This window comes from Salvia hispanica, chromosome 2 (assembly GCF_029641045.1).
Source record: "Salvia hispanica isolate PSC_SH4W2 chromosome 2, Shi_PSC_v1, whole genome shotgun sequence".
NCBI classification, from domain to species: domain Eukaryota; kingdom Viridiplantae; phylum Streptophyta; class Magnoliopsida; order Lamiales; family Lamiaceae; genus Salvia; species Salvia hispanica.
This window is the reverse complement of record NC_142693.1, coordinates 8,706,160-8,975,561: the sequence shown is the minus strand read 5'-3', so window position 1 is coordinate 8,975,561 and position 269,402 is coordinate 8,706,160. Positions and strand designations below refer to the sequence as shown.

General features: G+C 34.8%; 28 protein-coding genes, 2 long non-coding RNA genes, 1 other non-coding gene and 4 pseudogenes across 44 annotated transcripts; 16 read left to right on the top strand and 19 right to left on the bottom strand.

The window, feature by feature from the left end:
* Window positions 1-1,983: 1,983 nt before the first annotated feature.
* LOC148931528 (uncharacterized) lies at window positions 1,984-3,880 on the top strand. The gene is made up of 2 exons (XM_089065327.1): window positions 1,984-2,689; window positions 3,410-3,880. Exons 1-2 carry the CDS (start codon window positions 2,478-2,480, stop codon window positions 3,465-3,467), a joined length of 270 nt encoding a protein of 89 aa, XP_088921453.1. The 5' UTR covers window positions 1,984-2,477; the 3' UTR covers window positions 3,468-3,880.
* Window positions 3,881-3,984: 104 nt separating this feature from the next.
* LOC125202323 (uncharacterized) lies at window positions 3,985-11,062 on the bottom strand. Its single transcript, XM_048100702.2, has 24 exons — window positions 10,763-11,062; window positions 8,431-8,645; window positions 8,260-8,365; window positions 8,069-8,170; window positions 7,933-7,992; window positions 7,743-7,821; window positions 7,506-7,653; window positions 7,294-7,417; window positions 7,031-7,211; window positions 6,916-6,944; window positions 6,572-6,720; window positions 6,345-6,447; window positions 6,148-6,243; window positions 6,010-6,065; window positions 5,799-5,922; window positions 5,635-5,697; window positions 5,499-5,558; window positions 5,265-5,426; window positions 5,105-5,178; window positions 4,932-5,025; window positions 4,699-4,835; window positions 4,529-4,609; window positions 4,341-4,446; window positions 3,985-4,242 (listed from the first exon to the last, which is right to left on the bottom strand). Exons 1-24 carry the CDS (start codon window positions 10,934-10,936, stop codon window positions 4,171-4,173), a joined length of 2,595 nt encoding a protein of 864 aa, XP_047956659.1. The 5' UTR covers window positions 10,937-11,062; the 3' UTR covers window positions 3,985-4,170.
* A 30,937-nt stretch (window positions 11,063-41,999) lies between these two features.
* Window positions 42,000-45,911, top strand: LOC125186319 (protein unc-13 homolog). The gene is made up of 5 exons (XM_048082673.2): window positions 42,000-42,611; window positions 42,803-43,675; window positions 43,812-44,270; window positions 44,592-44,778; window positions 44,846-45,911. The coding sequence occupies exons 1-5, from the start codon at window positions 42,030-42,032 to the stop codon at window positions 45,796-45,798; spliced, it is 3,054 nt and encodes a 1,017-aa protein (XP_047938630.1). The 5' UTR covers window positions 42,000-42,029; the 3' UTR covers window positions 45,799-45,911.
* A 3,263-nt stretch (window positions 45,912-49,174) lies between these two features.
* Window positions 49,175-52,607, top strand: LOC125212132 (kinesin-like protein KIN-10A). 2 transcript variants are annotated; one of them, XM_089063550.1, is made up of 6 exons: window positions 49,175-49,938; window positions 50,085-50,243; window positions 50,313-50,420; window positions 50,500-50,610; window positions 50,690-52,099; window positions 52,172-52,607. In XM_089063550.1, exons 1-6 carry the CDS (start codon window positions 49,339-49,341, stop codon window positions 52,448-52,450), a joined length of 2,667 nt encoding a protein of 888 aa, XP_088919676.1. In that variant the 5' UTR covers window positions 49,175-49,338; the 3' UTR covers window positions 52,451-52,607. The 2 variants fall into 2 exon arrangements, with proteins under 2 accessions (XP_088919676.1, XP_047968169.1); XM_048112212.2 differs by having other exon boundaries at window positions 49,176-49,938; window positions 50,088-50,243.
* Window positions 52,608-57,866: 5,259 nt separating this feature from the next.
* On the bottom strand, window positions 57,867-66,133 carry LOC125201929 (uncharacterized). 3 transcript variants are annotated; one of them, XR_007173000.2, is made up of 4 exons: window positions 65,782-66,133; window positions 64,555-64,653; window positions 59,073-59,119; window positions 57,867-58,412 (listed from the first exon to the last, which is right to left on the bottom strand). It is a non-coding gene; the product is annotated as an uncharacterized LOC125201929 (long non-coding RNA). The 3 variants fall into 3 exon arrangements; XR_007173001.2 differs by having other exon boundaries at window positions 59,093-59,119; window positions 65,782-66,129; XR_016135899.1 differs by having other exon boundaries at window positions 57,867-59,119; window positions 65,782-66,113.
* Window positions 66,134-69,412: 3,279 nt separating this feature from the next.
* On the bottom strand, window positions 69,413-74,647 carry LOC125200652 (casein kinase 1-like protein 10). Its single transcript, XM_048098352.2, has 14 exons — window positions 73,860-74,647; window positions 73,745-73,785; window positions 73,435-73,504; window positions 73,198-73,346; window positions 73,016-73,111; window positions 72,430-72,500; window positions 71,542-71,603; window positions 71,341-71,404; window positions 71,171-71,255; window positions 70,895-71,021; window positions 70,718-70,791; window positions 70,546-70,609; window positions 70,147-70,277; window positions 69,413-70,056 (listed from the first exon to the last, which is right to left on the bottom strand). The coding sequence occupies exons 1-14, from the start codon at window positions 73,933-73,935 to the stop codon at window positions 69,781-69,783; spliced, it is 1,386 nt and encodes a 461-aa protein (XP_047954309.1). The 5' UTR covers window positions 73,936-74,647; the 3' UTR covers window positions 69,413-69,780.
* A 4,232-nt stretch (window positions 74,648-78,879) lies between these two features.
* On the bottom strand, window positions 78,880-81,407 carry LOC125202775 (uncharacterized protein At4g14342). Its single transcript, XM_048101240.2, has 4 exons — window positions 81,326-81,407; window positions 81,108-81,193; window positions 80,889-81,012; window positions 78,880-79,179 (listed from the first exon to the last, which is right to left on the bottom strand). Exons 1-4 carry the CDS (start codon window positions 81,329-81,331, stop codon window positions 79,132-79,134), a joined length of 264 nt encoding a protein of 87 aa, XP_047957197.1. The 5' UTR covers window positions 81,332-81,407; the 3' UTR covers window positions 78,880-79,131.
* Window positions 81,408-83,476: 2,069 nt separating this feature from the next.
* On the bottom strand, window positions 83,477-87,622 carry LOC125201666 (putative methyltransferase PMT3). 2 transcript variants are annotated; one of them, XM_048099874.2, is made up of 8 exons: window positions 87,440-87,622; window positions 86,049-86,518; window positions 85,772-85,936; window positions 85,478-85,660; window positions 84,762-85,356; window positions 84,507-84,619; window positions 84,177-84,397; window positions 83,477-84,057 (listed from the first exon to the last, which is right to left on the bottom strand). In XM_048099874.2, exons 2-8 carry the CDS (start codon window positions 86,313-86,315, stop codon window positions 83,745-83,747), a joined length of 1,857 nt encoding a protein of 618 aa, XP_047955831.1. In that variant the 5' UTR covers window positions 86,316-86,518; window positions 87,440-87,622; the 3' UTR covers window positions 83,477-83,744. The 2 variants fall into 2 exon arrangements, with proteins under 2 accessions (XP_047955831.1, XP_047955830.1); XM_048099873.2 differs by having other exon boundaries at window positions 87,444-87,622.
* Window positions 87,623-90,308: 2,686 nt separating this feature from the next.
* On the bottom strand, window positions 90,309-93,057 carry LOC125186589 (low affinity inorganic phosphate transporter 1-like). Its single transcript, XM_048083016.1, has 2 exons — window positions 92,926-93,057; window positions 90,309-92,150 (listed from the first exon to the last, which is right to left on the bottom strand). Exon 2 carries the CDS (start codon window positions 92,141-92,143, stop codon window positions 90,545-90,547), a length of 1,599 nt encoding a protein of 532 aa, XP_047938973.1. The 5' UTR covers window positions 92,144-92,150; window positions 92,926-93,057; the 3' UTR covers window positions 90,309-90,544.
* Window positions 93,058-108,331: 15,274 nt separating this feature from the next.
* On the bottom strand, window positions 108,332-113,087 carry LOC148931527 (uncharacterized; annotated as a pseudogene).
* A 4,053-nt stretch (window positions 113,088-117,140) lies between these two features.
* LOC125186308 (glycerol-3-phosphate acyltransferase RAM2-like) lies at window positions 117,141-119,354 on the bottom strand. The gene is made up of 2 exons (XM_048082662.2): window positions 118,702-119,354; window positions 117,141-118,128 (listed from the first exon to the last, which is right to left on the bottom strand). Exons 1-2 carry the CDS (start codon window positions 119,350-119,352, stop codon window positions 117,262-117,264), a joined length of 1,518 nt encoding a protein of 505 aa, XP_047938619.2. The 5' UTR covers window positions 119,353-119,354; the 3' UTR covers window positions 117,141-117,261.
* A 7,353-nt stretch (window positions 119,355-126,707) lies between these two features.
* On the bottom strand, window positions 126,708-127,845 carry LOC125201819 (ethylene-response factor C3 pseudogene; annotated as a pseudogene).
* Window positions 127,846-143,432: 15,587 nt separating this feature from the next.
* On the bottom strand, window positions 143,433-144,024 carry LOC125205104 (ethylene-responsive transcription factor 14 pseudogene; annotated as a pseudogene).
* A 4,465-nt stretch (window positions 144,025-148,489) lies between these two features.
* LOC125202631 (deacetoxyvindoline 4-hydroxylase-like) lies at window positions 148,490-149,803 on the top strand. Its single transcript, XM_048101075.2, has 3 exons — window positions 148,490-149,027; window positions 149,087-149,408; window positions 149,494-149,803. Exons 1-3 carry the CDS (start codon window positions 148,543-148,545, stop codon window positions 149,767-149,769), a joined length of 1,083 nt encoding a protein of 360 aa, XP_047957032.1. The 5' UTR covers window positions 148,490-148,542; the 3' UTR covers window positions 149,770-149,803.
* A 138-nt stretch (window positions 149,804-149,941) lies between these two features.
* On the bottom strand, window positions 149,942-152,427 carry LOC125186297 (transcription factor bHLH104-like). Its single transcript, XM_048082652.2, has 5 exons — window positions 152,200-152,427; window positions 151,096-151,182; window positions 150,780-150,857; window positions 150,504-150,666; window positions 149,942-150,394 (listed from the first exon to the last, which is right to left on the bottom strand). The coding sequence occupies exons 1-5, from the start codon at window positions 152,334-152,336 to the stop codon at window positions 150,146-150,148; spliced, it is 714 nt and encodes a 237-aa protein (XP_047938609.2). The 5' UTR covers window positions 152,337-152,427; the 3' UTR covers window positions 149,942-150,145.
* Window positions 152,428-153,541: 1,114 nt separating this feature from the next.
* LOC125201659 (electron transfer flavoprotein subunit beta, mitochondrial-like) lies at window positions 153,542-155,507 on the bottom strand. The gene is made up of 5 exons (XM_048099864.2): window positions 155,355-155,507; window positions 155,002-155,286; window positions 154,218-154,298; window positions 153,919-154,013; window positions 153,542-153,843 (listed from the first exon to the last, which is right to left on the bottom strand). The coding sequence occupies exons 1-5, from the start codon at window positions 155,421-155,423 to the stop codon at window positions 153,618-153,620; spliced, it is 756 nt and encodes a 251-aa protein (XP_047955821.1). The 5' UTR covers window positions 155,424-155,507; the 3' UTR covers window positions 153,542-153,617.
* Window positions 155,508-155,822: 315 nt separating this feature from the next.
* Window positions 155,823-158,830, top strand: LOC125202788 (uncharacterized). Of its 4 annotated transcripts, none has more exons than XM_048101253.2 (5): window positions 155,823-156,109; window positions 156,758-157,153; window positions 157,350-157,897; window positions 158,014-158,077; window positions 158,159-158,830. In XM_048101253.2, the coding sequence occupies exons 2-5, from the start codon at window positions 156,766-156,768 to the stop codon at window positions 158,215-158,217; spliced, it is 1,059 nt and encodes a 352-aa protein (XP_047957210.1). In that variant the 5' UTR covers window positions 155,823-156,109; window positions 156,758-156,765; the 3' UTR covers window positions 158,218-158,830. The 4 variants fall into 4 exon arrangements, with proteins under 4 accessions (XP_047957210.1, XP_047957206.1, XP_047957207.1 ...); XM_048101249.2 differs by having other exon boundaries at window positions 155,824-156,101; XM_048101250.2 differs by lacking the exon at window positions 155,823-156,109 and adding an exon at window positions 156,117-156,216.
* A 272-nt stretch (window positions 158,831-159,102) lies between these two features.
* LOC125213308 (uncharacterized) lies at window positions 159,103-162,536 on the bottom strand. The gene is made up of 7 exons (XM_048113782.1): window positions 162,418-162,536; window positions 162,015-162,120; window positions 161,658-161,702; window positions 160,496-160,604; window positions 160,045-160,270; window positions 159,755-159,963; window positions 159,103-159,487 (listed from the first exon to the last, which is right to left on the bottom strand). Exons 1-6 carry the CDS (start codon window positions 162,460-162,462, stop codon window positions 159,781-159,783), a joined length of 714 nt encoding a protein of 237 aa, XP_047969739.1. The 5' UTR covers window positions 162,463-162,536; the 3' UTR covers window positions 159,103-159,487; window positions 159,755-159,780.
* A 4,840-nt stretch (window positions 162,537-167,376) lies between these two features.
* LOC125216336 (folate-biopterin transporter 1, chloroplastic-like) lies at window positions 167,377-170,614 on the bottom strand. Its single transcript, XM_089063845.1, has 9 exons — window positions 170,368-170,614; window positions 169,572-169,807; window positions 169,421-169,485; window positions 169,163-169,325; window positions 168,719-168,867; window positions 168,393-168,647; window positions 168,130-168,298; window positions 167,958-168,050; window positions 167,377-167,871 (listed from the first exon to the last, which is right to left on the bottom strand). The coding sequence occupies exons 1-9, from the start codon at window positions 170,558-170,560 to the stop codon at window positions 167,572-167,574; spliced, it is 1,623 nt and encodes a 540-aa protein (XP_088919971.1). The 5' UTR covers window positions 170,561-170,614; the 3' UTR covers window positions 167,377-167,571.
* Window positions 170,615-171,818: 1,204 nt separating this feature from the next.
* On the top strand, window positions 171,819-173,211 carry LOC125196830 (non-specific lipid transfer protein GPI-anchored 21-like). Its single transcript, XM_048095827.2, has 4 exons — window positions 171,819-172,234; window positions 172,398-172,424; window positions 172,527-172,589; window positions 172,914-173,211. The coding sequence occupies exons 1-4, from the start codon at window positions 171,901-171,903 to the stop codon at window positions 173,105-173,107; spliced, it is 618 nt and encodes a 205-aa protein (XP_047951784.1). The 5' UTR covers window positions 171,819-171,900; the 3' UTR covers window positions 173,108-173,211.
* A 77-nt stretch (window positions 173,212-173,288) lies between these two features.
* Window positions 173,289-173,370, top strand: TRNAS-AGA (transfer RNA serine (anticodon AGA)). The gene has a single exon. It is a non-coding gene; the product is annotated as a tRNA-Ser (tRNA).
* Window positions 173,371-174,094: 724 nt separating this feature from the next.
* LOC125186287 (type IV inositol polyphosphate 5-phosphatase 6-like) lies at window positions 174,095-177,685 on the bottom strand. Its single transcript, XM_089066060.1, has 11 exons — window positions 177,269-177,685; window positions 177,072-177,162; window positions 176,836-176,904; window positions 176,639-176,741; window positions 176,452-176,556; window positions 175,634-176,363; window positions 175,352-175,545; window positions 175,178-175,286; window positions 174,942-175,090; window positions 174,424-174,862; window positions 174,095-174,352 (listed from the first exon to the last, which is right to left on the bottom strand). Exons 1-10 carry the CDS (start codon window positions 177,296-177,298, stop codon window positions 174,640-174,642), a joined length of 1,803 nt encoding a protein of 600 aa, XP_088922186.1. The 5' UTR covers window positions 177,299-177,685; the 3' UTR covers window positions 174,095-174,352; window positions 174,424-174,639.
* A 3,545-nt stretch (window positions 177,686-181,230) lies between these two features.
* Window positions 181,231-183,458, bottom strand: LOC148931526 (uncharacterized). 2 transcript variants are annotated; one of them, XM_089064138.1, is made up of 2 exons: window positions 183,252-183,458; window positions 181,231-183,091 (listed from the first exon to the last, which is right to left on the bottom strand). In XM_089064138.1, the coding sequence occupies exon 2, from the start codon at window positions 183,060-183,062 to the stop codon at window positions 181,359-181,361; it is 1,704 nt and encodes a 567-aa protein (XP_088920264.1). In that variant the 5' UTR covers window positions 183,063-183,091; window positions 183,252-183,458; the 3' UTR covers window positions 181,231-181,358. The 2 variants fall into 2 exon arrangements, with proteins under 2 accessions (XP_088920264.1, XP_088920263.1); XM_089064137.1 differs by having other exon boundaries at window positions 181,231-183,063.
* Window positions 183,293-185,226, top strand: LOC148931525 (uncharacterized). The gene is made up of 2 exons (XM_089064816.1): window positions 183,293-183,381; window positions 184,734-185,226. The coding sequence occupies exons 1-2, from the start codon at window positions 183,293-183,295 to the stop codon at window positions 185,224-185,226; spliced, it is 582 nt and encodes a 193-aa protein (XP_088920942.1).
* Window positions 185,227-186,512: 1,286 nt separating this feature from the next.
* On the bottom strand, window positions 186,513-188,692 carry LOC148931524 (serine/threonine-protein kinase 52-like). Its single transcript, XM_089065899.1, has 7 exons — window positions 188,620-188,692; window positions 188,034-188,295; window positions 187,823-187,941; window positions 187,542-187,747; window positions 187,286-187,460; window positions 186,974-187,108; window positions 186,513-186,878 (listed from the first exon to the last, which is right to left on the bottom strand). The coding sequence occupies exons 2-7, from the start codon at window positions 188,278-188,280 to the stop codon at window positions 186,672-186,674; spliced, it is 1,089 nt and encodes a 362-aa protein (XP_088922025.1). The 5' UTR covers window positions 188,281-188,295; window positions 188,620-188,692; the 3' UTR covers window positions 186,513-186,671.
* Window positions 188,693-197,019: 8,327 nt separating this feature from the next.
* LOC148931523 (CRC domain-containing protein TSO1-like) lies at window positions 197,020-200,285 on the top strand. Its single transcript, XM_089065898.1, has 10 exons — window positions 197,020-197,390; window positions 197,611-197,771; window positions 197,844-198,342; window positions 198,420-198,871; window positions 198,954-199,028; window positions 199,097-199,280; window positions 199,354-199,449; window positions 199,517-199,583; window positions 199,660-199,753; window positions 199,836-200,285. Exons 1-10 carry the CDS (start codon window positions 197,289-197,291, stop codon window positions 200,113-200,115), a joined length of 2,010 nt encoding a protein of 669 aa, XP_088922024.1. The 5' UTR covers window positions 197,020-197,288; the 3' UTR covers window positions 200,116-200,285.
* A 5,286-nt stretch (window positions 200,286-205,571) lies between these two features.
* Window positions 205,572-212,299, top strand: LOC125202228 (protein NETWORKED 1A-like). Of its 2 annotated transcripts, none has more exons than XM_089065639.1 (4): window positions 205,572-205,828; window positions 206,573-206,782; window positions 206,897-210,969; window positions 211,060-212,299. In XM_089065639.1, the coding sequence occupies exons 2-4, from the start codon at window positions 206,680-206,682 to the stop codon at window positions 212,140-212,142; spliced, it is 5,259 nt and encodes a 1,752-aa protein (XP_088921765.1). In that variant the 5' UTR covers window positions 205,572-205,828; window positions 206,573-206,679; the 3' UTR covers window positions 212,143-212,299. The 2 variants fall into 2 exon arrangements, with proteins under 2 accessions (XP_088921765.1, XP_088921764.1); XM_089065638.1 differs by having other exon boundaries at window positions 211,057-212,299.
* A 2,481-nt stretch (window positions 212,300-214,780) lies between these two features.
* LOC125202808 (uncharacterized) lies at window positions 214,781-216,968 on the top strand. Its single transcript, XM_048101279.2, has 5 exons — window positions 214,781-215,123; window positions 215,196-215,285; window positions 215,381-215,506; window positions 216,301-216,384; window positions 216,663-216,968. Exons 1-5 carry the CDS (start codon window positions 214,868-214,870, stop codon window positions 216,740-216,742), a joined length of 636 nt encoding a protein of 211 aa, XP_047957236.1. The 5' UTR covers window positions 214,781-214,867; the 3' UTR covers window positions 216,743-216,968.
* Window positions 216,969-218,137: 1,169 nt separating this feature from the next.
* Window positions 218,138-222,411, top strand: UBP2 (ubiquitin-specific protease 2). Its single transcript, XM_048098692.2, has 3 exons — window positions 218,138-218,372; window positions 218,765-221,661; window positions 221,951-222,411. The coding sequence occupies exons 2-3, from the start codon at window positions 218,771-218,773 to the stop codon at window positions 222,168-222,170; spliced, it is 3,111 nt and encodes a 1,036-aa protein (XP_047954649.1). The 5' UTR covers window positions 218,138-218,372; window positions 218,765-218,770; the 3' UTR covers window positions 222,171-222,411.
* A 4,989-nt stretch (window positions 222,412-227,400) lies between these two features.
* On the top strand, window positions 227,401-230,743 carry LOC125202522 (VAN3-binding protein-like). Of its 2 annotated transcripts, none has more exons than XM_048100927.2 (7): window positions 227,401-227,845; window positions 228,046-228,165; window positions 228,713-229,130; window positions 229,213-229,437; window positions 229,597-229,646; window positions 229,847-229,904; window positions 230,068-230,743. In XM_048100927.2, exons 1-7 carry the CDS (start codon window positions 227,510-227,512, stop codon window positions 230,268-230,270), a joined length of 1,410 nt encoding a protein of 469 aa, XP_047956884.1. In that variant the 5' UTR covers window positions 227,401-227,509; the 3' UTR covers window positions 230,271-230,743. The 2 variants fall into 2 exon arrangements, with proteins under 2 accessions (XP_047956884.1, XP_047956885.1); XM_048100928.2 differs by having other exon boundaries at window positions 227,403-227,845; window positions 228,049-228,165.
* A 3,315-nt stretch (window positions 230,744-234,058) lies between these two features.
* LOC125212163 (uncharacterized) lies at window positions 234,059-234,749 on the bottom strand. The gene is made up of 2 exons (XR_016134849.1): window positions 234,550-234,749; window positions 234,059-234,444 (listed from the first exon to the last, which is right to left on the bottom strand). It is a non-coding gene; the product is annotated as an uncharacterized LOC125212163 (long non-coding RNA).
* Window positions 234,750-244,493: 9,744 nt separating this feature from the next.
* LOC125201856 (stem-specific protein TSJT1-like) lies at window positions 244,494-246,348 on the top strand. Its single transcript, XM_048100131.2, has 4 exons — window positions 244,494-244,762; window positions 245,214-245,454; window positions 245,537-245,657; window positions 246,000-246,348. Exons 1-4 carry the CDS (start codon window positions 244,560-244,562, stop codon window positions 246,188-246,190), a joined length of 756 nt encoding a protein of 251 aa, XP_047956088.1. The 5' UTR covers window positions 244,494-244,559; the 3' UTR covers window positions 246,191-246,348.
* Window positions 246,349-254,853: 8,505 nt separating this feature from the next.
* On the top strand, window positions 254,854-255,922 carry LOC125214801 (guanine nucleotide-binding protein subunit gamma 2-like). Of its 3 annotated transcripts, XM_048115999.2 has the most exons (5): window positions 254,864-255,055; window positions 255,165-255,301; window positions 255,463-255,515; window positions 255,589-255,633; window positions 255,715-255,922. In XM_048115999.2, the coding sequence occupies exons 2-5, from the start codon at window positions 255,185-255,187 to the stop codon at window positions 255,797-255,799; spliced, it is 300 nt and encodes a 99-aa protein (XP_047971956.1). In that variant the 5' UTR covers window positions 254,864-255,055; window positions 255,165-255,184; the 3' UTR covers window positions 255,800-255,922. The 3 variants fall into 3 exon arrangements, with proteins under 3 accessions (XP_047972122.1, XP_047971956.1, XP_047972041.1); XM_048116165.2 differs by lacking the exon at window positions 255,589-255,633 and having other exon boundaries at window positions 254,854-255,055; XM_048116084.1 differs by lacking the exon at window positions 254,864-255,055 and having other exon boundaries at window positions 255,062-255,301.
* On the bottom strand, window positions 255,884-257,743 carry LOC125214659 (uncharacterized). Of its 2 annotated transcripts, XM_048115883.2 has the most exons (3): window positions 257,663-257,743; window positions 257,329-257,527; window positions 255,884-256,391 (listed from the first exon to the last, which is right to left on the bottom strand). In XM_048115883.2, the coding sequence occupies exons 2-3, from the start codon at window positions 257,518-257,520 to the stop codon at window positions 256,032-256,034; spliced, it is 552 nt and encodes a 183-aa protein (XP_047971840.1). In that variant the 5' UTR covers window positions 257,521-257,527; window positions 257,663-257,743; the 3' UTR covers window positions 255,884-256,031. The 2 variants fall into 2 exon arrangements, with proteins under 2 accessions (XP_047971840.1, XP_047971766.1); XM_048115809.2 differs by lacking the exon at window positions 257,663-257,743 and having other exon boundaries at window positions 257,329-257,656.
* Window positions 257,744-268,054: 10,311 nt separating this feature from the next.
* Window positions 268,055-269,350, top strand: LOC125186278 (uncharacterized; annotated as a pseudogene).
* Window positions 269,351-269,402: the final 52 nt, after the last annotated feature.

Sequence of the window (269,402 nt, the reverse complement as noted above, 5' to 3'; positions counted from 1 at the left end):
GCAAGATTCGATCTTTCCATAGAATTGTAAAAGTCATGCTAATTTTTCTGTTTTTTGAGTAAAAATTTCCCTTCTGCTGAAAGCTAACTAGTACTCCCAATATTTTTTATTAATAGAGACACTTCTTTACCACATGGAGATTAAAAATAGTAGTAAATAAAGTAACAAAGAATAAAGTAAGAAAGTGAATTACTTTTTATCAAAAATAAAAATAACTCAATTATCTTGAAACTTTCCAAAATAGAAAAAAAAAACTCAATTAACATGGAATGAGGGTAGTACTACTCTAGATAAGGCTATGTCTAATGAGATTGTCTAACAATTGAAATAAAAATAGGTGATAGAATAAAGTAAGAGTGATTAAATATTTTTTTTTCAAAAAAGGAAATGCATCAACTTAGTTATGACATTTCAAAAGGAAATACAACTCAACTTAGTTGGGATTGAGGGAGTATAATATAATTATTCAATATCGGTGTACAAAGAAAACTAAAATCACTATATAAATCTTATGGGCTCCTCCTATCACCAATTGATTTTAGGATAAAATCCATAGATTTCTATTATGTATCAGTGCGGGTCTTTGACTATTGCTTAAATTTAATTGATCCAACAGTATTATTTGGGCTGTAACCAAAAATATCATTGATCCAATAGTATATCTGGACTTAAAAATTTGGACTAGTAGTCTAACCACTCAGTAAAAAAAGTCTAACCCCTCCAAGCTTCACCTTAAAGAATTTGAGGGAGGGTGTTGGCAATTGAAACTAAGAGATACAATTATCCCACATTGGTATATAAAAATTACTGAAATCACTATATAAGTCTCATGCATCCCTCCTTTTATCATCAATTGATTTTAGGATGGAATCCATGAATTTTTATTGCTATTTTTCAGGAATAGAGATATAGAGATGGAGAGAAGTGTGAGGTGGAAGAAAATAGGTGAGGTGCCAATGGCACGTCAATTTTTATTTGAAAATTTAAAATTCATAAAAACATCATATCAATAGCCGGAAACTGACATAAATTCTAAGTTCATGATATGCACATTTAAATTTCTAGTAGATAACACCAAATTACGATGATTTTAGCATCTATCATCTGTTTTTATTTATTATTATGAAATATTGGCGCGTTGAATAATGAAATTGGAAATGTATGAAAACAAAAAGTGGAAAACAGATGAGTGAGATCTATGTGATGATTTTAGTATCTATGATATCTATAATGTTATTTCCAATATTTTAGAGTGTCCACAATGATGGACACTCTTTCTCCCACCGCCGGTGGCAAAAAAAGAGTTTTTGGGGGTGTCGTGCAATAGCCAGCCCCGACAGCGCCCCCACCCCCACCCCCAGCCGCGTCAATACTCCCCCGCGCCGTGGCCCTCCGTTTGCAGCTCTCTACTGTGGATATTCTTGATATCTATGATATTTATAATGTTATTTTCATTTTAGAAAACGTTTCATTTTTAATAAGATAATTTAAAAGGAAAAATATTTTATTTTTAGTGGGATATATATATGATTGATAAAATAGACAGAAGTGAGGTGGAAGAGAATGGGCGAGAGGTGGCATGTTATTATTTTAATTTAAAATTCATAACAACATCATTTCAATAACTAGAAAATTAGCAAAAAAATCCTAAATTCATGATATTTAGGATCACATTTAAATTTCTAGAAAATACCATATTTTGATAATAGTTTATGATATTAACAACTGGAGTATTATCTCTTTCTATTACTATGAAATATTCGCACGTTGAAGAATGAAATTGGAAATGTATTGAAAACAAAAGGCAGAATTAATATAGTAGTAGTACAACATTAAATTAGAAAGCTCTTGATTAATGATAACGAAATTACCTAACAAGAAACCCCCAGTGGCCGTCAAATCTGAGCCGTTGGATCTATCAGCCAAATCTAGCAATTTAACGACCTTTCAGCAGCCAATTAAGAACCAGGCGTGAATATGGAAATAATCAGTGTTTTGATGATTTAATTATCATCAAATATCACTCACATAAAGCCTTCACCGCTGCCAACAAACTACATCAACACCTCTCTCTCTCTCTCACACACTTCAAATCTTTCAATTTCAATTCAACTGGTTTTCATCAAATCGTAGCAGTCTGTGCTAACTAACTTATCAGAGTATTGTGTATCGATGTTGAAATTCTGATTCGTCGAAGAAGCAGTTTGTTTTCTGCTATTGATAGTTTGCCCCAAATCAGGGGCTCTACTCTTCTTCTCAGGATCTCTTCAATGCACTTCCCCCCTTAGGTTTTCTGATTGTGTGATTTGATTGCTATTTTGGTCAATCTCTGCGTTGACTTTTTCTGAAGTAGTCGGTTGAGTTTCCTGAGATTAGCTCTAGAGACTGGGGTTTGATTTGATTTGATTTGGTTGAGGGGAATGAATGTTAGTATCGATGTCTGTCAATTGAGATTTTGGTGAGGTTTAGATTTGTTGATGGATATGAGTAATAATGGTGTGAAGATAGAGGTGAACAGTAGCTTGGAGTCTCCAAAGGTAGTTATGATTGAGGAGAGTGATGAGTCTAAAGCACTGTTGCCTTCGAGCAACGGTGGATTGGCGAACAAGTCGGATAAACCTAAGAGGAAAGTTCATTGGATGGATAACAATGGAGATAAGCTTGCAGAAATCTTGGAATTTCAACCTAGGTAACTAGGATCTTTTTTTGATGTTTTATGTTGTTGATGCTGCTGTATTTGATTCTTGTGTTCTTGAGTTTTTCAATATATGCTGATCAATTTATGACTAAGGAATTGCATTAAGTTACTATCACTTAGAATCAGAAAAGCAATGTTGTTTTAGTATGTATAGACTATAGAGATGATGGATGATTTGATGATTTTGTTGGTGGAAATGCCTGATTTTGTGCTCTTTTTTTGTTTCCAATCATATCATTATGCTACAGCACGACACGTTTCAACAGATCATTGGTGAGTATCTGCACCTATGGTGCTCAACATTTTAATCACTGATGGTTTGGCTAAATGTACACGACCTGACGTCCCTGTTATAATAGGCTTCAGCACCATTACTGCATGGTTGCGTTATTTCTTTCACTCGACACTTGTTGCTAGGAAGAATATATACAACACATTTTTGGTGGCGCTTAGTTTGTTTTACAGAGAATTTCAGTAGCTCTTCGGTTTATGATCAACGGTGCTCATCATAATATGCCATTGGTTGTACTGAATAGTTTCACACATTAGTCAAAATATATCTCTCGAGCCTCAAGTGTATGGAAGCCGATGTATTTAAAGTGAAACAGATTTTCTTTACATTAGCAGCAGGTTCTTTATTGATGCTACAAATGGAAACCAGTAGCTCTTCATACTCCTCATTAATGAATGTTCCGTTCTTTTGCCTTGCAGTGACGTGAGCGACTCAGAAGAGGACGAATCAGATTCTTGCATCTGTAGGATAATGTAGACCGGATTGATTAGATCGTCTGCCAGTAACTTTCTGGTGGTGTTGTGAGACATCAGTTTTTTTTCCAGTGGAGAACTGATCTTCCCCTGGATCGCAGACATACAACTAAAACGGAATCTTGCCTTATTCTGTCACAATTTTCTTGAAGTATATGAGTAAACCAAAGGAAGACACCGGGTTCATGGTTTCAGGAATCTCATGAGTATTGGTATATTATCTCAGTTTCCTCATCTGGAAAGCATATTAATATTAGCGTAGTGTGTGCATTGTATTATAAAAACATATGATTGCTTGTCATTATATAGTGAAGTTATAGGATCTTCCATTTGCTTCCTGGTTCCCACCTCTGTACAAATTGACAGTTTTGTGTATCTATCTGATTTCTTGAGCAATATATATTTGGATTTTCGTCATGATCAAGACGGATATTTTCTTCATAGTTCGCTTCCTTTTCATATTAAATTTGATTTTACTGAACAAAGTCTAAATCTTGAGACTGATAAAGAATCAGTTCATATAAACCAACAAATCATTCAACCATTTCTTTTACTGTCACTTTTACACGAATGAAACAGTGCATACCAATTTGAGTTCCTTTAAAAATGGAGTAACGTAAAAAATAGTAACAATGATAATAATTTGACAATGTCAAACTACTATTGAACCTCTCTGCAAATAGTGGCAGACGAGAAAAAATTTCCGGTCAATAAGCAGAAGGAACACCCTTGTAAGGATCACCAAATGCTGCGACATTTCCAGGTCGACTGAACACAATCTGGAAAGAAAAGAACACCAGGTCGTAAAAAGTTTCAATATTCATTGCTAAAATTCTACAAAGATTCAGGAAACAGCAGCAGCTATAAGTTTGTAAACCTGATAGTTTCCTAGTGTACAAGTTTTGAATCCTGCAGCACAATAGTCGAAGTAATACTCCCACGTTCGGATGAACTTGTCGTTGAATCCCAGATCCTTTATTTGACTGCAAACCACAGAATTATCGAAAAAGTCTAGGATTAGGATGGCTTTCTCACTTGAAGCTGATTTTTTTTCTTGATTCTTACCTTTCATTTTTGAGGAAGTTTTCGCGCCAGCATCTGAGTGTCTGGTAGTAATGGACTCCAAAGTCTTCAAGGTGCTCCACACTGCATAAACGTGGCGTGTTAACTTCTTCTCTCGTTAAATTTGGCCTTGTGCATAATGAGGTATAACCGTAGACTGTAGTTTTGATTACCAGAATCTCGAGGCAGCAGCCATGGCTGATGTTACTCGGCTTAGTGAAGGCAGGCAACCTCCTGGGAATATATACTCTTTGATGAAGTCTGAACTATGCCTATATTCATCGTACCTCTCATCTGGTATAGATATGAACTGACAAACACAGCATTGCACATACTTCAACAAATAGAATCATAGCACTAGTAGTGATGTAAGCGCGTGGTTTCTCCCAGATAGCACCGGACTGACCTGAAGAACGAGAAGGCCATCTATTGCTAACACGGATTCACAGCACCTGAAAAACTCTTCCATGAACTCATGACCTACAGCTTCTAACATCTCACTGCACTTACCAAAATTCTGACATAAATATCAGTGTTATAAATACTCCCATTTGAAAAAAATGAAGAAAAGAAATTTACCATGATATTATCCTGTCATATTTCACATTGTTTGGCAACTGTCTGTAGTCACATAGAAGGAATTTTATGCGATCCTGATGCAATGTTTAACACAATGTATTGTAATGAAATTTCATATAACTTGAATAATTAAACTGTTTTCAGATAGAGTTATTAAAACCTGCAGGCCGGCTTCCTTTACTTTGAGTTCAGCATATTGCAGCTGCTGTTCGGATAAGGTGATACCGGTGTATTTGCAGCCGGTTCTTTTAACAACTTCAATTGCTAAAGTTCCCCAACCACACCCGATCTCCAAAATGTGATCATCCTTGCTGATCTTTGCCTATAAATATGATCAATTAACATCACCTTTTAAATTTCCATTTTTCTAGATTGAAGCAATTAAAAAAATCACCTTTTCAATTAGAAGAGAAATTTTCCTGAGCTGAGCAATCTTCAGGTCTTCACCTTCAGACTATCAATATAATTAGAAGGGATCAGCAACATTAGGTGTATATTTTCTAAAAAAAAATATAAGAAGAGCTCTTCACCTTGAATATTGCACAGGAATATGTCATTGTTTCGTCCAGAAAGAGCGAGAAGAGTTCGTTGCTCTGGCAAACAACACAGACAAATTTAGGATCCGCGTTAAGTAGACTGTACGAGTACACACAGTTAACTTGAAAGAGAGAAATGGAAATAGTAGGGAACTTACTAAGTCATAATGTCTTGAGATATTACGCCGTGCCTGAGTTACTGTGTTCTGCCTTGACACATGCTGGAAAAAATATTTTGCAGAAGCCACTGCTGATGTGAAAAGCATCGGTGTCCACCATCCTCTACAAGCGTACAAGGTCAAATTCACCGTACAGTTATTGTAAATAATCGCATCATATGAACACAGAAAATCTGTTTCAAGTTATTACCTTCTGTTATTCGGCTGTGCAGTTGAATTATTCAAATCTCTATTCGCGATAAACAACTGCAAAATGGAATTCGGGTTAGCCACTGTTACCAGGAACAGAAGTTCAACATTGAAGATAAATTTGGATTCATTCCCTCACCATGAAAAGGTTGAGCAAACCTTCATTCTTATCAACAAAAGAAAAGTCACCATTAATGTATGCATCAGCTAGGCCTAAATCTGCTTCTTTTGCAACCTAAACAAGGCAACCATAAAAACGATTCATCACTGGACAATTATACTCGGATTTCCGATGTACAAATTGTATTCCAAGACACAAATAAAATATATCACTACCTTCCAATAAAACTGTGGAGTATGCACTCTCAAAGTCACTTTCAAGAAGCTACCTTTCCTGCTGCCTTCGAAGGTGTACATAGTACCTCCGATCTCCAATAATCTGTCGCAGCACGTGTTATAATGTTACACACGAGGGCTGCGGGCACTAAATCTCAAAATTTTCCATTTTCTAAAATATACTAATGGAAAAGACAAGAAGAAAGAGTATTGCATCTGCAACTTACGTTAGGCTGCCTGTAGCTATAAGACGTTCAAGAAACCTAGTAACAAGAAAACGCGCCCCCGTTTCAAGCCAAGTAGGTACCATGTATTTGGGGTTGCTCTTTAGCATACAGTTTTTTCTAAGTAAGCCATTGGCAGCATTTATTCCTGCCTGTTGTAAGACTTAAAATGTTAAGCTTACAATCCATGATCAACTCTTCTAATGAATTCAATTGAAAATGTTGTATTAATACATGAAAAGGATTCTAAATATTGATTGGCCACTTAAAATGTGTTATCTTAGGAAAAATCTGTCACTTTTTCTTAAATCTATGAACATAACTGTGTGCTTTAGTCGTGCACGTACCTTTAGTCCATCCTCGTGAAAGCCATAGCCTGAGAGAACAATACAAAGAAACAACATAAGTATGTAGTGGGAGTAGATGGCGTTGTGCATAAGTGAAAATGGCTTTTCCATGCACCTTGATATGCTCCACAGAACCATATCCTTCTCTTCCCTTGTATGAGATCTAGCTGAGATGAAGCTTTAGACGCAGCAACTGAGGGAATGGGGTGGCCAGTCGACCACTTCAGCAGCGTGTGTTGAGGTGTGGAAGGAGGGTTGAGCGTCACCAGATAAGGTAGCCCCTTCTCCTCAATGTTCTACACAAAATGGAAAAATGCAACTTTTTTAACATCAGCACCGGCAGAAGGGACAACGGAAAACTTCCATGGCAAAGGTTACCTGTAGAATGTTGAGCCAATATGTGACACAAACTTTGTCATTGATGGATCCAAGAAAGTTCCAAGCGCTCCATGCTGCCGGGTTTTTGGGCATTAGACTTATGTCGCGGTGAAGGTAAATGTCACTGCTCATCAAGGTCAGAGAATGAATTTTTGCGGTTTCGAATAACAAGCATGAGAAACAGACGGTGAGGGATAGGTTCGATGGAACACCTATAGGCATACTGAAAAGCACTAAGTATTCTTAGTTCATCGTACGTCGCCTGTTCTCCTAACATCTTCAGAGCATCCGGAGCATGAGCACCAATTATGCACCCATCGTACGCTTCTTCTGAGCCGTCCTCGGTCCTTACAACGCAGCCTGAAACTCTTAATCACATCAACATTGCAGTTCATATAGTAGCATGAAACATGAAGAAAAAATATAATCGAAAGCTACCTAGTACGCACCTTCATCGTTTCCTGAAATCGAACATACTTCAGCATTCGTTCTTAACTCACACCCTCTACTTTCCAGCACTTTCTTCATCTGTTGCAACAAATTCATCTCAGAATCTCAACATAAGATAAACATATTCCATGATAAATGCTTAACTATAATTTTAAAACGAAGAAAAAGAGAGAGATGTCGAAGTACTACCTTATTGACATAAGTTCGTGAACGACACTTCACAGTAAGCCATTGAGGGCGGCCAAAGAGCTGCGCAACACATCATTAGCTCAACGAGTATCGGCTCAAATTGGAAGAAAACACGAATGGTCTAACAAGAAAATACCTGCAGAAGATGGTGGTTACGACAAAATGAAAGTATCGAATATGCAGAGAAGCTCATCACTCCTTCGGAAGAGCATGACCAGATCGAGCCACAGATTGGAATCTAATCAAACATATGAAAACACACATAACCAAACTGCTTCCATCAAATTCATACACAATAATAACATAAATATATTAAAAATCTCTCACAAGATAGGCCTTTTGAAAGAGCTCAGAGTAACCACGTGATTGCACGAAGCTCCCAAGTGTCTGATTCCTATCGACATCTGGATTGTTTTCAAGATCTTCGAGGTAACTGCAATAACGAAGATCAGCAAAAGAATACCAGCAAAGGTGTGAGGTGTGAAGCTTAGTAATTACTCGAGCACATCATTCTTGAACTTGATGATTTCTCTGATCATATTCCAAAAGTAGGGATTCAACACATTCTTCTTCTGTGCAAATAATCCAGACAGAGCACGACTGCCCCATTCGCAGCCTCGGCCATTGTCTAAGCTCACTGAGAAGGACATGTCCGAGAGCTCCATCTCAACTCCAAGATTCTCAAAGAATTCCATCATGTTTGGATAAGTCACCTGACAAATATCTCACCTTGATAAACTGTTGTTGATTTCACTCGTTTCATGAAAATGTTGATCAACTAGAATTCATGGACAATGTGAAATCATAACTCATTATGTTTTAGGCATCAAAGATTTACTACAAAAGCAGTTAGCTTCCACATCGTACACATTTTAAAATTCAAGAACTATAAGAGAGCAATTGAAAACTCTTATTTTTTTTAACAAAAGAGGTTACATATAACATTTATCGAATTCAACTTCAAAATCGTGATGAGATTGCATAATTCAACTTAATTTGGTTGTCATGTTGTCACATAATAACATGGAAATAATACATGTACAAAATTATTCTTGATGAAGTTATTTAAATATAGTTAAAACTAAAAAGTTTCTTGATTCGCATGTTTAAAAGTAAAATTCGTAAAATCGTTTAAGAGTGTTATTTACACTGTTACATACTAATGTCGTAAAATCGCGTAACTTTTTGCTGCACAATTTAACAATTAAATTGAGTGCACAATTTTTACAAGGTTAAATCGTACAGTGTGCATATGCTTAAAGGGTAAATTTCTCATGGATAATTTTTACCCTTTAGGTTTGGCTAGAATAAGGTGTTTGCACTATTTATTATTTCAATAATCAACACCAATATAAATTATTAAATTAAATAATTATAAACCAAATTATTATCCCTTTCGTCTTTGAAAAGTATAAACTATATCCTTATTAGTCGTCCTTCATTGAAAAATATGAACTTTCTATTTTGGAATAGTTAAACAACACATTACCCTTACACATAATTTTATTTACAACTTATACCATTACATTACAATACTAATGATGTGAAGTCCACTCTCAACTTTATAAATTATATATTGAAACTCGTGTCGAACTAAATGTTCATACTTTTCGGAGACTGAAAGGAATACAAATACTCTTATGTCATGCTTAAATCCAATGGTCGAATTTAATAAAAATATCTGTTAAAAACTGTATGGACCACATGAAAATGATAATTTTGAAAAAGAAAAAAAGCCTAAAAGCCCAAAGATTATGGGCCCTATGTAACAGTAAAGTACAAAGCTACAGCCACGCAAACGATAACGACTGCAGTCCATAGTCTACCCCATTGCTTAGCTGGCATTTCCCCCTTATAATTCATGCGATTTTCTTTTTCTTTTGAGAGTCAATTTATTAAATGCAAAGTACTGTTTTTATTAATATTTCAAAAATATAATATCGGCCTTAAATAAAACCATAAACCCATGTACGGAGTATTCAAAAAATAAAAAATAAAACAGTTTGATTAAAACTATTAAAACCATAAAGTCCATATGGACTTTTATACCACATAAATGTGATAGCTACTTTCAGCATAAAAAATTAAAAAAACTAAGGTAGAAGAAGTCACATCATTGTCTCCAATTGTAAATAAACTTTTTCCTAACTTAAGTAAACCAAGGATTATAAGAGTCCTCAATCACTCAACAAATGTAATAGTAGTACTAACTAATCATGCCAACATGATTAAGTTTGTTCTCACTAGTCACTATTATCCAATATCCGATATTGTTTCCTAGGACATTTCCATTATATGTTGCTAGAATAATCACTAACTAAAATACTTCAATAGAAATGATAATTAGTCTATGTATCAATTTACGGATAAAAATTACATAGAAAAAATTGTGAACTTATTTAATCCGGCGTTCTAGTTGGCTTTCGTCCGACACTTTATTACTCAAATACTCCCTCATCCCCCTTTTTATTTTAACAATTCTTATCAAATGTCTCATTTTATTTTTTACATTTTTTATAAATAGATCTAAATTATTTAATACTATAATACAATCAAATTTTAATTATATATATTAAAACTCGTGTCAATAAAGTAATGTCATGTAATAAGAAGATAGATTTTTCGACACAAAATCAAATATTAGTGATATTTTCGCTTTTAAGTAACTTACAAAAGCTTGTCCGAAATGATGGTAAATCCAGAACTACATTTGTTATTTTTTGGAGCAAAAATGCCAAAATCTTATGTTAACATAATTTATTCCAAAACCTTATGTTAACGTAATTTTATAACAAAAAAAAAAAGAATTATCGAGTAGAAAATGACTTACTCGATTGAAAACCATAAATCCGAGGTCAAGAGAAGTTGCATCAACATCAAAGGTCTTGGCATGGCCGCCTAAGTAATCCTCCTTCTCATAGAGCACCACCTCCACGCCGCCCTCCGCCGCCACATACGCCGCAACCAGCCCACTCACTCCGCCTCCTACCACCGCCACTCTCATCTTCAAATCTCAATTTAACTGCATTACACTTCCTCTTTAGAGAGAGAAAGAGACAGAGAGTAGAAGAAGAAGAAGAAGGTAGAAAGAAATAGTTGGAGGGAATTTCGTTATCACAATACCAATTTTTAGATAAGGGAATGCAAAGTGCCCACAATTTTCTGTCTTATTTGTAAATTGCTATTGGCCTATTAAATTTATGCAAATTTTAAATTATCTCGATTAAAAAAATGCGCTTAGCATGTGTATTTTTGTGCATTTCTGCATATACTGCTATATTTACTTACAATGAGTACTCAATATTGGAGTATTTATTGCGATCATGTGGACTTTAGGTACTACATATTAATATGGGCATGTCAGAATGTTCATGTATATATAAAATTGTTGTCACTACGATAAAATGTTCCGGTTGAGACATAGTTTTTGAAGAGTTATGACACTTCAAATGTAAAAAAAAAATTTGTGATATTTAAGGGTCTAAGCTGATTTTGGAGACATATATAAGTGTAGTTATGGAGTAGTATTATATTTTTCATGACATGTAAAAATGTAACTGTCTTTCTATAATCATTTATTGAAAAAAAAATAGTTTCATCAATAATAAAATATAGTAATACAATTTTGTATCTGAGAAAAAGAGAGACATTGTGACACAAATGTGTCAAACAATAATTTGTGATAGCCAAAGATGTAGCGAAATTTAGTTACATGATTAATAGATATCATAAAATTGGTTTCCAATTCTAAAAATAACAACCTTTATTTACTTACTCCTATATTTTTGTGTCACAAAAAAGTATAAATGCATGTGTGATTGTAGCAAAATTTTGTTAAACAATGTCGCAACACGTCTCTCAACTCTGACTGCATAGTGTTACTACTAGATATTTTTATTGCAATAAGCAATCCACGTAAATGAAAAATCAAACATATGATAGACTTTGACTCTAAAGACGATAGTGAAATTTGAACTTTATTGAGTTATTTCCTCTACCACTAACCTATTATCCCTAAAAAAATTAGTCTTAAACAATATTATTGACTGCATACTTACATGTTCTTGCTTGCGCTTGTTGCTAGCTAGTAATAAAATAAATTAGATTAAATTACTAATTGAATTACTAGAAGAAGACATATAATATTTCAATTACAATATAATCAAAAGGAATGGCAACAAAAGAGGCCACGACTTGTTTTCTGGCAGTACCACGAAAACTCTAGATTAAGTTGATTAATTATACGAAATGGGTCTATTAATTGACATATTTGTCGTAATCATATTAACAAAGTTTGAGCATAAATACTTTCGGAATCATGTTATGTAACAAAATACTTTTCTTAATTTTCCTCTAGTAGCTAATTTGTCAACATAAGATTCTTGTTCAAACTTTCGGAATTTTATTTTTTGCGATTTTTGTATTCTTGTGGAGGAGACGTGGAACTATATATCATTCACATTTCACCACAAAAAGTAAAGGTAAGGTAGCTGAGTACAATATAATAAGAAACTAAATCTAAATTATGTACTACTTGGTTTATGTCACAAATTAATTAATGGTATATAAATAATGGAGTAGTCTGCTAATATATTGGGAGTACAATTAGAATAGATTTTATCTGTAACTTCATAAATTTGTATCGCAACAAAAATTAATACGCATCTTAATAATATACTTAATTCAATGTATAAATGTGTTTGAAGCGAATAATAAGTTATAATTATTTAGATGCGTTAATGCGATCATAAAAATAAATCTCTTATTATTTGTATAATAATTTATAAAAGATGTATAAAACCAAATATCGAATGAAATTCAGTAATTCCAAAAATATTTATTAATTGTACTAATAATAGGTATGATAGGCACAACTCTTCCCACATCCGCCTATGTTATATTATTGGCCAATAATTTAGTATTCAGTCAATTTTATACATTTGGATATTTTGTTTGCGGTTGGCTCATTAAAAACGTGGTAGCTTTGCATCCAAGGAGATCTATAACCACTGTGAATTTCTGATTCAATACATTAATTTGAGACAGACCTAAAGCCAAAGTAATTTGGGTATTTTTTAATGTTGGCGTCGCAGCAATATGAGTGTTAAGGGTTTGCGACTACTCATTATGACATTGGGTGCACATCTTAAATAAATGAGTCAAATATTTTTAAGAGCAAATTAAGATCTTAGTTTTTAAATTAAATTTATTTCTATCATAAAATATATTTATATTTTTTAATATTTTAAAGTCCACAAATACTATTCGAATTATTTTATAATATATTATATATTACACTATAAGTCAAGATATAAATATTCTATTTCACGGTGGATTAGAATTTTAAATCGTTCTTAGGAAAATTTACTTAATCCGAGGTTTCTAATTAAAGGACCACTAAATTTCGGAGTTACTAATTTCATAATCCATTAATTCATTACTCGAATATAGAAACTTTTTAAGTGTTTATTCTCTCTATTTTTTAACTTATCATCTATAAATATTTCTTAAAGGACCATTAAATTTAGCAGTTACATTGATCAATATAAATCGAAAAGTCAAAAAAATATAATATCTATTATTTATTGGAATAATTTATAGGGTAGTATTTAGAATCATAATATCTTTATACCATAATGCCCCCGTATCACTTTGTCATATACTTAATTTATACAAAGAAGCACTTTAAAAATAAGGCAAAACATATTCTTAGGTCCTTATACTTTATTCAAAATGTTCATTAGGTCCTCGTACAATTTTTTCGTTTTAATAGGTCCTTATAACTTTCTCATAAATTTCATCACATTCTCGTACAATTTTTTCGTTTTAATAGGTGCTTATACTTTGATTATAAATTTTATTAGGTCCTTATACAATTTTTTATTTTAAGATATTTTTTTACTTTTATATTAGATAATAGTTTATATTTAATTAATTAATTTTAATGAACCTTTTATATTTAACTTATCTTATGATTATAAATATTCAGGAAAACGTATCTTTCAATATAAATATAAATAATCAATTGAAAATTCGGATAGTTATTCAATAAATAAAAACTTCGGTTTTAATCTTCAATCATCACGATTAATCTTTTTATTATTCTCTACAACTTACTGAGATTATTGGATAACAAGATGATATTATCTTCGTAGACTATGCTAAGTTAAATAATGGAATATTAAAAAGTTCATTAAGTTTAATTAAATTTAGATTATTATCCAAGATAAATGAAAAAAAGTCCCTAAAATAAAATATTGTATAAGGACTTAATGAAAGTTATGATAAAAGTATAAGGACCTACTAAAACGAAAAATCGTACGAGGACCTGATAAAAATATTGTGAAAAGTATAAAGACTTATTAAAACGAAAAAATTGTACAAAAACCTAATTAACATTTTGACTTAAGTATAAGGACCTAAGAATGTGTTTTGCCTAAAAATAACTCATTTTGAGCTATCAACATCCTACAAATATCATCCATTAGATTAACACAACGGACAATCCGGAAACATCCACATGAGATTTAGTTATTGTGCTGAACATATACTTATTATTACATTAAAGAGTAGAAAGGAAAACACAAAGACCCGTCTTGCAATTTTGACCCTATATGTACACCAATCAATTCAATCAGTTATATTCGCTCCCATGTATTCTTGATGCATTAACTATTTTATATATGGGAAGTCGTTATCTCTTTCTTTTAAGGTTATACAATTTCTTCAGCACATAAAATCTCTCAATTAAAAATCCAAATTAATTATAATTATCATAAATAAATACATTTAAGACTAACTCCAAGACCTCAAACTCTACAATGTCAAATTCCATAATTTCATTGACAAGCATGCTATGAACAGTGGCGGATCCAGAACTTTTGATTTGGGGGTACGATAAATTTTTACATGAAGTGATACCGTGACATACTTGGATTTTACATGGTTTTAGAGGGTGGTTATGTATGAATTTGATCATATTTTGTCTATTATTGGACGTGTTTATATCTACTTCTCTATTATGTTGGTATGTTGACCATTTTGTTAAGAATGTGTAGAAAAAGGTACAAAATATGTGGATGTGCAGCAGCCTTGGTTTGAGACAATATTTACTGGATATTTTGAAGTCCAATCAGCCCCTAATGCATATCAATCTCTTCGTCTTTCGAAAGAGCTTCGCGTGGGTATCTCGCACGCCTCAATCGGAGTTCGGTAGAAAAAGTTATGGCCGTTATACGAACACTGCGCTGTCCAGAAAATCTCACCCGGCCGGGTGAATTATTACCCTATAATTCCACCCGGCCGGGTGGCGTAATTATGCCTGCGAGATTCCAGAGAGTACCAAAGAAGTCCCACCCGGCCGGGTGAATTTCCAGTGGATTAATTCCACCCGGCCGGGTCCGTCAATCTGACGTTTTTCAAAGCAGAAACGCTATTTTTGAAGAGGGGAATAAGAAGGAAGAATGAGGTCAATTCTAGGCATTCTCCACAAGCGACAAAACACGCTCTCTCTTTGTGAAGAACTCTTGGAAGAAGATTGAAGATTCAAGCTTCAATTCCTCTGCCAATTGCGATTCACATCATGATTTCCACCGTTTTTTCCTTGTTTCTATTTGTTTTCTACCATGAACATGAGTAGTTAAACATCTTTTATGTAGAATTCTTGGTGAAGATGCATTGATTTATAGTTTTAATCCAATTGACTTCGTTTTTATCTTGCTCTTGCAATTGTTTGAATTATTCTTGTGCTTTTTCCTAACAATTGCTTGATCACCAATTGGGAGTGTAGGGTTTCTTAGAATAATCGGGAGATAAAATATTTAACCTTGAAAGAAGAATAATTCACACCTTAATTCAATAAAACTCGGGAGAGTTGAGGTTTTGAGTGGGATCTTTAATCTAATCGAACTATTAGGAGTTAGGTCTTAGAATTAGAAGGGGACTTCAATTATTACACCTAATCTACGAATTTCTCACCTCGGGAGGGGGTTTAATCTATATTTGTGATTGATTCAACAATTCTGGAGACTTTAAATGGTAAATCGGTTTCAATTGGGTTAGGCTATGGGTTGTGCATCGGATCCTTGAATTCTGCATATTTCTCTATCATTTTCTACAACTTGCTTAATTGTTTTCTTGTTTAAGTGTTTATTTTAATCTTTGTTTCTATATGCTTTTAGTAGTTGTTAGTTTAAAACCAAAATTCTCGATCGTCTGGATAGTAGTTGAAATTTGTTCGTGGTACTTAGGTTTACACTAAATTGTCTCTGTGGGATACGATATACTCTTGCTTGCTGTTTGCTACGATAACCCCGTACACTTGCGGGTATTATTTGGGTAAAATAAAGTTGAGTCAAGTTTTTGGCGCCGTTGCCGGGGACAATTTTGTGTCAATATAGCTTAATATCGTGATAATAATAGAGATTACTAATCTAGATTTTATTTGCTTTATTTTTATTTTTAATTTTGAGTTCTCTAATTTTTGTGTTTCCTTGGGCAAGTTGTATGCACACGCGTTCTAAAGGTCCACCTTTAGAGCCAATCGATCTTGAGATCGAAGCATCTAACAGGAAGAGGAACGCACAGAGGAGGTTGAAACAAAGGATTCGGGTATCTTCACCCGGTCATAGGCGTCTACCTTCTCCTGTCCAGAGAACTCCGTCACCTAGTCCATCTCCACGCCCATCTTCAATCCTAATGGCGGACGCGGAGAACAACAACAATGAGGATCCTGTTATTCGTCAACTTTGTGATCAGATGGCCAACATGCAAAGGAAGTTGGATGAGCAGAATGCAAGACCACCAATTCAGCCTGTGCAGAATCTGTATGCATATAGATGGGTTAACAATCCACCAATCAATAATGCTGGGATTGCGGCCAACAGCTTTGAGTTAAAGTCGGGATTGATAAACAGGGCAGAGGCACACGCATTTGGTGGAACAGGCTCAGAAGATGCCAACAAGCACTTGACCAAATTCATACAAATCAGCAACACGGTGAAGGCTAATGGGGTATCCGATGATCAGATTCGCCTCAGATTGTTCCCTTTTTCTTTGAAAGATGACGCTAGGGATTGGTATGATAGCATGGATCCCAACTCGGTCGAGACTTGGGACGCAATGGTTGAGCTCTTCTTGGATAAGTACTACCCACCGAGTGAGGCACTAAAGCGTCAAGCTGAAGTCATCTCTTATGCAATGCTTCCTCAAGAGAATATTAACGAAGCATGGAAGAGATTCAAACACCTGATGAAGAGATGCCCCAATCACGGGTTAAGCCCGGGGCAACAGATCGTAACCTTCCATAGAGGAGCCACTCCGGAGGCAATACGCGAATTGAATATGAGCGTAGGGGGGGTCACTCCTTAGGTTGGGATAAAACGAGGCATTAGAGGTGATTGAGAGGGTGGCCTCCAACGATGATGGGTGGAAAAATGAGAGAAGCAAAACCTACAGGGTGGCGTCCGCATCGGATGTTGACAAGATGGACATGATGGCCAAGCAGCTGGATTTCTTGACTAGTAAGTTCAGCAGTATGGAAACAGAGCCAACCAGGCTCGAAAGTGAAGAGGTGAATTACGTGCACCAAGGCGGCAACAATCGGAATTTCAACAACAACTACCGCCACCATCAAGGCGGTGGTAACTTCAATAGCTTTGGGAATAAGGCACATCCTAATTTGTCTTATGGGAATCCTCACAACGCCTTGCAGCCACCTCCAGGGTTTCAAGTGTCGAACGGACAAATCATTGAGCCGAAGAAGAATGAGCTTGGAGATGTCCTGATGACGTTTATGAAGCAGACAGGGGAAATAATGGCTAATTCTGACAAGAGACTGAAGCAAGTAGAGACAGATGTGCAGAGCCTAGGCATTCACATGAAGAGCATCGATACTCAGATGAGCCAGATTTCACAGGCTGTGGGTATTCAACATCAACCGGACCAGTTTCCCTCACACACCATTGTCAATCCCAAGGACTGCAAAACTATACATCTGAGAGTGGAACAAACTACGAGGGACCTTCAATGCCATCCGAGAATGAGGGTAGAGTAGCAGAAAAGAGAGCTGAAGAGGAAGAATTGGTCGAAGAAGATGAGACAGTGCAAATTTCTACTCCACCTAAGGAGAACATGACTATACCTTCACTCACACCACATACAGCTCATACTCCAGCTGAAGTGAGGATCCCTTATCCTCAACGTGTTCAGAAGAAGAAGACAGATGCTCAGTTCTCGAGGTTCTTAGACATCTTCAGGAAGGTGAACTTAAATATCCCATTGGTGGAGGCACTTCAAGAAATGCCTACATATGCAAAGTTCCTAAAAGATGTGCTCTCCAAGAAGAAGAAGTGGACTGACTATGAGACGGTGAACATATCTGAAAACTGTAGTGCCATAATTCAGAAAAAGCTACCGGCCAAGCTTAAAGATCCTGGGAGTTTCAACATCTCATGCGTCATTGGAAATGACAAACAGACAAGGGCACTTTGTGATCTGGGAGCGAGCATAAATTTGATGCCATTATCGTTTTTCAGAAAGATGAAGATCGACACTCTCAAGCCGACTACAATCACACTGCAGATGGCAGATAGAACCGTCACCTATCCTAAAGGAATTGTTGAGGACGTTCTTGTGAAAGTACACGACTTCATATTTCCTGCCGATTTTGTAGTATTGGATATGGAAGAAGACGTGAATGTACCGCTTATCCTCGGGCGTCCATTCCTTGCAACGGGAAAAACATTGATAGATACAGCGAGGGGAGAGCTCACTCTTCATATGGGCAACAAACGCCACATCTTATCTATCTATAATGCTATGAAGAGTCGTGAGGAAGAGGAAAAGGAGTGCAAAGTTGTGCATGTTGTAGAAGTCCAAAAGGCACAAGAAATTGAGTCCACATTTGGGGATTTTTCTTTGCCGCAATGGATGTTTGGTTCATGTGGTGGATCAATTTCTAAAGAAGAGACTGCATCAAATGCCAAAGTGAAGGAGAAGAAAACAAAAGCTGAAAATTCACCCAAAGTGGAAACCAAAATTTCTGATGGAGCTCTGAAGAATACTTGGTGGAAGAAGAGATTGGCAAGATCATATGCTTCCAAGATTGGCAGAAAATCCAACACCACCATTTATGGCGTGACATGATGCAACTCATGGAGGACGTCGAGCCAATGACGATAACCAAAGGCACTGTAGGGGAGGTAACCCGTAGTAGGTAACATTTAATTTTATCGTTTTAGTTTGTTTTTGGTGTGTTTTGTGTTGCTTGCATACCATGTAAGTCTCCCTTCTCCACCAACTTTTTAAACTTATTCTTTGCATAGCTTTGAATAAGTTTGGGGGGATGATATGGTGGATAGGGATACTAACGAGGTACTTATCTTATTGATTTAGATTGATTAGTTGTCTTTTGTTGCTTTTTATTTTGTTTTAGGATAGAATTGTTTTGTTCGGTTGTGATTGATTGAAAATTTTGAGGCTTGAATTGAAATTTTTTTTGGTTTCTCTGGGTAAAGACTAGTTGTTAATGATAAAAACATCATCCATCTTTTAAGCTATCATGGTCTTTGACTTAAGAGTTTGAGTAATAGGTGCATAAGTAACGAATTGCTTGTTTGCCTTGATTCATGCTATTACCCGAGTGAGATTTGAGCCAAAACTTCTTTTTTTGTGTGATTTTTTTTTATCATATGCTTGTTGTTGTTTCTAGAACTTGCTCCTAGTCATATTAAATCTACATAGTGAATGTGAATTTAGGAGATGACGTTAGGCATTCTTTGTTCTCAGCTTCCCAAGTGTATATACTTTTGTCTTAGTCCCTAGTTAGCGCTCCTAGCCTAAGAAGTGTCACAATGTCAAATATTTGTTAAGTCACCGTCAAGAGTGATAAGCCTACAAACTTGGAAGCACATATGGGGCGTTGTAAAAAAAAAAAAAAAAAAATTATAATGGAGGTATAAGCTAGACGAAGTCTAGAGGAACAAGAAAAAAAAACAATAAATTTGTGGAGGTATAAGCTAGACGAAGTCTAGAAGAGTTATTAGTTGAGTTTCTAAATAAGTGGGGACCGGATGGGAGGAAGAAGTTCGACAAAGTCTTACTTATCTGAGATTTGTTATGGGAAATGGTCTTTTGTTGGGATTTGTAATATGCGAGTATTTGTGCTTCTTACTTTTCAGCCACTTATGCCTAAATTTTCCCTACCGTCCAAAGAGCCACGTTACAACCTTAATAAGTCCTTTCTAATTTTAGATTCACATTCACATTCTAGTAGATGAGATGTTTGATTTGGAACAAGCCTATGGTAAACACTACTTGTATTTTGATTTGAGAGTATTATTTTTATACATACACTTTTGAGAGTGAGATACACATACATATATCTTGAGAGAAGCATGAATCCAAGGTGATATACGAGTTAGTAGTAAAAGTGCACTCGACGGCTTGACTTAATAGAATTTGTATTTTGATATGCTCTTGTATTCCATACTCTTTGAAACAATGATGATGTCTAAACCCCTTTAAATCCAAGTCTTCTTTTAGTTCTTTTTCTTCATTGCTCGAGGACTAGCAATTAATTAAGTTTGGGGGAGTTGACATACTTGGATTTTACATAGTTTTAGAGGGTGGTTATGTATGAATTTGATCATATTTTGTCTATTATTGGACGTGTTTATATCTACTTCTCTATTATGTTGGTATGTTGACCATTTTGTTAAGAATGTGTAGAAAAAGGTACAAAATATGTGGATGTGCAGCAGCCTTGGTTTGAGACAATATTTACTGGATATTTTGAAGTCCAATCAGCCCCTAATGCATATCAATCTCTTCGTCTTCGAAATAACTTCGCGTGGGTATCTCGCACGCCTCAATCGGAGTTCGGTAGAAGAAATTATGGCCGTTATACGAACACTGCGCTGTCCAGAAAATCTCACCCGGCCGGGTGAATTATTACCCTATAATTCCACCCGGCCGGGTGGCGTAATTATGCCTGCGAGATTCCAGAGAGTACCAAAGAAGTCCCACCCGGCCGGGTGAATTTCCAGTGGATTAATTCCACCCGGCCGGGTCCGTCAATCTGACGTTTTTCAAAGCAGAAACGCTATTTTTGAAGAGGGGAATAAGAAGGAAGAATTAGGTCAATTCTAGGCATTCTCCACAAGCGACAAAACACGCTCTCTCTTTGTGAAGAACTCTTGGAAGAAGATTGAAGATTCAAGCTTCAATTCCTCTGCCAATTGCGATTCACATCATGATTTCCACCGTTTTTCCTTGTTTCTATTTGTTTTCTACCATGAACATGAGTAGCTAAACATCTTTTATGTAGAATTCTTGGTGAAGATGCATTGATTTATAGTTTTAATCCAATTGACTTCGTTTTTATCTTGCTCTTGCAATTGTTTGAATTATTCTTGTGCTTTTTCCTAACAATTGCTTGATCACCAATTGGGAGTGTAGGGTTTCTTAGGATAATCGGGAGACGAAATATTTAACCTTGAAAGAAGAATAATTCACACCTTAATTCAATAAAACTCGGGAGAGTTGAGGTTTTGAGTGGGATCTTTAATCTAATCGAACTATTAGGAGTTAGGTCTTAGAATTAGAAGGGGACTTCAATTATTACACCTAATCTACGAATTTCTCACCTCGGGAGGGAGTTTAATCTATATTTGTGATTGATTCAACAATTCTGGCGACTTTAAATGGTAAATCCGTTTCAATTGGGTTAGGCTATGGGTTGTGCATCGGATCCTTGAATTCTGCATATTTCTCTATCATTTTCTACAACTTGCTTAATTGTTTTCTTGTTTAAGTGCTTATTTTAATCTTTGTTTTTATATGCTTTTAGTAGTTGTTAGTTTAAAACCAAAATTCTCGATCGTCTGGATAGTAGTTGAAATTTGTTCGTGGTACTTAGATTTACACTAAATTGTCTCTGTGGGATACGGTATACTCTTGCTTGCTGTTTGCTACGATAACCCCGTACACTTGCGGGTATTATTTGGGTAAAATAAAGTTGAGTCATACCGTTACTCAGAAATCATCTTTTACATTATTTTGGGAAAGTTTCGGAGAAAACGTAAATAGTACTTATTCGTCATCATTTAGATTACCTAACATTCTATTTTATTTTTCTAAACCTTACTAATATTTAATAAAAAATTTCATTTTCTTTTTATAATTATTAAATATAATTAAAAAAAATAACAATTGTTACAGTAGAAGTATATAATATTGAAAATATTTCCAATGGTTACAATTCTAGACACCAATTTGTTTTAACAAAATAAGACAATTAAATTATGTCCAAAAGGAATAGAACACCTAACCTAAGCAATGAGAAAGGAGTGCAATACCACTGAACCATTGTGACAACTGTGATATTTAGTACTCTCAAATAGTAGTAATAATTACAAAATTTTGGGGTAACCACCGTACCCCGTCCTTAATTGGCTACGCCAGTGTTCATGAATATCAATAATTCATTAGAATGTAATGTTTCAGTCTAATTAAAAATGTACTTCATCCCCAAATTTAAGTTTTCATTAAAAGTTTCATTTCTGGTAATGCAATGTATAAGGTTTGTATTTGAGTTTTATATTTTACCAAGTACATCGTATGCATTAAAAAATAAATAATTGCATTTGAATGCACAAACGGTTACATTTAATACATGAGAAATTGCTTGCATTTTATAAATATATGGTTGCTTACAACACACAAATCATTGCACTGCAATAATCATGTCATCACATTTCACTAATCAAATTATATGTTGCACTGGAAAAAATACGGTGCGCATTTAATACCAATAAAATTGCATCAGTAAACATATTAGATATAATACTCGTCCGAAATAGATGAGCACACACGTTTGCACAACATGTCAAGAAATGCATCAATGTTAAAAGACATTCTACCAGTCCAAAATAATGGATCAATAGATCACAATTCCACATTTCCACTACAAAATTACAATTATACTCGGCGACATTAGACACCTATTCTACAAAATTCAGAATCTTTGGTTTGAGCTAGAGGTGGCCAAACCCAACCGTACCGGCGGTTAACCGCCAGTTCCCAACCGGTGGGTCGGAACCGGAATCGGAATCGGACGACGGTTCCAGTTCGAAATCCGGTTTAGGGTTTATAACGGGCCGGTTATGGTTCAAAAAATATGAAACCGGAACCGGTGGTTAACCAGGAAAATTTAGTCGTCGCTGGTAGGTTCCTAGGGTTGCAGGCGTAGGGCTGAAAAAGGTCGGAAAACCGCCGGTTTGTGTAGGAAAATCGCCAGTTTCTAACACAAAACCGCTGGTTCCCGACGGTTCATGGCTAGGGTTGCAGGCATAGGCGTAGGGTCTGAAAAGGTGTCGAAACCGCCGGTTTTCTGACACAAACCGGCGGTCCGGTCAGAAAACCGGCGGTTTTTGACCGTTTTCAAAGTCTCTTTGGATTTTACTATAGAATTTAAAAGTTATAACTATAAGATTTAAATAAATAAATAAATAAGAACCGGAACCGAACCGGAACCGGATAACCGGTATCCGGGCCGGTTACGGTTCATGCATTCCCCGAGTGTTTCAATCAGAGCATATTCCACTAAAATTAGGAAACATCTTTCCAAATTGTTGCAATCAGACTCGCTAAATTTTTCAGAGAATTCTTGAAATATAGTCATTTTAGTCTTTGGTGCACATTCATTATACTGATTGTTTCATCTCTTTTGGCGCTTGTTACCTAGTTAAATAAAATCACTTGAGTCAGGCAAGTGCAATCATGATGCAGTTCGTAAACGAAGTAAATATTTATTGCATTTTCTATGATTTAAAAATGCAGCAATTTATGACATAAAAAAACCCAAAAAGTATGATGCTACTAACACAGTAACACTATTCAACCAATAGTGTGTATTTGCCTTCAATCAATGCTAAGGCTAAATATGCAATTTTCGGAAGACTAAATAAACAAATTGTCGTACAAATTAAGCACATTCTCAAACAAATGAAGCAAAGTTCAGCACAGAGTAAACAATCTTTCAAACAAAACAAGCAAACTATTAATGCATATTTATAAACAGATTAAGCTTTTGGAACGTTATATTTTTATTTTATTCACGGGTTGGGGGTCTTCCTTAACCCCCCGCCCACTATGGGTGCTTTTGATTAAAAAAAATTACAAACAAATTAAGCAAATTCTTGCCCAAAATAAGCAATATTTCGAATAAATTGAAACCTCCCTACTCTCAAATTAAGCAATCTTTCAAACTGAAGGGGTTGGCAGCGAAAGCGCATTCATAAATCAATTACATAATAATCAGATCTATTTAGCGGATTATTTAGACAAATTCTATTCGCGTAATTATCTCACGTATCATGCTGATAACTCAAATAATAACATGCTTTAAATTAATATAAACCTAAAACATGTTGTTCTAAGGTTTAGCCATTATACCTTGATGATTCTCCAAAGAATCGAAGATAGCTAGCGCTTTCTCCTCGTGAAGATCTTCAGTACAAAACCACGGATCTTCTGACTGGTTCCCGGACTGTGAACTGATATCAGGGTGGACTGATCTCACCAGCGCACTAGGACTTAAATAGAGAAGACAGAAATCCTTTCCCTCGGAGGAGAGAAAATTTCGACTACTACTAGGAGTAGGGGCCGAAATTTTTTAGAAAATAATTAGTATATTTTCTGTCTCCTTTATTCTCCTATTTATAATAAGTCACATATTGGGCCCAGATAGGGATCTATGAAAGGCTTTGGATATGGGCTCCTCCAATTAGCTTTTTACTTATTAAATTAAACCCAATTTAATATAAGCTTAAAATTGGAATATTACGAGCAGCCACTACAGAAGTAATACTGCACTCCCCATCCAAATCCAAAATTACAAGTACTTCGGGTTTCCAATAAATTATATTTATTTCCCGCGCTTAAGATAAAAACATCCATTAATTAATTATTGTCTGCTATGGACTTAATTAATTAATATCTTATTTATTCCAAGAGATGACTCAGCAAGAAAATCTTATTTATTATTCATAGAGTAGTTAAACTCCAACTAGCTAGGTTCCGAATAATAAAACCTTATTTCAAGCTTCTCTTGAGGATGTTATCAAACGAGACTCACCTCGCGCACGATTCAACATAATAGCAATCCTAGCACCGCTAGATATTAATCACCACTACCCAATATACCAGGCTTATTGGGTTGCGAAAAACCCGCACCATTTGATAAGTCAAAGTAGTGCATAATCAATACTGTATGCTCAATGCTAACGTACATTGATTGAGAAATAATTTATGAGACCTCGTCTTTCAGTAGATAGCATAAAGACTGTCTCGCTGTTAGATCCATTCAGTGCTATACCACACCTAGGGGTGGGTCGATACGATATATCGTATTGAAAACGTTGTATCGTGTTTCGTATCGAAAATATCGATATGAAAGAATTTCATATCGTTATAGTATCGAAAGTTTCGATATATCGAACTTTCGATATGGATAATATCAATATCGTTATCATATCGATATTTTGATATATCGTAAGATCGATACGATATATCGAAATATCGTTATCGTATTGAATACCTATATATCGAAAAATATAATTTCAAAACTGAAAAATAACACAAAAATTAATAAAACTTCAACACAATAAAATAAATAGTTTTCTTATTAGGGTTCATATATATATTTTCAAAATATATGAATGAATTAAATGGATTTATATATATTTATAATTTTAAACTTCAATATGTATTGAATTTCAATATGTTTCGATGTATTCGATATAAAACGATATATCGCGATATAAGGAAATTCATATCGTTATCGTATCGAAAACTTACGATACGATACCGTATCGTATCGAAAATTACGATATATCAAAATTTCGATAATTTTTTGATATTTTTCAATACGATACGAGCGATATATCATTTTTTCGGTATTTTTCCCCAGCCCTAACCACACCAACGTCATCTTATTTCAGTAAGGCTTAGAAATAATCGGATTGACATTGCAACCTTTCACGATAGGTAGTCTAAGCCTATCTAGGTTGTGAAATTATTCTTTTTCTTTGTTTAGAACTGACCGTGTTACCTTAAAGTGGACGACGCCCACAACCGGTCTACTAAAACAAAGACTTAGACTTTGTTAAATTACTTATACATTTAAATATGCAATTAACATCCATTAAATGTAAAATATAACAACATTATGACAAAAATAATCTGTTTATTCATTTGGAAAATAACATGAGAGTTTTAATAGTATTCAATCACTCGAAAGGTGATTTCTAGTATACAAACTCTAACAATCTCCCACTTATACTCAAAACAACTTTCGAGTATAAAAAAAAATGTGCACTACGTCTAATTCTCCCACTTATACTGAAAGCGAGTTGAGGTCTCGAGCGAGTCGAACTCTCATTCCTTCTACATGGCGCTCGAACAGTTTGACCGCCAATGCCTTAGTAAAAGGATCTACCAGGTTGTTCTCTGACGCAATCTTGACCACTTCTATGTCTCCTCTCTGCACTATATCTCTGATGATATGATACTTCCTCTCAATGTGTTTGCTCGCTTTGTGAGCTCTTGGTTCCTTCGAATTAGCCACAGCACCAGAATTGTCACAATAAATGGTGATGCTCTTGGGCAGATTCGTAACCATACCTAAGTCCATAAGAAAGTTCTTGAGCCATACAGCCTCCTTTGCAGCCTCCGAAGCGGCCACATATTCGGCTTCCATGGTAGAGTCTGCAATGCATTTATGCTTTACACTCTTCCAAATTACGGCTCCACCTCCTAAGGTAAACACATAGCCAGAAGTAGATTTCCTCAAGTCCTGATCAGCTTGAAAGTCTGAATCAGTATATCCCAAAGGGCATAGCTCGCCTGCTTTGTAAACTAGAACATAGTCCTTAGTCCGTTTAAGGTACTTGAGTATGTTCTTTACTGCAGTCCAATGTCCTTGGCCAGGATTTGATTGATATCTTGCTACCATGCCAACAGCAAAGCAAATATCAGGTCTTGTACAAAGCATAGCATACATGAGACTACCAACTGCCGAAGCGTATGGTATCCTTCTCATCTCTGCTATCTCAGATGCTTTCTTGGGACACATCTCTTGAGATAGATGGATGCCATGTCTAAAAGGTAAGAAACCTTTCTTGGCATCTTGCATGCTAAAACGACTAAGTACAGTGTCGATGTAGGGTTCTTGGGATAAGCACAACATCCTTTTCTCACGATCCCTAAGGACCTTGATGCCTAGAATGTGTCCCGCGTCTCCCATATCCTTCATCTCGAACTGGTTTGACAACCAGGTTCGTACTGATGACAACATCTTTTTATTGTTTCCAATTAGAAGAATGTCATCTACATATAAAACTAAGAACACCACATTCCCTTTTTCTACCTTCTTATACACGCAGCTCTCGTTAGGGCATTTTTCGAATCCAAACTTATTAACAGTTTGATCGAAGCACTGATTCCATGATCTAGATGCTTGCTTGAGGCCATAAATGGCCTTCTTAAGCTTCCAAACCATGTGCTCTTTGCCATTGACGGCATAACCCTCGGGTTGTTCCATGTAGATGGTCTCCTCAAGACTACCGTTCAAGAATGCAGTCTTAACGTCCATCTGCCACACATCCCAATCCATGTAGGCTGCAATAGACAACAGTATCTGGATCGATTTGAGCATGGCCACCGGGGAGAAGGTCTCGTCGTAATCGACACCTTCCTTTTGGGTATACCCCTTAGCCACTAGTCTTGCCTTAAAGACTTTAACTCGTCCATCGGGTCCACGTTTACGTTTGTATATCCACTTGCTCCCAATGGCAGTACAGCCTTTGGGTAGGACGGACAAATCATAGACGTCTTTGTCTATCATAGATTGTAGTTCTGAATCCATTGCTTTCACCCATTCGCAATGATCGATATCCGCCTGCGCTTCTGCAAAATTCCAGGGATCTGGTACACTACTGTCCGAGGAGTGGTCCATAGATTCTCCCAAACCAATGTACCTTTCAGGCTCATGAGAGACCCTCCCACTGCGGCGCGGCACTACAATGTTAGGTGTAGAAGTTGAAGGTTCGGGAATTGGTTGTACTATAGGTACTTGTTCTTGGTTAATGGAACTTGTGACTGAAGTAAGCTCTTCAAGAGCTACCTCACTGCTGGGTTTATGATTCATAACAAAGTCTTCCTCTAAGAATGTCGCGTGAGTACTCACAATGACTTTCTTGTCTCGGAGACTATAGAATTCATAAGCTTTCGAACCTTTGGGGTACCCTATAAACAAACATACCTCTGTCCTTGAGCCCAGCTTAGTTGGATCCTTTTCCAAAACATGAGTTGGACACCCCCATATCTTGAGATGTTCTAGATTGGGCTTACGCCCAGTCCACAACTCATATGGAGTAGCAGGAACAGATTTTGACGGTAAATTGTCTAAGATATGACTTGCGGAAAGCAAGGCATGTCCCCAAAACGAAATGGGCAGTCGTGCATAACTCATCATCGATCGGACCATGTTTAACAAGGTCCTATTCCTTCTTTCAGCTACGCCATTCTGCTGAGGTGTGCCCGGCGCAGTCGTTTGGGATTCAATTCCTTCTACTGATAAGTAGTCCAAAAACTCGGCACTGAGGTACTCGCCTCCGCTATCAGATCGCAGGCTCTTGATACGTTTTCCATGATGCGTCTCAGCATAAGCCTTAAACTCCTTGAACTTGTCAAAAGCTTCAGACTTAAAGCGCATCAAATAAACATATCCAACTTTCGAGTAATCATCAATAAAAGTGATGAAATAGCGAAAGCCGCCTCTTGCCTCGGTTGACATTGGTCCACACACATCAGTATGAACGAGTTCTAGTGCTTCCTTGGCCCTATTACCTTTCACTCTAAAAGGTCTCTTGGTCATCTTGCCTTCCAAACAGGATTCGCACGTGGAAAATGATTCAGTATCTAGCCCTTTAAGAAGGTCTTGATCCACGAGTGTTTGAATCCTCTTTTGGTTGGCATGACCAAGTCTAAGGTGCCATAAGTACGTTTCGTTCATTGAACTTGAAGGTTCTTTTCTTTTCTTTGAAATTTTCGATGCATTATTGAGTTCTAATTTGCGATCATTATATTGTGTAGGTACGATTGTGTACAGATTGTTTTCCATGATACCACGACAGATATAAGAACCATCTTTCTTAATAACACAACTGTCATTAAAAGAAATCGAATATCCATCAAAAACCAATTTAGAAACTAAAATTAAATTTCTTCTAAAAGAAGGTATCAACAAAACATTCTTCATAATCAAAAATCTATCACTACTAAGGACTTGTCTGGTACGCTTGAAACACCCCGAAACACCCTTCTCCTCACTTTGTTTCCGGCGTTTGGTAGCAACTCCACTTTCCGAGCGACCCGGTATACTCTAAGCGGGTTTCCCTCCTACATCTACAACTATCAGCATTTGTGTGTCAACTCCACCAGGGTGTGGAGGTGGTATAAGTGCCGGCCTTTTCCGGATTTGGCTGTAAACGTAGCACTTGTTCGAAATTGCCCTCCCTGATCTTCAAAATCTTACCGTTGGAGGTTCAATTTTTCGTCGATCGGCTGACCAAATTCCGGGTAAACTCCGCTTCAATTCTCTATTTTTTTTTAATTGTCAATTTCAGAGGGGTTTATGGATCGATTTTCAGCATTTTATGGGTTGCTGTTCGATTCTTGTTTCGTATTGTGGTTAACAAACTCCGATTTCGTCGTCTCGTGCTGTGATTGAGTTGGGCGACTTGGTGGAAATAATTTTGTGAAAATTTTGCTTTGTTTGAGATGGTTGTCCTGCTAACTTGAGTCGTGATTTTTGTGCAAATTTGAAATTGGTGGTAATCTGGTGAAGATGCTGAATTATTTGTGGGACAATTTCTACCCGGTAGGGGCATCTGATTAAATATGAGTTTCGATTCGATTCGATTCTGAACTCTGTTTCTATGAACATTGATGTTTGTGGTTTTTGATTTTCATTTGTGAATAGAGTAATGCTTCCATACTGTTCAGTTCACATTATGTACACACACTACCTTCCCAATTATGCATCAAGAAACTACCATCTTGCTTCAGCTCTTATTTTGTTGTTGTAGTTGGAATGTAGCTTACTTTGCAGCTTGATGCTAGCTGTTGTCTTCTATCTAATAATGCTTCCCGTTCGATGTTTCCATTTTTTACAGAATGACCGACGCCAGGCAAAAAAAGCGTAACGAGAGAGGCGATGATGGGAGTGGATCCGGTTGAAGCTGAGCTAGACGAGAGAGGCGATGATGGCGCTGCTGAAGCCACATACATGGAGGTAGAACCAACTGCAGAAGTCCAATTCGTGGACACAATCGAAGCTTCACCCGGTTGGAATCAGAAGCGTGTAGATTTGGCGAACTACATGTGGGAGAACCAATAGTGATTATTTCCCGAAGCTGCTGTTTGGCGGGACGCCGTTTAGGATCCGTTGGAAGCTATGTTCTTTGTGATCTAACCCCCCTGTTTGTACTGTCGTTTTGTCATATGTTGTGGCTGTTTTTGATGTGTAAGGAATGACGATGTTCAGCGTGACTAATTTTGATTTGCTGCTACTTGGAGTGTGTTGTGTTTGAGTTTCATATTTTAATGATTGAGCACGAGTCATTCGGATTTGTCAATACTATATGAAGACCAACTCCTATTTTATTGTTTTTTGCATGTACAATTGAAAGATAATTTAATGATATAGCTTATAACATGGATAAGAACCATGTTGTAAAACATGAGATACTCGACGGGATCAAATACTATGTGATAAATTAACATTTTAGGTATTTTACATTTTCAATAAATTGATGATGATTAATTGGAGGGGGGAGGGGATATCTTAATTTGAAAATAACGAGGGTATTTTAGTCATGGGCTTTTGCGTTTCAGGCCTACACCATTTAAACCAAACAATGGAAATGGAGTTAACACTTTGCATGGGTTGAACCAAACAGCCCAAGTTTATACCCATGAAGTCATGAAAGCCCACTAACCATAAATCCTTGTTAATTATATACAACCCTACCAGACGAGCCCTAAAACGCAAATAAACGTCTCCCACTGCAACGGCCGCCACTTTAGTAGCGTCGCCCAGCTGGACTTCGATCTCTCCATCATATAGCCGTCTTGTCACCTGCATTAAGTCAGGATCAAAACAAATATGATCAGTAGCTCCAGTGTCAATAACCCAAGTATGAGAAGAAGTCGAAGCTAAACATGACTCAACAACTAGAGCTTGGTGCATACCTGTAGCCTTGCTCCTTTTAGGGCAATCTGGCTTCCAATGCCCTCCACACTTGAAACACTTTCCGGTTTGCTTCTTTCCCGACCTCCTCTTTTTCTTTCCCTTAGCATCTTTAGGTGCGACCTGGTTTGTCACTTTCTTCTTTCCTGCGCCAGGCCTAGGGCCAGAGGAACGATGTGACGAACTAACCATCGCAGCCTTAGCTTGGTTCATGAGATCTTCCGCCAACTGAAGTTCAGTCAACAACTCAGCCAAGGTGTAATTCCTTTTGTTCATCTCAAAGTTGAGCTTGAACTGCTGGAAGCTAGGGGGCAGACTCTGAAGGATAATAGTAACTTGGGACTCGGCATCAATGACGCCTCCCAAAACCTCAATTTGATTGAGATGGCTTATCATCTCGAGGACATGATCCCTCACAGACGAGCCTTCCTTCATAGTCTTGCACATGATACTCCAAAAGGCTTGAGACTTAGCCGTTCGATTCTGAGTACCAAAGAGATTCGTGAGATTTTCCATAATCTTGGTGGCAGTTGCCATGGCGGCATGCTGATGTCTAAGCACTGTTGACATGGAGGCCAACATATAACACTTAGCCATCTCATTCGCCTTGTGCCACCGTCTATGGGCATCTCGCGCTGCCTGCACGGCGTTAGCCGCCGGCACTGGGGGCCGAGGAGTAGTGAGCACAAACTTGTACTCATCAGCAGTGAGAACGATGTCCAAATTTTGTTTCCATTCTATGTAATTTTGTCCCTCGAGTTTGTTTTCTTTAAGGATTGCAGAAAGAGGATTAAGAGACATGTTGACGATTTAGGTTGCACTGCAAAACAGAATATTTACTATTTTTCATAAACTTATGTGAAGATATTGAGTAGATTAAACCATAAAACTTTTCAAATTCTCACAACTGTAAAATTAAAATTTTGTACCCTCAAGCAGAGGTCAATACGCATTAAAATTTTAACAATTTTACTGGTCACAACACCGACGAATAGTCCAGAGACCGCAGCACGGCATGGCCGCCAAATGTTGCCTAAGCACGACCATCAGATTTAGTATTACAGAATCTCGTTTCTACAACACACTCCCATAACAATGCTCATGTGTTGATAACAAGACCAAGCTATCTCGTAAATTCTATTTGAACTTCTGAAACTTGTAATTTCTTAGGATTATTGTCCCCACAGCATGGGTGGCGATAATATTGGAAACTACTTTCTAGTCCATACTATTTACAAACGAGAAGTCCACCTATATGAACTCGCTATTTCTTAGGATTATTGTCCCCACAGCATGGGTGGCGATAATATTAGAAATCAGCTTCATAAGTTGTGGACCAATCGTTGGAGACCATATACAAACTCGTAATTATCGCTTAGATATTTAGGTTATGGTTTTTCATTAATTATCCTTAGCCTTAGTGCAGATTAAAGGCTTAATTAAATTCTGTTGGTATTTAATTGACTGGATAATTAAATCTTTTATAATCTTTTAAACATCTTATTAAAGGATAATATATTAAATGCTAAAGTTTAATCCATATTCATGTCTTCTATAAGATTTATTTAAAATAATTAATTATTTATATCTTTTACGGACATGAATAAATAAACTTAAATTAATTCCTTATTAAGATTGGGAAGAGAATATGTTTTATTATTTAATGAAATCCTACATATCTATCCTTATTAGGATTCTAGATATATAATATAATTTAGGAAACTATTTAATTATTCTCATCTATATCATCAAGGATATAAAATATTCATAGATATAGAAAATAATCAAAATATTCCTAAAATCTAGGGAAATCTTCCCAAAATATTTTATTTCAATTAAATAATAATATTTTAATGATTTCTATTAATTTAGGAATTAAATAATCAATAAAATAATATTTCGTCGTTATCTCATCGAACGAGGTTCGCACGTACGATGAACGACAAAATCACACCGGGGTTGATCCGCCGGGACGGCGATTTCGCCGCCCAGCCACCGCCGGCAGCCCGCGCTAGGCGCGGCTGCTCCCGCTTCTCCCACTGCGGCGCGAACGCGCCGCTACTCCCTCCGTTGTCGTCGCGCAGCGCGCGGCTGACGCCGCGCAGCACCGGCGAATTCCCTCCAGCGCCGTTCGCCCTCACCCCAGCCATCAACGCCGGAAGTGGCGTCGCAGCTCTTGGAATTGGCGACGATCAGCCGTGAGTCGACTAGGGTTATGGTTAAAGCTAGGGTTAGGGTTCCGGGTCGGAAGAACCGCCGTTGCTCTCGGACGAGCAGTGGCTTCCGGCCGCCTCCCTTCGTCGATCGCCGTTCAGTTAAGGGCGAGGGCCGCCGCGGTCTACCCGGCGGCGTGGACGAGCCCACGCTCTTTTTTCACGTCGCCGAGAGATCGCACGCCTACTCCCACTCGATCGGGGCGTTCTCTCGGGATCACCGGCACCGGCGGTCACACCGGCGGCGTGCACGAGTCCACCCTCGTCTACGCGTCGCCGGTCGATCGCCATCCGAACTCCCTTCGCTCGACAACCCTAATTGGATCGCGTGTCGCGCGATTCGTCTCGGCACAACCGCCGACGAATCGCACGTCTCTAGCGTTCCAAAATTTGAGTTCTTTGTTTCGATAGTTCTTGAGTTCATCATGCATATAAAAGAATAACAACTAAAAACAAGAACATGCTTCGAAAACAAAAACGCATGCATACATGAATTTCACGAAATTTACATCCAAATAATCAGAGCCAAAGACTGGCTCTGATACCAATTGAAGGGGTTGGCTGCGGAAGCGCATTCATAAATCAATTACATAATAATCAGATCTATTTAGCGGATTATTTAGACAAATTCTATTCGCGTAATTATCTCACGTATCATGCTGATAACTCAAATAATAACATGCTTTAAATTAATATAAACCTAAAACATGTTGTTCTAAGGTTTAGCCATTATACCTTGATGATTCTCCAAAGAATCAAAGATAGCTAGCGCCTTCTCCTCGTGAAGATCTTCAGTACAAAACCACGGATCTTCTGACTGGTTCCCGGACTGTGAACTGATATCAGGGTGGGCTGATCTCACCAGCGCACTAGGACTTAAATAGAGAAGACAGAAATCCTTTCCCTCGGAGGAGAGAAAATTTCGACTACTACTAGGAGTAGGGGCCGAAAATTTTTAGAAAATAATTAGTGTATTTTCTGTCTCCTTTATTCTCCTATTTATAATAAGTCACATATTGGGCCCAGACAGGGATCTATGGAAGGCTTTGGATATGAGCTCCTCCAATTAGCTTTTTACTTATTAAATTAAACCCAATTTAATATAAGCTTAAAATTGGAATATTACGAGCAGCCACTACAGAAGTAATACTGCACTCCCCATCCAAATCCGAAATTACAAGTACTTCGGGTTTCCAATAAATTATATTTATTTCCCGCGCTTAAGATAAAAACATCCATTAATTAATTATTGTCTGCTATGGACTTAATTAATTAATATCTTATTTATTCCAAGAGAGGACTCAGCAAGAAAATCTTATTTATTATTCATAGAGTAGTTAAACTCCAACTAGCTAGGTTCCGAATAATAAAACCTTATTTCAAGCTTCTCTTGAGGATGTTATCAAACGAGACTCACCTCGCGCACGATTCAACATAATAGCAATCCTAGCACCGCTAGATATTAATCACCACTACCCAATATACCAGGCTTATTGGGTTGCGAAAAACCCGCACCATTTGGTAAGTCAAAGTAGTGCATAATCAATACCGTATGCTCAATGCTAACGTACATTGATTGAGAAATAATTTACGAGACCTCGTCTTTCAGTAGATAGCATAAAGACTGTCTCGCTGTTAGATCCATTCAGTGTTATACCACACCAACGTCATCTTATTTCAGTAAGGCTTAGAAATAATCGGACTGACATTGCAACCTTTCACGGTAGGTAGTCTAAGCCTATTTAAGTTGTGAAATTATTCTTTTTCTTTGTTTAGAACTGACCGTGTTACCTTAAAGTGGACGATGCCTACAACCGGTCTACTAAAACAAAGACTTAGACTTTGTTAAATTACTTATACATTTAAATATGCAATTAACATCCATTAAATGTAAAATATAACAACATTATGACAAAAATAATCTGTTTATTCATTTGGAAAATAACATGAGAGTTTTAACAGTATTCAATCACTCGCAAGGTGATTTCTAGTATACAAACTCTAACACAAACAACTTAAGCAAATTCTCGCCCAAAATAAGCAATCATTCGAATAAATTGAAACATCTCTACTCTCAAATTAAGCAACCTTTCCAACAAGAAAACAATAGTACTTATATCATGCCAACCTATCTAACATTTGATCAATAAAAGGAAGTGGGAGTGATCTTTCCTAGTGGCTGCATTCAAAGCACGATAATCAATGCAAACTCTCCATCAAGAACACAACTTTAGTGGCTATCAACTCATCATTGTTACCTTGCACAACAATCAAATCTCTTAAATTGGTCTATGTTAGAGTTCGGCAGCGCTCACCCGAACTCACATTTACATTATATAGTCCGCCTTAGGCAAAGCCTTCACGAGTTTGCTCTTGGGACGCTCTCCGAAAGGCCTCATACTAATGAAGTTGGGGTAACTCATATATATGCTTGCAACTCATATTCGTTCACCGATGTGGGTTATAGTTCGTACCTCATTAGTCTATGTATGTAACAATTTTAAAAATTTTAATAACATCGCGACACACACAATGAGAGATAAGTTCCTACGAAATCTTGAGTTCATATGAATAGATCTCTTAAATGAATAAATTATCTAAATGAGAAGCAATTTCTAGTCATATCTTAATTCATGCATTTGGAAGAATAGTTGGAGAGATTTTAATTATTGTGTTGATTGAATGGGCAATCGATCAATAAAAATTATGATTTTTGTTAGAGAGGGATTGAAGATTTTGAATACGATTTACATAACATAAAATGAGCACGAAAATGAATGGACGATCAAATTTGAAATTGGCGAGACTGGCATTGCTAGAAAAAAATTTTGTATCATCTATTTTATGATCCAATGTTCCACATTAATTAGTGTTTATGTTAAGGGCTGGTATTAGGGGATCTAGTCACTACCCTAGTCGACTTCCTAAACTCATCTAAGACTCTCGCTCTGTAACTTTGAGGTTTCCAAAAATGTATCTTCTTGACATTCAAGTTAAGCTCATTAAGAAATTCAGCAACGAGCTTTGTCATCATTGCAGTGGTGCAGAAATCAAGGACCTGTTACAAAAAAAAAGGTCGGATCACATATAAATAAATATTTTCCACGAATTTCGTAAGGAATTACATAAATGTGTTATTAGGATTCAAAATGTAACGAATAATCTTACTCCAGCTTGAATAGGGCAAACGGTGGAATTTGCTATTACGCAAACTCGCCGTAGCTACAAAAGGGGACGGTGGAAAGCCTTGGCTGCATCCTCAAACTCCTGAAATAATAAACATACATATTGTTAGAACAAACAAAATAAAAAAAAAGGCTAGTCTGACATATTACCCCCAATCGGCGAAACGCAGTTCCCTCACAAAAGCAAGTCACTGCCAAATTCGGCTTAAGCCTCTTACTTTCTTGTGCGTCTAACAAAGCATCACCAGGATTTTCAAGATAAAGTAAACACAAACTTCTATTTGCATATAAACTTGGAGAAATTTGGTCATAGTCAATTGCCTTGTGAAAAATAAAAGTCAATCAACACAAAAAAAAAATGAAACACAATCTTAGAAAGAAAATGAAAACCTCTGTGAAAGCCTGGTGTGCTATCGAAAAATCATTTTCTTCAAAAGCATGTTTTGCCCTTGTGAAAGCTTCAATAGCTTTATCCTTATTTCCAGTTTCTCTCTCTTCTTCTTTGCAACTTCATTCTGTACAAAGTGATAAATCTTAGCAACCGGCATATATATTTTATCTTAATGATATCAACAACTATACATCCGAAGTTTTATCCCTCTTCTTTCCATCTTCCGTCTTCTCTTTAGTTTTATCTTCATCTCTCCACTCTTCATCTCTCACTTCCATCTCCATCTTTTTCAACAAAAGTGTAAGTGCAAATTGAACTACTCTTTGGCTCATCTTAACTGTTTTCAGAATTGAGTGCAAATTCACCGAATTCTTATCCACGTAAATCTCCAAAGTGGAACTATTAAAGCGAATATGAGTGGGCTTATATTCTTGAAGAATTGTGCAAACACGTCAGGTGGTAGCAATATTTCATTGTAAATGGAGTAATTACAGCCCCAATTAATTACATGACATGGTACACCCTGAACGAGAGGAATCCTTTACGAAAGCAGCCTATGTCGCACAACAGATTCATCAAATTTAAATTCTCTGTCCACATTGATCTATTTTCTTCTTCAACCCATCACCCTGGAGAGTGCCTTCGTTGGAGCATACATCTTTCACGATAGATATAACGTGACAGATAGTACGACTATACAACACTAAGCATTGAGGCGGAATGGGATCGTAATCCCTAGTGAGATATTTGGCAAAAACACCGAAAATAACTTTGGAAAAAACACCGGTAATATATATGTTAAGTGCGCTTGTGGTCCGAGCCAGCCCTAGTGAGATATAGGCCCATCCTAGTACATGTCTAGAGCGATTCGGGTCGAGCCTAGGTTTAAATGTATATATCTATGCCAGCTAAAACCCACATAGTATGTCGGTCGGAGGCTGGGTTAGATTTAATTTTTTTTATAGTTTATATATCTAACGCGATGCTAAAATATTATATGTACAAAAAATTAAAAAATAATACATTTATGTGTGATTTGAAATCTAAAAGTTACAAATTCATAAAAGTTGGCTAATCCGGATAACTTTTCTAATTATAGATAAAATTGGGATCTTGGAGGTTGAATAGTGACAATCCATAATCGGAAAATAAAATATATCTATATCTAGCTCTTGATATTCTTGTGCATTAAAATTTTATATTTGGTTCGTCATCTTCATCTCAATTATCATTTCCGTTGTTTTATTATCTTTCTAATTGGTGGTTTTCCACTTAACAAATTATGGACTACTAGATCTTAAAAGGGTGACAACTCTCTTTCCCGCTCTGGCTGGGGTCGACGGTGACTTCACAGGGCGGAGCTAATGGAGTTCTGTGAGCTGACGGTGGGGTCGGTCAACCCCGCCCGACCCACCTGGATCTGCCACTGTCAATACATGAAAGGTGCACATTTAATTATGAAAATGCAAAATAATTTTATGATATGACTACTTTAGTTTTAATGGATTACTTTTCACACTCCAACCCTCTGACGTATATTCTTTTGATAAATAAATCTAACTTTTTTAAATTAATTAACCCACGTGTCAAAATACGTAAAATGCACATATCAGATGAGTTCAAAACTCAACCTTCATTATTGGTACATATTTCAAAACATTCCGAATTGTAGTTGTACTCTCTCACCACTCTATATATTACACATTTATCTATATGCAAGGAAAATAATGTCAAACTGTGTTTGCCGCCGACCTGATAACGTGTGGAATTTGTATAAATCATGTCAACCAAAGCATCACCGATATTTTATCCGTAAAAATATTAGTGGTGTATATGAGCCACCATTCAGCGTATATAAATTTTTGTCTTTAATTTCACATTACACAAACATCAATCACATTCTTTTAATCAACACATATCATCAAAATCAATACACAACATATAAATAATCAATTTCATATTCATATGCATATGCTCCATGTTCCTTTTTATTATTCTGTGACGGATCAAGCTTAGTATCTGCCTGACATTCCTCTATGACTCGAAGGTCCCTCTGTAATTGGACTCATAGGTCCCTCTATATTTGACCCGAAGGTCCCTCTATTTTTGACCCGTAAGTCCCTCTGTATTTACAGATCCAGGACAAGACCAACACATATTCTCTTTAATCATATGACTCATATAATTTCAATATCATATATATAAAACATATTTGTTACACCAATCACATACCCATATCATATTCCACCATTAATATCAGACAATACATAATCATATCATCTATACATCATATAATCTGATATTCACTCTTTCCATTCATATGCATATACCTCTCTATTCCATTTATTATTCTGTGAGAAATCAAGTCTGGTATCTACCCGGGATTCCTCTATGACCCGAAGGCCCCTCTGTAATTGGATAGGTCCCTCTATATTTGACCCGAAGATCCCTCTATAATTGGACTCATAGGTCCCTTTATATTTGACCCGAAGGTCCCTCTGTTTTTGACCCGTAGGTCCCTCTGTTTTTTACCCGTAGGTCCCTTTATATTTTCAGATCCAGGACAAGACCGTCATAGATCTTCTTTAATCATATGATTCATGTACTTTGAATACCATATGTAAAATGTATCAATTCTATCAACTACATATCCATATTATATTCTATCAAACAATTCCAATACGATACATAAACATATCTCTTATACGAATTATACATTCATGTTATATTCCACCATATAAACCAATCCCAACAATTTAGCACATAGCACTTTTAAAATTAAAAGTACGATATATATACACACTTAATTAAGGCATATAATCTAATCGAGCCCCTGACTCCTCTCCCCTTTCAAACCTTGATCCTAAATACTCCCTCCGTCCACGAATAGGAGTTCCGGTCACTTTTTTGCACTTGTTTTGTAAAAATGATAATAAATAGTTAAAGTGGAGAAATGATAAAGTAAGATAGAGAATAATGTAGACAAGACTCTTATCTACATTATTATTTCTCTTACTTTATTATTTCTCCACTTCAACTATTTTTATTATCATTTTTACAAAACAAGTGCAAAAAAGTCAACATGACTTTCACCTTCTGCCTCTCGACTCCAAAGTCTCTCCTTTTTTTAAAAATTATGCTTCAAGACCTATTTATAGTACTCCCTCCGTCTGTCATTAGGAGTCTCATTCCTTGGCGGCATGAGTTTCAAGAAATTCTAAGAAAAATAGGTAGAGAAAAGTTAGTGGCATAGAGATCCTACTTGTATATATTACTACTAGTTTTAAATGAAATGTGAGTGGAATGAGTTAGTTAAAGGTGAGACTATATTACCATTTATGGTAAAAGTGAACCGAGACTCCTATTCGCGGATGGATTAAAATGAAAAAAATATTCGCACACAGATGTAATTTCTAGTCGGTCATGGAAATGAGATTCACATCTATCCACTTCTTCAGCTTATGCTTACTCTAACTTTATTACAGGTCATTTGAAATAAGAGAAAATATTATAATGAAATGCAATTTTATTGTTTGGAACTAAACGCCATTACATGCATACAAATAAACACATGTATGTGACTAAAATTAATACTCCACAATATGGATCATATAGTAAATGGAAAACTATTCTTAGTCCCGTACGAACATATACATAAACATATAGTATCATACTTTTATTTTATCATTTTGATTGTTCATGCATCAATTATTTAATTTTCAATTATTTAATTTTGCAAATGCTATCACAGGTTTATACATTTACAAGTTTGTGTTAAAATGACAATCACTCTTAAAGTGACACCGTGACACCACTTATACAACAATATTATAAACGCTACACAGCAATATTCAATACGCTAGACAACAATCTATATATTGTTGTATAGCGTGTTGGATATTGTTGGACAAGAAAAATTATTGTATAAAGAGCAACAAATTGTTGGCCGAGCTTTTCAACTTTTCTTTTTTTGGCCACGTGGCAGCTTATTATTCCTCCACGTGTACAAATGATTGGCTAGGAATGGTGGTATGGTGGTATGTTAAGGGGTGGTGGCACCCTAACATGCCCCTACATCTATATATATAATTATATAACTAATTCAACCTTTCATAAATTGCTTAACACCATATTTTATAGCAATCCATTTATATATCTATAATTCCAATGAATATAAATGCTAATATGTACTCCCTCCGTCCCCGATTAAGAGTCACACTTTGACCGGACACGAGTTTTAATAAATATAAAAGAAAAGTTATTGAAAAAGTTAGTGGAATGTGGAACCCATTTTTTTATATTGGTTTTATAATAAAATGTGAGTGAATTGAGTTAGTGGAATGTGGGACCTACTTACTATTAATGGTAAAAATAAAGTGTGACTCTTAATTGGGGACGTACCAAAATGGAAAAGTGTGACTCTTGATCGGGGACAGAGGGAGTAAAATATAACATGTTTTGGGTCATGAATGTCATATTATATACATTTTTCGATTGAAATTAATTATACGATTCACCTTTCATTAACTTTTTTTCCTACTTTCTTCATAAAGTCAAAAATATTCTTAAAACTTGTACCCACTAAAATTAAGAGATTTATTGGCTCACGGAGGGAGTATAAAATATTGTAACATGCATGCTTGATATATAAAATTAATAAATATAATGGATATTATTGATTCTTAATTATAAACTAAGGTGTGATATTTTAAATCCTATTAGTATCATAATAATATAAGTACTATGACACAATTTATTTAGAAATGGTTAAATGAATTCGGGTCGCAAACTAAAAATGGAATTTTCCTTAAATAGTTAATGTTGGATCGTAATATTTGTATTGGTAAGCCAGCCACCTTATTTCTCAACATTGATCATATCTCTCTCGACCCTTGCCTCCTATTTTCTTAGCAATATTATGTGAATCGGTGCATCTCTCCCGCCGGATTCTTCAAAAGCAGATTTCACTCGCCGGAAATTCGACCCCACCGGCAATGGGTCGTGATTTCCGCATTTCCGTGAGCCACCAGAGCGCGCCCTCCTCCCCGCGCACTCCTAACAGCCACCGCTCGTCCACACCCACCACACACGACCTCTCGTCGCCCTTCAGCGGGATCGAAGGCCTCGAGCGCGATGAGCTCCGCGAGGCCGCCTACGAGGTGTTCTTCACAGCGTGCCGCTCCTCTCCTGGCTTCGGAGGCCGCAACGCCCTCTCCTATTACAACGCCTCCATCGACACCGCCGACCCGTACGGGGCCTGCCCCGACTCCCCGGGGAAGCATAACGGCGTCGGAACGGCCGTCACCAGCCGCGTGAAGAGAGCATTGGGGCTCAAGATGCTGAAACGCTCGCCCGCGTCGCGGCGGACAAACTCATGCGGGGCAGTGCCCATGCCCACGTCCCCTGGCTCGTCCACGCCCGATCCGTCGAGCCCGAGGTTCGGGTTCTCGGTGCCGCTTGTTTCGAGGACGAGGCGGCCGCGGACTTCGGCGGAGATTATGCGGCAGCAAATGAAAGTGAGTGAGCAGAGCGACAATAGGCTGCGGAAAACTCTGATGAGGACTCTTGTTGGCCAAGTAGGTATTCTAGTTTTTGCATCTTCAAATACGTGATATAGGGCAACCACCGCTTAAATGCATAACTTGAGAACACGAATTTATTTTAACCAAAATACCATTACAGTGAATTAAATATTTCGTGTTCTCTAGTTATGCATTTAAGATTAGTTATAATGTTAATTTATATAGGAGGTGGTGGTGGTGTTTAGATGGGGCGGCGTGCAGAGACGATCATCCTCCCGTTGGAGCTTCTCCGCCACCTGAAGCCATCGGAGTTCAGCGACACAGATGAGTACCACACGTGGCAGAGGCGACAGCTGAAAATACTAGAGGCAGGACTAGTACTCCACCCATCCATCCCCTTAGACAAAATGGATGCATTCGCCATCAAGTTCAAAGAAATTCTAGACTCTTCCGACCAGAAGGCGATTGACACCGGAAAAAACTCCATTACCATGCGAGCTCTGTGCAACTGTGTGGTGTCTCTGGCATGGCGCAGCCCCAACGGAGGCAGCACCGATGTCTGCCACTGGGCTGACGGATACCCTCTCAACGTCCACATCTACACATCACTGCTCGCTTCCATCTTCGACTCCAAGGAAGAGACTATGGTGCTAGACGAAGTCGATGAGTTGATCGAGCTCATCAAGAAGACATGGTCCACTTTGGGAATCAACAGATGCTTCCACAACCTCTGCTTCACATGGGTTCTATTCGAGCAATTCGTCGCGACTGGCCAAGTGGAACCTGATCTCCTAGCTGCATCTTATACCATGTTGACTGAGGTTGCTAGTGATGCTAAGAAATCAGACCGAGATCCTTACTATCTCACAATGCTAGCCCAAGCTCTTAGTTCCATGAACAAGTGGATGGAAGCCAGGTTACTCAATTACCATGAGAATTTCAACAAAGAAACAATTGGCCTAATGGAGAATATGCTTCCTTTACTTTTCTCCCTTAACAAAATATTAGAAGAGGATGTGCCAGCCTACGTTGTTTCCAGCCAAGATAACGCCGACGAATTCACTGGAAATAAAGTTGATTATTACATCCGGTCGTCTCTGAAGAACGCATTCGACAAGGTTTGTAAACAAATACTCCTACTGTCCGCCATTACTTGTCACTACTTATTTTTTACAACTTTTAGTAATGGACCCCACATTCCACTAATTCATTTTCCTCTCTCATTTTATTGTAAAACCAATATATAAAAAAAAGATGGTAGAAAATGAAGACGCGACGGATTTGATGAGGAACGGCGAGGCAGGGGAGGCAAGCGAGCTGCTGATGAAGTTAGCTGGGAAAATAGAAGAGCTGGCCATGAAGGAGAAGGACACTTTCAGCCCTCTTCTGAAGAGATGGCACCCGATCGCCGCTGGGGTTGCTGCAGTGACGCTGCACACCTGCTACGGGGGTTTGCTCAAGCAATATTTGGCAGGAAGATCGCCGCTCTTGAATGAGACGCTGATGGTTCTGCAGAGGGCCGGGAAGCTGGAGAAGAACCTGGTGCAGCTGGTGGTTGAGGATTCAGTGGAGTGCGACGACGGCGGCAGGGCCATTGTAAGAGAGATGGTTCTTTATGAAGTGGATACCATCACTTATAAACAGATGAAGCAATGGATTCAAGACAGACTGTCCAAAGGGAAGGAGAATGTATTGGCAGCAAAGCAAACTGAAGTAATTATTAAGTCATCATAATATCTCATACTATTATACCATGTAATCAAATGCAAACTCTAAATATTGTACAAACTCCAAACTATGATCTACACCGTTGGAAAATGTCAACATATTAAAATCATAGCAACAAAAAATGTCAACATAGTTTCAACGGTTGATGTTGTGTTGACATTTTTTGTTGCTGTTATTTTGTCAACATGTTCTAACGGTTCAGATCAAAGTTTGGAGTTTGTACAATATTTAGAGTTTGCATTTTATCACTACCCCTATTTCATATGCATGTCAATGAATTTATGGTTGGCGGTGTTGGTGTTGCAGACATGGAATCCCAAGTCGAAACACGAACCTCACGCTTATTCAGCAGTAGAGGTGGTCTCCTTTACCAAGGAAGCCCTCGAGAATTTCTTCGACATTTCCATCACGATAACCGAGGCCTCGTTCCATTTTCTCATCGATGCCTTGCAGACCGTCTTACGTGAATACATCGCATTTGTTGCCTCATGCGGTAAGATGAATCTATCTATTATCTATCTATCTGTCTACGTATCTGGTTTCATGAATCAATTTTGTAGGAACAAAGCAAGGCTGCATGCCTACACTTCCACCACTAACACGCTGCAGCCGCGACTCAAAGTTCGCGAAGCTCTGGAAAAGGGCAGCTTGTAGCGTTGGAGTGGAAGATCTGAACCAGATTCTGTCTGGGGGAGATAGAAGCCATCACCGGCCAACGACAAGCCGCGGAACGCAACGACTATACATAAGGCTTAACACATTGCACTACCTAGTCTCCCAACTGCAAAGCTTGGACAAATCAGTGTCCATGTCGCCCAAAGTCCACCGATCCTCGAACAGAAAACCGTCATCCACCTCCTCCTCCTACTTCGAACCTAGTTTATCCATGTTACGAATCGCCTGCCACCATGTCTCTGAGGTGGCTGCGTACCGCCTCATATTCATCGACTCCAACTCGGTTCTGCACAGCAGCCTGTACGTGGGTGGGGTGGGCAACATGCGCATCAATTCGGCGCTGAGAGTTCTGAAGCAGAACCTGACTCTCCTGTGCGCCATAGTGAGCGAGAGAGCGCAGCCGATGGCGCTCAAGGAAGTGATGAGGGCATGCTTTGAGTTGTTTATGAGGGTGCTTCTAGCCGGCGGAAACAACAGGATGTTCTGCCAGCTAGATCACCCTGCCATAGAGGAGGATTTCGACCTCCTCAAGTCGTTATTCAGCACGTTCCTGAGCGCGGACGAGGTGGTGGAGAGGGAGGCTGAGGTGGTGCAAGGGGTGTTGGCGCTCATGGGGCAGTCCACGGAGCAATTGATCGAGGATTTCAACAGCGTTGCAACGGAGCCGTGTGGAGAAGACCGTAAGATCCCCATACCGCCTACCACAGCAAACTGGAGCCGATCTGATGCCAACACCATATTGAGGGTGCTCTGTGCTAGGAAAGATCGATCTGCCAATCATTTTCTCAAGAAAACATTTCACATGGCTAAGAGGGGGACTGGCGTTAGGGCTGTTTGAGATCTAAATCAAATAAACACACAAATATAGAGGAGGAACATATGTGTAAATAAGATTTGTTTTATTTGTATCCATTTTTGTAGATGTCCTCATAAATATAGGGGTTGAAAGATTTTATGATTTATTCTCTACCATTTTCTTTGAACTAATTTTGCGCCAAATCTGTCTTTGTCGGGATCAGTTTAGTTTTTTTTTTTTTTTCTTATTTAAAAAGTGTCAAATCAGTTGTCAAAAAAGACAGAAGAAAAAAAAGACAGAAGAAAAGACAATAGTACACCTAGGTCTAGTCCACCAGGACCCTACGGCTACGGATTCTGAGTTAGCCCTGCTCGGGATGTGGGCTAATCAAGTTCTAATATACTCCCCGGTCCAAAAAAAATAAGGACACTTGAGACAACATGAGAATTAATGTATAATTGATAAAGTAAGAAACATAAGGAGAATGGTAGTTAAAATAGTGTTAATGGATAATGAGACACATATTGTTAGTGTTTAAAGGTGGGTATTAGTGGTATAAGTTGTAAATAAATTGATGTATATGGGTGATAAGTTTTGGTAAACTCTCTATAAATGGAAATGGGATAATATTGTGGGAAGGACAAAAAAAAAGTATTCTTATTTTTATGGGGCGGAGGGAGTATTAGGCAAGAAATTTCCAATTCCAATCCTCTAAATTTAGCGAGCTATTCGATTCATCCAATGTGTTTCTGACTTCACTCACATCCCTATCTCCCATGCAAGGGAATTAGTTTTGAAAGTATTAGATTGAATTTAAGGTGATTACAAAGTCTTCTACTTCATAAGGCAATTATATCTCGTTTTGGGATGGTTAGGAAAATTCTGATAAAAAAGTTAACTAGGGTGCGTAATAGGGGTGAGAAAAAAAATCGAAAATTGAATATCCGAACCGAATCAAACCAAAATTTTGAAATTCGGTTCGATTTTTTTGATTTTTTGGTTGGGTTCGGTTTTAAAAATACAACAATTTCAGTTTTTCAGTTCGGTTAGGTTTGGGCGGAAAAAAAACACCGAAACATCGAGAACTGAATTATATTTTAAATATAATATTATATATATATTTATTCTATTAATTTAATATATTATATTATATTAATTTTATATTTATATATATTTATATTCTATTAGTATATGTAAAATAAAATGAATTATAAAATTTCGGTTTTTTCAGTTTTTGAAGTTCGATTTTTTATTTTTCGGTGTCAGATTCTCGGGTTCGGTTTGAGTTTTAAACTAAATTCAGTTTTTCAAGTTTGGTTCGGTTTTAGCAAAAAATCAAACCGAAATCCGAATGCTCACCCCTATGCGTAACCCAATGAAAATCAAAGAAGTACAGAGAAATGAAACTGCTAATTGAATTATTAAATAGAATAAAGAACTGTATTTTTAAGCAGAATCGAGTAGACCTCTTTCTACAAGACGAGATACACCCTGATAGTTCTCTTGGTCCGGACGAATCATTTTCATGTGAAGTTGATTTTTATTTTTATAATTTTTATGCGAAGTTTATTTTTGTTTTTGTAATTGATTGGTGACGTTGTTTCGCTATTGACATTTATATATTAATAATTATATTTTTTTGATGTGTTTACGTTATTGTATTAGATTAGATCAGATATTCAACATATTTTAATAGTAATATTTATGGGATAATGTAAATAATTATTTATTTATTTATTATTTTTTATGCATAATAATTTGATATTAATATTCTTTTCGTCCTAAGAAAGATGACTCATTTTTTGGAGGGCATGAAATTTTATGCAAATTAATTTTGGGTATTGAGTGGGGATTAAAGTAAGGAAGAGAATAAAGTAATAATAGATTTTTATTTTCAGTATTGAATCATTTTGGTTTGAAAAAAAATAGTAGAGTGGTTAATTTTCGATGGAACTGAAAGAATATATTTTTAAAGGAAATAGTAAAAGGCAAGTGATCTATTTTATAAATCCAAATTCCAAATGAATAAATCAATCAAAACTACTCCTACTACATCTATATTTATTTTAGTTAGAGAAACTTAAATACTGTGATGAGTGAATTACATAAATGGTACCTGATCTTTCACTTTCGCACGTAAATGATACCTGATATTTATTTTATATCGTTTTTGGTATTTATAAATCACATTTTTGGTACCTGATGCAATTTTCTTCCCAAAATGTCCTTTAAACAAATATATTTTCTCATTTATGTCATAGAGGGTATTTTGGGCAAACATAAAATTAGTACCAAAAGTGATATTATAATATCTTCTCTCATTCTCCTAATTCTTTATACTATTATAATTGATCAATATTAATATTAATTTTCATTTTTAATATCATTTAAATATACTTAAATATAACTATAGGTATAATTATATTTAATTATTATTGTTATAATACTAAAAATTGATAGATAATTGTAGTATAATTATATAAATTATGAATCACATAATATTATAATAATAATTATTATTATTTTACATTAAATTAGTAACTAATCAATATAGATTATTATAGTTATAATATTAAAAACTGATAGTAATTAATAAATAATTGTAGTATATATATATAAATTATGAATCACATAATATTATAATAATAATTATTATTATTTGACATTAAATTAGTAACTAATCAATATAGATTATTATTGTTATAATACTAAAACCTGATAGTGATTAATAAATAATTATAGTATAATTATATAAATTATGAATCACATAATATTATGTAATAATAATTATTATTATTTTACATTAAATTAGTAACTAATCAATATAGCTTTAATAAAAGTATAACATTGTGAATTGTATTTTTAGTTAGGTGTTTCAACCTTAAAATGAGTATAAAATAATTTAATAAAAAATATTCAATTGATTTAATTACTTTAAATAATTAATTTAATTAGGTATTTTGTTTTTTATTTATATTATGAATGTAATTAGATGTATTTATAAACCACTAGAAAAAAGAAGGAAGAAGAAACATTTTACTAAGGAGAAAAAAAATAAAAGAAAGATAAAATACTAAAAAGAAAGAAGAAAATGAAAAAAAAAAAGAAGAAGAAAAAGAGAAATAAGAAAGGAAGAAAAAATAATCATATATTTGGTACTATTTAATGGAAATTTCCAAAAATATCATCTATGAAAACAAATCACATATATGGTACCTAGGGTTATTTTTGTCACTGGATACCAAAAACGATATAAACTAAAGATCAGATACCATTTATGTGCGAAAATGAAAGATAAGGTATCATTTATGTAATTCACTCTATTGTGATACAGACACGAGTTCCTTTCCATAGCGCGCTTGCAACTGAGAGCCGTTACTTATAACGGCTATTTAATTTCAAAATTCTAAGAAAACCTATTCCTCCTTCGCCGTCAATCAATTTCCATCCCTTCTGCATTTCCTTTCTTGATTCTCTCTCTCTCTCTCTCTGAGAATTTCTCATTTCTCAGAAAATTTTGAATCCATCTTCGTTCTAGGATTCCTTAAATTCAGGAAATCGGAAGAAAAATTATCTGAAAAAATGGCTCCGACGCCTTCAACAAAATCAAATCTTTCGACACCGTCAATGAAATCAAACGCAGCCCACCACCAAACCAAAACTCCTGCATCAAAGCAGCGCCTCAATTTCACGGCGGCGGAGCACCCGGTGGAGGTGATAGGCCGAATTCGCGACCACCCGGACCTCAAGAGCAAGCTCAATGCTCTTCAAATCACCGGAGACGCCAAATCCGTGAGGGTAAAGACCGAAATTGGGTATCGGGACTTCACCCTCGACGGCGTCTCGATGTCAGAGGAGGACGATCTCGAGGGCTTTTACAAGAAATTTGTGGAATCGAGGATCAACGGCGTGAAGACGGGCCAGAAATGCACGATCATGATGTACGGTCCGACCGGTTCGGGCAAGAGTTACACGATGTTCGGGTGCTTGGGGCAGCCCGGGATCGTGTACAATTCGTTGAAGGGGATATTGGGGGAGGAAGATGGTAAAATAGGGTTGCCAATTTTTGTGCAGGTCACTGTCTTAGAGATTTATAATGAAGAAATTTATGACCTTTTGTGTTCAAACACTAATGGTGGAGGCTTTAATTTGGGATGGTCAAAGGCTAGCTCTGCTTCTAAGGTGATTCTCATTTGTTATTGGTTTTGGCTTGATCAATTTTGAGCATTGCCTCATCTGTTGATGATTTGGTAGATATGATAGATGAACTGATTTAGTGCACAATTTATAGCAACTGCAAATTCAGCCTCTTAATTGTGTATGTTAAGCAGGTGAAGCTGGAAGTGATGGGGAAGAAGGCGAAGAACGCGACTTATATTTCGGGGAACGAGGCTGGGAAGATACTGAAAGAGATTCAGAAAGTGGAGAAGAGAAGAATAGTGAAGAGCACTCTTTGCAATGAGAGAAGCTCTAGAAGCCATTGCATGGTGAGTACTTTTTCTTGGAAACTTTGATGATATGATATGTAAAATTAATTGAGAATTATCACGCTGCAGATAATTGTTGATGTTCCGACTGTTGGGGGACGCCTCATGCTTGTGGATATGGCGGGCTCTGAGAATATCGAACAAGCTGGGCAGACCGGATTGGAAGCGAAGATGCAGGTACATATAGTTATGCTCTCTTTGAAAGCTGTGTGAAATGATTTTGAAGAAAATTTCTTTTCTTTGCATATATATGCAGACAGCAAAGATCAACCAAGGGAACATAGCACTGAAAAGAGTGGTTGAATCGATTGCAAATGGTGACTCTCATGTTCCGTTTCGTGATAGCAAGTTAACAATGCTTCTGCAGGTTTGTTTGTGATCTGTAAGCTCAATTATGTTATGAATCATTCATTGATTTGTGAAATTGACTAGGTTTTTTTAAGCAGGATTCGTTTGAGGATGATAAGTCGAAGATTTTGATGATACTTTGTGCCAGCCCTGAACCAAAGGAGTTGCATAAAACTATTGCGACCTTAGAATATGGGGCAAAGGCAAAGTGCATAGTTCGAGGTCCTCATACACCGGTTAAAGGCGCTGAAGATTCTTCGTCTGCTGTTATCATGGGGTCGAGACTAGCAGCTCTGGACCAGTTCATCTGCAAGTTACAGATTGAGAACAAAACTCGGGAAAAAGAGCGAAATCAGGCCCAAAAAGCGCTAGCAAGGAGAGAAGAAGAAGTTTCTTTGCTGAAGAGAAAGCTTGCTCTTGCAGAACAAAGAGGAATTGAGGCAAGTGAAGAGGAGATCAATTCAAAAGTAAATGAACGTACGCAGTGGATGAAGAGCGAGTTGGAGAGGAAGATACAAGAATGTGAGAAGATGGCCAATGAACTCGTTGAAATGGAGAGGCGAAAGATGGAAGAAAAGATTCTCCAACAGCAGCAGGAGGTTGAGATGCTGCAACAGCGTCTTAAGGAGATTGAACACGAACTTTGTCTCTCAAGGGGTGGGATGTCTCTGGATGTGGAAGGTGGAAGCTTCATGAAGAAACTGTTGCAGGCCTGCAGTGAAGATTCGGACATGGTTAAGTCCATGGATTTGGACAAGTCACTCGACTTGGAAACGAAAGTGATTTACAACGGAAATGTAAATGGCATTGCTAGTGCTGTTTCGGGCTACTCGTACCCCAATGAAGGAATGTACAGTTTCCCAAACAAAAGCTGCTTGACCACTGTGTACGAGGAGGAAGAATGTGATAATGAGGATGAAGATAAGAGCAGTCACTGTAATGATGAAGTGCAGAAGGAGGTGATCGAAGAGAAACAGATGATAGTGACACCAGATGTTGCTATCCGGGACCAAGGAAAGTCACGTTTTGGAGATGCATCAGAGCTTGAGGGACTTGGATTATATGATGACTCTGAAAACACCGAAGAAGCAGCCGCCTCTCGCCAGCTTAGGATTCAAAATATTTTCACTCTGTGTGGAAATTATAGAGAACTTTCACAGCCTGGTAACACTCCTACGGCAGCTAGAGCGAATTCAGAGAACACTGATCCATCAAAGACCGTGATCAATGAAATCTCCCATCTCAAGAAGAGTATCTCGAAAGATCTTCTTGGCGTGGGAGAAGAGTATCTTGGGAAATTAAGGGGATCCGGTGAGCTAGCTGCAGAGAAATTGGAGGAGGATCACATTGAAGTATACGTGAAGTGGGAGGCGTCAAAGGAGAATCCCGGGAAGTTCATCACTACAATGAAGATTTTGAAAGACTCCACCCTTGCTGACTTGAGGAAGTTGATAGAAAAGCAACTTGGTGGAGACCAACAACAGGCTTTTACATTTCTTGCTCTTGGGGTATGTCCTCTCATCATCATCTCTCTCTCTCTCATAGTACTAACTTATTTACAATTACTTATGAATGAATAGGATCCTTCTGGTGCTCCCGTGGCAAAGGATAAAGAGGCTACTACACAGACGAGCAAGCTCCCTCTTTGTAAAAACCAGCTACGCGGTCATCTGGCTTGTTTACGTCCAGTGAAGGCAGTTCAGTGGCCTGCGCGCCAGCCCTTCAGCCCGCTGAAAAACAAGCAAACTCCTATATCACATCTGACAAAGAAGGTTGGTGAATGTTTTTCACCAGATCTACTAGCTCCACATTTGAGCTCCACGCCATTCATTACTGTAAGAAAAGCCCCTAGGTTCTAGTATATGCTTTGTGAATTACATGTTGTAAGCCTAGATAGCAAAATTAACTGCACAAAATGAGTATGTATGCACAGTTTATGTACTCCTGGTGCATCAAGCATTTGACTATGGTTGCAAAAGCAGGGTTTTTTCTTCTTAAGCAGATACACTTGCCATCTTTTGCCATCTTCTTTCCCTTTCCTTTTTGACAGTGCAGTATGTAAGCTCACAAATATGGAATATCCTTTGGATTCATTGCATTGAAATTCAACATTCTTGAATTTCACAATAACATGAAATAAAAAACCTGCAAAGCTAACTCTCAGTAAAAGAGAGCTCTTCTAATACAAGGAATGTGAGAAGGAAATCTGCTTATTATTCATTCTTGAAGTAGAGAAGAACTCGTTTAGGAATTATGTGATTTAAGAATAATAAAAATATTAGAGAATAATAAAAATAATGTTGAAATCGAAAAATTGAGTTGTTGCTGAAATAAACTGGCTGGACATAGCAGATAAAAAAGAAATGAATTGTGACTACGATGAAGCTGGATTTAAGGGGGATGCTTATAACATCTCTAAATAATGGCATCTTACTTTGACTAAAATTAAAATGCATGAAAAAACACTCAAGAAATTGAATAAATAATGACTGTTTACATCTGCACCAAACCTTCCTTCATCAGTGTTTCCCAGGCTAGGAGACTGGATCTTGTGTTCATACATAAATGGAAAATCACATCCGTTGTCGTGCAGAATTTGTCTTGAGCTTGGATACCTTGCGAATAGTAGGTTTCAGGAACTGGGGCTGTTCTTCAAACAATTTGCCACAGGAGTATGAGAGGAAGAGTGTTCCAACAGCATGGATATCGACTTCCAACCTGATCATGAATACTAAACATACCATGAACAATTAGTACTTAGTCAAAGGAATGAGATCATGCAGGAACGATGAAGCTAATTAATGTGACTGACTACATGACGGAGGATCCTTCTTGAAGGAACTCTTCACCTTGGTGGGAGCATCAGAACATAACTTGCTTTATCAGATTGATGTGCAAAGTATGAAAACTTAGGTCTATTTTGATCTAGCGTGAGGACATGCATCTCATTGTTTACCATGTATTTCTCACAAAATCCAGATCGAATCAATGCAGTATTGTATTAGATACGGCATAAGCAATACACTAGGAAAATGGTAAAGAGATAACCTCATAATAATTTATTTCCAGTTAATAATACACAGTAAATTTCAGTTTACTCTATCAAACCTCATTATAGTGCGATTGCGTTTACGGTTTTACCTCCTATGTCAAGATCAGCGTGCTTCTTCAATTCAGGTAGAGAGTTGCAGCCTTACTTGTATACTTAGTTCTGGCAATTTTCGCTTTAATACTGCTTCTTCATACGTCGAGCTTTCATTGTGATTACAGGAGAATTGGTGATTGATTGTTTTGGGCTCTGATAACCTTCTTATCCGAGACATGGAGGCCTTAGGCTCAGGTGTTATGCCATTGGTCTCGGACAGCGAAGATGCAGATCTGATTAACCTATTCCCTGCCATGTGGCTACCCTCCCTTTTAATACCTGTTCTTTCTTCATTTTTTGCAGATCAGCTTTGTAGGTTCATAAACTTTCAGCACGGGCTTGTGCATCCTCTAAGGGGTTCTTCGATTCTTCAAAGGGCCTCCAGTTCTTTGCTTCTTCAAAGAGTCTGATTTCTTTAATCTGCCCTTCACATTAGTAACATCCTTCAATGCATTTCGTAGTCTAGAGACCTCTTTCAGGTAGCAAGCGATACTCTACTTTGATTTCGTTTCCCTTAGGACCTTAGTTTTGATATTTTGGTGGGATCTCTCAATCCATGTCAATAATATCTCTATCATTCTTATTAATAGCAGTATTCTACTAATTCTTACTCAGAGCTAGTGGAACTTATGAGTTCCTGTGTTGTCCTAAATAAAATATTTTTTCCATTACTTTGAGAAATCTAGAAATCTCTTTGATCACTGCTTTCCCTCAAGTCATTATCTTCTGCACTTGCCAGATTTCTTCCCTTTAGAAGAAATCAGTCAGCAAATGAAACAAGAGCTGCCACATGATAATAGATCAAGATCAAAACCTGCAAAAGGTCATTCCTAGTTCTTTTTGAAGAGCTGTTTTGCGGCTCGAACTTGTGATTGTAACTAAAATAGTATAGCATGTTATACTATTTGATTAAAATATGAAATAATAGTATGAAGAAATTGTGTCACATTTAAGATTAAATTAACTGTAGTTTGTATTGTTATTTGGTTAACTAGATTATGACTGGATTAAAATCTGAAACTGATTTAAATTACTTATTCTTATAAATAAACATGAATTCTATTAATAAATGAATGATATGAATGAATTCTAATTATAAAAATATAAAAAAACAAAAAAAAAACTAATGATTTGTGTTTATTTATGTATTCTTATAAATAAATAATTTTATTGTTCTAATTATAATTCACTAAATTATAGTAGTAATTATTCATTAAATTTGAACTACCTATAGTATTATAAAACATCAAACTTTTCTCTACAAAAACTAATAATTTGTATTTAATTATATATTCTTATAAATAATCAATTAATTATAACATTAAAATTATAAGCCAATATATTATTATTTTTAATTTTTGAATTAAATACTAATGTTTATCTATTTTTATTGATATATAATTATATTTGTCACTTACAAAACTATAGTTATGTTCTATTAATACCTAAATGATAAATATTTTATACTCCGTATAATATATATAAATATTTTTTGTATAATATGTATTTAATACCTTTTTCAAAATAGATGTTATATTATTTTAGTTTATCTTAAAAATTGTCGCATTTCATTTTTTGGAAAAAGTTTTCTCTCATATTAATAGTAGTATAAATATGCTCCCTCCGTCCATAAAAATATGAGCAATTGAAATGGTATGAGAATTAATACATAATTGATAAAAGTAAGAGATATGAGGAGAAGAATAGTTAAAGTAGTGTTAAGGATAGTGGGACCCACATTATTATATTGTTAAATGAGTTGTAATGGTGGTTATAGTTGTATAATTTAGTTGTAAATAAATTGATATATATGAATTTTAAATTGAGATAATTTTCCACAAGTGGAAATGTCCATATTTTTATGGAATGGAAGAAAACGGAGAGTGCACATATTTTTATGGGGCGGGGGATTACTACTTTCTCTCTTTACCTAACACATAAAACATCTCTAGAAGTCATACTGTCATTGAACAAGTGTGACATTTATTATGGGACAGAGTAATATATATTTGATACAATATTTCGGTTCGACCAGTTAAACTGTGAACCCTGACTAGTTTCTAAAATATTGTCACTCTTGACATAAATTGAAGAATTCATACCACAATTACCAAATTTGATAAGGTGATATTAATTGACTGAATTCATATTAAAATTACAACTCTGAAAATATGCTTAAATCATCTGAAAATTCAAAAATATTCTACATTTATATTTTTTAAGTTCGCTGCCATCTTAGTATTGAGTATCTTCATAATACTATAAATCAAGTCCGTTTAACCATCATTTGAATTAATTTTTGTTTCGATGGCTCTGAGTTGTTTTCCTTATTATAAAGATGATAGTTAACCTTTTTGTAAGATGAATATGAATACATGGTGTGTCCATTATTTCTAAAACCATCGTCATTGGTCTTATTTATTGGATATTACTTTTTATAAAACTATTATGCCCTTTTTCTATGTATTTATTACTAATAATCAAAATATAGCACTCCAACATGATTGAAAATCACACTTTCATTCGATACAGATTTTTATAAGTGTAAAAGAAATAGTACTATAAAAAAATATTACGAGTACTAGTAAAATGTGAATTTTACTTTTATACTTCATATATTAATTTTATAATAAAATATAAATATAATTAATGAAATAAGCAAGAAAAAAATAATTAGTACTTTAATTTGTTATGGGGCAAGATTTCGTAGACAAATGGGGTTACTCGTATTTGTTTTTGTATACAATTCACTTATTTACTTTTCCCACTCTCGTAGTCATAACTTCAGCTAGTCATAATTTATGTAGGGGACTATAAGGAGCTGATAAAATATAAATTTGCTCACACAATTACTTTCATACATGTTCGATACCTAACAACAAATTAAGTAAACTCTAATATTTGTACATTACATATTTTTAAATTTGGATATCGCATGTACTTTCAAAAATACTCGTTTTCAAATTTAAATTCAATGTTTTTTTTATTTTGTACACAATTTTTTTCCCTTTTATAAAATCCACCAATATGTACTTCTCCATAATAATACTTGCGAAATTAAAAGTTATTGTAGAAAGTAACAATAAAATATCAGTGGTTTAAAAATACTCCCTCTTGTTTCTCCTTGTTAAAATATTCAATTACATTTTTCTCTTTACCTACTCCTAAAATCCCATGGCACTCAACAATGTTGACATCTTGAGTGGAACGAATGGAATATATATATATATATATCGTATAATACAAGAGAATTTCTAAATAAAAGAGTATTTTGTCCAATTTTTTCTTTGTAAAAAAGAATAATTTAATTATCTTTATATCAATGTGATAGTTTAAATATAATGAATAAAAAATTACTACATTAAAATACCATGAACGATTATTCTATCTAAAATTTTATTTTGAATCTTTTAATACATGGATAATTTGATAAATAAAATCAATTTTTAAAATAATATAAATGAATAAGGAAAAATTGTAAGAATATAATTTTCCTCCTATAATTGTAAATAGTGTCAAATTAGTCATAGAAATATGTAATTAATGATTCTATCAATTTAAAATAATTGGGTCTTATCCTATTTAAATTAGTCTTATCTTTATTCTATGACTAAATGAAAATATGAAACATTTAATATGATTTGCTATTGAATATGAATTTGAACCCATTTTTAGCATAGGAAATAAGTCATTAATTCAATGGTTAAAAAAAGCATCTACAGATTACGGATACATCTACATTAAAGGCGAGTATTCATTTAAAATTTTACAGCCTGTCATTTTTGACTGTCAATTAAAATTAGGCATATTTCATTTACTGTGGAGGTTTTCTTATGCTTGTTATTACAAGAAGACAAATAAAGTTTGTTTTTTGTAATCATTTCCTTTTTCTGGTTAGTGGTTGTGATTATTTTCGTGATGGAATTCTCCATTATACTTTATGACCAATGGCCAAAAACAATTTCTGCTGCCCCTTTTTGTTCTTTCTACCAGAAAAATATACTGGCACTCTTCCCAATTAAAATAATCAATAAGTCATAATATTCCGAGTAATTTAAAAAATATCTAAAGGCGATTGAAGAATAAGCTACAACATTGTGAAATGAATAAAAATATCCTACATGTTCAAATAATAACAATGGCAACAATAGCAAAGCATATCTCATATGAAAAAAGTGAAATTCCAAAACCAAAGTATAAACAGAGTTTGAAATTCCATATGTTTTAGAAATTAAAATTTTCCCAATTTTAGCACACCATAATAGTAAAATTTGAAAGGCTCCACCCTGTTCATTATTGCATTAGGCAGGCATATAAATAACAAAAATATGCCTTCTACATCTGCCAGTTATGCATAGTAAACATTAAAACAACCCCAACATTACTATGAGTAATTTAGTACCTGTAGATCATTACCACTCATCCCATTTCTTGTAATTAAATGAGGCACACTCCTATACTATGCATCAACTCTAATTAAAACCTAATTGTGTAATTAATAAACCATATTTCAGTAATGAGAAACTTGATTGATGATTAATAAACTTCAATCAAAACGCTAGCTAAATGAGAACAATACTTACCGTTTTGCGTTAAATGAGAAATCGGACAATTAGGCCACACCAAAATATGGACCATGATATAAATAGTAGTACTAGTTTCTAAATACAATTAGCCTGCAATTGTAGACATTAGCACAATATTAGTTTCTAAATCAGCAACACCAGATCCGTTACATCATACTATTACATTTTGATGATCATTTATGTTAGGAATGTTTATATCTTACAAACCTTGGTTATGTGAATGATGAAACAAAAAGTGTGTATATAATTTTTATTTCATAGATTTGATTAATTAGATATTAGGGAAATACTAATTGCCAAAATGCTGAAATACCCCGGCCCTGATTTTCACTGTACTAACTTAACTAATCAAACATCCTCCTAGTACCCACCCCTGCATGATTTTTAACAAAAATTGGCTCTTAGAACATACTATCTTATTCTAAAAGACCTCTAAGAACAATGTTTTACCTCCACATGTTTCCAAAAGAACCAAAGATGCCTAAACTAAGTAAATGAGATGCAAATTATGCAAGATGAACTTAGCTACAATCAAGGTATACATATGATATGAAAGAGCAAAATTCTCTAAGCACCTACGTTTTAGGAGTTCAAAATTTAAGAGCTCTAAAATAGGAAAAGAGCCATTAAAATTCATTGATTTACCAGTTGATCTTATTCAATCAGCTCATGCTAAAGACTACATGAGAACATTTGGCATTACTAGGTCCAAAATCTACGGTAATTAGTTAAAATTCGAAATACATTTACCTTATAGTAAGGCTGCTTACCTCACTTTCTTTGCAGCTCTTTCCACCCTACATAATCAAAAAACACATGTATCATGAAAATGAAGGAACCTAACAACTGAATAAATTGGAGTTTGGTTCCTGTCCCATAGTAAACAGGATAATCAAATAAAATGGATAAGTACCGAAGACATTACAGCGTCACTTGTGATGTATATCTTAAATCTCTGCATGATTATTTGATGATGATATTAGATTATTCCATTCAGTCCCTCAAACTCCTTATTTATTCTAGTTATTCTTGCAAAAGAGAGCCACACATCTTCAGGAAACAAGTTGTTATGCATTATATGAACACATTCAGCTATGTAAAAGATGAAATTGAGTTGACTACTTGACTTAGTGGAAAGACAATACACGAAGAATAAAGGAGATGATGGATCGATGGTAGACAGAAGTAAATTGGTTTTATCTTTCATTTCAATGAATCTTGGAAAATAGCACTAGATAATCAGTTGTGTGGCTACTTATAGAGTACTAATGCAAATTAATTGGAACATGTCTAAGTGTGTGTTGTTTGTGGATATCTACCTAGATATAGATCGACATTATACGATCATTGATTTCGAAGAATTACAATATCAGTTCATTCTTAAGTGGACTTCTCATCATTGTATCTAGGTCAAAAAAAAGGAACAACTGAAGACATTGAGCAAGCAGGCAGAGGATTTGAGTGAGAATACAGGGGTTTGGAAGAGTTGAAGCAGTAAATTTGGCAGAAGACCAGATGGATAAATACAGCCACAAATAAATGCTGAAGGCAGATTTTACAAGCTGGATGTATTTGAATAAGGCGAGAACATAAAATCAATTCATATTTCGTGTTAGTCACATAGATGATCACTATTTACTTGATTTAATATAGTCCAAAACCAATTAGAATTGGTAATCCTTAATTATTTGTGGTTTCATGTGCATAGAGGTTCTCAATTAGAATAGGGTACTTCTAATTCGTAATGTTGTTATCAATTTAATCTTAAAGGGTTCTTGTACATACTACATTGTATTGTATTCTAGAAGCTTATAATCAATTTGGTTCAATTGTATCATTCATGATTTTTGTGAATTCATTTTTACATTCAGAATTTCTCTCCAACGGTAACTGTTTAAGTTGAATTTTCTTTAACATCCATCTCCAAAAAACTATAATTATAGATAAATAACAAAAAGGTAATTTAGCTCATGGGAGGGGAAGTTGCACAGTTTCTCGATGAATCTACCCTTACTCATTCGTCAATTAGCATGTTACATATGAGTTCGTAATCACTTGGGATCCCCTCTATTCCATTTTTCGGTTTCCCACTCATGTCTCACTATTAATTTTTTATGTCTTTCTTCATCTTGATTTCTTATGTTTTAAATTAGTTTTACAATTATTAATTAAGTTCATTATATCCACAAGCCTTATAATTATTTCTAGAATTCAGTGTTCATTTTTTGTAAATAATTAATTGTTAGGCTTGATTATTTCATCTTTAAGGTGTACTAAAACTTTTTTAAGCTTCATTTTTGGTAGCAAATACCCCCCCCCCCCCCCTCCCAAGGTAGTTGAGTCGTATTCCTTTTCGAGCTGCCCCAAGGTAGTTGATTCGTTTCCTCTTTTGACTAACAACTTTATTCTTTCTCCTACTAAACTCTCTCTTTCTCTCTAGTCTCTCCTACTTTATTCCCACTTCACTTAACTCACTAACCATCTATTCCCTCATCTCCGTGCCCAAAAGAAATGTTCCAACACTACTTTTTCTACTGACATAGAAGAGAAAGGAAAGCAATATCCTAAAAAATCTCTCATGTAAATATTATTATAACATAGATTTTACCGTGTTTTTCTAATTACTCCCTTTGTTCACAAAAAATAGTCCCATCCAAAAATAGTCCCTTATATTCCTTCTCATTTACAACTTATACCTGCCATCTATACACATTTTCTCTTTCTCTCTCATACTTTACCCACTTTCCCTTTCTCTCTCCTACTTTACCCACTTTTTTTCTCTCACTCTTACTTTACCAAATTATCATTAAAAACTGTGCCGTCCGCCCATGGGACTATTTTTGGTGGACGGAGGAAGTATAAGATATCTTGCCTTTTCCTAATGAAGTTTCAATGCGAATCAAATAAAAGGAAAGACGAAATTTCATTCATTAAATGCATAACACAATAATTGAAACAGCAACAACAGATCTACTAATGGAAAAACAATGGGGACATAGCAACACCAGATAAGCATATATGGATGAGTTTTCTAAAGTTTCAACGTCAAGTCTATCTCAATTGAGCTCTTGTTCTCATCCTCCTCCTCATCATCACTTATGACAATTATCTCTTGATTCTTATGAACCGGAAAGCGCATTTGCCCTCCATTCCGCTCTCTCAAAGGCGGTGCCGCTGCTGCTGCTGCTGCGCTGTAAGCAAAGTTCCTATGATCCACTTCGGAATACTTGATTGGTTGTGATGTATTCAACACAGGGATATACAGAGGATTGGGGTCTCTTGGTGTATGGTTTGGTGCTATTTCTGAAGGAACAGGTAAAGGATGAGATCTTAAGAAGTCATTCATCCTTTGAAACCTTCTAGCCAAAGCAGAATAAGAACATGGTGGGCCGCTCGAAGATAAGCGCTGCTCACTTCGTAAAGAGGCTAGGTCTCTGGCACGTAGCCTAAATCCTTCATTCACATGGCACTCAAAGTGTAGCACAAGGCTAACATTGTCGAAGAACACCATATCACACACCCGGCATGCGATTGGCATTCCACGCAAGCCAGTAGGCCTCTCATTTTCGAATTTTACAGAATGACGATTATGTAGAGACATGTTGTGTGTGTTTAAGAAATCTTAATAAAGAAAGAAACTCAGAGATATGATTAATGGCAAACAGAAGAGAGAACAAAGACTACAAGGAAAAGGAGGTTTTGGGTATGAAGAGGAAGGCGATGCAATAGGTCTTCTAGGGAACACCGTATTTATAGAATAAAATTGGGAGGCCTTTCGAATGCGTATCTGTATGGACATGAAATAAATGCTCAAATTTGCTGTCACTATTGCAAAATTCCAATGTTGAAACAAGGCGCTGTACGAATTAGTTAGCATCAATTGTATTTATTTCACCTATTAGCGAATCTTTTTAAATTTTAAATTTCACCGTTGGAAATTCTGGTTCTTAAAAAATTACTCCCTCCGTCACATCGAAGATGACCCACTTTCCTTTTTAGTTCGTCCCACTAAAGATGACCCATTATTAAAAAATGAAAACCCCTTTATCTCTACTTTATTTATTCTCTCTTACTTTATTTTCTCCATCTAACACAAAATTAAACTACATAAAATCCCGTGCTGCCTAAGGAAGGGGTCATCTTCCTTGGAACGGACGGAGTACTTATTAGTTCACACTAGACCAGAAGTGGATCTAATAAAGCTTTCGGTCGGTCGGTTCGGTTTAGGGTCTAGGATTTTGGTTCAGTTTGGTCAATAGAGCGGTGCAATTTTTTATTCAGTAGAAATTTAAAAACTAAACTGAGTTTGGCCAGTTTTAATTTCTAATATGTAACTTTGTTTTGGTTGAAACAAATCGAAACTATAACATATTTTTTATATTTTATCTTAGAACTTTGAAAATCAAAGTTATTTTTTACTCTCCACTTTCATTATTTTCCCTGTTTGCTTGTTTTTTTTACAGATTTGTTAGCATAAGAGACAATATTGGAGCAACCATATTTTTTACTACCAGCTATAGTGGCATGCCTGCTAAGCATACCAGAGGGTGATATACCAATGATAACCTAATATCTAATATCTAATTTATTTAGAAAATAAAGCTCTTGAAAAAGGACTGGTTTGACACCTCTAACCAACCTAAGCTCGACTACATAAGGTAGCAATGTATTATTTAAAATACCCTTCATCAGATTATTATAAACCCTGAATTATTCTTGCAAATTAGTACACTTTAGGAAATTGGGAATAGTACACTATAGTATACAAAACCAAAGATTGAAAATCCATGGACTAGTACACAGTATACTGAACAAAACAGTAGGCTATACATCTATACAAAATTACAAATTAGGAATACTTGAAATAACAGAATATATACCTTTTTGGAGAAAGACATCTATCTTAGTCAAATATATCAAGTTTTATCTGATAAAACTTAGAAAACGAGCCATTAAGCAATTGTAACTCGCAGAAAGACAAAAATGATTTCTAAGTGTAGATAATACAGAGAAATGAAGTAGAAAATATCAAATTTGGCCAGTTATATGTCTAGTAAGGAACACTTACCTTGTTATATATCATAATCACAAAAGCTTGACTCAAATTGAAAATCTAGCTTAGATTTTTAGAATCGATGTTACGAACTTAAATATAGTGTGCTTTAAATTTACAACTTCAAGCAACATCAGAATACCAAACATAAATAAAAGAAAAGAACATTAACTGCTGTTCATGATATTCAAGTAATAAATGATAATCTTTCAATAGCTTACAGGTTTTTATCATGGACATTCAAAATAGTAACAAAGTTAAGTCAAACAAAAGGTCCCAGTTCAAATCCTATCACAATTGTTTATCACAAAGTACATGTACATTACTTGAATTAATAGCAATTTTATTGCTTGCTTGTGCGCACTTTAAAGGAGAAAGAGGGCTATATCGTAAGTATAAAACAGTAGAGCGAATTGCTTTAAAGATTAGTACAACATTTGGACAAAATTGCAAATTAGACATTAATATTAAGACAACACCACTTTTCGATTTGTTAGTTTATTAAGATTTCTAACTGTTCATGTTCGACATGTCAGATTTTCTTTAAAGGACATAGTTTCCAACAAATGAAAAGAACCTTTCGTTGGAACACAAATTATGGCAATTGGCAAAAACAATGATTTTTTGGAGATAATTGATATTTCAGCATGATCTTTATCAGTCTTTCAATTAGAACATCAATCTATGGTTGAATGTCCAGACATCAATAAAAGAGGCTTGTGGAAGACATTCATTATCTACGTTGAAAACCCAAAACCCGTAAACCTATGCTCAAAATTGGGGGATGTTGAAAAACATCAAAATCGTAAATTGACGTCTTGAGTTTAAATAATTGAAACTCCTGTCAAATTGCAGCTTTTCTCACAAGCAGTGATTTCTTTTCCAACAATCATTGTTGAAAAAATGTGTTCCTTTATTTTCCTAAAACTATGTCCATGTAAAAAAATTCCCATCAACATGTCAGACTTGATAGACTGGAAAAATTTAGCGATGCTGTAAAAAGCATACTCCTCTAAGCTTCTAGATGAAGCAATTTTCCAACAAATTCAACAATAATACTATAGATAAGTGAACACATTAAAGTCCGAACTCATAATAACATTAATAAAAAATCATAAAGTTACTAATGTATAATTTATAACATATTCACTTTTCGCACTTATGAGAGTATGGTCATACCTAAAGCAACTTATAGGTTGTAACTGCAGTTTGCTAGCGTCTCATGATACACAAACAGTGGCTTCTCTTGTTAAAGCGAATACTGCATGCGCTCCACTTCTGAAAATAAGATATAGGATCAATATCACATGAAAATTAATGATATCAACAACACCTTTATACCATTAACGTTTCTAATTCCTAGCACGTCAAATACATGTCTAAGAAATATAAATGTCAAACTCAGCCAATTGGGGCTCCGCTATTAGGTGTTTAGCAAGTAAAACCTTCAGTGCCGCAATTACTACCCATCAACTGAATTGAATCTAGGCTGAAAGTTGTGATGTATATTATGATGTACTTTAAACAAAAAAAAGGGCAATCCACGAGGCAAGTCTGGAGAAGAAGAGAGAACTTTTTACAATTAAAAAAAAAAAAAACTCACAGCTTCCTACAAAACCAACACTGATGGGGCAAAACAAACGTATGTAGAATTGAAAGTACTCGAGAAATTGTCACTCTTTCAGGTAAGATTCCAGGAAGAGTGGGTATTACAGTATTATTAAGATTCAAATCAAGAAAAAAGAAGAAAGTCAACAAAACCATATTTCAGGTTGAACGATTAACAGCTAAAAGGCCTTTATGCAGAGTACAAGGAAGCCGACACAATAAATGTAATTGAGAAGGATCAATTATTAAACTAACATAGGGGGTTTCTATACCGAGACGGTTTACAAACGTAATTACGTGCCAACCTTTAATGCAGTGTATTAGCATATCATTCATCACTTTAATTGACTCAACATCAGTTTTATAGTAGCAAACTACTCTCATCGCTGCTGCCATTATTAGGTACAAGCTTGCACGTAGGTAAGGTTTTAAATCCTGCTGCTAAACAAGGAAACAAAACTCTCACTTCAATGTTTTACTAACAAATTGAGTCTCAAATATTGCCAGAGTGCAGTAGGAACAACCCTTTGCTACAAATAACAAAACATCATGGCATATCATCGACTAAAACAGAGCTAATTCTGATACACTCGTCAATTTCTAGCTCGAATTTCACTCTGTTTTGCTGAAGAAATACAAAGATGGCGCTTTTAGGGGACATCACAGCCAAAATGTTCATAGTAACAAGATAGATAAAAACCAGATTACGAAAACACGAACAACGAGAAGGCTAATATCAATGCATAGTTAAGTGCTAGTATAGAATCGATTAAAATGCTTGGAAAAAAGCTAATGTACCTTGCGTGCAATATTATGCGCCATTGCAGATCGAACTTCGCCGAAAAACGTCTTTGAAATGGATTGAACATAACGCATTAATCGCAGGGGTTTGAGATTAGGGTTCGGAAATGGTGAAAATTTTGCCCAAAATTGATTTTACTTTCTTCATCGAGAATTGCTCTCTTTATTTGCTTGATTGATTTGGAAAAGGCAACCGGAAGAGATTTAATTCACACGGATATTCATTAAATTATTTCATTTTCAAAAATAAGCTATATTAGCAAAATTAAAAAAATTATTAGAGTATGTTGAAGTTGAAATTGAAATTTTATGGAATTAGAGCATGGTATGCTCACGAGCTTCGTATCACTTTTGTCCATTTTCATTTTTCTAGTGTAATTTTTATTTTATTTCTGGGATCAAATTAGTGTACAATCTCATCGATCTCATATCAAATTTCATAAATTGAATCACTTTTTCAAAAAATACGCGACATCTAAGTTTACGAATAAAGAAATACATTCATTGATAAGAAAAAAGAAAAATTGAATGGAGGTTGGATCGTAATGAAAAGCACTATAAGGGTGTGTTTGGATGGTCATATAGCATCAGTTAGAGGGTGTTAAATGGGGTTAACTAATGTTTGATTTGTCATTTACATATTGTGCTAGGCCCAAGTTATGGGGTCAGGCCCGCCTAATAAAGGCGGATAGTGTCAGTTACCTTAACTCTCAAAATTGGTCTGATACATAACTGGGGAGTACATTTAAAAAGATATTTTGGGTGCAATTACTGAAATACCCTCGCCATTTACTCATTCTCATCAAAATTAAATTTCTGAATCTCCTCTTTCATCTTCATCGGAAGCGAAGTTCTTCAAACTCTTCGAGTTCGCCTCTATTCAGGCCGAGGCATATCACTGCTCAGGTTGGCGTACTCGGAGACCCAGCTCGCCTGCAGTTAGGGTGATGGTTTGCGGCGGCAGCGGAGGAGTGGGTAGAGGAAGGTGCAGTGGAGGTAATGGAGAAAGAAAGGGGAGATGAGGGCGGCGGTGGGTGGAGACTGGAGAGGGAGAGTTTTTTATGAGGGGGAAGAGGAATAAGCTATGAATAAAAAAAATACACAAACAGACAATTGATTTGGGTGGTGCCTGAAAATTCAAAGTTTGAATCTATAAATCACTAGAACTAAACTAATAAAGTGTATGCTTTAAAATTACAACTTATAAACTTTAAATTTTCATACGGTTGTGGTTATTGTGGTGTGAGAGATGGGTTTCACAAAATAGAACGACGGCTGTGGATGATGAATTTGCACTGGAATTCCTCAAGGGCAAGGTTGGAAATTAGAAAATAAATGAGGTTATGGTGGAAAGTGATGTTTTTGCTCTGTTGTATCGAAATTTTCCTCTTCAAAATGATTTTAAATTTTAGATAATTTTGTTGTTCTTTCTAGAATTATATAAAATCTTCAATTTTTTTTTATAGTTTTCTTCAATAATAGTTGGAGAAAAGTCTTTCGTTTCGATCAACTACAACATAAACAAAGAATAAATTAATCAATTTGAATTAAAGTTTGTGTTCGTGTTATTATTTTGGCATTTTTCATAATTAATTCTTTATGAAAATTAAAAATCATATGTTATATGAATCAATATTAAAATGATAAATATATTGAGATTTTGATGAATTAGTTCTTAATTTTATCTTGATTGGCTTTGGTGGTGGTAAGACAGTAATGACAGATGATGCGACGATGGAATAATAGGTGGAGCTTGAAAATTGATAGTATGGATCAAGTGGAAAAGTGTAAAATAAAAATTGAATAAAACTAATAATTGTGCCACATGAAATTCAAAGATAAAAATTAAAAAAAAAACCTCAAAAACTTAATATTTATTTTGTTATGATTTGAATTGTAATCATTATTCATAAAAACGTTATATCACTTTATTTAAATGATGATCCATTAAAAATATACTTAGTACTCCGTAGTACTATGATTTTTTTATAAAACATCACATTTTATAATCATGATAACGGTATATTACTCACATCTCCCTAATATCAATAAGCCTCTCCCAAATATATCAATTACTTGCATAATCTGTCTAAGAATTTTGAACCTTTTAGAGTATTCACAATAGGGGAGCCGTGGCTTCCGGGCGGGGAATGGTTGGGCCACGACTCCCTATAGCTGGGGACAAGTAAGGAGAGTCGCGGCCGGGGGGGGGGGGGGGGGGGGTATGGGCGCGCCGCGTAGTTGGCCTGGCCGGGGCTCTTGGGAGCGGGGCGCGGCGCCCGCCCAGGTTCGATTTTTTCTTTTATTTTTTCAGTTTTTGTGCTAATTTTATGGAAACAAATTTTGGAGAAGGTGAAGTGCGGAGAGAGAAATATGGAGAGAGAGAGAGAGTGTGTGTAATTAAAAAGGGGACGCCGATTTAAAAAAAATTAATTTAGCATTAATTTAGGAAACAAATCATCTCTAAAACTAAATCTCAATTAAAATTGGTCAACTTTTTAGTTAAGGATTGTGATTTCAATTCACACCCTAATCACGGAAATAATTAAAATTCGAATTTTCAATAAATATATTTACTTGTAATTGTCAACTTTTTTATTAATTAATTTATGTTTTTTTTCTAATTATTATAGTCCGATAATTTTTATTCTAATTAAATTAAAATATATCAACAATGAAAAAAATAATTAATTGTGGCTTAGGCTTGTCCACTATTAGGGTTGACTAAGTTTTTTTTGGCCTTGGCCAAGTTTTTGTGGCTTGGGCTTGGCCATGGCCTTAACTATTATGGACACCCTTAGTAACCACAAAGGAGAAATACACTATTGCTATCAAAACTAGTAGGTGTTTCTATCATAGAAAACAATTTGGATGAATCGAGTATATTAGAATAAAATATTATAGGGCTAATAGCTAGAAAATATACTCTCTCCGTTCCATAATAGTAGAGTCATTTTTATTTTCTACACTCGTTTCAAAAAAATGAATAATAAATAGTTAAAGTGGAGAAAAACTAAAATATGAGAGATAATAATGTAGAAAATATTCTTTATTTATAGTATTCTCTCTCTTACATTATTCTATTATCTCTCTTACATTATTCTTTCTCCACCTAGACTATTTATAATTATTTTTTTTAAAACGGGTGTAGTAAATGAGATGTTTTTGCTATTGTGGAACGAAAGGGGTACTAACTATAGGGCAATTCAGATATTTATCATGCATTATGTTTATTCAATATACATAAACTTTTTACTCTAATCAATTTTCACGACAAAATATTTTGGCAAAAGTAAATCCTTTGCAGTGTTCAATAAGAATTAGCAAGATTTTTTATATATTTTTTATTAAAAAATGTCATTTTAATTTAGTTTGACAATCCAATATAGCACCTCAAACTAAGACGATATCATTTTGAAAATTTAAACATGTCGTTTTGGATATAATTTGGACGATATTCAATTTTTTGAAAAAATTAGCTCTATATTAAAACGCCCAACATAATAAGTTAAAAAAAAAACTAAAACATATAAAGATCAAAACATAAAACTATTTCACAAATTTCCAAGGACAAAAGGAGCTGAAACACATGTAATGTTTAACAAGAAGAATGTAGCAAAGTGCAACATGAGGAAGGGTACCCTTGTGGAGACAGTATTTATTTGAATCACAGTAGAATCACAAACATGAAGAGTAGTAGTTCCATTTAGCAAATTAAAACATTCGTCTTCGTGGATTTATACGTACACGATGTATCGAAGCAAGAATAAGTAAAGAGAGCAATTCAAGAAACGGAGATTTAGGTAATGCCATTGGAAACTGACCAGTGATGTCGTTGTATCCGCAGCCGGAGTTTGGAGAAGCCATATCAACAAAGGATGCCATAATATACCCGTAACGAGTGAAAGGTTATAAGAGACATGATGATGAGCAGCTCCTGGTGTTTACATAGTTTGGCCGCAGACAAAGCTGAAACGAGCAATATAAATGGTACGGTTACTTCTTTTTCCCACTGCCAATTGTCAGCAGCTCAAAGCTGCGGAGAGTTTCATCTCGGATGCCTCTTGCAGCAGCACGAGTGAAAGAAGAGGATTTGGACTCAAATCCAGGTTGTAATCTCTGAGTGGTTGATATACGACCACTGCCTGACCCGAGCCGGCTATGACGATTGTCACTGGGTTCACCAGAGGAGCTGGGCCTGCTGCTTGACACGACTGCCCTCTTTGAGCTACTGCCGGTCCGAGAAAGCCGACCTCTTTCCGAATCAATTTTCTAGAAAATCAACAAGCAATATTCAGTTGTAAAAACTTTGGTCCTCAAATAAAACGTAACTAAGAAAAACTTCTGTCAATTTCAGCGCACCACGTCTTTGGATGGTGGTACTTCATCGGATCTGTTTCTCGAGTTTTCTCCATGCAAGCCTGCACCAGAACCATTTCTTCTGCCAAATGCCTCCATTGCACCAGATAATCTGTCCCGAATATCGTGCTTCACTGCATGACACATGTGTTCGACATTCATTAGAGATTGTCAGCACAATGAGAATTCAAACCTGTGTACCAACTTCTTTCTCTTTATCAACAGCTACCCTAAATAGATTCTTGTTTTGAGGGGTTCGATGGGAGGATTAAAATGGAGAAAATAGACACTACCGTTTCACATCTTTTTGAATCAAATCATCAACCCAAAAAAACGAAAATTTTAATACTTTCGTGGTCCGTATTCTTTCTAGCAACTGCAATCATAATCATCTCTCTTTACCTGGTGTCTTCTCAACTCTTTCTGCAGGCTGTCCTAGGTTTAAAGGGACTTTTCCTGTTGGGTGCTGATGAAGAAAATATAAAAAATAAAGGAAAAAAGGTAAGATTTATATCTTATAGTAGTACTTATTAAAGTGAAATAATATAAAATAAAAGACCAAGTGAAAACTAACCCTTGTTTTAGAACTCGAGCCGACTTGTGGATACTTCAGTATTGTCCAATCAAATACATAATCAAATTGGTAACCTGCGATAATGAATTGAAATAAATTTCTGATATGAAGACTATAAAGTAAAGTTGATAAAAGCATAGCATAAAAACAAACGTGAACAACCCTATAGAAACGTACCTTCTCGAATAAAGAGGTCTCGGAAAAGTCTCTTCAAGTAAGAATAATCAGGCTTGTCTTCAAATCGCAATGACCGACAATAATGGAAATATGAAATGAACTCTGATGAATAAGATTTACAAAGCACCTGTCCACAAATGTACAAATAAATTCATATCATCCACCATGTTACACCTGTGGCAACGCAAGATATTCATGGTGCACTTTGCTTTCCAGTTTGCCATGATCATCATAGGGTAACACAAGATAAATTTAATACAGAGCAAGTTACAGTACTTCTACTGGAGTAAGCATCTTTTTCTCGCTGATTCTGTCATACTTCTGCTTTTTTGTGCCAGCTTTTAGTCCCTGCCAAGGAAGGCTGAAAACGAAGAACATTTAGGGAAGCAAATCAAGCCTAAAGAAGTTTGATGGAAAAAGATATAGATAAAAACTTTAAACTCAACCTTCCTCTTAGAAAATACATGAGGACATAACCAAGAGATTCTAAATCATCCCTTCTGCTTTGTTCTGTAATAAAAGATCACAAACATAATTTAACAAAACCAAGAAGATGCCAAAAAAAAATCTCTGTTCTTCTGAGACAGACGAACGAGAGAGTATATGTTAACTTTAGTATACTGGTAACAAGAAAAATGGTGACTCACCAACTCCAAGATGGGTGTTAACACTAGCATAACGAGCTGTGCCAGTGAGGTTCTTATTTTCTCTGTATGTAAGAAAGAAAGAATCAGTACATATTGTTTGCACAGTTTAAGACTGTGAAATAATTAGATAGATATAAAACAGTATATACTTACAACAGCTAAGATTTACATTATACCCAAAAAATTATTATTTCAGTATGCCACAGAGCTCAGAATTATCAGATGTAAAATAACTAGTACCGGATTGAAGATACCAATCAGTCAAAATTCAAATAGCATTGAACTACTATTCTAATTGACATGTAAATGTACAAGCTACGGAGCACTGTTTCAATCCCATAGAAAATAGTGACAAGTTTAAGCCATATGCAATAGTAGCAGTAAAACAAATTGTGCATTGTGACTCCTATCATACTAAAAAAGATTGCTAGAAAGATGAACACGGTCCTAAATAAATACTCCCATCGCCCCAAGTTAGTTGAGTCATTTCCCTTGTGCACGTGATTTAAATTAGTAGTGTTAATGGTTAAGTGGAGATGAAATAAAGTATATGAGAGGATAAAGTAGGAGAAAGAAGAAAAAGTGAAGTCTGAAAGCGAACAAAGATTTTTATGCCATAAAGAGAAATGACTCAAGTAACATGGGACGACTTGAAATGGATTACAACTCAAATAACTTGGGAGTTGGGATGGATGGGGTATTCGATACAAACATTTACAACCATATGCAACTTTCTGCTCTTTTACATCAGCAATTATATAAGTCTAAGGAGTAGTAACTCATTATTTATGATATTTAGGGGTCAAGGGTTGTGGTGGGAGTGGGACAAAAAAGATCAAGCATGAATTAGTTGACAAGATAACAACTTTGTCGACCTAGTGATAATACCTGTAAGGTATATGCTTGTGAGTCTGTAGATCTCGGTATTTCTTAGCGAGCCCATAGTCAATGATGTACACCTGGCAAAAAGATAAACAAAGTTGAGTTGCTTCAGGTACAGGCCTGAAATGTTTTTGAAGATAAAATAACTAGTTTTTCCATCAACAACTTCAGAGGATGAACCAAACTGTTGCCTTCAGGTTTCCAATCATCACCCATTGAATGCATATTGCTATATGATCCAATACATCATAGAGAACAACAACTAAAAGCTGAGCATCCTTTACCCATATTGTGTTTGGTAACAAAATAACTAGTTCGAATCAGAAACTAGATTACTTTACCCAAAATGTGCTTTCATATGCACAACTGCACCAATGACTAATTGCAATATTTCCAGCATATTTTATCAAAGACAGTATACGATTCGGGTGTTAGGTGAAGCGAATCAACATATATTATAGATAGCTTTTACCAGGCAAGTGATACCAAATGCTTAAGATATTAACAACTAGGAGCATCAAAAAGGAAGTAAGCATGGACTATTCTAATTTCTAACAAAGACTATATGACCTGGGAACAAAAGCAAACTTACTTGATTGGCTTTGCGTCCCAACCCCATTAAGAAGTTATCAGGCTTTATATCACGATGAAGAAAGCCTCTAGAGTGCATGTATTCAACTCTATTTATCTACATATGAAAAATGGCAGTCAGTCAAGAGAAAATAACAAAACAAATTAACAATGTAGTTAATGTTAAAATGAAAGCATACTTACTAATTGATCTGCTAGCATAAGAACTGTTTTCAACGAGAACTTCCTGTTGCAGTAGTTAAACAAATCCTCCAAGCTTGGACCAAGAAGGTCAATAGCCATAGCATTGTACTCTCCTTCAACTCCAAACCATTTAAGGTGGGGAATCCCAGCTTCAGGAGAGAAACAAGAGCATTAATGTGGATTACATCTTATAGAAAAGAAGAAAAGAACTCAGACTTCATGAATGCAGATACTCACTTCCCCCCTGAAGAAGCATGTACAACTTTGATTCATAGTGAAGCTGAGGGTGCTTAGTCTTAACAGATTCCTGAAAAGGAGAAAAATATGTTCCTTCGCAAGATCAGAATACAGCACATTAAATAGAAATTCAAAAATTGCAATTGGATGAGCACCATGATCTGTAATATCCTATTCTGGCTCAAAACTAAACATCTTAAACCATTACACAATTGAAAACAGAGGAAAAATATCCAGATCGACCAATCACTCCACAGGATTAAAAAAAAAGGCTGCACAACTTCGCCATTATTCCTCGAAACTAACTCACCAGCTTCACAGCAACTTCTTCTCCAGTTTGAATATTTACTCCTGAATGAATGAAAACAATGCATGATTCTTTTTACTCCAAAACCACAGAATTTGGTAATCATAAAAAAGAGTACCTAAGTAAAGCTCTCCAAAAGATCCGCTCCCAATCTTTCTTCCCAGCTTAAACTTCCCTCCGATGACATGATCCATGCTTCGTTTTCAGAAATGAATCAAAATTTCTCCCAGAATCAATACAAAAAATGAATCCCTTCTTATTTCCCGATGCACAGCTTAATGTATCACGAAATTTGGACAAAATCCCTAATAAACAATAAAAAAAAAATCCCCAATTTCTCTTCAGATCCTATCAAAGAAAACGATACAAAAAAGGCACCCAGAAAAAAATACCCTAATCGAGAATACAAGTTCAGCTTATATCACATAAACCTTACAATATACACACACTGTATTAGAACAAAAATCAAATCTTGGTTACTTGAAAGTTAGAAAACAACAGGGCTGAATTGATAGCTAAGACACCGCGGCAAAAGGGGAAACTTCACGCAAAGTCAACATCTGGGACTTGGCAAAGAAAACCCCAGAATTTCTTCTCTTTGATCCGAAACTAAAAATCGATAGAGGAATGTTGTATGTTTCTACACAAGCGGCGAAGTAATTCCACAGCAAAATGTCGGATGCGGAAAACTAAGAGAGGAAGAGAGAAGAATCTGAAGGAGAAAAAAGTAGCAAGTTTATAGATTGTGGAAAAGATCCGTGTGAGAGAAGTACATAGACAAGAATTGAAGAGCAAATTCAGACTGCTCTGATTGATAACAATTGTGGATATCTCATGAATGTCAGCTCAAGATATGGGTGAGTGTTTGTATATATACACTTTTAAATACTGTATTTCTGCACTTTTATTTTCTTCGCAAAATGAATTTGAAAACCTAATTTCATTTTATACTGTTGATATCCGGATTACGGTTAGTGCACACTTTGTTTCTCTCGTTAACTCAAGTAATTTATCATAATCTAGACTGAGTTCTAAGACCATTCACGGTAGTACTCTTGAAATCTTGTCTTATTTTTTCTTCTGTATTTTATTTTTCAGTCCCAACACTTACAATAACACTCTAAATTTTACTCTTAAAAATACGCAAATTCTATTTTCACCACTATTTTTTTTTTAAATATTGTGTTATCAAATAATAGAATAAACAATATCAAAACATACTTAACTTTTTTTAAAAAAAATTACTGTACAAACAATGGAGTGAAGGGGTGAAGAAATAGGATAAAAGAGAGAGGGTATTTATAGAGTGAAAATAGTGCGAAAAAACTTAGGGAGTCAGCAAAGAGGATCTGCAATAGCGCCGATCGTCACGCCCTATCCTTGGGGAACCAGCCTCGGCCTCGAGAAATCTCATGCAATAGCGGCCCATATACCCGCTGATCACTTAGGGTGAATTTATAGGCACTATTATGAATGCCCTAAACACATTATCTTTGTTTGTTTGAGCATAAAACATTAAGTGAGTTCTGCATAAAGTCTCTTGCCACATAGAAAATGCTTCATATAAAGTGTGAAGGAGAGAGTTGTTTTTATTACTCACTTATTTATTCAAATAAAGATATTCTTTTTGTTTAATAAGAGTATGCATTGTTTCTTTTTAATCTGTCCCACAAGAGTATGCACTATCTAATTTTGAAAAGTCTTTTTACTATAATGACGTGGTCCCATTTTCCACTGATAATACTTTAATTACTTTTTTTTTTCTATTTCTCTCTTACTTTACCAACTGTACATTAAAACTCATGCCAAATCAAAATACATATTTTTATAGAACGGAAGGAGTATAATATCGAGTAAATCTGAAAGTGGGTGTATTTCCAATCTCCACATTCAATATATATATACATATACTCCATCCACCCCATAAAAGTAGTAACTTTCGGAATTGTACGGGTTTTAATGCAAAATGGTAAAGTAAGGGAGAGGTAAAAAGAAAAAGTGATGGGAGTATTATTAGTGGAGAATGGAACTCACCTCATAGAGAAAAAAGACTTGCCAAAAATGGAAGATGATTGTTTTTGTGGGACGACCCGAAATGGAAAAGGAAGACTATTTTTATGGGACTGAGGGAGTATATTGCTATGGATGTAATCAAATGCAAACTCTAATATTATACAAATTACAAACTATGACCTGGTCCATTAGAAAATGTCAACAGATGACAAAATAACAGCAAAAAAAATGTCAACACAATGTCAACGGTTGACGTTGTATTGAATCTGTGTTGATATTAAATCTTGAAATATTATAATGTGTTGATATTGTATTGAGAAGTTTGGAGTTTATACAATATATAGAGTTTGCATTCTATCACTACACATATATATGTGTGATCAAATACTAACTAATTTCCAATTCAGAACTTAGCACTTTTTAATTTTATATATTAAAATTATCAACACATATTATAAGTATATCAACACTAAACTGTTGATATACTTATGTCTTTGTGTTGATTTTAAATTTACATATTGCATTACTAAAGATATGTCTTTGTATTGATAATTTTAAGTATATAGTATCGAAAATTCTGCATTCTGTATTGGTAATGGACCTCACGTTACACTAACTTATCACATTCAAGTTTTATTATAAAACTAATATTCCTATATAAAAGTAGGACTCATATTTCACTAATTTTTTCAACAAAATTTTCATTATATTTCTTAAAATTTAAGCCGAGTAAAACGGACTTGATTAATTGTAGATGGATATAAATAGGGGTGTAAATTCGGGTACCCGCGGGTACCCAAACCCGAAAATTCGGGTACCCGAACCCGAAATCTCAAAAATATCATACCCAATACTTGACCCGTATGTGAATTCGGGTACCCTAATACCCGATGCGGGTACCCGAACCTAACAAATCGGGTACTCATAAACATGAAATTATTATATTTAAAAATTTTCTTTTATATAAATTAAATTGTGATGAAAATAGAAATTATTAAAAATAATACTATTTATACTGTTTATTGACTATAGTTCTACTATTACCATTAAGTTACATGCAAATATAACAAAATATATAGCATGCAAATTGATTAGGTGTAGATATTGAGTTTAGTATGGTCACCGCCAACCATGAAGGAGGTAAAATAATAAATATGCAAACATGAAAACTGCAAAGAAAATAAAAAACCAACCTGATCTAATGCAAACGATACACGAAAAATCTATAAATCTACATGTGATTAAATAAAGTTACCCTAGATTTACCGTACGGGCCATAGGTCCTATACTAAATAAAAATATTTATCATAAATATATAATTAATCGGGTTTAATCGGGTATTAGTCGGGTACCCTAATACGGATTTTGGGTACCTTAAACCCGAAAAATCCTAACATTAACTACCCAAACTCGTACACGAACCCATAATTTCGGGTTTCGGGTATCCAAAACCCGTCGGGTATTGAGATTGGGTCGGGAATACCCGAAACCCGCAGATTAAATTTTCAGGCCTAGATATAAAACATTAAGGCCAAATAAATAGAACTTTAATAAAAGTGTACAAGTCAAAATAGACGCTTATTAATGTTGATTCAAATTTTTGATGGAGCCGCCAATTTGCTGTTCCAATCCAATCAATCTTTCACAAAAGGAGAAAACCAATCAACAAACAACTAATCCAATTATCTTCACATGTATTATTGACAAAATTAGCAATACAGCACATATCTTTTCCCAATTTAAAACGGCTATTATATTGTTTTGCCTCGATATATTATTACGTACATAGATATTATGTTGATAAACCATATGAAATTAAAAACACGAATGGTCATTATCGCAACAACTTATTCAAATAAATTACATTAACATATAAGTCAAAATACAATTATGTTTTTAGAACTGAAATTTAACGAAAATTTCTAACAAGTCGACAAAAATAATCGCAATAAGTGCATGCCCAAAGTATCGATTACATTATCAGATAATTCTTGGTTTGAAGATTTCAAATAAAACTCAAAGAAAACGAGTACACGGAATTTTCTCGTGAATTACTAATTTATTTCTCTTTGAATTTATTTGTTGACACATGTCGTCTATGTTTATACTAATTTATACTGGGAACTTTATTTTGGTCATTTTTATAATATAAAATACATGTCTTGTAGTCTAAGTCAACATCAAGCTTGGTTGTGGAAGCGTAATATCCACTTCGTTACCCAGACTTACATAAATGGTAGGAGTATTTAAAATTTAACAATATATTATGTTACACAACAATTATTTCGCTGTCACTCTATAACAAAAAAGGGTATGTAACATTAACAAATAAGATTGCGACTATGCCATCTTACTATACAAAATACAACAAAAAATTATCATACAAGACCCAAATATTGTCCATTTCACGCATCATGTCAAAGATAAAAACAACCAATAAAAGAAAAAATTTTTTGCTGGCCATGCCCCTTCTTGTCACCATATGGATGCCATAAGATTATCAGAGAAATAGTAGTTAAATTTAAGACTTGTTTGTTTTGATGCTGCATAACATTTGTATTGTTGTAAAACATCTCACATTGAGACTAGTACATTTACTTATCAAGTAGAAATGAGCTGCAAAATTCACTGGTGATTCAACATGCTTTGCTCGAGTGCGAAACGCAAGACTTGTGGCCATTCTTGAAACGGTGAAATCGGACGAGATTATTAACAATGATCCCTCTGCGAAGATCTTCTACTCACCCCCGTTGCCTCACAATATCCTGCAGTAGTGCAGTGCCTTGCAACGGTCATGGTGGTTTCCGTCTCCAGCTAGCTTCGTTCTTCTTCGCCCCTGTCCTTGTAAGGGTCGCTTTCAGCTTTGCAGCCTCTTTCCACCTTCCCACATCAACATAAACATTGGATAACAACACACTTTTCTATTGAAAACAAATTCAAATTTGGACACCCACAATTTTTCAACTAGTGGGTGGTGCCGACTCTAATGCTAACTTTAGTTTTGTCAATTTAATTATCTTTTCTAGTTTTTGTATTCACGTGTATGTAATGTGACTCGAATTTAACTTTTGTAAATTTAATTCTTACCAAACATTCCAACATCATCCGTTTCTCTACGGACGAGAAGTTTTAATCCTTGAGATGGCATTTTCCTCGCAGCAACAGTAACATTTACAGACAAATGTGCATATAATAAAGCAACCTTTCTTGCAAAAACTAAACACTCTGTTAAGAGACAGTAAGAGTAGAGCAGTCAACTACAGCGTGAGTGATTTATATAGAAATGCATAAGACAGATCACACGGACGAAAGGAGTGGCCAGGTCTCTGGGAACATCCGAGTGCAGTTTCAGCTCCACAATGATAGCAGGAGGCCCTTCAATCATCTTCTCTCTCGGGAGGGAGACCACAAGGCAAAAGCATTTTCTGTACACAAGTTGGGAATTCACAAAATATTAGTACAAACTTTGATACAAAAACCAGCTACATACAATCTCTGTAAATATTAGAAAACATGAAGTGCTAGATGATATAAAAGTTCAACACAAGCAAATCTGATTGCTCCAGAGCTCAATGAATTAATGAATAGTAGTATTTTTTAAGCATTTCGCTGCACCATCTCCTGATAACCCACATTCAGTTAGGAGTGTTCCGAATAAGACTTCACCTCAAACCTTTCACACAACTATATTACGAGCTTTTCAGTTCAGGTTTTACTAATCCAAGATCTGGGTATATTTTGAAAAATCTTAAAATTGCAACAAGAACTTATTTGTTGTGGAGTACTTTTCTAAAGCTAAAAATATCCAAAAAAAAATGGACACAAAGTAACAGCAATATTCAAATCCCAAATTTAGTGGAACTTTTATGGACATAAAATTAGACTGCTACAAGATCTGAGAGCTTCACACCCACTGCTACAAGCAGTAAGACGATTGACTTCCCATCATAGATTTTGGATACATATATAAAGAAAGGGGGTGGGGGGATGATAGTTGGGCTGGCAGGCCAAATGTCTGTTAGCGTACGCAGTGCACTTGGATTGTAGCTGGATTTGGCTTGGTAATGTATTTCCCCAGGGGGAGGACGGGGGAGAGATGGGGGAGGGGGAGGTCCAAGAGGGGCAAGATACTTAAAAGAAATGAACTCTCAATCAGTTATATATCATTCTTTAAAAGGGCTTATAAATCCTCAAATGGACTTATGCCTCTAAAACAATTTTACCAACTTCATAACTGAACCAACAAACAGTCAATAGTTCCAGTGGTACCACTCACCACTAACATCAACCAAAAACCATTTACCTGAAACCAGTCAACGGACTGACTTTGGCTTGGGCAGGTCAGTGGCTGGAGCCAAATATGAACAACTTTACTAAGAAAATAGAAACTAGAAACTACTCCCATATATGCTAGCAGAATTAGGAATACACTCAACCAGAATGATTTCAGAAACAACTTTATCATTGATGATTGTGTGGAAGTAAAATAAAAAATACAAAAGATATTTGGACAAAATGGCACTTTCATAAATGCCATACCAACAACTCCTAACAGGAAGACCCTGTATAAGTAAAATTATCATCTCTTCTCTGACTAGTCGTGAGAATAAACCCAATCAAACATACTATCTGGGCTTTATTCATTCATTTCTACCATGTCCAGCGACAAATTGAAGCTAAAATAATACAAAATGTGGCACGCCACTCATCTTCTTTAGAAACTTTCCACATTGAATCAAATTATAGTAGTATGTATTTACAAGAACATTGTAAATTTTGACTATAAAACCTAATGTAAAGCTGAAAGAGACAAACAAACAATGAAAAGATTGCACCAATCGACTCAAATCTCACTGAAGTATTTACAGAGGCAATTGTACCCATTTACCATCCTAAATCCACAAAATACAACCACCAAACCCACCACAGCACCAACTCCAAGTCCACAAAATAGAGAAACTAAAGGGGGAAAGGAAATGAAATTTTGAAAAGCTCAACAGACCGACAAATTTTCAATACCTTCCTTACCTTCACCAAATGACTAAATTAACAATCACAACAAGCTCCAAAGTCCAAACACCAAAAAAACAAAAACACAAACAAAACAAATGAAGATTGAGCACGGAAGGTATACCTGCATGAAATTGTAGCGCTCTCTCCCAATGGATTCGTTTTCAGCGACGGCAAAGTAGGCCAGCATCGGATAATGCCCAACGTACGAGGCGTAGCTATCTCGGTGGATATTCACCGCCCATTCACTACAAGAGAAGCAATTTTCCCAAAATTAACAAATTAAAGAAGAAATAGAGAAGCAATCGATCAGTTATCCGCAGGTTTGGGTTAGGGTACTTACAATCGAGTCAAGTCGGCGTGCCCTGTACCGACATATTTAGCTTGCAAATGTTCGAGCTGTGAGTTGATATTGAACCTGTCGCTCGCCTGCACCGATCACAGCCACAAAGATTAGCTTCCACCAAATTTCAATAACGGTGAACTTCATCGAAGTGTTAATTGTGGAAGAAGGGAGAAAAAAAAAACCTAGGGTTTCAGCGAGGATTTAAATTAATTTACCTGCATATTGAATCTACGATTGAGCTGAAGAAAAATAAGCCGTCTGGTTTTGACTGTTAGTTATATAGCCTTGTAAGTTGCCAGCAACCCGTCGGCTGGTCCGAATAGCCCGCCAAATTTATAGAGTTAGGGCTGAAAATTTCCAATCCGATTAGCCCACACCCGATTAACTCGCAATCCGTTAAGGCCAGATTCAAAAACCCGATAAATTTTCTATTATTTTATTTATTTTACTCTTAATTCAATACTTCATTGATTAATACTATAATATAGATAACTAAAAAAATATCTTTCGATTTTATATTAAATATACAAATTACATATTGAATTTTGTTAATATAATCATTGATAAATAAATTATAAACTTCTTATTCACTAAAAAAATATTTAAATTTCTAAAATATGCATTAAAATTTCACGAAATATATCAAATATTAGTCTTTGATCATGTTTACGATTGAGTTTAAGGATATATCTCAAATTTATCATAATTAAATATTTTATATTTAATGATTATAAAAATTTCATCATTATTTATTGAATCGATCACATGTTAACCCGAAAGAAATCACAACCCGATTAGCCCGCAACACGAATAGAGTTGGCCCGAAACCTGACGGGCCGACCCGATTGACATCCCTACTTATAAGCGTGGGATTGAAACAACGACAATTCTAAAACGCTGATAGAGAAATATTTATATTTCCTCATTTTCTTGCGTCTTTTATTTATTTCAATGTGTGTTTATATATGGTGTATATTTTATATATAAAGTGTTCAATGTGTGTATTTTTATGTGTGCGTATAGTAAAGATATCTAATTTATAACTATTTGAAATTTGGGCAAATTGGCTTAAAAATCGTGAACTTTCATCAAAGTTTGGTTTTTCCCGTAAACTATAAATGTTGCGTAAAAAGTCATGAACTTTCATAAAATGTGCCAATTTCCCGTATCGGGTATTCCAGCTAAGATGGCTATATTGACGGTGACGTGGACGATGAGTTGCTGCTGGAATGGAATTTTTTTTTAATAAACAAAAGCATTACTTATTATACTTATTATACATATTATGCATATTATACCAAAATCGCAGTGTTCATCCATGTAGTGCTGTTTCCACCCATACATAGAAAGATACACATCTGCAATTGAATCAATTAAGTAAATTCACTCAGAATTTGGGGATTTTGGGGTAAATGTGAAATTAGGGTTGAACGCTTACCGCCCAGTAAGGGAGGGGTTGGATTCGGCCGCTAACGACAAGCCACTGGACGTCATAGCCGACGAAGTCTTCGACGGAGCCAATGAGGAGGATGACGGAGGTGGGGAGACGGTCTGAGGCGAGGCCGGCGAAGATGCCGAATGCTTTTCCGACGTCTTTGGCGATGGAGAGGCTGTGGAGCTGGAGCTGAGTGAGTCCCATGAGTGTTTTGAGGGCGTCGGAGTAATTAGAGAAGGTGTAATTGTTGCCGGAAATCGCTTGAACCCAGACGGCGGTGACAAGGCCGAGCCATTTTCCGGCAGGGGACGCCGGCGAGAGTTTTACTCCCATGGCAGAATGTAGGAAATATTTCTTTGGAAATGATTTCAAGGTTTTGAACTTTGGTACTTGCTGTGAGGACGGGATGGAGAATTGTAGATGGAGGAGGAGGAATAGCGATGGGATGGAGGAATCGTAGCTGGAGAAGGAGGAATCGCAATGGAGAAATTGCAGACTGGACTTCACCATGGGTGGAAGAAATCTAATCCTAATTGATTAAATTTAATTTTTTAACAGAAACTACTAAAACGACGTCGTTTTGACAGCCGGTATGCCATGTCACAACTCCGGCAGCCACGTAGGATAAGTTTTGGCCGGAAATATACCGGGTCGGGTCAACCCGACAAAGTTCATGATTTTTTATGCAATATTTATAGTTTGCGGGAAAAACCAAACTTTTATGAAAGTTCACGATTTTTAAACTAATTTGCCCTTGAAATTTCAATTATCTATGTTAGATATAAGATTCAAATTATGAAATTATGAGATTTAAAATTATAATTTAATTCCAAACTGAAATATATATTTTTTATATATAATACTATTAGATTTGGAATTGAAGACTACACCAATTCCATATACCACACAACTTTTTCTTTTTTCTCTAGGATGACAACAATAAATCTTTATATAATTTGGCTAAGAACAAGTTCCCCAAAATCTTAATTTTACAATAACACAATCAATTGAAATGTAGCCTACAAATAAATTACTTCATGCATCGTGATCTAAATCATAAATTAGAACAAAAAATAGCAAAAAGAAAGAAAAAAGAAAGAAGAGAAACCAAGTAATGAATTTCCCTGGGAAAATGCTTCTTTGATCCCAAGAATATGTTGAACAAATATAACAAGAGGCATATCAACAAACCTCAACGCCTACTCTGCATCTCTGAAGCTCTCACTTGTCAGCCACAGCTTCTTCTGGATGATAAACACGACCTCGTCTCCGTTCTCCTGATTCGGCTCTCCAGTCGCCACTGCTTCCCAGTGCAATGCCGCCATATACTTCTTCACAAAGTTGATTACTGGCTGCCTGTCCCGGAATATGGCAAATCCGGTGGGCCTCAGAATGCGATCCATCTCAAGCAGTAGATCCTCGCCACTGCAGCCCTTCTTCTCGATGTCTGAGAGTACATTCCACGCGTGGAGCAAATCATAGGTTCTTGGGTACGTAGAGAAGGCTTCACACCTGCAGTTTATTAGATAATGACTCAACTTAAAATGCTGCAACTATCAAACTGAAAGTAGATCACTAAAGCAACAGAAAAACACAAAAACATCTTGAACCACAGCAGTTAATTGACGTACCAGTTATGAACTGAGCCGATCAAGCCTCTGTCGTAGACAATCTTAAGCGTTTTGGGTCCATCGTCAGCTACAACATTCATAACCCACACATCCTTGTCATTCAAGGCAGCAGCAAACGAACCTAAATTCGCTTTCATGTCCATCACATTCCTGATAGTATCGGATGAGATCTTCGGATTCAAGAGACTCCAGTAGTTGTCAACCCTCCGCCTCCATAGTTCCTGTTTTTAATCAGCGAGAATAATATCAATATATTTGGCCACATATGCATATGCACAAGCATAACAAGCTGTAGGGATTCAGAAAATAGGGAAGAATGTGCTCGTTTACCATGTCCTTTTCAAACATATCACTCGAATAGCCAAAATCAGCAAGGCGTGGAGGAGGAGTAATTAATCTAGCAGGCCATGGCGCTAGTCCGCTACCTTTCATTTTGTGATCATCTGATAATGGAAAACAAAATGTTGTATAAATAAGTCGAATCACATGAAAGAAACTTTGCCATATAGATTCTCGAGGCAGGATGAGATTTCTTCTGTTTCTTTTAAAGAGAATCTCTAGGTAAAAATGTAGTGAGATGCTTACGGTCTGAATAACGTGTTATGCACGGCTCCATCAGCACGCTCCCGACAGCATCAGGGTCATCATCAGATCGGCAGAGAGGTGGCTGAGTGCCGTGTTCTCTTTCAAAATAGCAATCATTACTCAATGGCTTCTGCCAAATGACAGTTTGGTTTTTCTTAACCGCTATTCTCCAACACATGCGCTCAACTAGTGCACTCATCTCCTTCCATATTCTCAGATCCTCTTCGTCCTGAGCATAAGCTTCGGGAGACGAGTAGGCAAAATATCCCCCAGGTCTAAGCACCCGATCTAATTCAAGGAGAAGAATCCCATCCCTCTGGAGCCAATCAATTCTACAGCGAGAACAGTGAGCAAGTTCAAAAGACCTGCTCGGATAAGGAAGCCTCTTTGTCCCAAGAACACCTAGATATGCAGGTATCCCTCTCTCCAGAGCAAATTGGATTTGATTTTGGTGCACGTCGTTAGGAGCAAGTGACATAGTAAGGATATCGGATGAAAGTAGGTAACCACCAAAACTTGCAACACCACATCCAACATCAAATACTGTGCGCAATCTACCTTCATTGTTCAATACATTGTTTGAAAAGTTGAGCATCTGCCAAATGGAAGCATGATTACAAGTAAAATGAGTTTTATTAAATGTCAGTAAAAGCAGTGTTATTTTTACAATCGGGTTAGTTATGAAATTCTCCGTACTACGATGGCGAGAAACTTACATTTGCTAAGTGCGCAATATATTTATCTGCTCCGTAATGAAAGTGGGTGCCTCCTCCAGGAAAATGAATTTTATCGCCTTTAACAACCATCCAGTTTTGGTCTGACTTCTCGTGGGCAAGGTGAGTGTGGGGTATATTAGCTTTCCAAACCTCATCTCTGCTACCCGGCCACTTAATCGGAATCTGTAACTCCGAGAAAGGGTAAAAAGAGTTAAACAAATAAGCGAAACAATCAATTTGCAAACTTTATCACACTGCAAACTTCAATACCATAAACCAGCTCGATGAGCTCACCTTGTATCCGGGAGGAGGAGGAATCAAACAATTGAACCGCCTTTCAGGTAATGGGCAGTGCCTCTCGTAGTGCTCCATTAATGATAGGTCCAGCTTCAATCTCATTTGATAAATAAGATTTCTGTCCAAACAGGGAATCAACTCCGAATGGCGATCATCACATACCTTACAAACCGAGCACAATGAGATCATAAAGTCAATTAGACACAATTCACATATCATTTTTCTGATGACAGACAAACTTAATTGGCATGAAATGAGTTGTCTAAACACTTACAGGGAAGCTCTTGGGAGTGATACCATCCTCACTGTCATCTAGCACAAACTTAGTTTCATCTTGTTTACCACCAAGATCAGAATCTTCATCTCCACCCAAGTACGAAGACCCCAACTTTCTCAAAGACCGGCTGCCATACTCTAACGCAGACTCCCCAGTATTCTTAGAGCCATGGTAAACGTATAGAAAAACAAGAAATAGAGCAACAACAAATACAATAGTCAACAACCGCTTCTTTTGTGCTTCATCTGGCCGTCCCCTCGACATTTATGTAGATTCACTAATACTTGAAAAGGCCTCCTCCTCTCCAACCACCCTAAGTTTTTTCCTTTTGTTTTTGGGGTAAACTATTACCTCAAAATCTGGAGCTTAAGGTCTGGAAGCATAGTAGTGTTACAGAGGTTATGGAGTCTACCGACCAAGAAATCACACTCACAACTATTCAGGTAAACGATGGTCTATGAAGCAACCTGTAACATCAATGTATAGTTAGAAAAATTGAATAAATCAACCACATAAACATTTTTCCAGAATAATTTATGAGAAGAAATGAATTACTATTCCTCCTATGGTGCTTAACTAAACAGGATATCGTTAGGCGTTACAAGTCTTAAAAGACAGAGTTCGTATTATAAATATAGCATATCAAGTTGCAGCAAGTATAGTGATAGAACTAGCTCCATTGTAAACCAAAAAAGCTACCACCGTGTGAATGTAAAGTTTCAAACATATGCACAAGAAAAATAAGCTGAGATTATAACCGATTCAAATTGCAAAGTGACTGTGGTAAATGAAACCTATAACTCAAGGTTGTATACACTAAAGCATTGGAGAATGAACAATCATGGGGCTATCAGAGAACAACCAATTTCGATTACAGGAACCAAGTTTCTCTGGCAACTCGATTTGCATTTAGAATGAAACTTCTTGCCAAATCAACAATTGCAGAAACAAATTTTCAAGATTCCATAAATGTAGCATAATCATTGCCTGATTTGATTGAATCATCACAACCAAGATACATCATTTTTTAAGAGACCTATACTTCAAATCGATCATAGTATACTCACCTCTCCATACTAGAAAACTAATCAATCAATCTACTCCATTTATAAGAAACATTCCATACTTAATTCAAAAATCCACACATCAAAATCAAATCTTTCTCTACAAAAAGACTCATAACACAGCTGCATCGAGGTAGATCTACGAATACGAAACCTCAAAGCCGCATCCAATTGCAAAATGCAGTAACAGAATTCACATTGCAATCAATTTAAAAAGCTAACAGCTATTCATTGGAACGAGCTACATAGATCAAAATATCCAAATTTTGCAATGAAACGCAATGGGACACTGAAAGTAGAAACCAGATCAAGATAGCGAAGTACCTACCGAATACTCAGAAAATATTGAGACCGGGAAGATCTGAGTTGGATTCAAGGAATAAATAGAGTACGAATAAATGGTTATCGATCCTGCGCGTGGTGGAGAGGTGAGTAACTGAAGATTTAACTAAGGTGCCGCATTTATTTGGAAACATATGTAAATCATCAGGAAGATAGAGATATATTGAATGAGGTTAGTAATTTGGATACAATTTGATATTTTTACTCTCTTTGAAATGTGGAGAAAATGTGAAACTTTTGTTTTACTCTAGGCCTTAATTTATTTTAAACTATTAGTAGTATTCTTATGTGGAAAATACTCTTTCCTCCATCTCTCGTGAGTCGTGTCTCATTTTCACTCAGATACATATTTTACGAAATATAATAAACAAAATTGAAAAAAAAAAAGTTAGTGATACGTGGATCATAGTACACTAATTTAATAATTAAATGTCAATGAAATTGAGTTAATGGAATGTGAGATCCACGTCAAAATAGTAAGTGAAATATGTACTTCCTTCGTTCGACATTAGGAGTCCTGGTTGACCATTTTCATCTGTCCGGCATTAGGAGTCCCAGTTAGACATTTGCATAAAAAGTGAAATAAAAATATTGGGTCTCACATTCCATTATCACACATTTTAATTAATTATTACACACTCAAACATTTGTTAATATCCACAATTCAACCGAGACTTCTAATGCTGGACGGAGGGAGTACAAATAATGGAAATGGAAAAGGTAATAGTTAAGGGAGAACTACGAACAAATTTAGACTCTGACCTATGAAGCAATGTAAAAACAACTCACATTTTTCAAAATTGTTCTCAGATGCTCTTACCTTTTTTATTAATATCAATACAAAGATTTTTGAAGATACGTTTACCCTTTTCATTTTTATACTTATTATTCTTCTCTTTTGTCTCACTTGGATTAATTTTTTTAAAAAAAGAATACAAGTAATGTTAAAAAGTGCTATATTATATATCAGACACTAGAGTAGTCTGAAAAAATTTAAAAAATGAGATCGTATTTAATATTTGTTTAGTCCCACAAAAATTATGCATACTTCTATTTTCGCTCGTTCATGGATATCTGCATTTATGAAAAGTTGCCACAACTTAAATTTATGTGCTAGAACTATAAATGTTTATGTGACTAATGTTAATATCTTGAATGAATTGTATTATTTGAGGGCATAACTATTATTTTGACAGGATCCAAATAAATGAACTGATAAATTTTAATGAGGTATGTAGCTGTTAATTTATGAATAATAACAATCACAATAACTATAACTATAACTATAATAATAATAATAATAATAATAATAATAATAATAATAATAATAATAATAATAATAATAATAATAATAATATAATAATAATAATAATAATAATAATAATAATAATAATAATAATAATAATAATTAAAAAATGGGTGTCACGCGGTGGTATTGGAGAAAAGGTTGAGAATGAATGATGCTGTCGGTGAGCATTCACTGAGCTGGACTCATATGGACATTTTTGTATTTGGGCTTGTTCGACTTGAATTTCTCGATACCTACATTTAAACGTGATGACAGATTTTTAGCCCAAAAAATCTCATTGAGATATAACGCAGGAACAATGATATTTACTAAGTAGTAATTTACAACTTTCTGTTACGAGATAGTAATTGTTTGGTAGTATATGGTGTTCAGTTTGCAAAATTGGATACCCGATTAAATATTTAGTGTGTTTGGTTCATGAGATTTATCTCATAATTCAATCCTGAATTGATAATCATGGGATAATTAGTCCTAGCTAACCCCCCGTGCCTGAAATAATCTCACAACTCAATTCTAAATTGTATCTCGGTTGTTCATCGTCAACGACTCGTGCACTTTGAAGTTGGGGGAGATGAGAGAGCCATGCGTTTAACGAATGCAGTGTACGTGGTGACATGCGAACTCAGACTAAGAGATTCGATACCTTTAGGTGGTATTCGGTTTTCTAGATAAAATAATACCAAGATAGGAGTATACTCTAGGATTGAGTTGTAAGATTATTTTAGTCATATGGGGTTAGCTATGACAGATTATCTTATGATTATCCATCTAGGATTGAGTTGTGAGATTGAATCTCATGAACCAAACACTACATATTTAATCCCGGGATACAAACTTGCAAACCGAATACCGCCGTAGCATATTTAATCAGACAAAAAGGATAAATATTTCAAAAGAATGAGGGAATAATTGACTCCGAATGTTCAACATCACGTACCACATCGGCTTCAAGGTCATGAGTTGATACAAGGCGAAGGCCGTCAAGATCAAGTGGGTAAAGGATGGAATAATCTCATATTTTGCTTACCCGAGACTTGCCTCTTGTAAATAAATCTCAACAAATAAACAATGGATATATTGATCTAAACATAAAAATTAGATAAAAATTGCAGTAGATGGAAGAGAAAAGAAAGGAAGAATGTGTGAGAGGTGAGAATCCTCTTTAGGATTTAGAATAACCATTTAAAAGAAATGATAATTCTAAGTAATTTTCACTTTTGCAAACACCATATTGGCTCTACAAAAAAGCCCCCAAAAATGGCTTAAAAGCTAAAAGTCGAGTTGGTAAGGTCTCAAGGTTGAGTGGGAGCCTCGAGAGTCGAGAGTAGTCAGCTAGGTTTTCCATAAAAGCTACTTACAAATTAAAGGCACTTACTTCTAGATTATCCAAAAAATTGACGATTGTTTGCGCATTCTAGATACGTTCTCCGGTCTCGACCTTAGATCTTCTATATAATCCGTGCCCTTTATAATCTTTGTGTACGCAAAATTGCAAACCAGTTATGCGAATAGAACTTGTACGAGAGAAACAACCCTTAAATGTGGAAGAGGAAAATTTGAAAATACTGTATAACATAGAAATGTGTATAGAGCAACATTAACAAAGCACATCTGTACATAGAGAAGAAAAATTCGGGTAGCTAGTCACAATTTTTATACTACTAAAATCAATTTAAATCTGGCCATTGATGACGCTATTGTACAGCACACATTCAAACCAACTTCAAAACTAAGTTCATAACAAAATATCCAAAACTCTTAAATCCTTTGCATAAAATTTAAACAGGAACCGTCCTAGCTGGATCACCCGCTTCTCCATTTTCATCCTCGACCTCATTCTCCTTGGACATCTCCTCCAGCGACTTCCCGTTCGACTCCGGCACCAACAACGTGAACATCACCCCCAAAGCGTTCACACACCCCAGCACCAGCAGCGCGTTTCTCACCCCGATCCCCGCCGGGTACCCCGCCTCCGTCTTCTTCGGATCCTTCGACTGCGCCGCGTACAGGAACCCGAACGCCCCCACCATCGCCCCCGCCTTCCCCGCCGCCGACGATATCCCATGGCACGTCGACCTCAGCCTCGCCGGAAATATCTCCGCCGGCACCACAAACGTCGTCGCATTCGGCCCGAAATTCGCAAAGAAGAACGTCAGCGAGTACATCACCACGAACCCGATCCTGTTGTCCGGGTGCGTCCAGTGGTCGTACGGAATCGCCAGAGCAAACATGAAAATTGTCATCATCGTGAATCCCATTATCTGAATCTTGAACCTCCCGATCCTGTCGATGAAGAACACGGTGAACCAGTAGCCCGGGACGGTGCTGCACAGCGCGATCAGCGTTTGCGCCCTCGCGATCCTGTAAACCTCTTCCAGGGCGTTCATCGTCTTCGCGGCCGGGATCCACCCGATCGCGCTGAAGATGTCCTTCTGGAAGAGGTTCTGGCTGTAGAAGGCGATGTCCAGGAGGAACCACGTGCTCGTGGTCCCGAGGAGGTGGAGCCCGTGCCTCCGGAGAAACTCCTTCGAAAAGAGGCCGAATTGTTTAACCTGTTTTCTCTCTGGCTCTGGCTCTGCTTCTATATCCACCTGCAAAACCTTAGACATGTCGGCCGCGGCCTGTTTCGCGTTTTTCGCGACAAGGGCCGTGTACCGGGCGGTCTCTGGCATCTTCATCCGCCAGTAGTAGGTAAGGGCCGCAGGGAGTGCACCAAACATAACAATAAGCCGCCAGACATAGTCAGACGCCGCGGGAATAGAGGCCGCGGCGTTGACTTCATAGGCTGGGGCGGGGTAGGCCGCCTTAAATGCGGCCGACATAATTATTGCCACCATTCCGCCAGCCAGGATTCCAAATCCCTGCATGGCGAAAACCGCGGCGATAAATGCGCCACGGGTTTTTTTGTTGGCGTATTCGGACATAATAGTGGCTGAGAGAGGGTAGTCGCCGCCGATGCCAAAGCCAAGCCAGAAGCGGAAGAAGCAGAGCGTGGCCATGACGGCCTTCGGCTGGCTTCCCATCGACAGGCCGGAGGCGATTGAGCAGATTACCATCATCATCAGTGTCATGCCGTACACTTTCTTCCGGCCTAGCTTGTCGCCGAGCCAGCCGAAGAAGAGCTGGCCGGTGAGGGTGCCGCAGAAGGCGACGCCGTTGACCGCGGCGGCCACGTTAGGGGGAAGAGAGCCTGGCTTCTCGGCCCCTTCGACGGTGTAGTAGAGGCGGCCAAGGAGCTTCGTCACGAGGGAGATGCAGAAGAGATCGTAGGCGTCGGTGAAGAATCCCATTCCGGCGATGACGATCGCCGTGAAATGGTACCATTGCGTTTTGGCAACGTCAAGTGCGTTTAGCACTTCCAATTGTTTCTTGGCCATAATTTACCTGCCACAAACACTCAAATAGTAAATAATAGTACTAATTAAATATATTTCCAAAGCCAACTATATGTATTAATTGCATGATCACAAGTTTCCAAAGAGGTGGGGTGTGTGGGGGGTTGAATATGACATAGAAATGGGTCACATGAAAACGAAAGAGTTTACTTGTCTAAGTCAATAAAGGTATAGTATATATTTTATTTATGACCAAATTTTATAAATTAATGCTCGCTTATTTGCTTATCACATATCCGTATTTTAATTTTATTGACACGAATCAAAAATCAAGTTTCTAATCAACAATTGATAATACAAATAAATAATTAAGTAAAAAAGTGAGTAATTTCTAGTGCTCAAAAAATAATAGACCAGCCTAAGTTTGAAATATCAACAAGATTAGATTGTGTTAACCACAAAAAATAACAACAACGATAGTAATACTGTTTGTGATAACAAGAAAGCGAAAGGAAAAAGAACCATGTTGAAATTTCATATAAATCGTATATTGAAATTTATTGGAACGGAATCATGCTACACCACATTCATGACCATAAATATCGTGGTATTCACATCATTAAATAGGAAGCAATTTCTATATACTGAAACGTAATAATCGTTTCGCGATGCTTCAAATTCAAATTGACAATGAACTCCATAGAATGAAAAAAAAAAAACTCGTCATTCACAATCTTTCTTCAACCAACAAAAAATATCTAATGAAGAATTCTCATGCAGATAAACAAAAAAATATAAAAATATTTAAATAAAAAAGCATTTACCTCACTTGAAAGACGAGGAAAAGTAGAAAGAAGTAGATGGTTTCAACTTTAAGCGACTCTCGATTTTGCTTTTAAAGTGTTCCAAAAAACAGAGAGAGAAAGAGAGAGACAACCGGTAGGAGAGGAGAGGAGTGTAGTGATTAGAAAATGGGAGTGAAGATACGTATTTAAAAACAAATTTATGGAATCTTTGTGAGCATATTCCGGTATGGTGTATGGGCACGTGTGATATGACCTAGGTAAATCTTCCAAAATCAAAACAAACTAGTATGATTAATTTTATTATTCTTTAAAAAATTGAACCTTTTGTATTTCCAAGTATATCATTAAAAATTATTTAATTTGCTAAAGTCAAACATGATTGACTTTGATTAGAAGATTATTAATTATTCAGATATATAATGAAAGATTAATCATTTGAAATATCTAAATATTTAATCTGAAAAGGTTAATATCTAAATTCTAAACTATAGTAAAGGTTAATCCTTTATTAATTTATGTCATTATATGTGTACAATATATAACGGAACTTTTACGATTGTATATTTAAAATTAATTCAGGAATAGTATGAACTATTTTTAAATAAATTAATACATTATATATGTATATCCTTCTACTTAGAAAAATAAATATTTTAAAATTAAATATCTGCAGAATAAAATATTAATATTTCTATTGAATATATGAATATAATTTACAAATTAAACTTGTATATATGCATGAATTTGTTATAAATCTTCGAGTGAAGTATAAAAAAGTTCCTGAATTATATAAATATCTCGCCAATAGTCCCTGAACTTTAAAAATATCTCCAATAATCCCTAAACTAAGGATTTATTTCAAAATCGGTCCTTTTGCACTGTTTTCTCTCGAAAATGGCCTTTTGGGCTACTTGACAATTTTATCTTTTCACATTTTTAACTTTTTTGATCTGATAGTATTATTTCAAAATTATCTTTTTCTTTCCTTTGCCATCCTTCATTTTATTTCATTTTTTAAATATCAATGTTAATTTTATAAAATTATATTTAAAATATATATTTTTAAATACAAATAAATTATTTTTAATTAAAATTATTAATTTGCTAATTTGTTTGCGTCATTACTAAACAAGTAAAAAACAGTCAAAACTGCATAAATATTAAGGCTCGCCTTGGACAAAAATGTGCACGTAGGGTTTAGATATTTTGGAAAATTTTTTATATTAAGTGATGTGGATTTGATGGTTTTATATAGTTAGTTGATGAAGTTGTTGATTACGCAATTAATAATAATATGATAATATTTTAATCAGGTTTTATATAGATAATTGGTTATAGTTTTGATTTTCGATTTTATATGACTGTTGAGTGTTGACATAGTACTCCTTCTTCATATGAATAAATGTCTAACTTTGATTTGAACAAATTTTATGTAATTTTGGAAAAATAAAGTGAAAAATTAGTATTTCCTCCGTCCCCAAAGAGTATGAACTTTGGGTTCGGTACCGGTTTTAATGCTTTATTGGTAAAGTAAGAGAAAGATAGATAGAGAAAATTTCTTAAGTATTGTTAGTAGAGAATGAGTCCCACCTCATTAGAGAGAAGAGAGTTTCTAAAATTGGATTGTTCGTAGTTCATACTCCTTGGGGACGAACGAAAAAGGAAATAGTGCACACTCTTCAAGAAACGGAGGGAGTTAAATATAAATCTTATTTTTATATAATACTCCCTCCGTACCACAAAAGATGTCACGCTTGTGGGACGACACAAGATTTTAGGAGGTTCTGTTTTGTGTCTTAGGTGGAAAGAGAAAATAGTACTAATATTTATATTAATATGAGAGAGAACTTTTTCCAAAAAAGAAAATGTGACATCTTTTGTAGGACAAACTAAAAAGGAAAGTGTGACATCTTTTGTAAGAGGAGGGGGAGTAATTTTTTGAAGAATAAGGTACTAATTGAAATATGAAGTCAATTTACTAAAAATAAAGTAAAATAAATATATATCTGTGGATATTCTTAAATGACAATATTAGATATTTAATGGTGAACGAATACAATGTAATTTTAATTCCGACGTTTTCTAGTTATATTAGTCAAGAGTGTTTTTTTCATTTATTTATTTTCTAAATATCTCTCTATTGGAGGTTGCTTGGGATTATGGAAATTCTATTCAAACTAAATTTTAATTAAAATAATTTTAATTTTATTTAAAAATAATTTATTGGTATTTAAAATTCTAAATTTTAAATAATTTTATAAAATTAAATATGATATTTAATAAATGAAACAAAATGAAGGAGGACAAAAGAAAGAAAAAGATAATTTTAAAATTATATCAGATATAGTACATCATTGAAATAAAATCAGATTGAAAAAGTTATAAATGTGAAAAAGTAATTGCCCATTAGCCCAAAAGGGCATTTTGGGAGAAAACAGTGCAAAATGATCGATTTTAAAATAAATTTTTTTTGGAACTATTGAAATATTTTTAAAGTTCAGGGACTATTAGCGAGATAAATCCATAATTCATATTCCCTCCGTTCCATAGTAATGGAGGCGTTTCTTTTCGGCACGGAGATTAAGAAAGTGTTAGGTGAGTTAAGTAAAGGGAGAGTAAAGTGGAAAATGAAAAAGGTAGAGAGATGAAGAGAAAATAAAGTAAGAGAGAGTAAATGAGGTGTGGAAAAATGTGTTGACTTTTACTAAAAAAGGAAAATGACTATATTACTATGGAACGTACCAAAATGACAAAATGACTCTATTACTATGGAACAGAGGGAGTACTATTTTTCTAGTTCACTCTAAATCTTTCATCCAAAACCAATTTTATGATATCTTTTAAAATACAATCGTGGCACTTTAATAAGAAAATAATCTATACCCTCCACACAATCAATAGAGTCTTTGTTGTTTCTGTTTTGGCTTGTCTATAAAAGAATTAAACAACTTTCATTTTTGGTATGTTTTCTTTAACAATTTTTTCACTATAATTTTTCTAATTACCAATTTTGCATTTAAACGTGTATTACGGAAACGGATAATGATTTATTAACAAACATTGTATATACAAAATGCCCTTATATTTTAAACCGGTTTTTATTTAAACCGGTTTTATTATTTTCTTACTAGTTTACTCTTTGTATATATATATGGAAAATTATGAATATGTGGAAGATCAATACAATATTTATGGAAATTTCATAAATTAAGATAATTAAAATTTATCTAGCCAAGATTGTTTCTTAATGCTTATACGTATATTTTAAACAAATAAATATACTACTGCTAATATTTAGCACTAATCTATCGTTAAATTCAAAATTATAAGATTACATATCTTAAAATTTTTATACTTATTTCTTGTGTATTAACCGTAAAGTGATGAAAACAAAAAAAAAATACTTTATAATTTTTAATTAATATTATATAGTATAAATTTAAGGGGAAAAAAACCAAAAGTTTAAAAGAACCAAGCTCCAATATAGTATCAATTATATACGAATAGAATAGTAAAGACTAAAAAAAGATACTATGTATAATTTTTAGTATTATTTTAGTGAATAATCATATTCGAAAATGTATATACATCTAGTTGTTTATATAGCTTAAAATTTTAGTGATAAATTAACAATAAAATAATTAAATGTGAATGATAATTATTTTTTTGTCTAATTAAATTATAAAATATTTATTTCCCTCACCGGATTTTATGTGATGGTACTATTATTATTTTGTGAGTTAAATAAAAAGAGAAAAAAAAAAGAGATGATTTTATTTCTATTTTAGCAAATGTGTCATTTTTGTGTGACAATTCAAAAAAAATAGGTGGAATACTTTTGTTGGATGATAACACTAAGAAATTAAGTATATATACATACAATCGCTTGTATGACTTAGAATTATAAGAATTATTTTAAAATAAAATAATTGGATGAGAATGACTGTTATTATTTCGTTGGATGATAACACTTAAAAGTAAAGTATGTGTACATGTAGTTGTTTTTATTAACTTAGAATTTTAAAGATTATTTCCTTGGACGATGATACTAACAAATTAAATATACATCCACGTAGTCGTTTTTATAACTTAAAATTTTATTGATTATTTAATAAGCACTATTCTAGGAAGCGAATGACTAATATTATTTCGTTAGATGATAACACTAGTATATATACATGTAATCATTTTTATAACTTTAAGGTTTAAGAATTATTTAACAAAAAATAATTAGATGTGAATGACTAATATTATTTCGTTGGATGATAACAACAAGAAATTAGTACTGTATATACATGTCGTTTTTATAACTTAGATAATGATTTTTTATTAATAAAATAGTTAGATGTAAATGACTATGATTATTATGTTGAATGATAACACTAAGAAATTAAATATATGTTTTTTTATAATTTAGAATTTTACATAATATTAAAGTAATTATTTGATGACCATGATTATTTCGTTGGATGATAACACGAAGTATATATACATGTAGTCGTTTTATAACTTAGAATTTTAAATAATTTAAACAAAATAATTGAATAAGAATGACTATGATTATTTCGTTGGATAACAACATTAAGAAATGAAGTATATATACACGTAGTTATTTTTATAACTCGAAATTTTTATAGATAATTTTATAATAAAATAATTTGATGCGAATGATTATGATTATTTCGTTGGATAATAACACTAAGAAATTAAGTATATATAGATGCAATCGTTTTATAACTTAAAATTTTAAAAATTATAAATAATTGGATAAGTATGACTATGATTATTTTGTTGGATGATAATACTAAGAAATGAAGTATATATATACATGTATTTGTTTTTATAAACTTAGAATTTTAAAGATTATTTAATAGCAACACAATTAGATGCTAATGATAATCATTTTTTCGTTCAAGGATAATATTAAGAATATATATATACATATATAGTCGCTTTTATAATTTTAAAATTTAAAATTATTTTATAATAAAATAATTTGGTATTAATGACTATTAGATGAGTGAATTAAAACAGTTCTAAAGCAAACTCAAACGATATACTCCCTCCGTCTCTGAAGAATATGCACTATTTTCTTTTTTGTCCGTCCCGAAAGAGTATTAACATTCCAATTTTGGAAATTCTCTTCTCTAATGAGGTTGAAATGCATTAAAACTCGCGGCGAACTTAAAGTTCATACTCTTTGGGAACGGAGCGAATATAAACTTTTATATTATTCTTTGAATATTAAATAAAATTCTCCATTTTAGATTGCAAGTCAACTTGGAATCCTTTTATAGTAGTAGTATTTTGCAAATTTGAAGTGAATCTATAATATCTTACTAAAAGTATTGTAAAGTTTTAATTAAATTTTTTTTAATTTATTCCTAATCAAAATATTCATCCGAAAATTATGAAATCATGAACCATATGAATCTAGCTAATTTGTAGGGGAGAGTTTAAATTTTTATTAAATGGAGAAGAAATATCCTCATTTTTGTTAATGAAAGAAAAAATTATGTAACGGTTAGTATACATTATCAATTACTAATTATTCCTTAAATACATAAATATTGATTATGAGAAACTTAATCTTTCCTAAATAATCAATTAAAGGGTAGATATGTAATACATTAATTTTAAAATGTAAAATACCTTAACTATCCAATTTTGTATATACAAATTTTGTTAATTTATCACTACTCTTACGGAAACTACTAATAGTGGTTGGAGAACATAATCCATTTAAACAAAACATGAAACATTTGTACCCTACTAATTCCGTACTACTAATTCCGTACTCTGATATTTATCAGTCTTTTGAATCCATCACCTCTCGATCAATAAAATTGGACAATTTATTGACTTAGTCTTACATCTTTTCTTATTGTTGAATTTCCGGATATTTCTCAACCGACACAACAATAAGGCAATAAATAATGCTTGGAGATCTTGTCCTTGATTGAGTTATCTCTAATTGCTTAGATAGACATCCTGATAACTTGGAATGAACATACTAATATATTTAGCATATGAACATACTAATATATTTAGCTAGGTAGTTGTTTTTATATTGTTACGTTGCGAATGGATCACTTACAACATAACAACAGATATGTTGGTTTGGTGCGGCTCTCTCATGCCAATAAAAAAAACATAAAGCTATCAAAAAATAAACCAGTTACCTCACTTTGACAGTATATTTAGCTAGGTAGTTGTTTTTATATTGTTACGTTGCGAATGAATCGCTTAACATAACAACAACAGATATGTTGGTTTGGTGCGACTCTCTCATGCAGATAAAAAAAAACATAAAACTATCAAAAAATAAACCAGTTACCTCACTTTAACGGGCGAGGAATATCTCAATTGCTTTAAATCTCAAACTTTCGTTTCTCTTCAAGTATTTAGCGTGTTCCAATAGTATTTGAAAGGAACAAGTCAGAGTGCAGTAGAAAATCAAAGTGAAGTTCAGCATTTAAGGACAATTTTACAGAAGTTAATTTTACTGTTAATTATATAATTTCTTCACTTAATTTACCTTATTGTATTTCAAGACATATCATAAATCATTAGAATTATTTAATTGGATAAAGTGAAACATGATTTACCGTGATAATTGGATAAAGTCAAACATGATTTATTGTGATTAGAAGATTATTATTCAGATATATAAACGAAGGATTAATCATTTGAAATATGTAAATATTTTATTCGAAAAGGTTAGTATCTAAATTATAGTAACGGTTAATAATTTATTTATTTATGTCATTAGGAACAAAAGGCTAATTCAACTGCCAATTATAGCTAATTTAAAACTATAAAATTTGTAGAGATCCAATGGTCCATAAATTATCACGTGTAATTTTATTTTATTATTATTTAAATTTAATAGTATGATCAATTTATGACTCAACCTTTAATTACTAACTATAACTAATTTAAAACTATAAAATTTATAGAGATATAATAGTCTATAAATTACCATATGTAGTTTTATTTTATTATTATATAAATTTAAAAAGATAAAAAAACCAATACCAAAATTAGGGTTTTAGATCAAAATATCAATATAGCATATTAACATATCAATAAGATTCATTGAATATGTCAACACAATTTAGTATTGACGTTGTATATGTATTATATTTACATATTGTGATAGCTACATTGACATTAAGCTGCTTTTTAAGAAAAAATGAAAATTCAAGAATACTTTTTTTTCAAATTTTGACATCGGACCATATGCAAGTGAGATTTCGTTAGAATCCTTATTAAATTATCTTTAATTTAAATTGAGATAGTTATAATTATTTAAAATTTTCATATATTTTTTAAAAGTTAGTTAACTAACTTTGGCCTAATTGACATTTTTTTAAATTATATTGATACTCATGGATGAACTCTTATGCTTTAATTTTATGATTCAATGCCTATTATTTAGCTGTAGTTAGCAATTTATGAGTGAATTATCAATACAATATATAACTGGAACTTTTATGATTGTATATTCAATTCATGAATAGTATTCACGGAGTACTAATTTAAAATAAATTAATATATCATACGTATATCCTTCTACTTAGAAAAACTAAACATTTTAAAATAAAATATCTGCACAAGAAAATATTAATATTTCTATTGAATATCTGGATAATAATTTACACCTTAAACTAGTATAGATGCGTGAATTTGTTACTATAAATCTGTGAATTTATTATAAAAATCTTTGATCTAAAATTATTTTTGCGATATCTTTTAAAATACATTCGAGGCAGTTTAATAAAACAAATAATATCTGTCATTATATTTCTTTTGGTTAATAATTTTAATTAAAACGTGTGACATTAATTAAAAAAACTACTGGCAGTGGTATGAGAGCATAATCCATTTAAACAAAACACGCCTAGTTCAATTTTAAAATGTAATGGCATAATATACGTCTGCAGATTATACATACATAATTGAACTTTTTAAAACATTATTCACATTAGAAATTTATTCATAAATATTAATTTATTCAAAATAAATTACATATACTAATCATATGCAACAATATAAAAAAAATTGAAATTTTAACTTAAATATTAGCATATTTAAGAAAAAATATTTTTTTATTAAATATTGTATAATTATTTCGAATGAAACTCGACATTATGTTACAATTTGACATAAAATTTCTATATCATTTTTTTCTTATTGCTACATGATAATATGATACATAACAATTAATTTTTAATTAAATTCAATTAAATATAAATTTAAGAATATTATATACTCTCTTCGTCCCATAGAAATAAGCCATTTGATATGGACACGGGTTTTAATGCATAATTGGTAAAGTAAGATAAAAGGAGAAAAAGTAGTTGGAATTGTGTAATGGATAGTGGAGTCGATAAATAAAAAGAGTAAAAAGAGAAGGAGAAAAAGGTTATCATAAATGGATATGGATTATTTGCATGAGAATGAACGAAAAAGAAAATATAATTTATTTCTATTTATTGTAACGAGAGAGTACATGTATAATTTACGTACATTTATCTTTTTTCTAAATGAAAAACGTTTGTTCCCTATTAGTTACTACATGTCCTATTTGGAAGGAAACATCTTCATAACTTCAAATGAAAGTACGAAGATATTTTAGTTACTCCATGTCCTATTTGGAAGGAAACATCTTGATAACTTCGAATGAAGGTACGAAGATAATTATCGGAAGCTTTTGTACGCATCCTCCACGCAAATCAATGAAATTGGACTATTTGTTGACTTAGTCTTACATTTTTTTTTTCTTCTTGCTGAATTCCCGGATGTTTCTCAACCGACACATCAATAAGGCAATAAATAAATAGGGCTTGGAGATTATGTACTTAACTGAGTTTTCACTAATTGTTTGGATAAAGACATCTTAATGACTTGAAATAAACAAACTATATACTGTTAAACTTTTATGTATAGGCTGCTGTTTTTACGTTGTTATGTTGTGAGCCTTGTTTAGTCACTCACAGGACTCAAAGAGCTTATGTTTTAACTTTTAATGTTTATGAATTGTGTTTCACGAATTCTAGATAGTGAAAGGTTTAACATTTTACGGGTTCTCTTTTATATAGACATATTGCATCACAATGAATGGTTATTTTCGATTAAAAATTCATTATTTAAATTATTTTAACCTTTTCAATATTAATGGAGTGTAATTTTTTTTAAATGATATCTTAAACAATTCATGAATTATTTTATTTGTCCTAAATTTTACGTATTTTTGCAAGAGTATAAAATTAATTTTAAAAGTTTCTATTTAACCATAATCTTTTAATTTATAAGTGCATCAGGTACCAAAAATGTTATGGAGGATGTTAAATCACATTTTTGGTATTTAATTGAAATTTATAAGGTATAAAATCACATGTTTTTGTTATCGAGGATGTTATGGAGGATGTTTTTTGGAAAAGTGCATCAGGTACCAAAAATGTGATTTATAAGTACCAAAAGCGATATAAAATAAAGATCAGGTACCATTTACGTATAAAGTGAAAGATCAGGTACCATTTATGTAGTTCACTCTTTAATTTATCATATACCACAATCAATCAATCAAAACAATAAGAAATACTCCCTCTGTAATGACTGATAATTTGTTACATATTGGTAAAGTAGAAAATAATTCAAAAATTTTACATAGACTTCACTAAATTGGAACTCTGGGGCATTATAACTTTTCATTAACAAAACTAATCATAAAATAGGCATAGTATATGACACAATTCGAGCAAGATACATGCGATATTTGTATATATGAAAAATAAATCTGAAAATTATTTGCTTTTGTATAAATGCTATAAAAATAATTTTATAATAATTGTTTTGTATAAATTTTATAAAATTGTTTGATAATATGTAGTCGAATTAAAATTTAAATATAATTGGCAACGATGATGAAAAAGTAGTCCTTAAAATCATAAACTTTCGCATAATTTGATATTTCACAATAGCTTAAACTTTGAACCCAAAAAATAATGAACTCAATCTTTGTAGTGAAATTTTTGTAAGAAATGTTACATAAGTGTCCCTAAACAGTAACCGGTGTCCCCATTAAAATTCATTACTCTTGGCTGGCATGTATGAGAAGACTTTGAGAAATCCAAGTCAACGGTCAGTTCTGTCGCAATTTGTAGTTAGAAATTACTTTGTCTGTCCCATAGTAGGTATCATACTTCGGAGATGGAACAAGATTTTAGAAGATGTTATTTTGTGTGATAAGTGTTAAGAGAAAATATAATTTTATAATTAATGTAAGAGGGTCTTAAAGATGGTAATCGAGAGAGATATAGAAAGATTGGATAGGTATATTGTTGTAGAAAGTGAAGAGATTGTACTTCTTTTCTTGTTGTTTTTGATTTGCTAATTTTCCCTAGAATTTATATGGAAATTAGAGTCTTGTAAATTACACCAATAAATGAGTATTGGAAACATACTACACTAGGTACTCTACATTTATTCAATGTTCTAGGAACTCTCCTATAATCAACATGGGCAGCCATCCTCCTCTTTCCAACACTCCCCTTCAAGTTGAGCGACGGTATCACCGATACTCAACTTGTAAAGAAATTCTTTGAAGACTTTCGGACACAATGTCTTGGTTAATATGTCTGCGAATTGTTCCTCAAATCGAACGAATGGAAATTCAATGATGCCGCTTTCGAGTTTTTCTTTGATGAAGTGACGATCGACTTCGATATGTTTCGTTCTGTCATGTTGTACGAGATTCTCTCAAATGCTGATTGTCGCTTTGTTGTCACAAAAATGCTGGCTTTTCCGTGTAGATGGAAAGCCAATTTCTGTTAACTACTCCCTCCGTCCAACAACAGCAGTCCCATTTCTAAAGGGCATGAGTTTTAAGAAAGTTTTGGAGTGTGTAATAAATGGTGTGTGATAGTGGAATTTGGGACCCACTTCAATTGTGTTAAACTTTTTCTTTTCGTCTTGCATAGAATAGAAGTTGTTTCCAATATTTTGTGCCAGATTGCTAGATTGCTAAACGTATCAATGTCATACATTTTGATGACATTTTTAATTTACTCCTTTCAATAATTTCAAGCATACATTCTGATGACATTTTTAAATTCCTGCATTCAATAATTTCATGACATAAAATGCAAACTGAATTTAAAATGAAACTTAAACATATACCAAAGGCCTGCGATTACTAATTGGTGCAAATGAGTTTGAATCTGCTCTTTTTACAAGGGGGAATCACTCACCATCCACGATGGATCATCCAGATCTGGGGTTTCAAGGAGCAGTTTGGGCTGGGATTCAGACCACGAAGGGCCTTCGACCATCGAAGTTTCAGGAACCACGGGACATCGAATCAGACGCCTCCCACGAGTATGTGGGGACAGGAGAAAGATGGGCAGCAATAGGAGTCAAGATTGACCCCTCCGAGGTGTCGAAGGTCCACTCCGGCATCGGATTCGGACGAGGAAACCGTGGCAGTTGAACACGCTTTCCGTTCGAATTTATAGATTAGGGTTCCGAGAGTAGCGAGAGAGAGAGAGTGAGATAGTGAGAGAAATAAAGATAGACGGGATCGGGGGTGGGGTTTGGGGGGTGTTTTTTAATGGCTTTAGTGTAAATAAGTGAGAAGTGGAGGCTAATTTTATTTTCCAAATATAGTAAGTAGAACCGGGACTCCTATTCCCGGACGTCCAAAAACGGAAAAACGGGACTCCTATTGTTGGACGGAGGGAGTATCTTTTAAGCCAAAGTATCTCCATAAGGCCACTCCTAATCCCTCGAAATTCGGCTTCCGCACATGATAGCGCCACTACTTTCTGCTTCTTGCTCCTCCAAGTGACTAAGTTACCCCCAACAAAGATAAAATACCCTCCAGTGGATTTTCTATCAACGGGATTGGGTTTCCAAGAATACCCCATAAATGGCGGTTTCCTTTAAATATCTCACAATTCTCATGACAACATCCATATGATCTTCCTGAGGCTGATGCATGAATTGACTGACAACTCCAACTGCATATGTGCTGCATATGTGATATCCGGCCTAGTATGAGAAAGATAAATAAGTTTACCTACTAACCGTTGGTATCTTTCACGGTGTGTAAGCTTAGCTCCATTAACAATCTTCAACCAATGGTTGGGTACCATTGGAGTTTCAGCAGGCTTACAATCTAGTAGTCCAGTTTCGGCTAGCATATTAAGTACATACTTCTTTTGCCTTAGGAATATTCCGTGCTTGGATCTCAACACATCTATGTATTTCAAAACTCCCAAGACCTTCATTTCGAATTCCTTGAAAAGATTCTCCTTTAGATTTTGGATTTCTTCCGCATCATCTCCTGTTATGATCACGTCGTCAACATAAATGATTAGACATGTCATTTTTTCGTTTCTCGTCTTCAGGAATAGTGTGTGATCTGAATGGCTTTGTTTGAAGCCATGTTTGAATATTGCCTGACAAAATCATCCAAACCATACTCGGGGGGATTGTTTTAACCCATAAAGGGTCTTTCTTAGTCTGCACACTTATCCTTTTCCAAATTCGTCACTAAAACCCGGGGGAACCTCCATGTAGACTTCTTTGTTTTTCTCAAGTTCTCCATGAAGAAAAGCATTTGTAACTTCAAACTGGTATAACGGTCATTCCTTACATGCAGCTACAGATATTATATTTAGTTTGGCCACAGGGGTGAAAGTCTCCTCGTAGTCTGCTCTATACACTTGAGTATATCCCTTAGCAACCAATCTTGCTCTGTATCTCTCGATTGAAAAATTATTACTAACTTAGTTGAAAAATTATGTAACCGCGCCACCTCCCACATTTTATTTAGCCAAAACATTTTGTGTGGAATTTTAGGACTTTAAGTATAATTTTAGATTTTAGATTATGACTACAAATAGAACCAATGTAATGTGTTTGTATTATTTGCCAAATTTAAGTAAGTTTGTTGCATAGTAAAATTTATATTTATTTGTGTGGTTTATTTGTTGCTTTATTTTAGATATATAGGTTAGTAGTATAAAGTAAGTTAAGATTCGTGAATCGCACATATATTATACTGGTAGTATATTCTAATTTGCAAGTGATCATAGTCAGAATATGAAATATTATTACTACTCCCTCCGTTTCACCATAGTTGAGGCGAAATTTTTCGACACGAAGTTTTAGAAATGAATATTGGGTGTGTTAAATAAATAGATAAAAAGGTAAGAGAGAGGAAAAAGTAGAGAGAATAAAGTATAAGGTGAATAAAATAGAGAGAATAAAGTAAGAGAGAGTAAAGTAAGAAAGAGAAAAAAGTTACTCCCTCCGTCCCACAAAGATGTCACACTTTCCTTTTTAGTTTGTCCTACAAAAGATGTCACATTTTCATTTTTGGAAAAAGTTCTCTCTCACATTAATATAAAAATTATATTTTCTCTCTTCATCTAACACACAAAACAAAACCTCCTAAAATCTCGTGTCATCCCACAAGTGTGGCATTTTTTGTAGGACGGAGGGAGTACTATATAAGGAAATGACTCAACTATAAAGAAACCTCCTAAAATGGTTAAAATGACTCAACTATAGTGAAACGGAGGGAGTACTATCTTTTTAGTTTGAGCTGAAATTCAGGTTTTTGTTTTAAAAAAAAAACTATGACAAACTCGAAATTTAAAAAAAACAACTTTGACAAAAAATAATTTCCATGTATATATTAGAAAATTATTGTCAACCACACTTACAACATCGTTCAAAATCTGAAAAACATCGCATGGAGATTCCAGAAACAATATACAGTTTCATTACCATAAATAAATAAATATAAATTCCATTAAGAAACATCTAGGCTTTGGAGATTTGATTAATGTCAAACAAAATAATAAAAATAATTTGATTGTGGGAGCTCCACCGATCCACTTTGAGAGGACACAATTTGGAAGCAATAAACCACCATAATTTTAGAATTTTAGCAATTATTATTAATTTCTGATTCACCTTGTTTCTTTTAATTTCGAGAACAAATGGTAATGTTGCCATCAGCGACATTAATCCGCCGCAACAAGCGTGTACTTACGAATGAAAACTATTGACTGGCATAAAGTTAAATACTTACCACACTTCTTAACTAGTCAATTTTTGATCATTTATCCGAGACGGATCCAAAGACCCTGTCTATAATAGTATGAATTAAATTATTAAATGGGAATGTGGTAAAAGAAACTTTGTTAGTGATAGTTGTAAGTAGATCGCATATATTAAAAAAGAAATACTCCCCTCGTCCCAAAAAAGTATGAACTATTTCATTTTTCGTCCGTTCTTAAAGATTATGAACTTTCTAATTTTGAAAAATTCAAACATACTACCCCCTACACATCATTTTACTTATAACATATTATACCATTACCATTAATACTTATACCATTATAATAATATGAATCCCACTTTCCACTAACATTATTTCCACTCTCTCTCTCTCTCTCTCTCTCTCTCTCTCTCTTACTTTTCCCCATATTTATTAAAACTTGTGCCGAACATACTCTATGGGGACGGAGAGAGTAATAGTAAAATACTACTCCCTCCGTCCCGGCTAAGATGACACATTCCTTAGCCGGCACGGGATTTTAGGAGTTATTGATTAATGTATTTAAGTTGAGAGATAAAAGGTGGGTGGAACTGTGGAAGTATTAAAATAGAGAGAGAATGAAAGATGAATATTTTAATAGGGGTAGGAAAAAAGGTGGTTGAGTTTATTAATTGGAGAGAGAAAGTTTCCGAAAAAGAAAATGTGTCATCTTATTTGGAACAAACTAAAAAGGAAAATGTGTCATCTTACATGGAACGGAGAAAATACTGTAAAAGAGGAGATAACAAATTTAGTCACTTAAATATGCTGTAATTTGAATCGTGATTCTTATTCTGTAAAAATATCTCCAGGCGAGTTTAATCTTTAATGTAAAATAGTTTGAAATCTTTCTCCACTATTCATAACCTTTTTACTTTTATGATCCTGGGGCATTTTTGTACTTTTACAATCGAGAGCACGATGTTAGTGCTTCAACTCTGCAATGATATCAAAGGAGGCCTTATTCTCGAACATTATTTTCACACACTTGATCTACTATCAGTGGAAGGATTTCATGACTATTTTTTGCCATTTGGGTAATAATTTTTTACTCAAGAGGCAGAAGACCAGGTACTTTTGTCCAAAAATACTGAAAGTTCTTCTAACGGTATTATATCAATTTTTAGTGAATATGGACTTTGTTTGATTTTATTGCACAGTTCATAAACTAATTTATGGTTCTCTCAATTGCAAAAGTATAGAAACGCCCTTTGACTAAAAAAACCTAAAAGTGAAAATTACATTACAATGACATAACAGTAAATAAAAAGAAAAAACAAATTAAAATAACAAAATGAAATACTTAATCTAATAACCCGGTAAATCAGAATGAGCTCCTCTAGTATTATCATAGTACGAAGGATATGTTCAATTTGCATAGTTATTTGATTGTTCTTGTAGTTGAGCTCTTTTTTTTTTTTTTTTTTATAAAATATATCTTCTCTCAACTTGAAAATAAGGATCGAATATGGACAACTCCAGTCTCCATAGTCATTATTTTGTTTTCTTCCATCATAGTTTTGAGTCCGTGGCTATTTTTGATGATTTGCTTGTTTCATACTCTCATCTATTTACTCATTTTGTTTTCCTAGAGCAACAATAAGTGATGCCGAGTTCTCGGATAACTTTTTCTTCAATTTAGCTTCCGCACTCTGATGAAGAAGAGCCACCAACGACATGTTCCTTTCCATTATCACAACTCATGGGAAATAAGACAGTTTGTGATCCATGCAAAATATGAGCCTAACTTTCTGAATTAGAAGATTGCATTCCACGTGATGCTTGTTGTCTAGAGCTCCATGCACAATCTGGGATGAGATGATTATGGTGTTGTGCTTTCTTGTATTTAAAGATACGAAATTATTATTTTGTTTCTTAAATGGATGACTAGAATTTACTTATACTTTTGCTACGATTGACTACAATTGAAAGCACAATGATTATGTTTTTTTTCCTATTACTTAAATGGATGACTAGGATTTACTTCAAAATTTACGATGAGTAACTACGATTGAAAACACAAGGATTGTGTTTTTTCTTTACTTTTTTCTGCCACTTGAATGAGTGACTAGGATTTACTTCTATTTTTATATGATACAGTATTATTTTTTAGTAATACTCATATAGATAGAGAAGAGATGGAGAATGGCTTTGACGTTCACAAGTATTAAGTTGATAACCTCATTCTCTCCATAATGTGTTTTTATTTTGGATATTGTTGTATTGTCTTTCAGTTAAACACTGTTTCACTTTAGCTATGATAAATTTTTTTCTACTGTTAAATTTTTGAAAATTTCAAGAATATATCAATTCTGGAGCCCTTATCAAATCAGTGTAATAGAAGACTAAATCGCGTGAAATTAAATGATATTGGAAAGGGCTGAATTGAAGTTGTGAATTGAAAATTTGAAGACGCAAATGAAGAAATAAATTATATAGCATTGAGAAACAAGATGACCAACTCCCAAGAAATACATTTAGTTTATAAAATTAAATAAAAAATTACAAAAGTTTACTATGTAGATTGAGACAAAAATGATTTCACATATTTTGTTTGTTCAAAGTTCGACGACACCTACACTAATATTTAAAAACAAAATCAAATCTGAATTTCTTACCATATAGTTATAAAATATCTGCTCATTTAATCAAATTAATGACTAAAAAATCTAGAAACGGAGTCTAAATCAGAAACCAAAATGAGCAAAGTTTTCCTCACATTTGAAAATCAGCAGTGATGATGCGAAATTGGAAGAAAATGAAATTGATTTATAAGAGGAGGAGGAAGATGAATTAGTAATTGTCTAATTGAGTTCTAGAAATGTGCATGCTCAATTCTAGTTATGTTATACTTTCTCCGTTCATAAAAATTAGGGCACATTTACCATTTTTGGCCGTCCACAACAAATAGAGCACATTCATTTTTAAAAAGTTTTCAACAAATAATAACCCTACACATCATTCCACTAACACTACTTCTCACTTATTTTTTTTCTCCTTGTCTCTTACTTTTTTCCATTCTCTCTTACTTTACCAATTCTATATTAAAACAAGTGTCATGCACCAATTGCTCTATTTTTTATAGACGGAAGGAGTATTACCGGAAAAGTGTGAAAGAAAAGTTAGAAGAGTGAGGTGATCAATTTATCGTATACTGTAGAGTACAAGTTCTGAGCATACTGTACATTATGTGATGTGTATGAGAGTGAGTTAGACATTAAATAGTGTTCACTCCGTCTCATTTTAGGAGTCTCGATTTACTATTTTTGGGTGTCTCACTTTAGAAATCCCAGTTGAAATATTCTATAAATGGTATTAGACCCCACATTCCATTAATATTTTTCCACTCACATTTTATTATAAAACTAATATCAAAAAGTAGAACTCACGTTCCACTATCTTTTTTCACCAATTTTTCTTTACATTTCTTAAAACTCGTGCCGAACTCAACTGGGACTCCTAAAATGGGATGGAGGGAGTAGTACTCTCAACGTTTCACTCAAGTTATCCATCTTTCCTTTTTAGTATACCCTACTCAAGATGTCTATTTTTTATATTTGGACATAAATCCCTCTCTCTTCTCTCCTCATTAATATATTCAACAATTTTTTTCGTTCTACTTACTTCACCTAATATCTCCTCCTAAAATTTCATGCCACCGAAGAATATGGATATCTGAGACGGAGGGAGTACTCTTTTCTGAAATAGATTCTTGAAATGTGAAAGATGAAAAATAATGTATCGTATTGGTAGCATAAAAAAAGGGTTGTAAGAATAGTTCGACTTCGACCTAGCTATAGTTCTTTATAGTTACATGGCTACTCTTTCACATTGGAAACCAAAAATGAATCCTAATTTTTAGGATTCCTAAATATCAAAGATGTTTTTTTAAATAAAACATTAAAGATTAACCTAATTTAATCAGAAAAAATCATTAATTAATATAATAAAAGACAACTTCGAAAATAACTAGGACGATGAAATAAAATTCACACACAAATAAACAAAAAAAACATAATTGAAAACGAAGAATAAATTTCAAAACCACTCTTGTTTTCGGCAAACGTGAAATTAACAATACTTTTCCCTAATACCTTAATTTGATAATTTTGTTTATTAATGAAATATGATATACACATATACGTTATACATATACAAATTAATATTTAAAATGCTTCTACTACTGACACTATTTTATTCGATACAACTATCGTTCAGGCGGGAAAGCGAGCCCGATATTTTATTCGATAAAACTAAACTTGTTTCTCTTAATATCTTAATTTGGTGTTTAAATTAATTTAATATCATATATGTTTAATTTCATTTATGAAAATTACAGGTTTATATCTAAATTGTTTATGTTTTACTTATCAAGTAGAGTTCTACGAATTATTGATGAAATATATCTCATCAATAATTATCTTAATAAAGGTAAATTAGTAAGTGGAACATTTCTATTTCGGCATAGGATTTTATATAATGTTGTTTTGTAAACTAAGAGCATCCGCAATGGTGCTTAGGTCAGCCATAGACCAGCAATAGGCCAGCCATTCTCTCCCCTACCACGTCAGCAACACTAAAAAATCCACATGCCACATCAGATTTAGGCCAGCCATAGGCCAGCCGCAATAAAAATAATTCAAAATATACTACATTTACGGAATTAAAATTACGATTAAATTACGGAATTAAATTTACGACACATATACGGGAAAAATAATCCATTCCATTAAAAAAAAAGTACAAAGATTTTAAAAAAAAAGTACATGATTTTTTTTTTAAAAAAAAGGGCTTCCACACACGAGCCCCGCCGCTCTCTACTCCTCATTGCCGTCACCGTCGCCACCGCCGCTGCTGCTGCCGCCACCCGTGGTATCTGAGCCCACGTCGGAACCCGCTAGCCGTGCCCTCGCGATCTCCAAATCAACACGCATGCTCTCGAGCATCTCGTGAAGAAACATCTTCTCCGTGGGGTCAGTGGCGGCCTTCCACTCTTGGAATACCTTGTACATCTGATCCCACGTATGGTTACGCGAATGGAGAGTGTACTCGAGTGGGGCGGGTGGGAGGGCGGAGGACTGGACCTCGCGGGGCGATAGGGGGGATCCGCCCCTCGCAGCCCGCTGCGCCCGCTTCTGTCCAACCGGGCTGGGGCGACCAGTAAATGAAGGAGGGGATGGAAACTCCTCAGCATCCGGGGGGAGGTCGTGGGATCCGCCGCTGCTGCCGCTGTAGTCGCCGCTATAGTTCAGTCGCTGCTTCTTCGGCCACCCAGCGTCGCACCCCGCCCGGAACTTCTCGGAGTCCTTCAGCAACAAGAAGCACTCCCAGAAGGTGAACTCCTTATACTTCCCCTCCAAGGAGAACTGACTCGCGGCTATCCTCCGGGCGTCGTCCTCATTTTTCCCACTACTGAGCTGACGGAGGGCGTTGGCGTACAAATTCGCAAAATGGCCCACCGCGGCCCTAGTGCGCTCCCACCCCTTCCGGACCTCCTCGTTGCTGAAGTCATTCCCGTGCGGGCAGTGCCTCCTATAGACAGCTCTGATCTTCGCCTACATGTTGACGACCCGCTGGTTGTTCGCAACCAGCGGATCGTCGCACACCTCCAACCACCCCCTGGCCACCCCGGCGTACTCATCCTCCGTCCACTTCCTCCGGCCAGGGGTGTGGTCAACAGCGGGCTGCGATGACTCGCCGACCGCCTTGGCCTTCCCCCTCGTCTTCTTCTTCGGCGCGGCCCGCCTCGCTAGAACGGGAGTATCCGGATCCTCGAGATCGATCCCAATATCATGCAATAACAGAAGGTCATCGCCAGTGAACTGCGTCTCCACTGGGGTCGACGTGTGAGACGAAGCCGTCAAAAAATCAAGCGAGGGCCGATATACCGTGTCCCCTCCCGGTGACCCCTGAACCCCCCCTGCATCCCGGGATGCATACCATGCTGCATCCCCCCCGGCATCCCGCTCTGCCATATCATCCCCATCATCTGCTGCAGCATCTGGGGCATACCCCCCCACCCGGGTGCTGACTGCCCGCCACTCCCCTGCCCGCCGCCCGTCATTCCCCCCGGCATACCCCCCGGCATACCCCCCTGTGCACCGGCCATCATCCCCATCATCTGATTCCAAGGGATGTTAAACCCCAGGCCCATCTGCCCCCATCCAGATCCCACAGGTACCGTGGGAGTTTGAGATCCACTCGTCGCTGGACTGGACTCGTTGTTGTGATCCATCGCTCGATGATGCTCTTGTACAGAAAGTTAGAGAGAGAGAAAACTCGTTAAAACAAGTGGTGCAAATGAAAATGAAACGAAAATCGCGTTTATATAGGTTTTTAAAAAAAAAAAAACAAAAAAACAAAAATGGGCGCTGGCCAATCGGGCCGCCACAATGGCGGCTAGCCGATCGGCCAGCGCCGAGCGATCAGCCAGCCCACGCCGAAGTGCTAGCCGATTTCGCTCTCGCCGACTGCAATGGTTCGGCTAGCCGATCGGCCAGCGCGACGAATCGGCTAGCCGGTCGCTAGCCGACCATTGCGGATGCTCTAAATAGAAAGAATAAAGTAAGAGTGATAAAAAAGTAGAGAGAGTGATATTTTTATTTTTAAAACTGTGTCATTTAGAGTGGAACATCCCAATAAAAAAAGTGATTCAATAATTAGAGTGGAAGAATATTTTAGTAAGCATCAAACAATGCATTTAAAGGTAGGTATGAATAACTAAAAATCAATAATACTGTATTTGAGAAATTTATCTCCCGACTAAAATCAATTAACAACACGTAGATAAACGCCACATTTAAAATTTGATACTTCTTCCCTAAACTACTAATGGTTAGATTTAGTTAGCGAATTATTTGGAATTCAGAAGCGAAAGAAATCATTTTATCTATAAATAATTGTGAACATATAGGGATTTTGAGAAATCTCAAATACTCTCTCTGTCTTATAAAATTTATCTCAGTTTGATTGAACGTGGATTTTAAAAAATTGTTTGACTTTGTATTAAATAGGGGTATGTAGTGGAATAAAATGAAACAAACTTTGTGGGACGGAAAAAAATGATGAAATGAGATAAAATTTATAGAACATAGAGAGTAAATACTCAATAATCATTTAATTCTCGTTTCGACCCAGCGCAAAAATCTCAACAAAGAATCTATTTTCATACATATCTCAAATAATTCATATGCCCACTCTTTTATTTGAGCATAAGACTCCGTTTACAGTGTAATATTAATTCGCATTCAATGAGATATTAATACTAATAATCGCATTTAAAGTCATTTGTAGTTCTAACACATGATGATTTACGATTTTGATACAAAACATTATCTTTTGATTTATTACATTATGAACAAATGAAAATGGTCCGGATTCAGTCCATTTTGGATGGAACATTCAAAATTTTAACATTCAACAACAATTAAGTAAACTTTGACTGGATTAATAATTTTTAATTAGAATATGAGTAGGAGACCCTTCAATTTTCTTTAAATACTAGTATAATCTATTTATTATTGTTTTGTTATAAAAAGACTAAAGGCCATTTGTGGTCCTAAATATTCAAATTAAAAGTTGTTAATCCAGTTAAAATTCACTTAATTGTCGTTGACAATTAAAAATTTGACGGTTTCATCCAAAATGGACTAAATTCGGACCGTTTTCATTTGTTCAGGATGCAATAATTCAAAAGATAATGTTTTAGACCAAAATCGAAAAATTGTCATATGTTTAGGATCACAAATGGCCTATAGTCTATTTAATAAATAAGCATAATTCGAATTTAATTGTCATATTAAAATGCATATAGTATCCACTCCACAACTAAGACCAACAAAAGTTTACGTATTTCAGTAAAATGCATATTAGATCTTAAAATGATTGAATAAGATTAAAGTTTACGTATTTCAATAAATAGTAGATAAAATATCAACAAAAGGGTAAAGTAGTCAATTTGTTACTCCCTCCGTCCGCCATTAGGAGTCCCATTTATAGGCAGTACGAGTTTTAAGAAATGTTAAGAAAAGTGAGTGGAAAAAAGTTAGTGGAATAGGGTCCCACTTTTATATATTAATTTTAAATGAAATGTGAGTGGAATGAGTTAGTGGAAGGTGGGACCCAATTACCATTTAGAGTAAAAGTGAACCGAGACTCTTATTCGCGGACAAACTAAAATGGAAAAACGAGACTTCTATTCGCGGACGGAGGGAGTATAATGTAATAATTTTCACGGTTTTTTATATCAACATAGTGTATTACAAATATCAACTAGTGACATGAGAATCTCAACACAAGTACCAGAAAATATGAACACAATTTTATTGATATAGTACATGCATTACATTGAGATTGTTTGATGCATTTATTGATATAAAATCTGCTTATCAACATATACGGAAATTGAAATAAAAATTCGTCGGAACATATGCAATTGAGATCTTGTTAGAATCCTTATGAAATTACCTTTAATTAATTTGATATATTTTTTACCAAAAAATAATTTAAACCGAGAGAGCTATGTAAATTTAAAATTTTAAGACGAATTTGAGGAGAAAGAAAGTGACTAATTTTAACTACCATATATAAGAAATGATTTTAATCCCATGACATTATTTTAACCACTATATCTTCTAATTTACTCCATCCGTCCACCATTAAATGTCTCATATTTGACCGACACGAGTTTTAAGAAATTATTTGACTTTATGAAGTAAAATGGGTAGAAAAATTGGTGGAATGTGAGACCTATTTTATATATTGGTTTTATAATAAAATGTGAATGGTATGAGTTAGTGGGATGTATAGTCCACTTAACAAATATGATAAAAGTGAAATGCGACATTTATTGGCGGACGAACGAAAAAGGAAAAATAGGACAGTAATTGTAATAATCAAATGGCTAAAATTTAATAGTACTATTAATTTGTGATTACTAATTATTTATGAATTTATCATAACCATAACCAGAGAATTTAATACTTAAATGAATAATTAAACTGCTCGACTTTTTTATCAAATGGAGGAAGCATCCTCCTCTCCCGTGACTGTTTCACCTTGTGTTATGTACTTGTGTGTGTCGTGAGAAGGAGATTCTGAGCAGCAATACTCCCGTGACAATTGTAAATTGTTTTATTCGACCAACACACTACTCCCGTGACAAACCAAGCTCCATTATTTTATACTATTTCTCTCTTTTCATCACACCCTCTTTACTCTTAACCTCTCACTTTTATCTCACTCCCATCTTTTTTACACATCTCCCTCTTCGTAGACTTTCATTTTATTTTATCTCCATTTTTGCAGAAACAGTGATTCTCTCCATATAATAACTTGTCCAGCACTATTTTAATCCTCATTTCTTCTTTAATTATATCTACGTTTCTTTTAGCAGTTTTCTTCTCTCTAAGGAAAACATTAACAGTCATCTTCTTCCTCCGGCGGCGATGGAGGGGGCGACATTGGCGGTTTTCCGGGTTGAAATAGTCCGCCCCCGTCATCCACCACTGCCCGTCATCAGGCCTCACAGCTCACACATATTGAAGTGCATAATCTCTCATTTCTACCGCCTATCTCTATTCGCATATGCGGCCATGCGTGACGCAGTTCGTCTGGCATCCACGCTAACCCACATTCGAAATGTTCACCTCCTTCTTTAATAATTCTCGTAGGAGAAGGGAACTGGAGAGATCTAGCGACAACGAGATTATACAACTCGGAATTGAGGTAGAAAACAGGCTCAACCGCATCCAGAGCCTACTCGAAGCTGAAAGGGCGGCCATGCGTGAAGCTGTCGGTGCGGCCTCAAGGCTGACACACATTTGGGTACACACTGTTACAGACATGGCGAACCACGAGTGGGACATCTGACCACCAAGACCGAACCTCAGCAAGAAAAGAGGCAGACCGAGAATATAGAGAACCGAAGGAAGAACGGAAGACGTTAAATGCGGGCTCCAGACCGCTAATCTTCTATTTATCGTTCCAATTTTATCGGATGTCCTGAAGGAACGCTATCTAGATTATGTCTCTCGTTAATTAGTTTTGATTAGTAATTCGTATTTTATTTTATTTTATCGGAGTAGTAATTATAAATAGCTAAACATCAATATGAATGTGTTCATGAAAATTACACTCTTTATTTAACAAAGTACAAAACATAGAGTGGAACAAACAATTTAGGCCATCGTTATGTTGCAAAGTGTATTTTTAATTAAACCGAAATAGCAAATAATGAATCAAGCAGTAGCTTTGCTGTTGACGAGGCCATCCGTCCGAGCCAACATTCCATACTTATCCTTCCTCGTAAGAGTGGTGCACTTATACCCCAACGTCTCGGCAATCATTTTTTGAACATTATTTGCAACGTCGAAGCTCGATTTTCCGGCCTTGCAAGTCTCGTGTGGCGGCAACATCTCCAAAAAGGTGACATCGTAGACCGGAAAAGGGTTCATGTATAAGAAGAATGGGTCGAGCCATTTGTGGCCTCGTGCCGTGGAGCCGTGGAACATGCCCGTTTTTATGGATAGGGCTACCGGCACGATGCGGTCGGTCAGCTCCGCGAACAATGCGGAGAATCTAAGCAAGTATGGCTCCCGGCACGTTGTTCCCTCGGGGCACATCACGAGGAACTTGCCTTGGTTCAAGATTTGCTCGATCAATCGGGCGTCTTTGGCGCGGTCGCGCGTGAGCCTGGAGGTTTTGATTGGGGATATGAACTCGCTGAAGCTTGGTACGGAGTAGGAGACGGTGGTGGTCATGCGGCGGAGGCAGGAGGAGACGACGACGGCGTCGCAGACGGTGCGGTGGTTGCACACGAAGGCCATGCCCTTGCCCCCGGGGAAATGCGTGGGAGCTCCTCTTGTTGTTACTGGGCACCCGAGCACGTACATGATGTAGCGATTCATTGAAATTGGTACTATCGAAAGTGTGAACACACGTAGAATTGATAATATAATCCCGAATGGGAGCCATAGAGTGATTAGTAGAGCCCGGGATGGTGTTGGTTTCTGAACGAGCCGGCCGTCGTGGAATATCACGGGCTTTGGCAGCGTTTCCGGTCTCATTGGCTGCGTCCCGGGCCTCAGTGGTACCATGTATTTTTCCTGCATGGCAAAATAAATAAATAATGTAAAAAGATACTCCCTCCGTCCCCTATTAGGAGTCACTCTTTGACCGGACACGGGTTTTAAGAAATGTAAAGAAAAGTTGGTTGAAAAAGTTAGTGGAATGTGGGACCCATTTTTTAATATTGGTTTTATAATAAAATGTGAGTAAATTGAGTTAGTGGAATGTGAGACCTACTTACTATTTATGGTAAAAATGAAGTGTGACTCTTAATTGGGGACGGACCGAAATGGAAAAGTGTGACTCTTAATGTGGGACGGAGGGAGTATCTGAAATAGCTACATAAGTCTAATAGACCACTCATATTACTAATTTGTTTTAAGGCTAAGACTTTATGGATTTATATCATGGTATTAGAGTAGTTCGTCGATTGTGAAATATTTAACTAGCTCAGCAGTATATATAGGCTGAAAATAAATAAATAACAGACCCAACAGTATAATAGGACTTTAAATTTGGATCAGTTTGATAGAGAGATGATCCGACCTAAATTGTATTGATTTCTAGCACTACTACGTTGTAAGATGACTTATAGATGAGATGCATATAACCTTGCACAATTTGAGGAATGGAATATCAGTCTCTCTATCTCCAAGTCCAACATGAGGCATTTCTTGATCTCGAAAAGCCTTTCTAAGAGCAACAGCCTTGCTCTCCCCAACCAGCACGCCGTTACCGGCCACGAGGCCGGTAGCAACGCCCTTAAACGACGAGATCTCGGTGCCTAACACGACATCAACGCCCAAATAATTCTGCAAGAAAGGCTCAACCATGATCCTGGGGTTGGCCGTGAGCACACACTTCCTCCCACACGAGGCGAAAACGCGCCACGTCTCCGGGTGCAAGTCCTCAGAGTAATGCTTGGGAAGCACTGCAGCGGCCGCTGACTCGATCGACGACACCTTCACCCCGGCAAACGTGGCGAAGATGAGCACCTTGATGCCGGCGGATTCCGACACAAAGTGGTAGAGAAGGCCGGCAAACGGAGCCGCCAAGAGCAGCAGCATCAGCCGCAGGATCCCTCCCACGTCGAACGCGATCAACGCGAAATAGGCGAAGGAGCTGCGGCCCACCAGCAGCGTTCCGTCCATGTCGGAAACCACCGTCTGATTTTGGCGATTGTAGGAGTCGCATTGATACACTGTTGGGATTTTCTCCTTACCATTGCTAGCCATTTGTTTCAGGCTTTGTGTTTTCAACATAACGCAACACATATTTATATATAGGGGCTGTGATCAGTGCTTAACCATCGACTAAAAAAATCCCCATTCCCTCATAGTTAGGTCAGGATGGAACAGAAATATTAAGAAGCCGAAGCCGGTGCTGAAATTTATAATAATAATAATAATAATAATAATAATAATAATAATAATAATAATTCCTTTCTATAAATAATGCCTTTACAATTTTTATGTGAATGATAAAAAAAAATTCAATAAATCTCTTTCAAATTAGTTACAAAATTATACTGTAAATCATAACTTACTATCTACATTTCGAACTTTCTATTCCTAGAAATAGGGGTGCGTTAAAATGGCAACACTCTTAAAATGACACTGTGATACCACGCTAGACTGCAATACTATATATGCTAGACTACAATAGTATAAACGCTAGACAACAATCTACAACAATCTATAGATTGCAGTCTAGCGTATTGGATATTGTATGCCGCGTCACCTTGCAGTTTAGAGTATTGAATATTGTAGTCTAGAGTATTGGATATTGCAGTCCGCGTAAATTTACCCTTGCGAATTTTTTATGATTGCCACATGGCAGCTGATTATTCATCCACGTGTACAAATGATTAGCTAGGAATGGTGGTATGGTATTATTGTAAGATGGGTTATCATTTTAACACGTCCCCTAGAAATATAATTAAAAATACCACAAATCACAATCGTAATTACAAACATGCAATCCTAAATTGAATAAATAATAAAATATTCAGCCTTATTTTATTATACCTAGATAATTATTTGTATTTAATTGAAGGGGAAAGCAACATTAATATAGTTATATTTAATAAAAGTCGGATCGGTAAAAATAAATGGAGTTTATTAAAATATCAAGAAGTAAGATAAAATATTACTAGTAGTATGAAAATGGTAACCAATGTGGATGAATTAAAGTAGAATAAAATAGGAAAACTTGTTGGATTAATTATGTTGTAGCTGTCTATATGCGATTTGACATCTTCTAGCTTTAAATTTTTTTTAAGTTTTCACATTTCCTACTAAATCCTCTTGATTTCTTTTCTTCTTTATCGTGTATATTCATCTCATTTCTCTCTTAGACACACGCACACTTCAAGAGGAACCATGGCAGGATACTGGTCCGGCGTCAGTCAAGCCTCCGCTAGAGCGGCGGCTTGGCCTACGCTAGGTTCGTCCCTGATTGAGACGAAACTTTTCAGCACGAAATTTAAAATAGGAATGTTGAGTGTGTTAAATAAATAGACAAAAATGTAAGAAAGAGAAAATAGGTAGAGAAAATTAAGTAAAAAGTGAATAAAGTAGATAGAATAAAGTAATAGAAAGTAAAGTAAGAAAGAGAAAAAAGTTACTCTCTCCGTCCCATAAGAATATGCACTCTTTCATTTTTAGTCCGTCCCACAAGGACATGCTCTTTTTAATTTTAGAACTATTTTCTCTTTAATGAGTCTCAACTCATTATCCACTAACAATAATTTATTTACTTTTTCTCTCTACCTCTCCTACTTTACCAATTTTTCAGAAAAACTCGTGTCGAATCTAAAGTGTATATTCTTTGGGGACGAATGGAGTACTATATATGAAAATGACTCTACTACGAGGCAACTATGAGGGAATAGAGAGAGTAGTTCATTATTACATAATATATAGATCATTTTAGTTCATTCTTTCTAAAGTTAACTAAAACAATCAAATAATAAAGTCGATATAAAATTATATCATTTGCTTAATTTATTTTATCCGCTGAATTAGTGAAATGGATGGCTGAGATTGATCACTAGTTTTGCTAGTTCGACATTGTATACCAGGAATTGTTCCGGATGTATGATGACAACTCAGTTTATCTAAGCTGCTTTTTGTTTTAATTTAATAAATGGACCAGGCAATCTAGCTAGCTACGTTATTAAACATATTAATGCAATTTAATACATTTTCATTTTGGCGCTGCCCACGTATCTTGCTAATCGAATTAAACGTTATTTAGGATGTGTAATGGGGAATTGATGGTTTAATTGAAAATTTTACTAGTGACAAGAAGTAGGTGGCTGCGTAACACAACGAACCTGCTCATTTAATTAAATTGATTAGATCAATACCCTACATAACATAGTACTATTATTTAATACACACCATAGTTTGGAATTGATAATGCATTTAAATTTTCCGCTCCTGGACCGGAAACTAAGAAATAGGGCAGCCGGCAGCCTAACCTAATTATAACCTTTATAGCCATAACCTTTAGTGTATAGGGGAGTGAGACAAAGTTTAAGTCCAGTATCAATATCATGATTTTTAAGAGTAATTTCATGGTACTCCCTCCTTTTCACTTCACAATTTTTGCAAACAAAGATATTAATGCATTTTCACATTTATTATAATTGTGTATATTTTTATGCTATTAGTTCTCATACGTTTTACTCCCTCCGTCCCACAAGAATATGCACTTTTTAATTTTAAAAACTCTTTTATCTGATGAGACTCATTCTACACTAACAATACTTTAATTTCTTTTTCTTTCTATCTTTCTCTTACTTTACCAATTTTGCATTAAAACTCATGCTAAACCTAAAGTGCATATTATTTAGGAACAAATGGAGTATTTTGCGTCTTCTTTAACTCTGCGTGTATTTTTTGAAAAACACGAATGAATTTTTTTTTAACCAAGTCCACTTTTTAAAATGTATGGTGTATTCACTAAAAATAGTAAAAACAAAATGATATGTGTATAAAAAACGAAATGATATTTGTATATAAGTCATTGCAAAAATAAAAGTGGAAACAAAATAAGATAAAGTATTATTTGAAAAAAATATATATAGGGTTCATTATGCTGAGATTTCTTAGCTTAATTGAGAATTGAGATGTATTTTCAGCCACTCATCCACAACATTTTCAAAATGTCAACTGCAAGTAGATTATGTCAACTCGTGGGTCGTCAATATCATGCACGTCAAAATGTCAATAGCCTGCACACAGTGGCGGACCTACATGGGGGTTTGGGGGACCCATGGAACCCCCATTAGTTTCGAATATTAGTATAATTATATATTCGTAAAAATTATATACCAGCTTAGTTCAGTTGGTAAGAATATACGCCTACCATCTCCCCATCCTGTGTTCAAGCCTCATCTAGACCATTTTGGTATTTTTCAGTTTCAATTGTATTTTTACTATTTTTCTGATATTTATTTATACTATTTCTTACACAATTATACACAAAAATTTTCTTATTATATACTTCATTATAACTTATTTCAAAATTTATTCATGATTAATAATATTAAATATATACATATCTAGTTTCTATATCATCTAATTAAATCTATCACATTACTCATTTCCCTCGCATCGTAATAATATCGCAACTTTCGGCTTCAACGACATCAAATAATATTTTACGATTGTTATAAGATAATTGGACCCCCCAACTTCAAAATCCTGCGTCCGTCACTGCCTGCACATCAAATGTCAACAATTTATAGTTGACATAAATTGTATATGTAGTTGACATTATATGTGTGTAGTTGACATAAATTGTACTTGCAGTTGACAAAAAAAATTTAAAAATTAAAAAAAAAATAAAAATAGAAAAAAGTAAAATGTACCATGAAATTACCATTCTACCCTTTCATAATTCATTAATCTAAAAATATTTTCCATGTGGCAAATTCTGGACCACTCATTTAATAAAAATGATTGACTGATAATGCATCTCAATTCTCAATTAAGCCAAAAAATCTCAATTGATCACAACCCTATATATATTTAAACTAAACCCTAGAAAATAAACTCCCCCACACTTTCCGCCTCCACTCCTTACTCTTCTTCCTCCACTCCCTTCTATCTCCAATCTGCATCCACGCTATTGCACTCGCCTTCAACTTCACACTGTCACCGGTAACCCCCGCCATCCAGCTATCCACGCAGGCGACTCAAGATCTGGCATCTCCCTAAATGCTAAATCTCTCCAGCTCCAGCTCGAAATTATGAAAATTGAAGATTTTTGTTGATTAGTATACTATTTAGTGTGTGTACTCATTTTGTGGAAATTGTGGAAAATTATTGTTGATGAGTTCACTGTGTACCCGTTTTGATTGAAATTTAATTTTTTTTTATTTTAATTTTTGGTTGATCTTGATGGATGATAATCAATTTTTCTATTTTTTTGGTTTTAACTTTTTTTAGTTTTTTAAAATTTTTGTAGAATTTCGGTTTTTTCGGTTTTTGTAATTCGGTTTTCAGTTTTTCGGATTTTGGTTTTTCTGTTTCGGTTTCTGTTCAGTTTTAGTTTTCAATATAATTCGATTTTTCGGTTCGATTTTGGCAGAAAAACGAACTTAAATCCGAATGTTCACCCCTACTTAATTCTTTGAAAAGAAAATGTTTTGGGATCAACTATGACTTTAACATCTAATATCCTAGTGGTTTAGCTATACCAAAATAATAATGCTATTCAGTGGCGGACACACAGCCAAGGGAGGAAGGGTTTAAGCCCTCCCCAAATAATTTTTTTTTTTATATTTTGTACTTCAAAAAAATTCAAAATATATGAAAAAATGTCTTTAGCCCTCACTAAACTACTGTATCTAAGTCTTAAATGTAAAAGATTGAATTAGAAGGAGGGGCTGAAACTTGAAATTGCAGAAGGAGGTTTTAAAAAAATGGTTGTCGTTGCTGTTTGAAGAAGAAGATGAGATAAATAAGGCTAATTAAATTAATAATAATAGTAGAATTTGCAAATGTCAATCCCCTGCCTATAGGCTATACCTATATCACGTGTACGTATTCTACTTTTATTAGTGTTTTAAAAATATTTAATTATCGTATTATAATTTAAAAATATTAAATACAGTAAGTTCATCAAATGTTTATCTTTTGATTCTTTAGTCATTTTAAAATTTACTATCATATATTATTATTATTAATGATGGGTTCCATCCACTATGACTAGCACTATTTCAACCAGTTTATCAATTTATGTTTCATTCTATATTAATTTTACTTTAAAATTCGGGTTGCTGCAGAAATCTCTACTTTTAAAAGACAAAGAAATGTATATTGACTAAAAAAATTTACTGTACAGCCCCTCCCAAAAAATATTTCTGCGTCCGCCACTTATGCTATTACTCAATTTTGGAGTATTAAAAATACTCCATCCGTCCTACTATTAATTTAAAATATTTGCTTTTCAGAATAGAATTTTATGTAGTGTTGTTTCGTGAGTTAATGAAGAGAGAATAAAGTAAAAGAGATGAAATAAATTAGAAATGATGGTTTTTTCATTTTATAAACATTTTATTTTTAGTGGAAAAATTTAAAAAGTAAAATATTTCATTTTTAATAGGACATATGGAGTATATAGGTAATGACATTATTATACATATACTTTCTAATTATAATTTCATATTATTGGTTGTGTGTATCTAAATTTATATGAAGTCGTACAAATCCTTAATAGTTTTACGTTTCAGCATAAATTTGGTGTAAAGTATCAACTAAATCAAGATTATGGCGTAACTCAGCCTATTTATCATGTTAGGCCCATAGATGATAGTCACAACGGGCCCAATATTTGAGGTTAGGTCAATATGTCAAGCCCATTTACAATTAATTACTGATTTGTAAGTGGGAATTAACAAAGTAACACGTCGAATTTTGGTAGACAAAATAACAGTGAGATAGAAACAAGATTTTTCTAGAATTAAATTAGTCATACAATTAAAGATAAAGGTGAGATTGTTAGTAACAAGAGAGTACAATTTAATCTTGATATCATTTAGATGGATACATTGTCTTCAACCAAACTCCAAACTGTAAAAAAACACAATCTACATTAGTCATAATCTTTAATCATGAGCCACAAGAAATTTATGCTGTATAAAGTAACAATCTAGGGCAGATGTTGACATCCAAAAGCAGCGTTGGAAATTCAAATTAAATTGAACGCAGACAACAAAAATAAATGTACCTGTGACCTACCCAAATTTATTAGGCTATGATAACCCCTAATTAATTGATTCCTCGTAATATTCTATCTGCTGTAATTTATACTGCAAATTAAACGTCGACATTAAATTTAATGCTAAACAATGCTCTTGCTAATTAATCATAGATTTCTGTCCCCACCAATAGATTATAAAAGCATATCTTAAATAAGTATTTCTACAGCCTACTGAGCTGTCTATTTCCTAGGTTTATAGACTTAAAAGCACTGAGAATGTCCACAATAATTTGGCACATCCACGGATGTACTCAAGGCACGAACACAGAAACTTATCCACAATCACAAAAACATTTGTCCAGCCCAACAGTGGACATGCCACAACCACAAATCACATTATTTTATCAATTATTGGTATATTTTAATTCAAATAAAAGAGTGGAGATTGGAATGGTGTGAAAATAAAGAGATGAATGGGTTGATTTATAGGAAAAAAACCGCAAATTCATAAAAAATTTAAAAAATCCGTTTCTGGCTCTATTGCGGCTTGCGGCGCCGTGCAATAGGGCTCCAGTCCCACCGCCACTGCCTCGCTGCCAACGCGGCACATGGCCGTCCACCCCCCTCGCCGCGCCCGCCCATTTCTGCAGCATTAAATAACCGGCGGCCACCGCGGGCTCCCTGTTATGGACACTCTAATAAGAGATTGTAGTCACTTTATGGCTTATCATAGAATGCAAAATTTTCTAAGAGATTGTAGTCACTTTATGGTTTTATCATAGATTGCAAAATTTACTACTTGATATTTAATGCACAAATTCTATCAAATTTTTATATTTTAATTTTAAATCTAAAAAATTTAGCATGAACGGCAATCATATCTTTACTTTGTTTCTGTGACTTAATTTGCAGGCAATACATTATCCAACTTAAAATTAAATATTATACATTTCCGTGTTAGACATCGCGCGAATGAGGTTTCCATGCATGTTCATATAATCATATGTAAAATCAATATGATAAGATGCAAATCTTTATTTCAAAAAGTGTTTCATCGTTTAGATAACTTGACTACTAATAGTTTCTATACTTGGGTTCCGTTTAATTTTTCATTGAAAATATTTTGCCTCCTTTTTCATCATCAATACTTTTCATGAAGATCGCGCTGACTCTTAAAATCTATAATAAATTTACTAAATCATATTCTATCAAAATAGATAAGAAAATAGTACTCATTCTATCCGTCATTTATAGTCTTATTTTGACTCAACGTAAATTTTAAGAAATTGTTTGACTTTATGGAGAAAAATAAGGAAATAAGTTAGTGGAAAGTGGGCCGCACTTGTATATATTGGTTTTATAATAAAATGTGATCAATGTAACGAGTTCCCCAAACCTAAAATGAAAAAAACAAATGAAACTTTAAATTACGTACTTCCCAAAATAGCAAAAATAAGATATTATTACATGGGCAGATGGAGTATTATCTAAACAAAGATCTCAAAGTTTGAGTCTTGTTCATTTGTCAATGCTAAAAAAAAGTAATACTCCCATGCAAAAAACACTAAATCTTCCACACACTATATAAGATGAAGATTTTATCTAAACAAAGGAAGAACAAAAAACTCCTAACAAAAAGAAAATAAAATTAGTGGCCCCTTTCATACTATGGATATGGACAAAACATTTAGCAAGAAATAAAAAAGTAGGTGGCTTTTGAATTTCACCAAGAAGTAGCTTGTTCACTCTTGATCAAAAGCTCCTCCAAAAAATCAGCCCCCAAATCCTCAAACACCACCACCTTCTTCTTCCCTCCTCCGCCGCCGCCGCCGCGCCGCCTCATCGCGTGCCTCCTCTTCAACGCAATCACCGGCGACACCCCTTCCCCTTCCCCCTCCGTGCACCACCTCATCTCCCGCAGCGACTCCCTCACCCTCTCCACCGGGAAGTTGAGCACCGCCGCCGGCCCCCTCATCGCGAACGCCGCCTGGTCGTACGCCAGCGCCGCCGCCTCCGCCGTCTCGAACGTCCCCAGCCACACCCTCACCCCGTTCCGCGTCGAGTCCCTTATCTCCGCCGCGAACTTCCCCCACGGCCGCCGCCTCACGCCGCGGTACGACGCCGCTTCCGGCTTCGCTGCCCGCGACGAGTTCACCTCGTCGCTGGCTTGCAGGAGGTGGCGGCGCCCCTCCACAACGACGTCGTAGAGGAGCATTTCCTCGGAATCGTTCTCGTTGAAGGGGAGAGATGATTCCGAGGATGAAATCAATGAGGAATTGTCAGAGGAGAAATCGGTGCTTGATGATTGAAAAGTAGTGCCATCAAACCCTGGCTCCATTTTTATTTTTGTGTGTGTGTTTTTTTTTTGAGGGAAGTCTAGGTTCTTTATATATATGTGTATAATAGTACTAGTATTGATAATGGAGAGGAATGTTCAAAAGAGTAACATATTGTGGATGAAAAGGAATATATATTATATTGTATATTATTCTTAAAACTAGGAGTGTGACAATAGTTCAGGGAGGATGCATGTTTATGATTTAATGAAATTGTAGTACGCATATAAATAATTGTAGGAGGAGCAACTGGGATATATCACACGTGACTCCAAAGCGTGACACGCAGCCATGTCAGACAAATAGTTATAAGATGAACATTAAATTTTCTAAAATAAAAGGAGTATTTGTTTGATTGAGTGTAGAAAGTAATTGGTGAAATATCTATACTTCTAAAAGAGTGATATTTCTTGATCTTTGCAGAAAACAGAGTAGTACGGTTGGTAAACTTAGGATATTATAGTGGATGTTTAATATGGGTCATTGAGTGGTTTTTGGATTAATGAATTGGTTGTCATCCACTTATGCATTTATTCAGGTTATTTAATGAGTTTGTTGAAGTTTTGGAGTTAAAACAGTTGAAAATGGGCTTAAACGGGGCTTAAGGAGGCAAAACAGAGACAATGTCTGAGTCGCACTCTGGAGCAGGGGAAAAAACACCCTGAGTCACGTGTTTTGTAGTTCAGAAATAGAAAAAAATGCCTGAGTCAGGAATTTCACGCATTGAAAACCGCTTGACCGCGTGTTCGAGAGGTCTTCGTGAGTCAGATAGAATGCCCGAGTCAAACGATTCTCACATCTCGGATCGCCCGACTGGGCGATTGCACCTGATGCCTATTTTGTTGATTTTTCACTCCAAGTATAATTACCAAGCTTAGAACTCAATCCCCACAACTTTCACACGTCCCAAAACTCACTTCACACACTTTGGACGAGGAATTGAAGTGCTAAGAAGTCCTATCATCTACATTCTCGAAGAGGAACACTCCCCACCATCCAATTCATCCTTGGGAGTACGTTTGTTTAGTTTTATCATGTTTTACCCAATTACTATTGATTTGTCCGTATTTGTTGATGGAAAGAACATTGGGTAGGATTTGGTTACAATGGGTTGATAAATTAATTCTATGTCTTATTTTCGTGATGATCACAAATTAGGGCACTCGAGATGGGCCTAAGTCTAATTAAGTGGTTCCCTAGTAAACTTAAAAGGTGACCATAGGTAAACATTATGCATTGGGTAAATTGAATGAATGACTATTTTTATGAGAATAGAATAGTGATTCTAAATGGAATTATGATTTCTAAGGTAAAATGTATACTACTATTAAACAAAGGAATGAAATAGAAATAAGAATATAATTCATTTCTTTGTTGCAAGCCATCATATCAAGAAGGATCTATGTTAGAAACCATTTCAAGTTCTTATGATTATATATCGAGGGAACATCTTTTTTGTCTACGAACTTTGTCAAAGTATTATTTTTGGTCCGTGAACTTTGAAAATATCATTTCAGGTCCATCAACTATGGGTTAATATCATTTGGAGTACTTTTTAACTATTTCCAAATTTTTTTGGACAAAAATACCCTTGATACCTTAAAGGGTATATATTTTTAATAAACTTATCCTATACTCATATTTTTTATAAATATCTTTACTATATATTTTTGATGAATTTTCAAAATATAATTTGACCTTCAATATTATCACTTAATTTTGTAATTAAGTGACATGCAAGAAAAGATCCTTATTAAATTTTTTATTATTAAAGAAAAGTTCTTTATTCAATTTTAAAATTCTTTAATATAAAAATTGAAGAAACAATTTTACTTGCATGTCACATAATTAAGTGATAATATTGAAGGTCAAATTATATTAAGAAAACTTGTCAAAAATATATTGTAAAGATATTTATAAAAAATGAGTATATGATAAGTTTATTAAAAATATATACCCTTTAAGGTATCGAGGGTATTTTCGTCCAGAAAAACTTGGAAATAGTAAAAAAGTACTTCAAATGATATTAACCCATAGTTGATGGACCTGAAATGATATTTTCAAAGTTCACGGACCTAAAATGATACTTTGGCAAAGTTCGTGGACTAAAAAAAATGTTCCCTCTCATATATTATACTCCCTGCCTCCTTCATTGTATGTCCACTTTTATTATTTTTATTCGATGTGTCCATTTTTTTATCATAAATTGTAAGTAGGTATCACATTCCACTAATTCATTTCATTTACATTTTATTATAAAACTAAATTAAAAATTAAGAGCTTTCAGCTTCTAAATTTATACTACTCCCCTCATCTGAAAAAGTTTGTCACTTATTTTACTTTTGTCCGACCCATAAAGTTTGTCACATTTCACTTTTATCATTTTGGTATAGTAGACTTCAAATTTCACTAACTCATTTTTACTCACATATTATTATAAAACTAATAGTATATAAAAGTATGACTCATATTTTACTAGCTTTTTCAATTCATTTTCTATTATATCTTAAAACTCGTGTCGGTCGGGTCAATACATGACAAATTTTATAGGACAAAGGGAGTACTAATTTTCAAGAAAATTCATATATATTCCACGATGATTCTCGTAATTTAAATTTTAAAAATGATATTTATTTTACGTGAACCGTAAGTTTCAATCAAGCCACTACCGTTAAATTTTTTTAATAATTTCCGTGGTCAAGTATCTTTTTTCTAATTCATTTTTTTATATTTTAAAAGGCTTAGTTCATCCTCTTCTTGGCTTCTTGGATTCTTCCTGGCCGTTGTATCAATTACGTATGGCGCATGATTCACATCTACCCTTTTTGTCATTTTCAGAATTTTATTTTATTAATTAATACAGTCATATTATGATTACTATTGTTTATATTACTAATGTTTATATTTAATATTTATTCAATATTGGACACATGTTGTAATAGTGTATTTTATGTTCCTGTCCAATACGTTACATGATCACTAGCTAGCTAGTTAATTTATTTATTATATTTCTTGTTTTTAATTTATTAAGTACTACATAAATAAATTTAATTGAAGATAATTATTTGACCGACATTCAGACACAAGTCACACAATAATATTGCAGTTAGAGATGTCAAAATTATCGAAATAAATGAGCTGACTCGAATAGCAAAAATAGATAGTTAAAGGCTGAAAATGTCATACCTAGAATTTAAAAAATTACATATGGCGCGAATAAAAAATATCTCGTGACCGAGTGGTTGTTTGATTAAAAATTTGTTCTTATTATTTTATTTTTCTATTTGATATAAGATTTTTCATAACTATAACTTTAAAAATACAAATGGCGCTAATAAAATAAAACTCGACACCGACTGGGTGATCTGACTATTTTCACATTTTACTGTATTTGATAATAAGATGTTGATACTTGGATACATGGGTTTAGATTTTCTCATGTCCCTAAAAACATTTTTGAATAACAATTGAAGAAATTAGTAATTTATGGTCAATGTATGCAAGTTAAGTGAATTACTATTTCTACGCGTAATATTAATTATATAGTATATGCATGCTAGCACGTGGGCGTAAGAATTAAAAGAGACAATTGTATAAGATAATAATTTTTCTATTTCTTTTATAGGAGCTTTTGCATTTTATTTTACACAAAATATCAATAAAATCATAATATTAAATAATAAAGTAATAAAAAAAATAGTTGGTGAAGGGCTTAAAGCCCTCCTTAGTTACACGTGTCCACCCATGATTGAATCAGTTAGGGAATTCTTTAAAACTTACTCTACCAGTTAAAAAGTGACACACTATACTACATTTGATAAAATTATACTGTGAAATTTCGAGAAGAAACAATAGATAAATTCATGGGAGAAGAAGTGGAATTTTCATTAATGATTACATTGTAGAAGTGTTAGTTGCAAAATACTAAGAAAATTTTTATATATAAGCACGAAATACCAACTAATAAAGTCAACTAATTGCTAATTACGTTTATACTTTCAACTTAAACATATATTTCCTTGCTTTCAAAACAACAAATTGTACTTGCATTCATATTCGCAGATACCAAAGAAAAATAAAAATAAAATTTCGTTATATATTTTTTATGTTCACACGCGAATCCAGAGGAGTTAAAGTCGTCATCGATCACGTAGTTAAGTTTTGATATTTCAACAAAAATATAAATGTGCAACAGTGTAAGTGTCGTGTCAGATCCTAAATTAAACAGCTCCGTATAGAAGTTCTAAACTTGACTTGGATATTTGGTTTTACTTCCTTTATCGATTTTTACATTTAGTGGAAAATGTATTGTAGGGTTTACATTAATATATTTAAAGAGTTTTATATTTAAATTTAGTCTAATTTTAAAAAAATGGCTCAAAATAATAAAACTAAGCTATTTTTTTTAGGAAGGGGGAGTACTATTACCAGTGACATAATATAAAATAATACTTCCTCCGTTCCAAGATAAGTGAGCACAAATTTTTTGGCACGAGATTTAAGGAAAGGAGGTTTTGTTAGTAAAGTGGAAAGTGAATAAAGTAAGAGAGTTAATAAAGTAGAGAGAAAAAGTAAGAGAAAGAATACCAAAAAATGAAATGACTCAACTTATCTTGGGACGTCCCGAAAAGGAATGTGAGTCGCTTATCTTGGGACGGAGGGAGTATGAAATCTAAAATCAATGATTGGAGCTAAGGTTGAAATTATTATATATTTTTTTAATTATAAAGGGTATTTATTGGCGGGCTGAGTGACTAATCTGCGCACTGATCTGTAGGTACTTCCATGAGCGAGACAGTTGGCCCAAGGATTTAAAGTTGCTCCATATCCAAAGGCATGAACCAATCCCCTGACCACTTGGTTAAGGAGGACGAGTCCTATGCCACTCGACCACACCCCTTAGATTAGGGCTGAAAATTTTGACGACATTAATAGCACCAAATTTATAGATTTGAGTCATGTCTCTTATTGGGTTGACTCGTTAAAAACCCGATAATTTTGGGTTTGAGTTGTGATGTGTTAGTTGGGTTCGAGTGATTCATTATAAAATAAAATTATTATTTTAAATTATTTTATACTGTTTTTTGAAATATAAACATTTTAGTTTCATTCTGTATGTTCGTGTAAATAAGGTTTTTATCATAAAATCATGTTTAATAGCATCGGATTTTAATCGTGCAAATCAGGTTTTTATAGTGTTAGGTTTTAATAATGTAAACCAGGTTCGGATAATTATCGGGATTCTATCATATCATGTAAACACCCATATAATTTTATCGTGTCATTTACGGGTCAAATTCGAGTTTGAGCCAGTAGGCAGTTTTATGTTCCGGTTGAGCATTTTCTTAGAGCATCCCCATCGGTTGTCCGTCCGGCCTTGCCAGCGGCACGGCGACCGCTTGTCCGTCCTTGCCAGCGGCAGGGCGGTGCTCTTAGCTATGAGCACGTCCGTGCCGCTGAGCAGGTCGACGTGGTGGGCTGTGATTGGCCAACGACTTAGCCATTGAAAATTCTTTTTTTTATTATTTTTTTTAAATTCGAATTTAATTTTAAATTTTTTTTTAAATAAAAAAAACATTTTCCCACTTCCCAATAAATTATATCAGTTTTCTACACACTTTTAATTTATTTTTCACATTTTCATCTATAAATACTCACACTTCAACATTAAAAATTATGCAATTTTTAATTTGTAGGATTTTAATTATGTAATTTTTATTTTTTAGGATTTTAATTGTGTAATTTTTATATTTTAATGTATTTTAATATTGTAGAAAAGTTTTTAGTAATTGGAGTATTTAAATTGAATAAATAGAATGGTGGGACTCTTGAGATTGTCCTTGCGGAAGAGCATGGATGTGGGTGTTATGTTCTTGCCTAAGGACAAGGAGTAAAAATGAGTCCGAGCCCACCTCCGTGTTTTTAAATAAGAGCACGGATGAGGATGCTCTTAATAGATAGAATTTAGGTTAAACCTTATATATTAGGTTGAATTGTTATTAGGTAATTAGGTTGCCCGATAATAGCTCAACCCACGCGATTTGCAGTCACCTAAATAGAACTTATACAAATATTACATCAGTATAGAAGTGTAGTTCGATCTATGCAAATGACCAAATACAAGCCCCCTTGAATTTTATCGAAAATTTATTGAAAGTCTTAAAAATTAGATACTCAATTGCGCTTTGAATACTTCCCATAACAACGGATACTATAGTTAGACATGGACTCGACTCTCGTCATTAAATCACTCTTCTATTGGCGCCACATTTTGCTATCTTTGAAAATTTCCACAAAAGTCTAATTTAAATGATAACGTTGTGATCCATTTAGTATCTTAAAATTCGAGTATTACTATTTCATTATTGAAATGAACATTTCACCTTTTGTGGCAATTTTATTTACGGAGTATATGTTTTGAGGAGTAAATTAAATTTACTTTGTACAATACTCCATTTCCAAAAATGGAGTATTACTAATACCGAAAAAATGTACAGTGACACTAAGCAAATGTATAGACATTAAGATATATTTTTCCTAAGATTAATTAATGGAAGTGTTGGTTTATTTGGTGTTTAATAATTTCAACTTAGAATTTACTAATTTTCTATTAAGTCTTGGTGATAAAGAATTTTCAGAATCAGCCAGACGAAATCGTTCTAATGATTGTCAAATTTTACAAGAGAAAATTCTTGGAATAACCCATCTTTATTTTTGTTTCATATTCAGACAACTACTTTTCATGAAAGTGGGACAAAATATATCATGGCTATTTTGAAACCAGACAAAAAAAATGAGTGGAAAATATAGGGGGCTAGCAAATCAGATTTTGACACCAATTACAGTAAATCTTTTCGTATCGCAATCGAAAATTCCTACCTCCTTCTTTAAGATTTATACTGTTTGATTTAACAAGCTAGAAAAATCTGTTTTTTTTAAACCAAGAGATAGATCACTAGAAAGGAATCCATTTAAAAACTATAAACACTTAAATTCATCCCCAAAAAAGGGCTAGTTTATAATTCACCACTTATTCAGAGTAAAAAATGCAAAGGGATCATAGGAGAATGAGAAAAATAGCAGGTCATAATTAATGTGTTCAGCTGCAAATCAGGCTTGCTCTTGTTTTTCTTTTCATTTTAAAATTATCAATATTTAAGGCGATAGTAAACTTTAGAACATTTTCCGAGTATGGGAATTAAGACAAAATTGATAAAGTAAGAGAGAGTATGAGAATGATATGGTAAAGTAAGAGAGAAGAGGAGAATGATATAACTTTCTAAAAATGAAATGTATTTATTTTTGTGAGACGGACGAAAATAGAAAGTGCACATATTTTTATGGGACAGATGGAGTATAACTTAACTACCTTGAGATGAATGGTGACTATATATATATATACATAAAAGAACTATAAAAAAATAACTGCTGTGTATTTTTAATTCTAAAACATATGCAAAATCATTCTCATCTAGTATCGCAATTTTTTTAACTGGTTGGTTACCTGGTTACCATACTCAAAATGTAAAATGTTAGTATAAAAATTAGGAAAAGAGCAAGTTGAAAGTTGGTAGTCTGTGGGCCAATTTTTTAGTGGTATGTTTTTTAGTACTATACTTATATTTGACCTGTCTTGTGTACTATATCAACATATTTTAATTGTGAAATATTGGAGTTTTTCATTTAATCAAATTACGTATGGTGTCTGCCATATTTGGAAATTATATTTTCTAGTAGATAAACACATGTATCACTTGTGGCTGATTGGTGCGATTATTGACTAATTAGAATCATCGTGATCTGTTCACAATAGTGTGTTCATAAATGAAAAATATATACAAACAATATTTTATATCGATATAAAAAAAACTGAAATTACTATATACTCCTCTTGACTAATTGATTTTAGGATGGAATTCTAATAGAATTTTGTTTATAATTGAATGGGTCGCGGGTCACCTACTGTGAGTTAAAAAACAAAAAAATTGACTGAGTTTATAAAGGTTGGTCCAACAGTATCAGGAAAAAAATATAAAAAGTAAAAAAAGTTTTATCACTCCAAAGTTCATGGATCACTCAATCTATCATCTATAAGTTTTAGAGCATCCACAATAGAGGACTAGCACGCAGATTAGCCTCTAGTCCTGTGCTAGTCCACTATTGTGGGTGGCGAGCGGGTGACGGACGTCCCAGGAGGGCGAGAGGTCGTCCGTCGTAAAAGGCAGACGTCCGTCTCCTTGTCCGTGCGCTCCTCCGCTATTGTGGGCTGGCGACGGACAAGAGGTAAGACGTCCTATTTTTTTAATTTTTTTAAACTTTTTTTTATACTCAATATTTACAACTCATTGCATTTCATTTTTTGTATATTTGATAAATACCAACAATTAAAATGAATTAATCATATTTTTTTCATTTATTTTATTAGCTAGGGCGTCGGCTAGTCCTAGTGCTAATCCACTATTGTGTAGTAGGATGGATGTTCTAGTGGTGTGGCAGTGGGGAGGAAAGTCCTAGTGACGTGACAAAAAATGTTTTTGGGAAGTCCTAATACTAGTCTGTGGGGACGTCCATCCTACTGTGGATGCTCTTAGGATTATGAGTATTAAGCTACATAAGAAATTATAATTGTTTATTCCTTTTATTCTTTTTTAATTGTGCTTTACAGACATTGCACACAAGAAAAGTTTATCTAATTAATGCGTATTAAATATAGCTTCTGCTTAATTTTTAGGGCATAAAAAAGAAGAAAGAGTGAGAGAGATCGTAATCATTAATTTATTAGTATACTTAATCACATATTTCAGTTAGGTGATTGTGATCTATATTTTCATGACTACAGAGAAACATTTAACAAAAAGTGTCCCATTTGCACACAATTCCTTTCATCAAGTAAACTTTTTTTTTTTCTTGACTTAAAGTTGAGAAGTAATCCTTCGTTAGTTTATAATAGCAAGAATCATGAATTAAATAATTAAGCAGTCACAGTTAATTATGTTCATGAATCTAATTACTTCTTAGCTAATTCTAGCTAGTTAGGCACAACTGTTTATCTCAAATGGAGTAAAAAATTAAAATAAAATGATGATTCATGGAAACCTCCGATGTAGCTAGTTATAAAATACTTATAAAAACAATTATATATATATTTAAGCCTATGTGCCGCCAGAAAACTACAAAATAATAAATAAACTCAAGGAATTTCATTTATTAGTTGTCATTATCAAGTGTGCGTAAATCAAATAATAATGATAAATGAGAGGGTTAGGCATTTCTACTGATACAGAGAACTTAGTCGATTTTTTTTCAATTTCGATGTTACTTTCTCTTCCTGGTCCCTAGTTATAATTGATATATCTATCTCTTTTTCCTTTTTTCTTTTTTGAAAATTTCTTTCCAGCAGCTTATTTTTTATGGTCAAATTTATACCGTTGCCGCCGTTGTAGTTATTAATTGCGACACTCCAAGCACTTGCTAGTTCACACTAAACATAAACTAGAAACTAAATATATGAAGATTAACAATTTTGGAAATAAAATTTTGAAACAGACGGTTTCGTCCAGTTATATGACTATATTACTCAACATTTTAGTATCAGTATGCATGTGGTAACTTTTTTATAATTTGGCTTTAAATGAAAAATGGTTAGATGCAATCTGCACCAAAATGACATTATAGTTGCTAATAACGCACACTCCCTCAGTCCTCTAAAAATAAGAACTTTTGAAACAACGCGATTTTAAATGAAAATTAGATAAAATAAGATGGAGATAAAAAGAAAAGTTTTCAATAAATTTTGAAGTCCACCGTCTCTCTCATCTCATGGTATTCTTCACAAGTTTAGGCGAAAAAAGGGTACTATTATAAGTGCTGGATTTTCTAATATTATACTACTAGCGAATAATAAAATTTTTGGCAGCATTTAGATGGCCCAGATCAGATTTTAAATAAAGCCCATTACTAATTTCCGTTTTTTCAGATATGGGCTCAACTACAACTGGCATAAATAAAGCCCATTACCAATTTCCCTTTGTGCTTTCATAAAGCTTTATTATTCGTAATTTACGTTTTTGAATTGATAAATAAACTGATATTTAATGATTGTGGACTACAAATCTAGATTATTGGTCTCCATCCCTCTATTATTAGAACAATATATAGATGCAATGTTATTAAACTAATACATATCTATTTTTTATGGAATTTTTTTTTTCTTTTACTTGAGTATTATTTATGACCCTTATATCCGTTATATTATTTTAATTACTTTTTCTTCATCTTTTTAATTTTATTAGTTTATATATCTGCTATATTATTTTAATTACTTTTTCTTTATTTTCCTTATTTTATTAGTTTAATATTAAAACTCATATTATCCATAAATGATAGTGGTGGGAGCACTTGTTATATGTACACATAAATGATAGTGGTGGGAGCACTTGTTATATGTACACATATTATTTTGATTTTTAAAATATAGCACATGCTCCATTTAAAATATGAACGCTCTCTCTACATATAGCTCATTTCATACATATATGTCCTAATGCCCATATAGCTGATTTCATACATTATATATACCTCATATACGTATGAGAAGTGTAATCTGCTACTTTATCTGTTCTACAACGGTATGCATTCTTTCATTTTTAGTCAGTTTCACAAAAATATGATTTTCAATCTCATTTCTCTCTAACGAGGTGAGAGTCATTTTCCACAAACAATATTTTAATTACTTTTTCTTTCTATTCTGTCTCTTACTTTACTAGTTGTGCATTAAAATTCGTGTCCAATGAAAAATGCATACTCTGGTTGGACGGAGGGATTATATGCTTTGGTTAGACTTAGCATGATTTGATTGAATATTGCTTCAATTTAGAATGTTTTTGTCTAAATTCCTATCGATGGGTTGTTTTTAAGAGTTTGGTGAGTTTTAAAGAAATTAATAACTAAAATTTAGGGGTGGGTAGGTATGGTATACCTTACCGAAATCACCATACCGTATACTTTACCGTAAATTCGGTATGCGAAAAAATCATGCATTTACCTTATCAAAATTTTTGTTATACCGAACTTCGGTATATCTTATTTTCGGTATGGTGAATTTCCATACCTATATCGTACCTCATATTCGGTATACCCTACTGAAGTTCGGTATACCGTACTTTTACGGTATACTTGACTTTCAATATTATTGAAAATATAATTTTTGAAATTTTAGAATGTTATTTATATTTAATAATTTAAAAAATATATTAAATATATATAATTCAAAATTATATTTATTATTATAATTTAAAAATATATAAAATATATTTTATATATAATTATACTTATATTTTACGGTATATACCTTAATTTACGGTATATAATAAATTTCGATATATCGCGGTATACCACTGTATATCAGAATTCGTACCGCTACCTTACCGAGATCTTTCAGTAACGTGTCATATCGTACCAAAAATCACGGTATACCAAAAATTCAGTATTTTTGATATTTTTCGGTACGATAGAGTCGGTATTTCAGTATTTTTCCCCAACCCTAAACTAAACATGATTAGTTAAAATTATTTTTCAAGGTATCTAGTATCTTCATTTTCGAATGAGCTTTATATGAATATCTTGTATGCCTCAATCGTAGCTCGGTATAAATATTTATGGATATGCTACGAAAACTGCTCGAGGTAGTATAGTACAAACCTAACGGTCCACTGAGATTATGTGATAATTATGATATTTTTGTCTTTTGAAGTTAAACCTTTTTTTAATTAAAAGTATATTCTTATAAGATTCAAATCCTATTGTATCTCAATCTAAGTATCTCAATCTAAGTCTCCTTCCCATTATAAATATATCTGCTTAGGGTCATATTCTAATGCTTAGAGCACCCTAATCTAAAATCAAGACCAAATCTCCATCTTTAGATTTTAAAATGAGTGGATGAGATTAAATCTTATGAATCTCAATAAATAGTAGACAAAATATCAACAAAAGGGTAATATCGTCATTATGTTATCATATGATAATTTTCGTGAATGTTTTTTTATATCAACAGAGTGTATTACAAATATCAACAATATGACATATGAATATCAACACTAGTACAAGAAAATATCAACACATATGTATTGAGATTTTTACATGGTTTTATTGAGATTTTTACATGGTTTTATTGAGATTTTGTGATGTATTTGTTGATAAAAATCTGGTTATCAACATTTACGAAAACTAAAATAAAAAATATCAAATTTCATCATCCGAACATCGTCGGAACATATGCCATTGAGATCTCGTTGGAATCCTTATAAAATTATCTTTAATTTGATATGTTTTTGCGAAAAAATAATTTAAATCGAGAGAGTTACGTAAATTTAAAGTTTTAAGATAATTTTAATGAGAGGTAATTGACATTAATACCCTTTAATTTTATTTATTAATTTTCTTAATTAAAAATATAATTCATGTGGCATTATTTCAACCACTAGATCTTCTAATCTAATGGCTAAGATTTAGTCTTAGTTTGAGATTGTTAATTAGTTAGTAATTGATCACTCCTCTATCTGCTCATACTCATAAATAAAGCAATTTGTTTGGTTTTTGGATAGAGGTGCGCGCTGACGCACCAATGTTGAAAATCGGACCGGACCCGACCGGCTTGTTCGACCGCGAACTAGTAGGCAGTCCGGTCCGGTTCACATCTAGAAACCTTCAACATCTTAAACCGTCATGGACTGTCGAAACCGGTCGGTAAGACCGGTCGGACCGTAAACTAGAAACTGGTTTTTCACTTTTCAAAAAAAAAATTCAACATTTGTTGTTAATAGGGCTTGAACACATTACCTTCCTCTAAATACCAAAACCTTTACTGCTCCACCATATGACCATTTTAAAATATTATAAACCTTAATTATTCTCATATGTTAAACATGAAATTTTTATCCACCAAAAATAATAATTCATTTTAATTTTATACGCTCTTAAGAATATATTAATTATGTTATATATTTCCAACATTTAAATTATACTTTATAAATCACTAAATTTTTACAATATACGAGTTTATAATCATACAAGCTTAGTATATTTTTATATATTATTTTCATTGTATATATATATATATATGCACTTACCACTGATATTAATATATATTTTCACTGAAAATAACTAATACCTCGTGTTTAATTATACAGTAATATAATAGTATTTCGTCCAACCCACTCTTTTTTAGTTAAAATGAACTTTATCTAATATTAATTTTTTTTTATCTACAATAACTAATGAATTATATATTTCATTTTATTTACAAATAAAAAATATTTGAAATTTTATCATTTACATAAGTTTAATATTTTTATATTTACAACTAATTATATATAAGGTTAATATTATTGGATATATTATTAATTATATGTAAATCTAATATATTGTGTATATAGTATATTTACTTATATATATTTGCAACAGTATAATGATTCGACCAATAATTGAATCGATTGGATCGGTTGAACTATGAATCAGTAGTTTCACCGGTTCACCGATGGTCCGGTTTTTTAAAATATTGTGACGCACTATGGGATTACTGACATAATCTTTGCTTACAATCATTTTGATTATTTGCGTCTGTGTATAAAAAATGGGTTAAATACTCGGCCCTATAATGACTATTCGGTAATTGGGTAAAAATTACGCAAAAAAAATCTAAATTGTCTATGGTAGCCTATTTCTTTTTTTTATATCTATTATTTTGTTTCTTTATTTTATCAATTCAAATACTTTTAGCTTCTAATTACCAAAATAAACCCTTAAAATACTTTATGAAATTTACTCTTTTAAATAAAATTTAGTATGCACTTACGAGATTTAAATATTTACTATTTTACCTATATTACTTTAGAATTATTTAAAATCAATTTTATTAGTAATTTAATATAGTTTATTTACTTTAACTAACCTAATTATTTACACTAGAAAATATAGGGTCGCTTTAATTAGGATGATAACTAGGTTAATTTTCGAACTTTCTGATTAATTTAACTCTAATATGAATATATCAAAATAAATTTATATGTCTTTGTGTTGAAGTTAGCAAAATAAACAAGTTACTATTTGATCACACCCCAGTAAATATATTTGTTTAATATTTACACCTAGTATAGATTTTTTAAATTAAGATGTTTATCTCATTTATTGTTTCTTTTACGAACTTCGCCAATTAATTTAAAACATGACTTTTATATAACTATAAAATTTGTAATTTTTATAATGTAATTATGAGTGATCATGGATATTTATTATGACACCAAATATTTTGCGAGCACAATCATGTATTTACCATATTATCAAAATTACGCTCGATACTTTTAGCAAGCACCTTTTGCTCAATATATCAAATCAAGAAAGCACTGTGTGGAGCCAATAATTTGGTCGCACTTGGGTGCTCAAATGTTTAGCAGAGTACTAACTTTACCCAAAAATCTATATGGCATCATGCTTTCTTTCTTTTTTTCTTTTTTTTTTTTGTAAATTGTAATGGTTAGCTCCTATTTTTTTAGTGATCCCTTTCTAGAATTATTTCTGCCCCCCTTGCTACTTGATCATATTCACTGTATTTCACAAAAATAAACAATATTATACAGGTATCATTGTTTAACCGTATCTATGTATAGCACCTACAAAGTGGAAGATGCAAAATGATGCTCATCATGTTCATATTAGTAAAGAAGTTTAATTTATTTATGAGGGCCTACTGGTGAATAATTCTAGGCCCCTTAAATTTAAAGTTGTTTTGTTAACAGTAACACTACGTATTCCCCTTCCATCCCTCAAATAATTATTCTTAATCTACCCCCACTAGAGAGAAAGAACCCAAAAAAAAAAAAAAACTACGAAATATTGAAATCGCAATTTTCACAATGCATATAGAGAGAGAGAGAGACCTAGGTTTGACCTTCAACTATTTATTTTGACTCTACTTTACAATGTTGACTCATTTCTATTAGAATTCAGTTTTGGCCCTTAGTGATTGAATGATCCCAAAAAGAAATATCTGAAATTTGTCGTGCTCGTTGTAGTTTATAACCTATTCTCATATTAACTAATCATTTCAGGTTTATGTTTGTCCAGCTAGATTGCTGATCGATAGTTCAATCATCATTACAATTATGTTTGATTTTTCAACTATGAATATATAGTGATTTACCAATAAATAAAACTAGTATATATATATAAATAAACTAGTGTGTAGCCACGTGTATATGAATATATAGTGTGCGCACGCAGTGTGCAGTGTTTGTTTGTTTGTATTGTGTCTGTTTGTATTGTATGTATGTATAGCAATCTATAGGGTTGGACTTTTTTATCGGGTCATATCACCTCTATATGTCGACCTGACCAAAATATAGAGCCAGATAACTGTTGGGACACGTAATTTGTGTGTCGTGTGTCATATATACAGTGTGTGTTGCGTGTATTAATAGAAATCTATAGGGTTAGACTTTTTTTTATCAGATTGGATATGTTCTCTGTCAAACTGACCCAAATTTAGAGCCAAATATATTGCTAAGTTTGTTATCTTTTTAGTTTTGATCCAAATATAATGTTGTGTCAGTTAAATTTGGTCCACAATCCGCGATCTGCTCTGCTAGCATGATAGAAATTCATATAGTTCATCCTAAAATGGGTTGGCCTGTATAATTTGTAATGTTTCAGTTCTCTCTTTACGTACAATGATGTGTGATAATTTCATATTTATTCTTTCTCATTTGCCAACATGTATGCTACCAAACAGAGCCTTATAGAATCCAATTTCCATATAATCAAATTGAAAAGAAGAAATTGGTTACATAAAATCAATCACGCACACAAGAAGAATGCAAATGCCATGCACTGCATTTCAATGGCTACTCATGAATTTGATCGTAGATGAAATGTAATTATTCAATTTTATTCACCTTAGGGTCACACTCACACACGAAATGCAGAATGATGATGACAATGATTGATATCAATCAAACTTATTAATTGTCTCTCTTATCATCAAGAAGATCCTCAAGAAGCTTATCGTCGTAGTACTCGAACTCGAACACCTGGCGCCCCTGCTGCGAACCGCCCGAGGGCGCAGCGAAGTGGGATGAGGTGCTTGGCAGGTTGTACTCCTCGGGAAAGTTGAGGATCGCATAATGGCCCCTCATCTCGTAGGCCGCCCTGTCGTAAGCCCTAGCCGCCTCCTCGGCCGTGCCAAACGTCCCCAGCCACACCCTCGCCCCCTGCCTCGAGGTGTCCCGTATCTCGGCCGCGTACTTCCCCCACTGCCGCTTTCTCACGCCCCTGTACTTCACCTCCCCGCCGCTGCTTTTGCTTCTACTCTCATCCATGTTTGTTTGTTTGTTTTCAATGCTTTTGTTGTTGGAGACTTGGAGTTATGTGGCATTTATATAGTTTCCGTGGAACATTCTATTAAAGCCTAATGGCTGACGTGGAATTTCTTATTCTCCCTACTCCCTGTCCCACTATTTATATAAAACTCTAGGCAAAAATAGAACAATAACTTGATACTTCAAACAATATTATAATTAGTTTATGATCTCCACTTAACTTATAAATAATATTATATAAAATTTTGTGCCGAATTAGAACTGATCTACTTAGAATGAGACAGAGAGAGTAAGATTCTTGTTGCCTATATATAAGCTTTGTTGTTAGTTTGAATAGCAGGTTTTTGGACAGTTAATGAACAAGATTTAGAAACTTGAGTTTCTGTATCGGTTGGTTTCGTTTCTCTCATGTGTTCAGTCAATTTCGAGAGCGATTTGATATCTGATTATTATATTGATTTAGATGAATTTCAGGAGGTCAAGTCTCTATGATTAATTTAGGATATACCAGTCTCTAATCAATTCAAAATATAGCAACTATAAACATAACCACTTATTGTATAAATAAAACAAAATTTTGATAATTTATACACTACTAATATTCCATTATTTTTTTCCTCCATAATAGTTTGTGACTACATTTGTGTGTGCATTTAATTTTATCATTTTTTATGGAACGAATGAGAAATTTATTTTATGATTGGATGGGTGGGTTGGTCTTGGGACGAAGAATGGCTCTAGATTTGCCATGTCAGATTATCAATTGAAGCAAAAGTGGTTCCCACGTGGGAAATGTCTGATGTTGACCAAATTTTTGACATGCTCTGAATCTGGGCTGGTCAATGTGATGGCTGTGGAATTCCTTTACTTACTAATGTTGATGTGAATCAACTGAAGGCTTCAAAAAATTATAATCGTATGATTCCTATTCGTTTCTTACTTCTAAGAATTGGCTAAATTAGTTCCTCATTCTATATTCATAAATCATTATATTGTAGCCAATCATTAATATGTATCGTGAAAATTAAATGTTGAAATAAAATTTCTAGCATAGAAGAATTGAATTGTTAGTGTTTGGTCATGTTGAAAATTCAAAGAGTCATAGCTAGGTTTTCATAAACGTGAGGAATTTTCTAACAGTGGTCAAGATATGATAGTGAAGTCAGTTTGCTGACGTCCCGTATGACGTAGTGTAGATAGAGACTCATCTTTCCTTTCTAAGCCTAACACTTTTAAATTAAAGCTAGGTTTTGAGGTATATATTCATAATTAAACAAAATTACTTTCCGTAATAATTAATTAATAAAATAATTTCTGATCGTCAATCGAAGGTTTTTTTTTAGATCCCGTGATATAGTAAAATAGATTTTATTCCTGTGACGTCATCGTTTCAAATCTAGTTACATCATGTTCTAATAATGTAAACGGAATATACAGCCTAATGGAGTAAAATATTATTGGGAGAGACATGTACGGGGAACTCTAGGGTCATTAAATATTTCTTGCTCTCTCAATTTTTTAAAATAGAGACATTTGGAACGAGATTAATGCATAATTGGTTAAGATCTAAGAGCATTCTCATCTATGCTTTTGGTAAAGAGTATGGATATGGGCTCAGACTCATTTTTATTAATGTTTTATTCTTTGCTCTTTGGTAAGAGAACAATATTCATATCCATACTCTTCTGCAAGAGCATGGTCAAGGATCTCACCATTCTATTATTTAATTTAAATACTTTAGTTACTAAAAACATTTTCATAATATTAAATGCATTAATAATACGCGGAATACTAAAAATTTAAAGTTACACAATTAAAATCTTAAAAATTAAAAATTACATAATTAAAATCCTAAAAATTGAGGTTGAGACAGTTGTTTGGTATAGTGTCATTTTTTTTTTGTTTGAAATGAGAGTATTTTACATGAAAGTATGAATTTTGGGATAAAAATAATGAAAAAATAAATTAAAAGTATGGAAAAAATGGATATATTTTATTAGAAAGTGGAAAAATATGTTTTTTTATTAAATCTGAATTTTTCAGATTTTTTCAATTTTTTTTAAAAAATAATAACAAAAAATGATAAACCAACGGCCAACCAGAACATTCACGTCAGCTGCTCGTGCTCTTGCCGTTGGTACGAACGTGCTCTATGCATCGAGCAGGGCCGTGCCGTTGGCAAGAGCACATCGGCGAGCATGGGTCTGCTCTTGCCGACGGCACGAACGTCGTTCTTGCGCAAGAGCACCGATGGACATGCTCTAAGAAGAGAGATGCGAAGAATGATAGTTAAAATAATATTAGTGGATAGTGGGCCCACATTATTATTAGTATTTAATGATGGACTCTAGTGGTGTAAGTTGTAAATAAATTGATATGTACTCCCTCTGTCGGACTAGAAATGAAACGTTTTCCTTTTTGGGTTGTCCCATTAAAAATGAAACGTTTCTTAAAATAGAAATAACTTTATCTCTACTTTTCATTCTCTCTTACCTTACTCTCTCTTCTTTAACTCACAAAACAACACTACATAAAATCAGGTGCCGAAAAGCAAACGTTTCATATTTATTGGGATGGAGGGAGTATATGAGTATTGAGTTGAAGTGAACTTTCTATCAATGGAAGTGGACTATTTTTATGAGACTGACGGAAAAGAAAAGTGTCTCTATTTTTGTGGGACTGATGGAGTATATTTCTTTTCAAATTACTATGAAATCTAATTTAGTTGGTAAGGCTTTTCTCCTCTATCCAATAGGTTGGAAGTTTGAATTATTGCAAAAATAATGGAAAATTATTATTTACTCTTTTTGTAAGAAAATAAATATCTCTGTGCCACCTCCTTTGCGAAAATAATTTAAGAAATTATTATTGAGAAAATTATTATTGCAAAAATAAATTATTATCCAATAGGCTGGAAGTTTCAAATTATTATTGCAAAAATAATGTAAGAAAATTATTATTTAGGCCTTTGCGTCCAGATCTATCCAGACGTGGTTGGCCAATCTTCGTGCCATGGTGAGTCCTTGTAGAAATGCCTTTAGTTCCGCTGCTAGCTAGACTAGATGACGTGTTGAAGTAGTCTGCAAAATCTCCCAATATGTATGACTCCCTCATCCACCGGCTGGCACGTTAGGACCAGAGAACACACCATTGGTGTTGACTGTTGAGCATAACAAACTATAGTATCATTATGATAATACATTATATTCCTCGTAAATTTAATTTTACTGAAATTTAAGTGGCAAAAAGTAGTATACTACATATTTTCAGTTGTATGTATTGCATATATCTGCCAACAAATTGACAATTACCAATTTAATGTAGTTGCTAATACGATAAATTTATTATGATTAAATTTTAGATCTAATAAATAGTTTTGTTTAGTACCTATTTTAATTTGACAAGTAATTAAAATGATTGGGCTTTCAAAATTCAACCTTAAAATGAACAAATGTTTAAACCAAGCTATTGACCATTAGTTTTTAGGTAAAATCAATTTGGTTTTTGGATCAACATTAATGTGATTACTGATTAGAACCTACCTTATTCAATTTTTTATTGAAAACGCAATTAATCTTGTATGAGACGCATGCCACACATTTATTGGATTGGCAATATTATAAAGTATCCCAACATTTAGTTTTATATGTACTAGAATATATATTGTCTATCATAGGAATATGAATTTTATAGTACTCGCTCCGTCCTATTGAGGATGACTCAATTTTCTTTTGGTTTGTCGAGTGACACATTACTAAAAATGGTAGTAGCATCTTTTCTTTACTTTAACTTTCGCAACTTCACACGCAAAATAAAATTGCATAAATTCTCGTACTGCTCAAGGAAGGGGGTCATCTTTTTTGGGACGGATGAGTGAAAAGAAAGTAGGTGGGAAAATAAAGTAAAAGAAATGATTTTTTTGCTTAAATGGAAATGGCTCACTTATAGTGGGACATCCCTAAAAGAAAAGTGACTCGCTTATGGTGGGACAGAGGGAGTAACAAAACGAAATTACACATGACAATTTATAGACAATTAAATCTCTAAGAATTCTATAGTCTTAAATTAATTGTAGTTAGCAATTAAAGATAGAGTTAGCAATTGATGACACTATGTACTGTATAATTGTTAAAATATTGCAATTTAAAAAGGGATATTGAAGTTAAAAATGATGAGACACGATGTTGCTAGTTTGTAGCAAGGTACATAAAACTGTTGTTAAATGTAAATAACTAATGTACGATGTGTGGTTTGTGATCTGATCAGATTTTGGATGTCCTTCACGCAATTCTACAAATATCAATACCATCTTTTTATGATGAATATGGATGTAATCGGCGAGTTCCGCATGCATTGTAATTTGTACCTAGTCCAGCATGATAAACCCTCATCATGTCCACATCGCCAAGTATTTGGTGACTAAGATATTACATAGTCTGCTCTATTAAATACTCCATAAGATCTAATGTGACTTTCCAAAATAGTAAAAAAAAAAACAGTGAGTAATTTGTGAGTGCAGACAGCAAGCATGTCCGAATACAACCGAGGCAGGGAACTAGAAGCATTTGATGAGACGAAAAGCGGCGTGAAGGGGCTTGTGGACGCTGGAATCGCAAAGATTCCTCGTATTTTTGTCCACGAAGACTACATACAGGATGACAAGACGCTCTGCGATCTAAGCGTTCCGGAGATTGACTTGGGATTGTTGAGCGATGATCGTGGTGAGATCATCAATGAAGTTAGAGCCGCCTGTGAAGAATGGGGAGTTTTCAAGATTGTAAATCATGGAATCTCAACGAGTTCGATGGGCAAAGCGATGGAGGCAGTGAAGGAGTTCCACGAGCAGGACACGGAGGTAAAGAAGCAGTACTACACGCGGGATAACGCGAAGAATGTGGTCTACAACTGTAACTTTGATCTCCATATAAATGCCGCTACTAACTGGAGAGACAATCTCTATTTGATCATGGCTCCCGACCCTCCTACTGCTCAGGAGCTGCCTCAAATATTCAGGTATACAATCCTTTATGTTTAATGGTTTGCATTTTGTAACTGAACTATCATTTGTGCAGAGATCCGATGATGGAATTCTCGGACCAAGCTAAGAATGTGGGAATCATTCTGTTTGAGTTGCTGTCTGAAGCTCTTGGACTAAAGAGGAGTCATCTGATAGAGATGGATTGCGCCAAGGGAGAGTTTCTTGCTTGCAATTACTATCCAGCTTGTCCAGAGCCCCACATGACATTGGGATTCGAGAGTCACACAGACAGTGGATTTCTCACTCTTCTGTTGCAGGACGAAATCGGAGGACTGCAGGTCCTGCACAAGGATCACTGGGTTGATGTGCCCCCTTCTCCCGGAAGTCTTGTTGTGATCACCGGAGATATGATGGAGGTAATCAAGTTGGTAAGGTGCCACATGATTCTGTTATGCATCAGTATCATAATGATAATGATGTTTGTGTTGGTGTTTGTTGCAGTTGATCACAAATGCTAGGTTTAAGAGTACCTACCATAGAGTTTTGGCGAAGAATTTGGGCCCCAGAATCTCACTGGCGTTCGTGTTCAGGATGCATCTCGAAGAAAGTGGGAGCTCCAGGCTTTATGGGCCGATCAAGGAGCTCTTGTCTGAACTTAATCCACCCATTTATAGGGAAGCCAAGGGAGAAGAGATTGTTGCGTGTCGATATGCAAAAGGAATAGAGAAGAAGACTCCACTACTGTGGTATTTCAAGCTCAGGACACCGCTGCCATGATCAGAACATTGCATGCTAAGATGATCTTTTGAATCATCATCATCATCATCATATACAATTTGTGATGCTATTTCCTTTCCGTCTAGATCCAATAAAATGTTTTTCTTTTCATGAGTGTTTAGACTATTACCTAAACTATGTGTTTGGATGACTATTCTGTAATACTCAAATATGAGAGAGAAGAACATCAAACCTTAGCAGAACATCAAAATCTTTCAACTTATTCAGTACTCTACATCTGTTCAAAACAGCATTTGAACAGATCTAAAACCAAGATAAAATCAATTGGTAGGTATTTCAATATTTACAAGCATGTCATGCAGAACAATTTTCAACTGTGTGATCAAGCTTATAAGGCCACCAACGCATGCGAAAGTTAAGCAGCAGGCGGCCTGAGCTCATGATCTTGAGATGTATCACGAGCAGATGCTGGTAGATACTGCCACATTGGGACGAGACTGTAGCCGGGGAACATAGGCATCTTGTTCGGGGCAGCCGGGTATACCGGTGGATGTGCAGGCAAGAAACCAGTAGGAGGAACAGACATACTTTTCAGTTGCTGCTCCATCCTCTCTTTATCTGTCTTGAGCACCAGCTTCTCTTCACAAAGTTCGCTTTTCTCAGCCTGTTTTAGATATGACAGATAGTTATAGTGCTGAATGAGATTTCTACTGACTCAAAAAACAACAATTTGAGGTGGTTAGGTATTTCTAATGTGCAGGGTGATTTCTGACCTTCAAAGTTTTTATCTCTTCTGAAAGCTTCTCGTTCATCTCTTTATACTCCTCCGATTCAGTTTTTAGCTGATTTAGAACTCTGATGGCATCACCTAGTATGGCCAGTTTGTCAGTTTTCGCAGGTCTCCCGGGTTCTAGAGTAGCAGACAATTCTGCAAACCTGCACCAAGCCAGTTCTTTAATTTGCAACAATCTATATCTTGTCCATTACATAATGCACTACCATGATCTCCCTTTTTCTTTCAGTAAATAGTACTCGTATGTATATACTACCTGTCGTTCAATTTTTCTCTCCTCATTCTCTCACGACATGCTTTGTTTCCTGTTCCACCACATTGATCACTGCGTCCCCTGTAGAATGAGTGCAACAAGGCCAAGAATTTAGTTGGCTTCATTTGAAAAAAAATTGATAAAGCAGCTGCACATAAAAAAAGTTAAAGACTAAAACATAACCGAACATACAAGCAGTTCAGTGAGAAATGGCTCAAAGTGCCATATATTTTTAAGGACTCTCATGAATCCAGCTGAATCACATTTTAGAAGCTTTATAAGTTCTTCTAGTTACTACAGTAATTATATTAGTGATTACCTCTTTTTTCGGCTTTCTCGATCTTCTGCAGAGTCACTGACATGTGATGTAGTTCCACTAAATGACACATCGGTTGTCAAACAAGCGCTTCAATAAAATAACGACTGTGTCATGACCGAGTAATTGAAAGGAAAACACCAGGTGTAGTATTTAGCAATAGAACTGTAATAACTAATACCAAGTAAAATAGTAGCCAAATGATACTGTGTTATGAAATTTAATGCATCCCTACCACACCTTGGTTATAAGAGCCACCAGCAACTGAGCACTTAATTTCATAACTGAAACCTAAAACCTAAAACCACCTAAGAATAACTTTAGACTCAAAACTCAAGCTCACAAAACTGACTTCAGCACAGGTACAGCAATATCATAAATAGAGGAATAAGCACAAGTCATATTCAGATATTATTTGTTTGTCCAGTTCCCATGTATCACCTTGTCTTGCTTTTTCTATTGTATAAGATACGATGCTCTTCTCAAGACATTATAGGGACAATTTGGCACTCGTTATAAGTACATTGGTCAGTTGAAGTAAGCTGCAACTTGGGATGTATTATTGTAGTAATCAAAGGATAGACTAACACAGAATTTTTTCACCATGACTTTAGTCTGGAATCTTATCAGTTATCAACTGAGTGCCCTATGAGCTATCAGAACACCCATAAGCAGTTCAGTGTTTACAAAAAAGATACGCATGAGCTCAAATCACGCCTAAACAACATGCTAGGGTCAATTGATTTCCATAAGAAGGAATTTAAAAAATCAATTTTGGTAAATACTCCATATTTCGATAGCTGCATTGGCTTAAATTCGATTTCCACTGAAAAGTTATTAATAACGAAATAAATCTACAAAACGAGCTCCTTTATCGAAATATCAATCCTAAACATACTAAACATAGCCCTAAATGCTGAAATCCACCATTTCTTTTGAGAAAATTCACGTGCATCTGGAAGCAAAGTACTAGCACAAGTTTATTCTGAAAAAAGGAAATTGCAGAAAACCTAAATGAAAAACTACATCCGTAAAGTCAATTCTAGAATCAAAGCATTCCAATCAAGAGCATCGTTGTAGAAAAAACTAATTCTAAAGGAAACTCACTTTTGCGCGGGTAGCTGAGGGTTCCAATAAAGGCCGGAGGGCGGGACGCCGTCGTCTAAGAGGCCGCTGTAATCGATTAAATCGGTCCAGCAATTCTCATCGAGTGAATCCACGTGATGTGCATAACCATTCATCATCACAATCAGTTGTAAAATTAGGGCAAAGAAATTGGAGAGGCGAATTGAGTTGAGTTAACAATTGGGGATTTTGATTTCAATTTTTGAGGGAGAAATTTGGGGCTGGAAATGAAGGATATGATTCGGCGGGGAGTGGGAAGTTGACCAATAAGGAGGAGACACGTGGACGGCTGCGTTTATCGTTATTTATTTGAGTCGCCGCATATATGCGCGAAAATACATAAAGCGGTGAAATGAGATTGAAAAGTTCAACTGCGATTTTTCATCAGATGCGATGCCATTAGCATTTTCGTTTATTCTCTTTAGTTGCTAATAAAAAAAATTAACAAATGTAAACAGTAAATTTTAAGTATTTTGGCTTCAATTGATGTGCAATGAAATAAGATATATAGACACACAGCATCTGAGAATTTTTATCTGATCTTATCTGAATTATATTCTCATTCTCGATTTTGTTGTATTCTTTGGTTAACTAATGAGTAACGCCCCCAATCAAATATAGCCCAATTAACTCCATTTGAACATGGTGACCTTTCCAATATATTAAGAGGCAGCAATTGGGACAAGAAAAAGGTTCAAACTCTTAAAGTAAAAACTAATACTCCTCTAATAATAAATAATTATTGCATTCTGCTCCCACAACATGTGAAAAGCTTCATATATACATCCAACACTTTATAAGAAAAAAGATCACAATCAGCACATGCAGTTACACTCAGTTAACAAAAGGCTACCCTCCAATCTATAAAAATTAACTAGTACTGTAGTAAATTATTTTGCAACCACAATCTTCAAATTTCCATTCTTTCAAACCTTGAATAGAGAAATCAGAAAGATCGCAACCCAAATTTTTTTTTTTTTTATTTTATTTTCCTTCTATAAATATAATTCCCATCAATCACAATTCATCTTCATATTTGTTTCTAAAATCCCGCAAAGTGCTCATGGCCACCTCCAACAAGATTCTGTCAAACAAATTTGGTCATGCACACTACACACATTTAGGCATTGACATTAATATAATTTTTAATATATACTTTAGAAATTTGAATTATGTAATTTAAAATTTTAATCAATATAAATAATTGAAATTATAAAATATGGAATTGGAGATTAATTAAAAAGATGAAAAAAAATAAGTTAAGGTAGTAGTATGATTTAGTATGGCTTGAAACAATGAGTTCTGAGTTTTGGTAAATGAAGAGTGAAACACAACATTATACATACTTATTTAGTTATAGAAGTAGCTATTGTTTGAAGTTACAGAGAATTTTCACAGTATCATATTACACGGGCTTCATTTTTTAACCTATCAATAAGTTGGTCTACAGAAGAAAGAATCACCCCAGCTTGTCTTTTGGGAGGCTCTGTCACTTGAACAACCTCCAAATCAGATCTTATCTCGACATTCAGATCCTGCGGACTGAGCTTCTTTATCACCTTCGACTTTGCCTTCATAATGTTCGGAAGAGTAGCATATCTTGGTTGGTTCAGCCTCAAATCAGTGCTGCAACAAAGAAAGAGTCAGAACATGAAAGCACGAGAGAATGAATCCTCAAAAGCGAGAAGGGGAGATTTTTACGTGATTACAGCAGGCAAGTCCAAGCTCAAAGTCTCAAGACCACCATCAACCTCTCTGTCCACGGTTGCCACTTTATTTCCTTCATCGAGTACAACCTAACAGAGATATCAGCCAAGCTTACAGCTTAGTTGTAATTGAACCAAAATTTGAAGATGGAAGTGATGTGTCAAAATTATCTTAAGGCCAATGAAAGAAGATTTTCGAAGAAAGGGAAAGAAGGGGATACCACAAGGCATCATAATCACTATCTCGTCATTCTATAATCTCGTGGGAAAAGAAAGGGACAACGTTAGGCTAACCTTGGAGGCAAAGGTGGCTTGAGGCCATTTAAGAAGCCCTGCAATCATTTGTCCTGTTTGGTTGCAATCATCATCGATGGCCTACATAAATCTGAACATCAGAAGTAATACAAACAGCATAAAATAGGTCTACAAAATGAAATTTCAGGTCAGAAAGCGCAATAAAATCAAAACAGAAGCATCCTTTTCTCCTGAGGAGTGGATAACACTGATACAAGTAATAAGATATGAAAAAAAAAGAGGGAAGCAACATTCAATGTAAATGGACATAAATGTGTTGGGAAAGTCTTAGAGAAGCTAAACTAAGTAACAAGGAACAACAATAGGATCCAAATGTGATATATGTCCTACATCTACTTCAGGTGAATTACTCAGATCAACAACAAAAAGCAGCAACATCATTTCTCAAGTACAAAAAAAAGAACTTTGTAAGAGAATACAAGCAAGACCAAATGAGGCGCCTTCCTAATTCTAAACACGAGAAAATGATTCTGCGAGCAATGTGAAAACAAAATGCAAGTTAATACGCAACTAAACAAGGGCTATGCCAAGAACACTTTACCCTGCTCAAACAATTTAATTTTAATTATTAGGATTACTCTAATCACTCGATCAAAACTAACATCAAGACTAGCCTGTTAGGAGAGATAACACATTTAGTCTTTATACCCCAAACCAGTTGTTCTCACAACCGATGAGAGACATTGAGTCCATAACAACAACAATGTTCACTACATACGCATAAAAGCTAATGGTAATAAAAAAAAAAAACAAAAAAAAACACCTGTTTTCCGAGAAGGAGAAGGGCGGGTTTCTCAGCATCGACGAGGGCTTTGAAAATCTTAGCAACGGAAAGGGGGTAAAGGGTAGCCGGGTATTCCACGTGGATGGCACGGTCGGCGCCCATGGCGAGGCCGGTGCGGAGAGTATCAGTGCACTGGGCCGGGCCCACGCTGACGGCCACGACTTCCTTGGCCCGGCCCGATTCCCTAATCCGGAGTGCTTCCTCTAACGCAATCTCGCAGAATGGGTTCATGGACATCTTCACGTTCGATGTCTCCACCCCGCTCTGCAAGTGCAACAAAGGCATCATAAATTTAAGAGGAATACCAAATTGTGTCGTTTTGAGCATCATACCTTGTCGGGTTTGACCCGGATTTTGACGGCGTAGTCCACGACCCGTTTGACGCCTACCAGGATCTTCATTATTGCCGGATTTGGTCTGAAACAGTGCTTTTCTTCTTTCTTGCTGCGGCTAAACTGAAGAATGAAGCAAAATTTTTGAGTTTTAAAAGTTCCAAATATTCTTACCTTACGTGGCAACCCATTCTAGATAAACATTATGTAATTGAGTAGATTATTATAAGATAATTTTTGCATGATAGGAGTATTATTAATAAAATAAAATAAAAAATACTCCGTATAATTAATTGCATTTATTTAGTAAAAATGAAATAATTTCACATTGAATTGATTTATATTAAAAATGTGAATATAATGTATATAATAAATTAGTTAATTAATTAAGCTAAGCATATGAAATTGATCGTCTCTTGCGTCTGAAATTGTTTTCCGATCAATTGACATAAAAAACATGAAAATATCTTATGAAAACCTCCCGCCAACAATCTAACAAAATTGCAGCAAAATTTCAACCACCACAAATCAAATTCACATTTACAGACAAATTGTAAATCCCACATTTCCAGACAACGAAATACACAATCAATAATAGTAATAGTTTCGTCTCGTATGGATGGAGATGACGCATTCATAGTGTGATTCAATTCAGGAACTATTATCATGGAAGGAATGAGCGGAGGATCTCCCGCGCCGGTGGAGCGTGAGGAAAACTCCACGCAAAAGCAAAATCTCCGTTCAGGGGTAAAACGGTCATTCCACTACTGTTGCCATTTCTTTCATTTTTAAAGCTCTGTATTCACAATTTTCACTTCTATTCTATCTACTATTGGATTAGGGTTTCTGAATTAATTTCGCTGTAAGCTACAATTTTCGCACCTATTTACGTTTTGCGCTGCATCACTTTCTTCAATTGAGTTGTTTGATCAGCCGCTCTTCAATTTAGTTTCTCAGATGAAGTAATTTTACTATTTCTAATGTTTCTGCATATCAACTGTTTCTTATAACCGAATAAGAAACCTTGACTCTATTCGGTTCATATTGTTTTTGCAATTTTGAGTTAATAATACACATTCTCCTGAGGTTTGTCATTTAATTGTTTAATCGGGCAGCTTTGCCTATCATAATGTTTATCGAGTTGAATGTGCTTTACTTGAGTAGCAATAAGTGTGTTTGAAATTTGAAACAAGCTTGATCAAATTAAAAGAGGTTTTGAGCAATTAAATGAATTAGAATTGGAGGTTACAGTAACTGTAACTAATTATGTGCTTCAGCAATTACCAAATGAACTTGCACTGTTGAAGGAAGTCTATCTCATGCTGGTTAATCTTAAGTTAAATGCTTAGCGTGTTGTTGCGAATTAGCATTATTTTATCTGTATCTGTTATAACATGTTACAGAGCCTAAAATGACTTGCGAGCCAGAGAAGGAGTCTATGGACATCGACAGTGCGGGAGAAAGCAAAGAGATTCCATGTGAGGTTGTCAGAAATGGTCTTAATCTCTATCCAGTCTTTGCTAATGATTCTGGTGAAGGCCTTCCATATGCACCTCAAGATTGGCCTAATCCCGGTGATAACTGGCGCTGGAAAGTTGGGAAAAGAATTTCTGTTTCAGGATACTTTCGAGATAGATATATTTATGTTCCCAGCAGGTTCCGCAAGATGGGAGATAGTAAAGGCTTCAAGAGCAGGCTCTCACTTGAACACTATATTCGAGAAAAATTCCCTTGTGCAGATGTTGATACTTTCTTTGCCTCTTTCAGCTGGGTAATCCCTTCTAAACTAACCAAGAAAGGTTTGTATCATGCTTTGCTTGTGCTATGAAGTTTGTTTACTTTGACTTTTCATCCTTCAGTTCATACAAACTTTGGACTTCGATGTGAGCTATATCTTGTGTAACATATATTGGAAGCTGTCAGAAAAGTGTTCTGTGTACTTAAACAATCAATTTTTCCTGCTGCCACATGATTTGCTCTGTTAATATGCTTCAGATGCAGATGACCGAGAAATGCTCAGGCTCCTGCCGGAGCCAGCAAAAGATCTAGAATCTGATGGCGTTGCGCGTTGTAAAGCTGGTAATAGATTTTGCAGCAGCTTAGCTGCACGAGAGGAGTCTGGTTCACAAATCATGTTATGTGATATTTGCTGTGGTGAAGCTGGTTTCTGCAGAGATTGTTGTTGTATATTATGTTCTCAAACTATCGACAAAGCTTCTGAAGATTACAATTCCATTATATGTGAAGCTGATATTGAGGGCGGTACTTGTGGACATAGTTGTCACATTGACTGTGCTCTACGAGCTTACATGGCTGGGACAGTTGGAGGGAGTATAGGTTTGGATGCAGAGTATTTTTGCCGTCGCTGTGATTCAAGAACCGATCTAGTTCCACATGTTACCAGACTAATAAATGATTGGAAATCAAATGGCTCGCAGGATGATATTGAGAAGATTTTGAATGTTGGCATCCTTGTGCTGCGTGGGTCAAATAGAACAAGCGCAATGCAGCTGATGCATCGTTTTCAGTTAGCCATGTCAAAGGTATCTGAAGAGAATGATAGGCTAATAATTGTTTTACAAAACAGCTGATACTTTCTTGTCTATACATCTTTTTTCAAATTGCCACAGTGATAACCTATCAATGTTATTTTCATCAGCTTAAGAATGGCAATTATCTGGAGGATATTTGGAAGATGGATCCTGTCTGTAAAGATACTTCTGGTATTCTGTTCTCCATGCTTGTTTTCTTCGAATTTTTCACCTCTGCTGTTCTATAAAATCCAAAATTGTCTTACACTCCAGGAAAGATCGCCTGCTTCGGAGTTGATCTTCTTCACAAGACCGATTGCTGGAGTCCTTAATATTCCCCAGCAACCGTGGTTGCAACTTCATTAAGTGGGATTTGACACAGGTTTGAAAACGAAATTGATCTCATTCTGGACGCTAAGAAAGTCGCAAGAGATTTCAGTACAGACTTGCTGGAAAGGCTCTCAGCTCAGGAGGACTATATCATAATCTCTACGAACAGCTTCACAGACAGAAGGACTTATTGCTTGATGCAGTCTTAAGCAGAGTTTCTCAGGTGAAGCGGGAAGTGTCCGACTCAAGGACTTGGGCAGAGTTTCAAGGGATTCAGTAGGGTTCCTAAACATATCCTTTTGGACAATTCAGTCTAGATCTTGAGCATTGGCAAAGCTTTAGCTAGCTTCCTGTAGGGAATTCACAGGAAACCAGGAATGCTTTATACCACAATGTTCTAAATGCTGGAGAAATGTTTTCTTGCAAAATGTTTGTGTATGTGATATGATGAATGTGTGTCTGTGGCTCAAAGTTTTGGTGTTCCTTTAGTAGTTCGTGAATTGATTTCATTTCAACTTCATATTGAATAATCCCTCAGATATGAGTCTCTCTTGATCAAATGTAATTGATCTTCCTATATTACCTTTTAGTGAATTGTGAATAGCCCTTTAATTAGCTATGAGACCCTACCTAAAAAATTTTCTTTCTTTAGTTGTCAAATTTCATTACTTTACTCTCATGTAAAATGACAAGGCTTGTAACTTATTGCATATATTTGTGAAATGTGTTCTATTCAAAATTTAGAGACAATGTTCACGTCTGTCTTTTTATTTAAATGCTTAATGGAAACTTAATAATGTAAAATTCCATAAAGATATTACCTCTATTTTGCATTAACAGCCAATTTGGGACATCTCATCATAGTCATTTCATTTTTCTGACTAAAATTAACAAAAAAAAGTTTCATACTTTATTCCATAAAGAGTATCTTTTCACTTAACATACTAAACATTTTTTTTTATTTCTATGCTGAAAAGAAATATCACTATTAACAATAATCGGAAGGGGTAGTTTTAAGACCACTATCCCTAAAATAAGTAGTAATTAAAAAGAGAGCTAATTGTGTTGAATTTTGCCATAAATGAAAATGACTCAACTGTAGTGGGACGACTAAGGGAGTGTCGAAAATGACACTTTTGCATTATTGCTGATACTGAAAAATGTCAAACTCTAAAAATATAAGTCCAAATGCGCTGGAGCTTAGCAATGCAAAAAAGCAGCACCAATCCAAAGCAAGTGCATTTGTTTGTGATTGTTCAACAACTCCCCACCCTGCATGTATATCTCAGATTTGTAAAACAATTGCCATTTCAAAAAGCAGCAGCAGCCCAAAGACAACATGCTAACATAATATTTTCCGAATAACAACACCTTTTTATCATAAATATGAAAGAGACAGATGATGATATTCCTCTCAAGTAAGAAACACATAGTTTGGCATTCTGACATGATGCAACACAATTCAATAAGTTCCGATTTCTAGGAATGTATCAGAAATAATTCATATAGAATTACAACACGGATTTTCAAGCAACTTACCGGTCATCATGGTGTTGCTTGGTAAGCTAAATCTCAGATTCCACGTCACGGCCATGCCTATGCCTGCGGTGCAATCGTTTCTCTTTTCGTGCCTGCCTCCTCGACAATATTTTGGGTGCATCAGCCTGATCAGAAACCTCTTTTGTACTCTCAGGAAACCCGAAAATGAGATCAAATGGATTCTCTGCAGTGTTGCTTCCTGTACTTGCCTAAAATTTCAGAAAATACAAAGAAACAGTCATTCTCAACTCCCTTCTGAATTGAGTGTATGTAAAACGTTGGTCACTCACATAGACTGGTTCGGTTTCTTTTGCAACCATCTTGGCGTCTTTCTCATGTGAATTGGCTTCCGTGGTGCTTTGTGTTTGAGAAGCAATGGCATCTCCAGACGTGTTTCTGTAACGCCATCTATAGAAAGCCTTATCTACCGATGCATCGACGAAAACAACTTCAGGGTAAAAGTACTTGGAGACGTATTGATATGCCCAACCATTACTCTGATTGTTCCTCAATATTCTGATGACACGGCCAAACAAAAGAAATTAAATGAGAATATTTTGTATCAAAATCGGGGTTTCGGAAGAGAGGGAGACATAAAGTGGACAAGAAAATTTTGGGAGGGTAAATGTAGTACATGTGAGACACGAATAATGTTTTGCCACAAGATATTCATTAGATTCCAAAAACAATTAGCCGGAAAGAGATTCAATGCACAAACTAATAGAGTTTGGTAAAACCTACATGTGTGCCAATTCTCCCTGTACCCGACTCCCTTGCAGTGAAAGCATATAATCAACAGATGAGTGAATAGATCTGTTAAGTAGAGCCAGTCCAGAAAGGGAACCAAGCCCTGGTAAAGTAGCAGTAGACAATTCAGTCGTATTCTTGTTTATTGAAGATGCTAGACGACACATTATGCTTGCAGTAAACGCACATCACACCTCCTACATTCCTTATTTTCCTTACACTACAAGCACACAAATGGGGATTCCTGAATTATTAAAAGAATCCTCCCTCTGTCCCATTAAAAATGAAACGTTTCCTAAAATGGAAATACCAACAACTCTACTTTTTCCCTCTCTCCTACTTTATTCTCTCTTCATTAACACACAAAACAAAACAACATAAAATCCGTGTCGAAAAGCAGACGTTTCATATTTAATGGGACCGAGGGAGCAAACTGAACAAGAACTAGCTGTAGATGTTATACAATGAAAAACAAAGTCCATTGTAAGAGAAGAGCAAATAATGCAGTGTTTGGTTTTGTTCCATCATCTATTTTCCTTCAACAACCGAAAGGGCATTGGATTTTTTCAAAATATCAATCATATATTGCAATATACTAGTATGAAACAACAGTCGGGAAACAAGAATTCAATTATCTTCCTATTACTATAACACTGATGGGGCAATTAAAACTGAAAACTTCCCAAATTACATTGGATCATTTTTGCAAAAATTCATCCACTTGTTTTGTACACTTTATACATTTTCCAATCATATTTCGAGTACAAATTCTGAAGATAAAACCAAACAGTTTTGCATCTTCACCCACTGATGATCATTCTAACAATTCATATTGATAAACAGACATATCAGCAGTTTATGCAATGACTCTGCAAAAATCATTGCAAAATATGCACAAAATTTGCATTTAAAAGCATCTAATAACGTAGGGGCTACAAGGCTGAAATATCTATGGCAACATACACACCATTTTTTAAATTACATTATCATATCAAGAGCAGCCTTCCCCCTTTTACGTATAAGTAGGCACTCAAACACGAATAAAAAGTATTCAATACTGTATATATTTACTAAAGGATCCGTACACTCCCAGCCACTCTTACAGACATAGTGACATACACGAACACAAGGGTAAAATGGGAGCGACGTCACCAACCTGCAGAAACAAGAATCCGTAGCTGCTTGTCAAGCCTTTTTGTCACTGTCAACAAAAGGATGGCCGTTTAATTAGGCAACAGTATTAAGCATCAACAACAGATCATTTCACTAAACAGAAGAATTAAAAGCAGTAACAGAAAAACAAGTCGACGTGCGAAAAAGCGAAACTAAAATCTATTTTTCTTCACCTCTTTTCCAGGAACAAAACCACCTATAATGAGGCCTAATGCCTTTTGCACAACACAAACAATTCAGCAGAGATGCATCACTTTTCCATGTTAAACAATCTATAACCAACAAACTAGTTAACAAGTAAAAAACCAACAAAAGTACAAAACAATGGTCATGATAATACCTAGCCAAGAAGTAACTGAACCAGCAAGACCACCAACAGATAAAGCTCTTTCAGCTCGATCTCTCCATGATTGCAATGCATTTGCTTCTTTAGGCGTCAATTGGACCTGCTCATCCGTCTCAACATTTTCAAAAAATTAAAATAAACTGCAATAATAGTACAATTGAAGTAAAATTCAAGAATCAATTCGTGATTTTCAGAAGTTGAATTCTGAAGCACAACTCTGTTCGAGTTTTGTCTTTAAGAAAAGACACACATTTTCCAGGAAAAAAGTGAAATTAGAATCCCATTCGCAAATTTTCAAAACCAAGCCGCAAAATGCCCAAAATTGACAGTAGAAGAGTGCAAGAAGAAAGAAAATATCAAATAAATTAGATATCTAAGAATTTTGATAAACGGTCACCTGTTTTGAGCGAAGAACTGATTCAAGATTCATAAGAGCATCCATTTTCTAGGCGAAGAGATGATTTCAGTAATTAGTTGTATGACTTTCTGCAGCTGGTTTTAATACCCCATTCGAATATGGGCCCAAAAAATGATGATATGGGACAAACGGTGTCGTTTTGTATGGAGTATTTTGTTTTACTACTCATGTACTCACTCCGTCCCAGTTTTCTAGTCACATTTTGCCATAAAAGTCCGTCTCATATTTATAGTCCCATTTAGAATTTTCCATATTTGGACATAAAATTTTACCACATTATTCACTAAAATTACACTCAAATGCCATTATAAACACAAAAATAAACCAAAACAAAAATAAAAAATCAAAAAGTCAACAAGGGACCCACTTTCAACCAACCCACTTAATTTATTACACACTCCTTCATCTCACTTCATTTATTACACACTCCACCATCTCACTCTTCCATCTCACTTCATTTATTGCACACTCCATCATCTCACTTCATTAATTACACATTCCACTAATTCCTTAAAACTCGTGCCCTAACTAAATGTGACTATAAATGTAGGACGGAGGGAGTATAATTTTAATTTAATTAAACGAGGGAAATATAGGATAAACTATAGTTCAAGAAATAGTAGCAGAATCTAGAAAAATGGGTAACATGAAGAGTTTTCATGAGGATTGAGACATGTAGGAGGAAGAGTTGAAACGAAGGTGCGTAGGGAGTAGGATTTTCTAAGAGCATCCGCAGTTACACGGACTAACCAATAGGCTAGCTACGATTAGCCAAAATCATCTCCTACCACATCACTAGGACTTTCCACAGCCTGCCACATCATCAGGACTTTCCACTGTCCAGTAAGAACATCCACAATAAGGCGGACTAAGAGCATCTCTAATGGGACGGACTTCCCATTGGACTTTCCAAAAACACCCCCTGCCACGTCATAAGGACCTCTCACTGCACTGCCACGTCATAAGGACATCCCACTACACAATGACGGTCATCCCCAAGGACTTCCCGCGCGGACTTCTCGCAATAAAAAAAAATCACAAATTCACAAATATGCAATTTACGTTACGAAATTAAAATTTCGACACGAATACGGATAGGGAAAATGCAACAACTTCATTAAAAAAAACACATACATAATTATATATATAAAAAATTACAATGCAAACAAAAGAAAATTAAAATATCAACGTCCACCCCTCCGCGTCCATAGCTCTTCAACGATATCATTCTGAAGTCGTACATGGGCTTGTGTTTGGCGCATGTCGGCAAATTTGCGGATCCGATCCGCGTCTCCAAGGGGTATCCCATACGTGCATTCGCCGTGGCCACACCGTGGCTTGGACCGACACCCATAGCATCTTCATTGGTCCACCGAGTCAGTTCAGGACATTCACTTTCGACAATCATGTTGTGCATAATAATACATGCGTACATGACATCAGCGATGCTGTCAATATACCACAACGACTCTGGAGCACACCAAATGTCCGCTCCACATCCTTGCGTGCTGCCTCCTGACGACCCGCAAAATAGATCTTCTTATCTTCTGATGGGCATCTGATCGTCTTCACAAAGACGGGCCAGTTTGGGTATATCCCATCCGCCAAATAGTAGCCCATATTGTGTTGGTTGTCGTTGGCGACGAAACTGATGGTGGGACCAACACCCATGCACTGATCGTTGAACATGGGCGACGACTGGAGGACGTTGATGTCGTTGTTCGACCTGACTACTCCAAAGTACGCTTGTTATATCTACAGCCGGTAGTCAGCTACAGCTTCAAGGATCATAGTGGGATGCTTGCCTTTGAAGCCGGTAGTGTACACCCCTTTCCAGGCGGCAGGGCAATTCTTCCACTCTCAATGCATACAATCTATGTTGCCCAACATTCCGGGAAACCCGTGATCTATCAGCTGCTGACAGTCTTTGGGGCTGGGCTTCCGAAGATACCAAGCCCCGAATATCTCTCTAACGCCCTGATAAAAAACTGCAGACACTCGCGGGATGTCGACTCGCCAATGTGGAGGTACTCGTCGAACATGTCGGCCGCGCCTCCGTACGCCAGCTGCCTGATTGCGACAGTGCACTTCTGTATGGGCGTGTGACCGGGTTTACCAACTGCATCCTCCCTGAACCTGAAATACTCGTATCAATGCACTAAAACACTCACGATATGCATAAATAGCAGACGATGCATCCTAAAACGTCGCCGGAGTAAGTTATCCTCAAAACGCGGCTCCGGAGCGAAGTAGCCCGCAAACAACCGATAATGTGCAGTGATGTGGTCCCGGGGTACTATAGCTTGACGATGGATGGGGCGAGGTACCGCCGACCGCTGCTGCCGCTGCAAGGCCTCACGTAGCAGGCGATCTATCTCCCGTGCCATAACAGCCCGCACCTCTTCATTAATTCGCTGGCCCGCATCCGCACCACTATCACCCGCGCTACTACCACCCGCACCACTGCCACCCGTACCACTACTAGCCATTTTGGATATACTGAGAACAAAAATTTTAAAGAGAGAGAAACTCGTTAACACAGTGTTGCGAATGAAATGAAGTTCAACGAGCTGTATATATAGAGTTTTTTTAAAAAAAATCAAAAAATTGGAAGTCCGCGTCGTCGCCGCAATGGCGAACGTCGCGGCCGACGTCCCGCCTCAGCCGCGGATGAACGGTGTCTGCTCCCGACGTCTGCGTCCGCCGTAGTCTGACACTAGGACTAACCAAAAACACCTTCTGCCACGTCACTAGGACACCACAGCCTGCCATATCACTAGGACTAACCACAACACAATAATAGGCTAACACTAGGATTAGACGACACCCTAGCCAATAAAACAAATTGAAAAATACGATTAATTCATTTTAATTGTTGGTGTTTATCAAATATTAAAAAAAGTTAAGTGCAATGAGTTGTAAATATTGAGTATAAAAAAAAAAAAAATCGGTTAATTAGTCCTCTGTCCGCGCAATAGAGGACTAAAGGTAGGACTAACTAGGGCGTGGATGAGCGCTCGTCCTACTTCGGGAAGTCCGTCGCGTTAGTCCATTATTGTGGACGGACATCCCCACGCCCTAACCGCTAGTCCTACCTTAAGTCCGCTATTGTGGATGCTCAAGCACTAGGACTAGCCGACGCACTATCCAAGCAAACAAATTCACAAATATAAAAATTGGACACGAATACAAAGAAAGTGCAATAAAATTTCATTAAATATAAAAAATTTACCTAGAACAATTAAAAAAAAAAGTCTAGTTAAATTAAAAAAAACAACAATTCAAACAAATTACATAGATATCAACGTGCAATCATACGCGCCCATAACTCTTCAATTATATCATGCTGGAGTCGAATATGAGCTTCTTGTTGGCGCATATCAGCAAATGTTTGGATCCTTTCGGCGTCTCCCGGGTATCCCCATTCGTACATTAGCAGTGGCAGTACCGTGGCTTGGACAGGCAACATCTTCAACGGCCCCATCAGTCAGTTCTTGACCTTCATTTTCGACGATCATGTTGTGCATGATAATACATGCGTACATGACATCGACAATGCAGTCAGTATACCACAACTGTGTTAGATCCTTCACTGTCGCCATCGAGACTGGAGCACACCAAATGCGAATGAAATGAAGCGCAACGAGCCATATATATAGAGTTGAAATAAAAATAAATAAATAAATAAAAATGTGGTTCCCGATCGCTCGTTGATCAACGCCGCACAATAGCGGACGAGCAATCGCCGAGTGATCGGCTAACGCCTCCTGACCGCGCACGACCGCTCTTCCACCCCCCTCTCGGCCTAGCCATTCGCCGTCCGCAACGCTCGAGCCGCTAGCCGGTGGCTAGGGCGTGCGTTTTTTCGTCCGCTATTGCGGATGCTCTGAAGGAGCTATGATTGGTGCCAGGGACAACAAATGTATATGTACGGGGAAAAAATATACATAAAGATATTTTAATGAATTAAAAAGAAACATAAATAAGAATATTTTCAAAATATTTAAATTAATTATTAAAAGTAGCATAAATGAATTTTTTAAGGTGGAACATTCGCCCCTTGCAGAAGCCATTTGGTGCTATGTGGCATAAAATTTGAGAATGACGTTGATGCTAGCGATGCAAATGCTTGCTGTTGGCGTCTTTTTTGCACGTTGCGAGCGACAATTTAACAGAGGAATTTGGCATATGCATCGCCGTTTTCGTGAGAATTGTGTGTTTTCTTTTAATCATTTTTTGGAATTTGTACTTCTTGATATTTTAATTGTACATGTAGAGAAAATGTTGTTCGATTTTAACACTAATTTAACTATTTTTCTTTTTCTCTCTCTTACTTTATTAATATATATTAATTTTCATGTTGTTCTAAATATCTTTAATTTTATGGGTTAATTTTATGGGATAGGGAGAGTTATTCAGCATTCTCTTTCTTCTATTATTCTTTTGAATTATATTATTCTTGCCAAATCATGTACTGCCAAGTTTATGTACCAAGTTTCCAACAGATATTTAACCGAGTAAAACTGAATTGCGATTCTTAATTCGACTAAGCTTTAATTTTAAAAGAATAGTGGAATGCATTATACGGCTAGGATAAACAGGAGTAATTTATGTTTGGCTCTCTAACCGGAAATAAATTATCAATGATGACAAAATTTGTGATCAATCAAGACGTGTGATAGATTTACAAATTTAGATAATCCTCTCTCGGTCTTATTAGAAATGAAACGTAATCCTCTCTCGGTCCTATTAGAAATGAAACGTTTTTCTTTTTAGTTCGTCCTATTAAAAATAAAATGTTTCCTAAAATAAAAATATCTTTTATCTCTACTTTTTCATCTCTCTTACTCTCTCTTTATTAACTCACAAAACAAACGCTACATAAAAATCAATGCCGATTCTCAAATGTTGCATATTTAAAATATGGGATGGAGGGAATATAAAAAAACATAGGTTACAATGAAATACAACCCATGTTTATACATGCTCGAGAAAATTTAATACTCCATCCAAAGCTACTTGATGCATTTTATCTATCTGAGAAAATAATACTACCATTTGCCTATTTACAATTATCTATACAGCTCCAACTTTTCATAATACAACTACTTCTGGTATAAGGTATCATTAAACTCAATTCGACTTTGTTTCAACATCAGCATTCTCGTTAGAATCGCTACCAGATATATCTTGAGGGAGGAGGCCAAGTAGAGGCAAAGGTAGCAATGAACTCAAATTGCAAAGAATAATCAGAGAAGCTAAATTCGAAAACTCATCTTTCGTGACGCCCAGGAGCTGAGTTAGTCCAGCTCCGATTAAACCACCAAGGACACTGCCACAGTTTGAAACCGACATGAGCGTTGCAAATAGAGTAGCCTCCATGCCGTCTGGGCAGATTCTTGCAGCTAAAACGAGAACAGGCATGAACGACACCTGACAAGAAAAATTCCCTCGTTGAGCTTCTAAACAAATGAAATTTATATTCCAGATGTATGCACTTGATACACTGCTATCAGTACCTGACTGAGAACTGTTAGGGCCAATGAGTCGCCAATTGAAAACCACTCGTCGCTTATACCAATCTGCCGGTTCAATCCAGTGACTAGTAGAACCTGACATATGCCAAATGTGTGATTCATTAATAATAAAAATGATTTTTTATTCATAAGGATGGATGAAGAGGATTCATACTTGAGTTAATCCAAGAGCAGAGCCAATGAGAGTAGTCATGAGAAATATCTTCTGCAGAGGAACACTTTTCAGGAAGCCATTGTAGAGTCCAACACCGGCTAACGATGCAATGGAAGTAACAAGGTTCACGCGTCCTAGAAACTCCGGAGTGAAACCAAGCTTATTCGTTCTGAGAGTAGAAAGATCGCGGTTAAGAGTCATCATCAAGACGACAACAAAAAGGGAACCATCAGAATTATCAAGTGCTCACAGAACCAACGTACGTGAAATAGAACATGGCAGAATCAGATTGAGGCGTTGCTTGCCATAGGAAAATGAACAGAGTGGGAAGTAATACGTTAGGCTGCTTTACCGCAACCCAAACCTGTGTGATGGTGTTCTTTGAACTTTCAAGAAAGCTAGATCTATCCAGTGAGAAATTCAGCACCCTTGCTGGGCCAAGCACCGGCTCCTCTCTCACAAGGACAGCAACAGCAGATGTTATTAGTGGAAGCAAAGCCGTTAATCCAAATACAAACCTGCAGATGCTTGAGAAATCATGAATAAGAACAATGCAAGTAATAATGATGAGATAGATCATATGGTATACCTCACACCATAAGCACCCACCAATGATCCACTGAAGTAGGAACTTATAATAGCTCCAAAAGCTGATGATCCCCAGCAGAGTGACTGAAGGGATCCAGAAATGCTCTGTGATTCACCACGAGCTCTCTCTACAACCATGGAGTCCACAACCTGCATCATGCTTTATCTTTATAAGAACTGAAATGACTGCATATGGCTGTCTAGATGATGATTAATAAGCCAAGGTGATCTGTATTATAATGCATACAGTAGTGTAACTAAATTTCTAAAATATTAGTAAATGATATTCATCATGTCATATACATGATTCAGGAAGCCAGAGAGAGCACTATATTCTAAACTTATGTCAGTTTGCAAAGCAAAGTAATATAATTCGACATATTTTGACACTAAAGAATGCACACAGTAAGGTGAAATTGCACTAAATATATCTCCATATACTTACTACATCTGAAAATGCAACAGACAGAGACCCCAGAAGTATGCAGAATGCAACACTGTATTTGTTATCAACCAAGGTTGCCATCAAACTCCATGAGAGGGCACCCAAGAGTCCTGAAATAACCAAATATGACCTTCTTCGGTAGCCAAAGAGAGGGAATGAATCACTGCACAACACATTCATAACTAGGTTTAGAATATATATTCATTCTACTGTAAAAGGGAAAGAGAAGAGATAGACAATCAGGGTGAGTGATTCTACCTGATGAATCCATACAGGGGCTTAACAAGCCAAGGCAATGATGAGACGCCAAATATTATAGCTGTCTAGTCAATTATACAGAAATGTAAGTCGTGACTACATTTCACATGAGATATGTCCGCTCTCTAGCCAATTAAGTATGTTTTAATACCTCTGAAGGGTCTAAATGCAGGTCATCTTTCAGGTAGAAATTGACGGCAAGCCTGGAAAGTCCCAAAACACCTTGCACGAAATATACCATAGCAACGGCAATATTATCCGCAGTTAAGTCAACCCCAAACAAAGTAATGGAGTCGGTAGAATTTCCATTTCTGTACAAGGACGCTTTGCTCGAGGAACTAACAGCTTTATCTTCAGTGCTCGTCAATACATCCCCCTTCCCGGCAGCTTCATAATGAACATAAATTAATCAGGGATGTGTGTGTGTGAGAGGGAATGAGGGGTGAGATGGAGAGAGAGAGAGATGCAAACTACCATCACAAGAAGAAACAACCTCTGTATAATTATATCATAAAGATTCAAATCATTTCAAATTTCCACATTCTAGGTAAAAATCAGAAATCAGCTTCCATTTCTTTATAAGCGAATTCAGTGATCTACAAGAGTTCTGGATATGATTTAGTGTAGTAATCCTACTTTTATAGATTACTCCAAATAACAAGTCTCAGCTAATTAAATCCTCTAGTTCAGTAGCTGCATCATCCACAAAATCCGCAAATGAAAGTTACTAAAACATAAATAGTGGAGTAACACTTCGAAAATTGCATCATCTGCAAAAATACTAAAATAGATACTTCTTCACAACATTCATCAACTTCAAAAAATCTACTAACTAAAACAGCAGAAAACATAACTAGCAGGAAAAAAGTAGGAAGTGCGTAAATTCAAATTCATCATCACATTCAGCCATTAATGTGACTCAGCATATAAACGTAGATATGACTGACCACATATTGAATCGGAGCCGCGCCGGATATACGTGGCTGAATCCGGAGGTGGTTTCAGCCGGAAGTTGCGACGGATGATCGAAGCGGAAGGCGACGGTTTGCAGCGGGAGTGACCGAGGGATAAGAAGGTGATATTGTGGTGTGGCAAGGGTATAATTGGGAATTGAGTGGAGCTCAATGATCTCGTTGCCATTAATGGAAGTAGAGCTCGGATAGAAAGAAGATGAAAAAACCAGTGACACTCTTAGCATACAAAAAAACTTATTGACCAAACTACCCCTGGTGGTGGTTAAATATCCACTAGGAATAATTATTTAATTTTTATTTTATTTTATAAAGAATAATTGTGGGCGATAGTTCAAGAACATTTAATTAAGACATATGTTAACGATAATCGATTAACAATTAAATTTGAGTTAAATTCCAGTTCAGCATATATGTAATTGACAAGTACACATATTGAATATGAAATGTTTGAGTTACCAAATTCTTTCAACTCTTTGAATTTGAAATGGGTCTTTCCTAATTAAATTTAGTTAACTAAAATGAGTTTCTCCAGTTACATTAATTTTCTGAGGAATGGAGTGGTTGTAATATCTACTTAATTTCGCATTTTATTTTTTAGATATTAGCACTAATATTGTTTAACTTTCAAAAAATTAGATTTTTCCCTCAAACTTTCAACTTGACAAATAATATTACAAACTTTATTAGAGTTTGTCATTTTCCGTTAGCGAAAAAATTTCGGCTATATTAACGGATTGTAAAACAATTTTGGAGAGTGTGATTCAAGAAAAAATATCTTCAAATGTTGAAAAACTTGAAGCTATCGAAGTTATTGTCGAGAAATTATGAAAAAAAAATCTGTATCATGATATCATTTGGCGGACTTTTTTTCGCTAGTGGCAAATAACAAACTCAGATAAAGTTCATGATATCATTTATCAGATTTAAATTTATCAGATTTAAAGTTTATGGCAAAAACTCAACTTTTTTAAAGTTGTAAATATTAATTCTTTTATTCTTTTACTTTGATTTGGCCGTTCTGAATTTTGGATTTTTGTACGCTATATAGCTTGAGAGCTTATTGAGTATTTTCTCCCCTTCTTTCATTTTTGGGTAATTAGTGCAACAAGTTGGGGGAACTAGAACAGAGGAATCGTGACGCACGTACAGAAATTAATCACAAGAAAGAAATGCAAATTATTATTGAATTTCTACAAAGACTTATTCAATAACATCACGATGACAGATAAAAATAGGATTAGTTATGTGGTTTACCAACCCTAGCTGTGGATTGACATCCTAATATTCATGGTCTCAGTCTCAACCCAAAGAATTTAACTAAAACATCATCATACTCTAAAAAGAAAAGATTAGCTTGACATGTAACAAGGTCACCTAAACCCTCCAAAATACAGTTAAGGTAGGTGAGCTAGCCTTGTCTTCTCTTCCTTTTTTCTTACAAAATTAAACCATGCCATCTATAACTAATAAACCCTCCCTTCTCTCTCCCTCCTTAAACAAGCATCCATGGAAAGCATGATTGTATTAGGAAATCTCATTATCATAGCTTTCCTCGCTCCGTATGCGGCAGCGCAGTCGAACACGAACACGAACACAACCTGCACAGGGCCCATGCTACGCAGCTTCGGGTCGTGCATAGGGTACCTGACGACCAGGTCGAACGCGTCGTCGCCAACTTCAGCGTGCTGCAACTCGTTGAGAGACCTCATGAGCAACGGCCAAGATTGCTTGTGCCAGATTGTGACGGGAGGTGTACCTTTCCAAGTTCCCATCAATCGAACTCTCGCAATCTCCCTTCCTAAAGCATGCAACCAATCTGGAGTCCCAATTGAATGCAGAGGTAATTAACCTATCAAATTTAGCTTATTTTTTCAAAATTTTCAAATGCAAGTAACTGCGTCTCTAATTTTGTAGGAGTATTTATTATTTTTCTAGTGATTATTGAACTATCAAATTTCAATATGCTTAATAATATTAATAACTTATTTGACCTCAATTTGCAGCCACAGCTAGCCCTGTTCCAGCTCCAGGTACATTTATAATCCATTCCCAACTCCTATTTATGCATATCATCAATTTTTATTGTTATGGCATAATTAATTAATAAATCTTGATGATTTTGGTCGATACAGCACCAAGGAATTCAAACCCGTCTGCACCAAATAATAGATCACCTCCTCCTTCAATTCCTCAAGGTACTATTTAAATTTTTAATTCCATATATGATGTGAATTTTGGTTTAAGTAAATTTAAATATGTTTGGGCATGGTCCTATTCCCCTAAGACCGCTATTAAAATGAGATTGACAACCATATATATTAGTTTGTTGATTCACAAAACATATTAGATCGTTGATTCATGAATATCAGTAGATTTTTTTTTATAATGAAAGTTGGTAATTGATATGTTCTGTGATGTCAACTGGTTGTTATATGATCACAACTCTGTTCAGGCATGTATATTTATATTTTTGGCAATTGATTAGAGTTGAGTAGCACTGATGTTACATGATCTTTCAGTTCCATTTATTCCTCAGCCCTCGACACCACCGTCTTCTAGGATGACGCCACCTCAGACGCCACAAAGTGACCTAGTCCCGACGCTTACGCCACCAGGGATGCGACCAACATTGTCGGCTGCGCAGCCATCTCCAAGTGCTTTTCCATCTCTTCTTGTAGCGATGATGGGGGTCTTTCTCATCTACTTTTGTTGATATGTATATGCTATGTTTTTTGTGGATTTTGGATTTCATTGATTCATTATTTGTATAAGAATTTCTCTATGAAGAATAATACTATAGGAGTATATTTTCTGTTTCATGTTTTTATTTATGAATTGTGATGTATTCTCAAGTATAAAATACAATTGAAAAAACTAACAAACAAAGTAAACTAGTGGACGTGCCGGAGTGGTTATCGGGCATGACTAGAAATCATGTGGGCTCTGCCCGCGCAGGTTCGACTCCTGCCGTCCACGTTTTTTGTTTTTTTATTTTGTCCAGAGCAATAAAAATAAAAATCTACTAATTTCTATATTGCAAATCCAATTTAATTCATTTGCCAACATCCTGTCTACTAATTTCTAAATTGCAAATCCAATTTAATTCATTTGCCAACATCCTGTTAAATTGATGATACAAAGATATTGTTTCAATCCAAACATTTCCTTACGATACTAAGTAGGGGTGTTGGAACGGGTACCCGCACCTGAACCGTGAAATTTATAACAATTTGTTTTTCTAACAAAATGCATGCTCAAATCTATCAAAAGGTACCATTATTGTCTCTGCATAATATGAATTGCATTTTCTTTAGCAGATAGATATTATTTCAAATAGCACTCCTGTTTTCCCTGCAAATGTCAAAATAGATATTGACACTTCTTCTAAAAGTTTTAAAGAGAAATAACATGCAAAAAAATTAAATCATTTGCAAATTTATCTTTTGCCTTTTTGACTCTTTTGCTACTTTTATGGTTCTGATTCTGAGTAATTTTTTTGAATATGCAGCTAAACAAGGCATATGTATTCATGTTTTGTGTGAGGGTTAGTCATGTTTTAACTTGTCTTTTGCTTTTGGTAGGTTCAGAGGCTTTTGTTTTTTTTATCTTTTCATTTTCAGACATAAAGGAAAAGCAGACAGAGAATGAATGTGGAGGCACAAAGCAACCAACTTTTCAGTAAAATCATTGGCAACAAGCATAAAACAAGCTTGATATTTCACTATCATGTTATCAATGAGTGTTTTTTTTACATCAAGATTCCCAATACTTTCTCACATTGAAAACTGCAGCTTTCTCAATTTAAAGAAGGATGATTATTTTGACTATGTCTAGTTATCCAACTTTGTCAACAATCTATGATCCTATTCTAAGTTCTAACTAATCAAAGAATCCTCAAAATAAAAATAAAACAAGAATCTTGTACTTTACTTGGCATCTTCAGTTGTTAGATTACATCCTGCAACAGAAAGTTTTGTCTGTTAAATTTTTGTATGAATTTGGAGAGAATGAGAGTGGTTTTCTCGATACCTTAGCTGCGGAAGAAGACTGCAACGGCTCGTATAATTAGACTCTACAACGAAGTGTACTTAGTACATGATCAGTGGTGTGTAAGGTTAGGTCTCCAAAACTGTGAGTATTCACATCTGATGACGAAAACAATTAGACGAGGGGAGAGCAACAAAGATGGCGTGTGTACGAATGATATGGGAATATGGGATGCCAATGCAGCACGAACACTTTTTTTCAAAAGAAGCAGAGTTCAGTATAGCTTTGTGTGTAGGGTAACAGCTCCTCGGCCTGTATTCTGGAGCCTGAGCAGCTCGTGCTTTTCCTGAACCGGTTGGGGACTAGCTCGATCTCGGCCGAGAAAACACTAGAGACTGGTCTATGGTCTGAGAACCTAGATTCGCCTCGTGCATAGGATAACTGCTGCAGACCCCGTCCGTACCACAAGATCCTATCACACCTTGAGATTCACACAAAACCACAAGTAAATGGATTGTTTTCAGTAGGTTTATTCGAATCATGATAAACGAGAGCCTAACCATGCTGGAGTTCGTCTTTTCTCCTTCGGGTGCATATCATCACCAGCATATCTGTCTGAATTGTGCGAGTATTTATACGTTGGTGGGAAGTAGATCTTCCCTTCTTTCCATCCATCAAATACTCGGCCTTGTCTCTGCTCTATCCGGAGCTGTCAGATGACACAAATCATCGGTCTTTAAGGTTTCATATCATCATAAAGAACAGACATGGTATAAGAAAGAGTGTCAAAACATACTTGGTCTTTTTCTAACAGTGTCCTCCAGTTTTGCATTTCCACGAGAGCTTTGGCAGATCGGTAGGGAAGAGCTATCCGATAGTTCAGATCTCCAAGCCAAATTATTCGACTACATTCAAGAATTCAAGCTTAAATCTATGCACATGACAGAAAATTTTCTTGAGAAAATCTTACTCATGTTCAAGGATTGTCTCGGGTGATTTTTCATCGTTGATGTTGCTGACACGTGGGAACCGTGTCTTCCTTAGGATCTCCATGACATCAGCATTTCTACGAAGCTCATCTCCTTCCTTCTCACCGGACGTCAAATGACTGCACACGAAGCAAAGGCTGGTCTGGTGCAACATCATGCTGATTGAAATGGAACCCTGTGATCAAAGGATGGTAATGCCTTCTTAGTTTAATCAATGTAGAAAAGAATTTAAGTTTTGTAATGTTATAACATAAATCAGCTACCTTATTACCAAGATATCCCATTAATCCTCTTCCAACAGATGAAATCTTTATGTTTCTCACATGTTCCTTCATCTCACTTTTAACCCAAACAGTGAGAAAGATGCCAACCATTTGCTTACTTGCAACCAAAGAGTATCTCGATCTTCCTGGCTCTCCGTATGCATCTTCTGCGAGAGCACAAGCCCTCGGCTGCAAGACCGTGCTAGGCGAGTCACTAGTCAGATAATCCTCAAAGTCACTAGGCCTATGACCCAAGGAGTAGTCACTAGGCCGGGGTCCAGATGAGTAGTCACTGGGACGAGGGCCAGAAGAGAAGTCGCTCGTCCTCTGGCTAGATGAGCAGTCACTAGGTCTACCGCCCCATCTCACATTCGCACCAAAGTCACTCTGCCTGTGACCAAAAATTACCCTGTCACACACACTGAGTCTCCTATCAAGGGGAGTCTGTGGGATTGACATGTCGTTCTCCATGTTCCAGCGCTGTGGTGGTGTTTGGAACGACCGACGTGGAAAGAAGGTTGAGGCTTTGTTCCTGGACGATCCCTCGAAGTCTGCATTCCATTCAGCGACTGGATCAGGGATCGGAGATGGTGTGTAGCACCCCCCGACTCCACTAGTGCCTGGAGCATTGTCCAGTGTACGTTTGATTAAGGCGAGCCACTTCTTAGCCGGGCCGTTGTCCTCTGCTCCAAGAATGTTGCCGGCATTCAAAGGAACTATTTCTTGAAAACTGCCAAGATTGAAAATAACAAAGTCTTTTAGAAGCCATAGATGAATAATTTCAAGTAGCATCAAAAAATTGATGATCATGTTCATACCCTAGAACATATACATCTGCAGAAGGAGCTGAGTGAAGCCAATCATCTAAGTTCATATTGCTCCTAGGTGGCCTTCCTCCCACATTCCATGTTGACACGAAAACACTGCTCGAAAATTAAGAAAATTCTAGAACTTCAACCAAGAGCCGCAAACAACCACAATGCCTGTCATTGAGAAGAATCTAACCTGTAGTTTTGGATGTTTAAAATCTGGGGATGATCAAGATAGCCTCTCCCTTGCCTGGACCGGGACCGGGACCTTGAACGTTTCATGTTCTTTGCTGAATCTTCTGATAAACCAAGATAACAACATCTTCAATATCAAAGGATTGATTTCAAGAGCATAGCACTATGATGAAAACAGCAATGCCATAAATAAAGCACCTGTTTTACTTTTCTTGATTGTAGATGGCTCCCTTTCAGAGAAGCACCTTCTCCACTCCATTTCACCCCCTAAAATGAAAGCAATCAACACTTCAAACTAATTTTGCCAAATTTCATCATTTATAGCACTAATGAAGCAGCTAATCATTAAAAAATTAAGAACTTCAAACATTTAGGTAAGAAAAAGAAATTAAATTAGAAAAATTAGCTAAATGCAGAGAGAAATTCACTCTCACCTCCATAAACAGCTTCTTCAACAGCCTGAAATTCCTCACCTTTGCACTTAATATTGAACCATTTCCTAACCAGTTTCTTTGACCAAGAGAGCTTCACATAAAACCAAAAAGATATCATTTTTATGATTACATAACTATAAAAATCATTTCTATTTTACAATTCAAGAATTGCTGAACGAAGTGGTAAGGTGGAAAACCTTGCTCTCTCTGCAATTTGCATCTTTCATGGCTTCCACTTATTGCTTCATGCATACACCTCCCTCTCTGCAATGCTTCTACATCCAAATCTAAGTGGCATTTCCAAATTTCAACCAATCTTCATTTCTCCATTCTTGCTATGAACATGAGAGGGAGGGACCTTCTTTATTTTCTTTTTCTTGAAAAACAGAATCAGCCTCCTTCTATATTCCAAAGTGTATAACTTGATTAGAATAAAGTTCAGCCTTTACTCCCTTCTCTCTCTCTCTCTCTCACTCAATTGAGTTTATATTCTAAAATATGCTCTCTTTTACTACTCCACTAATCAAACATACAAGTCCAAACACAATTCCTTCAAATTATGATTAAGATCTTGAATTGTACTACTGTTATTATAAGTCAGCAAAAGTGTTGTAGATATGACAAAAAGGGGTAAATACAAAACAAATCCTTCTTTTAGCTGTATATGTGTATATATCTTGATTTGTGTTTGCCATTTGGTCTAACAAAACAAAGTTGAAATAAAGCAATTAAAGAGGGACGTTGTTATATGTAAAGATAAAGGTCTCTTCAGAGATTAACACTGATTTTCTTTTCTTGGACTTCTTTTGATGTTGTACTGTTGCTTTATACAATGTTGTGGTAATTCTTTTTCTTGGGTTTTGGTGTTGCTTGTCTGTGAGAATTTAGGAATGTTTGGAGATGGGTTTTGGAGTTTGTTTGTGTCTTAAGGATACTTGTTTTACCATTGATGCACTTTTTATTTAGAAGTGTGTTCTCGAGAGTGGTTAAAGTCTAGAAAAATTGTGATAGTTAATATAGTTGGGACATTTAGTGCTATTGAACATGTTTATATGTTTATTGATTAATCTTAATGTTTGTCAGAGTACCTCAATAAACTCATAGTTAACAAAATAGGCACTTTTAGCACTCGAATAGAAATAAGAACTAGATCTCATCTCATTTTAATGAAAAATTGATAAAATAAGAGAGATAAAAAGAAAAGTGTGTTAAGTAAGAAATAGATCTCATCTTATTTGAGAGAAAGAAAATTCTTAAAATAGAAAGTTTCTATTTTTAGGGGACGTATTAAAAAAGAAAGAGTTCAAATTTTTAAGAGGATGATGGTGTATAGTACTAATACCATTATACCAAGATTTTGTAAGGAGACATCTGCCAATTTCACCTAACTTATTAGTGCTATATTGTTACTTATGTGTGTTTTGAGTTCAAAAATAATACCCACTGGTCACTGTGGATATATATATATATGAATTCAACCATATAAATAGCTATTTATATGATTTAATCTTTTTAATAAAACTTTGATTGATAAATTTTATTGTGATGGGAGGGCCTAAAACTAACAAAGACAGAAAACTGTGGGGAATATTGATGAAATGTGAGGCTCGAAATATGGGATTTGCTGTCTCAATTTAGGGGGGCCTCGTCAGTGGCCCTTCCTTTTCAATGCTCATCAATATTTGAATTTTAAATTTTCAATAATTTAATTACTGAAAACATGCAAATATATGCAACAGTAGCAAATACTATCACAAAAACAACACTATTGGTGTGAATTAGTGGAGACGTTGGTGTGCTCAACATAGTTTTTTAGGAAGATAAATTGATAATACACTAATTAGCACTATAATATATTAAAACACAAATATACTATAAAAACAATAATATATAATAAATAAATAGTCAACGGCATATACTAAATAATCCCACTAATACTAGTCGTAAAGGATAAAATAATCCCACTAAGTGAGGAATCCACGATTTTGGGTCCCAAAGTTTTTGATGATTAAGGTTTTGTCTAAGTCCATTACATGGGATGTCATCTTAATTTGTCAATCTCTATTATTTTGTGGACGATTTATGTTTTATTTTTTTCAGTATTCCAATTGCGAAAAAAAAATATCATTGAAGAGCTAAAATTATCGTTAGTTATATATAGCTATACAGGGGTCATTAAAATAACATCATACCATCTTTCTAGCTAATAAGCTGCCATGTGATAAAAAAAAGGGTCAAATCTCGGCCAGCAATATGCAACATTGTATACAATTTCTCGGCCAGCAATATCCAACACGTTATACAACAATCTATAGATTGTTGTGTAACGTTTATAATATTGTTGTGTAGCGTTCATAATATTGCTGGATATATGGTGTCACGATGTTATTTTAAGAGGTGTTGTCATTTTAACATAAACCTAGCTATGTATTGCCTTTACAGTATATTCAGTGTAATTAAATTGACAGTTTCAAAGGAAAAATAAATAAATAATAGTAAAACTGATAAGAATACACATTTTAAATTATTTTTTGTCATATAATTTTAAGATAAATGTGTATTAGTCCTTAAAAGTTAAAACTATAAATTTAAGTCGTTAATATACACATTTTGAATTGTGTTAATATAAAAATATATAACTTTTATATACGCATTTAAAATGTTCGAATCTATCGTAACTCTGATAATAAATTTATGTTTATTTTTGATAAAAAAAATTGAAATAATAAATTTTCAATGTCATGTACTACTTATAGTGATTTGCCGCCATGAATGCCACCATTTCATGGCGGCAAATCTTAAAGACGATGAATAAATTCGCTACGTGCACTTTGTTTAATGGTATACATTGTTAATCAATCACATTCACCAAGAATATTCGCATAATAATTAAATGGGATAGTTATTTGGTTTGCGGTTATCAATTACTTAACGTCGTCTCATGACGTGATTAACACCAACGTAATCATCTTCATGGCAATCAAACAAAAATGAATAATATGTCCCTTGAAAACTAATTTTGAGAGGGACAATATTTAAGGATAATTGGAATCAAGAACTTTTGGTGGACAATATTTAAGAATAATTGGAATCAAGAACTTTTGGTGAGAGGAATCTCACCAATACTCCTGTTGTTCGCGAATAACAGTCTCATTTCTTTTTTAAACGAATTTTAATAAAAGTTAAAAAAAAATTGAAAAAAAATTAATGAAATATAAATGACACTTGTCGATCCTTTGTTGTTTGGAAAACAAAGGACATTTTGTTGTGCTTAAAAAACCAAAATTATTGAATGAAACGACAGCAAGTGGCCTTCTATTTCTGTGGTATAATACTTTTTAAAAACAGTTTTTCATTTAAACACCTTCCAAAATTCAGTTAGTTATATATATTAAAATTCTTACAAATACAAAAAAAATGTCAAATAAAAAATACACGAACAAAATATAAAACATACATTTATGACACAATGTGCTATGTTTCATTAAATATTTTTAATGTTAGAAACATAACTAAATAGAGAAGATATTTCCATGTGCTGTCGTTTCATTCAATAATTTTTGTGTTTTAAGCACAACACTATGTGCTATGTTTTTCAAAACAGCGGAGATTCTGCTCTCTAGTTTTAAATGATATATGAGTGAAATAAGTTGGTGGAATGTGAAGTCTTTTTACCGTTTATAGTAATTATGAACCGAGACTCTTATTCACGAATTGACCAAAATAAAAAAAAACGGGATTCCTATTTACGGAGAGAGGAAGTAACAATGTTAAAACACATTTATATACCAAGATTGGTAAATGTAAATTACTTCTCATGCCAAAATAAAAATATTGCTCTTACTTTTAAAAACCATTGGTCTGAATCATCCGTACCACACTCGATTAATATACGTTTAATATTATTTATTTTATTTTATATATTTAATTTGATCCTAATAATTTAAAAAATAATATTGATATATTTAATTTTATAAATTACATGAAAATCAAAGTTAGTTATCTTATTTTATTTATTTATTTGAAATTGTAAAGAAAACAAACAAATGCTTTTAGATTTTTAATTCATATGCAGAATTATGACATCAATAATAATTTTTAATGTATTGAAAACAAATAATGGTAACGATGACTAAATGTTTACAAAACATTTCTCCCCTAAATAAAACTAATAAGATTATAATTGACGAAAACAATGGTTTTGAGCAGACGTTGTCAAGAGATATCCTATGCTTGTTCATAATTTTCTAACGTTGTACAGAAAATAAGCGACAAATAATTTAGTACTCATGCGACACATTTTCCAGTATTGAGGTTATTAATTATTTGTTCAACTCGTTGCTTCTCTTGGAGCATTCCTTTCCTCTCGAGCCCTTTAACAAGAAGCTTATACGTGCAATCCATGGGCACGAACCCCTTCCGCGCCATCTCCTCGAACATGATGCAAGCCCGATCGAGCCTCCCGTTCCTGCAGAGGCGGCTCACCAACAGCGAGTACGTCCCAAGATCCATACCGACGTCGTTCTTGAACATGTGGCTCAGCAGAAAGGTGAGCACCTTCATTCTGTTCAATGTGCAGCACATCTTCAACAACGGCGCATAGGTCGTTCGATCCGGCTTGCACTTATCCTCCTCCTCCATTCTCTTCAGTATGCTGAGAGCCTTCTCCTCCTGCAACCCGTTAGCAGCGATGAGGATGAGCGTGTTGTATGTCGCCACCTTGGGAGAAACTCCCTGCCTCGACATGTCCTCGAAGACAGCATCGGAGTCCTTCAGCCTGCCTGCTCGGCTTAGAGCCTGGATGAAGACGTCGTAGAAGGCAGCATCAGGGGAACACCCACTCTGCTTCATCTCCTCGTAAATCTGGAGTGCCTTATCTGTTTCTTTCGCCTTTGAAAACGCGCTCATTAGAACCGTGTATGTCACCACACTCGGCTGCAGACCCTTCCCCTTCATCTCCTCCAATGTGGCCTCCACTTTGCGAAAATCTCTCTCGCGACAGTAGCTCTCGATCACACAAGTGTAGGTGACTGAATCCGGGGAGAACCCGAGCTCCTTCATCTCATCAATCGTCTTCTTAGCCTTTTCCATCTGCCTAGTTTTACACCATCCGTGGACCAACACATTGTACGTCCGCAAATTAGGAGGGATTCGATCCGTATAGTAAAGGTGAACTCGTTCAGCATGCTCAACGCTTCCTTGCTTCACCAACGCATCCATCACCATATTCACGGCTGTGACGTCCTTCTCCACTCCATACACCTCCATCTTCTCGAACGCCTCGATCACATCATCATACTTCCCGGCCCTTGCAAGACGCCTCACCACGTTAGTCATCGTGTCCAGCGTGACATACCCTTCCAAGCTCTTCATTTCTCCCACCAGCTCCCACATAACATCGAATTTCCTCGTCCTACCCAAATTGTCGACCATCAAGTTGTAAAGACGAGCCGAATGAGGGCTCCCATTGCGCGTCTCGGCCCACTTAAAGAATCCGAACGCTGGAATCCAGTCGCAACTGAACCTCGTCAACACTTGCTCCACCAAACCCTCGGACGAATCCACACCACAACCCTCCAGAGCTCTCACAACCGAATCAGGGGATTTGAATTTGAGGTGATGATTCTTCATAACCTCACTCACCTTATCAATATCAGTCTCAACTATATCATTAACTAGGCTTTTCACATCAACATCTCGAGCACGAATCTGGTGATTTTCGATCCAGTAAGATACCGAGGGAGGCACGAAATCGTCCTCCTTCGACTTCTTAGCGCGTGCCTCATCCGGCTCCTCACCGGAAAATCGAACCCAATCGGGAAGCGCAGGCGACTCATCCACCCTTGGATCAGCAACAGTGCAAAGCCGATTGAGGAATGTAGGGCTAACTCCATTTACATTAGGACCATAATCTCCTCTGTAAATATTCTTCAAGGAAAACGAAGCCTGCCGCAGCCACGAAGAATAGAAAATCTTCGAATTTGATAACATTCTGATGAAATCGAAACAAAAATTATATCCTGATTATAGAAAACAAAAGGAATGTGTTTAACAAATGCTGCAATTATCGATAGACAATGATGAAAAATCAAATTCAACCGAAAAAATCAAGTGCAAAATTTCAAAGGAGCATTTCTTCGAGCAGGTATAGTGCAGTAGAGAGGAATCAAAATAACATACTTGCTGGTATCCTTCTACAGTTCTACTAATGTGCTCCAACGATGGAAGAGATGGCAGAGTTAATTGGTCGAAACAGTAAAATAAAATTTCGAAGAGACGAAGAGGTTAGAGGGAGAGAGCTCGGATCCAAGTTTGGAAACGGTGTTCAAACAGTTTTAACTACTGGAATATCCAACAGTTCAAAAAAATAAAAGTTAAAGAAATAGGAGTAGATACTTATTTAAATAAAAAAAATTCAAATTTTATTCTAAATTAGTGTAACACTTAATTTAATTTATATTAGTTCAAAATTTTTAAAAAGTAATGCTCCATATAAAGATGGTATAAAAATAATATAGATAAGAGTAAACTGTAAAAATGGTACCAAGAAAATGAAGTTCGCACATGTTATGGACAATGGATAATCACATTTTAGATGCCATTTTTTCTCTGATAACATTAAGGCTCCTCGACAGGGGCGGCTCGACCGCGGCTTTCCTATTGTGGATGTTCTTAGTAAGTAAAAATGGATTATAATAATTTAGGTAAAAGCACAAATTAAGCGTCTTAGTATGATTATCCGTATCCGCGGCTCACTATTGCTAGAGCCACGAAGGGCCGCGGCGGGGGCGGTGACCAGGGGCGGACTTACATGGGGGCATGGGGCCTCCTTGGAACCCCCACCCTTTTTAGCTATTACTATATATTTTATAATTATGACATATTTTCAAAAGGGTTAGCTAGCTTAGTTGGTTGCCACAGGCGACTGATAACCATTTTATCACGGGTTCGATTCTTTTTGGCTCCTTTTCCTACATTTTCATTTCAAATTCTTGCTTATTTAATTAGTTTAATTCTTACAACTACTTTCATTCTTTGTATATTTTCTATTAAATAGTTTCATTTGTGAAGGTTTTTCTCTTGGCTAGTTCATCATTTATCTACTCCTATTACCTAATTCATTTTTATTTTATAATTAATTCATTAACTATTAATTAATTAATTATTTTTATTTTCTCAGACTGTCATTTTTATTTATTTTCCCATTTGTGTAAATATTGCTATTATAAGATCATAAAGTAATGATCTTTAATATATATTGGTCATTCTCCAATTATTTATCTCTTCTCATCCGTTTTTTATGTCAATTTGTTTCTGGTGTAATCAATACTAAATATGCAACGATTGTTAATACTCCTTCCACTCCATCATAATAGAGTCATTTACGTATTTAGCAAAAAGTAACAATTTTTCCTTACTTTATTCTCTTTCTTACTTTTTTCTCTGTATTCCTACGTTATTATCTCTTCACTTAATATATTTTCTAAATCTCCTGCCGAAAAGAAGTGGCTCTACTACTATGGAACATAGGAAGTAGTAATTTGGACCCCCCAGTGTAAAAATCCTGGGTCCGCCACTGGCGGTGACGTTGGTAGTAGCGCCTGGCGGTGGCGGTCGATGGGGGTCTTTGTACAAAACGAAGGAGTTCGTTGCTATTGCCAGGGCCTGGGAGGCGGTCACGACGGATGCCATAGTTGGCAAGGATCAGACCGACGTATGCTTCTGGAAGCGCGTCGTGGCAGTGTACAACGGATTCAAACCGCCAGGCAGCCCCAACCGTACACACGACCAGGTCCGGAAGAAGTTCGGCAGGATCACTAAAGCCCTCAAGAGGTTCATTGGCATATACAACAACCAAATGCGCTCTGCTGAGAGCGGCCGCAGCAAAGCCGACATAAAAGCATTATCGATGCGGCTATTCAATACTCAAGGCTTCCCCAAGTTCGGCTACTGGGATGAATTCCTCGTTCTGCGGGACTCCCTGAAATTCAGAGACATTTGCGAGGAAGAGCATGCTCTTGGTGCGAAGCAGACAAGACTCAGCGTCGCCGACAACTACAGCAGCAGTAGCGACTCCCGTACCTTCGACCTCAACGGCGACGTTTCGGAAGAGCCCCCCTCGACACTCTCTAGGCGCCCACGTCCACAGGGCTAGCACTCCGCCATCCGAGAAGCTAGATCCGCCTCCCAACTCTCTGCATCGCGCCCAAGTGGCCGGCCGCGGCGGCGTTGAGCAACACCCTGAAGGTGCAGATGACGAAGCAACTTCAGGAGAACTTGTCCTTGTATGAGAAGTCAACCAACCCGGTCACTAAGAGGATGTACTAGGACCTCATACTGAGGTAGAGGTCGAAGTTGGGGTGGCAGGAAGTGGCGGCGGAGGGAGCGGTGGGCGGCAATGACGACGGTGATGAAGCTAGTGAAGAAGAAGCGGCGGATTCTGATGACGCCACCGAGTAGGCGGCGGGGTGGCGGTGTTTTTTTAGTGTTTTTATAAAATTTTCGTTGTATAATTTTCTCCTTTCTATAATATAACAAAGATTTGGTTTCAATTTTTTTTTATTAAATTATGTATTTTTTTAGAGTTATTATAGTCCGATAATTTTTATTCTAGTTAAATTAAAATATAAAAAAATGAAAAAAAAAGTAATTTGTGGCTTGGGCTTGTTCACTATTAAAGTGGACAAATTTTTTGGTTGCCATGGGCTTTCTATTATGAATGCCCTAACTAACTAACAAAAATTGGATCATACTTTAAACAATTATTATAAACCACTTTTTCGTTGTTTATTAGAAATGCATTACCTAATTTCCACAATCAAAAAGGGTGTACACAAAATTAAAGTTAATTAATTTTATAATTAGTTTTATGAAATAATTAAATTGTACCTTAATGTGAAAAATACTAAAGTAGTACTGATAAATAATTTTTGTTGGTCCGACGAATATACTAGTATCTTTTAAAGTTAGGACAAAAAATTCATAATAAAATAAGTAACATTAGTATAAGTAAGGCATATAGAGATATAACCTTAAAATTTACCGCCCCAATATCTTCTTCAAATATAAGTAGGTATTTTTTAATAAACCATGTTTTAATAGTTCTAATAGATCCGAAGATTGGAAGGTATAAATCCAAAATCCGACCTAATTCTGGGTACTAATTTGTACCGATTCACTCTTTTATCTATCTATCTATTTAACACAATAAATATCTTTTCTATAAAAAATTCAATGCCAAATTAGCCTCAACTATGAGGGAACAAGGACTAGTATATTAGTTCCCTTCTCCCACTCTATAATTTCAAACATAAAATATGTGCAGACCCAAAATATGACAAAATTAAATTCTTCTCTATTTTGATATGACTGGATTGCAACTAATATAACTCGACTTGAAAAGCCGAGTCACAAAATTCCCCACTTTAAAAATAGACGAAACATTAGATTTACTAATAAGATACTAAAGTATGAACAAAATGAGCAATCCTCGTCAAAAACAAAAAAAAAAAACAAAAAAGCCAAGAAATAAATTAATCTAAAAATGAATATCTCTTGACAACAAATGTTTTGTAATCACTCAAATAAGTTAGAGCATTTTTACGGCCCCCTGCTCGGGGCAAAGCAAAAACAGCCAGGCGACTGATCTTCCGGTATCATGCCGCCGCCTCTAGTGGTGTCGATCGACTCGAGCAGCCTCACAACCTCGTCCATCTCCGGCCTTTTATTCGGATTCGCATCCCAACACCGTTTCATAATGCTAGCAAGAGAGCTAGGGCAACAACGGGGTATGTCCGGCCGTAGATTCTACCAAATGTTAGATAAGATTAATCATTAGACTAACAATCATATGTAGATGAATGTTGTAACTTAACATAAAAAAAATTGGCAAAAAAGTTTACCTGGTTAACAACAGCTGAAGTCATATCCGCAAAGCTAATATCGGGATAAGGCAGATCACAACAATATATTTGCCATACGCAAACTCCAAAGCTATAAACATCGCATTTTCGGTTATAAGGCTTCCCTTCAAGTACCTAAATAGATGATACCAATTTGTTATAAATATTGCAATAGGGGATAATGATTTACATATAACTTATAGAATACCATAGATGAAATATAGTACCAATTTGTCACTAAATAGATGATACCAATTTGTTATAAATGTTGCAATAAAGGATATTGATTTATATTAACTTTTAGAGAAGTACCTCGGGGGCCATGTAGCCTAGGGTTCCGGTTGTACCGGTCATTTCGCATGGATTACTAGCCTCAACACGAGCAACTCCAAAATCAGCGATTTTCAGTTTTCCTTCCGAGTCAAAAAGCATGTTTTCTACTTTGACATCACGGTGTGCAATCTTTTGCGCGTGAAGATAGCTCAGCCTACAACACACATGATATCAAATCATATAAAGGTAAAACATCGTACAAAATGGAAAAAACTATGTTTTGTCGAAGATTTACCCCTTAGCCAGGTCCAGAGCAAGCTGGATCACAACTTTAAATCGCAGCTTCTTTATTCTATTCTGGAATAAATAGTTCTTCAACGTGCCACCCGGGAGATATTCTACCACAACACAACATGACAATGGTGGAACGTTGGTATAGCGGTCCGATGAGTTTTTTACGGGAATTTTCAGTTGTGGCAACCCCATTGACGCGCCAACAAACTATAACAAAGAATAATTTGTTATGATGAATAATCTTTAACAAAGAAGCATTGGAAAAAAAAGTTAGATATGTACATTTGTGATGTTTGGATGGTTGAGATTGTGCCAAACCGAAACCTCCTTTTTGAATGATGATCGAATCTCAGCGGCTTCAGCAGCTGTTCTTGTGCCATCCTCCCAATCCAACAACTTAACTGCACAAGAAAAAGATGCCAAACATGTTAAATTTTTAATGTAACAACTAACATGTTATGTCGAAGAAGAAGATTGAAATTGAAGAAAGTACCTGCGACGTCCTGGCCATCATAAGTGGCACGGTAAATTGTGCCATAGCTTCCCTGAGCTATGAGGTTTACAAGTTCTAACTTGGTAGGATCGATCTCCCACGGCTCTCTAGGTTTCTTCTGCATTTCGAAATTCTTGGACCAGACTTTGCTCAATTGCATATCTAAACTCTTGAGATCAATCTTATCAGCGCGAAAAATCATACTCTTTCGATTTCCCTTGAATTCCTTGCTCGTGCTCGGATCCATATCAACAATTTTTATCTAGAACAACCAAACTAATATAATGAGTATACAAAATCAAACATACGCATTCCTATGCCTTTTGTTCTTCACATAAATTCTAACGCAAATAGGAATAGGTAAAACGACTTGTAAATCATAATAATCATATAAAAGAGAATTAATTAAAAGGAAATTTGACTTTGAAAAAAATAGTGTTCTTGACAAAAATAATAAGTAAAACCTAATTTTTCGTAATCGCAAAAAATCATATGACAAGAACTATGTCATATATTCATATACTTAATAGCAATAAATGCAGGCATATGTTATAAATGAAGCAAAGAAAAGCGAATGAATACGTACATGGGAGGAGCGAGAGAGCAAGGAAGGAGCGAGAGAGCAAGGAAGGATGTGATGAGGTTTAATAGAGTTTTTGGGAATAAGAATGAGGGATAGAAAGAAAGGGGGTTTTATAGAGTTTCTGGATAGATAGAGTCCGAGTCCTAAGGAAATTAGGTTAATTATGTTATTTAAGATATAGATATAAAAGATAGAGAGAGATTTTATTTGTAACAATAAAAAGATGGATAGAGAGAGATAGAGCGGGTCTTTAGCGTGATTAAAGGTTTTACCTATATAGAGATACCTAACAAAAATCCGGTTAATTTATTATATAAAATTAATTAATTGTTCTAAAGATATATACTAATATTTGATTTCAAATTGGAAGATATGGTTAGTTCAATCATAGTTATCCATTATGATTCGATTAGATTTATCTTCCAATTAAATTTGGTTTTGTATTAGAGGAAGGAGACAAATGCGAATACTCCCCTCGATCTTACTATGTACCTTATGTTACTACATGTATAATAAATTAGGTATAAGAATGCCCCGCCTTTACAAATTGCCACCTATCATGAAATTTGTAGCTTTTAAAACTATTTTTCAAATTCATAATAAATAATTCGTCTAAAATTTATGATTTTTAATAGTAATATCCCAATTAGTTTTATACTACTTACTTGAATATATTTTTGAAATGATTACTGTCTTTGTCCACTATTAAAAGTGTTGGTAGTCCATAATTAGGAGCCACGATTCACTTATATTATAAATGATATGTAGACATCACGTTTTATTAACATTTAATTATAAAACAAATACTCCCTCCGTTTCATATAGTGAAGACATTTCTTTTCGGCATGATTATTAAAAAAAAGAGGGAACATCTTTTTAGGTCCACGAACTTTGCCAAAGTATCATTTTAGGTCCGTGAACTTTGAAAATATCATTTTAGGTCCGTCAATTACAAGTTAATATCATTTGAGATATTTTGAACATTTTCTTGACGAAAATGCCCTTAAGGCATTCAAAGGGCGATTTGGACAATTTTTTCGCCACTCATCTTGTGTCAAAGACCTAGAAGAGTCCAACAATTTTATCTAGGACAATTCCCTTGAACAATTTCGATCTTATCAGCGCGAAAAATCATACTCTTTCGATTTCCCTTGAATTCCTTGTTCGTGCTCGGATCCATATCAACAATTTTTTTTATCTAGAACAACCAAATTAATATAATGAGTTTACAAAATCAAACATAAGCATTCCTATCTCTTTTATTCTCCACATAAATTTTAACGCAAATAGGAATAGGTAAAACGACTTGTAAATTATAAGATTCAGAGAGAATTAATTAAAAGGAATTTTGACTTTGAAAAAATATTGTTCTTGACAAAGATAATAAGCAAACCCTAATTATTTGGAATCGCGACCATCGATGGCAATTAATATTGTTCTTAATTAACAGAAAATCACATGAAAAAAGATGAACAGAACTATGTCACGTTTCCGTATACTTAAAAGCAATAAATGCAGGCATATATGTTATAAACGAAGCAAATAAAAGTAATTTTAAGAAAAGCGAATAACTGTTAAGAATACGTACATGGGAGGAGCGAGAGAGCAAAGAAGGGTTTGATGAGGTTTAATTGAGTTTTTGGGAAGAAGAAGAATGAGAGTTAGAAGATTTTGATGAGGTTTAATTGAGTTTTTGGTTAGATAGAGTCCGAGTCCTAAGGAAACTAGGTTTATTCTGTTATTAGATATCGAGTTTTGGGAAGAAGAAGAATGAGAGTTAGAAGATTTTGATGAGGTTTAATTGAGTTTTTGGTTAGATAGAGTCCGAGTCCTAAGGAAACTAGGTTTATTCTGTTATTAGATATCGAGATAAAAGATATAACGAGATTTTATTTGTAACCAAAAATTAAAAGATATATAGGGAGTTATAAAAGCATGGTCTTTGGATTAATCTAGGTTTTAGATATATAGAGATAGAGGATTGATAAATTGCTAACTAATTACCAATCACAAATTAAGATAAATCTTAGGCATTAGATATTAATGTCAATATCCTCTTATCAAAATCATCTTAAAGTTTTAAATTCACGTAATTCTCTCGATTTAAATTATTTTTTCGCAAAAAATATATCAAATTAAAGATAATTTCATAAGGATTCCAACGAGATCTCAATTGCATATATTCCAACGATATGTTCGGACGATGAAATTTGATAAATTATATTTCAATTTTCGTACATGTTGCTAAGCAGATTTTATCAACAAATGCAAAAAATATCTCAATATAGTATATGCAAAATCTCAATATAATATGGTAAAATATCAATAAAACTGTGTTGATATTTTCTTATACTTGTGTTGATATTCTGATGTCGTATTGTTGATATTTGTAATACACGATATAAAAAACATCCAAGAAAATTATCATATGATAACATAATGACGATATTACCCTTTAGTTGATATTTTGTCTATTATTTATTGAAATTTGTGAGCTTTAATCTCATCCACTCATTTCAAAATCTAAGTGTGTAAATTTAGTTTTAGTTTTGGATTATGGTATTATAAGCATTAGAAGGGGACTGGATAGAGATATAGTCATTTCTTTTTCCTAACAAAATCAGAGGGTAACTTATTATATAAAATTAATTAATTGTTCTAAAGATACATAGGAGTAATATTTGATTTCAAATTGGAAGATATGGTTAGTTCAATCATAGTTATCCCCTATAATTCGATTAGATATAGCGTGCACGCTTATCTTCCAATTAAATTTGGTTTTGTATTACAGGAAGGAGACAAATGCGAATACGCCCCTCGTTCATACTTTCGTTTGATCGTGCCAATATATATGTATAATATGTTGAAACAAGTTGAGGTTTCTCAATTTAGAGAAACAAACAAGTAGGAGTGGACAAGAACGAGAAAGATAAAAATTAAGCTTAAAATAAGATGGACTATTTAACATAAGTCATCAACAATAATTCTACTTGACACACCATGGTGGATCATTCATTCATTTGTCCCAGTACGTAGGATCAAATGACAAATATGACACGAATTAAAAAATGACCCATTGAAGAGAAAATTAAGCTTAAAATGATCATATCATCAATAAATTCACCTAACGTAAATAGTGGATCATTTGTGCCAAGTAGAATAAATATGACATGTAAAATAAATTTAGTGTAAGAATGACCCGCCTTTACAAATTGCTGCCTATCATGAAATTTGTAGCTTTTAAAACTATTTGTCAAATTCATAGGAGTAATAAATAATTCGTCTAAAATTTATGATTTTCAATAGTAATATCCCAATTAGTTTTATACTTACTTGAATATATTTTTGAAATGACTACTCTATTTGTCCACTGTTAAAAGTCTCGTTTGTCATTATGGTCCGTCCATAATTAGAAGTCAAGGTTCACTTTTACTCGGGGGCGGACGCATAAATGAATACGAGTAGAGGCTAAATTTTCAAAAGTTTATTTCAAATTAAATTTTCAAGTAATTTAGATTACCAATAGGGACTTTTATACTACTCCCTCCGTCCCAGAGAAGTTGGCACACTTTCCTTTTTAGTTTGTCCCACAAAAGATGTCACATTTCCCTTTTTGGAAAAAGTTCTCTCTCACATGAATATAAAAATTATATTTTCTCTCTCCATTTAACACACAAAACAAAACCTCCTAAAATCTCGTGCCATTTTCAAAGTATGCCAACTTCTCTGGGACGGAGGGAGTACTATAATGTGCAAAATATGAACATATTTTAAAACTTTATAATAGAAATTTTTTAAAAAATTAGATTCATTAGGGGCTAAAGCCCTCCCTCCTCTATATGTAGTTCCGCTCTTGCTTTTACTATAAATGAGATGTAGACATCACATTTCATTCACATTTAATTATAAAATAAATACTCTCTCGGTATCATAGTAGTGAAGACATTTCTTTTCGGCATAATGATTAAGAAAAACTATATTAAGTGATTTAAGTAAATGAAGAATAAAGTAAAAAAAGAAAAAAAGGTAGACGGATGAAGAGAGAATAAAATAAGAGAGAGTAAAGTAAGTAAGAATGTGCTGACTTTTACTAAAAAAAAGGAAATGACTCCACCACTATGGAACGTGCCATAATGATAAAATGACTCCACCAGACCACTACTATGGAACGGATGGAGTAATAAATAAAAATGGGTCTTAAATTCTATTTTCACTCACATTGTTAAAACTCGTGTTGAACTTGACAATGACTCTTAAATCCTAATGTCTGACGGAGGGAGTAATTATTAAATTAGCATAGACTAAATAATTAATAGATTTAGTAAAATTAAATAGTTCCGCCATAATTCATTCATAGAAATCTTTTGGATGATATACATCTAACTCAGATTCCGTATTCATATTTCCACTTTTGTTTTTAAAATTTATCTCTAGGCTCTAGATATATTTGATAAAATATCATAAATCTGAATGAGTTTTCATTAGAAAATAACATGAGCACATGGAAAAAATGCAAACATTTCAAAATGCCACTTTAAGGAATCTAAGAAGCAATGCAAAGTAGCACTAATTGAATGGGATATCAAACCAAACTCGTCTAGAAATGGAGTACTAGTAATTAATTTTTATTTCAATAAATATTCGAATATACATGGATACGATCCAACAAATTCGAGTCTTCAAAATGTTGATCACAACTGCACAATTATTTTTATCCTACAAATTTGGCATGTATTAAAACTAATTCCGAGAGTGTAAAGTCTTGTGTGACAAACTATGAAATGGTCTCAATTTAAATCCAAGATTATACCATATCCAATGACATATTTCTAATTACATTTACCAACAAATTTTTAAATATGTTATTCAATTTTTTTTAATCAGAATCTTAACTCCACCAATTAAGTTGCACTATGATAATATTTCCAGACGTCTAATATATTCTGGAGTCAAGATCCTACTACAACGAGGAATAGTGGAATATTAGAAACCCAAAATGATATTCCTAAACAATAGAATTAGAGAATATGATGTGACAAAATTTTGGGTGATTGTATTTATTATTAGTAGTATTATACAAAACCCCAAAAAAGATGGTATTGTCTCCACATCCACGTTAGACAAAAGGCTCATTTTCCTAGCCATGTCACACACTTAAAAAAATTATTCGATAAAATTTATCGGAGTTTGAGATAGATAATTCGAAGATTTATGTATTTAGTCAACTAATATGTATTTAAAAGTAATTTGCACTTAAACTAACAAAAAGGTCGTGGTCCATGAAGACAGTTTCCAGTTCTAGATCAGATCAATGATATCATGATTAAAGTGATGTTTGTTAGCAATGGAAATAATTCAATAGTAATATTTCTACTTTAATGGGCACCATATGATTTCTCTTTTGTGACTTTGGAATTTTTTATCAACTTTGATTAACCTTTTTTTTTCTGACATTAATTACTTTTCCTTTTGTATTTCTTTAGCCAATATCAAGAGAGCATCAATACTTTAATACTATGAGTTAAGTCTTTCTTGTATTTACTTGATTTTATAATAATAATAACGCGCGTGGTTTCAGATTTAGTTATTTTTGTATATATAAACTGAGAAATAAAATGAATTATCCTACAAATTGAAAAATAATATAACCTGAAAAACATAGTTGGTATTTACCACTTACGTTTAATTTTATTCATCCGGTTGGCAAGAAGTTAACATGAAGGTCAGAAATCCAATTGCACTAAATTCAATTTACTATCTAACTGGTCTGCTACGAACTGAATTCCAAACCAATGCTTTAAATGAAATAACAAACATTATTAAAAAATATGTCAAAGAATGATCAAGAATTTATGACTAAAAATTTACAACAAGATAACTATTTTTCTTGGTTAATTAGTAACTTAGTTATATAAATATGTCAAAATACCCTTTTGAAATTGGGTATCGTTCCTTTATTTAAAAGGTAAAATAATTAAATTATTAAGTAGTAGTAATTTTTTTCCAATAAATTGTACTACTACTATTCTTAAAAAAAAATCGCCTAATGTGGTAACTCAAAATATAGTCACTCGCATATAATGCTGACACGGTCATTCCTGAAAATGACTAGAAAAAATTCAATAGTCGACCAATTTTGGAAACATAAATTTGACAACATAATAATAATGGCGAATGTAACCATAAATACAAATTTCACGAGATGTATGTTGTGGCGATTGAAGAATATCTCAGAAGTTAGATAATTAGGTGTGAGCGGGACCATGGTTAGTAATTGTAGACCTCACGTGGCCGATCACGTACGGTCCCACCCCTTTAAATTCCACGGCGCGCCAAACATTAATTCCCTTCTACTTTTTTGGCATGTTTTATAATTCGCTTGATTTTATTACCACTATTTATTACTAGCCTCGTCCCCTAAATATTGACACAATTTTTAAAAAATATAATGGAAAGTGAGTTAAAAAAGTTAGTGAAATATGAGTTCTATTTTTAAAATATTAATTTTATGATAAAATGTGAGTATGAATGAGCTAGTGGAATATGAGATCCACTACCAAATATGGTAAAAAGTAAAGTGTGTCAAACTTTCAGAGATGGACCGAAATAGTAAACTGTGTCAAACTTTCAGGGACGAAGGTAGTAGTAGTGATCTTAGTGTTGTTATATAATGAGGACATTTTTTTGGAGTATATAATTACTGGATAGTGGTATTGATTTTAATTTCTCCGTCTTAAGTTACTTGTTTTAGATAGTCCTAAGCTACTTGCTTCATACTTTACCAGTTCTTGAAAAGTATGAACAATTTCTTTTTAAGTCTGTCAATGAAAAATAATACTCCCTCCGTCTCACTTTAGGAGTCCCGGTTGAGTTCGATACGGGTATTAAGAAATGTAAAGGAAAATTGGTGAAAAAAGATAGTGGAATGTGGGTCCTACTTTTTTATATTAGTTTTATAATCAAATGTGAGTGGAAAAATGTTAGTGGAATGTGGGGCCTAATACCATTTATGGAATATTTCAACCGGGACTCCTAAAATGGGAGATTCAAAAATGGTAAACCGGGACTACTAAAGTGGGACGAAGGGAGTATGAACTTTAAACACTACTAATAATGTGAATCTCACTTTTCACTAACATTACATCCACTATCATTTTATTTATCTATCTTATTTTACCAATTATGTATTAAAAGTCATGTTTAACTAGACGTTTATATTTTTGAAGTGCAGAGAGAGAGTATATTAATTGGTCAATAGCCTATTGTTGTTGTATGATAGGCCACACCCTTAAAAGTAATAATCATTGGGTTAAAGATATTGTTTAAATATAAGTACTACTAGTACTATTTCATTTTGCTACTTTTAGAGTAGAGTATATTTACTTTTTTTTCTTGTTCTTTGCTTCTCCTTCAATCCAACTTTTGTTTCCTTTTGTTTTTGTTTTCCAGGATTGCTATTTTGAATTAAAACAACCAACCTTAGGGTAATTTACTATAATTCCTTAGCCGTCATGAACGGCCGTAAAGAAGATAGAATCATTAAAGAAAAAAGAAGAAAGAACAGATCGTGTTTGCAAAAATAATTCGTAGAATCATGATAGATAATGCACTCACATTAAGTCATAACCGTGTCATCAAAACTTAGTAAGTACTATCCACTTAATTAAATTAGTACGACATTTTCTCTTCCCCTAATATACATTAATATTATAAATGAAGAACTAATATTGATAATAGAATATATTAAAGTACTAAAACTTAGCTTTAAGTCGTTAACCAATAGTAAAATGTATTCGAGTCAGTTAATATACATATGAATTCGGAGTGTATAAATTGTAGCTCAAAAATATAAAAATAAAGCGTGGGAGCTAAAATTGGCAAAACTAATACAATAGTAAGATTTTTATAATAATCCAATTGAAGCTATTAATATTTGGACCTTACTAATGAATAGGTTCTTGCATGTAAAAAATATAGTTATAAATAAAGAATTTCAGATCTACAAAAAAGAATTGTAATTAATGAAAAAAATGTTTGTAACGAATATATAATGCATGTACTAACAGAGAAATAGTAACAGATGGCATAATATCATACTAGTATTTTCATTAGTAGTTGTTAATCCAATGATTGAGCACTAATGACTTTCTTAAATGAAAATTATTCGCATTTAACTATAATATCGTAACTGAAAATTGAAATCAGTTAAAAAATTATCACTGGAAATGAAATTCTCTAGAAAATGAAGATAATAAAAGAATATCAATATCTGTAACATCTTCGATAATAAACATGTAGAGTATATATATAATAATTTAACATAAAATAAATTTCGTCGGCGTTATTTAACGTTACTTTTCCCTCCCAGCAACAGCCCTTTTTTGGCATAGTTTGCTGTGCATATATAACTTCCACAATGCAACACAGCAGACACTCTTCTCTTCTTTAATCTTGGCTGTGATAGAGTGGGGCCTTTGTTTTGTTGAACAAAAATCCCTTGTTTATTTTCTTTTCTGTTTCCCTCTCCTTTCTCGAATCTCACCATCTTTCGTTTGACTCCTTTGTTTCTTACAAAACAAACAAAACAAAAGAATAGTGTGTGTTTCTTATTTTGTGTGTGTGTTGTTGTCTGATTCAGACAGCAAATGCAAGCATAGATAGAGAAATAGTTGATGGAAGAGGGGTGCAAGAATTCCAGAGGAGAGGGAGAGATCATGGAAACTCCCGAGAGAAGCAAGAACAGCCGAATCTCCTCTTCCATTGCCAAATTTGAGGTTTAATTAACTCTTATGTCAACACTTTCTGAATTTTTCTGAATTGGTGAATTGATTAGAACAAGCAATGACAGTAGATCCCAGATTCACCTTGCTTACTGTGAAAAATGAGTAGTTTTATCATTTCAATTTTATGAATGTACTTTACAATGCTGATGAATTGATGATTTTTCTGTAATTTATGTACTTAACAATGCTGATGAATTGATGACATGTTCAGGACTCCCCTGTGTTTAACTTTCTGAACAACCTTTCCCCAATCAAGCCGGTGAAGCCGGTATACATCTCTCAGACGATAAATCCGCTTAGCTTCGCTTCCCTTCCATCCGTTTTCAGTTCACCGCAGCTTAATTCCATCAGGGAATCTAGGCTTCTTCGCAGGTAACATTTCCATCTCTTGTAAAATCTCAGGTTTATGCATTTTGTTTTATGTTATTCTGTTCCTGTGTGCAGGCATTGTCTTTCAGATCCATCAAAGCCCGAGTTCTCCTCTGATCCAATCACGCGAGGAGTCACCATCAACTTGGACGAACAGAGGGAAAATCTCGATCCAAATTTTGAAAATGCTGGTGAGCCAGTTGAGCTTGCAAATTATGAGTCCAGCATTGAGAAATCGAACGAGGATGTGTTAGGCACTTGTTCAGCACTTGTGGAAGGCCAGAGGAGCGTAAAAACGAGTGAGGCGAACGTGGATGTGTTAGGCAATACCAATGTAAACAGTTGGGAGAGTTTGATCAATGATGCATCCGATCTATTAGCCTTTGAATCACCAAACGCAGAGGCTTACGACAAGTCCGTTGATCCTTCAACGGCTTTCTATAGGAGCATTAGAACTGCCATACAGAACGCTCAAGCGGTTTGTGGTGGACGAGGAAACACAGCTGAAGACATGCCTTGCCAGCCTGATGGAGAAATTGAAAATGGTGATGCTTCTTCAAAGATGGATTATGAGGTAAAAATTGCAAATTAGAGTGTTTTTTCATCCAATTTTTCACAATGTAATGCAACTTCATTTCCCTATATTTACAGAATCTTTCTGGTCTATGCCGTGGTATGAGAAGGCGCTGTCTCGTCTATGAGATGGCAGGAGGCCGTAGGAAGCATATGGAGGATGGATCAGCTTCTGATTCGCCTCTTCTGCTAACGTCTAGTGGCAGTGCTTCATCGGACAAGCAAACAGCTAGGACTAATACAGAAAGTGATTGCTCTCGTCTCTTGCCTGGGATCGGCTTGCATTTGAATGCTCTGGCAGCGACTCCCAAGGACTTGAAAATTGTCAATCACGAGTCTTCAGCTTCTGGTAGATTATTGATCGGACCAAGCTCGTCTGCCAATTTTCGCGAAGACTTGCTAAGAAACTACTCGTTGGAAAGAGAAAATGATGCATTAGAAAATGGCGATCTTGTCATGGAAGATCATAGCTGGGAATCTGGACATATCGCGAATGAAGATATCAATCCGAGTAGTCCAAAGAAAAGGAGGTACGTGAGTCATACGCTCACATACGAAGATACAGTTTTAATAGCTCATTTGATCTAACATTGCTTGAATTTGATTGTTTAGGCGTAAGTCGGAGCAAGGGGGAGACGGTGAATCTTGTAAGCGATGCAACTGCAAAAAATCAAAGTGCTTAAAACTGTAAGTTCGAAAAGCCTAAAATGGCAATGGTTGAATATGTGTAGCTAATGGTATAGTGTGGAATGCAGCTACTGTGAGTGCTTTGCTGCTGGTGTCTACTGTGTGGAGCCGTGCGCGTGTATAGACTGCTTCAACAAGCCCATCCACGAAGACGTTGTCCTTGCCACTCGCAAGCAGATTGAATCGAGAAATCCTCTTGCATTTGCTCCCAAAGTGATCAGGACCTCTGATTCTCCATCAGAGATAGGAGGGGTATGCACCTTCAACACTCGTCGTACTCGTACGCACGTGTTAAAACTAAATTTGTTTGCTACTTCTCGTGCAGGATGACTTCACCAACACCCCTGCTTCTTCGCGCCACAAAAGAGGATGCAACTGCAAAAAATCCGGCTGCCTCAAGAAATACTGTGAATGCTACCAAGTATGTGCTTTATTTTCTTTTCTTTACTTCGTGTCGTTGCTGACAGTGGATCTTTCGTCTCTTATAGGGAGGCGTCGGATGCTCCATAAACTGCAGATGCGAAGGTTGCAAAAACGCGTTTGGAAGAAAAGACGGTGAGCATAAACACACTCTCCTCTTCCACATTTGCTCTTTTTTCTTGGCTAATTAGCTTGATTTTCTATAAATAAGGCTCGTGTGCATCAGCAGCGGAGCATGAGCTCGAAGAAGATGAAAACGACAGCAGAAGCCTCTACAATGCTCCAATCCACGATGATCTTGATAGGTAATGCTACAATGCTTCACACGCTGTCATTGAGTTGTGGTCGAATTGAATAATGATAAACATTCTGTTACTGATCTTGCAGTCAGTCACATCAGTCGTTCGCAAAGAAGAGGCCACCTCGAGCCTCTTTTCCTCCCATCGGATCGTATGCATTTCCACCACCACCTAAACTGAGGCCTAATTGTGAAGAGGAAGTTGATGAGATGCCACATTTTCTCGTTGGAGCAGGGTCTCCGATCAAGGCATCCTCGCCTAACAAGAAAAGAGTTTCTCCGCCTCAGACATTGCCCGGTTTGAGGAGCAGCAGGAAGTTGATACTTCAGTCCATTCCGTCGTTCCCTTCCCTTGCACCGAGCCAGTGAGACGAGCTCTCTTCGTCTGCTTCGTTTTCATGTGCATTGCTATATATGTTGGGGCTCAGTATGCTGTTTTATTCAATAAAATGCTTTGCCACTGTTATGTTAATCTATTGATTCTTTTGTTGTTTGAGCAATGTGTTTTTTATAGTACAAAGTTCTGTAATTTCATGGGCTCACATGTCTGAGGGACTTAAATTGGCCATAAGAAAATGTGCAATCTTTATTTTGCCATCGATCGGAACATAATTATCATTACGATAATGTATTAGTACTAAAAATTGTTGGCTAGCTAGAGTGCGGATAGAAGATTGGTAGCATTTCAAATTTTTAATGAATTTTTAGTCCAATTTCAGTTGTTATAAATTAAGTAATTAAAAAACTAAACTCCAAATTTGATTTCTTACATTAGCTCTAAATTTTTTTGGTTATATACATTAAATTTATTATATTTTGATCTCAAACAATATGTTTTGGTCTACAATTAACATTTTCTATTAAATTTAACTGTCAAACGAATTTTAACTAAATTAAAACTGAATTACAATTTATAAAATATTCACAAATTTAATTCTTTTTATAGGTAAAATACAGAGGAAAAATATATTATTAATTTTAATTTAATATGATTTTTATAAAATATTTTAAAAAATATAATATAGTATAATATAATTTAATTTAATTTAATATTCATTATAGGTAAGAAGTATTTTATAAATTTTAATATTAAATTATAGGTAAGAAGTATTTTCGTTCTTTAAAAATCACCATTCCATACCACATGGGAATATTCATTCCTTCCATTTAGCTAAGGACTTATCATTCCATTCCATTTCATTATCCTTTCTTCATATTTTAAATTTTAACAAAATTATATATAATATTTTCTTAGTTGGCAAAAATATTTTTGAAAAAATATTTTTTCAAAATAATGTTAAATTTTAACATTATTATATATAATAATTGAAAAAAAACACACACACACACAAGAAAAATTAGTTGGCAAAAATATTTTTGAATAAATATTTTTTCTTGGTAGAATCAACATTTTATTATTCATATTTTATTACATTCCATTCTTATATTATTTGTAGTTACCACATTCGTTCTATTCCCTCCTCATTCATTCCGTCATACCAAGAAGTCCCTTAGTTAATACTAATAGCCTAGTTAGTCCCATTTAAATTGAGTCATAGATATCCCAACTAAAATTGAGTCATTTCATTTTTTTATAAAAAAAATATCAAATCACTTTTACTTTATTCTCCCTCTTATTAACTCTCTTTTAAATCCCTTCTATTTTATTTCATTTTTATTTCACCCATTTGACACAATAATTTAATTGTTACTCGAACTTAGTAAGGATGGATGGAATACTTTTTCGTTCATATTTTGTACTTGCATGGTAAAATATTGTGTCAATGATAATAATAATTCCAGAGTATCGTTTGACATATTCTTGATGATTCTTGTGATTTCTAACATTAAATAGGTACATATCGTTGGGATTAATGCAATTTATCTATAATAGGAGTAACAAAATAAATGTAATTTTAGAGTATCATTTGACTTCATCTTGATTAATTCTTGTGATATTTTCTCCAAAATAAAAGATTGTACGTTGATTACATCCCCTATATAATGCGAGATAAAAAAAAAACATAATTTGGCAAAAATGTTGAGATTTGAAATTATACTGTTAGTAGTTGTTCTGCAATGCAGGAATAGCTTACAATCATCGGAAAATGATAGTAGTCGGAGAGCTTCCAAAGGGAGTGTTGATTCCTCCATCAGCCCCTTCTAGAAGATGCAACTACTGCCCGGCTCCTCCGGCACACCGCCACCTTGAGACCACCGGAGACTCAAAGCTTGTGATTAATCCTCCATCATAGCTAATACTGTAGTATGTTAGTTACAATATGTGTTTATTAGTTATGAATGAAATGAGTATGAAACGAGTCATTTAACTTGGGATATTTCTAAAAGAAAAACGAATCAATTAACTTGAGACGAATACCAATACATGTATGAAACCTCCACCTAAAATAATTAAAGAACATCTCAAAATGCATTTCTCAATCTTGCAACTAAAATAATCAATTTGGGAGCCTATATAACATTGGAAGGGATATAGTATTAATAGGTAGATATAGTTGGGATTACAATTATAATCCCAAAGAATACTTTCCATTGAAAAAGTATATGTGGATTCAAAATAAATAGTAATATTTCACCTAAAAACTTAATATGGCAAATATGTTGAGATTTCAAGTTATGTTATTGGCAGTTGTTCTGCAAGCATTCCTCACTGCACAAATTGCTCCGTCAAAGCTTATAATCGGAGAGCTTCCAAAGGGAGTGCCGATTCCTCCATCAGCCCCTTCTAACAGATGCAACGACTGCCCGTCACACCGCCACCTTGGAGACTCAAAGCTTGTGATCGGACAGCTTCCAATGCCATCAACTTCTTCTAACAAAACCCAGTGACGAATCCAGAAACTACAGCTCGTGGGTTTGTAATTATATTATGAAAATTAATAAAAATAAAATAATTAGTTTCAATCTAAATAGTTAGTTAATTTTTACAAATGTTCATATTGTTCAACTACACAATACAAATAAATTAATACATTGAAATATATGATTTAAATCTATTCAAACAAACAATAAAGAAAAATAAATATTGTGCAAAATATTTGTTAACAATTTTAAAATAATTATATTTTGAAATCGATTAATTAGCATATACTTTTGTAATATTATAATTCAACATATAGTATATTCATGAGATAAAAATGAGAATATACCCTAAAAAAAAATCGCTATTTAGTGGCTGATATTTCTGCCGCTAAATCTTATATTTCCGCTAGTAAACGAGTTAGTGGCAGATTCACTGGCGAAATAGAACCGCGGCAAAATACTTGCTCCTAAAATATAAGTGGTGGAAACTTTTTAAATTAAAGTTTATAGATACAAAAAGAAAGAATTAAAAAAGACCATACAATAACATTAAAATTATTCATTAAATTAATAGGTTATTCATTTCTTCGAATAACGATGATCACTGTTTAATTCAATTGCTTGCTTTTGGAATAAGTAAAATTATGAATAATAATGATCTATTTTTTTTTAAAATCTTCTCAATAACACGAGATAATGGGCTGCAACTGCAACAGAGTTGGTTTTCCTAAGCCCGAATCCAATGGCTCTCATGGACCTATGGTGGGGTCGGTCGACTCTGTCCAACCCCACCTACATCTGTTCCTGCTAGAACCTAAAAACAGAGGAGGCAGAATTAAATATTAAAAAGAATTAATATGATTTTTAGTAATAAAATTAAATAATTGTACTCCATAAAAATATGCATTTTGAGTTGGACAAGTTTTAATGCATAATTGGTAAAATATGAAATATATATATAGAAAAAGTAGTTAAAGTATTGTTAGTGGAAAATGAGTACATATTATTGTAGAAATGGAATTTTCAAAATTAAAAAGTGCATATTTTTGTGGGACCGACTACAAAGGAAAGAATGCATATTTTTAGGGACGGATGGAGTATATTAATTAAAATATAAAAACATAAAAGTAATACTCATTCTATTTATGATTAAATGTTCCACATCTGACTGGCACGAGTTTTATAAATTGTTTGACTTTATAATGTAAAATGAGTAAAAAAAATTAGTTAAGCATGTAGCCTATTTTTATATATTGGTTTTATAATAAATTGTGAGTAAATGAGTTAGTAAAAAATAAAATCTATTTATTAAATATAATAAAAATAAAATAAAATATTTAGTAGGAGGAATGAAAAAATAAAAAAGAATAACATATCCAATGATGGAGGGAAGAATAGTACAAGGTCGTTTTTATTTGGATTGAGATGCAAAAAGTCAAATTTCGATATCTTTTTGGTTAGGGAATGTCAAATTTCCCATTACACGAAGCCCCACAACTTTTTAATGTACATTAAAAAATAAATTTGGTGCCTAAATCATTGACTACAACTCATCTTTCATTTTTGGAACAATTTGAAAAATGGTCTATAAACTCTTTTTATTAGTCATGCACACAACTAAATGATATAAATATATGGTCCACGGGTCCACCTCTATTTATCTCCAAACCTCTGAATTTGTCCAAATCCCGCTAACAAAAATAATTTTCCATAATTATGGTAATGCTATATACTAGTACTCGATGATAGTTTATGTATATTTTTATTAGTGTGATAATTTTAGGAAAACACTAATTAACCTATGTGACAGTCCACATTTTTTATTTATAAGATTATATCTCGATATTAAATATTATTGTGTTTAGTTAATGAGCCTACAACTCAATCCTAGATAATTATGTGATAATTGATCTTAGCCAACCTAGTACAACTAAAATAATCTCACAACTCAATCATAGATTATATATTGGTACTACTATTTTATCTAGAATATCGAACACCACCTAAGTTCTAACCATGTTCCTACATTGGGCACATATGGCCATGGGTTATCCTTAACCGGTCATTTAGTAAGAGATCACATACAGCCATGGATTAACCGATCATTTTTCACCTGATTTGCAAAAATGATATACTCCTACATAGTTAAAGTGGTGATTGGTGTTCTCTACAATATTCTCTCTTACATTATACTCTCTCCACTTTACTATTTTCGTTGTCCCATTAAAAATAAAACAGTCTATTTGGATTATCCTATTAAAAAATAGAACGTTTCTTAAAATGGTTATACTACCATCTCTACTTTTTCCTTTTCTTATTTTATTATACCTTAATTAATTCTCAAAACAATACTACATAAAATTTTGTACCGAAAAGCAAATGTTTCACATTTAATGAGACGGTTTTGCAAAATGAGTGCAAAAAATAAACAACAAAATTACCTTGGGATGGAAGGAATACTACTATTTTTGTGAATAAATCCTATATTCCGCTAACTCATTACCACTCATGACTCAAGTTCGTAAGTTCAAGTTCTTCCGCGAGCTCAAAATATGATGCATGTAATATGTGGTCGCATAAGAAAAAAAATCAAAATTTGGTTTGATGCTTATTAATTTCTCTAAATATACTAATAGTTGCCCATTTGAAGTGACTTATTTAAGTTTTTTTCCTTTTGAGGTGTTCCATTTAACCTGATACATTTATAAAATGAAAACATTCAACTTTATATTTTTCTATGTCCAATTCATAAAATAACACTGTCCAATTCATAAAATAACACTATATAAAATTAAATGCCGGAAAGAAAATGCTTCACTTTTTGCATGATGACAGACTTTAGGAGTATTTTTTAGATAAATTTATGGTAAATCAAATGAAATAGACACCCACCTAAATCGAAGGGCATATTAGTCAAATTTCCATGACCATGAGTGACGCTGAAACAGCATTTTGTAAACCCAAAATTACGACAATTGAAAATCCCAATTAAGGAAATAATAACGTATCATTCCAATTTGACAGCAATTTCCGACCTTCCCATATTTCGTACCTGCAAAATACTGAAATACATTTACTTTTACAGCTTTTACAGTTCATTCTGCGACGCTTGTCTGCACCAACCAAAATCCGAGCTCCACAAGAAAATGCCGACTGCATTTTAGAGAGAGGCAAAAATGGAGTGAAGTGAAAATTAGCGGCTGGTGCGGATTCATATCAACAGCTGCTGTTCGAGATTCTGTATCGTTGCTTTTAATTTGTAAGTTTTTTAGCAAATTTCTGTTCTTGCTTTTTTGGAATGTAAAAAAATTGTCTTTTTTGAATTTTTCTTGGAGACCCATATGCAAAGGTTTGACTTTTTTGTCACTTTTTGAATTTCTGTTTAGCAAAGATTTGATCTTGTTAAGTTCTGTGGAAAGCACATTGTCATGCTTGCATGATTATATTGTTTGGTTGCTTTAATTTTTCGAATTGCTCTGAAATTTTGTGAAGATTCTGTTTCGTCTGAGCTTTTAATGAAGCCATTGGCATGAAATTAATAATTTTTGGAATAAATTTCATTATAGGATATAAACTCTTTCTTTCTGTGGCCAGATTTGGTATAGGAGTATTTAAAATGCCTTCTTCTCTGTCAAATTTTGAAAAAATGCATTTTTCTTGAGAAACTTTGCAATAAAAATCTGTTCTTTAAGTTGGATGTACATTAGCACATTTATTTGACATTGACATAACAATAGGAGTAGTCGAAATTTTCATAGTTTCTTTGTCTTGTATTTAGTTCATTTCTCAAAAGTCAGTCCTTAATAAAGTCTCTTTGCATTTCATTTCATTTTTATTTTTCACCATTTACAAATTCATACTCAAATATGCTGGACATGTGTTCATCTTTTCATTGCTATGGCATTTCCACTGATTTGGAGGCATGTTAGATAATCTTGGTAGAGATCTCATAGATGGCAATACTCGTATGGATCTCTGAACTCATCGTTTGGCATCGTGCTAGGTGTTAAGTGACTGTTCATCGTCGACAGTTGTTTTTCTGTTACGGGTAGCAAACACGGTGTTTTCAAAGAGGACGAAGGGAGTTGCATTTTGTTCTTTGCTGGAGTCATGGCCAACTTACCTAATTCTGAATCGAGGCGGTTGTATTCGTGGTGGTGGGATAGCCACAACACCCCTAAGAACTCAAAATGGCTCCAGCAAAATATCACAGGTATAAACTCAGCTTTTTGTTGATGGAAATTGGCTATAGATCTTATGTATTATGTTGAAATTAGTGGTGTCTTTTTCTCTGTTTGGTATATTAAATTGCATTAGTGGTTTACAGATATGGATGGCAAGGTGAAGTGTATGATCAAGCTCATCGAAGAAGATGCAGATTCATTTGCTAGACGGGCTGAAATGTACTACAAGAAACGCCCTGAGTTGATGAAACTGGTTGAGGAGTTCTACCGTGCCTACCGTGCATTAGCTGAAAGATATAACCATGCAACGGGGGAGCTCCGCCATGCTCATCGAAAAATAGCAGCAGCATTTCCTGATGAAGTTCCTTTTGAGCTCGGGGACGAGGGCGATGTGGATCGCATGCTTGAGCACACTAGCGCGAGTTCTCCATCTGATCAGGAGGATTCTAATGGAGGCATGGAAAAAAGGGGTTTAAAGCAATTGCAAACGCCACCTCAAGATTCGAATTCTGCTGAGAGATCTCAAGATTCTGTAGATGAGATGCATATTGAGACTGAAAGAGCAGAAAGAGCTGAAATCGAAGTTCCCGGCTTGAAGAAAGCACTTGCAGATATGGAAGTCGAAAAGGAGGGTATCCTGCTTCAGTATCAGCTATGCCTCAAAAAGCTGGATGAGATAGAGGGGCAGCTGCGTCATGCTCAAATGGCATCAACGACGTTCAGTGAGAAGGCCGAAAGAGCTGAAACCAAAGTTGAAACTTTGAAGGAAGCCCTCATTCAGTTGGAGTCTGAAAAGATTGCAGAAATGGTGAAAAATGAAGAGTATCTTGAGAAGATATCTCATCTTGAGGCTATGGCTTCTCGACTACAAGAAGATATGAAGGGCCTCGACAACAAAACATTTTCAGCGGAGAGTGAAGCACAAACTCTTAAAGACGAAGTGTCAAGATTAGAGATTGAAAATGAAGCAGCAGTGTGTAGGTATGAGCAATGTCTTGGAAAGATATCGGAATTGGAGAACATAATCTCTACGAAGGAAGATGAGGCGAGGATGATTAAGAAGCAAGCTGAAACGGCTAAAATTGAAGCCTCGAAACTGAGAAAGGCAGTTGCTGATCTGAACAAGGAGAAAGAAGCTTCAGCTCTCCAATACAAGCACTGCTTAGAAATGATATCCAAGCACGAGAGAGATATATCTAGCGCAAAAGATGAAGTTGAATGCCTTAACCGTGAAGTCTTGATTGGCACTTCGAAGCTCAGGACTACACGAGAGAAGTGCACTCTGTTAGAGATGTCTAACCAAGCGCTGCGAGTTGAAGTTGATGATCTGGAGGAGAAGATTGCAAGGAAAGATCAAGAGATCTCGAGCAAGCAGGAGGAGCTCGAGAAACTTCAGTGTGGTTTGCGTGATGAGAGCGCTCGTTATGCACAGGTTGAGGACACTCTTGAGGCTCTGCAGAATCTGCACTCACAGTCAAAAGATGGTCAGAGAGCTCTGGCCTCGGAGCTCAAAGACATGCTTCGGATGCTAAAAGATGTTGAGACAAGCAAACGTGGTTTGGAGGAGGAGCTTCAGCAAGTTAGGGATGAAAATCATGACTTGAGTCGAACTTCGTTCTCTTCAGCAACGTCCATGGAGAATATGCAAAATGAGATCCATAGTTTGAAGGAGATTAGGGAGAGGCTAGAAAAGGAAGTATTGCACCATATGGGCATAGGCATGTCCCTCCAGCATGAGATCTCATGCTTGACAGGAGAAATCGAGCGCTTGAACAAGAGCTACCAGGCTTTGGTTGAGCAAGTGGAAGCAGCAGGTCTTGACCCGAAATGTCTTGGGAATTCGATAAAGAGCTTGCAGGATGAGAACTCGAGGTTTAAAGCGTTGCACGAAGAGGATAGCAGTGAGAAGGAGATTCTGTTGAGGAAGTTAGAGAGCATGGACGAAGTCTTGAAGAAGAAAGTGGCAGCCGAGAGGTCCCTCTTGGACTTGAATCGTGACCTGGAGTCATCACGTGAGAAGGTGAAGGAGCTGCAAGAATCCTGCGAGCTCCTCCATGGAGATAAGGCCACTCTTGCTGCTGAGAAAGCTTTTCATTTATCTCAGTTGCAGGTGATAACTGAGAGCATGAACAGTTTAGTGGGGCAAAATGCTGTTCTTGAGAACTCGTTGTGTGCAGCAAAAGTTGAGCTTGAAGGCTTAAAGGAGAAATCGAAGGGATTAGAAGAGATATGTGATTTGCTCAAGAATGAAAGGTCATATCTTCTGTCTGAAAGGGACAGGTTGGTTCTTAAGCTGGAAAATGTGGAGAGAACACACGAAAGCCTAGAGAATAAGTTTCAGCGATTGGGAGAGAAATATGCAGACTTAGAGAAAGAGAATGAAGCCATGCATTTTCAAGTCGAGAAACTCAAGGTTTCGTTTGGTGAGGAGAAGCAGGAACGAATAGGTTCGCAGCAACTAAGTGAGACGAGGATGGCCGGCCTTGAAACCGAGATTCATCACCTGCGAGAAGAAAACAAATGGAAGACGAAAGAATCAGAGGAGGAACTCGAAAAGGCTATGAAAGCACAGTTTGAAATATCCATCTTTCAGAAATTCATACAAGATATGGAAAAAAAGAATTATGCTCTCATCATCGAGTGCCAAAAACACGTGGATGCATCTAAATTGGCAGAGAAAGTGATATCAGAGCTTGAGAGTGAAAGCCTTGAGCAGCAGGTGGAAGCTGAGCACTTGTTGGATGAAATTGGAAGGCTGAGGTTAAGCATATACCAAATTTTCACGGCCCTCGGAATCAGTCCAGATTGTGCACCTGAGGATAAGGGTGAGACTGAGCAAAATTTGGTGCATCAGATTCTTGAAAGTGTCAAAGATATGAAATTCTCCATCTCCAAAAATGAAGACGAAAAACAGCAGATCTTTGTTGAGAACTCGGTTCTGGAGGCCCTCCTTGAGCAGTTGCAGTCCAAGGGCGTGGAGATCGAATTGCAGAAACAGCATTTGGAGCAGGAGGCGGAAATGATGGCCAAGAAACTTGCCATTGTGAACAGTGAAAAAGAAGAGCTCTTAGAGATAAACATGCAGTTAAAATCAGACGTGAGCAAGGGTTCTCAGGCGGCTTTCGTGCTTCAGGCTGCGCTGGCAAGTCTCTGTGTTCGACAAGGTGATCTGCAAGCGGCTTATAATGCATTACACGAAGCACACTCTCGAGCAAAGCAGGAAAATGCATGTTTGCTGAAGAAGTTCTCTGATATGACTGAGGAGAAATGTCAGGTGGATCAGCATAACGATGATATCCTCTTGGAATTATTGGCAACTGCCAATCAATCTGCCTTGTTGAAGAGCTTTGTAGAAGAGAAAACAGTGGAGCTAAGATCGCTACTCGAAGATCTGAACATTCAACACGAGGTGAACAGTTGCCTTGTAAGAGAAATGAGCGAGTTAGGGGGCAAGCTTGACCTACAGAAGGCCGAAAATCTAGTTCTCAAAGACGCTGTGTGCAGCTTGGAGAGTGAGATCCAAGAAATCCGAGAATGCAATGTTCAAATGAAGCAGGAGATAGCAAGTAATACAGAGAGCTTAATTCAAACCAAGATGAAGCTCTTTGATACAGGAATGCAGCTTGAAGCTACTGAGAAGATTAACTCCACGTTATTCGTGACAGTAGCTGAGCTGAAGATTGACGTTCATAGGTCTCAGCAAGCAAGGGAAGATCTAGAGAAGAACGTGGCCCGTCTCTCTGAAACTAATTCCACACAGATGAAGGAAATTCAGAGCCTTCACAAAGTCAACAAAAACTTAGAGTATGAAATTGGCCTACTTCATCACGAAATTGAGGAAAATGCAGTGAGAGAGCAGACACTTAGTATAGAGCTCCAAGGAATGAACAATGAGTTCGAACTCCGGGAGGCTGAAACAGCTGCACTTTGTTTAGATCTTCAGGTCTCGTCTGTCCAAGAAGTTCTGTTAAAGGATAAGGTCCAAGAGCTCACTGGGGTGTGCCGGAATCTTGAGCATAAAAATACTACAAAAATGTCGGAGGTTGAAGAGATGAAACGGAAGATTTGTCTCATGGAGAGCGAAATCAACGGACTGAAATCCCAACTTTCATCATATGATCCAGTGATAGCTTCCCTCAGAGATGATGTAACACTCATAGAGCACAATGTACTACTTCGTTCCAACCTTAAAGCTGCACACAGCCAAGAGACTGAGGTAAAATGCTCTTTTGTCACAAGTAGATTGAATTTTCCAACTTCAGTTTCGAGAAATTTAGTATTTACCATTTCCTTCTATTATTAGCAGTTTCTGGAATTTGCTCCTCATCCTAGTGAAGCCACATCTCAGACGCCATTGGAACATCAAAGCCTTCTTAGTTTGCAGAATTTGCAGATGAGAGTTAAGGTAGTCGGAAAATTGATGGAAGACAAGAAGAAACCTGTCTTACGAAGAAGATCCAGTTCCAAGAGCAAACAGGAACCTGTGATTGATGAAGGTTTCCGCTTGAAGATGCAGCCCAGCTTGGGTAGAGACAAGCATAAGCGCAACAGCAAGAAAGCGTGTCAAAGTGAGCCGAAAGCAAAAGCCAAAGCCTCAGAAGCCCAAATTTCAATGCTAATGAAAGATATTCCTCTTGATCAAGCCTCTGATAGCTCCTTGAGGAATACTAGTAATGGCTCTGATAATATGATGCTTGAGCTGAAGGAGACTGTCGAGGATGGAATCAGACATCAGCGCAGACCAAAGGGATGGGATAGAGCTCATGATCAGTTACAGCCATCGACTGATTCAGATATGGAGAAAGAGATGGCCATGGATAAGCCGGAGCTCTCGTCTAGATTCACCGAGCCTAATCAAGAACTGAATGACAAAATCATCCTCGAGAGACTTGCCTCCGATACTGAGAAGCTGGAAAGTATCCAGACAGTACTGCACGACTTGAGAAGGAAACTGGAGACGAACAAGAAGAGTAGGAAGGCCAAGAATGTCGATTTTGGAGATGTTAAGGAGCAATTGCAGGAAGCAGAGGACACATTAGTGCATCTGGCTGATTTGAATGTTCAGCTAGTGAAGAACATAGTGGAGTGCCCTCCTGAAGAAATGTCCTCTCCAAGGCTGAAAGAGGCGATGAAGGCGTGGAGAGTCAAGGTGATCGAGCAAGCTGATAAGGGGTCCGAGAGGATCAGCATGCTGGAACTAGCGGTGCAAAAGATTCAGTTCGTGTTGTCAAAGGTGGAGGATGAAGGCAAAGGGAGCAACAAATTCTTGAGGAGCAGAACTGTGATTTTGAGGGACTTCATTTATAGCGGAAGGAAGAACAGCGGGAGGCGAAAGAAGGGGCTGAACTGTGGGTGGTTCAAGCAATCAACTAATGGAAACAGAAGCTGAAAGATTGATTCTTGATGCTGTTGGTAGGTTTATTTGTGTTAAGTTAAGTTGAGCATAACTGTAATGACTAGAATTGCTCTATTTGTGTAATTTTCAGCTCAACATTATGTTGGTGTTAGAAATATTGGTAGTTCATAACTTCATATGCATGTGATAATCATGAACACTCCAACAAAAGAAAAATGGTCTCCAAAATCTTTAAATGTGTCAGCAATTTTTTTACACATTTAAAAGTTAATTGCAATAATCATGAATTTAGAATTTACTAATCAATTTCCCAAAATTTTGAATTTCGGTTAGATCGAAACAGACATTTCAGTTAAATCCAACAATACGATGTTATTTTCATTATAACTTTTTTTTAAAAGAAAATAATTACAACTAATCTATAAAATAAAATTAAATATATTAACTTGTAGTACTAGCCAAACTTATTTGTTTATATTTCAAAGAGATTAATGGGCTAATTGACCAAAATCGATTATTTTAACTTAGGCCATTTGACCAACTAAAACCATTCGAATGCATCCACGACTAATTAACCAAACCCAAGCGTATTCATGAAACGTGCGATGCGAACGGGTCATGCGATTCGTTCGAGTTGCTTATACGAACATTATTTAGTTAATTAAATTAGGGATTGGGTATCTTTTTCATATCTTTGTTTCTTATTCATTAAGTTAGTTATTAGCATTATAAATAGGAGTTATTGTAATAATTTGAGAAATCAATTAAGAATATCAATATTATCATTCATTCTCTTCTCCAAAGTGAGACAACTATCAGACTATTTGATTGACATCAAATACCGAGGTTTTTCGTTACGTGACTATTGCGAAAAATGTCAAACTCATGATATTAATGGTTTAATATTTTATACGGAATTGACCTGAATTTACCAAATTTCATAGTTTCATTGTCATTTTATTTTAACAAAAGATACAAATGATGTTTCGATCGATGGTAAGAAGTTTGTCCACATAATATTTCCAACCATCACGTTAGACAAAATTTTTCTCGAATTAAAGTTACTAAGACGATTGCAAAAATTATTAAAGTGTTGTGATATTAGGTATTGATTGTCACACTTGCTACACTGACTAAAATTTAATCAAAATTTATGATTTTTCTATGTCATGCTCTTTAATACTATAATTAATTTTCACTTAAATGAAGCTTAAGTTGTCACCTATCATATTTAACAATTATTTTTCAATGTTTGGTACATGTATGATTAAGATGCACAAGTGCAAACGAGTAAAGATGTTGTATAATCTAAATTTCTAACTTGCCGCCGTGAAATTAATACACCGAAAGATAAAAATATTGAACTGTATATAGATACAAAAATTGAAATAGGTTGAATCTGATAATTGTTATACATACGTCACTATAATTAGTGCAACTAAATCGATAAAGTAACAGTAATTAATAGCCAGTAGTAAATTATGAAAAATACTGTTTTTCTGACCTAAGAGCTAAGATAGTCGTATTCAAACCGATGATGATGATGATTATAATGCTAATCACAAACTCTACCAATCTATTGTCTATTAGTGAAGTTAATTGAGTTGGCTAGATTGATTTGATCTAAATAATAGGCTTTTTAGTGAGGATCAATGGTTGAAGTCCTATCCAATTGTGGGATCTCTGTCTGTGTTATTTAATTACTATCAGCTAGTTTGCATAAGTTAATTTATTTAGAATCATTTTGCAATGCTATCTATAAGTGTATGGTTCTATATTTGTATTTATCAATGTAGTCGTACCACCTAATTAATTACATTTGAAATAGATGATTGTGTCCCATACTTTATTTCACAAAACTTAGAATCTTGAAAATGGTTATTGATCCTACTATCTTTAGACCAAACATAAAAAGTCAACAAAGCTACTATTGAAACAAACAATTAAACCTATAAATAGGCAATGTAAATCCCATTATTAATTAGAAACGATTAATCCAATCCCTTAAAAGGGTCCATTCAGTTTAAAAAATTTATCTCACGATTTATTCTAGATGGATAATGATATGATAATAAATAAACATCCTTTCAATTAAATTAATCTCATAATTTAATCTAAATAAATAATTATATCATGATATTAAGTTATAGTGACCAAACTAACTCCTAAGGCAATAGAATTACCCAAACTCAATTTCTTCAGCACAAAAATTTAATTCAACATTATTAATAAAATTAAATGCATTAAGGAGATAGAAGCTGACTCAAAAAATTAACTGTAACTGAATTCAAAACTAGCAAAAATAAAGGGTATTGCTGCCTAATATCACAGAACTTTCCAAAAATTTATTTTTCTCCTAAACTTTAAATTATGATGGTAACCGTATCTGATATGATGTGGTGACAAATGAGATGTAGCCGAATTTTGCAGCCATTGGAAAAATTCAATAACTATTTAAATTCGTGATATTACCTGTCAAGTTTATAGTTTGTGAAAATTATTAGTACTACTTAAGAGCAAGAGGTCTAAATGGTGTGAAGTTGAGGCCCCCCAAGCTAAGCTACACAAACTCAATCTCCAGCCAAAAAAGAGTAATCAAAGACTAGAACCTAAAACTTTTCAACAACATTCATAAATAAAAGGTTTGACATATTTGTCTTTAAAATCTGAACAAACAAAACCTCAAATTCAGAAATCCATCCTAAAGAAGCTGAGAATTCATCATCAACAACCATCTCCCTCAAGGCTCAAGGAAAGGATGGCTAGAGCTGCTTTTGTTGCAGTTATTGTGATTCTCCTATATTGCCAATTTGCAACTTCAGACACTCCCCCTTACAACAACATCAATCCCATTTTTGACCCATGTGAAAGAGTTGGTGTGTGTGGGAGGGGCAACTGTGTGCATGTCACCAACAACACTCTTGGTTATGTCTGTGAATGCGAGTCTGGCTGGCGCCAGGCTCGCCTTCAGGAAGACGCCTTCCTCGCCTTCCTGCCTTGTGTCTTCCCTAATTGTATTCTCACCTCTCTCAAAAATTATTTCGATGGTTTGGTTAATTTCTAATTTTTTATGAAAAAAATTTCAGGTACACTTAACTATACGTGCACGGACAGCAACCCGCCTCGTTCGGACGACTATGATTATCAGGGGCGGACTAACATATCATATACAGACCGTAATAACTACTTCCTCTGTCCCCGATTAATTAATTAGGGTGTGTTTATTAAGTGCATTTTTAATTTTATGTATGTATGCATGTCTTGATTTTAGCTTGCTACACGGCCAATTGTGGAGGAGGAAGATGCAACATTACATCTCCCTTCACACGTAGCTGTTTATGCGAAGATGGTTTTCAGAATTTGCTCAATTCCACTACCTTCCCATGCTACAGACAATGTAAGTAATACTAGTAACAACTTTACCTCAATTTTAATAAGAGGGTATATTTTTTTTTTTCCGCAAACTTGGCTAATGTATCAATTTTGGTCCTTTGAAAATATCTTTTCAGGTCTATTAAATTCAATTAATATCGTTTGATCTACTTTTTTACTATTATAAACTTTTTTTAACGAAAATACCCTCAAGATCATAAAGGGCATTTCAGTCTATTTATTCTCTCTTATTTAATTTATCTATCTTATTTTTTTGCTTCTTTATTAAAAGGATAAGGAAAAAAGGAAAAGAAAAGAGAAAAAAGAAGGAAGAGAGGGGAATAAAACAAAATTAAGAGAGATACATTAAAATATTATATAAAGAAAAGAGAATAAATGGACTGAAATGTTCTTCATGCGCTTGGGGTTTTTTGTCTAAAAAAATTTGAAAATTGAAATAATAAAAAAGTAGTTCAAACGATATTGTGTCGAAGTTAATGGACCTTAAAAGATATTTTCAAATATTAAGGACTAAATTGATACCTTGACAATGTTCGATGAAAAAAAAAATGTTCCTTGTTTTTATATATAAATTGCTTATGTCTGTGTGTTGGTAATCACTATATGTCCCACTATTATTACGCTTTTAAATTGTTAACTACTCGCTATAGTTTAAACTAGCTAGGAGGTAATATTAATATATATGGATATTCAACTCTCTCCCACACACAAAAATAGATGAATTTTGGCTATACATTTGCAATATATTTGAGTGGTTTGAAAAACTGAGTATTATGTCTATGTGTGTGATTAAATTAGGTGCATTTGGAAATGAATGTGCTGGTTTGGGATTCAGCGCTAACACAACCGTCATAGATCCTTTTGCTCCTCTCTCTAACAACGGTAAGAATAAATTCACTTTTCTTATGAGTATTTGTTTTATTTGATGATGTGAACGTGACCGAAATTAAATAATTGCACACATTAATTATCTTAAATAATTAATAGTAGTACCATATATTTTGAATTAAATTCGACACATAATTGCACACGCCCCACACAATTTTAGGTTTTTTTAAATAAAATAAATGAAAATCAAGTCATCAATAATGCTACTACTAATAATAATAAAAAAATTGAATGAGTAGAAGTAGTTAATGATAATGGTTGATTGGCTGCAGTGGCGAGGTTGATGGAGAGAGTTGCATTTGGTTGCATCTTCACAGTGTTGATTCAAGCCGCGTCCAACTTCTACTTCTAAACGCCTTCAAATTTCCTAATTTAGATACTACTATGATTGATTTTAATGTTTATTTATCAATTACATCTCTTATGTTTATGTAATTCCTAGGAAGATCAAATTGTTGTAGTAATTTGTTCTCTAGCTAGGAGAAGGTGGTGGTTTTATTTATGTTTGGAATTCAGATTTGTTTTTAAGTATGTATTCACGAATTGTTGTTCTTAGTGTAATAGGAGTATTAATACTATTTCATTTTGCTAAATATAACGTATTCATCCATCGAAAGTGGCTTAATGAATATAATAGTGGCTCAGTTTTGACTCCCCACGAGCTTCTATAACCATGGTGAGTCTATTTTTGAGTCACTTTAAATCATTTAAATGTTAAAAATTATGTAATCAATGCAATATTGCAATGAATGATTATAAAAATGTGTTGCCATTAAGGGTTGAGGATATATAAAGGGATTAAGGGTTGAGGATATATAAAGGGATGCAAGAAAGGGGAAATTTGTGGTATAACATCATATGATCCTTTTTAAAGGGACATGATTTTGTTAAGGTTGTGTTTGATACTATCAATTGGTGGATTGAATTTGGAATTGGAATCTTGAGTTTCAAACTCTGAATTCACTATTTGCCACCAAAATAATATTTAGATTTAATATTGAGTTTCGGTTTCATACTCCCTCAATTTAATAGTTTAAAATCTAGTATATTCAAATTAAATATTTGAAAATTCATCCCTTAAATTTTTTTTTCGTGTTTAAGTTACTATTTTCAAATATAACACATACTCTAGAAGGCAAACATACACAAACTTATAATCATAATACAATTTCCAATTGGTCAAAATAAAGACACGTGAATTGAACTTGAATTAGCTTCAACAATTTGCAAATAACACTGACGACGATCTCGGAATGTAATCAAATGCAAACTCTAAATATTATATAAACTTCAAATTATGATTTGGACTGTTAGAAAATGTCAACAAATGACAAAATAGTAGCAACAGAAAATGTCAACACAGTATTAACGGTTGATGTTGTATTGATATTGCGTTGACATTTTCTATTGCTACTATTTTTCAACTGTTCAGATCATAGTTTGAAATTTGTATAATGTATGGGTTTGCATTGTATCACTATCCCGAGTTTCCGACACTCTCATTCATATTCAGATATACTACTAAATAAAATTTTGAACCCTAATCTGATTCAAATTGATTCAATGATACTTTGAAGATAGATGGATTAGATTAGATTTATACATCTAACGAAAAATAAAATTAAATATTTTTTAATCTAATAATCTCAAGGGCACAAAAAACATCCATCCATTTTGTTTCCGAAATTTGTAATTATAGAATTAGACAATTAAAAGAGATTTAATTAAATGGAGGCCCTCTTGAAAATTCAAAATCAGTAAATCAGCAAGATTCACAATCCCTCAGAGTCTGGTTTAGGTCTTCCTTTTCTGTTGGCTGCTCATCTTCTGGGCTCACACTCCTCTCCTTGAGAGGAGACACAAGAGAGGGGGCAGTCCACACCGATTGCCCCGAATCCAATTCACAATTTTTATCAATATTTATGCAATATACTTGGAGATTCTTCGCAAAACACCGCCCACTCCTTCTCCATCTTGTTTAGGTATACAATTTGAATTACTTATCGATTGATTGATTTTTCTGTTTTCAACTCTGCTGCACTTCGCTTCACTGTTCGATTGTTGGTTGAATCTGGGAATTTGTAAGGAGTAGTTTAATAGATTCAATGCAATTGTAATTGCTCAATCTTCATACCTCTGCAAAAAACCCCCAAAATAAAACTATTTTAGGTTTCGTGTTTGGGCTTTGATGTTTGAGAGATTGCTTGTGTAGATTCGATCTATGCTAGGTTTTAGGGGTGCTTCTTTTTCAATAACTTAGTGGCCTTGAGTTTGATTCCCAGCATTATATGATAGTATCGTTTATGTTTGTTTGTTTATGGTTCTTGTTTTCTGGTTAAGTGCTTATGGTTTCCATTTATTGGATAATATGTAGGCTGTAATGGGGAAAAAGGTGAAGAAGAAAACGAGAAGTTCTGTGAAAGAGAAATCGGGTCCCTCGATGTCTCCGACAACAGTTCCCAACGATGACACGAGCAATGCTGAAACAACTGTTGATGCAGTTGTGGTTGTCAAAGATAGGGGAGTGTGTTCCCATGTTGATAAAGGTATCAACTTAGACAAACTTTCTGCCAAACTGCGATCTTCAGAATCCAACAAGTGTGAAGATTGTCGGGGAAATATGGCTGATAGACGATCAAAGAAAGGGCAAGGTAAACATGGGAAAAAAGGAGGGACGAAAGCACTTTGGGTTTGTTTAGAATGTGGGCATTATGCCTGTGGAGGCATTGGATTGCCAACTACGCCTCAGAGCCATGCTCTCAGGCATTCGAAACAGAACCACCATCCTTTGGTGGTCCATTATGAGAATCATCACTTGCTTTGGTGTTTCCCGTGTGGAAAACTTGTTCTTGGTGAAAATCCAGAAGACCATAAGCATAAAGAGATCTTAAGCGAGGTTGTGAAATTGCTGAAAGGACAACCGGGTGAAGGATCGACTGTAGATGTTGAGGATGTCTGGTTTGGCAGTGCTAGTGTTACAAGTGCGGTGAAATCAGATTACTCTGTAAGCACCGCTGGGAAAGCTGGCTATTCGATTAGGGGATTGAGTAATTTGGGGAATACTTGTTTCTTTAACTCGGTCATGCAGAATCTATTTGCGATAAATAGCTTGCGTGATTATTTCTTCAAGTTAGATGAATCTGTTGGTCCTCTAAGTGCTGCTATGAGAAAGCTTTTCCTCGAGACCAGCAATGAAGGTGGGTCAAAAGGGGTACTCAATCCTAGATCCTTATTTGGTGTTCTCTGTAACAAGTCTCCACAGTTCAGGGGATATCAGCAACACGATAGTCATGAGCTTCTTAGATGTTTGCTTGATGGCATGTCAACAGAAGAGTTGAAATTTAGAAAGCGCAATGAATCTTGTGAGGTTTCAGTTAAGGATCAGACATTTGTGGATGGTTTCTTTGGTGGAAAACTTTCTAGCACCGTTAGTTGTCTGGAATGTTGCCACGCATCAACTATTTATGAACCGTTTTTGGATCTCTCCTTGCCAGTTCCTACCAAGAGGCCTCCTCCCAAAAGGACCCAACCTCCTCTTCGAGGCAAGAAACCAAAACTGTTTCCAAAGAGAAGCGCCAGGAATTTCTCCAAGGGTAGCAAAGAATCAAATATTTCACCAAGAAGTGTTCTTGACCAATCAATCAGTGGCAACTCTTCAGTTGAAGTGCATTCTATAGCTCAGCCAGCAGAGCCTTTGGCCCTTGCATTGGTTGATTCGGCATTTTCAGATTCCACTGGTTCCTGCAGTGTAGCTCTTGATATGGGTTTATCTGCTGAGGATCTTTCTGCTTTCCAGAATCCCAATAGCCAGCCAGCGAGTCAAGCAGTTGTAGAGCAGACAATCTCTTCTGATGCCTTTTCATGGTTAGATTACCTTGATCCGTGTCCGACATCAGAACAGGGCAATGCTGCCTCAGAAACTGATGATACTTCAGCAATCGATGATTCTGCAAAAGAAGATGTTCTACTGCAGGATACCTCATCGACTGCTGCATCAGATTCTAGGTTTGAGAGTAATTTAGAAAATATAGCTCCAGAAATCCCCTTAGGCAATGCCAAAAACTATGATGCCCCTGAGCCGGATGCTGTAGCCCAAGAACAGAATGCTTCTCTCCAGTTTGAGGATGAGCAAAATGTTAAACCTGATTCTGATGGACGTATTGCGCCTGAAGGTTCTCTTACTGAGGACCGTTTTGAGTGTGATGGTGGTAAAGATCACAGCTCTCCTTCATGCAGTCAAATTTGTGCGGAAGATTCAAATGCTTCATGTAGGGATAACGATAGTTCGTCACAGAATCTGGATCCTAAAGTTATGTCAAGTCAGAATCAAGAAGCTGCTACATCTAGTGTTGATGTGACCGGAGCAGACACTGAGGTCTCATTAGCCATAGTTGGAAACGAACAAGAATCTTTAGATTTTGATGGATTTGGAGACATGTTCAATGAACCTGAGGAGTCTTCGGGTGCTAAGTCCTTGGACAATCCTGGTCCTGTGGCTAAAAATGGAGTAAATGGAAATAATACTAGTGAGTCTGATGCGGATGAGGTTGATAATGCCGATGCTCCGGTGACTGTCGAGAGCTGTTTGGCTTTCTTCACAAAGCCGGAATTTCTTTCCAAGGACGAACATGCTTGGCAATGTGATAATTGTTCAAGAATCTTACGAGAACAAAGAGCAAAATCGAGGAAATTTAAAAATCCTAAATCTGGTGATGTGCCCAACGGTTGTGAGGATACACATCCTAGCAGTGATGGAAAAACTTATGACACAGAGAAAAGTATGAACAGTAAGGCAGAAGTTGATCCTTCTGATGGCGGGTCGCTACCCCATAATGAGGATATTTTGGAGAATGGGAGATGCAAGGTTGGAAACTACGTGGTAAGTGAGATAAACGGTACTGAAATCCAGTCAGAGAATGTGGAACTGCAGGCCACAAGTTCATGTCCTGGTTCGTTAGAAGGTTCAGATTTAAGTAATCGAAGTCTTGATCCACATCAAGGAGAATGTGATTCTGAAAAAGATGTGTCTATGGGAAATGAGTTGCAATCTGTGAAGTGTGAAACAGAAGTCAGTGAGCACGAGGATGTAGACTCAGAGAAATTGAAAGTGAAAAGGGATGCAACGAAGAGTATACTAATCAGCAAGGCTCCAGCTATTCTAACAATCCACCTCAAGAGGTTTAGCCAAGATGTGAGAGGGCGCTTGAGTAAATTAAACGGCCACGTGAGTTTCAAGGAGTCAATTCATCTCAAGCCTTACATGGATCCCAGGTCTGATTACACTTTACGGTGCTCATATGATTTGTTGTTTTGTTATTTAGTTTATAATTGCCCTTGTTCGTGAACCCATGTGATTTGTCCCTCGTTTGAGAGTTTGCTGCTAAGTATATATGTTGATAATGTACGAATCAGGAAATGTTTTAATCTGCAGAATGCAAAACTACTTATATTTGGGACATAGCAACATGATTTCCGTATACGTGCAATGATATCCTTTGTTTTCAAAATTTGTTGAGATTTGTGGAGTGAGACGAAATATTCCTTGATTTTGTATCTGCAGGTGCAGCGAGGACAACTGCACACCCTCATACCGTCTAGTTGGGGTCGTGGAGCATCTAGGGACAATGAGGGGTGGCCACTATGTTGCGTATGTTAGAGGTAGCCCCGGTTACGGGGATGATGGCGCCTGGTATCACGCGAGTGATGCTTACGTGCGCCAGGCTTCTCTCGACGAAGTTCTGCGCTCTGAAGCTTATATTTTGTTCTATGAAAGAACTTAAGAGGAGATTACATTTTTGTTCATTTATTTGTTTTTCTTCTCACATTGAGATACACAGATGAGAGAGAAAGAGAGGGAGAGTTAGGGGTTTATAACAACCATTGCTGATACACGAAATTTTGGATGTGCATTGATCTCAAAATGTGAGAAATCATTCACAGATGATCAACCTTGTATACTTATTTTTGAATTGTTCTTGACCATATTCCAATATTTACATCATTGGGTGTGACTGACTTTGATTTTTGGAGTACTGTTATTTTAAGTAACGTACACATTGAACTGAAAATTTTACTCCATCTGTGTCATCAAACATGATCTATTTTCCTTTTTTGTTTGTCTCAATTAAGCTCATAACTTATTATTAAAAATAGATTTTTTTTTCTATTTTATTTCTCTGTTTTATTTTATTTTTTCAACCTAACACCCAAAGCTAAATTGTATAAAATCTTGTGTTGACCTAGACAAGGGTTATCTTTCTTGGGACATAGAGAGTATTTTATAAGACCATTTTCTCTATTAAATGAGAACTATGCACTATTCCAATCTTTAATACCATTGCTTACAGTAACATCCCCACTTCCTTTTTTTAGAGAAACAAAACTTTAGAATTATACCACATTTAACAGCATCAAAGGTAGATCTTGACTTATTGTTGGGCCACTCCAATAGCTAATTCACATACTGGGGAAGGGACCAATTGATTTTGATGGAAAAATGTGATGGGACAAATTATAGCAAGATAAATATTTTAAATAGTACTAGTTTTTAACAAGATTTTAGTGTGGGTGGATCCAAATTGCTTTCAATTGATTAAATAAATTTTCCTTGGGTAATGATCATGGTATGATCATAGTTTTTATTCAAATAACAATCATTGGGATCTTTGATTAAACCCACTTTGGAAACCCACCATGAATTCTATTTTAAGGTCCCTTGGATTTGGAGAATCAAGCTCAACCAAACAATTTCTTTTTTCAAAATCAATTTTTGCTTATTTCATAGTTTTGTACAGCCACTAAGCTAAACTAATGAAGGGGGTTTAGTTTTAGAATCTCAAGAGTAATCATGATTAGAGCACGATCACTAACATTATTACAACAATCAGCCTTCTTATAGTTTGATTCAAGTTAAGTATGTACGTTTTTTTTTTTATTATTTACATTTTCTGAAACTATATTTATAATTTACAACTGATTAAATAATGCTATATGGTAGGAAAATTCAAAATAAAGTGATCAAATTGTAAAAATCGAAAAATAACGAATATGGGCCCACCCAGTGGACCCACAGTTGACACCTCAGGCCCACTTAGAAGTAGGATTTACATACTTTCGAGTTTTGAAGAAAAAAAACAAAAACGAGATTCTTTCTTCTAAAATGATGTTTTAAAAACAATTACTATTACTCATAAACAAATATGGGAAACAACTATTAATACTTCACTCGTCCTCAAAACAATAATCTTATTTATTTTAACCTATCTAACAAAATCTATCTAGAAAACTTTCTCATCATTTTATTCCTTTTTCCCTCATATTTTATCCATTTTTCATTTTTTTTACTTTATTAACGGCACATTAAAACTCGTGTCATCTATAAATAAGACCGGCTCTTATAGAGAGGTGGAGTATTAAATATATACAACAAAAAAATACTACTCCCTTCGTCCCCTAATATTCTAATAACTGTCCACTTTAGTTCCGACGCGAATTTTAGAAATATAAATGAAAGTGAACTGAAAAGGTCAATAGAATATGAATCTTTCTGTTATAAAAAGTAAGGAGAATGGATTAGTAGAATGTAAGACCTAAAAAATAAAAGTAGAAAATTAATGGCGGATGAATGAAAATGGGAAAAGAAACAATTAACGGGGGACAGAATCTGATTTGATATATATTAGTAGTAAATAGACCTATAATTTTTTTTCCTTGAAATATGTTTATAAAAGTATGCATTTCGTTCCGACCAAGTGAACTAATTTTGAGATAAACCCATACATTATTTATTATATGTTGATGTTATTTAGAGTAGCAACTATGATAATCTAAAATAGATGCAATTGGTAGTCGGTGATGAAATTTGGATTAAATGAGGACGCGCATTCCAGCTTTGAAATTCAATGATTGACAATATTTGAGACCCACATTGGCTTTGTAAAATTGAATTTGGTTACAACTCTCACTCATTGTTTCATCACCACTCAATTCTACCTATTTATAACCTCTTTCCATATGCCCTCGCTCTCAAGTACTTCTATGGCCCCTCCCTTATTCAATTCTATATTTGGATCAACTCATATTAGATATGGATGTTCTGATATTCAATTGCTCAATTAATATCTTGTCTTACCTCTCTCTTAATTCGACTCCATAAATAATTGTGGTACAACCATGCATAATTTATGCACAAACAATTAGGTCAAATTCATAATGTTCAAAAATGCTCTCCCCTAAAAAAAACGAAGTTTGGTGAGTACCAAAATGCTCACTAAATGTCATTAACAGTTCACCGATGCTCGCAACTATGTCACTCGCTCAAATTTACAAGCATCAATCTTTGTTATGTAGCAAGCACGTCGTATGTGCTCGCAAAATCTTCAATTGCGAGGGCACAATCGGCTGTTTGACTAGTATACTCGCATATTAATTTTTGTTGTTTTTTATTGATTTAAATCATTTAATTACTTTTAGAATGTATGGATTTCGCTAGCATTATTGTGCTTGCTAATATAACATTAAAATTTAAAGACAAAATAATATTTTAGTCCATCCGTCCACATAAAATAGTTCCATTTTGTCATTTTAAGATGTTGACAAAAAATAGTCTCATTTCTATAAATTAAAAGTTTCTTTCTTATACTTTACCCACTTTTTCTCTCTATCATTCCTACTTACCTACTTTTACTCATTCTCTCTTATTTTATCAATTTTCTCGTTAAAACCCGCGTCTTCCATAATTAGAACAATTTTTTTTGGATGGAGGGAGTATAAATTATTCTTAGGCTACCCACAACTCATATCCTAAATCAACCCAGATCTTTTACTATAACTCATATCACAAATCAAACCCAAATATTTAACAAATTTATTTATTAAGTATTCAATTTGATATTATATTTTTAAATTTATGTATATTATAAAGTTAGAATAAATAAGTCCAAAATAAAGCTATCCAATAAAAAAAAATACAGTACATCATTAAAATTTCTCAAATTGAATAATAATAATTTTTTTCAAATAATACCATTAATTGTGATCAAATTACGTTATATTTATAGATGAAAAATGATAAAAATAATGTATAAAAAATAAATATTGTGTGCATTTGGTTCTATTCAGGCCTGCGCCTTGCAATGCAGTCGTATTCGGGGACGCATCCTTAGAGCATCAACAATGCAACCACGATTGAGGGGGGCCGCCCGACGGGGCAGCACTGCAACTCCCTCTCTAAGTGCGGCGGCCTGGCCGCTAGCCCCATTTCCGGCTGAATAGTCGGCCTTCCCCCCTCCCCCTTTTAAAAATAATTTTATATACCTCTATTTCATATAAATATCTTAATTTCATCAATAAATATCCATTATTCACATCAAAACTTATACACTCGTTTCTCAATTTTTTTATAAAAAAATCAGTATTTAATTTACGTTTTTACATAATTTTTTTGTAAACTTTTTGTATTTTAAATTATTGCATTTTTTTTTATCGAAATTTACTTTTTTGATTTCAATTGATATAAATTTCAATTAAGTCAATTATTAAATGACTAAAAAGCATGTTAAAAGTTGTAGGTGAAATTGGGGCTGAATTTGGGGCGGGCTATATTGTACTAGTACTCCTTCCGTTCTAGAAAATTTGTCACTTATTTCCATTTTCTTTCGACCTTAAAAATTTATCACCTTTCAGTTTTGTCATTTTTATTAGCAGATTTCACATCTCACTAACTCATTCTCACTCACATTTTATTACTCCTTCCGTCCCCAAAGAATATGCACTTTGGATTCGTCACGAGTTTTAATGTAAAATTGGTAAAGTAAGAGAGAGGTAGAGAGAAAAGTAATTAAAGTATTGTTAGTGGAGAATGAGTCCCACCTCATTAGAGATAAAAGACTTTTCATATTTAGTAAGTGCATATTCTTGTGGAACGACTAAGAAGGAAAGAGTGCATATTCTTGTGGGACGGAGGGAGTATAAATTAATTTATAAAAGTATGACTCATATGACATTAACTTTTTCAACTCAATTTCTATTATATTTCTTAAAACTCATGCCGCACCAAATGATGACAAATTATTAGGGACAGAGGGAGTAGCATTTATTGCTAGAACTTGAAAAATTGACGTGGCAGTTGAAAAATGGGTTTGTGGCTGGATTTTGAGTCCAATACTGTGGATGCTCTTATACTGATGGAGAGGGCTTCGGTCAGGTCCGGGCTGCACCGTTGTCCCAAGAACATATGAGGCCGAACCGCACCACACCGCGCTGCACGTTTTGTTGTTCGATCTCGACAAGGGCTTCAATTATTCATGCCTTTAAAATAACTAGAAACATTATACTTCCTCTGTCTGCGAATAAGAGTCCCTTTTTCTATTTTAGACCGTCCGCAAATAGGAGTTCTGATTCACTTTTATCATAAATAGTACTCCCTCTGTCCCATTGAAGATGACTCACTTTCCTTTTTAGTTTGTCCCAACTAAGATGACTCATTACTTAAAATGGAAACACTTTTATCTCTACTTTATTCCATCTCTCTTACTTTACTCTCTCCTCTCAACACACAAAATAAATTTGCATAAAATCCCGTGCCGCCCAAGAAATGGGTCATCTTCCTTGGGACGGAGGGAGTGATAGAGTCTCACCTTTCACTAATTCATTCCACTCACATTTTATTTAAAACTAATATATATAAGTGAGACTCATATTCCATCGACTTTTTTCCATCCAATTTTTTTAATGTTTCTTAAAACTCATGACGCTAAAAAATGAGACTTTTAATGGCGGGCGAAGGGAATAATATAGAGGTAAACATTCAATTTTGCCGAAATCGAGCAGAATCGAATTATTGTAAAAATTGAACTTGAAAAATCAAAATCCAAATCCATAGAACAATTCGAATGGAAACCTATAATTACATCAAAATATTTTTAAAAAAACGAAAATACAAAAATGACATTTTTCTAGTACTAGTACTTAAATTTTGAACAGAAAAAATTAGTCGCACCACTTTAAAATTTGTCTCTACTTTCTCGTAAAATAATGTCTGCGAGCTTTTCGTCTCTGCAATCGTCTTGACATATACCCGATTAACTGTTCCTTTCTCTCTCCTTCTTCCCTATAAAGAATGGAATCACCTCATTTACCCATATATCTCATGATCCCATTTCTTCAACTAAAAACAGCTCCATCATCCGCCATGGACACCGCCCAGCTTCACCACATGTATAACCCACCAGAGACTCCCAGAGAGCCCATGGAGTTCCTCTCCCGCTCCTGGAGCTCCTCCGCCCTCCAAATCTCCAAAGCTCTTGCTCCGCCGCCGCGCCCCTCCCACATTCCCGCCGAAATCATCCTCGAAGATATCTCCGCCGAGCTCGACTCCGCCGCCGCCGGAAACCCCTTCTCCTTTGCTTCTTCTGAGACCTCTCAGCTTGTCATGGAGCGCATTATGTCTCAGTCTGTAAGTAAAGATCCAATTTTTGTATCTGTCTGTTACTTAAAAATCAAATCTTTCCCTCTGTCCCTACCCATATTCTTGGAATTATGTGAATTTCGTACGTGAATGTATGGAAAAACAGAGGATTTGTTGTTGAGTTCTGCAATTCAAGAATCAAGAACGTTTTTTTTATTGTGATTTTGATGAGGGTACTACATGTAAAGCAGGCTGTATCACCGCATAGCTCAGGAAGGCCTTCCCACAGCAGTGGGCCCCTCAACGGCGGTGGTGGTTCCATCTCTGATAGCCCACCAGTCTCCCCATCTGAAATGGATGATCTCAAGGTTTCTTCATTTTTCTCTCATTATTCTATTTGTTTCTTGCTTTACTGTGTTTGCTGTCTTGCATTTGCATTTATGTTTTTGGAGTAGTACGAATTATTTGTCTGTGTTATTTATTTGGTCGCACAAAACACAAGTTCTGCAACAGAGAGAGAGAGAGTATGTATCAGCTTTCTCTTTAACCAACAACATTCTGAAACTGTTAACAAAGTACCAGACTGAGACCACCTATATCAGTTTCTTGCATTAGCTTTAAAGATGGAGGAATTTTTGGGGTGGCTAAATATTTAATTTCTTAATTCTAATTTCTCCTAGGAAAAAAATTGTGATAAATGTAACAGCTTTGATTGTCTGGCAATAATGGAAAGAAGTGAATTTATTATGTGGGGCACTCTGCCATCTTCAGTTGTGGTTCATGTTGGTCTTGGTGGGCTCTTTTTGTGGTAATCTTATTGATTGAATCAAAACGTGGAGGATGCAACATTTTTAGCATTACTTTATCATCAAAATTTAGTGAATTTGATGTTGACATTGATTTTTTTTGATGTAGTTGATGAATGATCATGTTGGCGGTAGCAACCAGATCAAGGCCAGCTTCGTCATCGGGCCATCTGCAGGCGGGAGGAAGACGGTGGGGAGGTGGTTGAAGGATAGGAAAGAGAAGAAGAAGGAGGAGTTGAGGGCACAGAATGCACAGCTTCATGCTGCTATATCTGTTGCTGGTGTAGCAGCTGCTATTGCTGCCATCGCGGCTGCCACAGCCGCATCTTCTGGAGCTAGAAAGGATGAGCAGATGGCCAAGACCGACATGGCCGTGGCCTCAGCTGCAACACTGGTGGCTGCACAGTGTGTTGAGGCGGCCGAGGCCATGGGGGCTGAGCGCGAGCACTTGGCCTCGGTGGTCAGCTCCGCTGTCAACGTGCAATCTCCTGGAGACATTATGACCTTGACAGCTGCTGCAGCTACTGGTACAAATCTTGCCAATTCTTGGATCATTCTTTTATGTTTTTGAGAAGGTTTTTTAGTGAATGTCTGCTAAATTTTTCCCAGCTCTGCGCGGCGCTGCCACATTGAAGGCGAGGGCGTTGAAGGAAGTGTGGAACATCGCATCTGTTACCCCCGCGGACAGGGTGCCTAATGGTGGCAGTAGTGGAAGAAATGGGAGTTTGAACGGAAGCCACAGTGGCGAGCTTGTAGCTGAAGAGAATTTCCTCGGTATTTGCAGTAAGGAGTTGCTTGCTAGAGGCGGGGAGCTCCTGAAACGAACGCGAAAGGGTAAATTCTTGAGTCTCCTCGTCTCAATGTTTTAACAAAAATGTTCTAGTTAGTGCCTCTATTAGTATGTCAGATTGATGATGATGATGATGGTCTTTACACGTTTTTTGTCGATGATTGTAGTCGAGTAATGGTTGAATTCTGTATGGTGAAATGCAGGTGATCTTCATTGGAAGATTGTGTCTGTGTACATCAACAGAATGGGTCAGGTGAGAGCCTTTTCTTGGCCATGATTGAACAATCAAACTCTTTGCCAATGATATTATGCTCGGCTTTACATCTAATCTTCAGCAAAGAAACTTCAATCAAGTGGGGGCAAAAGCTAAAGCTAATGAAAAACATACAAAATGCTGATCTGCCTTTTGCTTTCCATGATCTAAAACAGAGTTTTTGATTCACATTTTGACAGGTGATACTGAAAATGAAGAGTAGACATGTTGCTGGGACAGTCACAAAAAAGAAAAAGAGTGAGTGAGCCTTTAATTTTCTGCTTTTGTCTTTTCTTTTTATTTACAGAATTGGAGGTGGTGGGCTTGCTTCCATTTGGGGATTTGAGAAAGTAGTGTGAAAATTGTTATGAGAGTAAAAAAAAGATAAAGAAAGTTGGCATCTTTTTCTTGAAATTCTCAGATGTAGTGCTGGAGGTGATGAAGGACATTCCAGCGTGGCCGGGGCGTCACCTGCTTGAAGGCGGAGAGGACCGGAGATACTTCTCCTTGAAGACGGTGGCGCGTGGGGTCGTCGAGTTTGAGTGCCGGAATCAAAGGGAGCATGATATATGGACTCAAGGTGTTACAAGGCTGCTTACAATCACTGCAGATAAGAAGATGTGATGGTTTTAATATCCTATGATTATGGCCTAAAGTCTTGAAGTTTGCTTGGGAATTGTTGTTTTTTGTTTTTCATATTTCTTTGCCAATGTCCAATGTATAAAATGAAGCTTAAGTTTGTCACAAATGGAGGCATTTAGTAAAGGTAAAAGGTAAAGTGAAATTAAAGAAAGATAGAAAACCATGTGATCTTGTGGGAAAGGAAAAGTGGTATCTTGGACTAGGTTATGGTCAAAAAATAATGGGGGGATCCATTTTTCTTGAATTTTATATTATTACAATGCAGATAATGTTAAATCCAGTTAATTAGTGTTGGGAACATAGATTAAGGTTTGTGATTAGGCTGTTTGGTTTGTAATCATTACTGCAGTATTACAATCTGTTTGCTTTTTGTCTTTTACTGTAATAGTTTGACTAGGACTGTAAGATTGTCTGAATTGAAGATAATGCACAAATTCAGACTGTTTGTAGGAGAAGGCAACCTCACCTTCCACAAAACTAAATAATCCAGATAACTCAAACCTACCTATCATGTCAAAAAAAATTTATCTTATCCACAAAACTAATGCCCCTTTAATATTTTATTTGTGTTCAATTAGGAAAATGATAATTTCGTTTTAAATAGTAGTAGTATACTTTTTCTTTTAGGATTTTGTACATGATTTCTGTCCTTCGGCGGTTATCTTAAAATATAATGTTGTACATTTATTTGGAATCTCAAATAATCACATTTTGTATGAAACATTTAACTAATAACAGATACTTTATAAATAAAACATTTGATAAACTTATTTATACAACCTGCATGACAAAATTGTAGTAAATGATACTCCCTCCATTCCATAGTAGTGGAGACGTTTCTTTTCAGCACGGAGATTAAAAAAAATATGTTAGGTGAGTTAAATAAAGAGAGAATAAAGTGGAAAATAAAAAAGGTAGATAGATGAATAGAGAAAAAAGTAAGAGAGAGTAAAGTATGTGTGAAAATATGTGGAACAGAGAGAGTATTGTTTTAAGTAAAGTAAAAGAGATGGAGGGAAAAAGTGGTGAAAGTAGTGTAGAGGAGGATTGTGGAGTCCACATTTAGAATGATGTGTATGGTTAGTATTTGTTCAAAATTTTCCATATTTAAAATTGGTCTAATTTTGGTGGATGACCCAAAATGGTAAATTAGTCTAATTTTTTTGTTTGGACGGAGGTAGTATATATTTATACATATAAATAAATGATACTACTATGTTGTAGGGTGTGTTTGGATTGAAGTTCATCTTTCATTTAGAACACAATCATTTTGCAAATTTTTTGTTTTCCATTTTTATTTGTGGTGTTTAAATTGATGGTATGTTATATATAGTCCTTAATATCACATGTTTGGTTTGTATTTAAAGCACACTATATTTCAAAATTACCCTCTGACTTTTTCTATATTTCTAAAATTGAGGGCTATATTAGTAAATTCCACGTAATTTAAGATTAATATAGTGTTGCACATATTATTACCACATAATTTTCTATGATAATAAAACACATTTTTTCAGCCTTAATTCAACGGGATCTTGCCCATTGAGCGGGGCCACGCAGAAAATTTAACCAACATATAAAACACTTGTTTTGACCATTAAATGTACTTTAAATGTGACTATCTACCAATTCAAATACACCCGTAGGACATCCACGATCTCATCTCCAATTCATCTCATTTCTACACATTTAACGGGTCCCACACCACTTTTTACTCATCTCTTCATCAAGAGATAACACTTGCAATCTTTCATCTCCATACCATCTCATCTCTTAATTATTTTACTTCTTTGATTAAAAATACCGTTTCATTTAAAAAACATTTCAATTAAAAAATATTAATCAAAATACTCGAATATTACAAATTAAAATCCTAAAAATTCAAATAAGACAATTAACTGCTACTTTTATGAAAAATTAATTTTTAAATTAAAACCGATTTTATAAGAAACTAAAACCATGCATACTCAAAACCCGAACTCGGCTTCCACTTATTAATCAAATTAATAGTATTACTATATAGGTTCTACTAAACTTTTAAAATCTGAACTAGTCAATTAGGATACTCAAAATTAATTATTTATCAACTTAGTTTCAATAATATATAAATGGTGCAATTAAGTAAACGACTGAGCATAATTGTGGTCGGTAACTTCTCTGAATGGTGCAATTAAGTAAACAACTAGTCTATTTTATTGTACTGGTAGTTTAGTGATTAGTGAGCGGCATCAATGCTTAGTAAAACCTGCCTACTTAGGAGCGGTACATAAATTAGTTTTGGTAAATGGACTTAAATAGCTGAAGATATCAATTTCAATCTATTAAGTATATCGGTTGACAATTATTCTTATCTACATTAGACTAAAGAGGAAATGACTTACAGTAGAAAACATCCACATTAATTTATTTTGGATTTGGATGTGGAACCGTCACAAATATTTAGCTGTTATTTGGTCAGAGATACAGCACAATGAGATCATGTTCACACTAATTGACTAATTATTACTTTTTCGTTCCACGGTAATAGAGACGTTTATTTCGGCATGTGATCTAAGAAAAATAATGTTAAGTGAGTTAAGTAAAAAGACAAAATAAAGTAAGAAATGAAAAAGGCAGAGTAATGAAGAATGAATAAAGTACTAGTAAAGTAATTGAGAAGAAATGTATTGACTTTTTACTAAAAAGGAAATGACTCGATTAAAACTCGCCTAAGAGTCAGAACTTGTAAGTACTTTTGCTATAAAAATAACGCAAATTAGATTTTATCATAGAATTTGGTCTTTAAATAAAACATTCCAAATAATTAATACAGTAATTACATAAATATAAAAAATCTGCAAAGTATTCGAATCTTAACTAAAAATTCTTTTATTTACAAGGTAATTTGTCGATTTCAAGATAATTTTAATGTACTTTTATGTTTACAACATTATTGTTGTACTATAATATGAATAATTGAATTCTTTTTCTTGGCAAGGAACGAGGTAATTATGATATTTTTCATATTGCGTCGCCGATGTCCTAAATAGATACTCCCTCCGTCCCCTATTAGGAGTCACTCTTTAATTGGGCACGGATTTTAAGAAATATAAAGAAAAGTTGGTTGAAAAAATTAGTGGAATGTGAGACCCATTTTTTTATATTGGTTTTATAATAAAATGTGAGTGAATTGAGTTAATGGAATGTGGGATCTACTTACTATTTATGGTAAAAATGAAGTGTGACTCTTAATTGGGGACGGATCGAAATGGAAAAGTGTGACTCTTAATGTGGGACGGAGGGAGTATAAAATATGATTATTATAAATAAAAGATATGTACCTATCACGTCCATCATATCTATAGAACTAATATTTAAATACACAGTGTTGATGCTGTCCCATGCTATCACCTGCATTGAATAAGTCACATAAACTATACGCCAAATTAATTAATTAAATTAATAATGCATCCCACCAAATTCAAAACATTAATCATATTCATATCCTATTTGAATTTTTAGTCAATGAATTGTAGCCCATGTATAATCTGAAAATTCCACATGTGAATAGTTAAAATAAATTTATACTAGTACAAAAATCGGTCAGAGAGGTATAGGTTAAATGCAAGAAATGTCACAAGTAAACAAAGGCTAAACAAGATGATTATATCTAAAATTTTGTGTTTCCTTTATTTGTGACTTTGTAGTTTAGTCAGTCTAGTCTGACGTTGAGAACATAAAATCGAGAGGCGCTAAAAATAAGGTCATGAATTAACAGTAAACAAATTAAATAGAGCTAAAATTAAAAGTATACTGAAATAGTCTGTTATCTCTGCACTCCTCATAGTATGGTATTGTATGTACAGGACAAAATAAACAACAAATGTTGGCAAAAACCCCAATTAAGTACTAGTAGTAGTAGTAGTACAAATTAAATATGCATATACTAAACTAAAAATGAGGTATTAATTAATTAAATAATTAATTAATATTGTTACTCAAGGGAAGAAGATCTTGTCTCTGCATTTGCACCTCCAGGCCTCCGGATAGTACTCCAGTTTGGAGGTGAAGCCCGGGTGAATCGCCACGCGAACCGCCTTACACGGCGTGCACTGCCCGCACTTGGATCTGCATGACGGCGGCGACGATCCCGGGCCCACTCCTACAGCCTCCTCCCCTGCACACACCAATCATCCTTACTTAATTACTCAATTCTAAACATGACTTATAAGTATATATGTATGTACAAATATAGTAATGAAGTAGGTACGTAGAGATATACCGAAGGTCAAGGCTGAGGCGGAGGCAAGGAAGAGGAGCGTCGTGACGGCGGCGAAGAGGGTTAATTGGTTCATAGCGGCGGAGAGGATTATTGGAGGTGGGAAGGCTCAAGGCTGAGTGTGGTTGTGTTGTGTGTGCCTGAAAAGATAATAGTAGTAATAGATACATATATTATTGATGCAACCGTGTGTGTGAGTCCAAGTCAAAGAAGACTAGACAGTGTGTGTGTGAAAATCGAATTGTAATTTAAGAGGTTTGTAGTATAAGTACTATTCCCTTTCTTAGACAAGACGAGATTTTATGCAAATTAATTCTGTGTTCAAAAGAAAGAATAAAGTATTTTAAGGACTTTCTATATTTAGTAATGCGTCATTTTGATTAGGAGAAATCGAAAAGAAAAGTGGGTCATATTCAATGGGACATAGAGAGTAGCAGTATAATTTTAATATACGATTAGTACTTAGATATACTATTCGTTAGTTCCTTTATGGTGTATTTTCTATGCACATTTCATTGTTTTATTACCTCTATTCATTTTTACATCGAGGCTTTTATATCCCGTAAATGTATATTTGACCTTTAAAAAAACTCATACTAATGTAAAATAAAGCATCAGATGATTGAATTTCATGCGGATTTTATGGTATAATTTGAGCAATTAATATATAGCTCACTTTATTATATTCAGTTCATATATGGGAAGGGGACCATTTTGAAGTTTGAATGATATTTTATCTTGCTATAATTAATTTGGTCAAGATTTTGGGTTGTAAATTTGTTGTTTAGCTTCTTTTTCCATAGATCCTAGCGTATTCATATTTTCATACAACCAATACATCTTTTTTCAATGAAATTCCCGTGCTGTATTCTATTGGTCTAGCTATAATTGCATACAAGTATACAATTTGTAATGATATTATATTCTGAATATGAAAGTATTTTTTACTTATCATTTTTTGGTATTTTACAAAACCAAAACAACAATTGTGTGAAAATGAAATTCGGTGGAATATTTAGAATTATTAGTAGGGTAGGTGTCGCCGAGGAGGACTATATACTTGCTGACTAAAAAATAGTACTCCCTCAATTCTCAAAATTTTATACATGTTGTTTAATAAGTTAAAGGAGAGAGAATAATTTAAAAGATTTGCATTTCTATTTTATGAAATATAGTATTTCTTTCATCCCGCAAAAAATGTCGCACTTGTGGGATGTCACGGAATTTTAGAAAATTTTATTTTGTGTATTAAGTGGATAGAGAAAATATAATATTTATATTAATGTGAGAGATAACTTTTTTCAAAAAATGGAAATATGACATATTAAATGTGACAAACTAAAAGAGAAAGTGAGACATCTTTCATGGGACGAAGGGAATATCATTTAGAGTGAGAAGTCCCAAGAAGAAAACAATGACTTAGAATGAGACGGACCATTTATCCCTCAAAAGATATACTCCATCTGGTCCCAATAAATATGAAATATTTGGTTTCCGACAAAAGATTTTATGCGGTATTGTTTTGTGAGTTAATAAAAGAGAGTAAAGTAAGAGAGAAGAAAAAGTAGAGATAGTATTGTTTTCATTTTAGGAAAGATTTCATTTTTAGTGGTAAATTCCAAAGAAAAAACGTTTCATTTTTAATGGGACAGATGGAGTAATACTTATAGGATTAGACGAGGTTTAAAGAAATTTCATTTAACATGTTAAATGGAAGGAGAAAAAATATTTTGAATACATTAATTGAGCGACAAATTGTAATTAATATAATAATAAAGAGATAAAAAAATATAGTTAAATATATTAATGATGATTTACTATTTTCCAAAAATAGAAATATGAATGGAATAAAATAAAACAATAAAGTGAAACATTTGAAGTACTTCATCCGTCCGCGAATAAGAGTCTCGTTTGTTCATTTTAGTCAGTCCGCTAATAAGAGTCTTAGTTCACTTTTACCGTAAATGGTAATAGAGTCTCACATTCCACTAGCTCATTCCACTCGCATTTTATTTAAAATTAATCTATACAAGTGAGACTCGTATTTCTTTAACTTTTTTCAACTCATTTTCTTTAACTTTTTTTAACTCATTTTTCTTTAACTTTCTTAAAATTTGTACCGCTAAGAAATTAGAATCTTAGACGGACGGAGGGAGTATCATTTGTTTCAAATACAACTTTTCTTGAAGTAACTATTTTCACCTAGGCACATTAGTTTTGTTGAACATATAATTTATATCAAATAGTACCATTATACTTCATCCTTCTCATTCAAGATAAACACTTTTTTTTTTTGTCCAACTCAAGATGGCCACTTTCCAATTTTATAAATAACATTCTCTCTCGTCTCTTCTCATTAAAATATTCAACTACCTTTTTACTTTCTACTTCATTCCACTTAACAATTACCACTAAAAAATGTGGTCATTTTAAGTGGGACAAAGGAGGTACAACTTTTTTAACTATTTTCACCTAGGCACATTAGTTTTATTGAGCATATAATTTATTTCGATTACTTCCCCTATCCCACGATTCAAAATGCGTATCTTCTGGAATTTCTCCATTTATATTATTCCACTTATCTTTTAACAAAAAAATCAACGTATTTTCATATTTTTATAACAACCCGTTGTCAAAAAATTATTTTCTTTTGACGTTTTAGTATGTCTTACAGAATTAATTCATTTATTTAATTTTGAAAATCATTCACAACAAATTACAACACTAGTTGAGTCACACTATTCACCGGTAGTATTTCAAATTTATTTTTCTTTTATTTTTCTTTTATTTTATCAATTTTGCATTAAAACATGTGTTCCTAAAACTCCATATTTTTAGAAAACATAAAAAGTATTTTATTTTATTTTTATTTATCTATTAGTTTATTTTATTTCATTTTTATTTATTTACTCACTTCGTCCCCCACTAATTGTCCTCTTTTACCGTTTTCATCCGTTTCCTATTAATTGTCCACTTTTACTATTTTACCACAAATAAAAAGTATGTCTCATATTCTATTAATTTTTGTATACTCTATGCTGGAACCAAAATGGATAATTACTACTAGAAGTCAGGAACCAAAGTGGACAGTTACCATATACGAATGAAGGATTGAGGGAAGACCGTTTTTATCATTTCACTCATCAATAATAACTTCGTTAAATCTCGTTTAAGCGAATTAGCTTATTGTAGAAGGAGATTCATGTGATTGTTATTCCATCACATTAGTCACTCTATGTGTAACATCTTAGAGCTTAGACATTAATAATATGTGATGTCAACGTTTTAGGTGTACAAACTCTATGAAAAGAATTAGTACATGAATTTTTACAGTCTTTCAAATAATACCTAGAGTAGAGAGAGAAAAAAGATTGGAGGAGGCGTTGGCGTACCAAAATATAAAGTTGATTTAGATAGATTTGTTTGTTTTGATCTATTTCAATGTTCAAGAAAAAAGTTTAGGAGAAAGGGTCCCACGTTGGGATGGATTGATTGATATGTGTCGAGGCCCAATTCATGTACACAAATGATCTTTGCTATTGCTACACGGTCTTCTTGGACTTTGGGTTCATAACAAATAATTTCATGTATAACAAATAAATAAATTTTAAGACCATTAAATTCATAGATTTAGTAGATGGAGTATAAATTTAACACTTATCAATAGTTAAATTATGAATTAAAAGGTAAAGTCAAAACTGTAACGTTGCACAATAATTACTCAATTAGGTAGTTTCATCTGGTTCTGTTTTTATGTAATTTTGTTATTTTTTATTTATCTTATTTGATTATTTGAATTATATGATATATTAAGTCATATTGTAATTAACTGTTGTGTGAGCATATCCATAGCAAAATTGCCGAATTCCCAAATAGTACTCCCTCCGTTCCTTTATAGTTGAGTCATTTTTTCATTTCGGAAAGTTTCATCATAGTTGAGTCATTTCCATATATAGTAATTTTTCCTTCTTTCTTACTTTATTCTCTCTTACTTTATTCTCTCAACTTTATTCACTTTTTACTTTATTCTCTCTACCTTTTTCTCTTTCTTACTTTTTTATCTATTTATTTAACACACTCAGAGCATCCCCATCCGTGCTCTTAGCTAAGAGCACGGAAGTGGGCCCAGACCCACTTTTACTGCTTGTCCTTAGCTAAGAGCACAACACCCACATCCGTGCTCTTAGCTAAGGACAAGCTCAAGGCTCCCACCATTCTATTATTCAATTTAAATACTCCAATTATTAAAAACATTTCTACATTATAAAAATACATTAAAAATAAAAATTACATAATTAAAATCCTAAAAAATAAAAATTATATAATTAAAATACTAAAAAATAAAAATACATAATTAAAATCCTAGAAAATAAAAAATACATAATTAAAATCCTACAAATTAAAAATTACACACGTGGAAGACTAGTCCTCTATCCCCAATTGCCTCTTGAGACCCCGGATCATTTGCTCATGTGTTGCAAGTTGATCCGGAGTCATTCGAGATGTATCGTTCATATAGAGTTGACTCAAGATGGTCCGCAACGTGTTGTTCGGGGGTAGAGGAGGCACAAAGGGAGCGGGGGCGGGGGCCGGGGTCGGGGCGGTTGGCCGCCGCCTTCTTCCTTCCTTGCGGGCGGGAACTGCTCGGGCCAGCGTCGGGGCTACCCAAGTTAGCTCCGGCAAGCTGGGTAGCCATATCATTGGAGACGCCGTCGGATAGGGCAACCGACCTGGACCGTTTGCTGGAGGAGCTGGAGGAGGATGCTGCTATGCCGCCCCTATACTTCGGATGTTGGCGCCCCTCCTGCCAACAATCGAGGTACTTGAACGGTTTGAACTCCTCCCGTTGGTATGCCGCCAAGGCGGCAGTGACGATGTCGAGCTCGTTCGTGCCGCTCCCCGCCGACCGCTCTTCCTGGAGGTAAATCCCCTGGAACTTCCCAATTGCCTCGTTGCATATGTAGATGCAATTGCGAACCATACTATCATTGCGATAGATGGTTCCCGCCGGCCGGGTTTCATTGTAGAGGCGAGTGATGCGCCACCAATACGTATCCCCGGTTTGGTTCGTGCCGACGTCCGGATCTTCGGAGACTGCCAAGTAGGCTTTGAACATCGTCATCATCTCACCCGGAGTGTACGGGGTGCGGGTGCCACGAACAGGAGGAGTAGGAACAGAAGTAGGAGTAGGAGTAGAGCTGTTGCTCCCTCCCGATCCGGGTTCGGGTGCCCACCCGAACCCGGGGGCGTTTAGGTCGTGCAACGGGTAAGGACGGTAGCCACCCGGAGCTTGCGAACCTTGGGTTTGAGGAGGGGCCGTAAATTGGGTTTCCGGACTATGTCCGGCCTCGGAGTCGAACCAATTGTGGTTCCAACCGCGATTGCCGGAAGGGTGATCGCCGGAGCCGGACATTGTGTAGTGTGGTGAGAATTTAGATGAGAGAGTATGAGGAAAAAAGATGAGAGAATGTAGATGATGATAGAATAGATAATAGATGAGAATGTGATTTTTTTTGTGTTGGAGTTGGGGTATTTATAGATGAAAATGTGAATTTTGGGGAAAAAAAATTGAAAAATAAATTAAAAGTGGGTAGAAAACGGATATATTTTTTTGGGAAGTGGGAAAATATTTTTTTTATTTAAAAACATTTTTTGAAATAAATTTCGAATTTAAAAAAAAAAAAAAAAAAAAACGAAATTGGGCCAATCAGAAGCTGCCACGTAATTGTGCTCAGCGGCACGGACGTGCTCTTAGCTAAGAGCAGCGCCGTGCCGCTGGCACGGACGGACGACCTCCAGCGGCACGGACGGACGGACGCAGTTTTCCCTACCGCTGCGGATGCTCTCAACATTCATTTCTTAAACTTCGTGCCGAAAAATTCCGTCTCAACTATGAGGGAACGGAGGGAGTATCAAATAATTGATCAAAACTTAAGGATTCGGATTTCAAAACATCAAGCATCCAATTAAACATTCAAACCTATGAAAATACGAGTTTGTCATTGCTTTAGATTCAATCAAGATTTTAGATCACTTTTTCGTATAATAAACTATATTATTGCTGGGTAATTTTGTCCATAAAGAAAAAGCATTAGGCATTTAATTAAGTTATGAATTAAAGCTAACTACTTTCTCCATATAAAATTCTTACAATATCCTTAGGTGCTGCGTTTTCTACATAATATGGTACCAATAATATGGTACCAAGATATAATCTAGAATTTAATTGTGAGATTATTTTAGTCAAATGAAGTTAGCTATGACTAATTATTCCATTATAATCCATCCAGAATTAAGTTGTGTGGTTGAATCTCATGAACCAAACACACTACATATTTAATCTCGGGATACAATCTTACAAACTGAACGCCCCTGTTGCATATGTTCACATGAATTGTGTTCCTACATCATTGTCTCTCTTTAAATATAATCAAGCCTAATCCGAAAATGGAACATTTTTTATTTGATACAATATCATTTTTATCAAAGCCTTATATCAATTTTCATTTTTCAGAGCATCGTTTTATTATGAAACATTATTCCATAGAAATCAATACTCAATATTAGTTTCAATTCAATACAATATCAATATTATAGATGATCAACATCCTTTTTTTCTTTTCAACATAAGTATCGTTTTCAGTTCGATACAATACCATTATTGATAAAGACAAACACCATTTTCAAATCAACGAGCCCTTTTGCAGTTGGCAACTTCTTGTCACTAAAGATGTGAAAATAGTCGTAAATGGCTCTAGGCTAGTTGAAACATACCATGAGTAACATAAGGGATGTATACGAGGATAGGAGTGCAGTCTTGTCCTCATGATCACTTTCTATCCTAAATCTAGGAAAACCGGATTATTGAAATGATAGAAGATTTCAAGAATTAATGATATAGACCAATAAACAACTGCAAAATAGTATTCAACCAGAGAACTTAGACATGACATCGATTTAATATTGAATAATTGAGTTGCATTTTATGAAAATTTATAGAAATTATAATGATCTAATGAATTAATATGGAATAATTGAGTTGCATTTTATGAAAATTTATAGAAATTATAATGATCTATTTCATTAGAGTTGAGATGGAACTAAAGATAAGACAAAATAGATACACAACGCAGAAAGAGTAGCATTAAAACTAACCAGCGTATATAGTTGTTGTTGTTCTCTTAGTGCTAGCCATAAGCTGACATCAAGTTCTCCAACTATCAGTTCCATACGTAAACCGTAACTTTAACATATAGGTATTCTTGTATCAAAAAATTATTAGGGCAATTTTATTATTATTGCGTAAGTTATCTTCATAATACGCAAGCATTTAATACTCCCCCCGTCTCGCGTTACTTGAGGCGTTTCTTTTCGGCACAAGATTTAAGAAAGTTGTGCTTAGTGAGTTAAATAAAGTAGAGGAGAGAAGTAAGAGAAAGAAGAGAGAGTAAAGTAAAATAAAGAATAAAATAGGAGAGATTAGATGTTTTGTTTTTAGCCAAAAAAATAAAATGACTCAAGTAACTTGAGACAACCCAAAATGGAATAAGACTCAAGTAACTTGGGACAAAGGGAGTATGAACATTTGGCCTGACACGGTTTTAAGAGCATCCGCAGCGGCATCTCGCTGCGGACTCGGTCTCGTCCCGGCGAGATGAGACGCCGCTGCAATCAATCGGTCTTGTCGCGTGTCTCGGGGTGGAGGGAGGGGTGGCGGGCTTTCTCGCCACGCGCCAGCATCATGTGGAGAGCGCTGGCGCGACGCGTGATGCTCACTCGCCGGCTCGCGAGTGGGCGTCGCCATACTGACGCAATAAAAAAATATTTTTTTAAAAAATTCTATTTTCCGCAACGGTAATTCTTTATTTATTTTGTTTTTTTATTCTATAAATACTCCTATTAACCTCTTTCATTTTACACACAAACACATTATCTCTCATCTTTTAATTAATAAAGTGTGTTTTTATTAATTGAATTTGTTGGAAATAAAAATAAAAAATGAAATTGAATGAATAGTTGAGGAATAAGATGGTTAAGAGATGGATGGATGCATGTACTGTCTCCTAGTTAAGAGTTGGAGTAAAAAGTGCAGTGGGGATGAGACGGTTAAGAGACGGTATTGAGACACCGCTGCGGATGTTCTAATGTATAATTGGTTAAGTAGAAGATAAAGCTAGAGAGATAAAATATAGTGTAAATAGTGTTTGTGGAAAAGTAGGCTCCACATTATTAGTAGTATAGTGTGATGATATTGTAAGTAAAATTATATGTAGGGATAATGTGTTGTTTAACTATTTGAAAATTAAAACGTTCATACATTTCAAAAACAAACTGATAAGAAAATAGTTTATACTTTTCGGAGACAGAATTATATTAGTATTAGATATCAAGTTTATGCGGAAAACGTTTTATCCGAATTGACTGGTACAAAAATGGTAAGTGGACGGTAAAAGAATAGGTCAATGGGGGTGAATAGTGGGTCTGGGCCGAATCAGAGTCATTGTGGCCCAATAATTCATATGCATGTGGATTTGGGCCTTCCCTGAAATCTCTACGTCTCATCTACTCTAGTCTTAGTTAATTCCTTTTGTGTCCTATGATAACAATGCAATTCCATAGGTGTATTGCGTTTTATTTAGCTTCTCAATTTGTGAATGACGCATGTCCCTCATGCGTCATCAATTAATGAAACACATTAGGTTCATGTATTTTAGGCGACGACGTATGAGACTCATGCGTTTTTATATTTTTATTAAACGACGCATGAGACTCATGCATTTTCCTAACGCATGTGCCACATGCATCTCTATCTTAAACAAAATTAGGAGTCCAGACTCCAGAAGCATAAAAGACGACATTTTGTACACAAATGATATAAATTGAAACTTCATAATTTAATATTATAATTTCAAATATAATAGGACAATTTTATTTTTTTTTGACTAAATTCCATGTTTAATTTGAATGACTATTATTAAAAAACTATTATGCTATAAATTCCCTTAGCTTTAGTAAAAAAAAGTTATAGTTATTGGATAATAATAGTAATTATGCTAAAGTGTTTGGTGTTTAATTTGAACAAAAATAATGTAAAAATGATTGTTCTCATAGTAAATAAAAGTGATAGTAGGTAACATTAGCTATGATTAAAAGTGACAATTATTCTTTATTTGTTTTTATAGAAAGAATTAAACATCAGCCATTTCGTTTGTTTCTGTTTTGGTTTAAATTTATATGGTTGGAGTATATAGCAATGTTGTTGGAACAACAAAAATTGAGAGTGAGTGAGTGGGCTTCATTGTTCAGTAGGAGTGAGCCACGTGAAGGGAAGCCCGTGGCGTGCTAGTTCAATTATCTCCTCCCCACTATGTGATTCTCTACGGGACGAGACACCCGGGAGCGACCGTTGCGGATGTTCTTAGTAGCTTAGATAGGGTAAAACATGCGAGAGGCGTCATTGTACTGAACGCCAATGGATACATTAAACCATTCCTTTAATTTATTTTTACAGTTTACTTTTATCGAACGATCGAATGTCCACTTAGTGCTTCTGTAATTTTTTTGGTCGCTCATATGTAGATCCACACCCATAAATATTTTTATTTTCCTTATCAATATGGAGTATAAAAGAGTGAAATAATATCTTACAGTAAGTGGATTATTATTATATTTATATAGAGGCAATTATAAATATTAGAAACATTTATATCCAAGTATATTCTCTTTGGTTGGAGTGTGAGTATTTCTTTTAGCATTCAAAATTGTAATTTGATTTCGAAACAATCATTACAATTTTCCAACAAGATGATTAATAGATTTAATTGAAAATCATTTATAAAAAGATCCTATAATTATTCTTCCGTTTAATTTGCGAAGGACATTTCCGTCCATCCACACGGATCTACACAATTCTTCTCTTTTTATTATTTAAACAGAACACTTTTTGATCAAATTCTGGATTTAGCACTCTTTCTCCATCAACTTGAAATCAAGAAATCTGTTCATTAAAAAAAATGTTGTCTGTTTTCGACAAATCGGTGGCGAAAAGCCCAGATGCATTGGCGCAGCACCCACAAAATGAATCGCTCCCCGCACTCGAAGACAAATTCTTGGCCACCTATTTCTCGTCCGTACATCCCGGCTCCGTCATCATCAACCTTGCCTCCGCCGGATTCATGGCCTACTCTTCCGACAGACAAAACCCCATTCTCCCCAGGTATTTTTTTCTGAGAAATATTGATTCCCTTTTGCCAAAGAGACTCAAAACTTCATATATTTACCTATTCATTTTGCGTCATTGTTCAAAGATTGGATTTTTTTTTATTCATCTATTGTGAATGGTGGATTTTCTTCATGATCTGATTTATATGCCATGTGTTTGTAGTTTTAGCTAACTGAATATTAAATGCTGAGTTTGTGGATTTTTAGATTTTCATCTTAGGAAGTTTTAGCTTTTATTTTTATTTTTATTTTTATTTTTGTCATACCATTAGATTGTGCATTGTGAATGGTATTTTTATTGAATTTGATAGTCTACAATTGGTTAGTTTGATATTGTTAATTTGGTTGTAGTCCAAACTATAGCGATGTTTAATTGCAAAAGTTTCTTAGAATTGAAGTTAGTTGATTCATTTTAAGTAAAATTGATTTGTTTGGATGCATTGCAGGCTGTTTGCAGTTGTGGACAACATATTCTGTTTGTTCGAAGGCAACATCCAAAACGTCGCTCACCTCAAGCACCAGTACGGGTTATGCAAGACTGCGAATGAGGCGATCATCGTTGTTGAGGCTTACAGGACGTTGAGGGACAGAGGGCCGTATCCTGCTGATCAAGTGATCAGGGATATTGAAGGGAAGTTTGCGTTCGTCCTCTTTGATAGTGCTTCCAACAGTGCATTTGTTGCAAATGTGAGTAAAAAAGCTTTAGTCCTTCTGTCATTACAACTCGTATCTTGTTACAATACATCTAAGGTTGAACGTTTTGGGACAGGATGCTGATGGAAGTGTTCCCTTCTTTTGGGGGACTGATGCGGATGGCCATCTCGTTCTCTCTACTGATGGAGAAGTCGTGAAGCAAGGTTGTGGCAAAACCTTTGCTACCTTCCCCAAAGGTACTCTTTTCAATGTTGTATACATGTTTACATATACCTAACCAGTCTGGTAAAACTGGTATTTTTCGAGAATGGAATGAGGTGAGAACTGATTAATTTCACACAACATGAAAGAGTTATGAGAGTATTTGTTTGAGACACATAACTATACTATACTGCTTAAGTTGCTGATTGATCGTCTGTTCCGTGCATCTCCGGTAAAATCAAGAATCGTATTGTTGTCATCGTCACTTTTGATTATTATCATAGTGATGAGTTTGTTAGAGTCGGATATCACGAAATCGGTTCAAAAATATTCCTACAAAATTCCTCTTCTTTAATCTTACTACTTTGTATAATCAGGGTGCTTCTACACATCTTCTGGAGGCCTCCAAAGCTATGAGCATCCCGTAAACGAACTGAAGGCCGTGCCAAGAGTCGACAGCTCAGGCGAAGTGTGCGGTCTAACCTTCAAGGTGGACGCAGAGACTCGCAAAGGGAACACGGGAATGCATAGAGTTGGAAGCGATGCGAATTGGTCCAAAAACTACTAATCTACTTACTGACTTCATCATATTTATCTACTATGGTGTGATCAAATTGAGCAGTGTCACGTCTTTAATGCTTTGTAGAACAATGCCAATTTCTTACTGTTGTTGAAGCCATTTTGTTGGCATACATAAAAGCAATAATAAAGACTCTTTTCGAGCCATATTTTTGTTACATATTTCAATTTGACATAGGACTCGAGATATTCATCAAGGATATTCATGTGTTGATTATCGGAGAAATCATTAGAGAAGAGAGCGGTGGCAGAGTGTTTTGAGGAGAGAGATCGTTTCTCTACGTGAGACAAACCTTCAAAAATGATATTACCTCCGTCTTATAAAAATAGGGGAACTTTCATTTTTCGTCTGTCCCAAAATTAAAAGTAGTTCATTTTCATTTATAAAAAGTTATCCCAACTCATTACTCATATATACCACAACGTAACCATTAAATGCTAAAAACAATATAGATCCAACTATCTACTAACACTATTTTTAATACTCTTCTTATCCACTTTCTTACATTACCAATTATGCATTTTCTGTGTCGTCCTAAATATCCATATTTTTATGGTTATATCTTCATTATTGTAATTAGATTCTACGTATATTTATAATGTGCAGTGCAAAAACTTCTATAATTATAAAAATAAATCAAATATAAATAAACTAATCAAATCAAATTTTAACAAATTAGGGAAATAAATAGTAGTACTCTCTTTGTTTCATTAAAAATATAAACTCTTTCTGTTTCATATGTTTCATGTAGCACACTTCTATTTATGATGAGCTCCATTATCTATTAACAATGCTCCAATTACTTTTTTTTTCCTACTTCCACACTCCATCAAGAACCCTTTTTGGTGAAGAATTGAAGATTGAAGTTTCCACTATGAACATTCATCACGTAGGAGTATCTAGTTGCTTTTATTCATGTATTTGATTGAATTCGGTGTTTTAGGCTTGGTTTTCATGAAGAAAATCAGTAACTAAACCTTCATTGTAGGATTCTTGGTGAAGATGCACTAATTTCATAGTTTTTTCCAATTGATTTCGTATTTACCTTACTCTTGTATTGTTTGATTATTCTTGAACTTTATTCGTTCAGTTGAGTAGCTAACTATTGAATGTGTTAGGGTTAATTAGATTAAAAGGGGATGAAATAGTTAATTTTAAAATAAAAATAATTCACATCTTAATTCAATAGAATTTGGAATAGTTGAGGTTTTGTGTGAGGTCTTTGATCTTTTGATTCTTTTGGGAATTAGAGGTTAAGGGTTGGAAGGGGATTTCAATCTTAACATACTCCCTCTGTCCACAAACAATAGATCTATTGTTGTTCGACATGAGTTTTAATGTAGAATTGGTAAAGTGAGAAGATGAGGAGAAAAAGTAGGTAAAGTAAGAGAGATAGGTAGAAAAAGTGAGTAAAGCAGGAGTATGAGAGATGGAAGAAAAAGTGGAAAAAGTATGAAAGATAAAGTTTCTAGTTTTAGAAAGTGATCTATTTTTTGTGGACATCACAAAATGGCAAAAGTGATCTATTTTTTGTGGACGGAGGGAGTATAATCTATGGATTTCTCACCTCGAGAGGGGGTTTAATATACTATTGTGATCAACTTAACAACCTTAGAGACACTAAAAGGTAACACAAATTGATTGGATAAGAGCTTGGAATTATGCATCGGATCGTCGAATTCTACATTTTCTCCATATTATTTTTTCTCTTCTTGTTTATTTGTTCTTGTTTATTTATTTATTTTCTCATTATTGCTTTAGTAGTTGAATTAGAACAAAATCTTTTAGATTGTCTAGATAGTAGTCAAAGTTAGTTTATGGTACTTAAGTTGGTACAAATTATTTCTGTGGGATATGAAGCTTGCTATCTGCTACACTAACCTCATACACACTTGTGGGTATTACTTGTGTTAAAAATAAAATGAGTCAAGCCTATAATAGAAGAAAAGTGGATGGATAAAAATGGTGAGATGTGGGTACCCTTTTTATAAAGTAGTAATAAAATATGAGAATAATGAGTTAGTGGAATGTGAGGCCTACTTGCTATTTATAGTAAAAGTGAATCAAGAATCCTAGTCGCAGACTGACCAAAATAGCAAACCGAGACTCCTAAACGTTGAGAGTATATAAGGTTGTGAGTTGTAGAGGAGAATACAACGAGTAAAGCTCCCAAACACTCTTTTTATGTTTCATGCACACAATCATCACTTAGAATTTTAGGAGAATTTTGTTGCTCAGTTCTCAAAACCCATCAAGATCGACAGTGCTTAACATGTTCGATATGTTTCTACTCGCTAGGAAGAAGTTGTTTGTATCATCGAGGACAATACATCAATTCTTTGTTTGTTTTTCTATTTAATTGTAACAATTTCTTACTTACATGTGCGATCGATACTAGGTTGCAAGCCCCTATGCACCAAACCGTTGCAACCCGTGAATTGCTGCCCTTGCCACTTTTTATCAGCTAGCAATTAATTTTGTTAGAACTTTTACCTTTAATTAATTAATATCTAAAAGAGCCCTTCACTTTAATCATGGAGATTCCCTTTTGCATGAACCAATCTGCTCCTTCCAAACCACTGATTTCTCAATCTAAATACATGTTTTAGTACTATCTTCTTAATTGCAAATTGCACAATTAATTGATGCCAATTTGTTTGTATCTTATAAAGTCTAGAAGATTCCATATATATATATATGCATAACCCACTATCAATATGGATACCATTTGTGGAGTATAATCTATTAATATGACGATGATCAAGATGCATTGTAACCAAAATGTGACATGTTATCCTTTCGTATTCCATAAACATCAACATCTATCTTAAAATCCCTCTTAAGAGCTAGAACTTAAATAAAATATATTATAGTGTCAAGACTATATTGGTTTATGTAAAATCAAATCATGTGAGATCTATCGTGTGTATATGATGATAAGAATCATTTTTGGGATATCATAATAAATGGAACATTTACAAAAGATCAATATTTAAGGGAGAAAGCTAGGTAGAGTAGGGAAAGCAAAGCGAGTAGAAAAAAGAACGTTTCCTAGTTCCAAAAGAATAGAATTTGAATTAAAGAACAATTAGTTTAGTTTAATTATTCTTGAATGCTTAGTCCCAATCTGCACACCTAGCCTAGCTACATGAAACAAGTCATTTTCTTGATTTTCTAAATTGGGATTGGTCTAGCTGGATATATTTTGAATTTCTAACAATTTTGATTTCTAATAGCATGAGATATGAATAGAAACAAAGAGAAGATGCTAAAGAACTGACTTAATTTGTAGTACATCACTCCTCGACAGTGATTCGGAAGGAAAACAAATTGAACGTTGTGATGAGATGAGATGAGATGCCTTTTCAATTGCCACTTTTATGGGAACATTGCTATGCATCACTTTTAAACAAATTAAGCCATGAACAAACCATATGGTCCCCCTCTTATTATTTTTTAAGATGATTAGTAATGGTTCCCCATCTACTCCATGTGATGACTCAAACTCCCGACCTATTGAATGGAGGAGAAGTGTGTTAACAACTGAGTTGCGCTTCATCGTCACATGGTCCCCCTCTTGTTTGTAATATATGAAATCCCTCTTCTTTTAATGTGATAAGTAGCACACATGAGGCACATATTGTGGTATGTCACATTGTGTTGAGCATTATGATTTGTGAATTGTGAAGATAGCACATTTGATCATTTTTCTAAACTCAATGGTAGAGTTTGGGTACTAAATCATTAAAAGAAAAGAAGAAAGACAAAGAATAAACTTAATTAAAGGTGAAATGTGATTCTAGTCTTTAAAACATTGTATGATTCCCATATTTTTTTGGCAATATTTCAATTTTATGTGAGATTTCAGAAGTTATATGTATAATTTTTGTTCTAAATTACTATATACGTTCAATGTGGTTATTCCATGGATATAACAACAAAGCACACATCAATGGTGCATAGGCATATAAGAACTTGTAAATACATATTTATATACATATATGTCTCATTGTAGGAGTTTGAGAGAGAAAGGGTCCCCCACTCTCCAAGCCTAAAGTGAATAAATGCTCTTACAGAATATAGAAACTCTCACTAGCCTGTCTGAAAAACCTGCATGGTGGAGGTGGAGGCGTGACATTTTTTAAAATTGCACCTAAATTTATATAAATATTGGGACCACTTACTTACTAATTCATCCTTCTCTCACACTTATTACTAATTATAATATATTTGTAATATCCCATAGCTTTTTCCTTCACAAACATCTTATCTTTTTAGCCCTAAAACCATTCCCCCTCTTGATTCCTCCTACTCACCACCTCTACTTATACCCCCTACTTTGCCACTCCTTAATTCATCCATTACACAAACTCTCTCTTGATCACTTCTTTTCCCGCTCGTGCAATCGTGTCGGGTAAAGCTGCCAGCATGATCTAAGCTTCTCTTGCGAGTCGGGAAGGGAAGATTAGGTCATATGGCAGCTTCATCCTACACCGTTTAGCTCGAAGAAGCAAAACACACTTATTCTTCCTCTTTTTTCAAGAATTTTGTTGTGCATATCTCAGATCTTGTGGTAGTTTCAATCAATTTTGTTTGCAGAAGAAAACCCTAATTCTTTTTTTTTTTCCAATTTTAGGGTTTGTTTTTCAGGTGAGCAAGTATGTGTAAGGTCCTCTTCTTGCCTAATTTAGTTATTTTTCTCGACTTCAATGCTTTTGTTTTGTCTGCTTTATGTGGTTTGGCAGCTCAGCTGATTAGGGTTTCTGCTTTTGGTCAATTTGCTACTTATTGCTTTTCATGGGAAGTTTAGGGATTCTCATGTAGGAAAAATCATTCGATTTTTAACGAAAAATCTTAATTGTTTTCCTAAAATTGTTCTTAATTCTTCCTAATTGCTTCACTAATTCAAGAAACCCTTTATTCTTCATAGCTAATTCTTACCCTATTTCGTTTCAATCTTACTTTTACAGATTAGAAATTCCAAACAAGATTCAATCTTTCTATCTAGGGTTTTGTTAAAGAAAGATATATCTATTCAACATAATCTCTTAAGACTGGAAAAATTTCTATGAAAAAAATAAATATTGAGAATTACTACTAATGTTTAAAGATTTTTTTTTTTTGGCTTCCATTTAATTCCAAAAATTGGATGGGGTAGCAAAAAATATGTATATTTTCTGCACTATATATAGTTATATAATTTATTGAGCACATTCATAAATCATAATCACGGTTTTTATAGGAAGTTTCTGCAGTCTGTTTTATTTAAACTGATTGATCAGAAAATTGAATAAAAGTAGGCAGAGTCTGTCTTCTTCTCTCCACATTTTCATCTAATGCATCTTTCATTTTCATGTTCTATTTTTCACTTGTCACCATCCATATTTAATTGCATTTTAGGTAGCTTGATTTAGAAAACTTTTCAATTGCTCATTTTTGAAGTGGTACGTACAGTTGCTCAGACACTCTGTTCAAGAATTTTATTTTTTTCTTGATGGAGTATATCTGATCTCTAGAAGAATTTAGAATTAGGTTGAAAACTGCCTCTCATTTATCGAGAAATTCATTGTTTTTCTCTAACCCTTTTTATTTAAGAAAAAGAAAGGCAATGTGGCTGATATTTTCCCAATGCCAATTGCGACTTTGCGAGTGACTATATATTGGTATAACAAGTTTACATCGATTTTTCCTTGAAAAATTCAGATTGTCTTATATTGACAGTTTCAGTTAATTGGTTATGAAGATTTCGTCCTTAATTACTTTTGCATAATTGATATCAAAGAAATGTATATTTATGTTTTGGCATCTATCTTCTATGTATGTTTCGAACTAATTTTAAACTGGATATGAGATTTCCTTCGATCCTTAGCTAATGTGTAGTTATAAAATAATCAATATAGGAAATCGGAAAAATCAATATAGTGTTATATGATCGATAATCAATTATATAGTGACAGAATATATAAACAATATATACTACTATATGATTAAAAAATAAGTTGAAATATTGGTCACTCAGTTATGGCTACTAACAAGATTTATCGTGGATTATAATATTAATATGGTCAAATATACCCATGTAAATTATTTAGTACGACAATTATAATAATGGATGATCTATTAAATCTCATCCAATCCATATTCATAATCTGATAATTAAATTTGGTTTTAATTTTATACTAGAGGTCTAGTTTCATCCCAATTCACCCCTATTTATATAACAATTACTCCCTCCGTCCCACTTTAAGAGTCTCAGTTGAGTTCGGCACAGGTTTTAAGAAATGTAAAGGAAAGTTGGTGAAAAAAGATAGTGGAATGTGGGGCATATTTTTATATATTAGTTTTATAATAAAATGTGAGTGGAAAAAAGTGAGTGGAATGTGGGGCCTATTACCAATTATGGAATATTTCAACCGGGATTCCTAAAGTGGGATACCCAAAAATGGTAAATCGGGACTCCTAAAGTGGAACAGAGAGAGTATTAAGTCGTTATTATTCACGGTTTGAAGTTCGCGATCACTCTTGAATTAACCTGCCAACTTCAAAATTTAAAATTTTTTTGACTAATTTCTTATAAATATATTTATTTATTTATAAAAATATATAATTTCAAATATATTTATACATAATTTAATAAATTAATTACGAAATGTATTTGTATTAGTATTAGATATGTACAACTATATACTACTCTCATACAAAAAATTTATTCATATGTGTTTGCGATTGACTATGAAAAATCATTTGAGCTTGGAGAGATTAGTTAAATGAATAGTAATATTTTTTTTAATTCAAATTGAATAGGTCTATGTATTTGTATCAAATATTTTTTTTTAATTCAAATTGATTAGGTCTATGTATTTGTATCAAACATTTTTTTCTTAAGATAAATTAAGATTTTTAAATTGTTTATTTATAAACAGGATTTTTTGGATTGATGTGTTTTTTTATGGTAGAATGTATATATGCTCCATGAAGTATTCCTCTCCTTGTTGGGTTGAGATGATTCCTTTAATTCCATAAATGGTTTTGGTAGCTAAGGTTTCTTTGTGGCTTATCCACTTGGTTGAAGGGTGGAGATTTGCAGATGATTGCTTGGATGAAATATTACAAACTTTCACAAACTCGCAAATAACCCAGCTTGCGATAGTCGTTTGGTAGGCAACAGGGACGGATCTAGAAATTCTTAGCAAGAGGGCCAAAAATATACATGGAGAAATTTTAAAAATTAAAAAAGGTGTAATTAGTGGAAGATAAATATAAAAATCTCTATAATTGGTTATACATATATATAAAGAATGAAATATGAGTAAGGGTATTTGCTCCATCTAACTTAATGCTAGATCCGTACCTGGAAGGCGATATAATTCCACTTCCACGTACATCAAACAAAACTATAAACATATGATAAATAATCATAGTCAATCCCTTCTAACTGAAAAAATTTCATAACTTAATTCTATATTATATCTTTGATACTTTGAAAACCGAACAACAACTTAAAATACTCTTGTGATATTTGTCATGGGCTTATGGCATGTAGCTTAAGCCCAATCATTACCAATTTACCTACATAACTAAAACCATGTCCACCGCGGAATTCTAGGCCGGGCATGGGCCCAAGTGGCAGCCCAGGGCGCTTTCCGGTGGAATCTTTGCCATTAAATTGTTAAGAGTATTTAAGACTTTAATGTAAGTAATCAATTTGTAATTATATTTCTATGACTTGATATGATATTTATATTCATTGTTATATTTAATTTACTTCATTCTTTTTTATTTTTTTCTCAAAGTAAAACAAATAATGCAATCATTTTTTTTCTTTAGTAGTATGAAGTTTAATGGAGTACTAATAATTTTACATGATAGCTCACGCAAAATATACAAAACAAAAATATGTATTAATAATATTTTCTATCTAAAGACCAAGTCATAGATATTGACAAAAAATAGAAAGTGAAATTTTTGACATTAACAACTTTATTATGCACACCTATATTTATAATAATTAATATATAGATTAAATAATCATTGATCCATACGATTATTCAAAATTTCTAAAAATTTAAATTTAGTTGAGAAGAACTATGCGTATATTATTGTACGTACTTGTGAAATTAAAATAAATAATGCTAAATAATTCAAATATGCATGCCAAAATAAATTTAAATATCATAGTATGTACTCCCCTCATATAAAATATAAATATCAAAATTGTCTACTAAGCTATTATAAAATCTAAAATATAGTTAAGGGTTTGAGGTGTGCTATGGATTTTCATGATTTGATCCATTATTTTTACCCTATATATACCAATTGTATATGGTCTTTAATTAGGCAATAAGAAAATGATCTAGCTACAAAAACTAGTTCTAAATACGTAGTGTGTTTAGCTCGTGAGACTCAATTTTAGATGGATAATCATAGAATAATTAAATATAATTAATTTCTCCAACTAAAATAATCTCAAACTTCAATTTTAGATTATATTTTTTTATTATTTTATTTAAGAATCCGAACACCACCAACGTAAGTAATTGACTATTGAATAGTCTCGCGTGCAAGAGCCGTATGCGTCCAAATGGAATAGTCTCGTGTTTAAAAACACTGCAGTGGCTGAAATTTCTTTAGACAACACACCACCAACTTTTCATTATTTAAATCTTGATAATATCCAAAGAGAATAACACCCATAAATCATAACCCACTCCCCAAAAGGCTAAAGTTCCTATTTTTTCTCCCCTCCTTTTCTCTCAATTACTGTTTTGAAACAGAAAAAAACCACTAAACTCCAAGCTTTATTGTGAGTTTTTAAGGGTAATGATACAGCAATACAGCTGAACATCTAAAAAGGTAGCATCTTTGACTCCTCCACGAATTCGGCATCTCTATCTGATTTCTGTTTGTTTTTCTCACAAGTATTATTGTTGGTGTTTGGTTTTACCAAATCAACATTGCTAAGATTATAAAAAGAGAAATAAAATGCAAAGTGGGAATGGAGTGGAGGCAGAATCAGTGGCGGCAGCAACAGATATGAGAGGGAAGCACTGGATTTCTGCTGAACTCAAGAGGCTTGACCAAGAAACTCGGTTCTTGGAGGTTCTATACACAAATTGGAGTTGTGTTTAATGATGTTTTCTTTGTTGTTTTATTGTGTTTCTGTTATTGGGATATTGAGTTTTTAGTTTTGGTGTGGTGAAATGTGAAGTCTTGATGTTTTTGTATGGTGCATTTTTATCATTTCAAAACTGCATATACAGGAGGAACTGGAGCAGCTGGAGAAAATGGACAATGCCTCATCTTCTTGCAAAGAGTAAGAATTTATTCAAATACTTACTCTTACAGTTACAATACATATTGAAACTCTCTTCCATTTTTCTTCCCAGAATGCTGACTAACGTTCGAACCAGACCGGATCCCTTGCTCCCACTGTAATTTTTACTAACTTAGAAGTATCATAAAATCAACCATTTATATGCCCTAAATCCTTTGTATATATCTGTTTTTTTCAGAACATTAGGGCCCATGAATCCAATCTGGGACAGATGGTTTGAAGGACCACAAAATTCTTCAGGATGTAGGTGTCCCATACTATGAAAGAACCAAGGCAGAAGATGTCATTTTAGTAGATCTATAATATTCTTTATCTTTATGAGTGATTGTGAACTTGATAGTATAACATTTTCATCAAAAACATCAATATGATGCTTTTTTCATTAACGTTATCTTAAGCATCAGCTTAGATCTTTGATAAAGACATAAAAAACACTGGGGATAGGTGTATTCAGTTGTAGTGAATTAGAAGGTACATCAGATGATTTGAGTGCTTCTAGGCCGTTGCTTTTCCAGCTACTCTTTGTGCAATCCAGCCCAAACCATCGTATAGGCCTTCACCAGTTAGTGCACTGCAAGCTTGGATGTGCCAGTCGTGATTCTTGATACTGTGAAGGGATAAAGCATCGGTTATCTCAGCAGGGGTCATGGCGTCCTTCAGATCCTGCTTGTTTGCATATACGAGCACTACTGCACTCTGGAGATCCTCGTTTGGAAGCAGCCCAAATAGCTCGTCTTTCATTATGGAGATCCTAGCTCTATCAGTGCTGTCTATCACTACTATAACCGCATGCGTCCCACAATAATAAGTTGTCCACGACTTCCTAAGCCTATCTTGCCCACCAAGATCCCACACCTGATAATGAGAGGGGAAGATTCAAATAATATTAGAACAAGGAAAGTCCTATTTACTAAAAAAACGAGTGTCTGAGTAGTTTTTACAAGGTTAAGTAAAATATACATTGGAAAATTCTACTCTGGTATATGTGAAGAAGACTAGTATCATGGCACCCATATTTATAGCTAAAACAATTTGTCAGCCCTAAAAGGTCGAGTTCTCCGACTCAAAACAATCTGTTACTATTTACACCTTTAGATCATATACGATATTTCAGTATATCCAGTAGTTATTGAAACGGTATGAAAAATCAAACAGATAAGCAAAATGGTTTCAGAATTCACACGCAGGCATGGAAAACAGACAATAATATGAAAAGGGGGAGCCTAATACATACTGCCACTAGTTTCAATAAAACCGGCAACTCTAGGAGGAAGTAGGAACCAACCATAAAATTAAGTTTTCACCATCATCAACCATCCTGTAATTAATTGATATCGCCGATCAACTTCAGGTTTTGAGATTACTGGCTTAGATATTTCCATAATACCATATCAAAGGTAGGCAACTAAAGATGGCACACAAAAACCAAACCCCAACATGTAGCCAACTGAGTTAAATGCAAGTGTCATCTTCCATTCAGGATAAAAGAAGACTGCAGCATTCATTTGTCGATCAATTTGATATAATAGGCATCCAAATAAACCACGAACGAAGAGAAACAGAGCCAAAGAAATGGGTTAAAAAAAAGCAACCAACCACTCACATATGTCAAGTAATTGTTTCAAACTAACTAAGCCAAGTATATACCTACTGAAATTGTGAATACTCATACCCAAAATTAGCCTAAATACACAATCATCATAGAGCAAGAATTAGGGGAATCGTATTAATAAAAATCCCAACTTGCATTCGAAACCCAATCGCAATTAAAATTAGAGGTGAAATCACGCACCTCAAATCGAATATTTTTGTAGACAACCTCTTCAACGTTGCTACCGACAGTTGGATGCGTGGTGACCACCTCCCCCAAATGGAGCTTGTAAAGCGTCGTCGTTTTACCGGCGTTGTCCAGCCCCACCACCACGATCTTGTACTCTTTTGCCGGAAACAACATGAACCACATCTTCGACATCAGCACCCCCATCGATTCCCTAAAAATTTCAATCCAACAACAAATTCAATAAATTCTGATTACTATACTGATTTTTGAGAATTTACTGAAATTAGAGTAAATAATCTGCCGAAATCTGCAGAGAGATAGCTGTGATTTGGTTAGGACTACGCACACAGTACGCAGGGATTATGATACCGTGAACGAATTCGGGTTTTTAAGATTGAAATATAGGTTGAACTTATATATATTAATTTTAAATAAATAATGAAATATAGGTTCAATTTATAAATATTACTCCCCCTCCGTTCTGACTAAGATGACACATTACTTAGTCGGCACAGGGTTTAGGAGTTATTGGTTAAATTGTTTAATTGGAGAGAGAAAAGGTGGGTGTAAGTATTAAAGTAGAGAGATAAAGAAAGATGGATATTGTAATAAGAGTGAGAAAAAGTGGTTGAGTGTATTAATTGGAGAGAGAAAGTTTCCAAAAAAGGAAATGTGTCATCTTAGTTAGGACAAACTAAAAAGAAAAACGTGTCATAAATGGGACGGAAGGAGTAATTTTAAATAAATAAAATATGAGAAGGAATAATTAGTGAATTGTGATATTTTATTATCATTTATAGTAAAAATAAATTGAAAATTTTATTTACGGACCGATTAAAATGGAAAAAAGTGCCTCTATTTCACTGAGAGATGGAAATATTTTGTAAATTTAATTGGATATTTTATAAGAAAAATTAATATTTTATGATTATATTATCCTTCTCATTAATTAATGTTAATCAAGCATTCTGTCGAGTTTCGGACTCAGTTTTATGAGAGTTGTGTTAATAGTGGGTAGTCTAATTGTGCATTTTGGCAGGTTGGTGTTATTCTAAACAGTGAGTTAGAGATATAATGTCACCATATCATAATAATTCTATGTCACTTTATCATCGTAAAGCTTAAATTAAATATGAATTAATTTACATTTATGTTATTTTAGAAAAAATATATCTTAGATTATGATAATTAAATTAAAGCATGCTTATTATGCTTATACTCGTATTTATTAGTATATTTATGGTTTTAATTAAAGTTAAAGTTTCAATAAAAGCACTTTCCTTTCCAAGATCTAGCCAGCCACACACCACTTTCGCGCGCATATTCAAAATTGTTGAGTAAAATGAGATGCACAGAATTGCGATAAAATTTATTGAAAGAATTTGTCAGGAAAACCAGATAGAGAATTTTAGAACATGAAGAACTTGCTGCTCTTCGCTTCCGTTGATCTGCCGCCGCTCTTCGCCTCTGAATACTTACAAGTCTTATTCTTTTGAGAGAGTATATAAATTGAAAAGTTTAGTTTATTTTATTTTTTATGTAATTATTCATTTAATCATTGACGTATAGAATTAGTTTCAAATTTAGGTAAATTCTATTTTGACTGCGGGCTAATTGTGTACCAGTTAATGATGCTGAACCCTAACCCATTTTGGATAGAAAGCTCTTCTGCATTTCATCCTTTTGAATATCAAATACTTATGATATCGATCGGTTAAACAAGTAGAAGATCATCCACAATCATGTTCGTTTAAGTTTTACTCCCTCTATCCTATCTTAAAATCCTATTTTACTTTTACCATAAATGGTAAGTAGGCCCCACATTCCACAAACTTATTTCACTCACATTTTATTATAAAAGTAGTGCATATAAGTGAGACGCATATTCCATTAACTTATTCAACTCATTTTTTTAAAAAAAGTTTAAAACTCGCACCCTATAACTTGTTAGGACTCTTAAGTTGGGACGGAAGAATATTTATATGTTCATGATATTATTTTATTATATATATTTTTTTATTTTAGAAACAATATTCATAAGATCTAAGAAAATGATATTTAATAAAATTAAATAGAAAGAATAAAGTAGAAGACATAATAAATTACTCAAGTGAAAGATAGAAAAGTACAGTAAAGTAGAAACAACCTATCTTTAGGGAAACAATAAAACAAACCCAATTGCAATTTGTTATGCAGAAGCCCAATACCAAGAATGAATCCATGGTGACACGAAAGCATAAGGCCCATGATACTGGCAAAAAATTTTAATGTTGGTACAGGTTGGAGTACTGATGGATTCAGTCATCACATCAACTCTAATCTTCTCAACTTGGTATTCTATTTCTGATGGATTCAGTCATCACATCAACTCTAATCTTCTCAACTTGGTATTCTATTATGCAAATGCGTAATTTCATCCACTTAATTTCCATTTTCTTCATAATGAAGAAAATAGTGAGCAATGGACTTATAATATGCATACACTTTTATAGGATTTAAACTATGCAGTTCAGTTGCCATGACACATTATCATATGATTATTCATCTAGGATTAAGTTGTGAGATTATTTTAGTTGGAAGGAGTTGGTAATAACTCATTATATTATTGTATGATTATTCATCTAGGATTAAGTCGTGAGATTCAGTTTCATGAATCAACACATGATACTCCACGCATTTAATTATGAAATATATATAATCTTGCAAATTGAATGCTTCTATATGTATCAATCTGCCTATCGCAAATTTAAAACTACCTTTTATTTAAGATCTATGGTATCAACATCATGTAGATTTATTAATAAATATATATGATTAACTATCAATGTTGATGACTTCCAGGACATCCTCCATAGGCCATATTTTACTCCTCTTCAGTTTTGGCTTTTCCTCATATCTCTTTCTACTGACCTAGTCACACTTGATATTTTTTTTTTATACATGCATTAATAGTATTTTACTGTAATTTCAGTTTGACATTGCAAATATTGATCAAGTCTTAATGTCACAAGCCAAGAATTGGCAGAGGAAGGTGAATTTGACAGGTTTGTCATTTTGCTTTGATATTTTCTTAATGAAGATAATGTCTCCCTTTTATTTAGTAAAAAACAACAAGGTTTTTGTTGCGGGTCGTAGCCTGCTCGTCTACGTGGGCCCGGAGGTTGGGGCGGGGCACTGGGGCAGCTACTTGGCATCCGTTGTCGTCTCATCAGGTGGGACACTACTAATGTTTCTTATTATCAATGGCGAATCTTGTTTAAGGCTGTTAGTAGTGATTGATGATGTTATCTTCAATTAGTATAGTTTTTGTGTTTTGGCAGATTGCAGTATGACTCTTTCAATGATGTACATGGATGCATCATAAACTATATTGCCATTTAATCCTATATTTTAACAAGATCATATATCTAAATAACCATTTTGTAGTATGATTCTTTCAATGCTTTACACTGATGCATCATAATTTATAGACTATAGTAGTATTATTACTATGTTCATGAGTTGGGGGAAAAGAAGATGGCTCCACTGATCCATGGCTACAAGATTAATTATTAGTACTAGCATTTAGTTATTCATGTAATTCATAACCAAAATGATTATTTGAAAAAACGACCCAAATTATCATCAGTATTCATAAATCACAATGGCATGGTCCCTGACTTTTTCATCTTTCATTGCAGACCAATCTCACAAAACTATCCTATGTATCACAATTCACAAGACCTAAAAAGTAACTCTTTGTCTTTTTTTATTTGATTTATAGTTAGTGCTTACATAGCTAATAATTCGTTTGTGTTGGGTCGTTATCGGGTCAACCCAATATCGGTCCAACCCAATAAGGACTAACCCAAACCCAAATTAAAATCATCGGGTTCTAGTTGATATGACACGATAACATCCCAAACCTGATTTAACACGATTAAAACTTGATATTACGTGACAAAATCCAATATTACACAATTAAAATTTTACCAGAATTTAAATCTAAATAATAAAGTATAATATTATTTAAAATGATAAAAATAAAAATATTATCTATCCGAACTAACCCAGAATCATTGGAATATTATTGGATCGATAAGATAAGAACTCGAAATCATTGACTTTGTGTGTGTTTGTGTCAAATTTTTGTTTCATACTATCAAGATAAGAACTCAAAATCATTATCTTTGTATGTGTTTGTGTCAAATCTTTAATCATACTATTCAAAATTGTCAACCCTACTTACATATACATCTAATTCTGAGTTCATAATGGTTCTTGGTCAAATAAATTTATAATCCTTTGATCATGAAGTTATTATTTTATTAACTAAAAGTAATTATATTACTACATGTTTTAAATCTTTAAGTCAAAAATGGAGTTCATTTCGTTTTCTTTCAAACAAATTTCTCTCATCCATAGATTTTGTTGAAACATAAGAGATGTCACGTTCACATAATTATTCAAATACATGATTAAGAATAAGGGTGCATATCTACTAGACATTGTACTCGAATGTAAAACTTTGAGGTTCATGAGAGAGTGGGTAAAAAAGCAAAAATAGATTCATAATTGCTAATACTCTCAAACCCTTTCATAATTGCCTCAAAACACCTTTCTGTCGTTATCTATCACTATCCTTGTTTATTTTAATCATTGTATTTATTTATTTATTTATTGTTTCCAATGTTATGTCACAAACATTATCAAATTCGGTGCATAAAAATAAGCGTATTAATGTCTTTAATTGTAATCATACATCATAATTAATGTAAAAAAAACCAAAAATATAAATTGCTGTAGCGTTTTTTTGAACCTCGAATCATAAGAAAAAGTTGCCTGGCCATGCAAATAAAGGAGAAAAAGGTATTGTACTACGCACTGTAATATTTAATTAGTTAAAGACTTTCTTAATTTATTTCATTGGAATGAAATTTACTTCATTTAAATAAAAGGAGTGAATCTTTAACTAAGAATGAGTTTTTTTTTCTCTACCACAGTTGGATTTTTCAAAAATTACTTTATTCGTGTCCATCCATATGGTGAAGTAAATATTTGATCCTTAGGCAAACAAAATATGAGATTCCAACAACTGCATCTATAATACCATAGGCTGCAAAAATTATGCAACTAAAAATGATATGGTCTATTGTTTCGGATTCCTCTTTATACAAGATACAAAACTCATCTTTGATTCCAAGAAAACCAAATCTAAAGAGTCTTTCTTTGGTGTTTAGTTTGATCAGCTAGACAAACGAAACTAAAAGTTGTACATGCGATAGGGCCACATTTCTCTATACCAACTTTTTATGATATAAGTAGTTTCTCTCTTGTCCCATGTTATACGAGTAGCCTACAAGTAAAAATTAGAAACGTAGAAAGAAGCTAACTTTTTATAAGTCCAAATCCTCACACTATGAATCTCACTTAGGTATTTATGGTCCATGATTAGGTAGAGGTCCTTCTCATAATCTTCCTCCCGAAAAAAAGTCTTCTTATCTTGTAAAGTTCTAAGTAGGGATGTCAATCGGGTCGGCCCACCGGATTTCGGGCCAACCCTATTCGGGTTGCGGGTCAATCGGGTGCGGGCTAGTCGGGTTGTGATTTCTTTCGGGTTATAAAAGTTCAACCCTAACCCTAAAAGCTCGGGTTTCGGGCTAGCCCAGCGGGTTAATCGGGTTGCTACCGATAGGATTAACATGCGATCAATCCCACAAATAATGATGAAAATTAGTTATATTCATAAAATGTAAAATATTTAATAATGATAAACGTGAGATATATGCTTAAACTCAATCATAAACATGATCAAATACTAATATTTGAGATATTTCGTAAAATTTTAATGCATATTTTAGAAATTTAAATAATTTTTTAGTGAATTTAAAGTTTTTAGTTTATTTATCAATTATTATATTAATAAAAATTCAATATATAATTTATATATTTAATATAAAAATTGAAAGTTATTTTTTTTAGTTATCTATAATTATAAAATCAATCAATGAAATGTCGAATTAGGAGTAAAAATTGCAATAATAAAAATTTTATCGGGTTTTTGGGCCAGCCCATCGGGTTTTCGGGTCTGGCTCTAACGGGTTGCGGGTTAATCGGGTGCAGGCTAGTCGGGTTGTGATTTCTTTCGGGTTATAAAAGTTCAACCCTAACCTTATAAATTTGGCGGGCTATTCGGACCAGCCCACGGGTTGCGGGCTACATTGACATCCCTAGTTCTAACGAGAAAGACACCAAAATAAGAAAGTAAAATCAACTAGTACAAATACCAACCACTTTGGAGACTTGACTAAAGAATATTAGTCATTTGATTTGATGTCAATGAGAATCTTGAACATCTTTCTTTTTGATCATATGATATGATGTCACCTTTCAAAGTAGTACTTAAAAAAGCTAAACAAAATTGTGCATAAAAACCGTAATTTCGTTAATATTTTCACCAAGTAAACTTGAATTATATTTAATTTCAATAGAAAGAAAAACAAAAAAAAAATAACAGGACACTTGAATATAATGCCTGAAAATAGTTTCTGGCCAATAAATTGATGGACATTATTGGTGGGCAATAATTGAAGGCTCCTGATTATATCAATTATCAATGTGATGTGATTGCACTAAATATAGCACAACATCTGTATTACTCATTTATCAACTTGCAATTTCATGTCCATTCATATTATAAGATAAGCAAATATATGCCCCACCGCTACACACACACACACTCTAATTTCAATTCCAATTAGCTATTATAGAATATGACATTGATTTTGATTTTAGAGTACTTGAGACCCCCACTACCACCCTTTTTATGGTGAAGCAATTTTGTGTTTTAAAGAATAAAGTTGGAATATCTCCATGATTATAGGATATCCACACAAATTTAGGTAATAATAATAATAATAATAATAATAATAATAATAATAATAATAATAATAATAATAATAATAATAATAATAATAATAATAATAATTGTGCTAAAAATGCATTTTTTTTTAAATTTCTTAGGATATTGAGGCATATGGCTTAAAATGAAAATTATTATGGATGCTCTGTGTTTTTAAGAAATAAAAATATATAATTATTAAATTGAATTGTAAAGCTAAATGATTGGGTGCTTATATACTCTTTATTATATATATCTTTTAAATAGATATTTTAATTATTTTTCAAACTCATATATATCTTTATCTTTATTATATATAGACTCTTTAAACAGATCTTCTAATTATTTTTCAAACTCAGATATCTTAATGTGGACTAAGTTTATTAAAATAGAATATGACTTAAATAGAGTAGAGACAGAATCCTATCTTGGAGAGAATAGGAAAAATGGGTTATATCTCAATAGGAGGAACGAAAATTTGAGTAATAAGCCTTGGGTTCCTGTTCTTTGTCTTTGTAACTCAACATTTGAAAATTTGAGTTCCAAATCACACCACTTACACTTATAAGTACTAGTAAAAGTGTAACTTGAATTATTAGAGCTTACATGTTTTCGCAATTTCAATTGATCTTTCCTTATTTGCTCTTGCGTGATATTATCCTCAAGAGAGTTGTTGTTGAAGATGTGCCGCCTAATCCTATCCATCGCCGAGTGTCTGTGTTATGAGAGCATGCAGTTGCGTTGAATGGATCGTTGGTATTTGCCAACAATCTACGGTGGGACGTTTTCTTTTAAATTTTTTTGAGGTCGTTTTAAAATGTGCATCTTTGTTTTATGCACATAATGAGCAACTTGGCATATTGCGATAAATATATTGATCAACGCCCCGACTATTATGCCCCAGACTCTTGACACTGCAGACGTCCGCAATGACAATTTGGCAGATGGCTTACGGAGGGATGTTGGATCTATTTGATGAGTACATCCATGTCGCAGACACTACTAGCATTGAATATGTTAGGAGATTTTTTTTGGGGTCTAGAAAGCATTTCGTAACACATATTTACGAAGGCTCACTACTGCTTGTTAGAGTCTGTATACTAGAAATCACATTTCGAGTGATTGAATACTGTAAAAACTCTTATTTTATTTTCCAAGGAATAAAACAGATTATTTTTGTCATAATGTTATTATGTTTTACATATAATGGATGTTTATTGCATATTTAAATGTATAAGCAACTTAACAAAGTTTAAGTCTTTGTTTTAGTAGACCGGTTGTGAGCGACGTCCACTTTAAGGTAACACAGTCAGTTCTGAACAAAGAAAAAGAAAATTTCACAACCCAGATAGGCCTAGACTACCTATCGTAAAAGGTTGCAATATCAGTCCACATATTTCTAAGTCTTACTGAAATAAGATGACATTGGTGTGGTAGAGTACTGAATGGATCTAACAGCAAGACGAGTCTTTATGTTGAGAGACGAGGTCTTGACAAATGTTTACTTTTTAATCAATATATGTTAGCATTGAGCATACGATTGATTATGCACTACTTTGACTTATCAAATGGTACGTGTTTTTCGCAACCCAGTAATCCTGATATATTGGGTAGTGGCGATTAATATCTAGCAGTGCTAGGATTGCTATTATGTTGAATCGTGCGTGAGGTAAGTCTCGTTTGATAATGTCCTCTAGAGGAGCGCAAAACAAGGTTTTATTATTCGGAATCTAGCTAGTTGGAGTTTGATTACTCTATGAATAATAAATGAGTGTTTCATGCTGAGTCCACTTTTGGAATTAATAAGATGTTAATTAATTAAGTCTAAAGCAGACATTTATTAATTAATGGACATTTATATCTTAAGCACGGGAAATGAACAACAACACGGAAACCCTGATCACTTGTAATTTCATATTTGGATGGGTAGTGCAATATTATTTCTGTAGTGACTGCTAATAATATTCCAATATAAGCTTGTATTAAATTGTGGGTTCAATTTAATTAGTAAAAAGCTAATTGGGGGAGGACATATCCAAAACATTCCATTGATCCTTGTCTGGCCCCAATATGAACTTAATATAAATAGGAGAATAAATGAGGAGAAAATCGGATGTGTGGGGGACTCTACCACTACAATATCGAAAATGTACCCACTATGTTATTTCTTCCATCTATGGGAAAAACGCCAACGGCGTTGGCGTCTCAATAAGGTAAAACGCCACGTTTTACAATTTCTTATTGAATTAAATTTAAATACTATTTTATTAGAAAAACGCCAAAGCTATTGGCGTGTTTATTAAAACGCCTATTGCGTAGACGTTTTTAAGCCGAATTCTAGCAAAATAAATCATATATAAAATATATATATATTGTAAACACGCCAATACAGTTGGAGTGTTTAACAAAAACACATATTCTGTCGGCGCCTTTAAGGAAATTTCGGCTAAAATAAATCATATACTTAAAAGAAAATACATGGTTAAAACGCCAACGATGTTGGCGCCTTATCGTTGATACAGATATCAGTCCAGTCTTTCCCCAAAATGACGAACCCTAATGTTTTACCCATCCCAAATGCGAAAAAACATTCAGCTGCGCGAAAACCTTGCCCGGGTTGACTCAATCGGCGATTTGAGAGAGAAGATTTTGATTTTGGTCTACTCTTCCACTCATTAGTCCTCCTATTCGGTTAGTATATATAATTTTTGACTAATATTTGATGGATTGTTATGATAGTATATATTGTTGTGTAGTTAATTATAAAAATATTGTTGATGTATAAAGTTTCTTCTACATAATGATAAGTGTAAAAACAATACATATTTATTTTTGTGCTACGTTATTGCAGATACTATGCCGTGGTGTGTCAATTTATATTGGGGTGGAAAGATAATTTCCGGACCAGTTATTTCATATGATCCTCCTTTCTCATCAGGATTCATTATGTTGGACAAATGTATATCCTACAATGAGCTTGTGGATACAATTTGTGAAAGGATGGGTATAAACATACTTGAAAACAAAGTTCAAATAATATGGAAACGTACCATATGCGTTGGATCTGCAGTCACGTTTATAGGTACTCTACTAGAAGAAGTATGCAGTGAGAGTATGGCTAAAGGAGGTCAAATTGAATTATTTGTTGAGCATTCTGCAATTGCTCAACAAAATAGTCATCATGTCATAAGTTACGATGTTGGTACATCTACGAGAGCACAAGTAGCAAGTTTCGCTGCAACACAAGATTTTGATGTTGGAGGCGTGCGTTTAGGGGACAGTGACAATTGTGATGTTGTTGATGACATTATAGGTCCTGATAAAGCCGACTTTCATGATCCGCCATCACCTTATGATTCAGAGGATGTAAACATTGTTAGTACAGACTCAGATGGTGATCCGTCAGATGATGATCCAGTTGGAGAAACTGCAGTTGAAGAAATAGTGGATGGAGAAACAGCAGTTGGAAGAAGAGTAGTTCCACAGTTCCCACAGCGTGGAATGAACTATTTTCGCACCTTACCAGATACATATGATAGTTTTGATCCAAAGAACTTTGAGGCTGCTGATCCTAGTGTGCATTATTGGAGTGAAAAGGATCCTAGCAATGTCGATTTGCATTCCAAATTTAGAACGAAGTTGGAATTGAAGACCACCGTTACTTTTTGGCATTTGGAAAAAATCTGACAATATACAGTTGCTGAAAGTAAAGGAAAGAGATGGCATGCGGTTTGTAAGTATCCACAAGGAAATCCGGAAGATAAGTCATTACCGAAATGTTTGTGGGAGTGTCGAGCAACATTGAGAAAGCATGATGAACACTGGCAAATTAGAGTGTTTACCACTGCTCATACTTGTATGGGGGATCGCAACTATGATGGGCACGCAAATCTCATGCCGTCCATGATAGCATTGAGTGTTCGGCATCAAATAGAAAACGATCCTGCTTATAAGGTAAAAGCTATTGTGGCGGATATTGAAAATAGATTTCATGTGAAAGTTAGTTACAAGAAAGCATGGTATGCTCGGAGGACAGCTATTGAGCTTGTATATGGTGGTTGGGAGTGGTCATTCAAAGTTTTACCGTCTTATTTGAATGAAATGCAGAGACAAAATCCTGGTACAATTGTCGAATGGTTGCACGATGACAGATTAAGCCGCGGTATGAACAAGGTTTTCAAGTACGTATTTTGGGCTTTTGGACCAGCTGTGGAGGCTTTTCAACTATGCAAACCAGTTTTAATAGTTGATGGAACTTATCTACGTGGACGATGTCGAGGTAAAATTCTTATTGTCGTTGGATTTGATGCTAATAAGAAATGTTTGCCGGTTGCATTTGCCATTGTTGATGAGGAAACCAAAGAAAGTTGGAATTGGTTTATGGAACGCATAAGACTGCATGTAGCAAAGCATGAAATATGTGTAATTTTGGATAGGCATGTGGGAATCATAGATGCAATGAATTCTCCCATATGGAAAGAAGAACCTAAAGGTCATCACAGGTTTTGCTGGGTAAATGTTAGAAAGAATGTTCTGCAGAATCACAAAGGTATCATGGTTAAAAGGTTGGTTTGGAAAATGGGTATTGCTACCAAAAAGCGCAAGTTTAAGAAAAGACGTCGTTTACTTCGAGACGTCAACAACGAGGCTTTGCAGTACCTTGACACTGTGGATAAAGAAAAATGAAATTTGGCGTATGACAATCACAAAAGATGGGGTGAGATGACCACTAATATGGTGGAATCTTACAACAACGTGTTGAGAGGCGCAAGAGAACTCCCAATCAAGGCTTGCATTGATATGACATTTTGGAGGACAAGAGAATGGTTCAATCAGCGGTCAATTGCATCAACACAGTGTGCCACACCACTTACCCCGTGGGCGCATGAAAAGGTGTGCAAAAATGATGCAAAGGGTCAGTTACATAATGTGAGAGCACCAAGCACAATGCGAGGGATTTATGTGGTTCGAACACAATGTCGAGTTGGAGGAAAGGGTGGTAACAAGTGGAAGGTGAAGTATTTGGAGTCGAACTGCAAATGTCAAAAGTGGCAGATGTGGAGACTTCCGTGTTCACATGCAGCGGCAGTTGTGCAGTTTAAAAATGACAACATGTTATCGCTTGTTAACCCTGTATACCACACAAGTGTTTGATAAGCAAGCAGTATACACGAGCTTGTTGGACATATATATAATCTTCTTCTTC

Bases quoted from the DNA above. Each gene is read 5' to 3' on its own strand.
- UBP2 (XM_048098692.2), top strand. From the start codon at position 218,771: ATGGGGAAAAAGGTGAAGAAGAAAACGAGAAGTTCTGTGAAAGAGAAA. The intron at 221,662-221,950 runs GTCTGATTACAC...TTGTATCTGCAG, and splicing joins AAGCCTTACATGGATCCCAG to GTGCAGCGAGGACAACTGCA.
- LOC125186297 (XM_048082652.2), bottom strand. From the start codon at position 152,336: ATGATGAATGGTTATGCACATCACGTGGATTCACTCGATGAGAATTGC. The intron at 150,667-150,779 runs GTAGTATATACA...GGCTTGGTGCAG, and splicing joins AGAGAAAAATTGAACGACAG to GTTTGCAGAATTGTCTGCTA. The intron at 150,395-150,503 runs GTCAGAAATCAC...TATCTAAAACAG, and splicing joins AAGAGATAAAAACTTTGAAG to GCTGAGAAAAGCGAACTTTG.
- LOC125186589 (XM_048083016.1), bottom strand. From the start codon at position 92,143: ATGGCCAAGAAACAATTGGAAGTGCTAAACGCACTTGACGTTGCCAAA.
- LOC125202323 (XM_048100702.2), bottom strand. From the start codon at position 10,936: ATGAGAGTGGCGGTGGTAGGAGGCGGAGTGAGTGGGCTGGTTGCGGCG. The intron at 7,418-7,505 runs GTGTTCCATCGA...CTTGATGAGCAG, and splicing joins GCTTTTCAGTATGCCTATAG to TGACATTTACCTTCACCGCG. The intron at 5,026-5,104 runs GTAAATTTCTTT...TGGTAAGTGCAG, and splicing joins TATGACAGGATAATATCATG to TGAGATGTTAGAAGCTGTAG.
- LOC148931524 (XM_089065899.1), bottom strand. From the start codon at position 188,280: ATGGATCCGAGCACGAGCAAGGAATTCAAGGGAAATCGAAAGAGTATG. The intron at 187,461-187,541 runs GTAAATCTTCGA...TGTGTGTTGTAG, and splicing joins GCTCTGGACCTGGCTAAGGG to GCTGAGCTATCTTCACGCGC. The intron at 187,109-187,285 runs GTACTTCTCTAA...TCATCTATTTAG, and splicing joins TAGGCTACATGGCCCCCGAG to GTACTTGAAGGGAAGCCTTA.
- LOC125202228 (XM_089065638.1), top strand. From the start codon at position 206,680: ATGGCCAACTTACCTAATTCTGAATCGAGGCGGTTGTATTCGTGGTGG. The intron at 206,783-206,896 runs GTATAAACTCAG...AGTGGTTTACAG, and splicing joins GCTCCAGCAAAATATCACAG to ATATGGATGGCAAGGTGAAG. The intron at 210,970-211,056 runs GTAAAATGCTCT...TTCTATTATTAG, and splicing joins CACACAGCCAAGAGACTGAG to CAGTTTCTGGAATTTGCTCC.
- LOC125200652 (XM_048098352.2), bottom strand. From the start codon at position 73,935: ATGGATCATGTCATCGGAGGGAAGTTTAAGCTGGGAAGAAAGATTGGG. The intron at 70,278-70,545 runs GTAAAGAGAGAT...TGTGTCATGCAG, and splicing joins AAGAGTTGAGAAGACACCAG to TGAAGCACGATATTCGGGAC. The intron at 70,057-70,146 runs GTGCGCTGAAAT...TTGATTTTCTAG, and splicing joins TACCACCATCCAAAGACGTG to AAAATTGATTCGGAAAGAGG.
- LOC148931523 (XM_089065898.1), top strand. From the start codon at position 197,289: ATGGAAGAGGGGTGCAAGAATTCCAGAGGAGAGGGAGAGATCATGGAA. The intron at 197,772-197,843 runs GTAACATTTCCA...TCCTGTGTGCAG, and splicing joins GAATCTAGGCTTCTTCGCAG to GCATTGTCTTTCAGATCCAT. The intron at 198,343-198,419 runs GTAAAAATTGCA...CTATATTTACAG, and splicing joins CTTCAAAGATGGATTATGAG to AATCTTTCTGGTCTATGCCG.
- LOC125202775 (XM_048101240.2), bottom strand. The intron at 81,013-81,107 runs GTAAGTACCCTA...CTTCTCTTGTAG, and splicing joins CACGCCGACTTGACTCGATT to TGAATGGGCGGTGAATATCC. The intron at 79,180-80,888 runs GTATACCTTCCG...ACTTGTGTACAG, and splicing joins AGCGCTACAATTTCATGCAG to AAAATGCTTTTGCCTTGTGG.
- LOC148931526 (XM_089064138.1), bottom strand. From the start codon at position 183,062: ATGTTATCAAATTCGAAGATTTTCTATTCTTCGTGGCTGCGGCAGGCT.
- LOC125202788 (XM_048101253.2), top strand. From the start codon at position 156,766: ATGACTTGCGAGCCAGAGAAGGAGTCTATGGACATCGACAGTGCGGGA. The intron at 157,154-157,349 runs GTTTGTATCATG...AATATGCTTCAG, and splicing joins TTCTAAACTAACCAAGAAAG to ATGCAGATGACCGAGAAATG. The intron at 157,898-158,013 runs GTATCTGAAGAG...TATTTTCATCAG, and splicing joins TTCAGTTAGCCATGTCAAAG to CTTAAGAATGGCAATTATCT.
- LOC125186319 (XM_048082673.2), top strand. From the start codon at position 42,030: ATGGGTCGTGATTTCCGCATTTCCGTGAGCCACCAGAGCGCGCCCTCC. The intron at 42,612-42,802 runs GTAGGTATTCTA...GGTGGTGTTTAG, and splicing joins TGAGGACTCTTGTTGGCCAA to ATGGGGCGGCGTGCAGAGAC. The intron at 44,271-44,591 runs GTAATTATTAAG...TTGGTGTTGCAG, and splicing joins TGGCAGCAAAGCAAACTGAA to ACATGGAATCCCAAGTCGAA.
- LOC125201659 (XM_048099864.2), bottom strand. From the start codon at position 155,423: ATGAAGATCCTGGTAGGCGTCAAACGGGTCGTGGACTACGCCGTCAAA. The intron at 154,299-155,001 runs GTGTTTTTTTTT...AGATTTATGTAG, and splicing joins TTCTCCTTCTCGGAAAACAG to GCCATCGATGATGATTGCAA. The intron at 154,014-154,217 runs GTTAGCCTAACG...TATCTCTGTTAG, and splicing joins AAGCCACCTTTGCCTCCAAG to GTTGTACTCGATGAAGGAAA.
- LOC125186308 (XM_048082662.2), bottom strand. From the start codon at position 119,352: ATGTTGAAAACACAAAGCCTGAAACAAATGGCTAGCAATGGTAAGGAG. The intron at 118,129-118,701 runs GTTATATGCATC...TTTGCCATGCAG, and splicing joins CATTCCTCAAATTGTGCAAG to GAAAAATACATGGTACCACT.
- LOC125213308 (XM_048113782.1), bottom strand. From the start codon at position 162,462: ATGGATGCTCTTATGAATCTTGAATCAGTTCTTCGCTCAAAACAG. The intron at 162,121-162,417 runs GTGACCGTTTAT...ACGGATGAGCAG, and splicing joins CAGTTCTTCGCTCAAAACAG to GTCCAATTGACGCCTAAAGA. The intron at 160,605-161,657 runs GTTGGTGACGTC...CTACTTTACCAG, and splicing joins ACGGATTCTTGTTTCTGCAG to GGCTTGGTTCCCTTTCTGGA.
- LOC125212132 (XM_089063550.1), top strand. From the start codon at position 49,339: ATGGCTCCGACGCCTTCAACAAAATCAAATCTTTCGACACCGTCAATG. The intron at 49,939-50,084 runs GTGATTCTCATT...GTGTATGTTAAG, and splicing joins AGGCTAGCTCTGCTTCTAAG to CAGGTGAAGCTGGAAGTGAT. The intron at 50,611-50,689 runs GTTTGTTTGTGA...TTTTTTAAGCAG, and splicing joins AGTTAACAATGCTTCTGCAG to GATTCGTTTGAGGATGATAA.
- LOC125202522 (XM_048100927.2), top strand. From the start codon at position 227,510: ATGGAATCACCTCATTTACCCATATATCTCATGATCCCATTTCTTCAA. The intron at 229,438-229,596 runs GTAAATTCTTGA...GGTGAAATGCAG, and splicing joins CCTGAAACGAACGCGAAAGG to GTGATCTTCATTGGAAGATT. The intron at 229,647-229,846 runs GTGAGAGCCTTT...ACATTTTGACAG, and splicing joins ACATCAACAGAATGGGTCAG to GTGATACTGAAAATGAAGAG.
- LOC125196830 (XM_048095827.2), top strand. From the start codon at position 171,901: ATGGAAAGCATGATTGTATTAGGAAATCTCATTATCATAGCTTTCCTC. The intron at 172,425-172,526 runs GTACATTTATAA...TGGTCGATACAG, and splicing joins TAGCCCTGTTCCAGCTCCAG to CACCAAGGAATTCAAACCCG. The intron at 172,590-172,913 runs GTACTATTTAAA...ATGATCTTTCAG, and splicing joins TCCTCCTTCAATTCCTCAAG to TTCCATTTATTCCTCAGCCC.
- LOC125201856 (XM_048100131.2), top strand. From the start codon at position 244,560: ATGTTGTCTGTTTTCGACAAATCGGTGGCGAAAAGCCCAGATGCATTG. The intron at 244,763-245,213 runs GTATTTTTTTCT...GATGCATTGCAG, and splicing joins CAAAACCCCATTCTCCCCAG to GCTGTTTGCAGTTGTGGACA. The intron at 245,658-245,999 runs GTACTCTTTTCA...TTGTATAATCAG, and splicing joins CTTTGCTACCTTCCCCAAAG to GGTGCTTCTACACATCTTCT.
- LOC148931528 (XM_089065327.1), top strand. From the start codon at position 2,478: ATGGATATGAGTAATAATGGTGTGAAGATAGAGGTGAACAGTAGCTTG. The intron at 2,690-3,409 runs GTAACTAGGATC...TTTGCCTTGCAG, and splicing joins ATCTTGGAATTTCAACCTAG to TGACGTGAGCGACTCAGAAG.
- LOC148931525 (XM_089064816.1), top strand. From the start codon at position 183,293: ATGGAAGAGATGGCAGAGTTAATTGGTCGAAACAGTAAAATAAAATTT. The intron at 183,382-184,733 runs GTTTGGAAACGG...TGCTATTGCCAG, and splicing joins GGGAGAGAGCTCGGATCCAA to GGCCTGGGAGGCGGTCACGA.
- LOC125201666 (XM_048099874.2), bottom strand. From the start codon at position 86,315: ATGTCGAGGGGACGGCCAGATGAAGCACAAAAGAAGCGGTTGTTGACT. The intron at 84,398-84,506 runs GTAAACGAGCAC...GATTAAAAACAG, and splicing joins ATATGTTTGAAAAGGACATG to GAACTATGGAGGCGGAGGGT. The intron at 84,058-84,176 runs GTACGTCAATTA...AATAAACTGCAG, and splicing joins ATCGGCTCAGTTCATAACTG to GTGTGAAGCCTTCTCTACGT.
- LOC125214659 (XM_048115883.2), bottom strand. From the start codon at position 257,520: ATGGGGGTGCTGATGTCGAAGATGTGGTTCATGTTGTTTCCGGCAAAA. The intron at 256,392-257,328 runs GTGCGTGATTTC...TCTCATTATCAG, and splicing joins ACAAAAATATTCGATTTGAG to GTGTGGGATCTTGGTGGGCA.
- LOC125186287 (XM_089066060.1), bottom strand. From the start codon at position 177,298: ATGAAAGATGCAAATTGCAGAGAGAGCAAG. The intron at 176,557-176,638 runs GTTAGATTCTTC...ATTTTCGAGCAG, and splicing joins TTAAACATCCAAAACTACAG to TGTTTTCGTGTCAACATGGA. The intron at 175,546-175,633 runs GTAGCTGATTTA...CTTTGATCACAG, and splicing joins TGGGATATCTTGGTAATAAG to GGTTCCATTTCAATCAGCAT.
- LOC125214801 (XM_048115999.2), top strand. From the start codon at position 255,185: ATGCAAAGTGGGAATGGAGTGGAGGCAGAATCAGTGGCGGCAGCAACA. The intron at 255,302-255,462 runs GTTCTATACACA...CTGCATATACAG, and splicing joins AAGAAACTCGGTTCTTGGAG to GAGGAACTGGAGCAGCTGGA. The intron at 255,516-255,588 runs GTAAGAATTTAT...TTTTCTTCCCAG, and splicing joins GCCTCATCTTCTTGCAAAGA to AATGCTGACTAACGTTCGAA.
- LOC125202808 (XM_048101279.2), top strand. From the start codon at position 214,868: ATGGCTAGAGCTGCTTTTGTTGCAGTTATTGTGATTCTCCTATATTGC. The intron at 215,124-215,195 runs GTATTCTCACCT...AAAAAATTTCAG, and splicing joins GCCTTGTGTCTTCCCTAATT to GTACACTTAACTATACGTGC. The intron at 216,385-216,662 runs GTAAGAATAAAT...GATTGGCTGCAG, and splicing joins TGCTCCTCTCTCTAACAACG to TGGCGAGGTTGATGGAGAGA.
- LOC125202631 (XM_048101075.2), top strand. From the start codon at position 148,543: ATGTCCGAATACAACCGAGGCAGGGAACTAGAAGCATTTGATGAGACG. The intron at 149,028-149,086 runs GTATACAATCCT...TCATTTGTGCAG, and splicing joins GAGCTGCCTCAAATATTCAG to AGATCCGATGATGGAATTCT. The intron at 149,409-149,493 runs GTAATCAAGTTG...TGTTTGTTGCAG, and splicing joins TCACCGGAGATATGATGGAG to TTGATCACAAATGCTAGGTT.
- LOC125216336 (XM_089063845.1), bottom strand. From the start codon at position 170,560: ATGGCAACGAGATCATTGAGCTCCACTCAATTCCCAATTATACCCTTG. The intron at 169,808-170,367 runs GTCAGTCATATC...TTCATTATGAAG, and splicing joins CGGCTCCGATTCAATATGTG to CTGCCGGGAAGGGGGATGTA. The intron at 169,326-169,420 runs GTAGAATCACTC...TGTGTTGTGCAG, and splicing joins CCCCTGTATGGATTCATCAG to TGATTCATTCCCTCTCTTTG.